The sequence below is a fragment of the Grampus griseus genome, assembly GCF_964374135.1.
Source record: "Grampus griseus genome assembly, chromosome: 4".
NCBI classification, from domain to species: Eukaryota; Metazoa; Chordata; class Mammalia; order Artiodactyla; family Delphinidae; genus Grampus; species Grampus griseus.
This window is the reverse complement of record NC_138997.1, coordinates 101649744-101938101: the sequence shown is the minus strand read 5'-3', so window position 1 is coordinate 101938101 and position 288358 is coordinate 101649744. Positions and strand designations below refer to the sequence as shown.

General features: G+C 39.8%; 1 protein-coding gene and 1 pseudogene across 2 annotated transcripts; one reads left to right on the top strand and one right to left on the bottom strand.

Moving 5' to 3' along the window:
* Nucleotides 1–123702: 123702 nt before the first annotated feature.
* C1QTNF7 (C1q and TNF related 7) lies at nt 123703–262214 on the top strand. The gene is made up of 3 exons (XM_082653196.1): nt 123703–123908; nt 254363–254608; nt 260274–262214. Exons 1-3 carry the CDS (start codon nt 123887–123889, stop codon nt 260903–260905), a joined length of 900 nt encoding a protein of 299 aa, XP_082509322.1. The 5' UTR covers nt 123703–123886; the 3' UTR covers nt 260906–262214.
* Nucleotides 149269–149912, bottom strand: LOC309821744 (peroxiredoxin-1-like; annotated as a pseudogene). The gene has a single exon. The product of its transcript is annotated as a peroxiredoxin-1-like (transcript).
* Nucleotides 262215–288358: the final 26144 nt, after the last annotated feature.

The following is a 288358-nucleotide window of genomic DNA, read 5'->3' as shown; positions in this document are numbered from 1 at the left end:
TAACATGGGAAAGGAAATAGCCACCCAAGTCCAGGAAGTGCAGAGAGTCCCAACAGGATAAACCCAAGGAGAAAAAGGCTGAGACACATAGTAATCAAACTGACAAAAATGAGAGACAGAAGAAAATTATTAAAAGCAACAAGGGAAAACTGACAAATAAAATACAAGGGTTAACAGCTGATTTCTCAGCAGAAACTCTACAAGCCAGAAGGGAGTGGCATGACATATTTTAAGTGATGAAAGGGAAGAAACTACAACCAACATTACTCTATCCAGCAAGGATTTCATTCAGATTTGATGCAGAAAACAAAAGCTTTACAGACAAGCAAAAGCTAAGAGAATTCAATACCACAAAACCAGCTCTACAGCAAATACTGAGGGAACTTCTCTAAGTGGGAAACACAAGAGAAGAAAAGGACCTACAAAAACAAATGCAAAACAATTAATAAAATGGTAATAGGAATATACCCTATCAATAATTACCTTAAAGGTGAATGGGTTAAGTATCCAACCAAAATACACAAGCTTGCTGAATGGATAAAAAACAAGAACAATATATATGCTGTCTACAAGATACCCACTTCAGACCTAGAGACACATACAGACTGAAAGTGAGGAAATGGAAAATGATATCCCATGCAAATGGAAATCAAAAGAAAGCTGAAGTAGCAATACTCATATCAGATAAAATAGACTTTAAAATAAAGAATGTTGCAAGAGACAAGGAAGGACACTACATATTGATCAAGGGATCAATCTAAGAATAAGATATAACAATTCTAAATATATATGACCCCAACATAGGAGCACCTCAATACTAAGGCAAATGCTAACATTTAAAATAGGAAATCAACAGTAACAAAAAGATAGTGGGGGATTTTAACACCTCACATACAGCAATGGACAGATCATCCAGACAGAAAACTAATAAGGAATGACGAGCATTAAATGACACAATAGACAAGATAGATTTAATTAATATTTATAGGACATTCCATCCAAAACCAGCAGATTACACTTTCTTCTCAAGTGCACAAGGAACATTCTCCAGGATAGATCACATCTTGGGTCACAAATCAAGCCTTGGTAAATTTAAGAAAATTGAAATCATATCAAGCATCTTTTCCAACCACAACACTATGAGATTAGAAATAAATTACAGGGAAAAAATAAAACATCATGAACACATGGAGGCTAAACAATACATTACTAAATAACCAAGAGCTCACTGAAGAAATCAAAGAGGAAATAAAAAAATACGTAGAGACAAATGACAATGAAAACACAATAACCCAAAACCTATGGGATGCAGCAAAAGTAGTTGGAAAAGGGAAGTTTATAGCAATACAATCCTACCTCAAGAAACAAGAAAAATCTCAAATAAACAAACTAATCTTACACCTAAAGGAACTAGAGAAAGAAGAACAAACAAAACCCAAAGTTAGTAAAAGGAAAGACATCATAAAGATCAGAGCAGAAATAAATAAAATAGAAACAAAGAAAAAAATAGCAAAGAGTAGTAAAACTAAAAACTTGTTCTTTGAGAAGATAAACAAACTTGATAAACCTTAAGCCAGACTCATCAAGAAAAAGAGGGAGTGGACTCAAATCAAGAAAATGAAAAAAGAGAAGTTACAGTGGACACCACAGAAATACAATGCATCATAAGAGACTACTACAAGCAATTCTATGCCAATAAAATGGACAACCTGGAAGAAATGGACAAATTTTTAGAAAGGTATAACCTTCCAAGACTGAACCAGGAAGAAATAGAAAATAGGAACAGACCAATCACAAGTAATGAAATTGAAACTGTGATTTAAAATCTTCCAACAAACAAAAGCCCAGGACCAGATGGCTTCACAGGTGAACTCTATCAAACATTTAGGGAAGAGCTAACACACATTCTTCTCAAACTCTTCTAGAAACTTTCAGAGGTTGAGCATTTTTTCATGTGTTTGTTGGCAGTCTGTATATCTTCTTTGTAAAAATGTCTATGTAGGTCTTCCTCCCATTTTTGGATAGGGTTGTTTGTTTTTCTGTTATTGAGCTGCATGAGCTGCTTGTAAATTTTGGAAATTAATCCTTTTTAAGTTGCTTCATTTGCAAATATTTTCTCCCATTCTGAGGGTTGTCTTTTGGTCTTGTTTATGGTTTCCTTCGCTGTGCAAAAGCTTTGAAGTTTCATTAGGTCCCATTTGTTTATTTTTGTTTTTATTTCCATTACTCTAGGAGGTGGGTCAAAAAGGATCTTGCTGTGATTTTTGTCATAGAACAGAACAACCTAAGTGCCCATCATCGGATGAATGGATAAAGAAAATGTGGTACATATATACAATGGAATATTACTCAGCCATAAAAAGAAACAAAATTGAGCTATTTGTAATGAGGTGGATAGACCTAGAATCTGTCATACAGAGTGAAGTAAGTCAGAAAGAGAAAGGCAAATAACCTATGCTAGCACATATATATGGAATTTAAGAAAAAAAAGTCATGAAGAAACTAGGGGTAAGACAGGAATAAAGACACAGATCTACTAGAGAATGGACTTGAGGATATGGGGAGGGGGAAGGGTGAGCTGTGACAAAGCGAGAGAGAGGCATGGACATATACACACTACCAAACGTAAGGTAGATAGCTAGTGGGAAGCAGTCGCATAGCACAGGGAGATCAGCTCAGTGCTTTGTGACCACCTGGAGGGGTGGGATAGGGAGGGTGGGAGGGAGGGAGACTCAAGAGGGAAGAGATATGGGAACATATGTATATGTATAACTGATTCACTTTGTTATAAAGCAGAAACTAACACACCATTATAAAGCAATTATACCCCAATAAAAATGTTAAAAAAAATTTTTTTTCAGAGGAAGGAATATACCCAAACTTATTCTGTAAGACCACCATCACTCTGAAACCGAAACCAGACAGATAATCCAAAACAAGAAAATTACAGACCAATATCACTGATGAATATAGAGGCAAAAATCCTCAACAAAATACTAGCAAACAGAATCCAACAACACATTAAAAGTATCATACACCATGATCAAGTGGGATTTATCCAGGGGTGCAATCTTTCTTCAATTTGTGCAAATCAATCAATGTGATACACCATATTAACAGATTGAAGATGAAAAACCATATGATCATCTTAGTAGATGCAGAAAAAGCCTTTGACAAAATTCAACACCAGTTTATGATAAAAACTCTCCAGAAACTGGGCATAGAGGGAACCTACCTCAACATAATAAAGGCCATATATGACAAAATGACAGCAAAGATGATTCTCAGTGATGAAAAATGGAAAACATTTCCTCTAAGATCAGGATCAAGACAAGGATGTCCACTCTCACCACTATTATTCAACATAGTTTTGGAAGTCCTAGACACAGCAATCAGAGAAGAAAAAGAAATAAATGGGATCCAAATTGGGAAAGAAGAAATAAAACTGTCACTGTTTACAGATGACATGATACTATACATAGAGAATCCTAAAGATGCCACCCGAAAACTACTAGAGCTAATCAATGAAGTTAGTGAAGTTGCAGGATGCAAAATTAATGCACAGAAATTTCTTGCTTTCCTATACACTAACAATGAAAGATCAGAAAGAGAAAATAAGGAAACAATGCCATTTTCCATTGCAACACAAAGAATAAAATACCTAGGAATAAACCTATCTAAGGAGGTAAAAGACCTGAACTCAGAAAACTATAAGACACTGATGAAAGAAATCAAAGATGACACAAACAGATGGAGAGATATACCATGTTCTTGGATTGGAAGAATAAATATTGTGAAAATTGCTGTACCACCCAAAGCAATCTACAGATTCAATGTAATCCCTATCAAATTACCAATGACATTTTTTACAGAACTAGAACAAAAAATCTTGAAATTTGTATGGAGACACCATAGACCCTGAATAGCCAAAGCAGTCTCGAGGGAAGGAAACAGAGCTGGACCAATCAGACTCCCTGACCTCAGAGTATACTACAAATCTACAGTAATCAAGACAATATGGTACTGGCACAAAAACAGAAATATAGATCAATGGAAGAGGATAGAAAGCCCAGAGACACACCTGTGGTCAACTAGTCTATGACAAAGGAGGCAAGGATATACAATGGAGAAAAGACATCTCTTCAATAAGTGATTCTGGGAAAACTGGGCAGCTACATGTAAAAGAATGAAATTAGAACACTCCCTAACACCATACCCAAAAATAAACTCAAAATGGATTAAAGACCTAAATGTAAGACTGGACACTATAAAACTCTTAGAGGAAAGCATAGGATGAACACACTTTGACATAAATCACAGCAAGATCTTTTTTGATCCACCTCCTAGAGTAATGGACATAAAAACAAAAATAAACAAATGGGACCTGATGAAACTTAAGAGCTTTTGCACAGCAAAGGTAACTATAAACAAGATGAAAAGAAAACCCTCAGAATGGGAGAAAATATTTGCGAACGAATCAGTGGACAAAGGATTCATCTCCAAAATATATAAACAGCTCATGCAGCTCAATATTAAAAAAACAAACAACCCAATCAAAAAATGGGCAGAAGACATAAATAAACACTTCTCCAAAGAAGATATACAGATGGGCAAGAGGCATATGAAAACTTCTCAACATCACTAATTATTAGAGAAATGTAAATCAAAACTACCATGACGTATCACCTCACACTGGTTTGAATGGGCATCATCAGAAAATCTACAAACAACAAATGTTGGAGAGGGTGTGGAGAAAAGGGAACCCTCTTGAACCCTCTTGCACTGTTCATGGGAATGTAAATTGATACAGCCACTGTGGAGAACAGTATGGAGGTTCCTTAAAAAACTAAAGGTAGAATTACCATGTGACCCAGCAATCCCACTACTGGGCATATACCCAGAGAAAACCATAATTCAAAAAGACACATGCACCTCAATGTTCATTGCAGCACTATTTGCAATTACCTGGTCATGGAAGCAACCTAAATTCCCATCGACAGACGAATGCATAAAGAAGATGTGGTACATATATGCAATGGAATATTTCTCAGCCATAAAACGGAACAAAATTGGGTCATTTGTAGAGACGTGGATGGACCTAGAGACTGTCATACAGAGTGAAATAAGTCAGAAAGAGAAAAACCTATATCGTATATTAACACATATATATGGAATCTAGAAAAATGGTATAGATGAACCGGTTTGAAAGGCAGAAATAGGGACACAGATTTAGAGAACAAATACATGGACAACAAGGGCGGAAAGCAGAGGGCTGGGGTGTTGGTGTGGGTTGAATTGGAAGATTGGGATTGACATATTTACACTAATGTGTATAAAATAGGTAACTAATAAGAACCTGCTGTATAAAAAAAAATTTTTTTTAAGAGACACCCCCTCTAACCCAGGAAGATTTTGCCTAACCACCATTCATATGCTATTATGCATTCTCATTGAGTAATGTCATTCTCATTCAATTAAAATAAATGTATAGTTTATATTTTTTTAGTGTTTTGTATCAATGGCAATTATATTTGGTGGCATGTAATAGAAGTCCAAAACCAAAAACAGTGGTTTAAACATATCAAGAGTTTTGTTTTTACTACATAACAAGTCCAAAAGTAGGCAGAATAGGGATAACTGTGTGGTGGCTTATAATTTTTATGTTATACCTTCGTTGGCACAGGGAACAGTGTCTGCAAATTGACGGAGGCTTGAGGACCTTGTCTTTGCAAGGAATCAAAACAGGGCATCGTTATGCTGAGAAGATAAAATGTGGTGAAAGATGAAATGTTGGGAGTGATGGGGAGAAAGTCCTGAATGTCTGCAGTGGGTTGGGTCTGATTCAAAGAGAATGATTCACGTGGGAAACTAGGTCAGAGCAGTTTCTGATGAAGGTGAGGATTAATGACGATCTATGTGTTACTGTTCTTATAAAAAAAAAATTGAATAGTATGACTGTCTTCCTGTAGGCCTGATGCATGTTCCCAATTTTGTCTCTCATCTAATTACCTGCAGAAGACACGAGTACCAACTTGATTGCTGCCTCCACCTTGTTTGTGACCCATGATGGGTATTCTGAGAAACAGGTCCTTGTCACTCCAAAACCTTACCTAAGATCAGGCTTTGGGAGAGACACACTGAAAACAGTCGGTGCCACCAACACCTTTGTTAGCTACATCTTCTATCCTTTTTGTCTCATTGTCTCTCCTTCTTCTTCCCCTATTTTTTATCTTTTCTTCCAACCATACTTAGGACCTACTGAAAATCTCTTGATTAGTCCTTTCAATGTGACTGAAATGAATGAAGGTTTCCTACTGCTTATGAAAAGCTGAGAATCAAACTCAACAAACTTTGATTAAGCACCTCCTGTGTACTAATTTTTACAACTGCTCTGTCATTTCCATTCCAGATGAGGAAACTGACTTCCAGAAATATGAAGTGTTTGCTTTTTTTTGGTTTGTTTGGATGATGTTCAGTTTTATTCAAATTTGGCTATCCATGTAAATGATTCAAAGTTGAAAATTATGCCACATGCCAAAGATTTGACCAACTCCTGAGCAGGCAACCAGCCAGCCCAGCTGATGGACTGGAGAAGATCCAGCCTAGGATCACCTGTTCCTCTTCCTTACTAGATGACTTGACCTTTCCAAAGCAATGTTTCGTCTCCAACCAAAAGGTCTTAAACGGGCATGGGCCATCTCTACACTCTTGCTTTTCCTTCATCACTTGGCAGTATTGAGTGGAGGACTCCAGGGCTCTTGGAGAAGGCAAAGGCATCTGTGAAGAGAGGACATTAATCCCCAAATGACTGTGTGGAGCAGAGAACCCCCATCCTTATCTTCCCTCCCTGACCCACCACTGACCTGCATTGAACTATGACATGAGCAAGCAATAAAACTTTATTGCTTTATGTCACTGAGATATGGGGATTATTTTTTATAGCAGTTAGCCGACACTGACTAATACATAGCTGGTGCAATATTTGTGTCAATCAACTTATATTTGGGGAATGCCTTCTGTGAAAAGATGCTATCAGTGCAATTCAGAATTTTATATAATAAGTTTCAAGTGAGTGGCACAGACAGTGTCTAGGTGCTTAGAGCTTGAAGAGCTGGCTACCTGCCAGATTCCTAGAACAGGTGAGTTTCAAAGGCTAGGTAGAATTTGAACGATGCCCTTGACCACACACAAGGCAAAGTTTTCTGTAGGGAGCAAGCCTGTACCTCTGGAGACAAGGATACCAGGTTCAATTCTAGATTTACTCTTTACTAACTGAATGACCTTGTGGATTCTGGGCCTCAGTTTTCCCATCTTTAAAGTAGGGCAAATAATACCTTTCTTTGTTGGTTATTATGAAGATTAAATGAAAAATGTGTGTTAAGTAGATATAATAGGCCCTTGGTAAATGATTGTTATTGTCACTATTATCAATGTTACAAATATAAAGAGAACTTTAGTTTCTCACTGGTTTAGATACAACTAAATTAAGTAGTTACCTTAACCATAAGTATTTTTTCCTCTGCTATTAGACAGTGGCATGGATGAATCTACCTCAGTTTATGTTTTTGTTTTCTCTAAGAATAATCAAAATCTGAATTGAAAGTTTACCCTGTAAGAGATTGCACACACTTTGGGCCTCACCTAATTCCATCTTCTTACCTTGGATCAACAGTTTATTTCATCCAAAAAGCATCCTCCTAAGAGTGAGCCTGGCCAAGAATGCAGTTGTTTCTTTGTGGCATATACATTGTTATGCAAACTAGTGTTTTATTCTGTCATTTAGATTTATAAGATATTAGAGCTGACAGGGACTTTGGAAGGTGTCAGATCCAACCTATCATTTTACATATACAGAGGTAGAAACTGACACCCAAGTGTTAGTGTGTCACAGATGTTAATCTGCATGTTTTTTCCTGTCTCCCCCATGCCTTAGGTATTCTACTAACTTAATGGTTTAAGTCTCACCCACAAAGTTCCATAGAACCTCCATTAATCAAATTGCATGGGGAATCAAATTTTCAGATTAAGTGAATTAATGGAGAAAATGTTCTTTATACACATACACACATATATACATATATGTGTATATGTATATTTCTCCCTAAAATGCACGAGTTCCTCTTTACTAACTTAGGACAGTTTGACGAGCAGAATCAAATGTCCCTTTAGTTAGCAGTAAAAGGAACCTAAGGATCATTTAGTCCATATTTTTGATTTTTTTTTCCTTTCTGGGCACATTGACTACATTTGCCAGCTGCCTTTGTAGATGGTTTGGGCACATGACTGAGTTCTAGATGATAGAATGCAAATGGATGGGATCTCTGTCACTTCCTGGCCCAGTTCATGAAAACCTACCACATGTCTCCTCCATACTTGTTTCTTCTTCCAGCTGGTGAGGATGGAGATGACTGGACTTGAAAGCCCTGAACTGAAGGTTATGAAACTACAAATCTAAAAGAGCCTGGATCCCTGAATCACTGTATGGAGGACAGCCACCCACTGGTAAATAATACTTGCTTTGGAATGTGAATAATAAGAAGCAACCTCCTATTATGTTTGCTACATTATATATCTTGGGGTCTGTTTGCTAAAGCAGCTAGTATTTCCCTAATCCATACCTAGCTTGATAATGGCAAAACCAGAAGTACCTACTGTGGATGAGGCACTATGTTTGTGTTAAATGACATGAACATGAATTAAAGCAGTTTGGGACCTTGAGAAGCTTTAAGGCTAACAGGATACTGAGATATAGACAGAAATAGTATAATGCAAAATAGAAATCAAAAATATGTCTACAGAAAAATAAATATGAAAGGACATAGGAATTAAGTAGACAAATAAGTTGTGTCATGAGGCATGAATTTCAGGAGGAGGAAAGTGGGGTCTTTGGACTGGGAGGATGGGCAGCATGCAGAGATGAAATCATCAGGAAACAAAGCAATGAAAACAAAACAAAAAAAAGCCTGGCACAGTGAGTTGTTCAGTGGGACACAGATGGTATACATGAACAAAAGAAATGGAAGGATGAGGCCTCATGATGAAAGACCCTAAATGCCCAGTTAATGACTTTGAGTATCATTTATGAGTTTGGCTAAGGGTTGTCACCAATACCTGTTGGCTGAAAAATCTTGAAAATAAGCAACAGGCTGTGCCCTCAGAGTTTGAAGAGGGTTACAAGGCTGATATATAACACCCCCTGGAGCTCATACCACAGAGAGTTTTCATTTCTGAGAACTGGTCTCCTAGGACTCAGGTAGTCAGAGAAGATCAGAGATTGTTGGGGGGAGTTGGAGAGGGAGGAGAGAAGACAGATCATCCAGAATCCATACACCTTGACAAGTTTCCAGACTCTGAACAAGGTTGAAGATAAAATGATCTGATGAGCTTTTCAACCCTGTTCCATTTAGGCCTTGCACAGGGAAGTATGTCAACAGCTTTTGCTGCCTAGAAGTACATATACATGGAAATAACAAGGTTAGTGTTGGATGCCATGGCAGAGAAGGCCACACTGGGAACAGTGTGCCTTGAAATCAGGTCACTTAGAAAAAAAAAAATCCTACAAAGTAAAAGCTGAAACAAAGCTAGCAATTTAAATACTTTTCACAGGCTGACCTACTGGTTCTTGTTCGAACTGAAATCTAGGAAAGGCACTTTCTGGGTCCATATCTCTTTAAAGCTTGTTTGAGTATGTCTTTCATTTTATTTTTAAATATAGTGCACACATAGATCTCAAGCTTTAAGTGTCCTTTTTATCACTGTAGCTAGAAGCAAAAAAACCATCCAGCTGTTGGTTCTGTTTGTATCAAATTGGGTCTCTTCTGAACATTACAATTCTCATCCAGTAAGAGTCCACAAATGGACAGAAGGGTCAAGCAGGAAAGAGACAGTGACAACTTTGAATTTTCACTTATTTTTTTTAATTAAGAATCATCACCATCATTAATATCACAGAAAATTTGGAACATCAAATTAAGCAACACCATACAAATATTAAAATCCCCCCTAATCCATATGCAAGCAATAAACAGTTTGCAGGAGATGGGAAGGTATTTATAACACAGAGTGAGTGTTTGCAAAAAGCAAGTTATCAAACAGTATGTATACCATGAGCTCTATTTTGGCTGTGAAAAAGTACATAGAATTACATATATGTATATATGTGTAGAAACACTCCAGAAGATCATGCAGCAAATCTTAACAGGAGTTCTCTCTCAGAATATTCATAATTTTAACTTGTTCTCTGCTTATTTGAATTTTCTGATTCATCTGAACATTTATTACTACTATACTGTTTTGGGTTTTTTTGTCAAAGCGCTTTTTTTTCATTTTTTTAAACATCTTTATTGGAGTATAATTGCTTTACAATGGTATGTTATTTTCTGCTGTATAACAAAGTGAATCAGCTATACATATACATATATCCTCATATCTCCTTCCTCTTGCATCTCCCTCCCACCCTCCCTATCCCACCCCTCTAGGTGGTCACAAATCACCCAGTTGATCTTCCTGTGCTATGCAGTTGCTTCCCACTAGCTATCTATTTTACATTTGGTAGTGTATATATAAGTCTATGCCACTCTCTCACTTCATCCCAGCTTACCCTTCCCCCTCCCCGAAAAAGATTAACCAATTTGATATCAGATCCTTCTTGGTTGAGAAAATACTACCCCTTATCAAGGGCAAGTCATGTTAATTTCCCTGTAGAGATTTCTATCCAACAAGCCCATTGGGTTACGGAAGAGTCATTGACACCACATCTTGTTTATGTAGAGAACAGAAAAGAATAGAGCTAACATTTATTTAGCATATTCTATCTACCACATGCTTTTTATTCATTATTTAATCATCAAAACAACCCAATAATATAGGAATCCCTTCTCTCAACTTCTGCAGAATAGGAAATCAAAGTTAATTAATTTAAGGAACATATCCAAGGTCATATAGCTGTAAAGCACAGAGATAAAAGAAAGTTTGTCCTGGCTTGAGAATTCATGTCATTAAGTTGCTGTAAGCAAATATGCGATCCAATTGTAGGGTTTTAAAGAAATGGACCAAGAAGATGAAACAAGCCATATACACATAAGGACTAAATAACACAGTATCAATCTCATCCATAAATATTTTTTTAACATCTTTATTGGAGTATAATTGTTTTACAATGGTGTGCTAATTTCCGCTATACAAAAAAGTGAATCAGCTTTACATACACATATATCCCCATATCTCCTCTCTCTTCCATCTCCCTCCCACCCTCCCTATCCCACACCTCTAGGTGGTCACAAAGCACCAAGCTGATATCTCTGTGCTATGCGGCGGCTTCCCACCAGCTATCTACTTTTCATTTGGTAGTGTATATATGTCCATGCCACTCTCTCACTTCATCCCAGCTTACCCTTCCCCTCCACTGTGTCCTCAAGTACATTCTCTATGTCTGTGTCTTTATTCCTGTCCTGTCCCTAGGTTCTTCAGAACCTTTTTTTTTTTTTTTTAGATTCCATATATATGTGTTAGCATATGGTATTTGTTTTTCTTTTCCTGATTTACTTCACTCTGTATGACAGTCTCTAGGTCCATCCACCTCACTACAAATAACTCAAGTTCATTTCTTTTTATTCACCCATAAATATTGAATAAAACTAACATAAAGTAATAATCAAGTGAGATTATTTTAAGAATAATATCTAGGAAGTATATCTAGGAAGTGGTGGGATTTGAGGAGCTTTGAGCCTGCTCATTTACAGATACTATTAATTTGTAAACATCATTACAATATGAGTATTGCAATACAGAATATTACAATATTTTGCTGTGAAAGCTACTGTCATGTTTTCTTTTTTTATTTTTTTATTGAAGTAGAGTTGATTTACAATGTGTTAATTTCTGCTGTACAGCAAAGTGATTCAGTTATACATATGTATACATTCTTTTTTATATTCTTTTCCATTATAGTTTATTTCGGGATATCGAATATAGTTCCCTGTGCTATGCTCTTTTCCTAATGCATTTATTTCAAAAATAAATTGAGCTCATTGCTCATTGCCTTTAGGCCTGAATAATCTTAATTAAATATTGACAGATCTATGCACAAAGCGATCCCTCTTGGATTCACTCATATATGAATTCACCAAACACTTACTAAATACCTCCCAGGTTTTAATAGTCAGAAGAAAAATAAATATGCAGTCATAAAATAACACAGAAAGTGCTATGATAGAAATTCTGTATGAGGTATAGGATCCGGACGGGGGCTTCCTATATCACCAGGGATAGGTTTCATAGAAATGGTAATGCCAGGAAAACCTCTGAAGGGTAAGGAGGAGGTAGTTTGGTGGAGTAGGAGGGGTGTCACTGGTCAAGGAAAAAGTGTATTTGAAAGCTCAGAGAAGTGAGAGATTGTGTGGTGTCTTTACTAGTTTATTGGAGAGTGGCAGAAGGTGAAGCTGGGCAAGTAAACTGGAGGTAGACCAGGAGGATGAGCTCTGCATGTCATGGGTCCACTAGACCTACTAAAACTGCCCTTCCACTCCTTATATTTTAGAGCAAGGCATCCATGCAATTACATATTTAAGCCCACGCTTTGCTTTCTCTTTCACGGCACTTTCTTTCTACTCCCCTCACCACCATTTGGGCTCCTTCTGATGTGATGTGGGTCAGCACCAGAGAATCAGATCTTTACTTGCTCAGTTGTCTGTCAGGTGGTTTTGCAAGTGAGGGTCTCTGGCCCCTCTCGCAGAATAGACACGACTCTGAAGGTTGGCTATACTTCCTTTCTCCTAAATCTTACACATCAAAGACATTTCATCAAATGCTAAAAGAATGCCAGCATTTAGAAAGTACTTTGTGTCTCCTGAGGGTAGCAAGATGCTATATGTGAGATACAGTGGCAGATGGCTAAGGGGCCTTGAAAACAATATCCTTCTTGAAACAAATTAGAAAACCAGGTCATTGCCACCATGCATGGTCCTGTCAGAAGAGAAGAATTAAGGCGGGACATATTTTCAAGGTCATTTCAGATCCTATTATCCTGCTTCTCTGATGATAATGATAATAAAAACAGCAACATTTTTGTGACTTACACAATTTTCAGAGCTCATTCACCTATGATCTCCTCTGAGCAGCTGATGGGGAAGGTGAACTTGGAGGACCAAGAGTGCTTCCAACCAGACCTCATGATTAAATGACATTTTAAATGGTAGGTGTGAGATATTGAACAACTTACAATCCATCCCTCTGTGTTTGATAACAAAGGATGGTTTCACAAAGAGCAAAGCTGACCTCCATATTTCTAAACTTGATATTTAGGTATATTCCAAGAATATCCTATTATTCCTGTATAATCTATTATTTATATTTGCTTATAAAAACATTTCAAACTATTAAATTTTCATCTTGTTTCTACCATAGAAAGGCTGTTTTAAAATTTGCTGTTTTCCCCAACATACTTTAAATTTTCTTTTCAATTGTACTAAACTTACCTTTTTATAATTGCAAGCAGTAGTCCATAGTTAATTGCAATTTCACTATTAACAAAGAGAATGTGTTTCAGAGACATACTCATTTGAGTGAAACATAGTAACTAGAGACAGAAATGATCTAGGAGACTTGGAGGAACTTTCCAGAAAACAATGGATAGGACCAATAACTAGAAATCATGCAATGTGTGTAAACTATGGGGAAGAGAGGGAAGAGGGTAGGACTTAGGTAGAGGTATCCTTTCCCCAAGTGTATTCTATGGAACTCATTCTGCTATAGGTTTCTCAGAAGAAAATTGAGCTCTTATGGTCAAATAAGTTGGATATAACACTAACATATCATATTAGCCTAACAAAGCCTCTAAGAAGTCCTGCAAAGCAAATTTTATTTACTCCAAAGTTTTTGAAACTTTTTTACTACAGATATTTAGGGTTTTTTTCATATAGCTCTGCACTAGGTTTCCATGAAACACACTTTGCGAAATGCTGCTTTGAAGCTAGGGAAAGTGTGAGAGAGTCTGACCTACATTTTGGCAGAAAAGGTAACCTATCAGCACTCCTACCAAAGACAAAATGTTATTTTACAATATTTTTCTCAGAAGGTCTTTAAAAACACTCATGATAAGGTATTTGATGTGAAGAGTTCTGATGTCTGCAACTCACTTTGAAATGTATCAAAAACAACCTGAACTGATGAATGAACAGAAGGATAGACAGATAGGTGACAAAGTAAGTATAGTGAAATGTTAATTGTAGAATATATGTTGGTAGGTACATTAGGTATTCACTGTAATTTTAAAACTTTTCTTAATGTTTGCAAAAACTTTAGATAAAATGTTGGGAAGAAAAAGAATACACATGCGATCAACACTTGTGTGAAGTATGGCTAGAAGGAGATTTTCAACTTTCCATCACAGTTCCCATCTGTTGACCACATACCAAGTACTATGCCAAATACTTGACAGACATATTATCTCACTTAATATTCAAACTAAATGAAAGGAAAATTTAGGGATCCCCATTTAAAGATGAGACAAGGCTCAGTGAAGTGAAGTGTCATGACAAAGTTCACCATTGGTTTAACACCAATGTCTTTTATGCCATGTGTAAAAGGTGCCCAAATTATCATTCTCTTCTTACAATACCATTCTCCGCTCAGGAAAATATGACAGTGCCCAGGGGGAATTTTCCTCCTCCCTCCAGCATTATTTTATAGTTGAGTTATATTATAGTTCAGTTGTGGGGAGAAGCAGAAAGGTAGAAGTGAGTTATCTACTCCAGGAAGAGCCAAGATTTACTGTAGGTGGAGGAGAGAAGGAGCAAAAAGAAACAGGGAGAAGGAAGGAGAAGACCATTTGGAGGACACGTGTGGATTGTGGTGGAGGAGATGAAAATGAGCTCTCTAGACAGTTTTAGGAGCAAGAGGAATGGAAGGAAATAATTTAAAATATATATGTGGTCACATATAAATGAAATTTTCTTTAATATTCTTTGAGAGATGCAGTATAGACTGAGGTTAGTTTTATGCCTTTGTTTTCTGGACTATATTTCTTGGAATGTGATATTTCTTTGCTTTATCTTTTTGAAAATGTGTGTAGGAAGCAGATTTTTGTTACTCAGAAGAAGGCATTCAGCTCCGGCATCCATGATCAAGCGACTTTCTTCAGCACTGGATTGGATGATGGAAGAGATGTGTGTTGGGAAAGTACAGGCAAAGATGGGGGACAGACACCCTCCTTTTCTTCTTACAATGTGTGAGCTTCAGCTAGCTAACCATGCCAACCCTTAGCACCATTATGCCCGTCAGAATGGTCTTCGTTGTGGGGACCTTTGGCTAATTATTCATGGGATTCCTAGAGTCATAACTGTCAGCCTACTGAAGTGCTGCTTGAAGTATGTAATCAAAAACCTTTAGATCTGGAGAAGACAGGCCTGACCTTAACCATTAAGAAAGACCAGGCCTGGGCTTGGTTTCTGGCTACTTCAGGTCTGCAGCTCCAAAAGATAATAGAGTCTTTAGCGTCTTGATGACTTTAACCCTTTACGGTGAGCAAGGAATTTAGAACTGTGTGCTTAATACAGTTGATTCTCTGAATCCTGGGTTCTGCATCCCCAACTTCAACCAACAACAGATCAAAAATAATTGGAAAAATGAAAAAATTCCAGATAGTTAGAAAAAGCTTGTATTTGCTGCACACCCCCTGGCAACTATTTATATACTATTTGCATTGTATTTACAATTATTTACATAGCATTTACATTGTATTAAGTATTATAAGTAATCTAGAGATGATTTAAAGTATACAGGAGGCTGTCCAGAGGTCATAGGCAAATACTACACCATTTTATGTAAGGGACTTGAGCATCCTAGGATTTTGATATCCCAGGGGGTCTTAGTACCAATCACCCTTGTATACTTGGGGATGACTGTCTTGTCTTTCTTTAAGCTATCCCTTTCCAGTAGAAGCAACCACCCACTCACACAGTGTTAGAAATTTTTATTCCAGGTTCTATGGCAGCTTCCACGAGTTCCCCACACCTCACCTTCCCTGGGCACTTTATTGTAACTGGCTATGCATGAAAATTGGATCCATGGTTTTGCCACTCCCTGGCAGGTTGCCAGAGTCCCACCCCTCAACTGGAGCTGGATTTTCACTTTCTGTGGTCCTAACCTGGCCAAATAATCAGTCCTAATTTCACCGGTGCCGAGGTCAAGGGCCTGATCACTGGCTGAGCTGGCAGCAGAGCCCGCCTTCCCGGTTCCTGTGAAGGACCTCTCTCCACTGCTTGCTACTGCCCCCAGGGATACAAGTCACTCAGCCAAGTCAGCCTCTCCATTTTCTGCTCGGTTCTGTCTTGGTTTTGGTCTTTTCCTCAAGGCTCCCATGTGATGTGGTAAGGGTCTGGGCTCTTTGGAAGGGTAAGTTCACAGCTACTGGAAGGGGCCCTGCACGGGAGTTATTCATTTTCTTTCTGTGGGTGTTGACCCTAAACTCTATTTTATTCATCCATGCATCAATGAATTAGTGAGCTATGTCTCTATGTGAGTCTACAGGATAAGACCCAGAAATAAGGATACATGTGAAAAGGACCACTCCGATCCCCTCTGGTGGGGCACTTGTCTGATTGGAAGCCCCAGGCCCCACCCTTCTGGATCAGCCTCTGCGTCAGTGGTGAGGCCACACTTCTTACCAGCTACAGGTTGAACACAGTGGCATCCTACAAAGGCCCTTGCCTATGTGGCCTGGGACTTCTCTCTCAGCTGAGTGACTTTGGCTCATGGACTTCTCATCCACCTGGTCAGAGCTGTCTCATGCTGTACTGCAGACCCAGAATCTTCCTAGCCAGCCCTCCTTCTTCCCCCTCTCCTTCCCAGGGGCAGGTCTGCATTTCCACCCAGAGACTCCCTGCCCACTCCCTCGCCTCCTCTTTATCCAACAGAGGCATCTCTCCCCAGAAGTTTATTGCACATTTGAACCTGTCTGGACATTTGCTTCGCTAGGAAGATTCAAGCTCAGAGGCCATCCCAGACAGACTGGGGAGGAAAGACAGGGAAGGAAGGAAAGCTGATGGAGGGTGTTGACACAGCTACAACTGTGGGCCACCAGAGCCTCAGCCCTGCCCAGAACCTTCTGAGAAACCATGCATTTCACCTCAGAATTCTATCACCAAGGGGCAAGACACCTGGAGTAGTTATTCACAACTGCTTCTTCTCCTGCCTGAGGGTTACTCCTGGGGCATTAACCGTCTTGCAGGTAGTACTTCCTGATGCCTGCATTGCCTCTCCAGGTGGCTGGGATGGGACCAGGCAGTCCATTCCAGAGCCCAAGCTCTTCATCACTAAGCTATGCCCCTCCAACACACTACAACATTTGAAAGCTTGAGTTTGAAACCAACATGGTGTCCAACGGTTACTTTTATTTGGTCACAAATTAGAAACAGTTTGGTAGTCCATCTTGCTGACCTCACAGAACAGTTTTGAGGACCTCTGGCATGCATGTATTTGAAGGAACTTTGTAAACTGTAAAGTGCTATCCAAGAGGAATAGATTCTGAAACAAACACATACATTGTCTTGTCTGTCCTTCCCCCATGCCCACCCACACTGTGTTCTAGGAGCTTCCTCTGATAAAACTGGTTTCACTATCTCACCAGTACAGGGTGTTTCATTCTATTCCAACATGGGTTAGATAACACAGATTTAAGAGTTTGTACTTCATCCTTCCTTGATCAATGTTCTCGACTGTTACACGCTTGCCTGAACCCCATCCCGTTCTGTCATAGTGCCAGAGGCTTAAGAACAAGGAATGGTTTCACATCTCTCTCATGTCAGCAAGGCAGCTTTTTCTTAACCCTCTCTTCCTAAGATGGACTCTAAATCTTATTGGGCCTTTCACCTCTTTGAGACTCTCATGAAGGTTAAGGTCTCTCTCCTCAGAAAAAAAAAATAAAATAAAATTACATAAGCCTATATACACACATATACACACAGGCACACAGACAGATGCACACACAAATTAGGTACAATTTTGGGGGGATTCACAGCCCCTCTGAAACCCAAGGACTGTGGGTGCAGGTCTGAGGTAAAACATTTGATCTCTGATGTCAGCTAGATCGGATTTTAAATACTGGTTGGTTGTAAAGTATCTTAACAATGATCCCAGCTCACAGTAAGTGCTCAATAAATAACAGCTGCCTTTATCATGAAAGTAACGCGCTGTCTCCAGAAACTTACACAGTCCCAGGAAATGTTCAAGGAAAAGGCTGGGCAGCTTAAACAGAGATTGCAGTTTTCTAGGGGGAAGAGGTTTACGTTCAACCTTGGAAGAGTCTAGTGTTGGTTCTCCCTCTGCGGGCCCATGGTTAACACGCACCCTTTGTTTTGATTCCGGTGAGTGTTGGAGTGGTCCTTGGGAAGGCAGTGGGGACAGAGGTGGGAGATGGGGAGTTAGGAGACCCGTGTGTTACTTATGAGCCAGGGAACGTACTGGAAAAGCTAAAGACAGGGACATGTGTCTCTCCCTTTGTTTCTCTCCCTTTGCCTTTTTAAGCCCTAACTATTGTATTTGCAGAGCAAATCCTGTCTGGGTATCTACTCTGGGGACATAGCATGATCCCACATAAATAAGATATAGCCCTGCCCACAAATGCTGGGTCTCTCCCTTAGGAGGTTTACCTTTACTTTCTGACTTAGAGTTTCAGTTGAAATCAGAGGGTACAGAATCACGCTGGATGGGGTAATGATTAACAGCAAGGGCTTTGAGCTCTGATCCACAGCCCTGCCCTTGCTAGTGGAGTAATTGGTTCACTGGGCCTCTCTGAGCCTCAGTTTTCTCATCTATAAAATAGGGTTCATAATAGCCCCCCCCTTATAGCATTGTTAGGCAGATTAAACAGTAAGCTGGGGGTGCAGTGGAGAGTTTAGCAATAAAAAGAAAAGTGGTAGATATTAGCATTATTTTTATTCTAACATAAAAATAAATAAATAATAAAAGCCTTTTTCATTTTTAAAATTCCACAGTAATACTTGCTTGTTACATAAGGTAAAACCACTTGAAATTGCTAGTATTCAGCCAGTTTTGACCTATAAAGCCAGCATATTTTCCTATGGCTCAACCTAGTAGAAGAAATAGAAATTTCAGATTGAAAAAATAGAAAGTATCCATAGCAACACCATCCAGAGATACCTGTGGGTGTATCCTTCTGACTTCTTGTATATATGTAAATAAATAATGCTGATGAGAGCTAGGAGTGAAATCTCAATCAAACTAGGTTGTTGCTGTTGTTTTAAGCTTAATCTGACTGGTGAAGGAGGGGTCAAATTTCCCCAGCGGGTACCAGGATTACGAGTGGAGCACATGGTCATTGAGGTCCCTGCTAACATCCACTCCACTTGAGAGAGATGCACTGTTTCTGTAGGACTCCGCAGCAGCAGTAGCCAGGCTGTCCGCCTGTCCCTTCTCAAGGGCGGAGTGCTGACTCAACAGGTACACTTGGCTTTGGCCAGTGAGGGATGTGGCCTTGACAAGCTGTTTCATCAGCTCCTTAAGATGAGATGAATTGTTGTTTTGACCTTATAATTTCCTAACCACTCTGGGTAATCAGGGTTTGGGCTAGAGCACAATTACTTACTAGAGTAAAACTGTGGTAGAGTTAAGCCTGCCATCTCTCTTTATTGTGCCAAGCATTTTACCAACGTAAATAACTCTTCACTAATTTTTAGAATGGAGACATAGCTATCAGGCTGCACACAGCCTAGCAGGGCTTAGCAATACATATCAAGAGTTTCCTAAATGTAGTGCAGATCCTGTTAAGGGTGTAGAGGAAGCTGGGTCCAGAAGGGTCTGCTCTTTTTGTCTTCTGGCCCTGGGGCTGATGAAACTCTCACTGATGTAGGTACAGCTTAACAACTGTGCTGTCACTTGCCATAGACACTCACTTTGTTCCCACCACTCGAATGAAAGAGTGAACGTGGCCATGTAAGAACACTGGACTAGGAGACAAGAGCCCCAGGCCCTAATTCTGTTAACTGAGTCAGTGACTCAGAGCAAGTTACCCATCTTCTCTGGCCTGTAGATTCCCAAGAGAAAAACCAAGGGATTTGAATCAGGCGATCTCTAAGTTTCCTTCTATTATTGTTTTCAAGCTTTCTACACCTAATAGAATCCTTTCTTCTCATTCACTGAGCCTATGAACTAGAAAGCAGCAAGAATCCAAAGATCTAAGGGAGAATTAGAAATTATGGGGGTTTATTTTGTTCATTAAAAACACTTTTGAGAGAACAAAAAGGCAAGACAGGTTGTAATTTATCTATCTGACAAAGGACATATACCCAACATATATAAAGAATATAGGACTTCCCTGTTGGGGCAGTGGTTGAGAATCTGCCTACCAATGCAGAGAACATAGGTTCAATCCCTGGTCCAGGAAGATCCCACATGCCACGGAGAAGCTAAGCCCATGAGCCACATCTACTGAGCCTGTGCTCTAGAGCCCATGAACCACAGCTACTGAGGCTGCATGCTGCAACTACTGAAGCCCACATGCCTAGAGCCCGTGCTCTACAACAAGAGAAGCCACAGCAATGAGAAGCCCACGCACCGCAACAAAGAGTAGCCCCCGCTCGCCGCAACTAGAGAAAGCCCGTGAGCAGCAATGAAGACCCAATGCAGCCAAAAATAAATAAAATAAATTTATAAAAATAAATTAATTAATAATAAAACTTAAAAAAAAGAATATATATGTTCCTATATATATATCCTATGTATCAATGTGCAAAAGAATGTGCAGCAACCCCCAACCCCAAAAAGGGTTAAATATTTTAACCAAAAGGGATATAGAAATAGTCAATAAATTTGTGGAAAGATACTCAATTTCATTAGTCACCAAGGAAATATAAATTAAAACCACAAAGATGTACCCTACACACCCACCAGAATGACTAACATGAAAGAAACTGATGAGGCAAAGAATTAAAGAAGATATGGAGTGTTTGGGGTTCTATACACTGCAGGTGGGAGTATAAAATGGTCCAACCATTTTGGAAAATAGTTTGGCATTATCTATGAAAGCTGAACATATATATAATTTATGACCCAATAATTTCATTCTTTAGGTATGTACTTAACAGATATTCATACATATGTCTCTCAAAAGACTTGTGTTAGAAAGCAGCTAAAAACTGGAAACCACCCAGATTTCCATCAATTGAAGAATGCAAAAATAAATGTGGTGTATTTATACAATGGAATCCTAAACAGTAATGAGGATGAACAAAATACTTCTAAGCATAACAACATAACTTCTAAACACAACAACTTCTTAACAAACATAACAACTGGATGAACTTCAAAATATAATGAAGAGCAAAAGAAAAGAGACACAAAAGAGTACACATTGTATCATTTTATGTACCTAAAGTTCACCGATAGGCAAAGCTAACCTCTGCTATTAGGCATCAGGGTAGTAGTTTCCCTTGGAAGTAGGTGGTGACTGAAAGGGGAATTCTGAGATGTTGATGATATTCTGTTTCTTAATCTGAGTATTAATTACAGAAATGTGTTCTGTTTGTGAAAATTTATTGAGCTGTGCACTTATTTGTAATTTGGGGGGTATGATACACCAGTTAAAAAGTTTTCTAAGTAAAAAAATTAAAAGTTATAAATTTCATGATATTTTTGTTATTCTTTCCCTAATACCACTACCAGAGGTTTTTTTTTTTTTTTTAACTATTCTAGCTTCTGTTGATCATCCTCTCTTCCAAATTTACTCTGTCCCATGTAACCAAGCATTTGAAAATGTGCTTTTTTCCCATGGTTTTCTGATTATTTCATTTTCTTTAATATTGCACTGCCAACTGCATTGTGAATTTCTAGTACGTGGAAGCTATGCCTTTTGCCTTTGGACTCAGGCAGAAAGTAAAGAATGTCAAAGCTGCCAATCCATTCTTCAGATCCCATTGCTTATTGTGTCAATATTCTCATGCCATACTACAATCCTCAACCCTGGCTTTTTCTATCTTATCCCATTTGTTTATAAGCCTGTCAGTTCACCTTACCCCTGAATGTCCCATTTATAATATCTGCAGGAAAACCTGCCCCTTTTTCTCTGGATCACTTTGGCTTCATCAGTTCAGTTCTGCACAAATTCAGCAGCTGATCCATGCTGGATACTCTCTGATGCCCCAGGGATGTGGAAATTATGAAACTGAGTCCCTGTCCCCAGGAGCTCCCTGAATAGCCAGGGAAGACAGACTCAGAAATGGAAAACATCTCATCTGTTCATTAACTATATGGAAACGAAGATGTGAGATACACAACGCAGCCATGGGTGGCTCAAAGAAGGCTTTCAAGGGACAGAGTCATCCTAGAATCCAGTCTGAAGGGTGAGTAGAATTCGACCAGGTGAAGAAAGAAGAAAGTCTTTTCAAGCATAAGGAACAGCAAGTGTAAAATCACAGAATCACAGAACAGCAGAGCATTCCTCTGTGCCTGTGCCTGTGTGAGTGTGTGTGTGTGTGTGTGTGTGTCTGTGTGTCTGTGTGTCTGTGTGTGTGTGTGTTTATGCATGTGTGTATGTGCATGTAAGGGGTAGGGGAGGTGGAGTTATTCTAACCAGTTGGGTATCTCTGGATTCTAAGCAGAGGGATTGGGGAGGTGAAAAGTGAGCAGTATGTGAAGCTAAAGAGATAAGTAGGGGCTAAATGAGGGACCCTGAATGCTAAGCTGAGGAGCTTGGAGCCAGTAACATAGAACAGGGGTTGGCAAATGATAGCCAGGAGCCAAATCTGACCCACTGTTTGGTTTGTCAATAAAGTTTTACTGGAACATAGTCACATCTACTCACTTATGCCTCATCTATGGCTGTTGGTGCACAACAGTGGCAATTAAGCAGTTGCTACACAGACCACACATCCCAGACCTTGATGACCCCCAGTGTAGAATGTGGTGATCCACTGAGGGGTTCTAAGCAGAGAACTCAATGTGTGTGAGAGGAAAGTCACCCAGGCACAAACTTGGTCCATGCTGTGGAATGGAGACAACGTATTTTGCTTATATACCACAGAAGCATCATCGAGGGCCTTCTCAAGTTGAGCACCGTATTTTCGGAGCCCAGGACTATCCTGAGCTCTTCTCCACACCTGCAGATATTGACTGACATAATGGTACATGACCAGGGATGCAACTGGACCCCATGAGACTGAACAGGAATTGAACTGAGGTGGAATCCACCAACCTTGGGCTACTGTCCTCCAACACATGGGTTTAGGTTTAGGTTTAGGGAGCTGTATGTAACATATCCCTTTCCGCTTTTGAGTTTGGAAGCCAATTGGTAGAAAATCCTAGCAATATAGTGAATAGAAATACAAATAGGATCTTTATTGTTAGTATTTCACCCCTGAATTAGGCAAACTTACCACCTCAGAAACAATGGTTAAGCTGACCCACCTCAGGGTTCTCCCTGTGAAGTCTTGTTCCTGAATGTTCACTTCTGCAAACAAGCAGTCAGAGAGGCAGACAGACTGAACTCCTCCAGTCACACTAATCGGATAGGTCACACCTCTGTCCCAGAGAATGGGACAAGAGGCAGTAGCGTCACCATAATGGAGCTTTCTCCACATAGAAGCATGAAGGCAGAGGACAGGAGCTGTGCCATCCCCAACACTGTGTTGTTATTTTCCACTGAAGAACTACATCTTTCAGTGATGTGCTGATGTTAGACTCTTGTGGGAGAATCTCTTTTGAGCCATCAGGCCAGACTCTACATCTATGGAGAGTAGTTTTCCTTTTAGGGAACTGAGGTCCTCACTGTCAGTAATCCTGAGAAGATACTGATGCTGAGAAGAGCAACAAGGACCAGGCACAAGTCTCAGATTAGATGAGAATAAGTTCGGCTCAGAAACTGAAGTGTGAAGATTCCTGGAGTGTTTGTAGTGGTAGGAAGTTAACTAGAGGGTGAGGCATGTGGAGGATGGGCCACCAGTCAAGGAAATGTTCTAAGAAGAGACCCTAGAATGAGAAGAAGCCAGTTGGGAGGAATTACAGGTTACAACCAGCCTTGCACAGCCCTTTCACTACCCCTGAAACTTCAGTCCAATCCTGTTCCACTGCCTGATCCCAGTTGTTTGTCAGGTATTGTACATGGCCCTGCCCTGTGATTCAGAGGGGGTAACAAAAGGAAGAACAATGCCAACCTCCTCTGAGGCCAAAATGGGAGAAAGAGTAATAACTACCAGCAACCACTCTTCTCAGAGAGAGGCCATCCCACCAGACACTAGAAGCAAAGAAATCAGCATGGAGACACCACAGGAAATATGTTGTGGAAAAAATCAAGGTCATGTCCCTGAGCATCTGTAAGTCAACGTGGACCTCTTGGAAACAGCCAGGGACACTTTGAGAAGGGCTAATTCCCAGAAATCAAGTCATGGGACTTAAACTGTCATCATTTGGGTATTAAGGTAAATGAGGTATTGTTTTGAAATCACAGGCAACATATGAAAACACTTAGCCCATTTGCCAGCTCATAATAAGCAATAACTACTCAACAAACAGGACTTCTTATCATTTTTACTGTTGCATTATTATGATCTGTGCATCTTGGCTTTCATTTCCCCAGGGGGACTGACTGATTGGTTGCTGTAGCATCAAAGCTATATAGGGATCCCTGGACATGCTCTTAACAAGGATTTGTAGAGAAGGAGAGTTCCAAGTTGTGCTTTCAGGACAGTAGAGATTCAACTTTGCAGACAAAAAGAAGCTCTACAAAATGTGGGTCAAAGTCGCTGGAAATTGGGCTGTCTGTGGGGAGCTTTGGCCACAGCCATTGCGTGCAAAGGCGGGAAGAAGCTGGGAGTCGGAGGGGTGGAAGAGAAGCATGAAGTTTATACAAGGTGATTTCATAGAAGATCAAGCCTGACATATTTTTAGGTCCTGTGTAATAAATGCAAAACAGCCATTTCTCTTAAGAAACTTCTTCGAAATTGCAATAAATTCTCCTCAACAAAAACTCCAGTCAAGTCCAGCATGTAATCTCCTACTGTCAAGAAGAGTAATGCCGAGTGATATATGTTATTTTATTATTTAAAAAAAAAAAAGAGGTTGCTGGCCTGGAAGATAGAAGTTAATTTACCAAAGCTGCTTCTCAAGGATCTGCTTGCTCATATAGTGGGATCTCCTTTTCAGCTTCTTGAGAAAAATGACTACTTTTAGGGAGATCCTCTTTGGTTGGTTCCTTCTAATACCATATCTCCCCCATGAAGTAGGAGTGAGAAGATCTGGAATTAGATAAACTGGGGATGGAACCCTAGCTCCATTATTGTTAGCTGTGTAGTCTGGAGCAGGTTGTTTCCCATAGCTAAACCTCGATAATCTCACCTGTAAACAGGAGTGATAGTGGAACCTACCTCATAAGCCTTGTCTTGAGGAACTGGTAAAATTAGGCACCTTAAGTTATGACACTATGACTTGGCATGCAGTACATGCTCCATAAACATCTGTTAGTATTGTCATCATAATCACCACAATTATCACATCATCATCCTCCTCCTCTTCTTCTTCATTATTACTGTTATTCTCCACCATCTTCAGGTACATCATATTTTTCCCCCAGTGTATGTCCCTCCTCAATATCAGAGCCTTAGGGATCCACAGTCATGTTTTGCAGTGGGGGTGGAGTTTGAGATAGGGGAAAAAAATTGATTTTTTTCCTCTGTTATTTTACCCTGAACAGTCCTGCTGTGTTCATGGTGGACTTCATGGTGGATGGAGTGCACACTGTGTGAAGCAAGTAATGTGCAGGAAAAGGTCAGGCAAGAGGAACCAAAGACACCTGACCCACTTCTCAAACCAAACACTCAGTTTCCTTATTTATCAAATGAAGAAAGTATTTTCTGCTTCATAGGATGTCGTGAAGATTAAGTCAGATAACATAGAAAGAGTGCCAAGCACAGTACCTGGCTTTTGTTTAGCATTCAAGAAATATCACTTTCCGTCACCGAGTTGACTTCAAGATCATACAACCGCTTTGATTTCCACTATATACGACACATATCTAAAGATATGGGGATTTTCCTCAGAACAAAAGAAGCCCTATTTTCAAGGGCTTACAAGGTCTCTCGTATTACAGGAGTTCTTCTCATGACTTTATTTGGAACAAAGCAGAACTATTTTTCAAGATACATTAGCCTGAAATGGACTCAATTAGCACTGATTTTCAAAGTGATGGAGGTCACCTGAGAGCATTAAATTTTTAAAAGACAGAAAAGGAATTTGACAGAGACTTAGTCATTATTTCTGGGGAGGGGGTATGATTTTCCAGATTGAAGCACAGGTTATCACTTTAAACAAACCATTTAAAGGTGACTTTAAAACAAATTTAAATGAAAAGAAATGGAATACTCGTACATGCTGTAACATGGATGAACTCTGAAAACATAATCTAAGTGAAAGAAGCCAGTCACAAAGAAACATATTGTTTAATGACATTTATATGAAGTATCCAGAATAGACAAGTCCATGAAGATAGAATGTAGGTTGGTGCTTGCCTGGGCCAGGGCGGGGTGGGAAGAATTGTGAAATGACTGCTAATGGGTACGGAGTATCTTTTTGGGGTGAGGAAAATGATAAAATATATTGAGCTCATGGTTTCAAAGTCCTTCTAATATACTCAGACCATTGAATTGTGCACTTTAAATGGATTAATCGTATGGTTTGTGATTATGTCTCCATACAGTTGTTATAAAAACAACTTAGTAAGTTGTTACCCTGTAAATATTACACATGAAGAATGAAAGGAAAACAATGCAAAAGGATATTATTTGCTTGGAATAAAGTTTACAGTAACAGCATCGTGGATCCAAAAAGCTTTGAATCTCAAATAACTTAGGTGGCAATGGAGTTGGTGTGCTCTGGACATCCTCCATAGAGAACACACAAAGTGGGTCTAGAGATGACCAAAAAGCTACATTAAGGAGGCAAGTGGAGAACTGAATAAAAGTTTCATGAAATGTGATAGGAGAAAAAATGTTTAACTAATGTATCTTTTTATGTACTATTGTTCATATGGTACAATACTGTACGTATGTTAATGTGATTTATAAATAAATATATATAGTAAATAAATTAATAATGTTATAAGTAGACACTGGAGCATGTCATCGACATCCCTAACATTTATTTAATCAGATTGGCCACATAGTTGAAGGAATCTTTGTATTAGAAAAGCAGAGTTTCAACTGAGAGTAGTAGCACCTTAGGATCCTGAAGTTACTTAGAATAAGGAAGAGCCCTAAAGGTATTACAGAATCCTGCCAGTCTTAGTGGCCACACATCTTGAGATTCAGGCCATGCCCAGGTTCAAACCTGATTGGAGGGAACATTTCTTGAAAGCACAGACTGCCTAGACCAGGGGGTGACCTAAGTAGACACTATTAAAGACCAATTGTTCAATGAGTATTACACCTGTGAATTTTGCTCATAAAGTATTAAACCCCTCAACGATAGGACTGTTCAAATGAAGATGGGTTGACCAAACATCTGCCAGTAATTCTGTAATCCTGTGTTTTTAAACTGCAGATTGCAACATGTTAGTGAGATATGAAAGTAATTTAGTGGGTACCCAACAAGCATCGATGTATATTATATCTTATACATTTTATATCATGTATATATATATATATATATATATACATACACACACACACATATATGATCAGAATACAATAGAAGAAATTAGAATAAGATTGATTGGTATATATTGTATACGGTAAGGGTAATTATTGTTTCCTGAAAACATTTTTCAGAAATGTGTGTGTGTGTGCATGTGTATATGAACATCCTTGGTCAATCTGTTATATGATTTGCATTTTAAGAATCTTTGAAACACACTGTGGGTGGGTGGGAGGCTGGATGGGATAATCCCTAAGCTTCCATCTAATTCTTGGTCGATTATTCTGGAATTCTCAGCACTGAAGAAGAAAAAATATGAGGCTCTTCCAAGACCGAGGAAATGGTGTGTCACCACTCAGTGCTCAAACACACACATACGAAGCAAGGCCCCAACCATGTAGTAATTGCAAACACATTGCTTGACAGTGCCCATCAACTCCAGCAAGAAGTCACAGGAGAAGCAAAATCCAGAAACTCTTCCATTGTTGTAACAGGAAAGTATTTCAGTGGTTTAAGTCACAAATCTAATGAATCTAAAAGGCCAGACTATTTAAATGTCTAGACAGAGGAGGCTTGTAATCAGTAAACTTCTTACCAAGAGATTTGTGTTAGTAAAATTCTCAGTAGTAGGTCCCTTACCACTGATAATATTTTCAACAATGCATCAGTGCCAACTCTGGGGCTATAGTGCAGCACTACAGTTGAAGACATGAGTACAATCTGACCACAGAGCACTGGAACACCTCTTAAAAATTCCAAAACAAGTTTTTAAAAAGTGAGTTAGGGTTTTTTCCTCTTAAAGGATGAAGTGCCTCCACTTGGCAAGAAGCCCTGTGAGCAGTATGTTATTATAAACATATTTAGCTTTGGGGCAGTAAAGTGACTAAAACTAAAACAATCTGGTTAAATCATTAACTCTGCAATAGTTCAACTCCCAAAAGCAATGGTTCAACTTAAAAATAAGTTAAGGGCTTCCCTGGTGGCACAGTGGTTGAGGGTCCGCCTGCTGATGCAGGGGACACGGGTTCGTGCCCCGGTCCGGGAAGATCCCACATGCCGCTGAGCGGCTGGGCCCGTGAGCCATGGCCTCTGAGCCTGCGCGTCCGGAGCCTGTGCTCCACAACAGGAGAGGCCACAACAGTGAGAGGCCCGCATACCACACACACACACACACACACACACACACACACACACACACACACACAAAATAAGTTAATATTTACTGAACGCAAACTATGTACCAGGCATCGTGATAAGTGCTACAGGTTGGCTGAAAAATCTATCAGACATAAGTTTCTGCTGTGTCTCAAGGATATATAGTTTAATAGTGGAAATGGGATGTACCCAGATAACAAAAACAGAGGGCAGGCCATGGTAAGCATTAATCCTTTCTGGGTCAAAACCACCCATCATTCAGTGTTACACTGACCAAGGGTCCGAGGTGTTTGTTCCTGTCTTAGCTCTGGCTTCATACAAAATACCATAGACCGAATGGCTTAAACAACAGAAATTTATTTTCTCTCAGTTTTGGAGGTTAGAAGTGCCAAGGTCAAGGCAATTCAGCTTCTGGTGAGGTCTCTCCTCATGGCTTGTAGGTGGCACCATCTTGTTGTGTGATCACATGACATCTTCTTTGTGGGCATGTGGAGAGGGAGAGGGAGGGGGTGGGAAGGAGAGAGAGATCTCTGATGTCTCTTTTTATAAGGACACAAATACTATTGGATCAAGGCCCCCCCTTATGATCTCATTTAACCTTAATTACTTCCTTAGAGGCTGTCTCTCCAAATAAAGACACACTGGGGGTTAGGGTTTCAACACATAAATTTGATGGTTGGGAAAGGGGTGGTTTACACACAAACATTCATTTCATAACAGTTCCCAAACCTGATTTACACAGGAAATTATATAATTTTCCTAATAGAATGTAAATCCAGGTAAAACAAGGGTGAGCTCTGTAGTAGGCAGAATAATAGCTTCCCAAAGATGTGCACACCCTAATCCCCACAACCTATGAAAATGCTAGATTAAATGACAAAGGAGAATTAAGCTTGCAGATGGAATTAAGGTGCTAATCAATGGCCTTTAATATAGGGAGACTATCCTGGATTTTCCAGTGGACCCAATGTAATCACAGGGGTCCTCAAAACTGGAAGAGGCTGTCAGAAATTAGCCCCAGAGAGACAGCAACATAAGAAGGAATTGGTAGTGTGTATATGTCAATGCCACTCTCTCACTTCGTCCAGCTTACCCTTCCCCCTCCCCCTGTCCTCAAGTTCATTCTCTACGTCTGCATCTTTATTCTTGTCCTGCCCCTAGGTTCTTCAGAACCATATATATATATTTAGATTCCATATATATGTGTTAGCATATGGTATTTGTTTTTCTCTTTCTGGCTTACTTCACTCTGTATGACAGACTCTGGGTCCCTCCACCTCACTACAAATAACTCAATTTCATTTATTTTTATGGCTGAGTAATATTCCATTGTATATATGTACCACATCTTCTTCATCCATTCATCTGTTGATGGGACACTTAGGTTGCTTCCATATCCTGGCTATTGTAAATAGTGCTGCAATGAACATTGTGGTACATGACTCTTTTTGATTGAGATAGTGACACTGACATATATACACTAGCAAATGTAAAATAGATAGCTAATGGAAAGCAACTGCATAGCACAGGGAGATCAGCTCAGTGCTTGTGACCACCTAGAGGTGGGATAGGGAGGGTGGGAGGGAGAGGCAAGAGGGAGGGGATATGGGGATATATGTATACGTATAGCTGATTCACTTTGTTATACAGCAGCAACTAACACAACAATGTAAAGCAATTATACTCCAATAAAGATGTTAAAAAAAAGAATTAAATGAAGACACAGATCATTTTCAAGGTATTGAAAGAACTCTTACCAAAGAGCTTGGGTAATCCAGCTCTTTGGTAACAAGTGATAAACCGGGAATAGAGTCCTGATTCAGCCTCTGCCACTAGCCTGTATCATGGGCTCAGACAACTCAACCTTTCTAACCTTAGTTTAGTCATGTGTAGAATGAAGTGGTCAGACTACCTGATTGCTCACATTTCCCCTAGAAGGTGCTAAGTGCCATCTTCCTGATCTCTTTCTCCCTGTTTGGATGGAGGGATGGGTCAGGATTCGTGGAGAGTGAGACACAAACTCTTTCTTCTCCTTTCTTTTCTGGGAGCTGTAAAGATTCAGTCTCATTTGTGAATCGTACACTTTCAACTTGATAAATGTATAACTGATTAAACTTTACCTCTCTAAAGAAAAACATCTTATGGAAAGAGAAGTGTTCCATGACTTTTAGGTTGAGAAAGGTGTGGTTGGTTTGAAGACCTCAGCTGGGAATACACACTCACAGACCCATTTGTACATCTGTTAGAAAAACCAAATGCCATAGGTAGTAAGAACGTTTAACGTATAGAGTAGACGTTTGTTTCTAGAAGTTGCTCAGAGATTGCTCATTTTAAAACGCACACCATTGGTAATTGAAGGACGATTTGCTGCAGCCAGTGCAGGGCAGTATGCTGCAGTCTCCTATTTTCATGACTGAAGATGGCTACTCGGCATTTTAAGGAAACCCCTCTGGGTGACAGCGATAGGGCAGTGAGATTCTGTTCTGCGTTAGCACGTCACATCAGAGCCTCTCACTGGTAATGCTGGAGCTGTGTCAAATCACAGCCATTATATATTTGAGGGGCAGCAAGTGCTTTAAAGCTGTGAATTACAGTTGTGCAGACATACACCTTATTTCTAAAATGCCTGTTTGGATCACTATGCTTTTTTGGAATTGAGATGTCTAAAATCCCCATATTTTGGAACAAGTCTAGCCCTCTCTGTTTGGGGTAAACTCTTGTCTACTGTGCATGAATTCTGCTTTACTTCTGGTCTGAGGACCATAGGTGGTTTAAATCCAGTTTTTCTATATCTTGGTCAGAATATCAGCTGAAATGTTTACTGCTGGCTTTGTTTTCCTTATAACCATAAGAAAGTCACATTTGCATAAAAATTCTTGTGAATACTTGTTAAACTGAATTTTCTTCCATTGATGGTCCCTTAGTATTGGATCCCATGGTTCACTGTAGGCTACAGACAACCTTGTACGTTTTATGAACTGCTGTGTCCACAGTGCCTGGTAAACAGTAGGCACACAAGAAATATTTGTAGAATAAGTGAGAGAATGAATGAATGCTCATGTCTTCTAACCTTAAAGGATTCAAGGCTATTATCTGTTACATAAACAAGTAATTAAAGTGATTGTTGGAAGCATCAAAAAAAAAAAGAAAAGAAAAGAAAAGAAAAGAAGGAATTAACCTGACACCTTTGGCTTTAAAGATGGAGGAGGTGGGATCATAAACCAAGGAAATTTGACAGCCAGGAAACATATTCTCCCCAGGCCTTCCAGAAAGTATCACAGCCCTACTTTGATTTTACCTCAGTGAGATACATTTTACCCCAGTGTGTTGGACTTCTAACCATAACTGGAAGGTAATAAATTTGTGTTGTTTCAAACAACTAACTTTGTGATAATTTGTTACAGCAACAATAGAAAACATCGAGAAAAAAGAAAACAGAGGTCCCACAATTTTTTTCCCTTAAGAGCTGGGGTCATGCTTTGGAAAGACTTGATAACAAGTTAAGTCAAAATTGGGCTTCCCTGGTGGCGCAGTGGTTGAGAGTCCGCCTGCTGATGCAGGGGACGCAGGTTCATGCCCCGGTCCAGGAAAATCGCACATGCTGCAGAGCGGCTGGGCCTGTGAGCCACGGCCGCTGAGCCTGTGCATCCGGAGCCTGTGCTCCGCAATGGGAGAGGCCACAACAGTGAGAAGCCCACGTACCGCAAAACAAAAACAAAAACAAAAACATTTGTCATCATATTAAGTGCAGGTCGGACCCATTTTAAAACATTGGTGGAGGACTCCCCTGGTGGCACAATGGTTAAGAATCCACCAGCCAATGCAGGGGACATGGGTTCAAGCCCTGGTCTAGGAAGATCCCACATGCTGCAGAGCAACTAAGCCCGTGCACCACAACTACAGAGCCTGTGCTCTAAAACCCTCAAGCCACAAAGACTGAGCCCGAATGCCACAACTACTAAAGCCCGTGTGCCTAGAGACTGTGCTCCTCAACAGGAGAAGCCACTGCAAGGAGCAGCCTGTTCACCGCAACAAAGAATAGTCCCCGGTCTCCACAACTAGAGAAAGCCCACATGCAGCAATGAAGACCCAACAGAGCAGAAATAAATAAATAAATAAAATAAATTTATAAAAAATAAAAATAAAACATTGATGGAAAGGCAAATGGGGCAGAAGCAATAGTTGAAGACTTGATGGCTAAAAATACATTTTAAAATTATGGAAAGATGCTTAGCCACAGATTCAAAAGACATTATATATCCCAATGAAAATATATTTATAAAATTGATTTTAAAAAAAACAAATAAAAAGAGAAAACATCAAGAAAAGAAAATGGATCTAAAATAAAATTATCTTCGGCTGACTCTCACCGGAAACAATAGAAGCAAAAAAAGAACAAAAACAAAATGATGTCTTTGAAGTGCTAGAGAAAATTACTGACAACTCAAGCTCTTGTACCCAGGGAAAATATTCTTCAAAAACAAAGGTAAAACAAAAACACTTACAGACAAAAAAAGAGAATTTTGTCACCAACAGACAAAAAAAGATACTAAAGAAAAGGAAAATGGTCACAAATAGAAGTTATACGGAAGGAAAAATAATTAGCATGTGTAAATCTAAATGAATAAATGGATAAATAAGAATAAATAAAAATAAAATTTCTTATGGAGTTTGATCTATAGAGAGAATTTAAATATCCAATAACAATAACAGATATGTCAAAAGTAGATAAATGCAGTTAAAGGGTTCTATCATCCTTCTATGGACTAGGACATGAAAAAGGCAATAATTATATTGCATTATATGTCATAAAAACATATTGTAGATGGAGACCTTCAAGATGACGGAAGAGTAACACATGGAGATCACCTTCCTCCCCACAAATACACCAGAAATACATCTACATGTGGAACAATTCCTACAGAACACCTATTAAACACAGGCACAAGACCTCAGACTTGCCAAAAGACAAGAAACTCCCCACATACGAGGGTAGGGTAAAAGGAAAAAGAAAAAACAGAGACAAAAGAATAAGGATGAGACCAGCACCTCTGGGAGGGAGCTGTGAAAGAGGAAAAGTTTCCACACACTAAGAAGCCCCTTCAGTGGTGGAGATAGGGGGCAGTGGAGGGGAAGTATTGGAGCCATGGAGGAGAGCACAGCAACAGGGGTGCAGAGGGCAAAGCAGAGAGATTCCCACACAGAGGATTGCTGCCGACCAGCACTCACCAGCCTGAGAGGCTTGTCTGCTCACCCGCCAGGGCAGGTGGGTGCTGGGATCTGAGGCTCCGGCTTTGGAGGTCAGATCCCAGGGAGAGGACTAGGATTGGCTGCGTGAGCACAACCTGAAGGGGGCTAGTGTACCACAGCTAGCCAGGAGGAGTCCAGGAAAAAGTCTGGAACTGCCTAAGAGGCAAGAGAAAATTGTTTCAGAATGCACGAGGAGAGGGGATTCAGAGTACTGCCTAAACAAGCTCCAGAAACAGGCGGGAGCCATGCTTTTCAGCACCAACACCAGAGAAGGGCATGAAATGCTAACGCTGCTACTGCAGCCACCAAGAAACCTGTGTGTGAACATGGGTCACTATCCACACCTCCCCTCCCAGGAACCTGTGTAGCCCGCCACTGCCAGGGTCCCATGATCCAGGGACAACTTCCCCAGGAGAACACACAGCACACCTCAGGCTGTTGCAATGTCATGCTGGTCTCTGCCACCGCAAGCTCGCCCCACATTCCTACCCCTCCCTCACCCAACCTAAGTAAGCCAGAGCCCCCTAAACAGCTGCTACTTTAACCCCGTCCTGTCTGAGTGAAGAACAGACCCCCTCAGGTGACCTACATGCAGAGGCGGGACCAAATCCAAAGCTGAACCCCAGGAGCTGTGCGAACAAAGAAGAGAAAGGGAAATCTCTCCCAGCAGCCTCAGGAGCAGCAGATTAAATTTTCAAAATCAACTTGATGTACCCTGCATCTATGGAATACCTGAATAGACAACGAATCATCCCAAAATTGAGGCAGTGGACTTTGGGAGCAACTGTAGACTTGGGATTTGCTTTCTGCATCTAATTTGTTTATGGTTTTATGTTTATCTTAGTTTAGTATTTAAAGTTTATTGTAATTTGTAGATTTGTTTCTTAATTTGGATGTTCTCTTCCTTTTTTTAATATATAGATATATAATTATGTTTCCTTTTTCTCTTTTTGTGAGCGTATATGTGTATGCTTCTTTGTGTGATTTTGTCTGTATAGCTTTGTTTTTACCTCTTGCCCTAGGGTTCTGTCTGTACATTTTTTTGATTTTTTTTAGTATAGTTTTTAGTGCTTGTTATCATTGGTGGATATGTTTATTAGTTTGATTGCTCTCTTCTCTCTCTCTCTTTCTTTCTTTTATGACTTTTTTATTCTTTTTATTTTTAATAATGTTTTTAAAATTATTTTATTTAATTATTTTCTTCTTTCTTCCTTCCTTTTTCTCCCTTTTCTTCTGAGCCGTGTGGCTGAAAAGGTCTTAGTGCTATGGCCAGGTGTCATCCCGTGCCTCTGAGGTGGGAGAGCTGAGTTCAGGACGTTGGTCCACCAGAGACCTCCCAGCTCCACAGAGTATCAAATGGCAAAAGCTCTCCCAGAGAACTCCACCTCAACGCTAAGACCCAGCTCCACTCAACAACCAGCAAGCTACAGTGCTGGAAAACCTATGCCAAACAACTAGCAAAACAGGAAAACAAAATCACCCACTAGCAGAGAGGCTGCCTAAAATCATAATAAGGTCACAGATACCCCAAAACACACCACCAGAGGCTGTCCTGCTCACCAGAAAGACAAGATCCAGCCACATCCACCTGAACACAGGAACCAGTCCCCTCTACCAGGAAGTCTACACAACCACTGACTCAAACTTAGCCACTGGGGGCAGACACCAAAAACAACAGGAATTAACAACCTGCAGCTTGCAATAAGGAGTCCCCAAACACAGTAAGTTAAGCAAAATGAGAAGACACAGAAACACACAGCATATGAAGGAACAAGGTAATAATTCAACAGACCAAACAAATGAAGAGGAAATAGGCAGTCTAGGTGAAAAAGAATTCAGAATAATGATAGTAAAGATGATCCAGAATCTTGGAAATAGAATATCAAAAATACAAGAGGTGTTTTATAAGGACATAGAAGAAATAAAGACCAAACAAACAATGATGAACAACAAAAATATGATATTAAAAATTCTCTAGAAGGAAACAATAGCAGAATAACTGAGGCAGAAGAACGGATAAGTGGCCTGGAAGATAAGTCAGTGGAAATAACTATCGCAGAGCACTAAAGAAAAAAGAATGAAAAGAATTGAGGACAGTCTCAGAGGTCCCAGAAGTAGAAAAGAAAAAGAAAGGGACTGAGAAAATACTTGAAGAGATTATAGTTGAAAACTTCCCTAATATGGGAAGCAAAATAGTCACTCAAGTCCAGGAAGCACAGAGAGTCCCATACAGGATAAATCCAAAGAGACGCAATCGAAGACACATATTAATCAAACTATCAAATATTAAATACAAAGAAAAATATTAAAAGCATCAAGGAAAACACAACAAATAGCATACAAGGGACTCCTTATAAGGTTAACAGCTGATCTTTCAGCAGAAACTCTGAAAGCCAGAAGGGAGTGGCAGGACATATTTAAAGTGATGAAAGTGAAAAACCTACAACCAAGATTACTCTACCAAGCAAGGATCTCATTCAGATTTGACAGAGAAATCAAAAGCTTTAGAAACAAGCAAACGCTATGAGAATTCAGCACCATCAAACCAGCTTTACAACAAATGCTAAAGGAACTTCTCTGGACAAGAAATATGAGAGAAGGAAAAGATCTACAAACACAAAACCCCCAAAATAAGAAAATGGTAATTACAACATACATATAGATAATTACCACAAATGTAAATGGATTAAATGCTCCAACCAAAAGGCATAGACTAGCTGAATGGATAAAAAAACAAGATCTGGAAATACGCTGTCTACAAGAGACCCACTTCAGACCTAGGGACACATCCAGACTGAAAGTGAAAGGATGGAAAAAGATATACCATGTAAATGGAGATCAAAAGAAAGCTGGAGTAGCAATTCTCATATGAAACAAAATAGACTTTAAAATAAAGACTATTACAAGAGACAAAGAAGGACACTACATAAGGTTCAAGGGATCAATCCAAGAAGAAGATATAACAATTGTAAATATTTACTGCCCAACACAGGAACACCTCAATACATAAGGCAAAATCTAACAGTCAGGGAAGGGGAAATCGACAGTGACACAATCATAGTAGGGGACTTTAACACCCTGCTCTCACCAATAGACAGATCATCCAAAATGAAAAGAAATAAGGAAACACAAATTTTAAATGATACATTAAACAAGACGGACTTAATTGACATTTATAGGACATTCCACCCAAAAACAAGAGAATACACTTTCTTCTCAACTGCTCATGGAACATTCTTCAGGATAGATCATATCATGGGTCACAAATCAAGCCTTGGTAAATTTAGGATAATTGAAATCATACCAAGTATCTTTTCTGACCACAACGCTCTGAGACTAGCTATCAATTGCAGGAAAAAATTTGTAAAAAATACAAACACATGGAGGCTAAACAATATAATACTAAATAACCAAGAGATTATTGAAGAAATAAAAGAGGAGATCAAAAAACACATAGAAACAAATGACAATGGAAACACGACGACCCAAAACTTATTGGATTCAGCAAAAGCAGTACTAAGAGGGAAGTTTATAACAATACCTTCCTACCTCAAGAAACAAGAAGCATCTCAAATAAACAACCTAACCTTACACCTAAAGCAATTAGAGAAAGAAGAACAAAACAACTCCAAAGTTAGCAGAAGGAAAGAAATCATAAAGATCCAATCAGAAATAAATGAAAAAGAAATCAAGGAAACAATAGCAAGGATCAGTAAAACTAAAAGCTTGTTCTTTGAGAAGAAAAACAAAATTGATAAACCATTAACCAGACTCATCAAGAAAAAAATGGAGAAGACACAAATCAATAGAAATTGAAATGAAAAAGAAGAAGTAACAACTGACACTACAGAAATACAAAGGATCATGAGAGATTACTACAAACAGGTATATGACAATAAAATGGACAACCTGGAAGAAATGGACAAATTCTTAGAAAAGCACAACCTTCTGGGACTGAACCAGGAAGTAATAGAAAATATAAACATACCAATCATAAGCACTGAAATTGAAATTCTGATTAAAAATCTTCCAACAAACAATAGCACAGGACCACATAGCTTCACAGGTGAAGTCTATCAAACATTTAGAGAAGAGCTAACACCTATCCTTCTCAAACTCTCCCAAAATATAGCAGAAGGAGGAACACTTCCAAACACATTCTACAAGGCTACCATCACCCTGATACCAAAACAAGACAAAGATGTCACAAAGAAAGAAAACTACAGGCCAATATCACTGATGAACTTAGAAGCAAAAGTCCTCAACAAAATACTAGCAAAGAGAATCCAACAGCACATTAAAAGGATCATACACCATGATCAAGTGGGGTTTATCCCAGGAATGCAAGGGTTCTTCAATATACACAAATCAATCAGTGTGATAAACCATATTAACAAATTGAAGGATTAAAACCATATGATCATCTCAATAGATGAAGAAAAAGCTTTTGGCAAAAATCAACAATGATTTGTGATAAAAACCCTCGAGAAAGTAGCCATAGAGGGAACTTACCTCAACATAATAAAGGCCATATATGACAAAACCACAGCCAACATTGTTCTCAATGGTGAAAAATTGAAAGCATTTCCTCTAAGATCAGGAGTAAGACAAGGTTGTCCACTGTCACCACTATTATTCAGCATAGTTTTGGAAGTTTTAGCCACAGAAATCAGAGAAGAAAGAGAAATAAAAAGAATCCAAACTGGAAAAGAAGAAGTAAAGCTGTCACTGTTTACAGATGACATGATACTATACATACAGAATCCTAAAGATGCTACCAGAAAACTACTAGAGCTAATCAATGAACTTGGTAAAGTAGCAGGATACAAAATTAACGCACAGAAATCTCTGGCATTCCTCTACACTAATGATGAACACTCTGAAAGAGAAATTAAGGAAACACTCCATTTGCCATTGCAACAAAAAGAATAAAATACCTAGGAATAAACCTACCTAGGAAGACAAAAGACCTGTATGCAGAAAACTATAAGACACTGATGAAAGAAATTAAAGATGATACAAACAGATTGAGAGATATACCATGTTATTAGATTGGAAGAATGAACCATGTGAAAATGATTCTACTACCCAAAGCAATCTACAGGTTCAATGCAATCCCTATCAAAGTATCAATGGCATTTTTATTAGAACTAGAACAAAAAATTGCACAGTTTGTATGGAACACAAAAGACCCCAATTAGCCAAAGCAATCTTGAGAAAGAAAAATGGAGCTGGAGGAATCAGGTTCCCTGACTTCAAACTATACTACAGAGCTACAGTAATCAAGACGGTATGGTACTGGCACAAAAACAGAAAGATAGATCAATGGAACAGGATAGAAAGCCCAGAGATAAACCCACGCACATATGGTCACCTTATTTTTGATAAAGAAGGCAAGAGTATACAATGGAGAAAAGACAGCCTCTTCAATAAGTGGTGCTGGGAAAACTGGACAGCTACATGTAAAAAAGTGAAATTAGAATACTTCCTAACACCATATACAAAAATAAACTCAAAATGGATTAAAGACCCTAAATGTAAGGCCAGACACTCTAAAACTCCTAGAAGAAAACACAGGCAGAACACTCTATGACATAAATCACAGCAAGATCCTATTTGACCCACCTTCTAGAGAAATGGAAATAAAAACAAAAATAAACAAATGGGACCTAATGAAACTTCAAAGCTTTTGCACGGCAAAGGAAACCATAAACAAGACAAAAAGTCAACCCTCAGAATGGGAGAAAATATTTGCAAAGGAAGCAACTGACAAAGGATTAATCTCCAAAATTTACAAGCAGCTCATGCAGCTCAATATCAAAAAAACAAACAACCCAATCCAAAAATGGGCAGAAGACCTAAATAGGAACTTCTCCAAAGAAGATATACAGATTGCCAACAAACACATGAAAGCATGCCTAACATCACTAATCATTAGAGAAACGCAAATCAAAACTACAATGAGGTATCACCTCACGCCAGTCAGAATGCCCATCATCAAAAAATGTACAAACAATAAAGGCTGGAGAGGGTGTGAAGGAAAGGGAACCCTCTTGCACTGTTGGTGGGAATGTAAATTGATACAGCCACTATGGAGAACATCATGGAAGTTCCTTAAAAAAACTAAAAATAGAACTACCATACAACCCAGCAATCCCACTCCTGGGCATATACCCTCAGAAAACCATAATTCAAAAGAGTCATGTACCACAATGTTCATTGTAGCTCTATTTACAATAGCCAGGACATGGAAGCAACCTAAGTGTCCATCGACAGATGAATGGATAAAGAAGATGTAGCACATATATACAATGGAATATTTCTCAGCCATAAAAAGAAATGAAATTGATTTATTTGTAGTGAGGTGGATGGACCTAGAGTCTGTCATACAGAGTGAAGTAAGCCAGAAAGAGAAAAAGGAATACCGTATGCTAACACATATATACAGAATCTAAAACAAACAAAAACAAAAAAAAAGTTTCTCTCGAACCTAAGGGTAGGACAGGAATAAAGACGCAGACATAGAGAATGGACTTGAGGACACAGGGAGGGGGAAGGGTAAGCTGGGACAAAGTGAGAGAGTGGCATGGACATATAACCACTACCAAATGTAAAATAGATAGCTAGTGGGAAGCAGCCACATAGCACAGGGAGATCTGCTCAGCGCTTTGTGACCACCTAGTGGGGTGGGATAGGGAGTGTGGGAGGGAGACGCAAGAGGGAGGAGATATGGGGATATATGTATATGTATAGCTGATTCACTTTGTTATAAAGCAGAAACTAACACACCATTGTAAAGCAATTTTACCCCATTCAAGATGTTAAATAAAGTTATTACAAAACAATAAATAAATAAAAATAGAAAGTCCAAAAAATAAAAATTGTAAATCTCAGAGTTACCAATAAAAGTATGTCAGTAATTTATTACATTCTTTAGTAAAACTCATTATGTATGTTTTGTATAAAAATTATAATATGTATAGTGCAATAAGTTAACAATACAGTAAGTAGATTTTAATAACATGTTCATAGAAGGGAAGATTAGAATAATTATTTGAAAGAAAATAGGAAAGAAGAGAAAAAGGAATAGGGTGGGACAAGTTTTTAGATGGGATTGACTCCAATGAGGCAAGATAGAACATTATGGAGTGACAGAAATATTCTATATCTTGATCACAGTAGTGCTGACATAGCTATATAACTTTTTAAAATTAATTAAACTTTATACTTATAGAATGTGAGTTTATTGTATGAAATTTTACCTCAATAAATTGGATTTAAAAAGTAAATACCTGGTATGGCCCAGTAGAACTTAAGGCAAGAAATATTACTAAATTGGAAGAGGGCCATTTTATGAGATAAAAGTTTTATTTTCCAGGAAGATGTAGTATCTATAAAGAAACATGAAATAAATGGCCTCTAGACATCTAAAGCAGTAATAATAAACAGATCCAAACAGAAAAATATGCAAATCCACAGTCAAATGGTGGATATTAATACAGCTTTCTCCTTAATCAATAGAACAAGTAGAAAAAAACAATACAAATATAAAAGATTTGACAATATGGTAAACACAATCAACCTAATTTACTCACACAGAATGCTGCAAGCAATAACTGCATAATACACAAGCTGTCAAGTATACATGTGAGGTATTTACCAATACATTAAAATAAAGCAAGTCTCAAAAATTTTCAAAGATTGAAATCATACAGAATATAGTCTAACTACAAAAGAATTAAGCTGGAAATTAATTTTTAAAAGATAACTAGAGGGCTTCCCTGGTGGCACAGTGGTTGAGGGTCCGCCTGCCGATGCGGGGGACGCGGGTTCGTGCCCCGGTTCGGGAGGATCCCACATACCGCGGAGCCGGTGGGCCCGTGGGCCGTGGCCGCTGGGCCTGTGCGTCCGGGGCCTGTGCTCCGCGGCGGCAGGGGCCGCGGCGGTGAGAGGCCCGCATATCGCAAAAAAATAATAATAATAATAACTAGGAAATAATCTTGTATTTGAAAATAAGGAAGTGTTCTTTTGCATTAACTCTGAAGTCACAGAAGAAATCACAATGAAAAATTTTAAATATCTTGAAATTAATAATAAAAATACAATATATCAAAATTTCTAGAATGTAGATAAGTTGTGTTTAGAGGGTAATTTATAGTCTATTAGAAAAAGATAACAAGTTAAAACTCAGTCATCTAGCATCAATCTGAAGAAATTAAGGAAAAAAAAGTATATTAAATCCAAAGAAGAGAATAACAAAGATCAGAAATCAATGAAATAGAAAAGAAACATGCAACAGTGAGACTCAACAATGTCCAAAGTTTGTTATTTGAAGATATTAATACAACTGATAAACCCCTAGCAGGAATAATAGGACAAAAAGAGAGAAGGTTAAAAACCAACATCATAAATGAAAAGGATGATAAAAGTAGAAAATTCTAGAAGAGAAAAATGTAATAAGATCAATGATTTCCTGAGATTAAAGACGTGGGATGTTACTGACCAGCCAGGGGGATAAGAAAGGTTCTATACCTTGTCTGGTGTAATAACCTCCTGGTTATACACATTTGTCAATGTTCATTGAACTGTATACTTAAAAGTCATTCATTTTATTGTATATGAATTATTCCTCAAGAAAGTTTACTTTAAGGAAAAAAGTAGTAACTATTAGAAAGCAAGGGAAAAACTACCAGTATTCAAAGATATGTAGAGAAGCCAAAGGAAGTACACATAAGCTGTGGAAATTAATAAGTTAATATAGCAAGATTGCTTGGTACATGGTCAATATCACAAGAATCAATTGTATATCTAATTACCAATAACAAACAGAAAATGAAATCCAAGAGAAGGTATTATTTACAACAGCATTAGAATATACTCCATGGCTTAACTGTCAACAGAGCTTACACAGTCATTGTAAAATATCCATTGAATATTGATATTAGTTTCTAAGCAAATTATGAAAGAATTGTAATGGTGAGATAGGAGAAATGTGATAACAGCAGAGGCAGGAGCTGGGAAGAGAGGTAAATACCTATATCCAGTGACTGGAAGTGAGAGGGTGAAGATTAAAACAGATCAACAAGTGACAATGTAAGTAGTTTATTTAGAGACATAAAGGTAGAAGTATGAGTATGCATACTTTTGACAAATTTAAAATGACTTTAGAACATGAACTTTGGAATCAGATGGCCCTGAGTTTGAAATCTTTCTCCTTCATTTTCTAGCTGTGTAAACTTGGTGGACTCACATAACATTCCCAAGGCTTAGATGTTTTTAATATGTAGACTAGGAATAATAGCACTTACTTCATAGGGTTGCCGACTAAAGTCTATGATTCTCAGTCTTCTACTGGGAGAATCTATCAAGATGGTAGAGTAAGAGGCATGGAATTCACCTACCCACCACGAACACATCAAAAATACCTCTACATGTGGAACAATTCTCATTGAAAATTAACTGGAAAATGGCAGGAAGACTTTCCTGCAACCAAAGCTGTAAGAAAGATCCACAGGAAATTGGGTAAGAAGGAAAGAAAAATGATCAGATCAGTACCTGTGCCCCTGGAGGGGACTCAGAGGAAAAGGGAGAATATATGTGCAGAGCCCCACCTTGGGGAGTGAGGGGTGAGAGCCACAGGCTGGATGCCCCAGTCCTGGTCTCCTACGATGAGGATGACAAGCCTCCAACAAGCTGGTTGGAGGACCGCTGGCTGAGACTACCAGGAGGGCTGTGGGAAGCCTGGACTCTGCTCATGAGGGGCACACTCACTGGCTTACCCGCAGGCAGGGTGGAAAGGGTGGTTAGAGGTCTTCTCTAGAGGCCGCCAGGTTTCCCGTGGCTGCCTGGGTGTGCACTCCAGCTCCACTCACTCCCCGTCACAGTGCTGCACTGGATGTGGGACAGCCAGGTCTGAGGAGAAGACTCAACTCTGGGACACAGAGGAGACCCAGTCCTGGGGCAGGGTCTGGGCGGGGTTGCTGTGGCCACTGTTGGCACTTATTCAACCAGTTCATCAGAAGAAGCCCAGAATTCTGACAGTGGCCACTCCACCACCACTCAGGCCCCGGGAATCCACGCCAGCACTACCTGCCTTATGGTGTGGCTCCCCATCAGGGAGGGGGGGTAAAGGCTGGGGCCAGTGATCAGCTGTGAAGGAAAGGGGACTTCCATGTGATGCTGTGCCTGAGCGGAGCGAGGGAAATAATTACAGGTGCTGCACAGACAGCGACTCAAGGACAGTTCAGAGCCCTGTCTGTGGCCAGCATTGTGGTAACTTATAAACTAAGCTAGCATAGGAGCAGTAGAAGATTTAGAAATGATTGGAAAAGCCTTTAAGTAGCCCATCCCACTCCACCCTAAAATCCCTTCAGAGATTGGAAAAGAATTCTGTGTACAGAGTGGGATTCGAGTCATTTCATTTGGATCTCCAAAGACAGCCTGGCCCAGCTGACATTTGGATTCAAAACAAGAGCTAGACCAGAAGGAAATACATGGAATCTTCTTCAGACGATGTAGCCTTGAATGGGCCCTGCATGGGTCCCATTTTCTTCAGCACTCCTCTACTCTGGGGCAAGGGTCCCAATCCTGGGAGAGGGGTTAAAACACACACTTAAAGGGAACAGAGTCAGCTCAGGCCCAACCCGCAGGGCTTCTGCTCCAGCAACTTGGGATCAGACCCCACCCCCAATAGGGTGGTGATGGGCATTGAGCAGAGGGGAAGTCCCACTTCACTCGCTTGAGCTCTATCCCCTAAATCTCCAGCCCCACCCCCTACCAAGGTGATAGCTGTCAGCACATCCCGAGGAAAGATGTGACTGCTGTGTCCATGTCAAATTCAGTCCTCTCACCAAAGGCACTGGGCACATGTAGTCAGTATAGGGACTCTCCCACATAACAACACCTTTTCAACACCACAATGGGTTATTGTTTCATATAAATTCATAAAGGCAGAGAAAGTTAAGCAAAATGAAAAGGCAGAGGAAGTGCTCTCAATTGAAAGAGCAAGAGAAAACCCCTGAAAAAATAAATAATGAAGCAAATAAACAATTTACTAAAGAATTCAAGGCATTGGTAATAAAAATGTTGACTGAATTAGGGTAAAGAATGATAAAGACAGTGAAAATTTTTACAAGGAACTAGAAAATATAAAAAAAAGACCCAATCAGAAATGAAGTGAATGAATTCAATAACTGAAATAAAAAACAAACTAGGAGGAATGAATAGCAGACTAAGTGATAGAGAAGAATGCATAGGTGATCTGGAAGATAGAATAATGGAGATCACCCAATCAGAACAGCAAAAATAAAAACAAATTAAAATAATGAAAACAGCTTAAGAGAGCTTTGGATAATTTTAAGTGTACCAATATGTGCATGATAAGGGTCCCAGAGGGAGAAGAGAGAGAGAAGGGAATTGCAAAAGTATTTGAGAAAATTATGGCTGAAAACTTCCCAGACCTGAAGAAGGAAACAGATATCCAAGTATAGGAAGCACAGAGGGTCCCAAACAAGATGAACCCAAACAGACCCATGCCAAGACATATCATAATTAAAATTGCAAAAGTTAAAGAGATAATTCTAAAGACAGCAAGAGAAAAACAGAGTCATATACAAGGGAATTCCTACAAGGCTATCAGCTGATTTCTCTACAGAAACTTTGCAGGCCAGAAGGGAGTGGCATGATATATTCAAAGTGCTGAAAGGGAAAAATCTACAACCTAGGATACTCTATCCAGCAAGATTATCATTTAGAATCAAAGGAGAGATACAGATATGATCAAAAGTGGTTAATATCCAAAATCTATAAACAGCTATTTACCACTCAATACCAAAAATCAAAAAATGGGCAGAAGACTTGAATAGACTCTTTTCCAAAGAAGACATACAAATGGCTAACAAGCACTTGAAAAATTTCTCAACATCACTAATTATTAGAGAAATGCAAGTCAAACAAGCACTGAGGTATCACCTCACACCTATTACAATGGCCATCATCAAAAAGTCTACAAATAATAAATGTAGGCAAAGATTTGAAGAAAAGGGAAACCTCATACACTGTTGGTGGGAATATACATTGGTGCAGCCACTACAGAAAACAGTATGAGGTTCCCAAAACACTGAAAATAGAACTACCATATGACCCAGCAATTCCACTCCTAGGTAGATATCCAGAAAAAAACAAAAACACTAATTTGAAAAGATACATGCACCCCAAAGTGCATAGCAGCACTATTTACAATAGCTAATATCAATATATGGAGGTAACCCAAGTGTCCATCAACAAATGATTGGATAAAGAAGATGTGATATATATATATATATATAACATATAGATCTCTATAGATATATAAATATTATATAATAGTACTATTATATAATATATAATATCTATAGATATATAGATATATAATGAAATATTACTCAGCCATAAAAAAGAATGAAATTCTGCCATTTGCAGCAATGTACATGGACCTAGGGAATATTATGCTTAGTGAAATGAGTCAGACAGAGAAAGACAAATACTTTATGATATCACTCATATGTGGAATCTAAAAAATGAAGCAAGTGAATATATACAGCAAAACTGAAACAGACTCACAGATCTGGAAAACAAACTAGTGGTTACCAGTGAGAAGAAGGAACAAGGGGAGGGGCAAGATAGGTGTCTCAGAGATATAAACTCTTATATACAAAATAGATAAGCAATAATATATTGTACAGCACAGGAAATTATAGTCATTGTTTTGTAATAACTTTTAATGGAGTATAATCTATAAAAATACTGAATCATTATGCTGTACACTTGAAGCTAATATAATCCTGTAAATCATTTTAAAAATGTTACTATAATTTTATTGTATTGAGTGGTAGGCATATTTTAAATATTAAGAGAATAAGTTGCCAACTACCTTCAAAGTTTATATACCTACATTTCATACCAATAATTGACATACCTCTGCCTTAACTCCTCCTTGGAAGGAAACTATGTGCAAATCAGAAATAAGTGGTTAATATGTAAATTTTTAAAATAAATAAAGTCTATGATTCATATGGGTAAGATGAGATTAATACAGTGCCATTCATCTTTCAGCTGCTAAGGAAGATTGTCCACAATGCCTCCAAATCCTCCATCCTCCACGGGTTCATCTTCCCATCACTGCCCACTGCTCTGCAGTCTCAAATGAGGGCACTTATTGTTTCCTTTTCTCCAGGCTTTGAGATCTTTGCATGAATGAGATCTTTGATCTCCCCTTGATCAAAGGCAGCAGGCAACCTGGAAGGGAAACCTCATTTACAACAGGTACACCTCACTGTGGAATACACAAAAATTACAGAAAGACAAGGAAACAGAGAAGAGGCAGAGTGATGTAGAACTTATCCAAGATGTGTAAAGTTAAAAAAAAAATCCAATTGCAGAACAACATGTTAGTATGATACCATTTTTGTTAAATCTCACACACACACACACAATCGGTTCATTCATTAAATAAAATGAACATGATAATATGCCGAACCTATGAGAGAAGGTTGGGATTATGGACAATGTTTTCTTTATAGGCCACATGTTTCTGTACTGTTTCAATTTTATTTACAGTAATCACATTTTACTGTTGTAGTAATAAAACTAAGAACTTTAAAGATTTAAAGGAAAAGAAGAAAAGCAGTCCATTCTGCAAACAAGGACCCCAAGATGCAGACCCAGGGCAGTTTTCCTGAGTATACGATACAGGAAACATTGGCCTTTATAATAGAATATTATTTTTAATTAGAACTAAATGTGAACAGAAATGGGGTCAGCCGTGTTCAAACACAAAAGAAACAGCAGAATTTTCTTTCTAATGGCTTTCAGAGTACTCTCTGACAGAAAAACACGTGGAAAAAAAAAAATGGACAAAACCCATCAGTAAGAAATTTTCATTATCTGATAGATTGTTCGTAGCTTACCAGGAACCTAACGTCAGGAATAATTCACCAGATAAGACTTCACATCACTTTTGAATCTTGAATGCTTTCTAAGTTTATATAGATATCACCGTTTAACAAGCTTGCTTTTAAAAGTATTTATTAATCTATCTCTAGTACTTTCTTTCTCATGCCTATCCTTATTCATGTTCTCATTAACCTTATCTAGTAGATTATCCTTTCTTATTTTGTTAAATGAGAAAACAGAGGTTCAGAGTGGCTAGAAAACTTGTCACAAGTCCAGTTAGTAACAGAAATAACCTGATTACTGGTCACCTTGATAAGAGGTAAAATAAGGAAAGTGTGTATAAAGGAAACAATGTTCCACGTAGAAGAATCACAGTGATAAGCGGACACCAGTCTCTCATTTCATAGACAACTTGCCTCAGACAAGTGGCCTAGAGTTTCCCAACTATTTGGATCTGACACTTCCCTAAATGTTTTGGGAATAGGGCTCCCAAACAGAAGTTTAAAGAGACCCTGAAGTCCACACATGGGCTCCCCAGGAAACATTCCTGGAATTGGGGAACTGGGAAATATCTTAGGTTCCTAAGAACTCTGGTCCATTACGATCCCTATAAACTCGTGAAGGGTGGTATTTGAGCGGACATGACCTGCTCTATCACAATGAAAATAAGATGCCTTATCATTTTCCCGACTTATCTAAAAGAGTCCTTATTTCATATATTCTAGCCACTTGCCCCTTTAGGTCATTCTGTTCAGACATTGGAATTTGAAAGATATGGCCACCACACTGATAGTTTTTTTATTAATTCATTTTTTGCCTTAAACTAAGAATTAATCCATTTCTCTCCTGATAAATATGCCAAGAAGATTATGAAATGACATTTGATTTTCTCTTTTTTTTTTTTTTTTTTTTTTTTTTGCGGTACGCGGGCCTCTCACTGTTGTGGCCTCTCCCGTTGCGGAGCACAGGCTCCGGACGCGCAGGCTCAGTGGCCATGGATCATGGGCCCAGCCGCTCCGCGGCATGTGGGATCTTCCCTGACCAGGGCACGAACCCGTGTCCCCTGTATCGGCAGGCGGATTCAACCACTGCGCCACCAGGGAAGCCCGATTTTCTCATATTTTTAAATCCACCTATTTTCTTATTAGTTTGAAGGAGATGCTGAAGGGCTTAGATTTTCAATCTTCATTTCCATTGTTAACTTTCTTGCCAAAAGTATGTATAAAATATGAGTTTCTTGTTTATTAAGTGTTCATTTCTACACTGTCAGCTGCTTGATAATTGGTTATTTGTACCCCTTCAGGTACTTACATCACCATGATGGTTTTGTGTTCCCATCTAAACCTATGCAGTAATGAATCAGCTGTCACTTCTTACCTGTTATAGCAACTCTTAAAATCAACTTACCCTGACCAAACTCCACAACTGATGGTCTCCTATTCAAAATTCTCTACTCTAGTGATGGTGGTGCATGCCCATCGACCTCTTTTACCCTAGAAGTAAACAAAGGTGAAGTTGTGGCTATATTTTATACAACCACGAGGGGGCAGCAATGTGCAAATAACTGCTCTGGGTCTCACCTTTTGGCCTAGTTTGGGAGGAAAATGTGGTTCTCATTCCCCATGTGCTTCTCAGATTTAAAATAATGGTAATGTAATCATTTCAGTCTTGCTCTGGAAACTGTCAGAGCCAATTCATTTCAGACAAAAATATACTGACTATCCACATATGCATTCAAATCAGTCTTCAAGAGTCAGGCTCTGCTCATTCAGGCATGTGCTCATCTATTTCTATACTCAGAACCCACTGCCTATGCGCCAGGCATTGCTCACATCCACACCACCTTCTGAGGGGCTTCCCCAGCAACCCCATCTAAAATCACAATTCTCCCTCTTCTTCAGCTTCTCTTAAGCACTCACTTGCTTATTCCATCTTAATTTTTTGTTTGTCTACCTTGCTCCTTAAGAGCTGAAGTTTTATTAGTTCTGTTCATCAGTGTCTCCCCAGCTCCTAGAACAGTGACTGACACATAACAAGGACTCAAAAAATATTTGTGGAATGAACAACTATAAAGTTACCAACACATGCCGCCATGGAGGTGGGTCTGAACCTCTTCATCTGAACTAGATAGTGCTAAACTGTTTCCATTTTTCTTTCCCACCAGCCATGGGTGGGAGCGATGCCCAAAAAGAATGTTATTTGATATTAGCATTTGAAGGAACTTGGGACATCACCTAGACTCTCCTTTTGCAGAAGAGAGAATTGAAGTCCAAGTGGAGGAGAGATTTGCCCAAGGTTATGTCTATCTTGAATGGTTGAATCGTTCCAAGCCAGGATTCCTGACCTCTGCCTACCTTGCTGCCTCCCTGAATTTTTCGTTTTCCTTAAATACCACCTCCTGGAAAAATAACCTGCATTCATTAATCACCTGATTTGTATAATATTTATTTGGTAATTGGCTGAGAAAAGACTTGGGCATCTGCTTCCAGGTTCCCCAAACCAGCACTCTCAGAGGCATCTCTGATCAGACTCTGCATGAGACCCAGTACTTACCTGCCAGCACCTGCCTTGTGCTAGGTCCTTCAGAAACATCCAGCCATTTGTTCCTCACAAAAACCCTATGTACTTTTATCCCCATCTTACCAATGAGAAGGGGTACATCATATCCACATGGCACTTATCATGGACTTGGGGTTGTCCTAAGGGGTCCATGCTTATAGCTCATCTAATTCCCTTAAGAACTTTTGAGGTAAGTACAGTTGTTGTTGCTATCATAGTTGTGGACACTGAGGTCAAGAAAGGTAAGAACCTTGTCCGAGTCCCCTCTGCTATGAAGAGGCAAAGCCGCCATGTGTTTTATTACTGTGCTCTGCTTCCCGACAGAAAACAAGGGCTGGGAATGGTGCAGTGGGCTGGTACCATCTGACCCTCCTTTTGTGCATGGTTTTTCCACAATATTAGGTTGCAGATTTGGGCCAGAATCCTTTTGTTAGAAAGTCACAGGTCTGAAACTGGGCAGAAAAGAAGAGACAATGTTAATGCAAAAGCTGCCCAGGCTGCAAACAATATTCCTCCCCTGTCTATTCTCCTCTAATTTGCTGTCATCTGCCAGGATCTTTCCCTGGTGCCACACTGCTCACAGAAAACTCTTTAAAATATGGCATTAACTGGCCACCCTTCCAACTGGGCATCCAGATGCCGGCTGTGCCGTGGGTGTGGAGGACTCCCCAGAGCTTGTCCATTCCAGTCGCAACTGGATAGTGAACTGAAGTTACCTCATAGAGACTTGGAAATGGTGTTTGTGGGAACGAAGCTGGTTAGCTCTGTTATTCTGTCAAACTAATCTGGGCTTGAAGCCCCTTTGCAACTCATCAGGAAAACATAGTCTAAAAAGACTATGCTGGCTGGAGATGTCCTTGCTTATTGAACTTTTACATCTGGTGTGAAATAAATGAGCAGAAAAGGCTTGGCTTACTGATTCTATACCTCTAGTTCATCTCTGGATGTCTGGCTGGAGTTCTGACCTCTGGAAATGCAATGCACTGGTGACTCACTGAGCCTCTTTCTGTGGCGGAAAACAATGTGTTGAAAAAAGTCTTCAGAGTCCAGTGGACCAGGGGTGCTTTACCAAGCACTAGATGAATGAATATGGGCAAGTAACTTTACCTGTCTGAGCCTCAGTGTCCTCAGCTGTAAAATGGGAGTCATGATAAAGCCCTTCTCATGGGACTGCTGTAAATATCTGGCATTTAGTATATGCTCAATAAAAGGTGTAAAAAAGCACAAAGGAGCAGACCCGAGTCCCTGCTCCACTGCCTGCTAGGTAGGCGGCATCAGACACACCACTTCCCCTCTTGAAGACTTGAATTCCTCCTCTGTGAAAGGAGGAGATTGAAATATCGCCCTCTCTAGGGTCTCTGACCACTGTGTTCTCCTACCAGATGACCACTCCCTCCCCTGCATATCTAAGCTGTTTTTCTAGAGTTTTCAGGGGGATAACACAGAGATCATCAGGGTCTCCACTGCCAGTCTCTGGGAGGAAGACAGTATTTATTGAACATCTGCTAAGTGCCAGTCACTGATCCAGACACTGTTCCTTTGCTAACCCACATAAACCTGTCAGTAGACCTCAATGTGTGTTCTGCTATCACTAGATTATGAAAGAGGAAACAGGTTGAGAGAGCACAGGTAACCTTCCCAAAGTCACACTAAATGAGAATGGCAAAATCTATACTTCCATCCAAGTCTGCCTCTATCCCAACCACCCTTGCCCCCAGACAATCTCAAGACATTGGAGAAATGAAAATTATCCTTTGGGAACCTTGGATCTATGAAGAACTGACATCAAGTATTGCTGCTGCTAATACTCACTTTTTCAATGCCATTATGAATGCTCAAATGGGAAGCAAATAAAAAGGGTATCTCCCAGCTTTTTGCAATGGACTAATTTACAATTTAATTTAGCCATACTGGTCTTATAGAGTACTAAATCATTTAGATTTAACAAGAAACCTCATGGTAAACAATCCCAAGTAGCCTTTGGAATTCTCCCCAGATACAAGGCTTTGGAGTTTCCCATATTTTGGCTGATTATCTCAGCTGTAGTCATATTGGCCAGTTCATTGCACATTGCACATTGCACATGGCAGAAGAAAAGGCAGATATCAATTGGAGCAAAAAAAACACAGAGGAAAACATGAAGTTCTTCTTGCCTTGGTTTTTCCCCTATTATCTTTTTGATGATATCTCTTAGAGAAATGATCAAAACAATTAGGAAACAACTTGAAGCTTTCCTCATTTCACATGCCCTGGGCAGCAGCTGTTGGTAAACCAAACTACTGAAATGCATGAGGTTGTTGGCTAATTAGGGGGAACATGCCCTATCTGAGGATTCAGACATGATGTAGCTGGCACACTCTACAGGGCAGAAACCTATCTGTTCTTTCCTCATTGTTAAGTTCCTCTCTTAAAATCCTTCTCCAAGGGAAAATTTTAATTTAGAAAGGTCATAATTGGAGCTTCTGCCAAAAACAGCACAGGCTGGGAGAACAGACAATAATTTTGTCACAGTAATCATTGACCACCAGAGACAATGGAGATAGCTTCTTTTTTCCCCTTAAGATGATATTTTTCTATTTGGTCATTTTAGTTATAACAACAGATACCAGATTATTAAACTTCAAAGCCAATCTATTTACTTTACTGAAAGAATTTCTCTCAACCTTGAACACACACACACACACACACATACACATATCATTGGAAAGATATTTAAGGGAAATATTTCTGTCTAAACATGTACTTCTTGGTAGAATTCTGTTTTAAAACTGGTCAAATTTCTCCCATGAGAAGTGCCAGTTTAGAGATTCAAGGAGGCTGATCTGAAGCCTCAAAGTTTGGGGCAAGTGAATGTATTGAATTAGTCAGAGAGCAAACGCGGTAACAAACAGCCCCACATCTCAGTGGCTTGATACAGTCAAGGCTGTTTCTTGTTAATTCCAGTGAAAGTCAGCTGGTAGAGCCTCTCTGTTGCATACAAGGACCCAGGCTCTTTCATCAGTGGCTCTGCTATCATTTCTAGGGACTCAGACTCCTTCATCTACTGGCTCCAACATCCCTGAGGCCTCAGAATCTGTCACTGGATACCCTGACTCTAAAGAGCAAACAAAAGAAGAGAGAGAGGAATTCCCTTGTGGCACAGTGGTTAAGACTCCACGCTCCCAATGCAGGAGGCCTGGGTTCGATCCCTGGTCTGGGAACTAGATTCCACATGCAGGCTGAAACTAAGGGTCCGCATGTCACAACTAAGGAGCTGGCAAGCTGCAACTAAGGAGCCCACAAGCCGCAACTAAGACACAACACAACCAAATAAATAAATAAATATTTAAAAAAAAAAACAAGAAAAAGAGAGAGAGCACTGAGGTTAGCGTGGGAGATTTTAGGGATCAGGCTTGTTACTGGCACACATCTCTGGTGCCCACATTCCATTGGCTGGAACTCAGTCACATGACCCCACCTAACTGCAAAGGAGTCTGGGAGATGCAGTTTAGCTATGTGCCCAAGAGGGAAAAGGAAACAGGAGTTGATGAATGCATAGCAGTCTCTTTATTACCAAATGTATTGAGAAACTACTGTGACAGTCAAAGTGTGTGACAGTTTCTCAGGACAGGTTAATTATGGCTTTTTGTTGCTGAAGACATTTAAATGGTCTAAGCAATTTAATTGTTCAGTGAATGATAAACATTTCCGATAGGAGTTTAGGAAATGTGAGTTAGGGATGCAGTAAAGGTCAAAACTGAGATGAGGCTGAACGATGGAGACCCATTTGGCACATAACTTGCTTTTTGTGTGGCATCTACAAGGGTATGTTTGGGCTGTAGTTTCCTGAAGCACATGAGGCAGTGTGTGAATGCAGACTCCACAGGTGGCAATTATCAAAGGCCAGTTGTGGAGCAGCCAAAGCCATCATTGGTTCCAAGGAGAAAATACAGAGCCAGGAACAGAAAATTAAGTCAAAAGGGGTTAAGAGACAGGAAAATACAGAATCAAAATGGGATTGAAGGCAGTGGCCAAAAGGAGCCAGGAAATTCTGCCAATAAACATTTATTTCCTCCATTTTCTGAATGTTCGTTGAGCACTTTCAATGTGTCAGTTTCCATGTTGGAGAACTCAGTCTCTGCCTACAAGGAATCCAACATTCTGTTTGGGTGGACACTGGCCACGTGGTACATGGGTGAGCTTGTCTGACCTAAAGTCCAAGCTCGAGGGGAGAGGCAGACCTCTTCATGAAGAGATCTGACAAGACAGCAGCTTTAACAACTGCTAAGATGTCTTCAAACAAAAGACCCTCCTTCTGAGATTGTTTCCATCCTTCCTAAGAATTCTAGGCCATGCCATAGCCAGCCCACATCATGGGAATGCTGAATCAGGAAATTTTAGAGTTGAAAGAGCTCTTATAAATAGTCTTAGTCAGGGTTTTTTGTTTTCATCAGAGGAAAGGAAATCTGTGATATGGTGGTTCCCATATCACTGTGGGTAGCCCAGCCCCAAAGACTCACTTTTTACACCAAGATCATGCAATCAGCCCCATTCCCTTGATGTGTGATCGACATGGCATGGAAATGATTAAAACTATTTCACTTCACAAGCATCTATTGAATTCCCACTTATAAGACCCACTCACTCTCCTTGATGATCAGCCTTCACATGTCTCTCATGTTTTTTTCTTTAAACATGCCACTACGTTTCACTGAAGTTTCACCACACTGGTCTTTGTTCTCCTCTCTGGAACTCTATGGAATGTGTATGATTTTTTCCCCCATTTTATTATATGTAATTAAATTTTATCAAAAAACTACTGCAACCGTTAAGAGTTTCAGCAAGTCAGGGAGAGCACATTCAGATGGAGCCCTTGAGAAAAATTTAATAAGTACTTATATGTCCAAAGAGATAGGATTAAAATGAAACAAAGGTGTGATGCACTAACCAGAACTAGCCACAGAGGGGCGCCATTACCACCTTCAGCACCCAGGAGGAGCTGGGGCAGGAAGTGGTTAACTTCAAGAGAGAACCAAAGACTGAATGTGTGTTTTGGGTGGAAAGATTCGCCAGCACCCTTGGACCTACTTGAGAAGGTGCAGAGGAAGGAAAACAGACCTCCCCCTTCTCCTGCCTGCCCCTCCCATTGGCAGAACCTGACCAGAAGTGAGAGGTCAAGGGAAACCTATTGATGCAAGTAATGAAAGTCAGCTTCTCAGCTCCAGAACAGGATGGAGAAGACGGGGTGGGTGCAGAGGGGCAGATGGAGAATACCGAGCCCTCCCATCATTGCCAGGCACCATGCTATCCCTGAATGTGGAGGAGTTGGGGAAATAGTCTTGGTCCATGACTTCACAGAATTTACTGTAAATTCTGCATTGGTGCATGTACCATTGGGTCATTGGTACATGCACCAATGAACTTGGCTAAGCATTTGAAGGAAAAAATAGGCACTATAGGAGGTAATAATAAGGGATCACTTTTAGACTGGAGATCTTCCTGTGGATGTACCATTTCAGCTGAGCCAGCCAAGTGGATGATTATAAAAGAGCATCCCAGACCGGGGCAGAGCATGAACAAAGGCCTCTGACACATACAGCTCTTTAGAGATTTGACTCCTTGAACTTCATTTGAATTTCTGTGAAATACATGGGTGTTATTTCTTAGGAATTGCCCCCTAGAAGTGCCGAGATCAAATGGAAAGACAGTGGCTTGGGAGTCACGAGGCCTGCTTCACCAGCCCTGTGTCTGGACCTCACTGTCCAGGAGACGTGGCCCAGGTCACTGCGTCTGTCTTTGCTTCCACTTATTATCTGTAAAGTGAAGATGTCAGCTTGTTGGCCCAAGTCCCTTCCAGTTCTAAATTCAATGCTGGTCATGGACTTTATCTTTTTAAAGGTGTTTTTCAACACTTTTCAAAATTCTGTTTTCTGCTACGTGAATGTCCAAGAGCAATTTAAATTTTCTTTAGATCTTCAGATGAATGGCAGTTGAACGAGATCTATGCTGAGCACAAGCTGAGTTCTGTGCACAGTTCTACAGGGATTATATAATATTCTTTGGTATTTGGCCAAAGTAAAAACACCAAGTCATAAAACTAAGGGAAGAGACTCTGGTTGTGTCTGTGGTTTTCAGATAGAGTATGTTTTATAGGATCAGAGAGTATCTGGGTCACCTCTCTGACCCCATCCCAAAGCTTGATTCCCCCTCCAGCAGCCCCACCCTGCTTACACACACCTGGGACAAACACTGAGAAAGGCCATGATGTCACCAGTCAACTCTGGCTTCTCTGAATGTCCCTTTACATCAACCTGAAATCTGTCTCCAAGACGTTACCTCAGATTCCCCATCATTCTGCTTTGGGTCCTATGGAATTGGATGCCCTTCAGAAATTCTAATTACCATGTTCCCTCTTCCTTCCAGATTCTCAAACTCTCCATTCTGTCATCCTGGAACACTGCTCTCTTCCTCTCCAAAAAACTCCTTGCTTCTCCCTCCCAAGAGTGATACTTCAGGTCTCAGCTGAAACGTCTCCTCCATGGGGCAGCCTTGCCGCACTGAGTTAAGTAGGATGCCTTCCTATCATTCAGGCTGAGCAGCTGTCTGTCACCTGCCTTTGCTTTATCACTTGTCTTCCCTCAAGACTCATGCTCAGAGGGAGTCCAGATCGTGTTTGCTGCTCTAACCCGGCACCTAGAGAAGAAGTGAGGGACGTTTTGTTAATTTCCACTGGAATGAGGGATTTTAAGAAGACCTGGGTTTTGCTAAGAATTTTGGAGTCCACAGACTAGAGTAAGAACTAGGAACACTTTACTACAGAGCTTTAGATAAATGACCTATCACAGGCATTGGGTGCCTTTAGATATCTGTCTCCACGTGGTGAGAACACTTTAAAAGATGTGATGAAAATCATAGTCTCTGTTCTGGCTGATTCTGAATTATTTTCTGTGTGTCACATACTATAAACAATGATTTGTTGTTAAGTTGAAAGAGCAAGTTTCCAAACAGTGTCAGCTGTGAACCCTATTTCTGTGAGCGAAGGTTTATACGCACACACACACACACACACACACACACACACGAACACAAAGAGAAGGTCACAGCTTTTGTAGATCTACAGTGGTGGGATATAGAAATGTTTAGAATCTCAGGATAAAATCAAAATACTATAAAACCATATGAGCTTTTAAAAAACTGTCAGAATTCAAGGAATGTGAAATCTAAAGGTCTGAGAGAATGTTCATTGATGCCTGTGCTATGGGGAGGGCCCCCTTTGCTGCTAATCAGGAATCTTCACCATCTTCGGGTCCACGTGGATGTCTGCTCTGGCCCTCAGGTGAGGGATTTCTTGGACCACCACACTGTTAAAGATTCATTCTTTTTTAAAAATTTGTTTTTATTTTATTTTTTTATTGACGTATAGTTGATTTACAATGTTGTGTTAATTTCTGCTGTACAGCAAAGTGATTCAATTATACACATATATACATTCTTTGTTATATTCTTTTCCATTATGGTTTATCCCAGAATATTGAATATAGTTCCCTGTGCTCTACAATAGGACCTTGCTGTTTATAACTGTTTTGATTTTATATCCTCAAATAATGTTGACCAAACTTTCACTAGAAAGTGATACTTGAATGGGAAAACCTTTCTGAATAATCAACTTTGGTATTAAATACTAGATGCAATTAGGTGTTACAAAGAAGGTCATAATATGGCCTGAAATGAGATGTTGTAGTGTGAGTTTTGGAGTGAGAAAAGCATGAAATGAGACAATGATTTACCAAAGTCATCCTGTAACCAGCAAAGGATACTGAAAAACTGGAAGAAAAAAATTCTGGTTACTTGGTTACAAGATGTACATGGTAAAGGTGTCCTTCAGCGTAAGGGCTGGAGATTCACATGCACCAAGAACACAAACCCAGCTGCTTTATATTTAATTCCTATGAAAGAATCAGTTTCAAGATTTGCTATTTTTAAATTAGGTGAGCTCTTTAGAAACCTATTCCTCAAATCAAAGGGAATTATGTAGATTAAAGCTGGGATGATATACATTAAAATGTTAAATGTGGCAGGTTCTTGGGGACGGGATAAAATTATGAGTGGCTTGTATTTTCTTCTTTATACTTACATTTTTTCTAGTTTTTAAAGGTTAGTATTTATTGGCTGTAAATAAATAAATGAAGTGTTACATAATCAGCTTTTGAGAAAGAACTAATGCCAAAGGCAGTAAATGGTTGAAGCCAGCAGCATCTGTACGGTCCAGAAGATTTTTCATGCCAATGTGTCATAGACTGACACAGCACAGATGTGTCCCAGCACCCTTTTTGGGAGGAATCTCATCCCCTCCAGGAGAAGTTGGCTCCTGGGGATACATGTGATTCATGACATACATCATTGAACATGGGCAGGAAAAGGAAAGAGGATGAGAGGCAAAGAAAAATACATTAAAAAAAAAAGAAAAATACATAACCACCCTCCAATATGTTTAGACTATTTTAGAGCCTAAAAAGTTAGGAACAGATGTGAGTCGACAGTCACTTTATACACTTAAGTCCCAGAATATTTGAGAAGGCAATTTTCATTCCTTCAACTAGAAGGGAGATTCCCATTCTAAGTCCTTTATCTGAAATAATGTATGACTTAAACTACCACACCAATGTCCATCTCTAAGGATAGGGTCTGAATTATTCTTCTGTCTAAATTTCTAAAGGTGTCTCTAGTGGTTCCCCAATCTGTAAGGTCGAATAGAACCAACTGCTAATTGTGAGAATGTCTCTAGTTCTGAAGAGGGATATGGCCCTCTAGGGAATTTCTGGTAATGAAGAAAAATGGTAGAAGGAAAAAAAGCCCCCTTATGAGCAGATGTCTTGGGCATACGATTTTGTCTATACAACCATTTCTGGAAAACTTCCTCACCTGTTCTTATCCACGGCTCCAGAGATGAGTAGCTGACCAGGACTGGACAATCAAAGATACTTCAACTTTCTGGCCACAGTGACTGGCTTAGGTATGGACACTTGAACTAGACCAGGCCAATCGGTTACTCCGCAGGTCTTTTGGTGGGATTTTCTGAAAAGAGATGCCCTCTTTCCCCTGGGATCATGGTCTGGAAAGATGCTACAGTCCCAGAGTTGCCCTCAGTCATCTTAGCCTCCTCAGGCAAGTGAAGCAATGCTAAGGAAAAGAGAGACAGACCTCAGAGCATCATTTGTACACTTGGTCCAGCACCCGGAGGCCAAGTGCACCCTTTGAACTGCTCAGTTGCTGGACACAATAAATTTCCTTTTTGATGACAGTCAGTTTAGTTGACTTTGAAAGGTGGAAGGAAAGCCTTGCAAATGAGAAACTCCTGAGTAATAGGATAGATCTTATTCTAAGAGTGAATTCTGCTCGAATATAAAGCATAGAAAAACTACTTGGGACTCAAAATAACTCATTCTTCTAATTATCAGAATTCTGGGGCTATTCTTTTGCTACTTGGTCTGACATATCTCTGCTAATGCAAACTTACTGGTTTCTGATATTAATAATAAGCCCCATATTTTGAGCAGCCATTATGCACCAAATATTATATTAAGCACTATATTTACGTTATCTCTCATTTTACCATGACCTTCAAGGCTGGTATTATTATCCTTGTTTTATAAACGGGGTAAGTGAAGTGAAGCAAGATGAAGAAATTTGCCTGAAGTCTCCCAGCTGGTCACTGGTCACGCTGGCCCTAGAATCATGCAGTAGCTGGTCCTACTACACATGATTTTCCATCATGGCACGTTGCCACTTGTCTGCCAGGATCCCCAGGTCATCTCCATCTCCAGAGGCTTATTGGACCCTTGCCTCCTTCCAATCAGAGTGTCTGGTCAAGGAGAAAGGTCAGGCTTGGTGAAGGTCACGCACTGCTGGCCCCCAGTCTGGCTCATTGTTCAGAACTCTCACCAACTCCTTCGGCTTCCCTGATCTTGACCACCACCCTATATCAAAATCTACGTGCCAAACATTTTATATTAACCCCTGTGGGGTCCATTTATGTTTCCAGAACCATCCTGATCATGGACATCAGGCACCACCTAAAAAGTGAGCTTCCCTAAGCACTTGATGTTCTTCGTTTTCAACTGCCCTCCTAGGTCCATTTATCCCTCCTGATCCTGTTCTGCTTCCCTCCTTGCTACTGACTTGACTAGGTCTTTCGCCAGTTCCTGTGCTTCTCTTCTTTCAGAGGTGGGCTTGTTCCACTTGCTGTCCTGAGGGAACCACCTTCCCTCGCTGACTCGGCCCTACAGCCCTCATACTCCAGCCCAGCTTCACAGATGCTCATTGTTCTGGACTGGTTCTCATGGGATCCACAAGCAGCAGCCGGGCCATGTAATCTGAATTCCCAGAGGAAAGCAGGATGAGGCAACTGGCAGGTGTGTTAGTCTAGGTCCTCCAAGAAGCAGATGACAAGGCAGGATTAAAAGTGCCAGGGTTTTATTGGAGGAAGTGCCAGTAAAAGAGAATGAAAAGGGAGCCTGGAAAGGCTGAGAGGCCATCAGAATATGATGAGAATCTGACTAGGTGAAGGGGAGAAGAAGATGAGATGAAGTGGAGGCATCATAGACTGTCTGCCATCACGTTGAAAGAGGATTTGGCCAAGGGACCAGCGAGTCCTTGAGATAAAGCTGCCCATCAGAGAAGTCCCTTAGTCTTCCTAGTATCTCCAGTACCATGTTCAGTTCTTAGCAGCAACAGCCGTGGAAGGCACAGCCTGGGCACAAACACGACAGTGGATTTCAAGCCTAGCAGCTGGGTCTTCATAGGACTCAGCTCTCAGTGGTCGAGGGTCTGGAGACACATTCTCGTGGCCCCCATGGCAGGCCACTCTTGCTAGGATTTGCCTCTGATTCTTTAGACTCTGAAAGCCAATCCTGCTTGAGGAGCACAGAACACGAGAAACTTCATCGAGTAAAACAGAAAGGCAGCTCCCACTGTGGGGCAGTGGATTTCCACCTCTTCCAGGCCGCTCAGGAGTCCCCAGGGAACTGACTCAGGAGCAGCGTTGGGAGTCAAGAGGATGCTGATCTGATGGGACTCCAGACCTATCAACATTACGTCTACTAGAGAGGCTGACTTCTGACTTATTTCATACCCTGGGATCACGAGTAGGAACATTTGTGTAAAAGAGCAGAACACTTAGAGAATTTTAAAGTCTCATTTGCAATGGGATCAGATGGGTCCAATTCTCCTGCATCTCTATTTCTCCAGTTCCCTAGCACAGAGCCTCACCTGCAGAGGCACTTAGTAAAGGCCTCTACTAGTGTATGAACAAATGAGTGAACGAATGGAATTAGTCCATGTAAATTCATTCTCAGAATGGCTCTTTTAGTTAGATTATCACTGTCCCCATTTTACTGATCACAACTTAATATTCACAGAGCTGATATTAACTGGTCATGACCAAGAAATTATTCAGCAGGAGCATTGAGAGTGAAATCCAGGTCATTTGAGCCCAAACCTTGAGACCTTTGTACTGCACTCCTCTGCAGACACTGTGTTCTAGGGCCTTCTTTAAAATCCCCCGCTCTGTGTCTGCAGCGTCTAACTATAGACAGTGTAAGGCTCTAACATTTTCAGTTTTTCTCTCTACAGGCCATTGGCAACAAGTACTCCGCATTCCGGGTTGTCAACAAGTTTAAAAAAGTAATCTGCACTCTGCTTACTTCTACATTCCTCAGAAAGCTTTCAAATGCTCAGAGGCCATATCCTCTCATGGTACAGATGAATTACAGGCCTGGGGTGAGGGAACTTGCAGACTCATTGGTTCTCTTGTCATGATGTTTTCTCTGTACTTGAGAATGTGCACCATGCCCAGAGCAGAATTATTCAATTGTGGGCTGCTGCCAATGATGATGCAAGAGATGCTGAGTGAACAGGATGGATCTTTGCCATGGCTCTTGCAGGAAATAAATCTTCTTGGTACTTAAAAGTTTGGATTATGTCTTTGATGTGAAATTTACATGGAAGGAAAACCTTAGACAATTGGGCTAGCTAGGAAGATTGAAAATAAAAATAATAATAACTACTTTCTCGGGGGACCAGATGCAGTGCTAGCACTCCACGAAACTCATCTCATTTAATCCTCCAACAGCCCTAACAGTAGCTACAATTAATATCCTGGCTTTATAAATAAGGAAACTGAGTCTCAGATGGTTACTTGGCAAAGGAAATGCAGCAGGTAAGTAATGAAGTTGACTTGTAAATCTTAGCAGAGCACAATTAAAAGCAAATGCAAGTATTAAGGACAGAATTCTGAATTAATGCTGGTTATATTTTATATACTATAAGAACAGGGATGTTGCTGTTAGTGTATTTTTAAATTTTTCTTAGATTAACCGGATTCCAGCACTTAATGGCAATAAGGGTATTAGTCAATATGTTACGTCATTGGATTACAGGATGGTTTTATTTATTTATTTTTTAACATCTTTATTGAAGTATAATTGCTTTACAATGATGTGTTAGTTTCTGCTTTATAACAAAGTGAATCAGCTATACATATACATATATCCCCATATCCCCTCCCTCTTGTATCACCCTCCCACCCTCCCTATCCCACCCTTCTAGGTGATCACAAAGCACTGAGCTGATCTCCCTGTGCTATGTGGCTGCTTCCCACTAGCCATCTATTTTACATTTGGTAGTGTATGTATGTCCGTGCCACTCTCTCACTTCGTCCCAACTTACCCTTCCCCCTCCCTGTATCCTCAAGTCCATTCTCTATGTCTGTGTCTTTATTCCTGTCCTTCCCCTAGGTTCCTCAGAACAATTTTTTTTTTTTTTTTAGATTTACAGGATGGTTTTTAAAAGCCAGGCTTGGAAACCTCATTAGAGTCCCTGGCTTCCCGGTTTCTAAAAGCCTTTTCCATATTAAAACCATCCCACTTCCTGACATGATAAATGATTACAATTTCATGAGCCTCAATTCTCACATTTGTTTCAGTTCTTCTACTAAATCTACACAATTACTTGACATCTTTGCAAATGTTCTTGAAAAATGTCTGTTCATGGACTATAATAACAAAAACTTCACTATTAAGATACACTGATAGCAGAATATAGCACTTGTAGAGTTCAATCCTTCACTAATGCTCTCTTCCAAAATCCTCAAGCCAGCTATTACTAATGCTTCCAAGAGTTACTCTTTTTATTTTAAAGGAACATTTATTTATTTGTTTATTGGCTGCATTGCATCTTTGTTTCTATGCGTGGGTTTTCTCTAGTTGCAGTGAACAGGGATTACTCTTCATTGCGGTGCGCGGGCTTCTCATTGTGGTGACTTCTCCTGTTGTGGAGCATGGGCTCTAGGCACACGGGCCTCAGTAGTTGTGGCTCACAGGCTCTAGGGCACAGGCTCAGTAGTTATGGCACACGGGCCTAGCTGCTCCACGGCATGTGGGATCCTCCCAGACCAGGGATCGAACCCATGTTCCCTGCATTGGCAGGCGGATTCCTAACCACTGTGTCACCAGGGAAGTCCCCTCAAGAATTACTCTTAAAAATACTCACTATATTATGCCTGGTAGTATAGATTATACACACACACACACACACACACGCACACACACACATATATATATATTTTTTTTATATATATATATTTATATATCTTAATATATATATATGAAGTAATACAAAATTCCTTTAGTGTGGCCTTCCATTAGGACATTTTTAAAAATTTACTTATATATATATTTCATCTTCTTTTGGGCCTATGCAGAGAAAAAAGCAAAGGATTCATTCTATAATAGGTACAAGAGAGACTCCTATGGGAGACAACTCCCATTAACGATGAATTCATATTTTTAAAATTTACAAAGCACCCAAAGATTGCAACTGTTAAAGGAAAGCGTGGGCCAGTTGATTCAGTAAGTAGGATAATTCACAACTAAACAATTAGTGATAATAGAATAACATGAAAGGGACTTATAAATAGGCAAAACATGTTTAAATAGTCAAGTCAAGAAATAAGGTAATATAAAGCAGAACTTTTTGAATAAAATAGCAGGTACAGTCAGCCTTCCATATCTGTGAGTTTCACATCTACAGAGTCAACCAACCTTGGATTGAATATTAATTCCAGGATCTCCATGGATACTGAGGGCAACTGTAGATTTCAAAAGGAACTCTAAAATAACCTAGAAATGAAGAATTTCCAGAATTTCATCAGAAGATGAACCAAAACTCATTAAACAATTAAATTCAACTAAACACAGTTGAGAGAGAATAAGAAAACAATAGAATAGAGATGAGGAAATCAATCAGAAAGTAGCTCAAAGAGATAAGGAGGTGGAAAATATGAAAGTGAAGGTGAGAGATGGGAAGGAGAGAAGTACAGGATTGAACAGGTATCTAGTGAGAGTTCCAGAAGTTGAGAAGAGAAAGAATGAGATTGAGGACAGGAATCTCTGTCTACTTTGTTTACTAATGAATCTTAAATTACTAGAGCAGAGGCCAGCCATAGTAAGTGCCCAGTGTGTGTGGGGAGGTGGGGTGGGTGTGAATGCACACAGGCGTGCATGCGCGCATGTGTGTGTGTCTATTAAGCAAGTAGCATAAATGGGCACTTGGATAAACAGAAAATAAAAAATTACCAATTATTATCCGATATGATATCAGCAGCAGTCTCTCAGATTCTCTTGGTCTCTCCCTTATGCTTGTCACCTCGTGGTGACTAGGTGGTAGCTTCGGGCTTAGACATCAGATCTTCATTCAGGACAGGAAGAAAGAGGAATAGTTCAGGATAGATTCTGCAATTTTTAACTTATTTCTCATTGGCCAGAACTGAGTCAAATTATTATTGGAGCTACAAGGAAGGTTGGAAACTCAATTATTTCACCTTTACAGGCTCTATAATGGAGGCAGTCATAGAAAATTAGGTTGACTTTAGAGCTTGGGTAAGCCAATCTGTGTCAGCCACATTCAAAAAGAAAGGATTTGAACCCAATAGGAAGGAGAGGAATGTAAGAAAGAATTTTAAAAATAATAGAAACATCATATCGTAACAAGAAAATAAAGCAAGAACATTTTTTATTTTTGTAGTATCTCAAAGGTCACAGTCTGAAGAAAGAAATGGTGACCAGAAGGAAGGGGTACAGAGGGGAACAAGACAGAAGAGCAGAATGCCCCCTATGATACCATGGCCTGCCTCATACAACAGCTGGAAAAGTGGTTTCTTCTCAAATCTCTCTCCCCTCCAAATTGGAATTCATTCCCAATAGAACCAAGCCTCTTAATTACCAATAGGCAGAGGAATCCTTCCTCCCACTTCTGGATAAAATTATTTCTGTGGTGTCAGCAGTGCAGCAGTCTTCAGACAACAAAATAAGAAAGAACCAGGGCTTCCCTGGTGGCGCAGTGGTTGAGAGTCCGCCTGCCGATGCAGGAGACACGGGGTCATGCCCCAGTCCGGGAAGATCCCACATGCCACGGAGTGGCTGGGCCCGTGAGCCATGGCTGCTGGGCCTGCGCATCCGGAGTCTGTGCTCCGCAATGGGAGAGGCCACAACAGTGAGAGGCCCGCGTACTGCAAAAAAAATTTTTTTTAATTAAAAAAAGAAAGAACCAGGCTTTGAGATGGAAGACAGGACACCATTCAGCCAGATGGCTAGAGTTTGACACCCCTCTTCTCTGCATTGCCCAGAAACTGTGGAATGTGGTCAGGCCTTGTTCATGAGTAAAGAGGCTGCAGCTGTCGATTGGGTTTTCCTTTTAATGACGCTTTGGAAATTCATTTAGAAATATATACACCCTACTGGCCACTGGTATACGTGGGGACCCAAGGACAGGACAGTAAATGTCACAATTTATCAATATGTCATGTAATTGTTATTCTCTTAACAACACTTATTAAAAGCCTGATTTTCTAAAATATGGCACAAATGAACCTACCTACAAAACAGAAACAGACTCACAGACATAGAGAACAGACTTGTTGTCGCCGGGGGTGGGGTGGGGGTGGGGATGGAGAAGGACTGGGAGGTCGGGATTAGCAGATGTAAACTATTATATACAGGATGGATAAACTACAAGGCCCTACTGTATAGCACAGGAAACTATATTCAATATCCGGTGATAAACCATACTGGAAAAGAATATAAAAAAAGAATGTCTAGGGCTTCCCTGGTGGCACAGTGGTTGAGAGTCTGCCTGCCGATGCAGGGGACGTGGGTTCGTGCCCAGGTCCGGGAAGATCCCACATGCCGCAGAGCGGCTGGGCCCGTGAGCCATGGCCGCTGAGCCTGCGCGTCTGGAGCCTGTGCTCCGCAACAGGAGAGGCCACAACAGTGAGAGGCCTGCGTAAGGCAAAAAAGAAAAAGAAAAAAGAATGTCTAAATGTGTATAACTGAGTCACTTTGCTGTACAGCAGATATTGGCATAACATTGTAAATCAACTACACTTCAATTTTAAAATTAATTAATTACTTATTTTTTTAAAAAAGAAAAGAGGTTGAAATGTCTCCTGCCAAGAGGAAAAGGATGTTGGATTGATGTCTGTAAGCCCTTGATTGGGACCCAGGCCTGGCTCAAACCCCTTCTCTTTCTCTTCCCCAAAGTTTCTCCCTGACTTAGTGTCGTCCATGGCTCTGATGACCTGATTCTGGTCACATCAGGGGAGGACATAAAGGGGGCTTGGGAGAGAGAAAAGAAGGCTTACATCCAAGTTAGGCCGGATCTACTTGAAGGCAAGTCACATCAAGACTTGCACTGACAAGAGAAATGCACTGACAAGAGAAAGAAACTCACATCAAAGGCAGACTGCGGGAAGGTAGGGGCAGGAATCCGCCCAGGCTGCCTGCTGGGCATCAGCCATCCAGCCAGAGCCGCGGCAAACCTGGCCAGGCAGTTTCTGCAGCTGTTCTTTTTTTGTTTTGTTTTGTTTTTTAACACCTTTATTGGAATATAATTGCTTTACAATGGTGTGTTAGTTTCTGCTTTATAACAAAGTGAATCAGCCGTACATATACATATATCCCCATATCTTTTCCCTCTTGCGTCTCCTTCCCTCCCACCCTCCCTATCCCACCCCTCTAGGTGGTCACAAAGCACCAAGCTGATCTTTTAAAAAAAACAGGGTCTAGGTAATTTCCCGATCAGTCTTGTTTTTCTCACCAAGTCATTAAACAGGGAGATGCCTTGTGGCCTTGGACACTGGATTTTCTTTATCTAAGTGAAAGTCATCCTGCAGAGGGAACTCTGGGTTTCTGCCATTGTGTCCAGAATCCACTCTCTCTCAAAGGCGGTTTTACATGCAGGGGCTGTCGGCTCCACTGCGCTTTATACTCAGGTAGAGTTTGCTGCTGTTTTCCTATTAAATCTGAAGAAGAGTCATTCTCTTTCCACACACACCTCCTTCAAAGCAGGGAAAAGATGACCTATTATAGCAGAAGGCAGTGGTGAAAGGGGAGAAACTTTGAAACAAGCTGGACCTGATTTGAAAACCTAATTTCTGATCGTTTCCTCATTCTCAAGGATAATACCCATCCATCCTGCAGAGTTATTATGAGGACTACAGATAATGCATGTAATGTTCTCAGCATGTGCTCTGTATGGATCAAGCGCTAAATAAATGACTCCTATGTATTCTGATGCCTATGTTACTGGGCTAGATGCTTTCCTGTTACCTCACCAGATTCAACACTCACACACAAACACAAACACACACGCACACACCCCTGAATCTCTAGGTCCCATTAGGTGGACAGACTAAGGAAACACTATGTGTGTATTATGTTGATTCTGTGTTGCCACCAGGTATTGTGCTACAGAAAATGGAGTGTGGTAGGAAACGTCGTTCTAAACCACCCTGAAGACGGCCCAACCCTGGGTAATATATTCACGTGTTTAATCGTAGAGGAAAGAATAATGGACTAAGGGTCTGGGTTTGTGGGCTTGCTTCTGTCAACACTATGTACTATCTTTATATCAAGAACATACAGTGCAGAGGGCATCAAACAAGAACTTTACATGTAGCACCTCATTTAAAGGCCCTTACAGGACAACGATCTGAACACACAGGGCTTTTCTCCACCCTTCATATCCCTTCCCCAAGGGAGAAAGAAAGGCTTCCCTAATGTACGCTCCCCAGAGAAAGAATTTAGCAGCAGCCCCCTGCCCCACTCCCATTCATGGACACACATACTCTCTGATCCTGGATTTGACAAGCTTCCAGGGGAGCACTCTGCCCCCTCCTAAGACGTAAGTGGTTCTTGGACTCCACCTGGGAATAGCAAAGGAGATAGAATTCAGGGAGGACATTTTAGGAAGCTCACGTGGGTATAGAGTCACACCACATTTCTTCAATTCAGCCTTGATGCTAATAAAACTGAGGTTTTGATCTCCACCTGTGTGATTCTTGCAGCTGTCTTTCAAGGGGCTCCAGACACAGTGGAGGTGACAGGGGTGTTATTTAAGGGTTCCCTTAAGCCCCCCAAACAGGTACTTCCATTCACATTTTAATATATGAAGAATCTGAAGCGCAGAAATTAAGTAACTTGCCCAGGGCTGTTGAGAGAGAGTGGGTCATACAGGGGGAATTGAACCCAGTCCTTCTGGCTTCAAATCCTATGGCCCATGCTCATGCTAAGCTGTCATCCCAGAAAGCTATGTTCCACCCTGAGTTAACTTGAACAAACGATCTTCTTTTTATGACACAATCTGGGGAACTAACCTCCCCTTCTTGCTCTTGTTTTTCCATATCAGCAAAATCAAGAGCTTGGATAAACACCAAGGAAGTCCCTCCCAGATCAAAGACTTTCCTTCAATTCACATCATTCCTCCCTCTCCAGTGTATCTTCAGTGCTGAGGCTCCACAAGTTTTAAACCTCTGAAAGCAGAGGAAATTAAGTTTTATACCTTTCATTATAATGAAACATATAAACCTGAATTTATAGATTAATAATTTTTAAAAATAAAAATAAAAGCAGAGCTGGTCGGGTTAAAGTGGCAGTTGAGAATGTGTAGTCAATTGTTTTTGGTCATCACCAACCTCCCATCACAGTTTGAGGCATCTCAGCACAAACCTGGATCACCCTGAAACCCAACTAGAAATTCACTTAAGTAACAGGAATAACATGAACTTTGGGGCCAGAAGGCCTGGGTTCAAGTCTCAGCTACTGCATTTATGAGCTGTTTGCCCCACACAAGTCATTAACATTTCTGAGACTCGGATTGTCATCTGTAAATTAAGAGTCTAACTATCCTCAAAGTTGCCAGGAAGACTCAACATCATTAAATATTAGAGAAATGCAAATCAAAACTACAATGAGATATCATCTCACACCAGTCAGAATGACCATCAAAAAATCTACAAACAATAAATGCTGGAGAGGGTGTGGAGAAAAGGGAACCCTCTTGCACTGTTCATGGGAATGTAAATTGATACAGCCACTATGGAGAACAGTATGGACGTTCCGTAAAAAACTAAAAATAGAACTACCATACGACCCAGCAATCCCATTCCTGGGCATATACCCTGAGAAAACCATAATTCAAAAAGAGTCATGTACCAAAATGTTCATTGCATCTCTATTTACAATAGCCAGGACATGAAGCAACCTAAGTGTCCATCAACAGATGAATGAATAAAGAAGATGTGACACTTACATACAATGGAATATTACTCAGCCATAGAAGGGAACGAAACTGATTTATTTGTAGTGAGGTGGATGGACCTAGAGACTGTCATACAGAGTGAAGTAAGCCAGAAAGAGAAAAACAAATACCGTATGTTAACACATATTTATGGAATCTAAGGGGAAAAAAAGGTCATGAAGGACCTAGGGGTAAGACGGAAATAAAGACACAGACGTACTAGAGAATGGACTTGAGGATATGGGGAGGGGGAAGGGTGAGCTGTGACAAAGCGAGAGAGAGGCATGGACATATATACACTACCAAACGTAAAATAGATAGCTAGTGGGAAGCAGCCACATGGCACAGGGAGATCAGCTCGGTGCCTTGTGACCACCTAGAGGGGTGGGATAGGGAGTGTGGGAGGGAGGGAGATGCAAGAGGGAAGAGATATGGGGACATATGTATATATATAACTGATTCACTTTGTTATAAAGCAGAAACTAACACACCATTGTAAAGCAATTATACTCCAATAAAGATGTTAAAATAAAAGAAAAAAAAGTTGCTAGCATGCAAACTGTTTTGGAAAATGTCAAACTGTACAAATGTGAGTCATATCAATAAGTATCAATTGTATCATTGTATCAATAATGTAGTAATTTTTTATCATTCATAAGACCATAGATTCCTATGAAAATGATCGGGGAATGCCATCTTAGAGGTGGTATCTTAGAGACTCAGAGAAGCTTTGTGAAAAATCAACAACTCAGGCTAAACAGGATTAAAGGCAAATGGGATTGAAGACGCTGATGCAACTTCTCAACTACTCCCTAAAATGCTAGCACTCTCCATGCAATTGGATAACACGTGTTTTCAATGTCATGCAACTTTGTACTATGACTGGAAAATCTAGTGTGTGGAAAGGGCTCAATTTAAAGATGGAAAGTTGGGGGCTTCCCTGGTGGCACAGTGGTTGAGAGTCCGCCTGCCGATGCAGGGGACACAGGTTCGTGCCCCGGTCCGGAAGGATCCCACATGCCGCAGAGCAGCTAGGCCCGTGAGCCATGGCCGCTGAGCCTGCACATCCGGAGCCTGTGCTCCACCATGGGAGAGGCCACAACAGTGAGAGGCCCACGTACCGCAAAAAATAAATAAATAAATAAAGATGGAAAGTTGGAATATTAGTCACTTCTCTTCCTTCTACTGCCTTTAGCCAATTGGACATCATTTTCCTAATGAACTTCTGAATAATTTTTAGGAAGCGCACCTCCTTTATGACACTTAACCTTCTCAAAGAGAATTGATCACTTTCTCCTTCTCTGTGTTTCTATTGCAACTTGTATTCTTATATCTAGAGTTGATTCTCATTATCCGCAGGATTTATTTCCTGTAATGTCATCATAAGAACTAATTTGGTTAAGTACTGAACAATTGCTCCTAAGGGAAATACAGGGTTAGGTTCCTGTGAACCTCTGGTCACAAGTTTCTTGTCAACTGATCAATACATAACCTTGTTTTCATGTACATTTCAGTCTAGAGTACCTTATGTAGTATATTATTGATATTTTGTTGATTCATTAACACCAAACTCATGACCAAGAGCATTGTAACTCATACTTGAAGAAAGCTTATCTAACACATGTATTTTCTCCGAAAGGCACATCACATCCTAAGTGTTCTTGTACTCAGGAACACTAGACTGCACTTTAGCGCTATGCCCAAGGGCCATTTTAAACAGCAAAATCACCACAAAAGGTACAAAAATGCAGAAAAACATGGCACTAAACAGACCATGGAAAGAACAACTTGTTTTTAGTATAAGAGCTAAAACAAGAAGGTAAAGCATCAACTCAACCAGCTTCAGCTGGCAATGTGTGTTGGGAGACAAACTTTTCACTGCTTTGTGCATATCTGCAAATGACCTGGAAAATGCTATGATTTGGGAGTTACAAATAAATTTTAGCAAGTAGGCACATTCGCAAATAAGGAATTCACAGCTCGTGGGGAGAGTCTATCTCTACAACAGAGCTTTTATAAAGTAAATGACCCAAACTAGGTAAAACACCTAAAACTTCAAATATGATTATTTTGCAGTTACTTTCTACACATCTGCAGTTCTAGCCCCAAACGTACTCCTCAGTGTTAGAATCAAGTTCCCATGTGCTTATCGTGAAGGGAACACAAGCTCAACAAAGCCAATGCTGAAGTCACCCACTTTTTCCCTAGGTTTGTCTTTCCTTCATCTATTTTGCAATATGGATCTCTTCTTTCTAGAAAGCCTCAGTGTCCACCATCGCAGACATATCTCTTGAGTGCTCACTCAGAGGCAATTATCCCTCTGAGCACTTTACTTCTATTATTTCTTTTGATCCTGACAATAACCCTATGAGATAGGTACAACTATTATTTCCATTTTACAGATGAAGAAACTGAGGCACGGAGACTATAAGCACATGGCCCCAAGTCTTCCAGCGAGTAAGTATTAGAGCTGGGTTTTGAACCCAGGTAGTCTGACTCCAAAGAATGAGTTCTTTTCTTAACCACTCTGTTACACTGATGTAATCTTATTAAATGTAAGCCATTTTGACAGTCATCTGCTTAAGTCTTCAATGCCTCTGTATGGCCTGCAGAAAATAAATAGATATAGATAGATAGATAGATAAATAGATAGATAGATAGATAAAATAAAAGCTCCTGGACAGAAATTCAGGACCCTTCCTTATCTCGTGCCAAATTTGTTTTCCTGATTTAGAGCCATTTATTTCTTTCATGAATGTTACACTTCCAATGCCGAGGATGACCATCTTTCATTTTACCTTCCTGCCTTTGTGCTTTTATGTATATAAAAGTCCCTTCCACCTAGAATACTTACTCCTGCAATGTGGACCTAATCCTACCCATCTTTGTGCACAGCTCATCATAACATAATCAGCAGAAGAGCCCAACACAACAGAGGCCACCACGTTTGTTTAATGGTAAAGGTCAAAGAAAGTTTCTGCATGGCATAAATTTTCAAAGCAAGAGGAATGGCAGCATATTCCTAGTTGGAGGGACAGCATCCCACTCCCCCACGAGGATGCTAACGCCGTACATGATGCAAGGTTCTGCCATTCTCACTGGTTGTTGTTTGAGGGGCAAGAGTCAATATTCTCCTACCCTTCTGGCTGTTGCTGGACCCCAGGAAGTATGCCTGCCTGTTAAGAAATGCAGTATAATCTCTATGCATCCCTGAGTGTTTTCTGCAAAACTGGTGAGTTAGGGAGGAAGTCTTGCTTATTCTTAGGTATTTGAACACCAGTAGGACCCAAGCATCCCTTAACCCTGCTTCTGGAGCCACCATCCTCACTGGCCTTGCATCTGGGCAGTGCTTGCTCTGCATTTGTTTGGTGGCCCATGACCCCATATCCAGTTGCCCACAACATATTTTAAAAATAATTTTAAGGACTTCCCTGGTGGTCCAGTGGTTAAGACTTCACCTTCTAATGCAGGGGGTGTGGTTTTGATCCCTGGTCAGGGAGCTAAGATCCCACATGCCTCATGGCCATAAAACCAAACCAAAACAGAAGAAATATTGTAACAAATTCAATAAAGACTTTAAAAATGGTCCACATCAAAAAAAAATCTTAAATAAAAAAATAATAATTTAAAATGCATTTTGTCTTCCAATAGGACTTTCTTTCCCCAAAGACTCCAAGTCATGAACTTGTATGTGGGAAGGGCAGCCATTTCCTGAGTACTTAACACGCCACTTCACTAAGAAATATTTCTAATACGCCATCTCATGTAAACACCATGTCAACCCTAAAAGTGTAAGAATTATATCTTCCTTCTGCAAACAAGGAAGCAGAGGTTTGAGGAAGGCAAAAAATACACACAAGTCCACACAGGCAATGAAAGACAGAGCCAGGAATTTTTTTCCCATTAAACAGCAATATTTAACTGACCATTAGGTTCCAGGTACAGTTCTCGAATACAGTCAGCCCTCTGTATCCACAGGTTTTGCATCAGTGGATTCAACCAACCGCAGGTATAAAATATTTTTTAAAAATTTCCAGAAAGTTCCATAAAGCAAAACATGAATCTGCCACTTGCCAGTAACTATTTACATAGTGTTTATGTTGTATGTACAACTAGGTACATAGTATTTACCTTGTATTAGGTATTATAAGTAATCTGGAGATGATTTAAAGTATATAGTATATGGGAGGATGTGCAGAGGTCAAATGTAAATACTGTGACATTTTATATAAGGAACTTGAGCATCTGTGAATTTTGGTATCCACCTGGGTTCCTGGAACCAATCTCCTGCAGATACTGAGGAAAAATTGTACTGAGAATACCATGAGGGTAGAGTCAGGCAAGCTCTCTACTATCGTGGATGAGACAAATATTAATCAAATAATCACAAAATTCAATGTATAGTTGCAAACCATGATAAGTGAAGAAAGGGGCAGCCATGCTGTGAAATGGACAACATTTGAAGCTCTCCTTGTCTGGGAAGTCAGAAAAGGCTCTTTCCTCAAGGTGAGTTGCTTCTGCTGCAACCTAAACAATGATTTGGGGCTAACTGGGAAAAGAACGGGAGTGTTGGTAGGGACAATAGAAGGGTACAGTTGTGAGGGATATTTAGGAGATAAAATTATAGGACTTACTGAGTGGGTATAGGACTGTCAAGTGAGACCCTAGATTTCCAACTGAATTGGAAAGATTCTGCTGTTCTGTTCTTGAGAACAAGAGAGAGGAAGGATCTTGGATGGGAAGACAGAAAGGAAATTGTGAGTTTGGCTTTGGAGTTGGTAAACGTAAGATGCCTTTGAATTACCGTGGTGCAGAGGTTGAGTGGAGAGAATGGAAGGAAGGCCTTGACTGATATAAATGCATAAGTCACCAACATACAAATGATGAAATTGAAGCCATGAAGATGATGAAGTTGTTTGAGGAGAGACTAAGGAAATGATTTAAGAAAATGATCTATGTTGGAGTTTAATGTAAGGAAAAAAAAGAGGAGGATAAGCTTGCAAAGATTATCAAAAACAAAGAATGTATTGTATCATTGAAAACAAAACAAAGAGCTTGTTTCAAACACATGAAATTCTTCTGACATCAAGCAAGATTATAGCTGAAAACTATCCTTTGGATTTAGCAGCTTAGAAGCCATTGGTGACTACTAGCAAGAGCCCTTCTGGGGTGATGATTATCCAAGCCAGATTGAAGCGGCTGATCAGGAAATTGACATGAAGATTATAGATGACTGGTGTGAGAAGGATGGATAGCACAAGGGCTGTAGACGAGGGGTGTCCAATAACAAGGGCCGTGATCCTGATCACTTCACTGTTTCACCTCTCCCTCTTAAGGCAATGAAGGGATTCTATTTTATATTGGTTCTATTTTTCCTCATCTTCTAGCTAATCAGTGGTAAACTGAGTCCTGTGTCATTTTGATTAACCAACTAATTGAGTTTAAACTATAGTCTGACACATAGTAGAACCTCAGTTATTGTTTATTAAAGGAGCAATATAAGGAAGGAAAAAAGGATGCAAGGAAGGAAAGGAGGGAGGGAAGGAGGGAAAGAGGGAGGGAGGAAGGAAGGGGGGAAGATTTAGGAGCTAAAAAACATGAATCTCTTTATTCTGAAACAAGGTCCTACTACATAGCACAGAGAACCATATTCAATATCCTATGATAAACCATATGGAAAAGAATGTTTAAAAAAGGAATGCATATACATGTATAACTGAATCACTTTTGCTGTATAGCAGTCATTAACATTGTAAATCAACTATACTTTAGTAAATAAATAAATAAAATCTTTATTCTGGAGGGTGAGGAAATGGTGAGACAGTCAATTGTCAAAAAGAAACATCTAGGCAACTAACAGCATAAAATGTTTAACTCACACTATCTTCACAATGGTTTCCTCTCCCTAGTGAGAAAAAAAAAAATCTTTTGGGGAAAAATACCCCTAAACTAATGTTTTTATGAATAACTACTTTTATGATCATACTATATAAAGTAAATTTTGCAAAACCAATTTAGGGTGAACCAGCCTTTTAAAAAGTTACTTCAGATAGAAACAATTTTGCATAGAAGCCAAGTTCTTGAAAGGGTGCTAAGGCAACTTACATCTATTACTGAGGTACACCACTGCTGTAAGTGTCCTGGAGGGTATGGTATCCGCAAGTAATGACACGTCTCTGCTCCCTCAGGCTTTCTCCTGAGCACTTGTCTCTTGATCCCATTTGAGTAACAGATCATCATTCATGTATGGGGAGAGCTGACTCACCCTGAAAGATCTCACTTGGGTGTGCTTGCCAGGTTCTGAACACGGGTACCTTTTATTTCATTGTTTCAAGAAATATGAGTCTTTGCACACAGACAATAGCACACAGCATCCAAGTTTCATATTTTTGGCTCTCTCAGTCTGAATCTAAACATCATACCTTTGTTTATACAGAGCTTATAAAATCTACTCATGCTACTGTGTTGACTGAGCTAAAAACATAAATTACATTCTTTGTGTTTCAACAATCTTCACATTAGGAAAACATTGTCCAGTGGACAGATTGTATTCACTGTTTGGCCAGGTGATTTGGAGCCGATTCATGTCGTCTCAGGATGTTTCAGGGTCTAACTTCTAGAGAAGGAAAATTAGTCAGACTTAACGGTCCCTGTGGCTTTGTAAGAACTGATGGGTTCAGGCCATATTCCCTTCAGGAGACTGAGGTGCTAAGTTGCCAACATATAGCTGGTCATTTATCGATTGCCTGAGAAAATAGCATGCAAATTATTAATTCAGTTGCTTTTGCTTTAAGCTAGTCTGGTATGCAGTAAGGAGACACTCAGTTTAGTGAGGGGGTTGAGGAACCAACCAGCTTACCTTAATAAGAGCCTATGAATAAAACATTCTGCGTCTGATGGCCATGAACTCAGCTCCCAAACTGTTGTTGGCCTTGGTGTTTTACCCCTCCCATTTCCTCCTCGGGAATGACAATGGAAACCTCTTCTTCAGTCTCGACCTTCATTTTTCCTACTAAATCAGCAACTTAGAGTGAATTCTTGGTTCAGTCACCTTCTGGTCACTCTGGGAAAATGCCAAAGCCCGCATCCCGTCCCAGGAACATCCGCCTCCCGCTCACCCTGGATTCACAGCTGTGCAAACCTGGAATAAGCAACCTTCCTACCAGTCTTTCTAAAAACCCTACTAACTCCCATTCCTTCTAGAGTGACTACTGTCAATTAAATGTATAGGTTCAAGTTAATACTATCAATGATGAGGCTCTTACATGAAACGTAAAACCCCAAAATTCAACTTCTTAATAACAGTAATAATAATAATAGCTAATACACTCTGTGTGTTGTGGACACCCTTCAGAAACAGGAGGGACCTCACCCATCCCAAATCTGGTTCAGATGTCAAGACTGATAATGCGCACACACCAAGAAAGTATGAAAAGGTTTATTATTTACATAATAAGGCTTTTCAGGGAAAGCAGAACAAGCCTCCCAGGCTGGCCTGAAACTGGCTTGAAACAGCAAGGAGAGGAGACTGGCTTGAGGTTTCTATTGTGGTTAAGGGGTGGGGCTGGTTGGGGATTTCAGGGGCTTAAATAGTTTGAATCTCCCATCAATTCCAAAGGAGGGACCACCCTGTCTTTCTAATCAACTTGCCAAGATATGAGTCAGAAGTGGGAGAAGGGAGGGGTAAAGCTTAAGAGCTGTCAACAGTCAAATACCAAAAATGGATTCAGACTGTTTATTACACTGAGGCAGGTCCTGCGCTAAGGACTTTATGTGTCAGCTCACTTAATTCTTTCCTCAACTTCATGAAGCAGCTGATTAGCCCCATTTCACAGATGAGAAAGTCAATGCCCAGAGAGGGCCAGATGCTCCCCAAAGCCAAACAGCTAGAGCTGGGACTTGGACCTATGTCTGTCTAAGGACAAATATCTTGACTTTGACTTTGACCAGACAGCCAGGGCAGCCTAATCCAGCCTGACACCTGGCAGGTGATGAAACTCACAGCTAGGCACCCTCACACTTATGTCCTTGTCAGTACATACACTGGGGGTGGAAATCATGTTTTCAATAATGAACTTGGTGGAGTAGAGTCCAGATCTTGGGCAGAAAGGTCACATGACAAAGCAGGAAGACCTCAGGCATTGAAATCAGAGAGATCTTGAAACGAACCCTACCTTCCTCATTTGCGGGAGTTCAGGAAAGTTCTTTATGCTCTCTGAACCTTAATATCCTAATCCATGAAATGGGGACAAGAATATTTACCTTAAAAAGTTTTTATATGTATGTTAGAAAATGTCAGGTATCTATCTAGTACCTGATGCCCAGTAAAGTAGCTATCATGATCCCTATTCCTAGGTGCCTAATATAGCCTGCTAATTAGCACATTGAGCAATTTAAGAATCTAGAAGCTTCTATCATCCTTTTTTTGTGATCATTATTGAACATAAGACTTGGGAGTAGATGGGTTGCTATGTATGCCTACACATCCATTTTAGCATTTATGCCCAGATTAATGTTTCCTGGCCAGATGCTAGAAAAATGGCATCAGGTAAGAGCAAAAAGTTACAGACAGGTCCTCCGACAGCTGTCAATGAGTTGCTGTAAAAACTCTTTCCTAATCTAATCTAATCTAATCCTAATCTGTCCTAATCCAGTTACTAAAGAAAATCAGGAGTGGTTTTTAGTCCCAAATGGTTTCCCCTTCTCATCTGATAATAACTCCTCAGGACAGATTTGGTGAGGCTACCCCAATCTAATTCAAAAAGTGTATGTTGCATTTTTCATTAATTTCATGTAAAACACAGAAAGAAATCCCAGGAGAAACTTAATGTCAATGTCCATAAATGAAGCTGGTTTCTCTTCAGAACAGCTCATGTTCCAAGGTGTGCCTCTACTATGGCAGCCTCATTCCCATTTCCTTGCGGTTTTTCCATGTTTACATGTGCCAATTTAGTTAGATTTCCTGACATAACGTTGAAAAACAGTGAGGATAAATGACTCAGAGAGCCACTCTGGAGGGTGGAGAGAGTTTAGATAGCCTGGGTATAAAGCTGGGTGTACTATCACTACTCATGGGAACATGGGTGAGTTCTCACTGCTCTCTGAACCTCTGTAAAATGGGAATGATATTCCCTATCTGTAAAATGGGGACAATGTTCTCTCATGCCTGTGGATGCTGTGTGGATTAAGAGAGATCAAGAGAGAATGGTGCCTAGCCATTTGCCTGGCACATAAGTAATGTTTTGAGGTATATGCAAATGACAGATATCTAACTCAAACCATGTTAATAGAAGGTGGAGTTGATTTTGTATGCTGTTCATAACCAACCATCAGTCCAAGAGTGGGTTCTCTGTATGGCTTAAAGCCAGTCTAGGCTGATAAGTTCAGTACAGAAGGGAGATGATCAAGTCTGTGCCTTCTCGCCACCCTTCAGATCTAATTGCCTCTTCTTGGCTTCATTCTCATACTGGTTCTCTTCACATGGTTGATAAGATAGCCACACAGCACTTTGGACTCACAGACTCCTGATTTACTAATGCTAGTGGAAGGAGGACTTCTTTACCTGATGCCCATACAGGAATCCCAATGAAGACCCTGACTGGCCCTGCTTGGCTCGTATGTCCAACTCTGAATCAATCATTGTGGCCAGGGGAATATGGTACTATGATGGGCCAGCATGAAACTGATTGGCATCTCTGAGTAGAGGGCAGAATACCCAGACCATGGAGTGGGGAAGAGTGATTTCCCAAAGTAAGAGACACTGATACCTGAAAAGGAGAATCAACGCACTGCAAGCAAAAACTTTAGGACAATCCCTTCCCTAAATAGGTGAATGAAACTACTAATTGACTATATTTCCCTCCACCCTCTCTCCTCCCTATACAGCTCAAACCCCATCTGGCAGAGTGAGCTGAAACAAATGCATGGAGCACGAGCCAGTATCCACAGAGCAAACATAATACCCAATACATGATTTCTTATAGATTGTCTTGCAATTTTCTAAGCAGCTAAATACAATTTCTTCAGTGAATTGGATAAACAGAAGAGCAAGTTGCATTTAGCCAGAGAAATGATAGGGTGGTGGTGTTTTTTTTCCCCAATATTTGAAAAGTAGTGACACATTATTGTCTTGGCCTGCAATCTTATGGAAATTCACATAACAGGTCCCTTCCTCTCATAAGCAATTTCCTTCCTGACAGGCTTAAGTGGATGAGTGATTGCATACCTGCTGTCTTCCTGAGGATCTGAGTGAAAAGTGTCTTGGAACCAGTATCGCAATTTTAGAATGTTGTCTGCTCAGCTCAATTGTAAAGACTTACATTCAGTCTCTGATGCAAACCTTTATCAAAAAATGTAAGGCTCCTTAATCTACAATTCAGACCACCAGTAGAAGCATAATTGTAGCTGAGTGGACAAAAAGAATATCCAATTTATTACAACTAACTTTCAAGAAGTTGTGTAACCCATCAGAAAAACACTGTGACCCTTTGAGCCCCATGGCAAGTGGCTGGATCTTCCATGGTGGATAATGGTTGATGACGCTAATGGAAAAAAGCATCCGTGAGAATGATGAGTGGTGTTCCAGAGATCTTGGTTAGTACTCAACTTTTTACAGCAGGTCTCGGATGAAAATGAAGATTAAACCACACCCGCTTTCAGCCACTGGAGTGTGTCACCAGGAGCATGCACACACACGTACTGTGTGGGAGAGGGATGCTGTGACAATGGGAGAGATCACACATCCCAGTACCTGAGATGCATGTGAAGATGGAGCCCTGAGACCAGTTCTCCAAAATAAGAGGATGGGACAGGAGGAGAAGGTGTGTGTCTCATATTGTCCATAGCTTTGTCATTGATGACAAGGCACAGATTAATTTCCTCATGATGCTTTTGTGCACCAGCAGCTTTCTGGCATGAACCTAACTTCACTGAAATGGAAAAATGTGCTTCAAGACATCAGCCCAGGCTGTCAGCTATGACTGATGACTTAGAAGGGATTTTATATTATCCAGGTTACTATTGTAATTGGATAAAAGCAAGAGGCAGAGATGATGTCATTTGGGGCACTGAATTCCCTCCAACAAGTGAGTGACAGACAGCAACTTGAGCTAGACATGTTTAAAGATCTCAAAATAATTTAAACATAAAGTAACATACAAGTAATGATTCAGTACCTAGAAAAAGGTCCTTGTACCTGGTAAGTAGTTTGTGAATGTTCATTACATAAATGAGGTAATTCCAATCCCTTTTCTTTTCTATTATACACTGTACCAGAATCACAAATGTTTTCAGGTTTAAACTAATTGGTCTCTAGCAATGTCTTTATGAGGTGCCAAAAAGGGCCTATGAATTCCTTTCCTCTCAATAGCTGAGGAATCTGAGACATGAAGAAGTTAAGTGATTTGAAGATAACATTCAATAAATCCTGGATGAGGTGGACAGAAAACATATCTCAAAATTCCTGCTTCCCCTCCAGAGAATATTCCATTTCTTTCACTATTTGCATCAACTTGCTGCTTGAAGACACTCTATGGTACAATAATGTGAGTAAGAACCTTGATTTTCAAGCAGTGACCTGGAGCAGATCTGTCTCTAGGTCCATTTAGGGATGATGCCAAGAGAAATGTCCTTCCTCCTTTCTCATAAAGTTGAATTGCCCCCTCTCCTTGAATTTTGGAGATTGTTGCATTCCTGCTATGAGTTCATACTAAATTGGCAACCTAGAGTGGATTCTTGCCTCAGCTGGCTACTCTGGGAAAATGCCAGAGCCCACCAACCCAGCCCAGGAACATCCACCTCCTCCTGCACTGGAGCTGGACTTGTCCCAACCTGGAGAATGGGGACAGAAACACCCTGAGAGGATGGGCAATAGGTGTGACCTCAGCCCGCACCTCCCCTTCCCCACCTGCAGATGAGCAAAAGGGGTCTGCAGACAGGGAAAGTGAAGCAGCCTGTACTATGGCTGAAATCATGCTCTGAGCATGCCCAGTGGACCCAGGGACCCAGGCATCTCCAGAGTCACAGAGAGAAATTCTAGGGAGGGGCTAGTCATTGCATTATGCAACTGGTTTTCTTGGACTGCATGCTTTGTGAGGTTCAACAAGGTATTCTCCCTCATCTGTGTTTGAGATGGACTGGACATCCAGATTAAGTGAAGGATTCTAATCCATACTAAGCAGTCGATGTGTTTAGCTCTTGAAAGAAATACTCAGAAAAGAAAAGGAGTCAAGAGGTGAAGGAGTCTTCTTTATCATTATGGCAACACTAAATTAATTGCCTTTTGAGTAATCCTTTATTATGGCTAGTGCAAATGTTGAGCAGTTGGTCTCAGGCCCAATAATTGTTCCACCTTTAGAAATTTAAGAACCTCTAGACAAAATAGACATTTTCAAAATCCCCTGGTTCAAATACGCACAAGCTGCATGACCCTGGGCAAATGGTTTCAAAGTCTGGGGTTCTTCATCTGAAAAGTGATCTTCCAGATTTCCTAGGTTTGTTTGAGGATTAAATGAAATCAGGTTTTTCTAGGGCCTAACACAGTGCTTGACACATACAAAGTTTCAAGACACTGATTGCATTTCTCTTTCAAGTACAACTGAACTCTTTTTCCTCCCACCTGAGATGTGCTCTTATAACACTCCTGAGCTGCTGTGTGATAAAACCAAGTCAGACCCTCTCTGGGCCCAATTTTCCTTCTTCATAAAAAAAGGATGAAGTTGAGCAATATATGGGATTTCTGTAGACTGTGCTGTTTTGATCTTCCCCAGAGAAGATGTCTCCCATTGTGAAGTCCTCAGCAGTTTCTGTTCCCTCCCAGTTCTATTCTTGTCCCTCCACATGTGAGGTATGGCAGTAGTTTTCTAATGTCTGTGGCCATGATGCTGCCTTTTTTGCCTAAAAGACACAAGAAAGGAACACGCTGGCTTCTCTTCTTTTCCACATGCCCAGGCAGGAACTTTGGCTGAAACTGTGAGAAAGGGGACGTGGATCTCAGCTTCCACTTCAGTAACTCTTTAGTCCAAGGACACCCAAGGATAAAGAAGAACATACACTGCTATCGAACCAAGTGCAGAAAGCCACCCACCCATTATTTCATTTATATTTCATGATAAGCATTTACCTTCTATAGACTGACTGGGACCATAGATCAGAACTCCAACCTTCCAGCTGTGCAACTTTGAGCAAGTTACCTGACCCCTCTGTACCTCAAGGTCTTCATCTATAAAAGAGGCATCATAAGAGAACTTGCCTCATAAGGTTGTTGTCAAGATTAAAAATGTTGTAGATATAAAGTTCTTCCAGTAGTGTCTGGCATATGGGGAAAGTGCCAAGCCCCCTGTTGGGTGCCCTGGACATGTCATGTCCCTGACTAGATGGAGTCAGGGGAGTCATGGGGAGGCCCATGTAGAGTTTGGCCGCCTTGATTTGAATCTAAGGTGCCAGTTGTTAACCATGCTTGTGACTTTGAGCATGTTCCTTAATCCCTGCAACCTTCCATTTCCTCATCCGCAAGATGCAGAGGCCAATGGCACTGACCTGGAGCTTTGGGAGAGATGTGATGCATAAAGACCTGGCCCAGGACACAGCCCATGTAGGCCCAAGCAGCTCCTTCTGGGTACTTAGAGCAAGGTGGGGAATGCCATGAAGGCAGTAGACCACAGGGGCTATGGAAGCACAGAGGAGGAACACCCAACTCAGACAGGGATGGGAGGAGGTGCCAGTGAGGCTTTCTGGAGGAGGGGGTCCTTGGGGTGACTGTCAAAGAACAAGCCAGGGCTGACTAGGTATGGTGTCAGAGAACACTCGAAGCAGAGAAATCATGAGATCCAGGATATTATGCAGATAGTCTTCTGCAGAGTTCTCTCACCACGGGGGTACCCTGGAGGATAAAACAGCTTTACTGCCTAGTTTAGGTCAAAGGAAGTTGAATCTTGAAGTTTAAAAACTTGATCTTGAGTTAACTGCCCATAAGGGACCAGTCTAGCTTCAACTGCAGAGCCATATCTCCCAGATTTCTTTGGGACACTGGAACTTAAAGGGAAGGATGGAAGGTATGTCTCTGGAGTGTCATCATCCCTTGCTACCTGCATTCAATGTGAAATTTGACACGGATTAGAGAGAGCTTGGCAAAACTTGTTTTGAGTGGTTCAAAGTTGAGCTAGATCATACCCCTCTGTGCTGTTCCTCAGAAGAACAAAATTATACAGCAAGGAGACACAGCGTAAGGAAGGTCAGCACATCCCCCATCTAAGAAATTAGCAAAGCTGAAAATTCTAGCAGCTTCTCCCCAGGCCCAGGAGAATCACAAGGACAGACTACAATGCCGAGCACAGTTACATTTTGAAGACATCCACTACAGGGGGAAAGGCTGATATTCAACATGCACAGGACACCTTTGAAGACAGAAAATAAATTTTCTGCAACAAGTGTCCCCAGGAAACAAAGCAACCCCCAGACTCCTAGCCCCTGCCACTTTAAACTAGAAGTCACATATAGGAAGGGTACCTCGGAAAGGCCAGTGAGATACAAGCCTGTGTCCTTCAGGGGATTACTGGAAAAACTCAGGAAAACATGGAGAAAGATACAAAGAATGACCAGTGCAGGAATGTACCTCTGCTGCCCTTTTTTTCAGCTTAAGCATGCCCCATTTAGATAAAAAGATGTTGTGATTTGCATTTACATGAGAATTTTGCTTGTTTGTTTGTGGACTGGTCTGTACACCCTTTCACTGGTTCCTTGGTAAACGCAGCTTCAGGGTGTGAAGTGACCCAGGAAAACCCAAAGGTGACATCTGCTTCCCTTGGCAGTATCTCTATATTAATTAAAACCATTAGTCCTTATCATACATGAATTTACAGAAAAAACATAAGGATGTGGAGTTGTCACCCAAAGATTTATCTCTTTGTTGTTATTTTTTTTAATTTTCAGAAGCTCTTTTTTAAATTTTTTTATTTTTCTCACATCTTTATTGGAGTATAAATGCTTTACAATGTTGTGTTAGTTTCTGCTGTACAACAAAGTGAATCAGCTATATGTATACATATATCCCCATATCCCCTCCCTCTAGAGCCTCCCTCCACCCTCCCTATCCCATCCCTCTAGGTCCTCACAAAGCACCGAGCTGATCTCCCTGTGCTGTGCAGCAGCTTCCCACTAGCTATCCATTTTACATTCGGTAGTGTATATACATCAGTGCTACTCTCTCACTTCATCCCAGCTTCCCCTTCCCCACTGTGCCCTCAAGTCTGTTCTCTTCATCTGCGTCCTTATTCCTGCCCTGCCACTAGGTTCATCAGTACTGCTTTTTCAAATTCCATATACATGTGTTAGCATACAGTATTTGTTTTTCTCTTTCTGACTTACTTCATTCTGTATGACAGATTCTAGGTCCATCCACCTCACTACAAATAACTCAGTTTCATTCCTTTTTATGGCTGAGTAATGTTCCATTGTATATATGTGCCATATCTTCTATATCCAATCATCTGCTGATGGACATTTAGGTTGCTTCCTGGCTATTGTAAATAGAGCTTCAATGAACATTGTGGTACATATCTTTTTTTGAATTATGGTTTTCTCAGGGTATATGCCCAGTAGTCAGATTGCTGGGTCATATGGTAGTTCTATTTTTAGTTTTTAAGGAACGTCCATACTGTTCTCCATAGTGGCTGTATCAATTTACATTCCCACCAAAAGTGCAAGAGGGTTCCCTTAACTCCACACCCTCTCCAGCCTTTCTTGTTTCTACAGTTTTTGATGATGGCCATTCTGACCGGTGTGAGGTGATACCTCACTGTGGTTTTGATTTGCATTTCTCTAATGATTAGTGATGTTGAGCATCTATTCATGCATTTGTTGGCCATCTGTATGTCTCCTTTGGAGAAATGTCTATTTAGGTCTTCCACCCATTTTTGGATTGGGTTGTTGGTTTTTGTGATATTGAGCTGCATGAGCTGGTATATTTTGGAGATTAATCCTTTGTCAGTTGCTTCATTTGCAAATATTTTCTCCCTTTCTGAGGGCTGTCTTTTTGTCTTGTTTATGGTTTCCCTTTCTGTGCAACAGCTTTTAAGTTTCATTAGGTGCCATTAGTTTATTTTTATTTTTATTTCCATTTCTCTAGGAGGTGGGTCAAAAAGGATCTTGCTGTGATTTATGTCATAGATTTTTCTGCCTGTTTTCCTCTAAGAGTTTTATAGTGTCTGGCTTTACATTTATTAGGTCTTTAATCCATTTCAAGTTTATTTTTGTGTATGGTGATAAGGTGTGTTCTAATTTCATTCTTTTACATGTAGCTGTCCATTTTCCCCAGCACCACTTACTGAAGAGGCTGTCTTTTCTCCATTGTATATTCTTGCCTTCTTTATCAAAGATAAGGGTCTGAAGTCAGGGAGCCTTATTCCTCCAGCTCCATTTTTCTTTCTCAAGATTGCTTTGGCTATTCGGGGTCTTTTGTGTTTTCATACTAATTGTAAAATTTCTTGTTCTAATTCTGTGAAAAATGCCATTGGTAATTTGATAGGGATTACACTGAACCTGTAGATTGTTTTGGGTAGTAGAGTCATTTTCACAAAATTGATTCTTCCAATCCAGGAACATGGTATATCTCTCCACCATGTTTATGTTATCTTTGATTTCTTTCATCAGTGTTTTATAGTTTTCTGAGTGCAGGTCTTTTGCCTCCTTAGGTATGCTTATTCCTAGGTATTTTATTCTTTTCATTGTGAAGGTAAATGGGATTGTTTCCTTAATTTATCTTTCTGATCTTTTGTTGTTAGTGTATAGGAATGCAAGAGATTTCTGTGCATTAATTTTGTATCCTGCAACCTTACCAAATTCATTGATTAGTTCTAGTAGTTTTCTGGTGGCATCTTTAGGATTTTCTATGTGTAGTATCATGTCATCAGCAAACAGTGACAGTTTTACTTCTTTTCCAATTGTATTCCTTTTATTTCTTTTTCTTCTCTGATTGCTGTGGCTAAGACTTCCAATACTATTTTGAATAATAGTGGGAAGAGTGGATATCCTTGTCTTATTCCTAATATTAGAGGAAATGGTTTCAGTTTTTCACCATTGAGAATGATGTTGGCTGTGGGTTTGTCATATATGGTTTTTATTATGTTGAGTTAGGTTCCCTCTATGTCCACTTTCTGGAGAGTTTTTATCATAAATGGTATTGAATTTTGTCAAAAGCTTTTTCTGCATCTATTGAGATGATCATAAGATTTTTATTCATTAATTAGTTAATATGGTGTATCATATTGATTGTTTCGTGTATATTGAAGAATCCTTGCATCCCTGGGATAAATCCCACTTGATCAAGGTGTATGATCCTTTTAATGTGTTGTTGGATTCCCTTTGCTAGTATTTTGTTTAGGATTTTTGCATCTATGTTCATCAGTGATATTGGTCTATAATTTTGTTTTGATATATTTGCCTAGTTTTGGTATCAGGGTGATGGCAGCCTTGTAGAATGAGTTTGGGGGTGTTCCTCCCTCTGCAATTTTTTGGAAGAGTTTGAGAAGGATAGGTGTTAACTCTTCTCTAAATGTTTGATAGAATTCACCTGTGAAGGCATCTGGTCCAGGTCTTTTGTTTGTTGGAAGATTTTTAATTAAATTTTCTACTTCATTACCTGTGACTGGTCTCTTTATATTTTCTAATTCTTCCTTGTTCAACCTTGGAAGGTTGTACTTTTCCCAGAATTTGTTTATTTCTTTCATATCGTCCATCTTAGTGACATATAGTTGCTTGTAGTAGTCTCTTATGAGCTTTTGTATTTCTGCAGGGTCAGCTGTAACCTCTCCTTTTTCATTTCTAATTTTATTGATTTGCACCCTCTCCCTTTTTTTCTTGGTGAGTCTGGCTAAAGGTTTATTAATTTTGTTTATCTTCTCAAAGAACAGCCTTTAGTTTTATTGATCTTTGCTATTGTTTTCTTTGTTTCTATTTCATTTATTTCTGCTCTGATTTTTATGATTTCTTTCCCTCTACTAATTTTAGGTTTTCTTTGTTCTTTTTCTCGTTGCTTTAGGTGTAAGTTTAGATTGTTTATTTGAGATTTTTCTTGTTTCTTCATGTGAGCTTCAGTTGCTATGAACTTCTCTTTTAGAACTGTTTTTGCTGCATCCCATAGGTTTCGGATCATCATGTTTCCATTGTCATTTGTTTCTAGATATTTTTCAATTTCCTCTTTGATTTATTCAGTGATCTCTTGGTTATTTAGCAGCACATGTTTATCCTCCATGTTTTTGTGTTTTTTATTGTTTTTTTCCTGTAATTGATTTCTAATCTCATAGAGTTGTGGTCAGCAAAGATGCTTGATATGACTTCAATTTTCTTAAATTTTCCAAGGTTTGATTTGTGACCCAAAATATGATCTATTCTGGAGAACATTCCATGTGCACTTGAGAAGAAAGTGTATTTTTCTGCTTTCAGGTGGAATGTCCTAAAAATATCAAATAAATCTATCTGGTCTATTTTGTCATTTAAAGCTTGTATTTCCTTATTTATTTTCTGTCTGGATGATCTGCCTTTTGGTGTAAGTGGGCTGTTAAGGTCCCCCACTATTATTGTGTTGCTGTCAATTTCCCCTTTTATGGCTGTTAGCCTTTGCTTTATGTATTTAGGTGCTTCTATGTTGAGTGCATAAATATTTATAATTGTTATGTTTTCTTCTTGGATCAATCCCTTGATCATTATGTAGTGTCCTTCCTTATCTCTTGTAACAGCCTTTATTTTAAAGTCTATTTTATCTGATATGAGGATTGCTACTCCAGCTTCCTTGCGATTTGCATTTGCATGGAATACCTTTCTCCATCCCCTCACTTTGTTTGTATTTGTTCCTATGTCTGAAGTGGGTCTGTGTCTTTTGGTTGGTGCATTTAATCTATTTACATTCAAGGTGATTATTGATACATATGTTCCTATTACCATTTTCTTTGTTGATTTGGGTTTGTTTTTGTGGGTCTTTTTCTTCTCTTGGTTTCCCGCTTAGGGAAGTTCCTTTAGCATTTGTTGTAAAGCTGGTTTGGTGGTGATGAATTCTCATAGCTTTTGCTTGTCTGTAAAGCTTTTGCTTTCTCCATTGAATCTGAATGAGATCCTTGCTGAGTAATCTTGGTTGTAGGTTTTTCCCTTTCATCACTTTAAATATGTACTGCCACTCCCTTCTGGCTTGCAGAGTTTCTGCTGAAAGATCAGCTGTTAACCTTATGGGGATTCCCTTGTATGTTATTTGTTGTTTTTCCCTTGCTGCTTTTAATGTATTTTCTTTGTATTTAGGTTTTGATAGTTTGATTAATATGTTAATGTTTCTTGGCATGTTTCTCTTCTGGGTTTACCCTGTATGGGACTCTCTGTGCTTTCTGGACTTGATTGACTATTTCCTTTCCCATATTAGGGAAGTTTTCAACTATAATCTCTTCAAATATTCTCCCAGACCCTTTCTTTTTCTCTTCTTCTTCTGGGACCCCTATAATGTGAATGTTGGTGTGTTTAATGTTGTCCCCGAGGTCTCTGAGATTGTCCTCAATTCTTTTCATTCTTTTTTTTTATTCTGCTCCCTGGCAGTTATTTCTATCATTTTATCTTCCAGCTTACTTATTTGTTCTTCTCCCTCAGTTATTCTGCTATTGATTCTTTCTGGAGTATTTTTAATTTCTGTTACTGTGTTGTTCATCACTGTTTATTTGCTCTTTAGTTCTTCTAGATCCTTGTTGAATGTTTCTTGTATTTTCTCCATTCTGTTTCCAAGATTTTGGATCATCTTTACTATCATTACTCTGAATTCTTTTTCAGGTAGGTTTCCTACTTTGTCTTCATTTATTTGGTCATGTAGGTTTTTACCTTGCTCCTTCATCTGTAACATATTTTTTTTGTCGTTTCTTTTTTTTTTTTTTTTTTTTTTATGGTTGAGGCTGTATTTCCGTCTTACTGGTTGTTTGGCCTGAGGTGTCCAGCACTGGAGTTTGCAGGCAGTTGGATAGAGCCAGGTCTTGTTGCTGAGATGAGGACCTCCAGGAGGCCTCACTTTGATTAATATTCCCTGGGATCTGAGGTTCTCTTTTAGTCCAGTGGTTTGGACTGGGAGCTCCCACCACAGGAGCTTGGGCCTGACCTCTGGCCTGGGAACCAAGATCTCATAAGCAGTGTAGCATGGAAAAAAAAAAAAAAAGGAGGTATACAATACTAAAGAATAAAAACAAAATAAAATTAGAAAGATAAAAAAATATATTAAGAAAAATAAAAATATAATTGAAACAACTACAACAAGGTAAAATAAAACCACAACAGAGAAAAAAAAAACTTGGCTATGGCAGGTGGAGTTTAGGCGGGAGTGGAACTAGGAGTGGAACTAGGGTGGGGCAGAACCTAGGCGAGTGGGGGGTGAAGTTCAAGTATGGGACAGGGCCTCTGATTAGGACCTGTGTGTGGAAGGGGAGAGGCAGCACCTCCAAGGAGGGCTTCTGGAGTGTGGACTTCAGGAGTTTGGAGGTAAGGCCCTGGGTGAGGGTTTATGGGTGTGGTTTAGGTCCAGCACAGTTGAAGGGGTCTCCGAGTGTAGAGGTGGGGCCCTGGGTGGGAGGGTAGGAGCGGGACTTGGGCTCTGCTCAGTAGGAGGGAAGCTCCGAGGACAGAGGTTTAGGCCTGGGAGCCCAACAGGCTCCCTGGTGCCTAAGTGGGGAGGGAAAGTGCTTGCTGCATTCCCTTCTGTTCCTCCATGCCCCCCGGCCATAGGTCTCCCCCAGGGTCACCCCCATCCCCACTGGACCCCTAACCATGGGAGGAACTCCTCCCCTCCCCCAGCCACCCCTCAGGGGTGCCTGTCCTGTAGGTCTGTACTTTACTTTTGCTCTCCCTTCCCTCCCTCCCACTCCCTCAGGACTGGCACAGCTGGAGGGGGCCTCAGTGGGCAGAGGATCAAGCCCAGATCTCAGCAGGCTCCTGGGGGCCCACGTGGGCAGGGGAAAACTGGCCACACTCCCTTCTGATTCTCTGCCCTCCCAGTGGTCCCTGAATTTCCCCCTTCAGGTGTGGGATCCCTTCCCTTCCCCCAGCTGCCCCTCAGGGACACCAGTCCCATCCCACCTCCACTTCTCCTCCCCCATCACTCCTCCCCATGCCCCATGTCCTACCCTGTCACTAAGAGTTCCTCCCATCCCCTTAGGTGTCCATTGTCCCCCACTGGTGCCTGGTAGGTGTCCTAGTTGTGTGGAGATGCGAATTCTGCATCCTCTTAGTCTGCCATCTTGACTCCACCCCCCAAAAGATTTATCTCTTTAATGGCTATTTTGCTAGCTTCTCTCTTTCTCCCTAATTTGTAAATGTGCAATTACCCCAGACTCAGTCCTGGACACACTTTCCTGCTTTCTTTGGTCATCTGTCTCTGCGGTTTTAACTAATCTATGATTTTCACTTCTATACTAGTCAGCAAGGGTTAGGATATGTTGTAATAACAAACAATCTCCAAGCCTCAAAGGCTTTAAACAACAAAAACATATTTATCTTTCACACAAAGTGCCCTGAGTGTCTGGGTGACTCATTCCATTGGCTTTCCTCCATGTGATGGTTCAACATTTTCTTCTGTCTGCTATTTCTAAGGTAGGAGAAAATTGGGTGGTTGAATCTCACACGGGCAATTAGTTGATTGGCCTGGAAGTCACATCACTTCCACTTACATTTGGCCTGCCAAATCAAAGCACATGGTCCTACTTCACGTCTGCTTTTCTACCCTCACCTCATGGCCCTCATCCCTCTCTCATTTCCATCACATCAGATTGAAGCTCTCCAAAAAGGGTTGCCTCCCCCATGAGGACTTCCCAAAGTGTGGTTGACTGTTGTTGTAATTGCTCCCGAATGATTCACATCTCCCTGTGCTCTTACCCTCAACCCCTTGTCTCATTGACTTTGAAATTTGCCATGTAATTTGCTTTGGCCGCAAGACAATAGAACTTGTGATATAAACAGATAGTTGATCACTGGGGTTTTCTCTTTCTTTTGCTCTTTGGAACCTTGAGACTACCATGAGGAGAAGCCCAAACCAGCCTCCTAGAAGAAGATACCATGGAAGGAGAAATGAGGCAACCAATTGAGGACCATTGAACCAAGCATCCTACCAACCACTATACATCTGAATGGAGTCACTATAGACCCTCCATGATGCCAGCTGAACAGAGAGATCAGCCCAGCCAGCTGGCCCAAAGATTTGTGAGGAATAACACGTTTGTTATTTATGGCTGGTTTGTTATATGGCAAAAACTACCAGGCACAAAAGAACTGTCTTGTTGAGAAGGTTATTTCTCCTACTTCTTTACCACACTGCCTCCCTTCTTATCTTTCAGGACTTGGGTGAAATGGCAACACCTTTAGATCCTAATCATAATGATAGCTTGACTTACACAAAATCATCAGCAATCATTCTTGATTTATAGCTTCTGGTTGGCTGGGGCCATTACATAGATTTTGTTAAACATTTTCTATTGATCTAGGCAACAATATTTTTTATACCCACTGCACTGTTCACCTCCATTCCTTTTATGTACTAAAACCACTGTCATTCTTAGATTTTTACCTTAAAGTTTCTCATTTTGTTTCCCTACCTACCATGTCAACAACTCTTCCTAAGATACTTGATTTAGCTTAATAAATGTTTCTGGATATCTACTACATGATAGAATAAGCACTGAATATTTATAAGTAAGTAAACCACATCTCCTACACTTGACAGTTTACAGTAATGGAGCTAATGACAAGTGAATAAATGGAGTTCAGAAAGCAGGATGTTTGTAACAACAGATATGCAAGGAGGGGCAGAGCTAGTACAGAGATGGAAGGGAGGGAAGGGAGACGGAAAGCTGCATCCATTGAATAGGGCTTCTTGGAGATTATTCTTGGAGCTGAATTTTAATGTATGAGAGACAGTCAAAGCAGGGAAAGAGTGTTCCAGGATGAGAAAAAGACCATGAGTAACTTAAAGCAGTGAACAACACAGGATGTGGGTAACCAGGGTCGGGGGAGACTATAGGCAGCCATGTGTCACGGAAGGTAAAGTGAGGTGGGCTGACCAAGCAGGAAGGGGCCAGATGACTATATACATCTCCTGCCATCCCAAGGAATTTAGATGCTGCTGATGTCCTCTTCCATCTCCCTTTATTTCATGGATTATTGGGACTGGAAATGGTGACTTATCTGTATCTCACCCATCTCCACTCAATCTCCACCAGCTCAACATGAAGGTTTTCCATCTGCCTTTAGGATAACAATTTCCTGCTTTCTGAATCTGTTCTTACTCTTTCTCCTCCACCCCAACACCTCCCTCTATCTTTACCTCCACCAGCATATGCCCCCATACCCTGCCCACTTTTTCTCCTGTCATTATTGGTTTCATCACTAATAACCCCCTTCCTTCTCTCATCTTCTGTCAGCCTACATCACAAGTGGAATGACTTGTTGATGAAGAAGACATTCCAGCCAGAGATCAAGGTGTGACCAAAGATTAGAACAAGGCTGACTTAATGGCAGGATGGGGGTTGGAGTGAGAAGGGATCCCAACAGGGATTTATTTGTTGGGCTGAAGTCAAAGATTCATGTTTAAGGAGCAGTGAGTAGGAAAAGAAGGCTGTGGTCAAACAGTGGTAGACCTTAAATAATAGGCCTAGAAGTTTGTATTTCTAACCTGAAGGCAACAAAGAGCTTCTGAAGACTTTTCACCAGATGATCCAGTGTTTTACTGGGTGGAGGAGAAAGGAGTTGTACACTGCACTGGTATAAATTACATGACACAGGATTAAGGAAACTGTTACCAGAACAAGCAAGAGATGAAGGGACCCAGAAAGAATGGAAGAGTAATCATACAGTGTAAGGAAGTGTAGTCAGGCTCTGACTACGTGTCAACTGTCATGTGTTATATGCCCAATAACGTGATAAGCCCTTTACATATGTTCTCTCATTTAACCTCATTAATCCTCACAACAGCCATGTGAGTTAGATACCATTACCCCCATTTTCCAGTTGAGAACTGAGGCCCTGGGAGATTTAATTATTTGAACAAGGTTGCACAGATGATGAGAGATGGAATGTAGGTTCCATAATCATTTTATGACACTTGGAATACTAATTCCAGGCTCCCTAACAGGAGGCTGTGACCTGAGGGTCTCCACACAGCCCGAATTTAGACAGGCTCTTCCTTTTCTATTTGTTCAAATAGAATTATGTGCTTGGTTGGCTTCCTATCTGCAATTTCATGTCAAAATGAATTTTGTTTCTACATTCTCTTCTTTTGAGTTCCAACCTCTGTCTCTGTCATTAGTTTTCAATTTGAAAGTGACTGCAGAGGCCTCCTTTGCTAATGTCTCCTCTCTCCCTTTGCACTTTTGTTACTATGATTTACTGGTTGGGGCCTCCCTGCTGAGGTTGAGAGGAGGGGTGACCTGTCTTCCTGAAGATGTCCATTAAAACCCAGTTACTGAGCCAAATGCAATTATATCCCTCCCATGATGCTTTCTCTTTCTCACACCTGCAACCACTTTCTCATCCTGTCTCATCCTGCTGTTTGTCCTTCAGATGTGCTCTGTCCTCCCTCCATCCATCTTCAGCCAGTCCAGGCACTTGCCCTGTAGGGTGGCTCTCTCCCACCACCTCACCTCACCCTGAACGTCTCTCTTACTTTGCTCTACTGCCCCAGTGTCTCACTTTCTAGCCATGAATGTCCAAACTCCCCACTTCTTCCAAGCCCAGCTGTCACTGTTTTCTCTCACACCTTGATCTTTACCATTTCCTCCCAACTGTCCCTTGTGACTTATTGATACTTCATGTGGTGTTACTCAATGAGGTTGATTGATTAATGGTCCCTCAAAAGTGTCCGTGACCTAATCCCCCACTAACTGGGAATATGTTACCTCACCTGGTAAAAAGAGACTCTGAAGATGTGACTAAATTAAGGAGTTTGAGATGGGAAGATTATCCTGGGTTTTCTGAGTAGCCTAAATGTAATCACAAGGGTCCTTACAAATGGAAGAAAGGCAGGAAAGGAAGAGAGTGAGGTAATGTAAGGACTCAAGCTATCGCTGCTGACACTGTAGATGGAGAACAGGGACCATAATCCAAGGAATCAGGACAGCTTTTAGAAGGTAGAAAAGGCAAGGTAATGGGTTCTCCTCTAGAGCCTCCAGAATGGAATGCACAGATGAAGGAACTGAGGCCAAAGATTATGTGGGCAATAAAGGATCAGGGCAGCTCTTCCTAGTACCAAAGCCTGAGTTCTTTCTATTAAACCTTACTTATATTGTAGGCTTGTCAGAAAATAAGTAAGTCTATTGTCTTAGAGAAGTAGAAGTACTTAGGTCTTCTGAAGACCCTTCATTAAGCACAGATGTCTCTCCTTATTGAACTTATTCTACTATCTCTAAGTTTTTGCATATCTGCCTCCCAGCTCTGGGTGTATTTCTGCATCTTCAGGGTTTAGCACAGTAATCGGCAATACTCAGTAAAAGCTGACTGAAGAAGTGAAGAAGAATAATAGCCAGTGGTTATTGCAAATTCACTATGTGCCAGACAGTATTCACTTCATCTCTTCTGGCCTCAGTCTCTTGCTTTATAAAATGAATGGATGGATGAACAGTTAGGTAGATGGGATGGATGGATGGATGGATGGACGGACAGGCTGACAGATGAAGAGATATTTGGATGGTTGGTAGGATGCTCAGATAGGGGAAAATATATCTTAATATCTAGAAAATTTTTTACCAAAGTATTGAATCTGTTTGCAATTCCTCCTCTTTTGTGTAATTAATTGTGAGCACAATCAACAGAGTACAGAGCTGGAAATGTTCTCTAGATGTTCTTGATGCAACCATTCTGGGTATTAATGAGTTATTGACCAGAAAGTGCTTTAAAAATACAATTAAGAGGAAGTTTCATGAAGAAATAGCAAGTGAATTGCTGGACTCTATCACAGTATATACATGCCTTCTTTTTAGAGCTTTTAAAAGTTCTTTTTCTTTTAAGTTCAATTTTGTGGCTTTTTTTTTAAAGTTGATTGTTTTGATAACTATTTCTCACAATAGCTCTAAGCAAGTAGATGACAAGGATAATATTTTATTCATCTCTCTATTTCTACTATGAAGCATAGAATCTGAAATATATTGTTTGTCAATAAATACCAAATAAATGAATAAATGAAAGAACTTGATTACTCTCACTACACATTTGAATATTGAGAGTTTATAAACTTGTCAGTCTTCTAACAAATGCTAATTTTAAAAATCCTGCTGTCCCCAAGGCCCTGTCCTGTTCACATTGATGGATGCACATGATACTTTAGAGGCTAACATAACTTCACATTGGCTGCATGTGGAGAAACTGAGAAATCAGGTCACGTATTGAATAGGTCCATTCACACAACAAACGTCTATTGACCACCAGCAACATGCCAGTGAGTGATGGCGACTTTGTGAAGAACCTGGTACTTTATGCAGGGACCACACGTAGTCATTAGTGGGCTCAGTGTTGAAATCAGAGCTGAGCTGCAGAAAGAAAAGGGAGAGAAACTACTGTTATCAAATTGAAAAGTAGCTAAACATTTTCTCCCATAAATGCTGAGCCATGTGTGTCTCTGTCGTCTCTATCAAGTTCTTTTTGATTTTCTAAATCTCAAAAATAAGAACTCTGCTGTATCACTGCATGGTAATGGAGAACATGAAATCTGAGGTCAAAAGGACCTGATTCTGAGTCCTGGCTGGGCCTTTGATTAAGAGTATGATCTTGGGCAAGTAAGAATCTCTCTGGGCCTCAGTGTCCACATCTGCAAAATGGGAGAAATAATGGTACCGCTTACACAGAATTACAGTGAAAATTCAATGAAGTAATAAATGTAAAAGGCTTAGGTCTGTGCATGGCACACAGTAACCACTCAACAAATACCTGCCAACCGGGGCACTGTAGACATTGGGTGGAAGGGGCCAGCCAGTTATTGGGCACCGAACATATGACAAGTCCTCTACTGGGTGCTTATGCATGCATTTATTCAGTGAGCTTTATTAAGCCTCTACTAGGTACCAAGAACTGTTCTAAGGACTGAGGTCACAGCAGTGAAGAAAACAGAGCGGGAGAAAAAGTCCTTACCTTCAGGGAGCTCCTATTCTAGTGACACTGCTTAATCCTCATAATGTGCCTCAATTTCCTCATCTGTGAAATATTAATAAGAGCTGAACTTTCCTCATGGGGTAGTAAGGGAAATTTGCTTATTAAATATGAAGTGCTCCAAACTGCATCTGGCACAGAGTAGGGACTACATAAGGACTTGCCATCTAAATAATATCTGCTGCTGTTCTTCTTCTTCTTATTATTATTATCATCATCATCACCATCATCATCATCTACCTTTGTACCTCTGGCATCAGCTACAGGAATTTTTATTTATTTTTTACAAAGAGGTTGAGTAATTTTATTAAAATGACACAATTAGTAAAAGACAGAGCCAGAAGTTGAGCAAAACCTGTCTCCAAAATTGATATCCTTAGACGCTATAAACATTCCCAGCTCCCTCTCCACCTGCCCTTGAGAAAAACTTATTTTACACCCACTGACTAGTATAAACAATTATATCATATACTTCCTTTCCCAGAGTCATTTAAGTTCTTAACAAACGGGTTTTTCTGATTATTTTCAGTGATGAATGATAGAATTAGCAGCGCCTTTGGAATTTTTACTTCCAGGTTGACCTCATTAGCCTTGTTTATAGACCAGGCAGGGCAGACAATGTTAGATCCTGTAAAACAAGGAAGGAAGGTCTGTTGGATGGGGCAGCTTGCTTTGATTACCCATTTTGGACCATGGAAGCCTATACGGTAGTGATTTTATTAAGTGTTTTAATATGAACCAGTGAGACAGCTTTGGAGTTCCAAAATGCAGACAGGGATTTTTTTTTTTTTTTTTTTTGTGAAAAGTGACTTTTAAAAGTCTGAAAATTTGTTGTTCTTTCTTCCTTCCAGTAATGAATAGTATAGACCTTTTCTCTAAAGACAATTTGTAATCCCCTTTAATCTACAGATTAACACCTTGTTGGAAATGACATTCTTTCTCCAATAAAAGGGACAAATAAGACAAAGATCAATATTGTGTGTGGTGATGCTTCTCAAAGAGCAAAGTTCAAAGTTAAAGCTGAAAACTTCATGGTGGGAAATATGGAAAGTATATGAGAGGAAAGTTGCAAGATGAAGGGGAAAAAATGGATTAATAAAATCTATGCCAGGGCAGGAAATCAACCTAGACATATTTTATTTAAACCTTTGAGTTTCTGTTTGGGTTGATTTCCAATGGCTTTGAACTTTTTCAAAAACATCTAAAGATATTTCTTCCAGAAGGAGGATGCTTGGTGTGAATACAGGAACTCAATGAGATCCATTAATTATCTCAGCTCCTGAAGTCCTTGTTAAAGTGCCGAGATTCTTCTGGTGAATGAGACTCTCTTGCTGCTTACATTGTACCTGAGGAGCTTATTAAAACTATCAGTTCCCTGACCATATATGAATTGTACTGAATTAAAAGCCCAGATGCAGGGGTGGGGGTGGGTGAGGAGCTCGTATTTTCAACAAGATCATGCATGACTCTGAAGCAGGCAAGGACACTCTATTTCCATCTTTCCTCACTGGTCTAGTGGTCCATTTTGTGGATGGGAAAGCTGAGAACCAGAAAGGGCAAGTAACTCACACTGAATTTTTTTTTATTATGGTAAAATATACATAAAATCTACCATTTAACCACGTGTAAGTGTGCAGTTTAATGGCAGTAAGTACATTCACTCTGTTGTGCAACCATCACCACCATCAATCTCCAGAACTTTTTTCATCATCACCAACTGAAACTCCGTCACCATTCAATGATAACTCCCTGTTCCCCACTCCCTCAGCCCCTAGCAACCACACTTTCTTCTTTCTGTCTCTGTGAATTTGACTACTTTTAAGTACCACATATAAATGGAATCATACGATATGTAACCTTTTCTGTCTGGCTTCTTTCATCTAGCATAATATCTTCAAGATTCATCCATGCTGTAGCATGGATGCAAATTTTATTCACTTTTAAAGCTGAATAGTATTCCACTGCATGGATGTATATATCACGTTTTGTTTATCTAGTCATCCATTGATGGATATTGAATTTGGATTCTTGACCCTCTTGGACAAAGGACAGGACATTTCACTTAGATACCTTTATTCTCTCATCCCCTTCATAGGGTTACCAAATTTAACAAATAAAAATACAGAGTGCCCAGTTGAATTTCAGGTTTTATATATATATATATATATATATATATGTACATTTTGAGTATAAGTATGCCCTATACACTATTCGAGACACAGTTATACTGAAGATTATTCATTGTTTATCTGAAATTCAAATGTAACTGTGTGTCTTGTATTTTATCTGGCAGCCCTATGGTCCACAGATAGTAAAACCATAAGGAAGGAGATTCCTGTCTACTTGGAACCTTGAGTTGCCAGAGTTCTTGTTTTTGAAGCTTATCTTAATCAAGATTAATGTAAAGCAAGCAAAAGCACAGTATAAGTAAGCAACCTTTGTACACATCTTCTCAGGTTCCAAAGCTTTGTCTGATACGTTGCACCCTCTCCTTAATCCTGCAACCACTATCTCCATTTTCTACCTAAGGAAACTGGGGAGTTCCTAAACTCAAACAGGTGGTAAAAATCAGAGTTTGGGCTCAAATCCAAGGCTTCCAGATCTCAAATCCAGTCCATTTGAAATTTTATTTTTCACTTTAAGCATAGAAATACGATAGGCTTTAGAAGAACAAATACACTCATTCAATGCTGGAGGGGATGCAAAGTGCTAATACTCCAAGAGAGGGAAATTTGGTAATACCTAACAAAGTAACCTAAACATAAAACATAAGCCCATCAACCCAGTAATCCCACATTTAGGAATTTACCCCAAACATACACTTTCAACAATATGAAGATACATGTGCATGTGATTACTCATTGCTTTATTTATAATTAAAAATATTAGAAACTACTTAAGTGTCCAAATATAGGATATTGGCTGAATAAACTATAATACATAGATACAATGGAGTACTATGCATCTGGAAAAATAGAATGAGGAGGCGCCCTAACAACTGATATAGAGGGATTTCCAGGAAATAATGTTAAATGGTGAAAGCAACATGCAAAAAATATATCCTTTGTGTAAAAAAGAAGAGGAATTAAGAAACATATACCTGCTTAACTTTACAAAAGGAAACCTAGGAAGAATAAAACAGAAAGTACTGATGTTGGTGGAGGTAGTACAGGGTGGAGGAAATACAGGACTGGGTGACATTTCTCTGAGTAAACCTTCTGCATAGATTTGACTTTCAGAAGAAAGTTTATTTTCTACATATTTTAAAAATAATCTTAAATCAACGAGGATGGAAAGGAGGAAAGAAAACCTAAAGCAGAAAATAAACTAAAATAAATAAACCCAAATGTATTTAAAATGAATACTGATGGGGTTCAGTAGGTGGATAACTAATTTGAGTAACTATGACACAGTGTGTCACTGTGTACTCTTAGTCTTAAATGGGGTTGAGGACTGGGGAACAACTGAATTCCTCTTAGTAGATTTGTTTTGCTTAGTGGTGTGGGTAAAGCAATTTTAAACCTACTTTAGATGTATAATAAGATTGAGCAAATGACTAATATGTCATTGAGGTTGTTGGTATCCAGGCTTCTCACTAAGGAGGAAGGGAAATTTAAATATGGAACAGGGATTGGTTGAAGAAGATATGGTATACATATACAATGGAGTATTACTCAGCCATAAAAAAGAATGAAATCTTAACATTTACAGCAACAAGGATGGACCTAGAGAATATTGTTTACTAAGTGAAATGTCAGACAGAGAAAGACAAACAGTATATGCTATCACTTATATGAGGAATATAAAAAATAATACAAATGAATTTATATATAAAACAGAAATAGACTCACAGGCATAGAAAACAAACTTATGATGACCAAAGGGGAGAGGAAGAGGGGAGTGACAAATTAAGAATACGGGATTAACAGATATAAACTACCATACATAAAATAGATAAGCAACAAGGAATTACTGTATAGCACAGGGAATTATAGACAATATCTGGTAATAAATTATAATGGAATGGGGCTTCCCTGGTGGCGCAGTGGTTGAGAGTCTGCCTGGCGATGCAGGGGACACGGGTTCGTGCCCCGGTCTGGGAAGATCCCACATGCCACGAAGCGGCTGGGCCCGTGAGCCATGGCTGCTGAGCCTGCGTGTCCGGAGCCTGTGCTCCGCAACAGGAGAGGCCACAACAGTGAGAGGCCCGCATACTGCAAAAAAAAAAAAAAAAAAAAAAATTATAATGGAATATAATCTGAAAAAAAGAAAAAAAAAACCCTGAATCACTATGCTGTACATCGGAAACTAGTACAATATTGTAAATCAAATATATTTCAATTTTTTTTAATTAAATAAATAAAAAAAGATGGAATGGGAAAAAACAAGAACAACCACCCAGACTGGAGTTGGAGGTTTCAGTCAGTGCACACACGTGATTCCCAAAATATACATGTATGTGTGTATGCATGTGACTGTGCACTTGTGTGTATGTATGTGTGTCAGTGGCATGCCAGACACAGCCATACTGGCTCATGAGATCTCATTTTTAAATTTCCAGACACTCTGTGAGCCCATTGTTAACACAGCTGTTATTAAAATTAAATTATATAAACTTATAGCTAAATAATATTAAAAATAAAGGTAACAAATATAAAAAACTCATAATACCTTCAATATTTTACTACATTTTATTATTATTTATGCTCTTTATGTTACTTGCATTTATTGTACCTGTTCCCAACTCCACATTCAGTGGTGACATCACATTGGTAGCTTAAAATTGGCTGCAGTGAGAGTAATTATACCATTGAAATCAGTAATTACTACAAAGCAAAGTCTTGTTTGCTTGTTTGTTTGTGGTTGTCACAGGTACCAGGATACATTGAGTGTGTGTATATGTAAGTATGCAGACATATTTCCAGTTCTTATTATTGCAACTTTAAAAATGCACATCTAAGAACTGGTGAAATACTGTCTTTGTTCACTTGGGCTCTGTGGTCTGCCCCAATCCTTTGGGACATACATTCTGGAAGAGCAGAACTTTGTTTATTTTGTGAATTGCTTTAATTAAAGCCTAGGACACAGACTGCCATGCAGTGGGTGGTTGATAACTGTTTGCCAAATGACTGAAAAGACAAATAAGTGACTAATATTTCTCATTTCAAAGTTCAAAGGGGTCCCTGATTCATCACAGTTATATCGAGATGAGCCTACCAAAGAATCCCAAGCTCCTAGCCAAATTTGAGTTTAAGAGACTGCTCTCTCCAGCAGTGTAAATAGAATGTCACGTGAATTCATGGGCTTCCACACACAGACTGGTGTCTCCTAACCTCCCTCTCCACCACTGCTGCTGGGAAGACGGGCCTGTTGTGATCACTGCCAAATCCCCAGCTCCATGTTGTAGTCCCTTGACTAATGACAATGGGGTTTCTTCCGGCAGTTCTTCTCAAAGAATGAACTTGAGCCTTTCCCCTTTTAGATCAGCACTGTATTCCCCCCATCAGCACTTACAGGCACAGCCATTGTCCCTTAATTAGCATCTATGTGACTTCAAATAAATTGAGGGAAGTTATTCATGGAAAACAAAAAGTTGAAAACCCAAGTATTCAAATCCAGTGAACAATACTTTTAAAATCAAAGATTATTCATTGAAAACTAAAATTGGCAAAAGGATAAGTCACCTTGGAGAGTCAGCCAGGTCAGGTAGCACAGGAGGCCGACCTTATGATGTTATGGTCCACGGGCTGCTTAAGTTAGGAATTCAGGGTTCAGACTTTAGACAAGGGCTCCACTGCAAACCTGTACTGTGAATCGCTAGCAATTCATGTGGGCTCACTTCCTGTTTGAAGATAGATCTGACCTCTGATTTTTTCCTGCTGCTTCCTTTGCAAATCCTTCAAAATATCATATCTTCCACTGGGATCCTGGGGACCTCATCCATTGCTTAGATCCTGAACTTCTTCCCATTTGAGAGGGGCCCCAGACACCATGCTTCCCTCGATGTCATAGGCTTGTCTCCCTTTCCCACTTGGAGGGGAGAACTGGGCTCCAACTGGTGGTTTTCCAGTTTCCCCAGGGAGTGTGAACCTGAGCTCTTGCCTTATGACCGGGAAGGATAGAACTGTTTGGTCCTAGAGATGGAGATAGGAACACCATGTCCTCAATAACGTGACCTGTAGATGTCATGTTTGGTTGGACTCCCCAGTTCTCCCGAGTAGCCTTGACTCTCTACTATCTTGTACACAGCCAGCTCATTCACTTATCTTCTGGCCCCCAAAAGCATTAGAGTTTGAGCCTCTCTGGGATGTATAAAATTAAATGTGCCTCACCACCAAGAGAATTAATTTCTTTCCAAAAATTCTTGTCTGGTCCACATTAAAAAAATTTATAATCCTACTCCCCATGTAACTGACCTCATTTCTTGAGCACTAATAAACTTAGCCATATTATGCATTTGTTGGTCCCTATCCTTCCTGCCAACTCCACCCCCTCCTTCCTGCCCTGAGTCACATTACAATGGTTCCAACATTGAAGGGCCCTATGCCCCAAGAGTTTCTCTCTAATCATTAGGCTTCTACACTCACCATAGGAGGGAAGATCAAAGAAGAGTTTCTGATGCCAGTGATTTTTGCAACCTGCTGGATTGCACAGATAGGATAGCGAGATGGCTATTGCAGAGATAAAGGGACTGTCCTAAAACCAGACAGACCCAGGCTCTGCATTTGACTTGCTGAGAAGACCTGCACAGAGAAACCCCCAAGTCTTAGAGCCTCCATGGTTTCATATCTAAATGGAGATAGCAATGCACTACTTACAAAAGTGAGACAACATAAAGAAACGAAAATCACTTCTTACGGTGCAAAAACCATACAGATACAGAAAATTGCTACTATTTTTCAATCCATGCACTTCCAGTTTCTCCTACATGAAGTGATCCTTCTATCATCCAAAACCACCAACGTACCCTTGACTTCTTCAGTGTGCAAACGCTGCTGACAAGTCCATTAGAAGGCAGATGTGGATAATCAGAGACACAACTTCAAAGGGGAAACAAAAGCACCATCATCATTATGGTCCTGATATGACTTCAGGAGAAGTGCTTCCTTCTTGCCCATCTACCCCCAGCAATTGCTTTCAGGTTCCCTTCACAAAATGATTATAACTTGATCCACAATTTGGCTGCTCATGTCAATGATAATCGTCTCCATTGTCTGTAATATATTGAAACCTGCTGAATCTCTACCACCACCCACCCTTGGAATAGGAAAAAGAACTAAGAACATGGTCAACAGATGTGACCAAACAAGGGGGATGAAATATGGGAATCCATAAGAAACTCTTCCTTTGTACATTCCTCCATCTACTGCAACATGGAGAGAAACAGATTAAAAATAATAATAAACATTTATTAATGCCTCCAATATGCCACTATTTCTCTTAACTCCTGTGGATTCTCTAGAGAAACAGAACTCAAAGAGATAGATAGATAGATAGATGATAAATAGATAGATATAGATGGATAGATATAGATAGACAGGTAGATATAGAGAGATCTAGTATATATATATATATATATATATATATATATATATATATATATATATATATATATATATATATATATATATATTAAAGGAATTGGCTCATGTGATTGGGGGCTGCTAAATCCAAAATCTGTAGGGCAAACTGGCAAGTTGAAAATTCCACCAGCATTTCTATGTTACACTCTTGAGACAGAATTCCTTCTTCTCTAGGATACCGGCTTTTACTCTCAAGGCTTTCCTTGGATTTGTTGAGGGCCACACATATTATTGAGGCTAGTCTCCCTTACTTAAAAGTCATTGATTATAGATGCTAATCCTATCTACAAAACACCTTTCCAGCAACATCTAGACTGGTGTTTGACCAAACAGTTGACATCATAGCCAAGTTGAGACAAGATTGACCATCACTCTCTGTGAGGAAGGCTGTAGTAGGCCCATTAGTGTGGGGAAACTGAAGCTCCTGGACATTAGATAATTTACGCAAGTTCACATCACTAGTGAGACAGGTAGACAGACTTTGACCCTAGATGAAGGCCATTCTCTCCACTCCAGCACATTACGATACGGAGAGACAACTGAACTTGTAGAATAAGCAAACTACAGGAACAATCCTAGGAAAAAAGACTGCCAGGAAAAAAAGTAGAGCTAATAATAACAATTTATTTATTTCCTAAATGGTACAATACTGGTGGAAAAGAGAGTTTGACCAGTGTTACTGTAATGTTTGTGTTCTTTCGCGTCTTGCTACCCAATTTAATCTCCAGACCAGCAGCATTTGAGTCACCTGGGAGCTCATTAGAAATGCAGAACCTCAGGCTCCGTGCCAGACCTACAGATTCAGAATGATCATTTTAGCAAGAGCCTTGGGTATTTGTTTTCTATTTTTACATAACAAATTACCATAAACTTATTTTTTTAACTTTTATTGGAGTATAGTCGATTTACAAGGTTGTGTTAGTTTCAGGTGTACAGCAAAGTGAATCAGTTATACATATACATATATCTTAGTGACTGAAAACAAGACCCATTTATTAGCTCCCAGTTCTGTAGGTCAGAAGTTGGGGTGGGGTGCAGTACAGGGTCAGCTGGATATCATATTCAGAGGCTTCGAAACCCAAAATCAAAGTATTGGCCCGGCCACTCGTATCTGACGGTCCTGAAGGAGAATCTGCTTCAAACCCATTCAGGTTGTTGGCAGAATTCATTTTCTTGTGGTCATAGGACTGACAGCTTAGCTTCCTTACTGTAACCTGGGGTCCACTCTCTGCATTTGCATTTCTCCTCACGGGACCACCTCCAAATTCAAAACAGCAACAGCACATTGAATCCTTCTCACCCTTGGAATCTCTCTGGCATCTGGTGTTGCCACCAACCAGCCAGAAGAAGCTCTCCACTTTGGGGGGTGCCTGTGATCAGATGAGACCCACCTAGATAATCTCCTCTCTTCAGGTCAACTGTGCCACATCGTAAAACACAATCACCAGAGATATATCTCATCACATTCCCAGGTTCCAGGGATTAGCCTGTATGATAAGGGTTTTTTTCTTACACCTCAAGCAATTCTCCAATTCTCAGCAAAAACTGACCAGGCCTCCCACAAGTTTAACTCAATTCTGACACTACCTATCTGGAGATGGTGTCAGATACCACAGATTAAGTGCTCAGCCTCACAAGACTACCCCTCCCGCAATGGTTAAGAATCCGCCTGACAATGCTGGAGGTACAGGTTCCATCCCTGGTCCAGGAAGATCCCACATGCCACAGAGCAACTAAGCCCTGGCACCACAACTACTGAGCCTGCGCTCCAGAGCCCTAGAGACACAACTACTGAGCCCGAGCACCATGACTACTAAAGCCCACGTGCCTAGAGACAGTACTCCACAACAAGAGAATCCACCGCAATGAGAAACCCATGCACCGCAATGAAGAGTAGTCCCTGCTCACCACACCTAGAGAAAGCCCACACGCAGCCATGAAGACCCAACTCAGCCAAAAATAATAAATAGATTTGCCTTTAAAAAAAAAAAAGATTGCCCCTCCACCCTTCAGACACCAATCACAAGTCCAGGTTATCACCTGTGCTTCTGAGCAACCCGCTATGGATGGGAGGTTCCCATGACCTCTTTCTCCCCAGATTTAATTAATTTTCTAGAGCAGCTCACAAAACTCAGAAAAATATTTTACTTACTAGCTTACCAGTTTATTACAAAAGAGTATAACTCTGGAACAGGCAATGGAAGAAGTGCATAGGGCAAACTATGAGCAAATATAGCTCATTTTAGATTGCACTTGCATTATCTCATTTAATTCTTCAATCAGCTTATGTCCAGTAATGGCTACTTTCCTTCTGAAGATGAAGAAGCTGAGACTCAGAGAGCCTCAGTGTTCCACCAAGGTTACAGGACAAGTGCACAGACAGCTGGTATTTAAACCTAAACTCCTGCTTAAAAGTCAAGCATGCTTCCTTTCTCTCTCCTTCCTCCAAATAATACTCATATACACTTAGGGAGGCTGGTTTTCCTAAATTATTAGAAAAGCAACTCTGGTATTAAGTTCATTTTTTTCTGACATGCAAAAGACTGATAGAATAACTAATTAAATGGTTCAGTGTTTAGTGGATGACTTGCTCTAGTGAACAAAACCAACTATCATCTCTGTCCTTACTGGAATGGGATGTCAACAGTTAGCAGACAGGGCACTCCAGGAGCTAATGGCTCAGGGCAATAATGAGGGGTTCTAACCTGGTCTAGGAAGCTCAGGAAATCCTTCCAGAATGACTTGCAATTTATGGGAGTCATCTCAAAGACAAGGCACCCAAATAGCATTTTTGAGAAGATATTTTTAGATGGAGGGCCTTGCCTCTTAAATCCTTCAAATCATATCCTGGGAGTGATATAGGCATGCCATTGAATTTGTGCATAACATAAAGTACATTTGCCTTGGAGGAAGGTTTAGGATCTAGAGCTCAGGCTCTCAACCAGGCATCAGTAGTTGTCATGGGGAGTATCATGTACAACCTCTGATCCTCTGATTTTGAAAAACCTTGGTTGGTTTTTGAAAAATCTTGGTTGATAAATTAACTTTATGATCCTTCTGTTCAAGGATGCTGCCCTAGAAACAGCTGTAAGGTGAAGGAGGGGCTCATGAAAGGAGGAGACCAAATCCCTGGAAACAATTTCTTGGAAAATATTCCAACCCTGGTGGCCCCAGGCTCTGCTCTTAGTCCACATGGCTGGGTGCAGTGCTGAATCTAAGTCATAGAGCAAAAGCCAAGAAGGCTGGTAGCATCAGAGTGGGCCAAAAAGAGGTAGTCTGGAGGAATTCTGTTATTGACAATTATCTAAACATAGTAGCCTTATAATTTGGATTAAGTGTGCTGTTGCATGTGTGATGCAATCTCCTCTATCTCCTCTCAAAACCTTTAGTAAATATACATTTCTCACCAGTATGTTTGAGGTTAAGCTTTTGTTTATAAGTCAGGTACCAAGAGTAGAAGTTACCCAGTGAGATCCCATCACATTCATGCTACAATTATTATAAACTTTGATAGCATTAAAAAGTATATAACACTATATCCATTATATTACTGAACTCTTAACTTTCTTCCAGTCTAATATTTTGGTTTGAAGAAGAAAGACAGAAAGCACACGGCAAGTTTAAAGAACCACTATCATCAATGAAAATATATTATTTCAAGTTCTGGCCAATTCTGAAATAAATCTGAAGATCTACCCTAACATTTTATTTTGACTTTTTGTGAATTGAAAGAATCACACTCCACAATCAGGTACAAGTTCATCCATGAAAGCAAAATAAAAGTTGAGTCAGGGATTTTGTCCATCCCTGAAGCCAAATCCAAGCAAAAATGTTTTCTTGACTCTCTTCCCATTTTCCTCTTTCATTCTGGCAGTGAACTACCATCAGAATGTAATAATTTCAATTTCACACAGTCTCTCTCTTCCCTCACAGGGTCCACAATATGGTAACATCCAGTCCCAAGCATTATATCTGGTAGTACTTCACATCTGTTTGGAAATGGATGAAAGCATACATGCCCACCTTAAATTTGCTTGGTAACTCTGAACATGTTTTTACAACATAACCTTCCAAATGGTTTTTCCCTTATGTGGTTTCATTTGGTAGCTTTTTTTTTTTTAGTATGCTCATAAATACAAGGTATTATGTGAGGCACCATTGGGATAATAGAAAGTTACAATGAAGGCTAAGACATAATCCCAGCCTTTGAGAAACTTATGCTTTAATATGAAAAAGAAAAAAAAAAAACAGTCGTATAAAGAACTGACATAAAGCAGAAAGTGATAAATACCCTGTGAGTGAGATAAATGACTACAGCTTGAAAGCATTGAGTGTCCTTGTAGGCAGGGTTTTGCCGGGACAAGAGAACTATGTATGTAAAAATTAGTGGCCAAGTGAGGAATAAAATAATTCTATTAAATAGCTTTGCAAATGCCCATTCACACCACACCCTAGTCAAGGAGATGGAAAGCTGATCTTTTCTCATGCTTAGTGTTGAAGCACAAGGTTTATGCTTCAAATTCCAAATGAGCATTGCTACTTTCCATCTTCCACCCCCAGATCCACAAACCAATGCCAAACCCACTTACTTAAGCAATTGTTTGTCCAAAAGTCTAACAGAGTGAAAGAATGGTGGACCTATCTCTGGGTAGATGACTTTCCTGTTATTACATGGAAATAGGAAATTGAAAACCACACACCTCACCAGGGGAAGAGGAAGTGAAAGGGTAAACAGGATAGTTGTCTTTGCCCAGCCCTGAGAGCAGAAGTCATCCCCTGATCTATCACAGAATCAGAAGAGAGCTCAGACAACAAAGCCCCAGGCCGTCAAGGGTATGTCTCCACCCAGTGAACTCTGGCCAGGAAATTTCAGTCTTGGACCAAGCAGACCAAGTCTTGGACCAACTTTTTCTCCATTAGAGGGACACTAGACAAGGAAAGGAAGATTATGGAAAGAAGAAGTAGTATTATCTCTTTCTCTCCTAAGGACTGAACATGAGATGTGAGCAGAGGGATGGAAAATTTCCTTTCTCCCAATAAGTGTAATTACCTTAGAACAGCCTCTTCCTAAATCTGCTTTGCACAATATTTGTACCATAATGTGTGCCTCAAAATAGGCATTCTTTGAATCAAGTGTTTCTTTAGGCAAAAAGATGGAATATATTTTCCCCTTAGTGGAAGATTGATAGCACCCATGACACAAACTTTCTCACATTCTTGCATCCATGTCTGAATTGGTAGACTCTAATGCTGACCCTGGGCTTGAACATGTGACTTGCTTTGGCCAATGAGTCAATAGCAAACTTGATGCAAGCAAAAACTTGAAAAATGAGTTGCGTATTTCAACTTCTTCTCTTAGACTCTTATAATTACCTGAGGACATGTCCAGACTATCTTTCTGGAGAATGAGAGCCATGAAAAGGAGTCATGTGCCATAGCCAAGGCCATCCAAGATAAGCCAACAGCCAGCAGACTACAAGACATATGAGGGAGTGCCTGCCAAGACCAGAACTGCCTAGCTAAGCACAGCCAAGATCAGTGGAACTGTCCAGTCGACCAACAGATTCATGAGGAATAATAAATGACTGCTGTTTTAAAAGCCACTAAAAAGCTGTTTTAAAAGCTGTGGGGGTTTTTTGTTTTGTTTTGTTTTGTTTTTATATAGAAATAGCTAAGTGATACACCCTTCTTAGAGAATGCTATGGACTGAACTGTGTCAACCCAGAATTCATATGTTGAAATTTCAACTCCCAATGTGATGGTATTTGGAGATGGAGATTTTAGGAGGCACTTAGGTTTAGATGAGGTCATGAGGGTGGGCTCACGATAGGATTAATATTAGTAAACATGTGCTATCTTTCAAGAAAAGGGAAGAAGAATCTCTAACGCAATTCAGAGACCATCAGTGTTGCCACTCTCATGGCAGGCCCAGAATGCACAGGTTCATGAGGTAAAGCTGCCTTCACCTCTGTTTCACAGGGTGGGACCACCAGCAGCAAAGCCACATGGGTTGTGTTACCCCACTAAGACATGGCAATGACAACCACCCCAGTGGGTCTGAAGGGCAGAGCATTGACCAAAGAGAATTATCCTAGAGTCTTAAGATCTAATGCAAACTGACATGCTATGTTTTGGACTTGCTTGTGTTCATCACCTCTTCCTTCTTATTTCTCCCTTTTGGAATGAGACTATCTTATGCTGTTCCACTATTGTATTTTGGAAGCACATAACGTATTTGGTTTCACAGGTTCACAGCTGGAGAGGAATTTTGCCTTAGGATGAGTCATACTTCAAGTCTCACCCACATTTGATTTGATGGTATTTAGATGAGAATTTTTACTTTAGACTTCAGTTGATCCTGGAATGAGTTAAGACTTTGGGGGCTATTGGGGAGGAATGAATGTATTCTGCATGTAAGCACAATATCAATTTTGTGGGGTCAGGGGCAGAATGTTATGGACTGAATTGTGTACCTCCAAAATTCACATGTTGAAATCCTAACACTCAATGTGATGGTATTTGGAAATGGAGCCTTTGGGAGATAATTAAATTTCGATGTCATGAGAGGAAGGCCATCATAATGAGATAAGTGCCCTGTAAGAAAAGGAAGAGACGCCAAGGCCATCTAAGATGTGAGGGGACAACATGAAAACACTTCTACAAGATGGGAAGAGATTTCTCATGTTGGCACTCTGATCTCAGCCTTCCAACCTCCAGAACTGTGAGAAAATAAATATTTGTTATTTAAGCCACCACTTTGTTATAGCAGGCCAAGCTGACTAAGAGATTCCCACGTATAACTAGTATCACACAAACTTATTTTACCATTATGTCCCTCTCCGTGGAACATTTCAGAATATGATTCCATAGACAACAGTCCAGAGAGACACTGGGGTAAATAAATTGCAATAAATAAGTGCTCCAGGATGTCATATTTTAGAGACGTAATAAAGAAACGACAATCAGGATTTAATGATGGGATGTCTTAGGGAAGTAGAAGAGGGAGTAAAAGCAATAACATATGTTTAAAAGCTTGAGAACCTAAGAGGATTGTGGTATTTTTTTTTTCACACATACACACTGTATTTTATTTTTACAAGAGATAAATAAACTGACACCAAGTATTGTAAATGGATGACCACAACAAAAGCAACAATGATTGCAATTACCAAACACGAAACACACTCATACTATGTCATAATATTGACATTCAGTCCAGTAATCCTCCACTGTAACAGCTCCTTTACTTTGCAGTGAAAATTGATTTGTATATCTTTTGTCTCTGAGTCCTTGTGGGATTTTTTTTTATTCAAACAGAAAGTCACAAAAATTATAATCACTCTCATCAGTTCACTCAGTCCCATGTAATTAATTTTTTCTTATCTTGATCTTTTGTTACCACTTTTATGAATTCTTCAGTTTTCCATTAGAGCCCTGAAAATGCTTATTCATTCAGTTCAGCAGTATAGTCAGTTACCAGAAACCTGTATTTGTCAGTCTTTTCCATGAATTCCTTGAAGATGAAACCCTTTTATAGGAACATTTTTGCAAAAGCGTCAGAGTACACACAGAACTGTCTGTAAACGACAAAAGACTTAAAAATGACCACGCTTAATGATTTGATGAAACTTCATAATAATGCAATTGACAAGGAAATTTAGTTATTTCTGAGATATACATTTTAAAGTAATAACTAGAATTATGACTTATAACATTACACCAGAATATATGATTTTTAGAAATTTCACGTAATGTCTGAAACATTTATTTCCATGCAAATAACCCAAAGAATATTTAGTATTAGTTGTTTTCTTGGTTTGTTTGTTTGTTTATACTGAAGGTTTTTATTAGTCATCAATTTTATACACATCGGTGTATACATGTCAATCCCAATTGCCCAATTCAACACACCACCATCCCCACCCCACCACGGTTTTCCCCCCTTGGTGTCCATACATTTGTACTCTACATCTGTGTCTCAAATTCTGCTCTGCAAACAGGTTCATCTGTACCATTTCTCTAGGTTCCACACACATGCATTAATATAGGATATTTGTTTTTCTCTTTCTGACTTCCTTCACTCTGTATGACAGTCTGTAGATCCATCCATGTCTCAACAAATGACTCAATTTCGTTCCTTTTTATGGCTGAGTAATATTCCATTGTATATATGTACCACAACTTCTTTATCCATTCATCTGTCAATGGACATTTAGGTTGCTTCCATGACCTGGCTATTGTAAATAGTGCTGCAATGAACATTGAGGTGCATGTGTCTTTTTGAATTATGGTTTTCTCTGGGTATATGCCCAGGAGTGGGATTGCTGGGTCATATTCTATTTTTAGTTTTTTAAGGAACCTCCATACTGTTCTCCATAGTGGCTGTATTAATTTACAGTCCCACCAACAGTGCAAGAGTGTTCCCTTTTCTCCACACCCTCTCCAGCACTTGTTGTTTGTAGATTTTCTGATGATGCCCATTCTAACTGGTATGAGGTGATACCTCATTGTAGTTTTGATTTGCATTTCTCTAATAATTAGTGATGTTGAGCAGCTTTTCACGTGCTTCTTGGCCATCTGTATGTCTTCTTTGGAGAAATGTCTCCTTAGGTCTTCTGCCCATTTTTGGATTGGGTTGTTTCTTTAATATTGAGCTGCATGAGCTGTTTATATATTTTGGAGATTAATCCTCGTCCATTGATTCGTTTGCAAATATTTTCTCCCATTCTGAGGGTTGCCTTTTCGTCTTGTTTATAGTTTCCTTTGCTGTGCAAAATCTTTGAAGTTTCATTAGGTCCCATTTGTTTATTTCTGTTTTTATTTCCATTACTCTAGGAGGTGGATCAAAAAAGATCTTGCTGTGATTAATGTCAAAGAGTGTTCTTCCTATGTTTTCCTCTAAGAGTTTTATAGGGTCCAGTCTAACATTTAGGTCTTTAATCCATTTTGAGTTTATTTTTGTGTATGGTGTTAGAGAATGTTCTAATTTCATTCTTTTACATGTAGCTATCCAGTTTTCTCAGCAACACTTATTGAAGAGACTGTCTTTTCTCCATTGTATATCCTTGCCTCCTTTGTCATAGATTAGTTGACCATAGGTGCGTGGGTTTATCTCTGGGCTTTCTATCTTGTTCCATTGATCTATATTGCTGTTTTTGTGCCAGTACCATATTATCTTGATTACTTTAGCTTTGTAGTATAGTCTGAAGTCAGGGAATCTGAGTCCTCCCACTCTGCTTTTTTCCCTCAAGACTGCTTTGGCTATTTGAGGTCTTTTGTGTCTTCATACAAATTTTAAGATGATTTGTTCTAGTTTCATAAAAAATGCCATTGGTAATTTGATAGGGATTGCATTGAATCTGTAGATTGCTTTGGGTAGTATAGTCATTTTCACAATGTTGATTCTTCCAGTCCAAGAACATGGCATATCTCTCCGTCTGTTGGTATCATCTTTAATTTCTTTCGTCAGTGTCTTATAGATTTCTGCATACAGGTCTTTTTTCTCCCTAGGTAGGTTTATTCCTAGGTATTTTATTCTTTTTGTTGCAGTGGTAAATGGGAGTGTTTCCTTAATTTCTCTTTCAGATTTTTCATCATTAGTGTATAGGAATGCAAGAGATTTCTGTGCATTAATTTTGTATTCTGCAATTTTACCAAATTCATTGATTAGCTTTAGTAGTTTTCTGGTGGCATTTTTAGGATTCTCTATGTATAGTATCATGTCATCTGCAAACAGTGACAGTTTTACTTCTTCTTTTCCAATTTGTAATCCTTTTATTTCTTTTTCTACTCTGATTGCTGTGGCTAGGACTCCCAAAACTATGTTGAATAATAGTGGTGAGAGTGGACATCCTTGTCTCATTCCTGATCTTAGAGGAAATGCTTTCAGTTTTTCACCATTGAGAATTATTTTTGCTGTGGGTTTGTCGTATATGGCCTTTATTATGTTGAGGTAGATTTCTTCTATGCCCACTTTCTGGAGAGCTTTCATCATTGGTGAGTGTTGAATTTCGTCAAAAACTTTCTCTGCATCTATTGAGATGATCATGTGGTTTTTATTCTTCAATTTGTTAATATGGTGTATCACATTGTTGTGATTTGCATATATTGAAGAATCCTTGCATCCCTAGGATAAATCCCACTTGATCGTGGTGTATGATCCTTTTAATGTGTTGTTGCATTCTGTTTGTTAGGATTTTGTTGAGGATTTTTGCATCTATATTCATCAGTGATATTGGCTGTAATTTTCCTTTTTTGTAGTATCTTTGTCTGGTTTTGGTATCAGGGTGATGGTGACCTCATAGAATGAGTTTGGGAGTGTTCCTTGCTCTGAAATTTTTTGGAAGAGTTTGAGAAGGATGGGTGTTAGCTCTCCTCTAAATATTCGATAAAATTCACCCGTTAAGCCATCTGGTCCTGGACTTTTGTTTGTTGGAAGGTTTTTAATCACAGTTTCAATTTCATTACTTGTGATTGGTTTGTTCATATTTTCTGTTTCTTCCTGGTTCAGTCTTGGAAGGTTATGTGTTTCTATGAATTTGTCCGTTTCTTCCAGGTTGTCCATTTTATTGGTATAGAGTTGCTTGTAGTAGTCTCTTAGGATGCTTTGTATTTCTGCGGTGTCTATTGTAACTTCTCTTTTTTCATTTCTAATTTTATTGATTTGAGTCCTCTCCCTCCGTTTCTTGATGAGTCTGGCTAATGGTTTATCAATTTTGTTTATCTTCTCAAAGAACCAACTTTTAGTTTTATTGATCTTTGCTATTGTTTTCTTTGTTTCTATTTCATTTATTTCTGCTCTGATTTTTATGATTTCTTTCCTTTTGCTAACTTTGGGTTTTGTTTGTTCTTCTTTCTCTACTTCCTTTAGGTGTAAGGTTAGATCATTTTCTTGAGATTTTTCTTGTCTCTTGAGGTAAACTTGTATAGCTATAAACTTCCCTCTTAGAACTGCTTTTGCTGCATCCAATAGGTTTTGGATCATCATGTTTTCATTGTCATTTGTCTCTAGGTATTTTTTGATTTCCTCTTTATTTCTTCAGTGATTTCTTGGTTTAGTAACATATTGTTTAGCCTCCATGTGTTTGTGTTTTTTTTACGTTTTTTTTTTCCTGTAATTTTTTCTAATCTCATAGCGTTGTGGTCAGAAAAGTTGCTTGATATGATTTCAATTTTCTTAAATTTACTGAGGCTTGATTTGTGACCCAAGATGTGATCTATCCTGGAAAATGTTCCGTGCATTCTTGAGAAGAAAGTGTAATCTGCTGGTTTTGGATGAAATGTCCTATAAATATTAATTAAATCCATCTAGTCTATTGTGTCATTTAAAGCTTCTATTTCCTTATTTATTTTCATTTTGGATGATCTGTCCATTGGTGTAAAAGGTGTTAAAGTTGAGGTGTTAAAGTCCCCCACTATTATTGTGTTACTATCAATTTCCTCTTTTATAGCTGTTAGTAGTTGCCTTATGTATTGAGGTGCTCCTATGTTGGGTGCATATATATTTATAATTGTTATATCTTCTTCTTGGATTGATCCCTTGATCATTATGTAGTGTCCTTCCTTGTCTCTTGTAACATTCTTTATTTTAAAGTCTATTTTATCTGATATGAGTATAGCTACTCCAGCTTTCTTTTGATTTCCATTTGCATGGAATATCTTTTTCCATCCTCTCACTCTCAGTCTGTATGTGTCTCTAGGTCTGAAGTGGGTCTCTTGTAGACAGCATATAGATAGGTCTTGTTTTTGTATCCATTCAGCAAGCTTGTGTCTTTTGGTTTGAGCATTAATCCATTCACGTTTAAGGCAATTTTCAATATGTATGTTCCTATTACCATTTTCTTAATTGATTTGGGTTTGTTTTTGGAGGTCCTTTTCTTCTCTTGTGTTTCCCATGTAGAGAAGTTCCTTTAGCATTTGTTGTAGAGCTGGTTTGGTGGTGTCGAATTCTCTTAGCTTTTGCTTGTCTGTAAAGCTTTTGATTTCTCCATCGAATCTGAATGAGATCTTTGCTGGGTAGAGTAATCTTGGTTGTAGGTTCTTCCCTTTCATCACTTTAAGTATATCATGCCACTCCCTTCTGGCTTGTAAAGTTTCTGCTGAGAAATCAGCTCTTAACCTTATGGGAGTTCCCTTGTATGTTATTTGTCATTTTTCCCTTGCTGCTTTCAATAATTTTTCTTTGTCTTTAATTTTTGCCAAGTTGATTACTATGTGTCTTGGCGTGTTTCTCCTTGGATTTATCCTGTATGGGACTCACTGCACTTCCTGCACTTGGGTGGCTATTTCCTTTCCCATTTTAGGGAAGTTTTCGACTATAATCTCTTCAAATATTATGTCTGGTCCTTTCTCTCTCTCGTCTCCTTCTGGGACCCCTATAATGCGAATGTTGTTGTGTTTAATGTTGTCCCAGAGGTCTCTTAGGCTGTCTTCATTTCTTTTCATTCTTTTTTCTTTATTTTGTTCACGGCAGTGAATTCCACCATTCTGTCTTCCAGGTCACTTATCCATTCTTCTGCCTCAGTTATTCTGCTATTGATTCTTGCTGTGTAGTTTTCATTTCAGTTATTGTATTGTTCATCTCTGTTTGTTTGTTCTTTAATTCTTCTAGGTCTTTGTTAAAAATTTCTTGCATCTTCTCAATCTTTGCCTCCTTTTTTTTTCCGAGGTCCTGGATCATCTTCACTATCATTATTCTGAATTCTTTTTCTGGTAGGTTGCCTATCTCCACTTAATTTAGTTGTTTTTCTGGGGTTTTATCTTTTTCTTTCATCTGATATATAGCCCTCTGCCTTTTCATCTTGTCTATCTTTCTGTGAATGTCAAGGATTGTGGTATTAATAACAGAATTAGGCAACTCAGGAGAAGTGGGTTTGAATGAAAATAGATTTGCTTTAGAGATATTAAACCTGAAGGGAATGTACTGTCTCCTTGAAGTGAGACTTCACAGGCATCAGAAAAACAGGAGTGATGTCCAGGGAGAGAGCTGGGTTTGTTCTGCAGATTCGAAATTGTGAATGACCAACTCATGAAAGAAGACCCTGCAGAGGGAAGAAAGTCAGGAGCTGAGTGAGGCATCTCAAAATGCCATAATATAGGTGAGCCAAACATACAGAGGTGAAGGATGGGAAAATGAAATTGTACCTCATTTTGAGGTACATTTTAAGGCAGATTTGAGAGACTGTACCTCAAACTGTTGATTTCTTGGTAACCTTACAACAGTGCTCATGAGTCGTTTAGCCATTAATTGGATATTGATTCACTAGAAGGCAACCAACCAAGATGGTGACCTAATTGCCATCATGTTGCATGAAGAACAGTTGAAAGCACCAGAATCAGTGAGCATGGAAAACAGAAGAGGAAGTTGTGGTGGAGGAGGGAGGCTGAGATTTGCCTTCACATATTGTAAAGGCTTTTATGGGTGGAAAATGGAGCAAGAATAGTCACTGTTACTTAGAGGATTCTTCTATGTTTTGTTGTGGTTCCTTCCCCTGGGAATCATCAAGCAGAATGGAGTAGCCAACTGCCAAGGCTATGAAGATGGATCATGAATAGTATGAGAGTGAATTAAAACACCCTCAAATCTTCTTCCAAACCTGTGATCCTGGATCTACAAGTAAGTCATCTCCTTTCCTAATTTTGACTATTTTCTATAGGCTGATCTGCTCCCCTCTATCACTAAGAAAGTAAAAAGGGAGCTCAGATTTGCTCCCCATGACCAAAATTCATGATGAGTTAGCCAGAGACTGCAAACTCAAAGAAATGTCTTCTGCTCCATCTGTGTCTCCAGTACCCAACAGTGATGAGCACAAAATACACATCTGTGTACTACCTGACAACTTGGAGAAGATCAGCACCTCCTGTGTGGTTGCACCTTGAAGTTAGAATTGAATTACAGTCAGCCCTCCATATCCACCAGTTCAACACCTGAAGATTCAACCAACCACGGATAGAAATTTTTTTTAATTGCAGAAAGTTCTAAACAGCAAAACTTGAATTTGCTGCACACCAGCAACTGTTTACATAGCATTTACACTGATTTATAACTATTCACATAGTATTTACTTTGTATTAGGTATTATAAGTATTCTGGAGATGATTTAAAATATACAGGGAAGATTTGGGTAGGTTATATGCAAATACTACATCATTTGATATAAGGGACTTGGGCATCCTCAGATTTTGGTATCTGCCAGAGTCCTGGAACCAATCCCCATGGGTACTGAGGGATGACTGTATTTCCTACAACTCTCAATAAATAATATTTCATTTGGTCTCCAATCTCCAACCTTTAATAATGTCTTCCAAGAGGAAGATGAAGTTTCCCAACAAGGTTCATTTCTTTTTTGGCCCCTTCCTCGATGTCTTCACATGTTTGATAAAACTCAGCAAAGGCTTTATTATAAAATCCAGATGAAACCACCTGGGTTTCAGGACATAATTGGAAACTTGGCTGCTTTGATGCATGCAAAGGAGAAGAAATAAAGTCAACTATAAGAACACAAAGCTTAATATATGAATAATGTTCAAACTTTGTAATTACATTCAGATAGGGAAGTACATGTTTTCCAAGAAAAACAACCTGCTGCCTCTAAGAGTTTAGAGTGTCTTTCAGAAGTAATCAGTACTCCAATGCAATGGATGCTAAGGATGTAAGCATATTTTCTTTATTTGGCATGAAGAAAGTGTTTTAACCAGCATTTAAAAGTTCAGGTACTGGAACCAGACAACTTGGTTCAAATCCCAGCTTTGCTACTTACTGGCTGTGTGAATGGAATTAGTCACCTAATCTCTCTGTGCTTTAGGTTCCCCAGCCATAAAATGATGATAATATTAGTATCTACCTTATAGGATTATTGAAAGGATAAAGTGAGTTAATACATTTACAGAGCACATGAAACAGTGCCTAGTATGTAGTTAGTGCTCAACAAATTGTAATTATTGTTGCTGTTGCTTTAAAATAGTAGAAGAGAAAAAGGCCTGCTTCTTTTTGAGTTTGTGGAATGAAGGAAGCCACATGTCTATTGGGAATTGCTCAAAATACCTGAGGTAGAAACAAAATGTATCAACCAGGGCTTTCTATACCTCTGTTCAAAGACAGTATAAAAAAACACATGGCCTGAGTAGGGGGCAATTTTCAGAAAAATTAGCTCTCAACTAGTATTAATGAGATATTTACCCATTTCTACAGAGGAGTAAGTAGCCTGGAACAGTCAATGTCAGGATGATGGCTTTGTTCTGTATACATAGTAAAACAAATGTTTTTTGTTTTGGAGTTTCCTAGTTAAAGGTTAAGGAGATTACTTAACTTGTAACTTGGAATTTATAACTTTCTTTATCCCCTGAATTGAAGGTTGCTTGTGAAATCTGACAGTAAACCACTGGACAATTTTCTTAATAAATGCAAATATTTTGAAAGACAGGGAATAACTTTTGTTTTCAACATCTATTTCTCTCTCTAATCTTTCCATGGTTTCCAATTTATCTTGCCAATTAGCACACAATGTAGAAAACCTAAATTTACAGAAGTACTCACAACTGGCATTTAGCTAGGCTTATTTTCCAAGAGGAAGAAAGTGAGAAATTATGGTTAATATGAAAATAACTATCATTTGTCGAGCACTTATTGTTGTGTCAGGCCCTGTTCTGCATTCTTTACCTCTATTATCTCAATCAATCTTCCAAGAATCTTTCAAGATAGCTATCTGTGTTAGAGTAACTGATGCTAGCTAACTCTGACAAATAAACCCCCAGACTCAGTGGGGGAACTTAATATAGGTTTGCATATTACTGAATAATGTCTGATGCAGGTCACACAGCTTTCCTGGGTAGCAGGCCTCTAAAAGATGTCTTGAGGTGTGGAGTTCCTTCTATTATAGGGCTTCAGCACCTCTGAGTCTTTTGCTTCTTGCCCTGTAGACAGGGAGAAAGAAAGAATATGGCATAGGTATACCAGTTTCTACCTACCTCAGCCCACAATTAACCTACATTACTTCTGCTCAAATTGCCCAGAAATCAGTCACATGGTCAACCAAACTACAAGAGAGGCTGGGAAATGGTGAGGAAAATGTAGACACCAGTAAACACTTAAAGTATCCTCTATAGTTTACCCACTGGTCACCAAATATATCGAGATTTCCTTCCCTCTTTTCAAACACAGAGCACACTTACCCCTCCCCAAAGGAACTCCCATCTGGTCAATGCAACCAGCTCAAAGTCCAGGACTTCTGGTTCTGTGAAGTTCTTGTTCTTGTCTAAGTCTCGATGTGGCATCTCTTGACCCAGTGTCCTATGAACCAAAAAGAAAGTGATCGATAAACCAAAGTAACAAGTGTGCTCTCTCTCACACACACACACACAAACACAAATACACACAAAGTACAAATGGCATAATAGCAATAGGATAACTATAATAAAAAATCCTGTCCAGAAAAGGAAAAAATGGGAGACACACAGCAGTCATTGTTACTGCATATGGCCAGGTTGACACACCCACCCTCTGCCTTGTGGGTAGAGAAGATTCTTCATAAGGCACCAGATCTGCTCTCTTGGGGAACTCCTTGTCTGTTTTTCTCTATGGCCAGAAGTTATTCCTTCTGAGAGGGTCCCCTTGTCCACCTCTGAGGTGTGTGTTGAAGAGCTGGCCTTCCATGCAGCCAACAGTCCACCTCCTGCTAGTGGAAGAAGTGGTTTTCAGTCTATCATGACATTTTTCAGATAGGCTTATGGTTATTTTAACAACATAAGTCCCTCAAAAAAATTGGCAGTCTCTTGCAAGCCATCAAAAGTATGTACTGTCTCTATTCCCTTTTATTTCTCTTTGTAATTTAGCTATTTCTTTCCTGGACTCATCTCATTCTTGAAACACTTGCCAGTGCAGTCAATAGTGTCCACCACACACAACTAATGATTTTCCCCACATTTTCTCCTTCTAGATCTACAAGGTTACTTGGCACACGGAGCCTTCCAAGTTGTGGTCGGTGTCAGTTTAACCAAATGTTTTGTCACTGCAAAACGTAGCATCTCACCTTTCCAGCATTTGGTATCAGTTTCCTTGACTATTGACTATTATGCCAATGCCACCAAGTTTAGGATTTTGTTAGAGCAGCATCCCGTGTCCATTACCAATTTTGGTACTGGTTAGGGGAAATAATGCTAGGTGCTGTGTTACATCAAGGTGACTGATAAATAGGTTTTGCTAAGTACCTTATACGTAGTGAGGTGCTTATTAATATTATTGGAAAATGCAGTATTAGGTGTATATATGCAAATCAGTTGTTTGAACATATTTGTATTTAATCTTTCGCAATTAAGGAAACCAACACTTAAAGAATTTAAGTAACACGTTGGAGATGTGTTACTGGAATCTGGAACAGATTGATCCAGATATATCTGGAATGGTTGATCCAGGTCTATGACACCACCTGTGCTTGTGCCTCTGGACGTCTCCTCAGTAGAAGCCAGAGCAAAAACTATGCTCCACCTTGTTCTCTGCTTTTATAGCAAAGGAAATCTGAAACCTGACCATTTCCCTGTAGTTTCTGATCCTTTTTCTCTTTGCACTATTTCAGAGGTATTACCCTCTGTCCATAGCATAATAATAGTTACTTAAGATGACTCAAAAACACAGTGGAAAATAATCTGTAGTTTTTGAAACAATGAACGAGGTCTTTGTCTCAAAATTTATTTATGTAAGCTTACACAGTGAGCTTACTTAATGGATTGTGCCTGTGTGAACATTTCTATTCTCCACTGAATGGTTTATTTGTTTAATGAATGTTTTCTGTATTCATTTAGGGAATTTTATTATACCATAACCATTCATTAAATCTGGAGGAGGTAACATTGTCGTATGCTTACTCTCTGTACAACCTTTGACATATTAACCTTCCCTATGGGAACATATATGCAAACCAAAATTGTCAAAACTGTTGGTTGACCTGAGCCTACACAATACTTTATTCATCCAGTAAATATTTATTAAGCACTTACCATCTATCAGGTGCTGAGCAAGACATGCTTTAAGATAGACTATAAATATTTTTTAAATCACCATTTTCAGTTGACCACATTTTACGTTTGCTGAAATGTCAGTTCACAAATGTGTGTGCGTGTGTGTGTGAGAGAGAGAGAGAGAGAGATTAATGGCAGTTTAGTAAGGGTGGTGGAAATTGTAAAAATTGCTAACATTGGTTACAGACTTAATGTCAGAAGATTTCTTCAGCTACACAGAAAGACTGCAAAGCAAATTTTCTTCCCTGAGGTTATGATTTGCATACAGAATGAAGGTTAAAATAAGACCAATGCAAATAACATCATTTTAGATATTTTCCCCTCTTAGTAAAACACAATGTACACTAATTTAAATTTTCAAACAGAAACATTAGGGAGGAATTGTATGGAAATAATTGTGTCAGCAAAAGTGATGTTTAAACACAATTTCACTAGCATTATTGTTCCATAAGTAGGAACCTAAACTTTCCTATGTGCTTTTTGCTTCCAGTGAAGTGATGCCACTTGGTCTTAAGGCATCACTTTAAAAGGCAAAAGCCACTTGAAGGAACACGGTGAGAAGAGTGATGCATAAAAGAGAGAAAGAGAACTGTTTAGATATCTGAAACCCTTGCTTTTCATTTGCCTCAGCCTGAGGTTTGCAGAAGGACGTCACCCACTCCCACTGATTCCTAACAAGAGTATATATTAAGCTCTTTGAAATGTGAGTATTATGGGAAGGATCACAGCTGCTTTAAATTATAGAAGTTGGCAAGTGCCGGGGAGGAGAGGGAGGTCTTTTAAACTGAGAAAGACAGTTGCAAAACTTTGCACAGCAGCATGAACTCCAAGCTTCAAAAGCATTCTCACGCGCAGACGGGCACTTTATTTTTCATCAAGTTTTTTTTGTGTTGTTTTGAAGCTGCTTTGAATGATAAACACATATTTCTGCTGTAAACTTTTTTAATGGTTTCTAAACTCATGGGACAACCAAAGCAAGAAACCCTCATGATTTGGGGCAAGGTTTGATGTCAGCAATGCCTAGAAAAGGTAAGCTTCTATTTTCACTGCAGTTTTTTTCCCTTCTATTTGGCCTTTGTCAACAATATTTACTGGAAAGACTTAAGACAGCTACTTGTAGAGAAATGGGAAACTTGTAGAAAGTATGTCAACAAATGATAAGTCAGAGGTTGGAAAACCTCAGCTGTAGTGTTTTCTCCTACTTTCTATTCCGCTTGTCGCAGGAACAGCTGTGAACTATTTTTGACTGTATGAAAAATGGCATTTCTCTCAGAAAGTATGTGTAGATCTTCAAAATCTCCAATCTGATGTGCCTAGCATTCACCAGTGTGGTGATGGGCTCATTTATTGCAAAGGTCAGATTACCTATGTTTTCTTATCCTATGATATGCAGCTCAACTTCCGGAGCTATGATCTTTCTATTAACTCAGAAATCTTTCCCATGGAAGATTTTAACATCCTTCCAGAAGGTCTCTGAAGTGTGCTTACTCTGACTTCTTATAAACTTCTTTTGCAGCCTATGTTTTTTAAAAGTTAAATAAATCGTTTGACTTTTCCTTTGGAGTGACATGAGAGGACCGTTATAGATATTGTGTCCTGGGCAGAGTGAAAAAGTTCAACTCAAAATCTGTGAAGTTTTCATTGACTGGCAATGCTCTCATCTGAATAGGGTGGCTGTGTCTTCTTGATTGTGCCTCAGAAACAGGTAGGGAGCAGAGAGCCTAAGACAGTCCTGGTTTTTCTATGCATGGGTCATAGGAGAAGCATCCTGTGGTTTTAGGTGGAGGGGCAAGTAAATGTCTGCTGTGTCATTATTATTTCCTTGAGAAAGTCTCTGTTATCAGTGTTGCCATCTTTCTTTCTGAAGCAGAATTCCAGGTGCAAAAAACTAGATATCCACAGAGATCTGCAAATCCCCCCAGCAGGGTGCGATTTCAGCAGAGCTCACATTCATTCTTCACGCACACACATGTACTCAGAAAGCCCTGAAGGTTTGCTGGAGCTTGAGTGGTTTGGGACATCTAAGCGACCTCAGTCTGTGAAACCCACTGCTGCAGAAACTCTAGCAACAAGCCAGTTAGGCCTGGGTGAGGAAGTAAGATGCTGCCCCAAAGACGTGGCTCTTGGGGTGCAAAGGGCTCTACCTGCTTTGCTGTACCAGCTGTTGATCTGTTTCTGGACTGTTTTTCCTTGTGTGTCAAATTCTGATGACATAAAGTGGATTACAGCGACGTCCCCTGCCTTCTATGATCTCAGGGAAAGGAGAGAAATTCAGATCAGAGAGAAGGATGTGATTGTAGAAAACGGAGAATGGAGTTCCATCAACTCATGGCAAGGTCGCAGGGAGAAAGCATCCACATTTGTGAATGGAGGAAGTGAGGGACCCCGCCTCTGGCTTCACTGTCTTGCTCCTTCCCAGACCCTCTCTGCTCTCCCTCTCTCCCTCCTGTTCTGTCCAAGCCAGCCATGCAACCTCAAGAAAGGGAACGGTGGGTTGGACAGACAAGATGATTAGCATCTCCTCCTTCTCGTCCTCTTGGCCATTCCCAGGCCAGTTGGGGAAGCCCCCACCCTATTTGGAGGGGGATCTCCAGGACCCCACCCTGTGACCTCATCGCAGGCAGCCGGAGAGCTGGGATGGCCAGGGGTTGCGTGGCGCCTTAGTGCACCCTGGGGATGGGTGCGGCCACGAAATGTGCAGTGTAGCGTGAGGTGACTGCCAGGGATGGAGTGTGCACTTCCCATCTTGGGCTCCCATGGCAGCTGGCAGCATTTCTAGAAGCCAGACCCTCCAGGCCCCACCTCTGGGCCCGAGGAGGCCCCAAAGAGGACAAAAACAAAAAAGAAGGGAGGGAGACGCAAGAGGGAGGAGATATGGGGACATATGTGTATGTATAACTGATTCACTTTGTTATCAAGCAGAAACTAACACACCATTGTAAAGCAATTATACTCCAATAAAGATGTTAAAAAAAAAAGGCAATTAGAGTTTCTAATGAAGCCCCAAGCCAGCTGACTCATCTGAGGCGCAGTCACTTGGGGCTTTGTGATGAAACCTGGACAGAGCCCTGGAAAGGACAGGTCAGGGTTGTACCGAAAAGGACACTGATGATCAGCCCATTGTGACCTAATTGTTCCTCCTCACCTCAGAGAGGCTGAGAGAAAGGCAACATATGTGAGGGACAAGGGAGGAGAGTATTAACTAATGAGCTGTCAGGGAGTGCAGAAGCCACGCTGTCTGAACCTGTAAAGAGTTTCAACCAGATTTAGCCCAGGTTGCCAGCTACAGCCTCACACCCCAAGTCTGTAGATCAGGACCTGAGAAGCCCCAGACTCCGGAATCAACCCCTAGGGCGCCTGGGAAAAAGACACCATCACAATTCAATAAACCTTATTTGTGTGTCTACTCAGTGCCAGAACCTTTATCAAGGCTCTTTGAACTTGACCCTTGACAGAGAGACCAAATGGTAACAGCCTGGAAAGTTCATGGCAAACACAAAGAGGGGCTTTGCAAATCAGCCTGCTGAAATCAAAGACAGCATCTAGTTGCATTTGAACTAGACCTTGGAGGAGGTGTAAAATATCATGGGAAAGACAAAAGGGTCAAGAGCATCCAGGCAGAAGCCAGGGGACAAAGGCACAGAGATGGAAAGGTCATGGCTGCTTCCCTGTGGATGTTGAGGTGCTATTTCCCCAAGTGCATTTCAAGGAATACCAGCTTCATGGGTTATTAATAAGAGGATAACCGAAAGTATTTCCTGGGCAGGCAAACTTGTGAAAGTGAAAAACTATACACCACAGAGGACCAGAACTCAGACTCTCGGGTCACAAACATGTGACTTCAGATCCCTGCTCCACCCCTTAACTGCCATGTGAACTTGGACCCATTCAATCATCAGTTTCTTCATCTGTTAAGTGAGGATCATTATATACATTCTTATGGGGGCATTTTGAGGATTTAATTAGAGAATTCATGAAAAGGGCCTGCTATCAATGTGTCTGGCATATAAGAGCTCCATGAATTTTAGTTCTTCTTACTATCTATTAGATGCTTGTTTCTTTACTGCAGGAATTCTCACATGTTTTAGTACCTTAACATGTCCTCTGTCTCTCCATGAGTGGGTCGTTAGACTCTAATGTTTCCAACATGTTAGAATATGAAACGACTTCTTTTCCCCAAAGAGTATCATACAAACCATGCGACTCGGAATGCATGCTGGAAAATGATTGGGTTGGCCCAGTGAGTTGAGGCTATATGGCCTTCAAGCCAATGACGTTTCCCGAGATTTACTTGAAATTTATCAATCTCCACCAGTCACTTCACGAATTGTCTTCCATATTTCTATGAAACCAAAGCCCCCAAACTGGGATTCTCCTGTCAAAGGAAATTGACTTTTTTCTTAAAACTATTGTCAATTTTTAGAAGGAAGAGAAAAGTAACAGCAAAGCAAATTCTTGTCCTTCTTGGCTTTCACACCCAAAAGGCCAACCTCTGCCTATGGTTTGAGAGCCTGTGTATAGAGGGCAAAGCAAGGGCAAAAGGTAGGATAAAACATGATCCCACCTCAAGGAGTCATCAATTGAGTGGAGAAAATAAAATGTGTGCTCTTATGTCTAAAATGCAAAATTAGGTTTACAAGGAAGGCTATAAGAGGGGTTCAAAGTGAATGGGAATTCAGAGAAAAGGAGACCGTGGGTCCCTGGAATAATCAGAGTAATAGGTAACATTTTTTGACATATACTAAGTGTAAGGAATTGTGCTAAGTACTTTACAATATGATAACCCATGTGTCCTTTATAAGGTTACAAGGTGGGTGTTGACTTGCCCATTTCACAGATGAACAAACTGAGCCCTAGAGAAAAGCAGTAACCTGCCAGAAGTCTTCCAGGAAGTAAGGGGCAGAGTATGGTCTCAAACTCAAGTCCATGTGATGCTCTGTATCCCTTACCCAGGAAAGACTCTTCAGAGGAGATAATGTGTCACTTGGCCTTGAAGAATGGATAAGGATTAATGGGAGGGGAATTTCAGGCAGTGAAAAGAATATCAACAAAAGTATGAAAGAGACCAATGTGGGGAGTAGCAGGAAAGCCTCCCTGGTAGAACAAAGGGTGTGCATAGAAAGAAGAGGGAAATGAGCTCAAAAGACTTGGTTGGATCTTAAAAGTTTTCACCACAAGAACAAAAATTTATAAGTACGATTGGTGATGGATGTTAACTAGACTTATTGTGGTGATTATTTCACAATATATACAATTACTGAATCATTATGTTGTACACCTGAAGCTAATATAATGTTATATGTCAATTATATATTAATTTACAAATAGAAAAAAAATTAAGAAAATTCTAAAAAAGAAAATGTAAGAAAATGCATTAAGCTAGAAAATGTTGGAAAATAGTGTTATATTGTTATAGAAATGTATAATGAATAAAAAGTTATGTTATTTTCTGGAAAAATAAAAAAAAAAGACTTGGTTAAAAAAAAAGAAAAACATGGCTGGAATCAGATCCTAGAAAGCCTTGAATGCCAAACCACAAAGTTTGGATATTTTTAATGGAGGAATCATTAAAACTTTGTAAAGAAAATAACAAGAATGCAACTCCCTGGTGGTTCATTAGAATAATAATTTAAGATGATTAATCGGTCTGTACAGCAGGGGCAGAGACTAAACCTCCAGTTAGGAAGAGATGTTTGTCCAGGTGGGAGATGGCAGTAGTTGGTGCCACAGCAGCTAAGGGATGAAGATGCTCATTGGACCCAGTCTCCTAAACCTGCTACACCAAAGCCTTGACTGTCATAGTGGTCTTTCAAAACAACAACCTTGAGGCCTCACTAAATCCAGATTTAACCCTTAAGATGACAGGGGGTGGGAATGGAAGGTCCAAGAGGAGCTGGTTGACCTCTGAGAGCCTTCTCAGCTTTCAATCTCCATGGAGATAAACTCTAAGCACTTTTATGGAAATCACTAACCATACAGTTCCCTATTCCATCACCAGTTTCCAGACTTCATATCAAACAGGCATATTTCCTAAAGAACTTCAGAGTCTGCAAAATTTTTATGAGTTTACAACTATGGCAATTACATAACAGTGGTAGCGGCACACAGTGATTGGGGGAGAGTGTATTTTAATATATCCCTTCAGGGGAAATTTTTATCCATCCTCTTGGCTGTCTGCCTTTTGCAAAATTCAGCTGTCTACCTCTTGTGACTGAAAACTCTTCCTGCAGTGTGATACCACATCAGGATCTTGTGGTGCTTTGAATGACAGTGATTCATGCAGGGCTCATATGACTTCCGCCAGTTCCCACATAGGGTGAGTTTCAGAGAGTAGGAATGAATTCATCTTTAGATTTTCCAGTGCCTTACAATTATAGTAGGTGTGAATCAATCTACAGACACAGGTCTGCAAGAAATTTCATATTTCTCCATTTTATTTAATACAACTTAAATTTGATTCTAAGAGTTAATGGCAGCAGAAACTTTACTTTCAGAAATGATCAGCCTCCTACTCCCACAGATACCGGTACCGGCAAGGTCTTCCTTCACGTCAGCTGTGCCCACTTTTATAAATTGCCTGTCCTTTTGATGTCTGTGGATTGTGCTTTCCAGCCCTGCTTGGGAACTGTCAGTCACTGTCCAGCCAGGAACCTGGGGTCTGAGCAATCTTAGTCTGACGTCTGGTCACATAGAGTGAGCGTTTCCACTTCTCACAGATCCACAATATCTGACCCCCAGTCCCTCCAGGTCTGGGGAAATCTCCCATCAAAGGCCCTGCATTCTCCCCTTTTCCACCATATACTCTTGGGCTTGGACTTTCAGAAAAGAAAGGAAAAAGTATTATTTTCAAGAAACTTCTGCTTTCTGCTCTGCCTATACAACCTTGAAACAAGGAAGTACAAAAAGCCAGGCAACATTCTTGGGATAAGTTGGGAGTGGAGAACACACACAAATAAATATTTCCCTAAGTTATTTTGTTACATACCCAATAGGTATTCAATAATGGTCAGTGGAATGCATGTCCCAATAATTGATGAAATGGCTTCTCCAAAGTTGCTCAGTTTGCCACAAGAGTTTAGTAGAGGCTTTTTATTAAGAACCTACTATGTGCCAGTACTTTACATGTACTTACTACATGTCCCCAGTTTTCAGATGAGAGAGGTGAGTCACTTATCCAATGTCCTATGAGCACTAAGGGATGGAGTAGGTATTTAAAGTTGTTCCCATCTCTAAAACCCATACATTTTCCACCCTGCCACATGGAGTCCTGGAAAGGATTCCTTATTCTCTACCAGAGCTCTGTTCTTAACTAATTCTTCAGTAGACATTTCCAATTAACATTTTTTTAATTTATTTAATTGAAGTAAAGTTGGTATACAATGTTGTGTTAATTTCTGCTGCAGAGCAAAGCGATTCAGTTATACATATACATATATATATATACCTTTTTTCATATTCTTTTCCATTATGGTTTATCACAGGATATCGAGTATAGTTCCCTGTGCTATATAATAGGACCATGTTGTTTATCCATCTGATATATAATACGTTGAATCTGCTAATCCCAAACTTTAACCCATCCCTCCCACCCTCCTCCCCCTTGGCAACCACAAGGCTGTTTTCTATAACATTTGTTTTAAATAGAGATTTTTCCCACCATGAACATAGTGTGATTCTGTTTGACATACTGGTAATCTCATGGAATGGCGTTTTACCCCATCTCATCACTCATCTGAAAGGAAGCAGAGAGGGAGACTTAATCCCATTTGAAAGATTAGAGCAAGGTAATGTGACTTGTCGAAGGCCACAGAGCTAGAAGGAAGCTCAAAGTCGAACATGCATTTGTCTGTCTCTGCCTCTAAGTCAAGGGAAAGAAGTTAGTCCTAATCAATCAAAAGCTAATTACAAACCAGTATTAAATATTTACACTTTTAGTGCTTTCTTATACTACCAATAACAGAAAACCATAGCTGATGTCATTGCTTTAAAACGCATCCTGCCAGATATACACTAATGATATTTGAGAGCTGTCATTAAAACTTTAGCTGGTGGCCTTGCCACCTCAAAGCAGCTTATTCTCTTAAACTGGTAAGTAATTGTTTCAGTTTCTTTCTTACACCATTAATTTTTTTAGAAAAGACTTCTTAGGAGTAATTTTGACCCCTGGCCACTCTAAAATCTAATTTAACATCAGTAGAATCTCAGTTTAGGGATTCTTTGAATTACCAACCCATTTTATCACAGGTGTTCATATCAGTTCCTCAGATCATTAGCATCCCCTCTTTTCTTTCACAATAAAGACCGTATTCCTTGGCATTGTCATGGGGAGCTTTGAAAATCTGTCTCTTACCCACCTTCCTCATTCCCTGAACCCCTACTGCTCCCCTCCATATATCCATATACCCATCGCACCAAATACCACAGACTAGGTGGTTTAAACAACAGAAATTTATTTTCTCACAGTTCTGGAAGCTAGAAGTTTAAGACCAAGGTGTCATAGGTTTGATCCCTTCTGAGGCCTCTCTCCTTGACTTGCAGATGGCTGCCTTCTCACTGTGTCCTCACGTGGTTTTTCCACTGTGCAGAGCATCCCTGGTATCTCTCTGTGTGTCCCAATTTCCTCTTCTTATAAGGATACCAGTCAGATTGGATTAGGAACCATCCTCAGGGCCTCATTTGAACTTCATCACCCCTTTAAAAGTTGGTATCTCCAAATAGTCACATGGTGAGGTATTTCAACATGTGACTTTTGGGGAAGCCCAATTCAGTCCAGAACAACCCAAAAGCTATGCACAGTGAAGTCTTCACAGTTTCTCATGCATCCCTTTTCTCCATATGACATAGGTGTAAAGAATTGAGTCTATTCCCTTGCCTTTGTATAAATTATGTTGAGCCATATACAACTGCTGACCTTCAACCATTCTATTACCAACAAAAAAATGGCAATTTAATATAATTCCGATATCATTTAGAGACTTAAAACTCTCATTTCTTGAAAACAGTTTATGTGTGGTGTCCTTATAATATTACAGAAATTGTTGGTCGTCCTCCTGTTTGTCCTCGAGTCTGAGATAAAATGGTCTCCAAAAAGACTTTGAGAATTTATCCACACTACAGACCCTACCTCTAGCTTCAACACCAGCCATAGCCAAAAGCTCATACTTAATAAAGCAGCCTCTTCCATTAAAATACCACTGGTCACCAGAAAGATCTTTCTTATGCCAGAATCTAGCTCTTTTTTAGTGGTTCTCTCCTGGTCCTTGTTCTGTTTTTATCAGTAGCAAGAAGTCCACCTCTTTCCTCTGGCTTCTTAAATATTTAAAGACCACCACCACCTCCCTTCCTAACTCTCTCTAGGGTATCCCTGGACTTGCAGGAAGGAATTTCCCCAGACACTATGTGGTTCACCAAAAATATTCATGCCTCCTTTGAAATGACATCTATACCTGAACACCGGATACCAGATGAGTTTCACATCTAGTGCTAGCTCCATATCAATTTCCTGGAATGGGTAACAGCTACACAGAGCCCTGTATTGAGAAAAAATCTGAACCCAATCTAAGGTTAGCAGGAAAGAACGTAGAGTTTGATTAGTGACGCCTTAGGGAGAAGCAGATACTCTCCAGAGCTGCACTAACTACTACTCTGGATACTGTCTGACAGCCTAGGGCACAGGGGAGCTATTACTGTCTGTGATCTAAATACTCTATTTTCCTTAATGCTAAATTTGCATCAGCTTTGCTAGTCAGCCAATCTCATAAAAACAACAACAACTAAGACACTCAGATTATTCTTTAACTTAGTTACAGCAAAGCCTATTTTCATCCGTGCTGTGGTGCTGCTTTTCTTCCTAGTTTACTAAAAAAATGAAGAATCTGGAATCGTGATCTCCTTGTGTGGTAGTTTCAGTCCTAACCCTTCCTGGTTGTGTGATTGTGGGCAAGTTATTCGAATGCTCTGAGCCTCTGTTCATCACTGAAAATGAGAACAATAAGTACCTACTCCAGTGGGCCCATTGGTATCATAAATAAGATATTATCTGAGAAAAATTTGTAAGTCAGAGGGTGAAATACAAATACTAGTTAATGTTAGGAGCCTGATAGTTTTGGCTGGCCAGCTAATTTTTTACCTCAGCCTCTTTGTCTTAGGGGATTTCTTCTCACTGGACAAACTGACATCTAGTAGGGGATTAGAAACAAAAGTACAAGCAAGAGGAATGGACACACACTAGATACTCAATGAATGGACTTGCACATGAATGTAAACCGGCCAAGGGAAAGAATTTCGGCCAAGATGAAAGTGTTTCCACCATGTTGTCAAAGCAAAATGATGAGTGAAATCCAGAGTGCCTCTCCCTGGTTGTTTTGATTATTCAAGGCCAAAGATGTTTGGTTTGGGATGATTTGTGCTTTCCATTTGCTTACACAAATCTACATTGCTGACCTCATGCTTTTGCCTGCGAAAGAAAATATACCCATTTCTCTGGCTGTTGTCAGCAACACGTTAGCGTAGCTCTGCACCATATGCTGAGTCAGGGGCGACAATCCTAAATCTACAGGACCAAGCTGTTGTGCATGAATGAATAAGCATGTGGCAGAGACCCAGGAGGCCTGAAACCACACGCTCCGCCTAACATGGGCAGTCACCACCTGCTCCAGTGGGGGGTGTCCAGGTGCAATGTGACCCTATGGTGCCAGATCTTCAGATTTTTCAAGAAAATCCACATATCTGGATTTTTATGTGACATGTTCCGATTTTAAAAACACTTGCTGTGTTTCTGACCTATAGAAATGACAATGTCATATGGTTCAACCTAATATAATCTAGAGATATAAAAACTGTTCCCATTTTCCTGCTATGTGGGAAACCACAGGAGCCCTCACCCTTCAAAAAAATTTCTTTTTTTTTGCACACACACATGCTATTAATAACAATAGCTAACAGAGAGCTCTTCCTACACAGAGGTATACATCTAGATAAACCCTCATTTAATCCTCCCAACACAGCTGTAAGGTTGGTACTATGTTTAATCCTATTTTACAAATGAGACCCAAAACCCCACCATCAGTTTTTAGTGACACATATGTACGTGAATACATGATCCCCTTGCCAACAGAGCCAGAGTCCTTCTGCCTCTTGAATTTCAGGGAGAAAAGTAAAATGTATTTTACTGCCCATGTGCCCAGAGATGGTCAAGGTGGGGTGAACAGTGAGTCTCCTGGCTGCTTCTGCTAACTTTAAATCTCCATATGCCTTGTGTTAGTCCACTAAGGCTGCCATAACAGGATAATACCACAGGCTGGGGGCTGAAACAACAGAAATTTATTTCCTTGTGGTTCTGGAGGATGGAATTCCAAGATCAAGGTGCCAGCAGGGTTGGTTTCCAGCCAAAAGTTTCTTTCTGGCTTGCAGATGGCCAGCTTCTCTCTATGTCTTCACATGTCAGACAGAGAGAGAGAGAGAGAGAGAGAGAGAGAGAGAGAGAGAGAGAGAAATCTGGTGTGGTATCTCTTCCTCTCCTTATTTTTTTATTTTATTTTTTCTAATATCTCTATTGGAGTATAATTGCTTTACAATGGTATGTTAGTTGCTGCTGTATAACAAAGTGAATCAACAATATGTATACATATATCCCCATATCTCCTCCCTCTTCATCTCCCTCCTACCCTTCCTATCCCACCCCTCTAGGTGGACACAAAGCACCGAGCTGATCTCCCTGTGCTATGTGGCTGCTTCCCACTAGCGATTGATTTTACCTTTGGTAGTGCATATATGTCCATGCCACTCTCCCAATTTGTCCCAGCTTACACTTCCCCATCCGCATGTCCTCAAGTCCATTCTCTATGTCTGCATTGTTATTCCTGTCCTGCCCCTAGGTTCTTCAGAATCATTTTTTTTTTACATTCCATATATATGTGTTAGCATACAGAATTTGTTTTCCTTTTTCTGACTTATTTAACTCTGTATGATAGACTCTAGGTCCATCCACACCACAAACAACTCAATTTTGGTTCTTTTTATGGCTGAGTAATATTCCACTGTATATATGTGTCACATCTTCTTTATCCATTCATCTGTCAATGGGCACTTAGGTTGCTTCCATGTACTGCTTATTGTAAATAGAGCTGCAGTAAACATTTTGGTACATGACTCTTTTTGAATTATGGTTTTCTCAGGGTATATGCCCAGTAGAGGGATTGCTGCATCATATGGTATTTCTATTTTACTTTTTTAAGAACCTCCATACTGTTCTCCGAAGTGGCTGTATCAATTTACATTCCTACCAACAGTGCAAGAGGGTTCCCTTTTCTCCACACCTCTCCAGCATTTATTGTTTGTAGATTTTTTGATGATGGCCATTCTGACTGGTGTGAGGTGATAACTCATTATAGTTTTGATTTGCATTTCTCTAATGATTAGTGATGTTGAGCATTCTCTCATGTGTTTGTTGCCAATCTGTGTATCTTCTTTGGTGAAATGTCTATTTAGGTCTTCTGCCCATTTTTAAATTGGGTTGTTTGTTTTTTTGATGTTGAGCAGCATGAGCTGCTTGTAAAATTTGGAGATTAATCCTTTGTCAGTTGCTTCATTTGTGAACATTTTCTCCCATTCTGAGGGTTGTCTTTTGGTCTTGTTTATGGTTTCCTTTGCTGTGCAAAAGATTTTAAGTTGCATTAGGTCCCAATTGTTTATTTTTGTTTACATTTCTATTTCTCTAGGAGGTGGGTCAAAAAGAATCTTGCTGTGATTTATGTCATAGAGTGCTCTGCCTATGTTTTCCTTTAAGAGTTTATACTGTCTGGCCTTACATGTAGGTCTTTAATCCATATTGAGTTTACTTTTGTGTATGGTGTTACAGTGTGTTCTAATTTCATTCTTTTACTTGTAGCTGTCCAGTTTTCCCAACGCCACTTATTAAAGAGGCTGTCTTTTCTCTATTGTATATTCTTGGCTCCTTTATCAAAGATAAGGTGACCATATGTGCGTGGGGTTATCTCTGGGCTTTCTATCATGTTCCATTGATCTATATTTCTGTTTTTTTGCCAGTACCATACTGTCTTGATTACTGTAGCTTTGTAGTATAGTCTGAAGTCCAGGAGCCTGATTCCTCCAGCTCCGTTTTTCTTTCTCAAGATTGCTTGGGCTATTCGGGGTCTTTTGTGTTTCCATACAAATTGTGAAATTTTTTGTTCTAGTGCTGTGAAATATGCCACTGGTGGCTTAATAGGGATTGAATTGAATCTGTAGATTGCATTGGGTAGTATAGTCATTTTCACAATGTTGATTCTTCCAATCCGAGAACATGGTATATCCTTCCATCTGTTTGTATCATCTATAATTTCTTTCATCAGTGTCTTATAGTTTTCTGCATACAGGTCTTTTGTCTCCTTAGGTAGGTTTATTCCTAGGTATTTTATTATTTCTGTTGTAGTGGTAAAAGGGAGTGTTTCCTTAATTTCTCTTTCAGATATTTCATCATTTGTGTATAGGAATGCAAGAGATTTCTGTACATTAATTTTGTATCTTGCTACTTTACCAAATTCATTGATTAGCTCTAGTAGTTTTCTAGTAGCATCTTTAGGATTCTCTATGTATATATCATGTCATCTGCAAACAGTGACAGTTTTACTTCTTTTCCAATTTGGATTCTTTTTATTTCTTTTTCTTCTCTGATTGCTGTGGCTAAAACTGACAAAACTATGTTGAATAATAGTGGTGATAGTGGGCACCCTTGTCTTGTTCCTGATCTTAGTGGAAATGGTTTCAGTTTTTCACCATTGAGAATGATGTAGGCTGCAGATTTGTCATATATGTCCTTTATTACGTTGAGGTAAGTTCCCTCTAAGCCTACCTTCTGGAGGATTTTTATCATAAATGGGTGTTGAATTTTGTCAAAAGCTTTTTCTGCATCTATTGAGATGATCATATGTTTTTTTCTCCTTCAATTTGTTAATATGGTGTATCACATTGATTGATTTGCGTATATTGAAGAATCCTTGCATTCCTGGGATAAACCCCACTTGATCATGGTGTATGATCCTTTTAATGTGCTGTTGGATTCTCTTTGCTAGTATTTTGTTGAGGATTTTTGCATCTATGTTCATCAGTGATATTGGCCTGTAGTTTTCTTTCTTTGTGACATCCTTGTCTGGTTTTGGTATCAAGGTGATGGTGACCTCATAGAAGGAGTTTGGGAGTGTTCCTCCCTCTGCTATATTTTGAAAGATTTTGAGAAGGATAGGTGTTAGCTCTTCTCTAAATGTTTGAAAGACTTCACCTGTGAAGCCATCTGGTCCTGGGCTTTTGTTTGTTCGAAGATTTTTAATCACTGTCTCAATATCAGTGTGTATATTTTCTATTTCTTCCGGGTTCAGTCCCAGAAGGTTGTGCTTTTCTAAGAATTTGCCCATTTCTTCCAGGTGGTCCATTTTATTGGCATACAGTTGCCTGTAGTAATCTCTCATGATCCTTTGTAGTTCTGCAGTGTTGGTTGTTACTTCTCCTATTCATTTCTCATTCTATTGATTTGAGTCTACTCCCTTTTTTCTTGATGAATCTGGCTAATGGTTTATCAAGTTTGCTTATCTTCTCAAAGAACCAGCTTTTAGTTTTATTGATCTTTGCTATTGTTTCCTTCATTTTTTTTTCATTTATTTCTGATCTGATCTTTATGATTTCCTTCCTTCTGCTAATTTTGGGGTTTTTTTGTTCTTCTTTCTCAAATTGCTTTAGGTGTAAGGTTAGGTTGTTTATTTGAGATGTTTCTTGTTTCTTGAGGTAGCATTGTATTGCTATAAAATTCCCTCTTACAACTGCTTTTGCCACATCCCATAGGTTTGGGATCATCGTGTTTTCGTTGTCATTTGTTTCTAGTTATTTTTTGATTTTCTCTTTGATTTCTTCAGTGATCTCTTGGTTATTAAGTAGTGTATTGTTTAGCCTCCATGTGGTTTGTATTTTTTACAGTATTTTTTCCTGTAATTGATATCTAGTCTCAGAGCGTTGTGGTCGGAAAAGATACTTGATACGATTTCAATTTCTAAAACTTACCAAGGTTTCATTTGTGACCCAAGATAAGATCTATCCTGGAGCATGTTCTATGAGCACTTGAGAAGAAGGTGTATTCTGTTGTGTTTGGATGGAATGTCCTATAAATATCAATTAAGTTCACCTTGTTTAATGTATCATTTAAAGGTTGTGTTTCCTTATTTATTTTCATTTTGGATGATCTGTCCATTGCTGTTAGTGGGGTGTTAAAGTCCCCTACTATAATTGTGTTACTGTCGATTTCCTCTTTTATGGTTGTTAGCATTTGCCTTATGTTTTGAGGTGCTCCTATGTTGGGTGCATAAATATTTACAATTGTTATATCTTCCTCTTGGTTTGATCCCTTGATCATTAGATAATGTCCTTCTTTGTCTTTTAAGTCTTTATTTTAAAGTCTATTTTGTCTGATATGAGAATTGCACTCCAGTTCTCTTTTGATTTCCATTTGCATGAATATCTTTTTCCATCCCCTCACTTTCAGTCTTTATGTGTCCCTAGGTCTGAAGTGGGTCTCTTGTAGACAGCATATGTACAGGTCTTGTTTTTGTGTCCATTAAGCCAGTCTATGTCTTTTCGTTGGATCATTTCATCCATTTACATTTAAGGTAATTATCAATATGTATGTTCCTATTACCATTTTCTTAATTGTTATGGGTTTGTTTTTGTAGGTCCTTTTCTTCTCCTGTGTTTCCCATTTAGAGAAGGTCCTTTAGCATTCGTTGTAGAGCTGGTTTGGTAGTGCTGAATTCTCTTAGCTTTTGTTTGTAAAGGTTTTTTTTTTTTTCATTTTAACATCTTTATTGGAGTATAATTGCTTTACAATGGTATGTTAGTTTCAGCTTCACAACAAAATGAATCAGTTATATATATACATATGTTCCCATATCTCTTCCCACTTGCATCTCCCTCCCTCCCACTCTCCCTATCCCACCCCTCCAGGAGGTCACAAAGCACCGAGCTGATCTCCCTGTGCTATGTGGCTGCTTCCCACTAGCTATCTACCTTACGTTTGGTAGTGTATATATGTCCATGCCTCTCTCTCGCTTTGTCACAGTTTACCCTTCCCCCTCCCCATAGCCTCAAGTCCATTCTCTAGTAAGTCTGAGTCTTTATTCCTGTTTCACCCCTAGGTTTTTCATGACATTGTTTTTTCTTAAATTCCATATATATGTGTTAGCATACGGTATTTTTCTCTCTCTTTCTGACTTACTTCACTCGGTATGACAGCCTCTAGGTCTATCCACCTCATTACAAATAGCTCAATTTTGTTTCTTTTTATGGCTGAGTAATATTCCATTGTATATATGTGCCACATCTTCTTTATCCATTCATCTGATGATGGACACTTAGGTCGTTTCCATCTCTGGGCTGGGTCATATGGTAGTTCTATTTGTAGTTTTTTAAGGAACCTCCATACTGTTCTCCATAGTGGCTGTATCAATTCACATTCCCACCAACAGTGTAAGAGGGTTCCCTTTTCTCCACACCCTCTCCAACATTTATTGTTTCTAGATTTTTTGATGATGGCCATTCTGACTGGTGTGAGATGATATCTCACTGTAGTTTTGATTTGCATTTCTCTAATAATTAGTGATGTTGAGCATTCTTTCATGTGTTTGTTGGCAGTCTGTATGTCTTCTTTGGAGAAATGTCTATTTAGGTCTTCTGCCCATTTTTGGATTGGGTTGTTTGTTTTTTGTTATTAAGCTGCATGTGCTGCTTATAAATTTTGGAGATTAATCCTTGTCAGTTGCTTCATTTGCAAATATTTTCTCCCATTCTGAGGGTTGTCTTTTGGTCTGTAAAGGTTTTAATTTCTCCGTTGAATCTGAATAGGATCCTTCCTGGGTAGAGTAATCTTGGTTGTAGGTTTTTCCCTTTCATCACTTTAAATATGTCCTGCCACTCCCTTCTGGCTTGCAGAGTTTCTGCTGAAAGATCAGCTCTTAACCTTATGGGGATTCCCTTGCGTGTTATTTGTTGTTTTTCCCTTGCTGCTTTTAATATTTTTTCTTTGTATTTAATTTTGGTAGTTTGATTTATATGTGTCTTCGCATGTTTCTCCTTGGATTTATCTTGTATGGGACTCTCTGTTCTTCCTAGACTTGATTAAGTATTTCCTTTCCCATATTAGGGAAGTTTTCAACTATAATCCTTCAAATATTTTCTCAGTCCCTTTCTTTTTCTCTTCTTCTTCTGGGACCCCTATAATTCGAATGTTGGTGCATTTAATGTTGTCCCAGAAGTCTCTGAAACTGTCCTCTATTCTTTTCATTCTTTTTTCTTTATTCTGTTCTGCAATAGTTATTTCCACTATTTTATTTTCCAGGTCATTTATCCATTCTTCTCCCTCAGTTATTCTGCTCTTGGTTCCTTCTAGAGAATTTTTAATTTCTTTTATTGTGTTGTTCATCATTGTTTGTTTGCTCTTTAGTTCTTCTAGGTCCTTGTTAAACGTTTCTTGTATATTCTCCTTTTTAGTTCCAGGATTTTGGATCACCTTTACTATCATTACTCTGAATTCTTTTTCAGGTAGAGTGCCTGTTTTCTCTTCATTTGTTTTGTCTGGTGTGTTTTCACCTTGCTCCTTCATCTGCTGTGTGTTTCTCTGTCTTCTCATTCTGCTTAACTTATAGTGTTTGGGGTCTCCTTTTCACAGGCTTCAGGTTTTAGTTCCCATTGTTTTTTGTGTCTTCCCCCAGTGGGTATGGTTGATTCAGTGTGTTGTTTAGGCTTCCTGGTGGAGGGGACTGGTGCCTGTGCTCTGGTGGATGAGGCTGGATCTTGTCTTCTGGTGGGCAGGGCAGCATCTGGTGTTGTTTTTTGTGGTGTCTGTGACCTTATTATGATTTTAGACAGCCTCTCTGCTAATGGGTGGGTTTGTGTTTCTTTCTAGCAGGACAGGAACACAATCTCTTCCTCTTCTTATAAGGACACACATCCTGTTGGATCAGGGCCCCACCCTCATGACCTCATTTAACCTTAATTACCTCCTTAAAGGTCCTACCTCCAAATATAATCACATTGAGGATTGGGGCTTCGATTTCTGCATTTGGGGGGTGGGGATACAATTATGTCCTTCTCACCCAACATCTTCTACAGATAATCAGCCTCTCCTGTCTTTTTCTCTTTTCCACCCTTACCCTTAGACTTCTTCCCATCCAGCCCATGCCATTCAGCCATTTCCCTCTTCCTACCCTATTCTTTGTGTCCTTCAGTTCATTATTCTACACAGCTTCTCTTTTCTCACTTTCTGTAAGCTCCTCTTCATGCATTCTCCTCCTATTTCTCTCTTCCTCTACTTTCTCAGCCTTTCTCTTTTCATCCCAACCATCACCTTCTCCAAAGTCCTCTCCCCTCTCTTCATTTTCCTCTTGTCCTCTTCTCCACAACAACCCCTGAAGTCTAAATTCTATTTTTTGTTTGTTCATCTTTACACTTCATACCCTGTAGCATGTACACTCCAATAACTGGAGTGCCCCAAGCAGTGCCTGGTACATAGTACAAACCTCATAAGTGTCAGAATGCCCCTTTTACACAGAATTTGAGGCAAGTTAAAAGAAATGTGCAAAATGAAGCAGTTTAAGTGGAAGTTAAAAAGTCAAAGCCCCGAGGCAAAAGGGAAGCAAAATATGTGAACCACAAGACCCAATTTTGTTACTGTGATTGAGCGTGAAATTTCACGTCCTGGCAACCAAATGCAGAGTCCTTTCAGATTTAAAGTGACCCATGTATTCTCTGGTGTGCTGGGGTAAAGTACTGGAGGAGAAGAAATGAATTCCTTTCCTCTTGCCCTGACCCAGGCAACTGTTTTCTCTATATCTCGGCTTTCTTTTCAACAGTTCGTTAATCTCTCACTGGCTTTCCAGTGCTGTATTGTGTTAAAAGCTCACTCAAATCCTATTTAGAATATTGTTTTATGTAGTAAAGAATGCAAATCTTATAATGAAGGCAATTTGTAGTTGAAGGCATTGCTAGGAGGTTGCTAAAGGAAATCCACAGTATTGTCAGTGTCGTGTCAAATCCAGAACTCACAAAGCAGAGCCAGCAATATTATATTTGTAGACAATCAACTAGAATGTATAAATTATTACTGGCAGATGATTATAATTCCAAATCCCTAACACAAATAAAAGGAAACCCAGAGCATCTTGATAAGAAAGTTTTTGTTTTTGTTTTGTTCCTGGAAGTCAGTAGAACAGCAGTTGTATGTGTTTATATTAGTCTCAAGATACTTAATTTGCTGACCTTAGTATTTCAGAAAAAAAATTGTATGTATTATATTTGTGGGAATAAAAAATAATGGTTTGAGATTTTTATCAAATATGGAGAGTAGTTATGTATGGAAAAAAGTTTACTGAATGTGGGTTCAAGCAACAGCTGTGAAGTTCATGGGAGAAAAATATCAGATAAAGGGAAGAAGGAAGGGAGGAAGGGAGGGGAGAAGGAAGGAGGAAGGAAATGTTTCTCTGAATCTTTTTCTACTTTCCCCTACAGATACTCAGTTTCCTCATCTTCCCTTACATTGTACTATTTCCTCTTTTCTGTCACTGTCACCTTCCCTCTGAAGCCTGAAGAGAAACCTGTATCTCCATCTCAGACTACTCCCTCTCCATGAAAACCTAGTCCTTTATTTTCAACACTTTCTCCTGAACATAGAAATGTAACCATCATCACAGATTTTCTGTATTGTTACTGACTCAGCCATTATCCCAAAATATGCCTAAGGCTATCACTGTTACACTAGACTCTGGACACCACATGCCAATAGGTCCATTGTCAAGCTAAAGTAGAGGTAGCTTGTGTGACCAGAGGATGAGAAGTATTAAAACCAAAGCACACAAACAAGGATTGCAAGGTCCTCCCCTGGAGATGGGAAAACTAATGGGAGATGCGAGTATGATTTCAGGTATTTGAATATCTCCTTCAAGTAGGACTTTGGAAGCAATTCTCCAAGATTTGGCATCAATTACTTAGGATTCTAATACAGAGAGGATTTGACCCGAGTTAAAAATCACAGTTTTGTCATTTTTCTAGGCTTGTGTCCTTGGGGAACTAACTCTGCCCACCTCCATTTCTTTGATGTAAAAAAATGAGGATAATAATATCCATCTCATTGAGGTTGTTATGAGGATATACCATGGTGCTCAATCAGTCATAGCTAAGATTAATATTCCTGGTACTTCTGTTGAAATGCAATAGAGGAGAAAGCATTAGATACACAGAGTTATTGTTTGGATCATAAAGCATAAGATTTCCTTTCCTTCCTTCCTTTCCTCATTCTTTTCCCATCATATCCAGCCGTACCTTGAACCTGCATTCAGTAAGCTTTCTGGTTAACCACAAGTGGCAGATTTCCTTTAGCAACACTATAGCAAAAACTCTAACTATAAATTGCCTTAACTGCAACACTTGCCTCCTTTATTACAGAAAAACACACTCTAAGAACAGGATTTGAGGAAGACCCCAAAAGAAATTCAGAAGATGTGAAACAGAGCTTTACAATATTATATAAATAAAAGAGAAAGAGAGTCTTAGCTTTGGTTCTCAACCCTAGCTGCACCTTAATCATCAACAAGGGAGCTTTGAAAAAACCTAAAGCCCAGTTTGCACCCCAGACCATTACATCAGAATCCCTGATGCTGGGATCCAGGCGTAAATAATTTTTAAAGCCCCCCAGGTGATTCTAATATACAGCCAAGGTTGAGAACTGCTGTTTTAGAGAAAGTTACTAGCCAATAGTGTGGAAAGCTGCAGAGTTGAGGCTGGATGTGTACACACTGGTGTGAGCACATTGATAATGTTCTAAACTCTAGAGATACTTTTCAGGAGAGCTGTGGGAACAGAAATCAGGCTTGAAAGGAAGGAGTGAGTGGCTAGGAAGAGTCTACAGCAGGCGTAGCTTAATCCTTCAGCAAATATGGTGGACCCCAGAAGGGAAGAGTGAGGAAGACAGCATGAGGAGTTAGCAAAAGCAAAACAAGTTATTTCTAGAATATGGGAGACCTAAGCATATTTGAACCAAAGCTGAGTCTACCACATCTTGTACACTTCCAAATTAAATTTGGGGAAATAGTGAAAAACTGTTTGCACTGATCAAATAAATTTCATCTTGATGATTTCAGATACATCACAGGCTCTTGACCAATTATGCCGTCTGCTTTATGTCTAACCACTCCTTTCATTTTAACTGCCATTTGTTCCATTTTCTGCTGTGTGTCAAATGTATCACTTGATGGCCGCTCTTAATCCTCACAAAATCCTGTAAAGTGGCTGCCTCCCATTTTACAGATGAGGAAACTTTTCAGATGAGGAAATTAGATTCAGAGAGGCCCCGTGGTTTGTCCAGAGTCAATAAGTGACAAAACCAAGATTCGAACTTGAGTCTCTATGACCCCAAAGCCCACAGTCTTTTTACCCTGCTCCCGTGCCTCCAGATAAAGCACAAATTCAATCCTTGGAGAGTTGCGTGCTTCCTTCGAAATCTGCAAAATGACAAAAACTATGCCGTGAAAGGTGGTGTCCTGGCTCCAGGACCTCTGGATGAAATGAATGAAAAAGTGAAAATATATCAGAGGCTGCAGAAGGGCTTGAGCAAGGTACAAAGCATTTCAGAGAGAGGTGGGCATGAGGCCTCTCATCATTGACACAGATGCGCAGGAAGATAGCGGAGGGGCAGCCAGAATTGAGGTTGCCCACAGCAGACAGTAACCTGAAAACGCTCCATGCGCAAGTGCAGCGGGGTTTGGACAGCAATGGTCATTCTCAACATCGTTCCTCTCTGCCATCTGCCCATGCCTTCCACCTTCCCTGGACTTATCATCCTTGCTGACTTCTGCCTGCCAAATCATCCAACTTGTGCCAGCTCATTTGGCCATCTTCTCTTGCTCAAACTGAATCTCCACGTCCCTTGATTACCCCTGAAAACTGATCAGTATCCATTTGCAAGCAATATTTTCCTCCTAGTACGTCCAGGTATATAGGGTCCAGAGGGCTGTTTGATTTCTGGGATATTAGCTTAGAGGAGAATGAAATTTAATAAAAAAGTATGAGTTCCAAATAGCTGCATCATCTGTGTCAAAGAGATGATTTCCATTTGGGCTGCCACCTGTAGATATTATTATCAGTTATCCCTTATACTCAGATGGGGGAGTGAGCAAAACATTATTTTTCCTTCCAATCAAAAGGCCTGGAAATTGCTGATGCAATGTCCACATGAAAGAGCCAGAGATATTTTGTGTTGCCTTTTTAAAACATATTTTAATATTATATTTTAAAAGAAACTGGCCAGCAAGTTCATTCCAGAACAAGTTTTAGACTCTTTGAGAATCAAGTTGGGTAAGAACATAACAGAGGCTGTTTAGTTTGAACAGAAAAATTGCCAACGTGCCCATAAAAGGAAGAATAGGCTGAACATTTTCTTTTGGTTCTTATTTTCAGATTTTCTTCAAAAATTAGTCTAATAAAAATTCAAGAGAAGCCATGCAATACACCTATGAAATACAAACACTTCAGGTAGAGCTTGTATCTCAGACCAAAATCAGTCCAGGGAACATGTGGTAATTTGGACAAGATTCCTGTCTGTAATGTCCCAGATTGATTACAAGATTCATCAGAAGGAAAGCTGGGGCATTTGCTAAGTGCCAATTTTGTGTCTGGCATGTGCCTTACACATGCCAGACACCATAATGGATGAACATTATCTCATTCAGTCCTCCCAGTTACCCCTTCAGAATGGTATTAGTCCCATTTACCAAGAAAGAAAAAGAAGTAGAAAATGTGGCAAGTGTATGGATAAGATATGAGTTGAAGCATAGATTGAGACTACTATTTATCCAAACTGTGTTTGAATCAGTGAATGAATGAAACTTAGAAGGTAACAAAAAAGAAATATATTATATACTGAGTTGATAAGCCTTGTATTCATTTCAACACTTGGAAACTGGAAGCCAATGTTTTGTGTGAGTCTAAAGCTTCAGTCAAGGGACATCCCAATATTTGTGGATCTCCATGAAGAAGCACCACCATCTCCTCTTCCTCCACAGCAGTTTTTGTTGTCGGCTAGTTAAGTGAACTTAATCCTCATCACAATGCACTTTCCAACTAGGGAAAATGAGAATAAGAAGTCTTAAACATCAAAAGAGAGAAGTTGGACTGGGTCTTGAAAGGATACAGACCCACACACCCAGTGGAGAACAGAAAAAAAGATATACAGATGGAGTCCTTGGTGAAGGCCAAGTATCCCTGTTTGATCAGAGAAGAATGTTCCGGAAGGAAAGCAGTGAGATGAAAGCTAGATAAGGGTTGGAGAAGTTTCAAGCCATGAAGGACACAGAATACAAGAGAGGTAATTTTGACTTTATTTTCAAGGAACTGGGAACGCATCAAAGCCTTTTGAGTGAGGGAGACAAGAAGGAAACAGAGTTTTAGAAGGATTAAGCTGGCCATGGTTTGGAAGAGGGACTGGAAGTGGGGAGACCAGCTGGGGGACTTTCCTCAGAAGAATTCCATGACACAAGGCCATGGCTGTCGGGAGGCTGTGCATGCCATTTTGGCTGTGCTGTGTGCTGTTTGGATGAGACAGGCATCTTTAGGTTGTTTGTGCTCTGTCCAATGGGCTCCCATGGAATGGCCTAATTCCTGTGGCCTTTGATGTGGAAATGTCATCCTGACAGTGAGCGAATTCCAGGAACTCTTCCAGCAGAGAACACCTACTAAAGAAGGGGGCCCCCACTACCAGGATGTTGACCTCAGGAAGCAAGGAGATGGTGATGAGAAGCAAGCTGCTTGGGGAAAAAAATGTGCTTGACTCTTAGAGAATTGTTTCCAGTGCCCTAGAATACAAATTTAAACTACGGCCTCAAAGCAGGAATGGCAGAACATGAAGGGCTCACTTAAACTTCACACTTAAAGAACAATTTTCCATGGAGACATTGTTGCCTCACCCCACCCCTGCTCTGCACCGCTGGATCCTCGCTTTTATCAGAGCAACCTCCAGAGTCCATTGCATTAGGAACATCCTAACCAGACCTTGCTTTTCGTGGGTAGTGGGTCTGTGCATAATTCAAGAAGACGGTGTAGGAGAAGAGGCTGGAGAAATAAGATTGCATCTCAGCTCACTTAGACATCTGATCTTGGGCAAATTCCTTCAGCTGCAGAATAGTCATAAAAGCATGAGGATGAGATGAAATAATATACATTACAGCATTATATTCAAAGTAAGGGGCTGACTACAGAGGTCAGCATGATCATAAATCAATGCCTCCAGAGCCAGGCAGGAAATGGAAATGAATGCAATGGGCTGAGTGAAGACCTGAAAACCAGAGCTTCCATGCTCTGGTACCAGTTTCTCGGACACCCTCAATTTACTTCCCAATGTTTAAATAATAGCAACTAATTCAGATCACCTATAAAACCCCAAACAAAGCAGTGGATCAAATTCAGCTGTCAGTTTGCAGACATGGACTGGCTGCTTGAAAACTGTTACACTCAAACCCCAGTTCTGCCACTTTCTAGCTGTGTGTGTTAGACACGTCTCACACCTTCTCTGAAGCTTATTTTTCTCATCAAAGAAATGTGGATAAGAAGGGCAATGTAGAGAGCAGTGCTGGAGATTAACTGAGATCAGGTGCCGGGAGCTCAGCAATCTGGAGGTTGGAGCTGGGGGATGGAAGCCCCGTGCTCTGCCAGATATTAACCCTTTAGTTACTGGTCTGCAGAGAAATCTGCTGGGTGGGAGATTGGCACAACAGCTTTCACCAAAGTCCTTCATACATTTTTCAGTCTTCTTAATGCTCAGTAAGTGTCAACAGTTATTTTTATTAACTGAAGTATAGCTGATTTACAATGTTGTGTTAGTTTCTGGTGTATAGCAGTTATACATATATATTTTTTTCAGATTCTTTTCCAACATAGGTTATCACAAGATATTGAATATAGTTCCCTGTGCTATACAGTAGGTTCTTCTTGTTTATCTATTTTATATATAGTAGTGTGTATATGTTAATCCCAAACTCCTAGTTATCCATCCCACACTTTCCTCTTTATTTTTTTTTTCGGCTAGACAAGATTTTATTGGGTACAAGATGATCATTTTTGATAAAGAATTATAGTAGAGATCTTAAATGAAGATAACAAGGTTCAAAGAAGTTTGGTCAAAAGACCAAAGCAGATCCAGACTTGCCACCTGCCTTGGAATATGGGATTATTACCTGTTACCATTTCTCTGCAGTGCTTCAAGATGCTATTACTTGTTACAGGGCTTAAGAAGCAACTATCCCCTAAATAACAGTACCTGCCTCAGAGGGTTATTATGGAGACTGAATAAATACGAAATAGTGTCTGGCATATAATAAGCTATTATTGAAGGCCCCGGGAATCCTACACTGCCGCTCATAGTTCTTGCTTGTCTGAATACTGGAGGGGTAGGTAGGCTGGGGTAGCCATGTCTGGAAGGTGTCTAGAAGGGCACCACATGATACACAGAAGGATTCTCAGTCCTGAATCTGCCCTAGCCTCAAGAACCCAGGAGGAATCCACCTTTGCCCCACTGACAGCCCTCCCTCAGGACAATGATATGAGGACAAGAAAGAACTACCCTTAAATCAAGGATAGAAACCCAGGGAAGCCACGAGGTGCTCAGCACTGTGCTTTTGACACAGAAAGCCCTACCCTATGAACACCAGCGCTTGTGTTTGTCTCCCCCTCCTGCTTTCAGTTCCAAAGCTACTGAAGCCTGTATCGCCGATCTTTTACAGAACGAGTACCAGGCATTTATCGGAAGAGGTCAAGCTTCAGGTTTTCATACAGCCCTCCCAGTAGTATAAAAGTAAATGTCAGTAATCTCATTGGGCTCTTAACCTGCAACCCAGCCTATGCATAAATTGCAGTGCCTTGGCCAATACTATAGTAGGTCTTGCTCTTCTCCAGATATGGTGAAATGAAACACCTTGCTTCAGGTCCATTCCCTGTATCTACTTGCATTTCCCCTCAATATAATTTCCTGATTCTGAGGCAGCTCTCACACCTCATTTTCCCCTAAAGAGGGAAAGCAAAGAGTAAATTCCTCTTACACTCAAAGGCTAATGCCCCCCTAAAATGAAGAATCAACAAGGTCTCAGCTCAAGTTTAATAAAACTACAAAAGACCAAAAGTGATACCCTACAACTATACACATCAGTTTGCCTGCCCCATAATACAGCTCAGGCCATTCCCTCCAGAGGAAGAAAGGCTGGCCTCCCCAGCCCCTGCAGGAAAGGCCTGTCCTGTCCCACACCACATCTGGGCCGAGTGTAAGGTCTGTGTTTTAAGCATGACAACAGTACAAAAGACAATAGTTTTGTTCTCATGGCCATCTACTGCAGCCTGGCCCTAAAATGGCCCAGTGCTCACTTCTGCTTAGAGAAATATTCTTTGCTCTTCTGGACATCAGGCTTGATGGTATCACTGCCAGGCTTGCAGCCAGCTGGGCATACTTCCCCATGTTTGTCAGTAAACTAGAAGGCCTGAATTAGTCTCAGTGTCCCATCCATAGAACTGCCAACAGGAAGGTCATTTATGGTAATCTGTCAAAGGATACCTCTTATCATCAATAATAAAAAGGCATGAATGAGATGCCTTCATTGGCCTTTAAGACCCCATAGTCCTGAGCAATGATGTGCTTGGGGTCTGATATCAAGGGAATGTTCATGGGTCCCAGTCCTCCTTGTTTCTTGGGTGTGTTGATCCATGCCAGGTGACAGAAGTAAGAATCTACAGAAGCACCAATCACTTGGCAGTTGAGTTTCTTAAATTCTTCTGACCTATCACTGAAAGCAATGATCTCCATGGGGCACACAAAGGTGGAGTCAAGAGGGTAAAGGAAGAACACAACATATTTTCCTTTGTAGTCAGATAGGCTGATATCTTTGAACTGACCATCTGGCATTACAGCAGTTGCTTTAAACGGGGAGCACGGCGCCCAATTTTGGCATTTCCTGAAGACATATTGCTATCAGCAGTTCTCACAGACAAACCACAGAGGACAGTCAGGAAGGAGACATGCCCCCTTTCCTCTCTGGTAACCATAAAGTTGTTTTCTGTGTCTGTGAGTCTGTTTCTGTTTTGTAAATAAGTTCATTTGTATCAGTTTTTTAGATTCCACATATAAGTTATATCATAAGATGTTTGTCTTTCTCTGTCGGACTTACCTCACTTAGTATGATAATCTCTAGTTCCATCCATGTTGCTGCAAATGGCATTATTTCATTCTTTTTTATGGCTGTGGTATATATATATATATATATATACATACCACATCTTCCTTATCCATGCATCTGTTGATGGACACTTAGGTTGCTCTCATGTCTTGGCTATTGTAAATAGTGCTGCAATGAACATTGGGGTACATGTAACTTTTCAAATTAGAGTTTTGGTCTTTTCACAACAGTTATTTTTAAGGCTCGTTAAGGTTCACTGCTACTCCCCATCCAGATTTTCATGTCACTTGAAACTGTGCTCTATGTTAAGGGAGATTAAATAGGAGGAAAACACAGGCCCTAACTATTAGAGGACAGACTATATTTAAATAACTCATCACAGAAAAAGACAATGTCACTAGACTTGGGCTGTCCCAGACCCCTGACTTGGCTGGGTTTGGCCTCCTCCATCAAGGTCTGGCAGGTGTAATATCATGGTCTGGCTCACTGAAAAGCTTCAAGCACTCTACTTGGACAGCCAGCTATCCTCTGAATAATCAGGGCTTTGGGATTGGGGTGGGTGACTAGGCATTTGAGAGTTGGGTTCTGTGAGCAAAAGGACTCCATCAGTGTTTTAAGAACACATATAGTCAATTCTTGCTGTTCACAGTAGCTATGTCCTATTTAAGGTCATTCCAAAGGCTGAATTAGCAAATTCATTTCTCCTAGGGGAAATACAAAGTTAGGTTCCTGGAAGTTTCTGGTCACAGCATTTTCAGCAATTGACCTACACATACCCTGTGTTACATGTGTTTCTGTTTAAAGACACTTTAATACATATTGTTGATTCATTAGCATTGAATGCAGGCAACAGAAATGTAACTCATGGCTGAATGATGCTTATCTAACACACATATTTTCTCCATAAAGCACATCACAGCCTTCTTGTGCACTTAGGAACACTAGACAGCACTTCTCCGCTTGGGGGCCAATTTAAACAGCAAAATCACCAACAAAAACCAAAAAGTGCAAAAAACATGACAGTACATAGACTGTGAAAAGGATACTTGTTTATAGTACGAAAGCTGAAAGAAGAAAGTAAACCATAGCCTTGGTGGACCTCAGCTGGGAACATGCATGTCAGGTGACTCATATTTTTGCAGTTCTGTGCATATCCGCAAATGACCAGGAAAGCACTATGAGTATTGATTTGGGGTTTGCAAATAAATTTCAGCAAGTAGGCAAATTTGCAGAAACAGAATTCACAAATAATGAGTATTGACTGTATCTAAAATTTATTCACACACTTAACATTTGCATTTAAACTCAGCCTGGTAGGACTCTGGTCAGTTTCTATCAACTCAATTTATTTTTAAAATGTGTAAGTATTAACTAGCACAGAGGACATCATGGATGTTGAAAAAGATAAAATGTTGCATTGTAGAATTGTTTTTTTTTTCCTTGAAAGGACACAGACAACAACTGGAATTATCCCTGGGACATCTTACCAAGATACTACATCAGCTATTTGCATATTTTAGCAAGAAATTTATAAAAAAAAACTTCCTCCTATTAAGGCAGACTCTCTTCCTGGGACTTCTACTAATTGATCGTAGATCTGTCCTTGAGAATTACCCAGAACAGGGTCAAGCCTCCTTCCACACAGTGGTCTCTCAAATGTCTGAAGATGCTACCGGTTCCCTCTTTCAAGTTGGCAATTTTCCACATTCGAAATCCCCATTCCTCATAATTACTCTAATTTCACCATCTTTGTTGCTTTCTTGGAACATTGTTTCTAATCTATCAGAAATTAACTGCCATGTCCTGCTTAGGCTCTAGAATGAAATGAGTAGCCTCAAATTCTGCTGGTTAAGGTATCAATAAAAAATTTTACTGAGGAGTACCTTGGCAATATATGTGACACTCTTTAAAATAAGCACATCCTTCCATGTCTTAAAGTTTATACTAAGGAAATTATTATGAACATGTGCTATAATTTAGTTACAGGGAATTCCCTGGCAGTCCAATGGTTAGGACTCTATGCTTTCATTGCCAACGACTCAGGTTCAATTCCTGGTTGGGGAAGTAAGATCCCGCAAGCCGCGTGGCACGGCCAAAATTAAAAACCCACACAAAAAAATAAACAAATAAAATTTAGTTTAGATGTTCATTACAGGGATTTTTATTATCCCAACATGTGGAAACACCCAAGAATAGAACAATATTAAAGAAATCATGGCACATCAATACAGCTATTAAAATGACAATGTGAACAAATCTACATTGACTTACATAGGTATTTATAAAATTGTAATAGAAAAGAAAATTATAAAAGAGTGGTTACAATCTAATTACATTTTATTAACACATCCATCTATAAGAAAGGAAAACATTCCCAAGAGGTTAACAAAACTCTCGAAGTTTAGTTCAAAGTGTTTCCCTTCTTCTTTATCTATTTTTTTCTACAATAAGCTATTACCTTCATAATTTAAAAAACGCAATCCTGTTCAGTGTTTTAAAAGATTACAATTAAAACAACCCTTTGGTAGTTCCCTATTGTTTTCAGGAAAGAGTCCAAACAGCTGTCTTGGGACACAAGACTTCTTATGATCTTACCTCTTAGGTTCCATCACCTAACTGGCCTCACAAGTAATTTCCACTTTGGTCATAATGAACCATCTGAAATAACCCCCGTTTTTATCCTTGCTTTCCACCTCACACCTTCTGCTTGAGATATCCTCTAGGTTTAGAAACTGGTTTGGGGAGATTATCCAGAAATTACACAACTGGCAAAACCAGTCTTGGCTGCCTGACTCCGAAACCCATGCTGCCTCCCCAGGATCAGAATGAAAAACTGACACAGTCAACCTGATACTTTTCTAATTTATCTTGGTGCCATATTTAATCTTAGCATGGGCAAGTGAGTCACTTGAGCATTTACAAAGTTATCTGGAAGAGAAAGAAACCCCTGAAATACAGCCTGTTCCATTGACATATATACAGAAGGCCAAAATGATTTCAAAAATGTGTTTTTTCTTTTGGAGAGGAATGGTCCCGGGTATTTGGAGCAATATTTTAGCCAAAGAGTAAAGCCAAGTTCGCCAATCTATGTCCTGTGTGTCAGATTTCGCTAATCTGGCCCACTCTGACTTCTTCTCTTTCATTATAAGAAGTTAATATTGAATTTCAAAACCCACATGGCATAAATAAATTCCAGATGTCTTCCCAAATTCCTAAATCTCACATTAGAATAAGGAGAAACTTCACTGTATATGAGTAGAGGGTTACATTTTAATTCACTGAAAAGCCAAAAGGATCTCTGGGCAATTCTTCAGCCTTTATTTCACCAAGAAAACACATGAACTCTTTGGACTTTCTTAAGGAAATGAGTCCTCAAGATTCACAGCCCAGCTGTCTGACATATGTTCTGCTTTATTTCTCCCCTTAAGAGGTAAAATAACATCGTCATGAAATGCAGGGCCCTGGAGCCAGGCTACCTCAATTCCAATCCAACTGGGTGATTTGGGGCAAGTCACTTAAACTTTCTATTCCTCAGTTTTCTCATTTGGAAAATAGAGGAATAGAGAGGGATAATCATAGTACCTACCTCACAGGGTTGTTATGGAGATAAGTAACTTAATAATTTAAAGTATTCAGTACAGTGCCAGCCACACAGCAAAATGTTTGCACTCATTATTACCTAAGAGGTGTAAGTATGGAGAGCTGATGGAGCCCATCTTAATGGTTAGAAATTATTTTCCCTTCTTCTCCTCCAGATAAAAGGGCTTAATCCAAGGTTAAGGAGGCTCTCATCCTTCCGTGAGTGATTAATAATCTAACTTCAGATCCCAGACCTTTCCCCTCAGCCTGGTCCAGACCCAGACTTAGCTATCCGAGTCATCGTTCCTCAACCTTCTGCCTTAGCCATGCCATCCCACCAACTTTGCATCGAGGATAACTCCACTTACAAAAATGTAAAAGCTCTGTCCTTGGAGGATTTGTGGATGCAGTTTCACACCTCCAATTAATTATAGGAGATCATATATGTAAGACACCAAAGTACCGTAAGTGCTCAAAAAAATTATCATTTTCTTCCTTTTTTCCCCACCACCATTAATGTCTGATGCCTACGTTTGCAGAAACATTTAATTATAACCATGCAAGACCTTCAGTGATCATCTTTAACAGAGAATTTATAGTCCACATATCCTTTAGCATCTCAGTTTCACACCTCTAGACCATGCATCCGTGCTAGAAAGCAACTAGACAAAGAGTGCTATTTCATACATGACGTGTATTTTCACCTCTCAATAACAATGAAAGCTTGTGTAATATTTTAGTACGTACAGATCCCTTTCACATACATCACCTTACTGTGATATCAACTCTTTAAGTAGGTACTGATGTTGTTGTTGTTGTTATCGTTATCCTCATAATTTTGCAGTATGGAAAACTAAAGCCTAGACCAATGAAAAGACTTGCCCCAAATCCTGCAACTGGTAAGTGATTCAGTGGGGATTTGAAGCTGGATTCTCTGCCCTGAAATTCTTTGCTTTTCTTCTAGCAAATTTCACTGCTGAAGTTCTAAGATTAAAGAATGCAAGCCTTAAAAGAAGGCTTATGAACTCCTTGCTTGCATCACTTTCCATTGGATGTCCTTTTTTATTTTAAGCTCTGATTTTTGTTTTCTCTTATGTTGCCATGGTTGGCAAAATCAAGCTCAGCACAGTCATTCAGCCAGCTTGGAGCTGTTTCTGTAGGCTATCATGATTGTGTATTGGATGACTGGTTTAAAAAAAAAAGACATGTTTAATTGGTGTTTTCTTTCAAGCAGCATTTTGTTATACTGCAGCCAAATAATGCCTCATTTAGAAAGAAAAATGAACTATTCCAGAAAGTTTGTTCAAAAAAGAGGCCAAATCTTTTGCAACCATGAAGTATTATACACAAATCTGAAAATAGTCCATATTGAGAACAGGGTGGGAAGGTGAAGTAGAGCTGTGCCAGTCAAGAATGTCTGACTTCATGTATTATAACAGAAACTCAACTTCAGTGTCCTGGCTAAATAGGGGCTTGTGGTTCTCACCTAAAAAGAAGTGAGTTTAGAGGTTTGCAGTTAAGGGTTGGCACAATGGCTCCACAAGGTCATCAGAGACCCAGGTTCCTTCTACCTTTCTGCTTTTCCATCTTGGTATATGACTCTTTAGCAGGATCACAAGATGTCGAGTCTACATCAGTGTCATAACTGTCTTCTGCATGAAGGCAAAATACAAAGAACAAAATCTGAACAGGTGACACCAGCTGTCTTTCCCATTTTGGAAGTTTCCCAGCAACATCTTCCATCAACCTCTGTTTACATATTATTGTCCCTACCGGGTGGGTCACATGACCTTCAGTGACCACAGGGAGTCTGGGAAGATGGGTATTTACCAGGTGCCATTGCTGCCCCCAAACAGATGAAACCTCTGTTAGTAAGAAAGAATATCAAAATCGGCATTGAGAAGCAACTAACAGAGTCTGCCAAAAAGACTACCATTCACTGGGGTCCTGCAATGTGCTAGACACAAACTAGAACAATGCTAAAAAAGAAAGAACACTATCTTTGCATTAGAACTAAAGAAAATGATATCCAGAGAGATGTGAAATGTGAAATGCATTTTTCTCAGAAGATCTCCATGTGGATTTTTCTCATGTGACAATTCCTGGCACAGAATAGACACTCAAAAATGGTTTTAAATATTTCCCTTTTCTTTGTCTTCTCTTGCAAAGGAAATTAGAAATGCAGTACCAGCTTCCCCTTGGAGTGCCTTTATATCTGCATTGTCTAATTGATCTTGTTATGATCTAACTATAGCTACCGGTCTGGCCAGTGTGTCCATATCCCCAACCTCTGGCAAACACAGCACTGCTGACTTTGTTAGATCATGTCAAATTTTTCCTGCATGATATATTCTCTATTTTTGATTTTCTCTCCAGAGCTGTAATGATATTGTTTTCACTTGCAATGTCATCAGCTAAGACATAAGTAGCCTTTGGTTTGGTTTTTATCAGCATCTTCTTTTGCTTGGCACTTAGTAGGAGCTCAATGATATCCATTGAACAAATGAATCTCAGCTTCATCATTTACCAGGTGTGTGATCTTGGACAAGTTTCAGACCTACCATGATGAGAGAAAATAAATGCTTGTTTTAGAGATTTTTTATCATGCTGCAGCATTATAGCTGCAATAGCTGATGACTATAGCCTGCCACCAGTTAGTGAGGGAGGGAAATTCATGCAAAAGAGATGCTCAGCAGATAATGCCAAAGATATTTACTATAGAATAACATCCATGCTGTAACAAGACTCTTTTCTCTACCATTTGTTAAAATTAATAGACAATCCTGAATTATAATAGCCTCACATATAAAAAAATGCTAAAAAAATGATGCAGGAACTTCTCTAAATCCTACTCTGAGGTTTTTAGAGCATGTAGAGCACCACCATGGAAGGAAATGTTTTCCGAGCAAGCATCATTCTGTTGCATCAGTGGGCAAGTGCACGGGATGCCGATGATAAAAGAAAATACCCAGAATGCTTATCTCACTGACACAACTGCATTATAAATGCATTAAGTTTGAGTTATGGGAAACAATTAAACAAGCCCAGTACAGAGAGCAGAATGGGTAAAGAACCTCTCCTTTGTCAAAAATTGAATCTCTTGATTGTCAGTGAAAACCAAAGCTGGAGTAAATTTGGAAATCTGATATGTGATCGCCTGGAGGTTTATCCCTACTAAAATGTAAATTCACACCAGTGTTGAATGGGGTTTCCATCTTGCCTGACACACTTACGTATCAGACCTCTCTTCATAAAACATCCAGTGAAACTGGAATTTTGGAAGCAATAAGAAGGTGTTTGGCACCATATACAACTTCATACATAGGGTATGATTCATAACCTAGTGTCTTTTCAAGGCATTTGTTAGATAGCAAAAGGTAGCTCTCAAGAGATTTCTTTTTGTCAGACAGCATAAACAACTGGAAATATATTTGTGTACTTAAGAATCAAACAGACCTGGATTTGATTCCAGGTCTGCTATCTAATAAATGTGCAACACTAGGCATACTACTTATCACCACTGAGTTTTTTCCTCACCTGTAAAATGGAAATAATACTTAAGTTGAACCAAGTAAAATTGCCATATTTGAAGTCAAGAGAAGTCAAACATTGGTGATTTCATATGGTTCAGCCTGTACCTGTTTCACAGGACTGAGTCCAGCTTAGAAGAATAAGTCCATGAATGCCTATGAGTCACAACTCTACTGTTGCACGTGATAGGCACCCGACTCAAAGTAGCTTTAGAAAAAGGGAATATATATCAAATCACCAAAATGTACACTTCAAATATCTTTCCATTTTATTTGTCAGTTATATATTGATAAAGCTAGAATGTTTTTAAAAGGGGAGAGAATGCACTAACTCATGTAATTGGGCAATCTAGGAATGGTGCCACCTTCGTGCATGGCAGGATCCAGGGGCTCAGATAATGCACTGTATCCTCACTCTCTCTCTCTCTCTCTGCTGCTGTACCTCTTTCTGTGTCTGTTGACTTTGTCATGTATGGTGGACAGGATGACCAATGATAGTCTTCACCAGAAGCAAAAGGGACTGCTCTCTCCCAAAGGCTGTTTTTCTTGTGTTACATGTTCGGCCCTTAACTAATCACTGTTTCCATTGTGTCAGGTGCCAACTACTAGACTTGGTCCAGCTTGGTTGATTTTCTCACCTCCAGGGTGATGGCAGGAGCAAAGGGCACTATACATGAGAGCCTGATTAGAGCCACAAAAGATAGTGAAGCAGTACCCAAAGAATACTGGAGTATTAGACAGGAAGGGAAAAAATTGTCCACTACAGTATGTGCAACACTTATTACAGATCCTGGCACACAGAAGATGTGCTAAAATTAGCTGAACAGTTTCCTACACTATAGTCAAAGGACATAAGACAAAGTGAACAACTTTTCTCAGTTTGCCCAGGATTTTCTTGGTGTTAACAATCTATAAGTCTCACACCCTGGAAAATTCTTCAGTCCCATGCAAACCTTCCTGGTTTATCTAACATATCCCTGTTTTAAAACTGAAAGTCCCACATTGGGAAATCACCTCATTCCCAGGCAAACCAGGACAGCTGGTCACCCTGATCAAAGAAAGCACTTGTAAGTGTAAATCTTAACTGCAGTTGAGGTCTTGTTGGTCAGTTTATTAGTTTGTTGCATCAATAGAAGAATGACGTGCTATGGTACATCCAAAACCAACAAAATAGTAGGGGAATACTATTTCTATAGATAGTCCAATGGAAAAATGCATAGACCATGTGTTTTATTTAGAGGTACATGATCTGCTCCTTTGCTTTACATTCCCCCTCTCTTTTCTTTGTTTTTATTTCAGTGTTTTTCTTTCTCCCTTTTCCTCTTTCCTTTCATACTTTCCTTCCTTCCCATCTTCCTTCTCTCATTTTCTTCTTTTTCTTTTCATTTCTTGTTTGGCAACATATTCACCTTTCAAATAACATGTGATTTAGATTTGTTTGTGATCTTCAAAGGAGCTGTTATGTGTTGTCTGACTAAAACACAGCAGCCTCACTAAATACATTTATAGTGGTTAATCCACTCAGTAAGTGGAAACTTCACTGTTGATTAGGACAAGAAATGTATGTGCAATTACTGTGGGCTTGCTGAGCCAGCATGGTCATGATGCTGAGCATGAAGAATGAAAAAATTGGGGGGGAGAAAAGCAAAGCAGAGAAGATGGTGATGATTGCGAAATGAGTAGACTGGAGACTGGAAGAACTTAGATTGAATTCTTTCAAGGAACATTTTGGTTTAACTGTTTACATAGGGGTTGCATCTACTACTAATGGAAATTGCTGACATTTGGGAATTCTTTCTTCTTTTAAATCAATATTATCATTAATTAAGTAATGTAAACCAGGAAATCCTTCTTGGTTACAAACTATGCTTTGAAGCCAGGCCTGCATTTGAATGTTTTCAATCAAAATCTTAAAATAAAATTAGAAAGAAAGCAATGTCTAGTCTTTGAAGGAGAATTATCTTGAGGAAAACAGAGCCTTCTGAATTAAACTTTGGTGAGGGATGAGAATTTCGTTGCCGTTATTAAAGTGCTGAATTTCTAAAGAATTAACTCCATTTTGGAGGCAAATTCAAATGCTCCCTCATGACAGGGGTTCCATCCACAAGTCAGAGTCACATACTTGGGACTTCCACTACCTTTGGGTTTTCCAAATAACAGCATTCACATCAATTTCACAATTTTTGTCAATACATAGTACCACTTGTACCATTTATTTACATAACATTTTCCCACAAATTTACTTTTTTAGACTAAGATGATGTAGCCAATGCAGTTCATTAGGGCTCATGCATAGCAGTGTCCTGAGGAGCCAGGCTGACTCTCAGACTCTAATGATTTTTAAACTTTTGTGGGAAGAAAAGTATTATCACCCACAAGAAAAGCAGTATACTCTGGTGGCATTGAAAATGCTTGGAGCCTCACTACCTGATACTTATCTTGGTTTTACATTTTGGTAGCCTTGAGATTTTGGATAAGTGACTTTAATTTTCTATCCATATGAGTGTGAGGATTAATTAAGACAACGCCTAGAAATAATCAGTGAACAGTGCCAGAACTTAACAAATGTTAGTAAGGATTTCTTCTTAGTTCATTAGTAGAAAGAATGAAGGCTTGCATAGTCCTGTAGGGCAGATAGTTCATTTATTCTGGGAAAGCCAATTAAATGTGGAATGTAATGCAAAGGTTAAGTTCTGAAATAAGTGGTTTCAAGTCATTTCAATGCATTATGGGAAATATTTTTTAAAAAAATTTAAGTTGAAGCCAGAGGGTATCTCTGCAGATGAGGGCACTTTGGGAGGAAATGTATCTAGCTCCTTAGGGACAAACAGTGTTATAGTGTTTGTTGCTAAACTGGCTTCACCAAGACCAGATTTGTATCACTTGCAGTTATTGAATCAGAGGTAAGAATCTGAAGGGAAAAAAATATATTTTACCAAGATTTTGTGAGTCTCTTTGCACAAGTTAAGCTGATTAAGTGCCCAAGTGAAAAAACACAGCCCAGAGTTAGGGAGAGGCTGATCTCCCCTTCCTCTGCAGAGGAGCCAGCCTCATTTTGCTATCATAAGGATTTTTGATAATTTTTTAAACATTCTATTCTATATATGATTATTTTCGGAATGTAGGAAAGCTACTTTTAGTGTATTATTTTTTTACTCTGGCAGCCATATTGAAGATACATAATTTCTAATAGTCTTTTAAAACGTGTTTGCATTGTTTAGATGCACAATTGTATTACCTGTCAATAATAATAACTTTGCTTCCTCCAATCCAATTCCTATACCTCTAGTTTTTTGTTTCCTGTGTCATCACATGTAAATTATATTACCATTATTTAGGAATGATTAAAATAGTATTGTATTTTTGATCCACTATGATAAGGATGACTTTGAGAATATAACAATTAAAAGCCCAAGAAATAGCTAAAAATCTGTTGCAGTAAATGATGTAATGTGACAATGCCCTGGGCAAAGACAATGGGTAAAAAAAAACAGATGGAAAAAAGTATCAATGAGCAATAATTTTTTTTCATTTTTTTATTGAAGTATAGTTGATTTACAATGTTGTGTTAATTCCTGCTGTACAGCAAAGTGATTCAGTTTTATATATATATATTCTCTTTTAATATTCTTTTCCATTATGGTTTATCATAGGATATTGAATATAGTTCTCTGTGTTATGCAACAGGACCTTGTTGTTTATCCATTCTATATATAAAAGTTTACATCTGCTAACCCCAACCTTCCATTCCATCCATCCCCCAACCCCCTTCCCCTTGACAACACCAGTCTGTTCTCTATGTCCATGACCCTGTTTCTGTTTCATAGGTAGGTTCATTTGTATCATATTTTAGATTCCACATATAAGTGATATCATATGGTATTTGTCTTTCTCTTTCTGACTTACTTCACTTAGTATGGTAATCTCTAGTTGGCATCTATGTGGCTGCAAATGGCATTATTTCATTCTTTTTTATAGCTGATTAGTATTCCATTGTATATATGTACCACATCTTCTTTATCCATTCATCTGTCGATGGACATTTACGTTGTTTCCATGTCTTGGCTATTGTGAATAGTGCTTCTATGAACATAGAGGTGCATGTATCTTTTTGAATTATAGTTTTGTCTGGATATATGCCCAGGAGTGGTATTGCTGGATCATATGGTAATTCTATTTTTAGTTTTCTGAGGAATCTCCATACTGTTTTCCACAGTGGCTGCACCAACTTACATTCCCACCAACAGTGTAGGAGAGTTCCCTTTTCTCCACACCCTCTCCAGCATTTGTTATTTGTAGACATTTTAGTGATGGTCATTCTGACCTGTATGAGGTGGTACCCCAATGAGCAACATGTTAATTGCGTAAATAAATGTAAGAAACAAAACTTAACTACAAGGCTTTAAATATGAGATAACACCAGGAAATTATCCATCATACCAATCAGGATTCAGTTAGGTAAAATCACTCTAGGTAGGGATTCAAGATGAGAATCAAAGCCTTAAACAATCATTGAGAGAACTATAGAGAATCCATACGTAGGATCAAATTTCATTGACCTATACAACACACAAAGGAATCCATGCAAAAACTGCTAAAATCTGAATAAGTCCTGTAGTCTAGTTAATACTATTGCACTGATGTCAATTTCCAGTTTTGATCTCCTATTACAGTGATGTAAGATGTCACCCTTGAGGGAGGCTAGTTTTTGTTTTATTTGGTTTTTATGCAATTTTTCAACTTCCTCTGAATTATAATTATAAATTATTATTATATATTAAGTATAATAATATTATATATTATATTAGTATATTATATACACTAGTTGATTCATGTATAATTATTTCTAAATAAAAAGCTTTTTTTAAAAGGGGGCTGTAGAACCAACAATTGAAGAAAGAACATACTGTTTTGCTGGAAACCCAGAAGTGCAGGATTGCTAGGAAGCCACACTAATGTGTGATTACAGGATCTCACATAGAAGCTCCTGTAAACCTTGCATCAGTTGACTGTCCTCACGCTGCCTGCAACTGCCACCAAAGTATGTCCTCTTAGTCCATTCTGCCTTTCACATCCCTGTGAGTGCCCTCCTTGGCTGGCTCTGATCAGGGACCCTGATTGCAAGGGATTCTGGGAAATGTCGTTCCAGGCTCCAACTCCCTGGTCTGTAAGAGAGGGAGTAGAAAGGTCCAGGGATGGGTGATGCCAAGCTGAAAACATATACCCCAGCTCACTGATATTTAACAGATACTATAAATTTATAATCTAGTCTTTGAAAAGGGAATTAGAAGAAGGAAATTAAACAAAATTTTCAGTTTATAAATAAAAGAAATTCTTAAATAATTCAGTTTCCCAGCATAATTCCTTGGTATCTCTTCCAAGCTATCTTTGTACAAAATAATTTATAATAAGCAAGTTTTCATAGGATTTTTCCAGTTTTTAAAACAATTCCACATGAACTCTCTCACTGACCCACCAAACAATGCTGAGAAATAGATAATAATGAAAACACAAAATATTTATCTAACTCTTTTATTTATAGTATCACATTTCCTTGCCAGCCACCAACAAAAGTGTGCTCCTTGTAGTTCTCTGAAGAAAAAACACCATCTTTTCATGTCTTCGTGCATGTGGTTTCTTTAGCTGAGAATGTCTATCCCTGGTAACAAATTCCTCCTGGCAGGCCCTATACCTCTTCATACCCTGTCCCACCAAGGTCTTACTTCCTTTCTTTCCTGAAAGAGACTGAGTCTGATGGGATATGAACAGGCCTCCCCATCGTGCAAAGAGCCAGGCTGTGCTGCCCTTGCAGGAGTCCAGAGGTGGACAAGCAGGCCAGCAGGTGTGACACAAGATCTGTTCCTCATCTACACCTCCTTAGTCTAAGAATTCCATCCTTGATCAGTCAAATCTAGAACCCCCATGCAAAATAACAAGGAGAAGAATAAAATTGGTGGTATGCAGAAGAATTAATAAAGGTTCCAATTAGATGGAGCTCTCTCTCAGGCATATATGTGCCAGTCACATGACTGTAAAGGAATCTGTTAGCCTCTTTCTACTATTTATTTTCCTTGGTTCACCTTTTCCTACCCCTCCCTTCCTTCCCTGTAGGTCCTCCTGTTAGTGGTCTAATTGCTGCAGATACTTGGGAAAAACATCCCTGCCCTCAGGGAGTTTAAAAACCAGTAGAAAGACAAACATTATGCAAATTATCTTAGAAGTATTATAGCTATTGTAACAACTACTACAACTGTGAAGAAACATTCATGAAGTTTTACAAAAGGAAAAAAATTACAAAGGGGAAGTATAGGATAATATGTAAGAGAGAGCAAGGGAGAGCTAAGGTCGGTGAGGAGCAGGTCAAAGAAAGCTTCCCTGAGGAAGGAACACAAGTTGAGCTTGAAATGATGAGAAAAATGTACAACATAAAGGAGGCTGAGAAGAAAGCAGGGAGAAAACATTCTGGGCAGGCTCTCCACAGCTGTCAGACTAAACTCAGTGGGGACCCCAAGGGAAAAAACAGAGCTCCCTCTACCCCCTTTGCCTTCTCAAAGTGCTGTGGGTAACAATGTCCTGCCTCAAGGCGACTGAGCTGGGAATTAGCATGAAAGAGAAATAGAGGTTCCTGGCTCAGAATCAAGGAGAGAAAAAGAGGTGGAGGCAGAATGTGTCATGGAAAGAGCAGAGCTTTGGTTACCACAGTTTACATTTGGACACGGCCCCTTATTGGCTTTGTGACCTTGGAAAGGGAAATATCGACTATCATAGTTGTGAGGATTGACTGAGAACAGAAACAAGCAGGACCTTATGCCCGGTAAGGGCTCAATAAATGTTAGTTCTCTTCTCTCACTTTCTCCAGGTTCACTATGGACTGAATTTGTGTCCTCCCCAAAATTCATATGTTGAGACCCTGACCCCCAATGTGAATGAATCTAGAGATAGGATCTTTAGGAAGTAATTAAGGTTAAATGAGGTCATAAGGGTGGGGCCCTGATCCAAAAGGACTGTGGCCTTATAAAAAGAGGAAGAGAGAAAGAGATCTCTCCTTCTCTCCATTGTGAGCAGACACAGCAAGAGGCAGTCTACAAACCAGGGAAAGGGCTCTCCTCAGAACCTGACCATACTGGTTCCTTGATCTCAGGTTTCCAGCCTCCAGAACTGTGAGAAGATAAATTTCTGTTTTTGAAGCCACCAGGCTATGATATTTTGTTATGGCATCTCAAGCCGACTAAAACGAGGCTCACTTAGAAAATTGCTCTTATAGATGATCAAGTGCAAATCTTAATTGCAATGACATTTAAAGAATAGATTTATGAAAGGGCAAAGGAAGAGGTGGAATAACTAAACATGATCTGGTTTGGGGCTTGAGCAATTTAAAACATGAGGCTGACCTTGATTCATTTGGTGTTTGGTTGTGACGACTTCCAAAACAAAGATCCAGTCTGTGTCAAGACTTCAGATCCTTTTCCATGTGATTGAGCAAAATGTTTTCTCCTTGCTTTCATTCTTACTGTTGCATGAGAAATGGAAGGACACTTAAACTCTAAGAAAACCAGTAGTGGCCAGCATGGGGAGACAAGTGTCAAGAGCTGGGATGACAGGGAAGAAAGGTGAAATATACTCCTTAAAAGGAGAAGAACAAAAGGCCAAGGACCCAGGATCTCAGACATTAAGGGCTGTGAGCCAGTGCCACAGATGAAATGGGAAGTGCTGGTTGCACCACCCCATCAACAATGTGTTCTGTGTGAAGTGCTGTGCTGAGTGCTGGCAAACACTGCTTTCCAATTTCAAAGCCTGCACAGGCTGATAAACACCATCTCAATGAAGACCTCATTTGAATTTCACCACAGCAAAAGTAGGTGAGCACAGCAGGACAGGGATCATGTCTCCAGAGATGACCCTGTGGTTTGGAATATTTAAATGGGGCTCCCCTTCCTGGTAAGTGTTAGAGGCAGAGTGGCCAAGCCTTGATTTTCTGTTTCCAGACCCAGTGTCCTTTCCATAGCAAATGTCAAGACTTGCTCTACCTAGTCATCTGATCTTGACCTGGTTTTCCAAGGTCAAAATTTTCTCCATGCCCCATACCATTTTCCAACCAATATTTTCCTTTTCCACCAAGGTCACTTGATGGTTTCTTCTAGAACAGAATATAATATTGGTGGAACATGAGAATGGAAAGGAGAAGAGAAGTGTGTAATTTGGGCCAGGTTGATAAAAGTCCATCATATAGTGTAATTGCTTTCATCTTTGATGATGCTTATTCATAGAGATCATCATATTGTATGACCAAGCAAGGAGAGCTATTATTAGGATTCCCATTTTGCAGCTGGGTAAACTGAGACACAGAAGAATTAAGGACAGAAGTATCCAGTGACATGTGTCCTAAAGATCAAGAGCCAGACCTCAAAATTTTGTACCTGTCTCCACCTACCTGTAGGGGACAGAGTTCTGGTTTGACTGCCAGGAGGGCTTTTGTTTCCAATCCTTCCCATCACAGCCTGTGCGATCCTGGTCAAGGCCTGTCACCACTCATCTTGATCTTCCTCTGTAAACTGAAGGGGCTGGATGGCCTGGTCTCTAAGAATATTCTCTAAAGTGGCTCATGAGAAAACAATCACAACCTGCCCTGAAGACCCATCAAAGGTGCCCCTGATTTCCCCCAGCAAGAAATATAAGATGCTGTCCAACTTGAATTTTACACTTTTAGAGCAAATATTGTCTAGACTCTTTGTGCTGTTTCTCAAGTGTGATTCGGGGAGTGAGTCAACTGATAGAGGAGGAGATTTATTTTTGCTTGTGAGGTTCACAAACTCTTCTTTCAGGCTCTATCGAAACATTGGGAGGTCTGTGTAGGCCATGACATCTCCACACAGCGTGGGCCTGGCTGGTTCCTCTCCCCCTGCCTCTGCTAGAAGCCTGGGAGGATGCTTTGGAAATGAATCAGGAAATTACTTATCACTCTGAAGCCCCAAAGAGCTATGAGTCCTCCTCACTGCCAAAGGGAGGGGGATTTCAAGTGAAAACTCCACATCTGTGTGCAGTAGAGTTCAAAGACTCAAACTGTTGGAAGGTCTTGCAAGCGATGTAAGTAAAGATCCCTCTCTCCTGATTGAAATGAACCTCTTCATTCTTTTTTTCCTCCCAGAGATGAGTCATTTGGCTCACGCTGGTGTTACTCTTTCTCTGTTCTTCGCTGAGGTTTGGGGGTGTTTACTGACCTGGAGTTTCTCAATGAAACATCTCCTCTGGGGGCAGCTCACGTGGAACAGAAGAGAGAAAGCAAAAGTCAGAATCGGCTTTGCCTGGGTTAGTTTTGAAAACAGCCCTTGACTTGGCAGATATGCTCTCTCATGGCTATAGATCTATAAACAAGAGGAGTAAGAGGCTGATGTGCACACTTGTGGGAGCAAACAGAAGGAGCTCCATCGCCTCCCCTGAAAAACAGAATGATCATTGAGTCAGTGGCTACATAATTCAAGCTGAAGGTTTTTCCTTTGTTTTGTAGGCTTTAAATACAGGAAAAAGAAAACATTAAAGCTCTTACTGTCTTGTGGAGATTTCCTTGTAGCAGTATAAACTGTGCACTCAATTTACTTTTGGTTAAGGGTGCTGATTTATTTACTGTTTATTTTATTAAATAAATGTGCCCATAACTGCATATAGCTTTGGAAATGACAATGCATTCATTGCAATATATGTGTGTAAATATCTAGACTGCATTGGTAAAACTACGAGTTTGAATTAATAGTAATTTTATGAAAGGATTGCATAGTTTCATAAATAATGCATTGTTCTAGAACGTGTCTTTTATGACTATTTTTTAACATCTTTATTGGAGTATAATTGCTTTACAATGGTGTGTTAGTTCTTGTTTATAACAAAGTGAATCAGCTATATAAATACATATATTCCCATATCTCCTCCCTCTTGGGCCTCCCTCCCTTTCCCACCCCTCTAGGTGATCACAAAGCACAGAGCTGATCTCCCTGTGCTATGTGGCTGCTTCCCACTAGCTATCTATTTTACATTTGGTGGTGTGTATATGTCAATGTCACTCTCTCACTTCATCCCAGCTCACCCTTCCTCCTCTCTGTGTCCTCAAGGCCATTCTCTACGTCTGCGTCTTTATTCCTGTGCTGCTCCTAGGTTCTTCAGAACCTTTTTTTTTAGATTCTATATATATGCGTTAGTATACGGTATTTGTTTTTCTCTTTCTGAGTTACTTCATTCTGTATGACAGACCCTAGGTCCATCCACCTCACCACAAATAACTCAATTTTGTTTCTTTTTATGGCTGAGTAATAGTCCATTGTGTATATGTGCCACATCTTCTTTATCCATTCATCTGTCAATGGACACTTAGGTTGCTTCCAAGTCCTGGCTATTGTAAATAGAGCTGCAATTAATATTTTGGTACATGACTCTTTTTCAATTATGTTTTCTCAGGGTATATGCCCAGTAGTAGGATTTCTGGGTCATATGGTAGTTCTATTTTTAGTTTTTTAAGGAACCTCCATACTGTTCTACAAAGTGGCTGTATCAATTTACATTCCCACCAACAGTGCAAGAGGGTTCCCTTTTCTCCACACCTCTCTAGCGTTTATTGTTTGTAGATTTTTTGATGATGGGCATTCTGACTGGTGTGAGGTGATAACTCATTATAGTTTTGATTTCCATTTCTGTAATGATTAGTGATGTTGAGCATTCTTTCCTGTGTTTGTTGGCAATCTGTATATCTTTGGATAAATGTTCATTTAGGTCTTCTGCCTATTTTTGAATTGGGTTGTTTGTTTTTCTGATACTGAGTTGCATGAGCTGCTTGTAAACTTTTGAGATTAATCCTTTGTCAGTTGCTTCATTTGCAAATATTTTCTCCCATTGTGAGCGTTGTCTTTTCGTCTTGTTTATGTTTCCCTTTGCTGTGCAAAAGGTTTTAAGTTTCATTCCGTCCCATTTCTTTATTTTTGTTCTTGTTTCCATTTCTCTAGGAGATGGGTCAAAAAGGATTTTGCTATGATTTATGTCATAGTGTGTTCTGTCTGTCTTTTCCTCCAAGAGTTTTATAGTGTCTGGCCTTACATTTATGTCTTTAATCCATTTGGGGTTTATTATTGTGTATGGTGTTAGAGAGTGTTCTAATTTCATTCTTTACATGTAGCTGTCCAGTTTTCCCAACACCACTTATTGAAGAGGCTGTCTTTTCTCCATTGTATATTCTTGCCTCCTTTATCAAAAATAAGGTGACCATATGTGCGTGGGCTTATCTCTGGGCTTTCTATCCTGTTCCCTTGATCTATATTTCTGCTTTTATGCCAGTACCATACTTTCTTGATTACTGTAGCTTTGTAGTATAGTCTGAAGTCAGGGAGCCTGATTCCTCCAGCTCTGTTTTTCTTTCTCAAGATTGCTTTGGCTATATGGGGTCTTTTGTGTTTCTATACAAATTGTGAAATTTTTTGTTCTAGTTCTGTGAAAAATGACTTTGGTAGTTTGATAGGGATTGCACTGATTCTGTAGATTGCTTTGGATAGTATAGTCATTTTCACAATATTGATTCTTCTAATCCAAGAACATGGTATATTCCTCCATCTGTTTGTATCATCTTTAATTTCTTTCATCAGTGTCTTATAGTTTTCTGCATACGGTTCTTTTCTCTCCTTAGGTAGGCTTATTCCTAGGCATTATTTTCATTTTGTTGCAGTGGTAAATGGGGATGTTTCCTTAATTTCTCTTTTAGATTTTTCATCATTAGTGTATAGGAATGCCAGAGATTTCTGTGTATTAATTTTTTATCCTGCTACTATACCAAATTCATTGATTGGCTCTACTAGTTTTCTGGTAGCCTCTTTAGGATTCTCTATATATACTATCATGTCATCTGCCAACAATGACAGTTTTAGTACTTCTTTTCCAATTTGGATTCTTTTATTTCTTTTTCTTCTCTGATTGCTGTGGCTAAAACTTCCAAAACTATGTAAAATAATGGTGGTGAGAGTGGACAACCTTGTCTTATTCCTGATCTTACAGGAAATGTTTTCAGTTTTCACCATTGAGAATGATGTTTGCTGTGGGTTTGACATATATGGCCTTTATTATGTTGACGTAAGTTCCTTCTATGCCTACTTTCTGGAGGATTTTTATTGTAAATTGGTGTTGAATTTTGTCAAAAGCTTTTTCTGCATCTATTGAGATTATCATATGGTTTTTCTCCTTCAATTTGTTAATATGGTTTATCACATTGATTTGCGTGTGTTGAAGAATCCTTGCAATTCCTGGGATAAAACCCACTTGATCATGCTGTATGATCCTTTTAATGTGCTGCTGGACTCTGTTTGCCAGTATTTTGTTGAGGATTTTTGCATCTATATTCATCAGTGATATTGGCCTGTAGTTTTCTTTTTTTGTGACATCTTTGTCTGGTTTTGGTATCAGGGTCATGGTGGCCTGATAGAATGAGTTTGGGAGTGCTCCTCCCTCTGCTATATTCTGGAAGAGTTTGAGAAAGATAGGTGTTAGCTCTTCTCTAAATGTTTGATAAAATTCGCCTGTGAAGGCATCTCGTCCTGGGCTTTTTTTGTTGGAAGATTTTTAATCACAGTTTCAATTTCAGTGCTTGTGATTAGTCTGTTTATATTTTCTATTTCTTCCTGGTTCAGTCACAGAAGGTTCTGCTTTTCTAAGAAATTATCCATTTCTTCCAGGTGGTCTATTTTATTGGAATATAGTTTCTGGTAGTAATCTCTCATGATCTTTTGTAGTTCTGCAGGTTCAGTTGTTACTTCTTTATCATTTCTAATTCTGTTGATTTGAGTCTTCTCCCTTTTTTTCTTGATGAGTCTGACTAAAGGTTTATCAGTTTTGCTTATCTTCTCAAAGAACCAGCTTTTAGTTTTATTGATCTTTGTTATTGTTGCCTTCATTTCTTTTTCATTTATTTCTGATCTTTTGTTTATGATTTCTTTCCTCTGCTAACTCTGGGGTTTTTTTTGTTCTTCTTTCTCTAATTATTTTAGGTGTAAGTTTAGGTTTTTTATTTGAGATGCTACTTGTTTCTTGAGGTAGGATTGTATTGCTATAAAGTTCCTGCTTAGAACTGCTTTTGCTGCATCCCATAGGTTTTGGGTCATCGTGTTTTGATTGTCATTTGTTTCTAGGTATTTTTTGTTTCCCTCTTTGATTTCTTCAGTGATCTCTTGGTTATTAAATACTGTATTGTTTAGACTTCATGTGTTTGTATTTTTTACAGATTTTTTTCCTGTAATTTTTATCTAGTCTTATAACATTGTGGCCAGAACAAATACTTGATACAATTTCAATTTTCTTAAATTTCCCAAGGCTTGATTTGTGACCCAAGATAAGATCTATCCTGGAGAATGTTCCGTGAGCACTTGAACAGAAAGTATATTCTGTTGTTTCTGGATGGAATGTCCTATAAATATCAATTAAGTTCATATTAATGTATCATTTAAAGCTTGTGTTTCCTTATTTATTTTCATTTTGGATGATCTATCCATTGGTGAAAGTGGGGTGTTAAAGTCCCCTACTATGATTGTGTTACTGTCAATTTCCACATTTATGGCTGTTAACATTTGCCTTGTGTATTGAGGTGCTCCCATGTTGGGTGCATACATATTTACAATTGTTATATCTTCTTCTTGGATTGATCCCTTGATCATTATGTAGTGTCCTTCTTTGTCTCTTATAATAGTCTTTATTTTAAAGTCTATTTTTTCTGATATGAGAATTGCTACTTGAGCTTTCTTTTGTTTTCCATTTGCATGGGATATCTTTTTCCATCCCCCCACTTTCAGTCTGGATGTGTCCCTAGGTCTGAAGTGGGTCTCTTGTAGACAGCATATATACGGGTCTTGTTTCTGTATCCATTCAGCCAATCTATGTCTTTTGGTTGGAGCATTTAATCCATTTACATTTAAGGTAATTATTGATATGTATGTTCTTATTACTATTTTCTTAATTATTTTGGTTTTCTTATTGCAGGTCTTTTCCTTCTGTTGTGTTTCCTGCCTAGAGAAGTTCCTTTAGCATTTGTTGTAAAGCTGGTTTGGTGGTGCTGAATTCTCTTGGTTTTCATTTGTCTGTAAATGTTTTAATTTCTCCATCGAATCTGAATGTGATCCTTGCTGGGTAGGGTAATCTTGGTTGCAGTTTTTTCCTTTTCATCGCTTTAAATATGTCTTGCCATTCCCTTCTGGCCTGCAGAGTTTCTGCTGAAAGATCAGCTGTTAACCTTATGGGTATTCCCTTGTATGGTATTTGTTGTTTTTCCCTTGCTGCTTTTAATATTTTGTGTGTGTGTTTAGTTTTTGATAGTTTGATTAATATGTGTCTTGGCATGTTTCTCCTTGTGCTTATCCCCTATGGGACTTTCTGTGCTTCCTGGACTTGATTGACTATTTCCTTTCCCATATTAGGAAATTTTCAACTATAATCTCTTCAAATATTTTCTCAGTCCCTTTCTTTTTCTCCTCTTCTTCTGGGACTCCTATAATTCAAACATTCATGTGTTCAATGTCCCAGAGGTCTTTGAGACTGTCCTCAATTCTTTTCATTCTTTTTTCTTTATTCTGCTCTGTGGTAGTTATTTCCAATATTTTAGCTTCCAGCTCACTTATCCTTTCTTCTCCCTCAGTTATTCTGCCATTGATTCCTTCTAGAGCATTTTTAATTTCATTTATTTTATTGTTCTTCATTGTTTGTTTGCTCTTTAGTTCTTCTAGGTCCTTGTTAAACGTTTCTTGTATTTTCTCCTTTCTATTTCCAAGATGTTGGATCATCTTTACTATCATTACTCTGAATTCTTTTTCAGGTAGACTGCCTATTTCCTCTTGTTCTGGTGGGTTTTTACCTTGCTCCTTCATCTGCTGTGTTTCTCATTTTGCTTAACTTACTGTGTTTTGGGGTCTCCTTTTCGCAGGCTGTAGGTTTGTAGGTCCCGGTTTTTTTGGTGTCTGCTCCCAGTGTGTACATTTGGTTAAGTGGGTTGTGGAGGCTTCCTGGTAGAGGCAACTCGTGCCTGTGTCCTGGATCTTTTCTTTCTGGTGGGCAGGACCACATCCAGTGGTGTGTTTTGCTGTGTCTGTGACCTTATTTTGATTTTAGGCAGTCTCTCTGCTAATGTGTGGGATTGTGTTCCTGTCTTGCTACTTGTTTGGCACAGGGTGTCCAGCACTGTAGCTTGTTGGTCATTGAGTGGAGCTGGGTCTTAGCCTTGAGGTGGAGATCTCTAGGAGAATTTTCGCTCTGTGATATTACATGGAGGTGGGAGGTCTCTGGTTGACCGATATCCTAAACTCGGCTCTCCCACCTCAGGGGCACAGGGCTGACATCTGGCCAGAGCACCAAGACCCTGTCAGCCACACGGCTCAGAAAAAAAGGGAGAAGAAAAGAGAGAAAGAAAGAAAAAAAACATAAAATAAAGTTTTTTAAAAATAAAAAATTTTAAATGTTATTAAAAATTAAAAGTAATTTTAGAAAAGAAAGAAAGTAGAGAGCAACCAAACCAAAAAATAAATCCACCAAGGATAACAAGCACTAAAAACTAAACTAAGATAAATATAGATCAGAAACTAGTCAGCTGCATACAGAAAACCCCAAGTCTATAGTTGCTCCCAAAGTCCACCGCCTCAATTTTGGGTTGATTCTTTGTCTATTCAGTTATTCCACAGATGCAGGGTACATCAAATTGATTGTGGGGATTTAATCCACTGTTCCTGAGGCTGCATGGAGAGATTTCCCTTTCTCTTCTTTGTTCACACAGCTCCCGGGGTTCAACTTTGGATTTGGCCCCGCCTCTGGGTGTAGGTTGCCTGAGGGCTTCTGTTCCCCCGCCCAGACAGGACGGAATTAAAGGAACAGTTGATTCGGGGGCTCTGGCTTACTCAGGCCAGGGGGAGGGAGGGGTACGGAATGCGAGGTAAGCCTGCAGCAGCAGAGGCCAGAGTGACATTACAACGGCCTGAGGCACACCGTGTGTTCTCCGGGGAAGTTGTCCCTGGATCACAGGACACTGGCAGTGGTAGGCTGCACAAGCTCCCAGGAGAGGAGGTGTGGATAGTGACCTGTGCTTGAACACGGGCTTTTTGGTGGCTGTAGCAGCAGCCTTAGTGTTTCATGCCCGTCTCTGGGATCCGCGCTGATAGCCGCAGCTCGCGCCCGTCTCTGGAACTCGTTTAGGTGGTGCTCTGAATCCCATCTCCTTGTGCACCCTGAAACAATGGTCTCTGCCTCTTAGGCAGGTCCAGACTTTTCCCGGACTCCCTCCCGGCTAGCCGTGGCTCACTAGCCCCCTTCAGGCTGTCTTAATGGAGCCAACCCCAGTCCTCTCCCTGGGATCTGACCTCCGAAGCCGGAGCCTCAGCTCCCAGCCCCTGCCCGTGCTGGCAGGTGAGCAGCCCCTCTGATGCTGGTGAGTGCTGGTCGGCGCCAATCCTCTGTGCGGGAACCTCTCCACTTTGCCCTCCGCACCCCAGTTGCTGTGCTCTCCTTCATGACTCCAAAGCTCCCACCCTGCCATCCCCTCTCTCCGTCAGTGAAGGGGCTTCCTAGTGTGTGGAAAGTTTTCCTCCTTCACAGCTCCCTCCCACAGGCGCAGATTCTGTTCCAATTCTTTTGTCTCTGTTTTTTCTTTTTTCTTTTGCCCTACCCAGGTACGTGGGGGAGTTTCTTGCCTTTTGGGAAGTCTGATGTCTTCTGCCAGCATTCAGTATGTGTTCTGTAGGAGTTGTTCCACATGTAGATGTATTTCTGATGTATTTGTGGGGAGGTGATCTCCATGTCTTACTCCTCCGTCATCTTGAAAGTCCCCCTTTACGTGTATTTTAAATTAGATTGTGGTTAAGGGCTGAGAAGTAATTGCAGGAATGTAGCTCACTTAAAAGAAATAGTTCTGTTTCGATCAACCTCTGTTCTGCGAGTCCCTACAGCTTCACCAGGACCTCATGTCCTTTTCCAGGGTCCCTCATCTAGAACCCTATGGCTGCAGGGAATATGTGTGATGCAGTGAATCATAAGGTGGAGGGATGTATGTCTGGAATGTGAACAGAAATTCTTCAAATATTGGGAAACATTTACTGAGCATTTGCCATATTTTTGACTGTCTACTGGCCATGTGTCATGTGGTCTTTGGAGAAGGTGGCTCACTGGTAAAGAGTAGTGTCTCTGCAACCAGAGCACCCGGGGACACATGCCGAGTAGCCTCTGTGTGACCCAACGTTGGTTATTTAACTCCTCTGTGCCTCAGTTTCCTTTCCATGAAATAAAGGTAATAATAGTGGGGTTCGCATGAAGCTTGAGAGTTAATGTAAGTGAAGTATTGTTTTCGTCTCACATATATGAGAAACTGAGGCTAGCAGTAGCTAAGTAAAATGCCCATGGCAGCACAGGTGATGGCTGGCAGGGCTGGATTTGGGAGTAAGTGATCCAGCTTTATCATAATGGAGGAAGTCCACATTTCTAACCACTGTCTCCTTCCCTTGTGTTGTTGGGTTCTTTCACATGCATCTTTTATCCATCCCTCTTTGTCTCTTGAAATAGTCTTTGTTTTAAATCTATTTTGTCTGAAATGAGAATTGCTACTCCAGCTTTCTTTTGATTTCCATTTGCATGGAATATCTTTTTCCATCCCCTCACTTTCAATCTGCATGTGTCCCTAGGTCTGAAGTGGGTCTCTTGTAGACAGCATATATACGGGTCTTGTTTTTGTATCTATTCACCAGTCTACATCTTTTGGTTGGAGCATTTAATCCATCTACATTTAAGGTAATTATTGATATGTATGATCCTATTACCATTTTCTTAATTGTTTTGGGTTTGTTATTGTAGGTCTTTTCCTTCTCTTGTGTTTCCTGCCTAGAGAAGTTCCTTTAGCATTTGTTGTAAAGCTGGTTTGGTGGTGCTGAATTCTCTTAGCTTTTGCTTGTCTGTAAAGGTTTTAATTTCTCTGTCAAATCTGAATGAGATACTTTCTGGGTAGAGTAATCTTGGTTGTAGGTTTTTCCCCTTCATCACTTTAAATATGTCCTGCCAGTCCCTTCTGGCTTGCAGAGTTTCTGCTGAAAGATCGGCTGTTAACCTTATGGGGATTCCCTTGTATGGTATTTGTTGTTTTTCCCTTGCTACTTTTAATATTTTTTCTTTGTATTTAATTTTTGATAGTTTGATTAATATGTGTCTTTGTGTGTTTCTCCTTGGATTTATCCTGTATGGGACTCTCTGTGCTCCCTGGACTTGATTGACTACTTCCTTTCCCATTTTAGGGAAGTTTTCAACTATAATCTCTCCAAATATTTTCTCAGTCCCTTTCTTTTTCTCTTCTTTTTCTGGAACCCCTATAATTCGAATGTTGGTGCATTTAATGATTTCCCAGAGGTCTCTGAGACTGTCCTCAATTCTTTTCATTCTTTTTTCTTTATTCTGCTCTGCAGTAGTTATTTCCACTATTTTATCTTCCAGGTCACTTATCCGTTCATGGCCTTCTAGGTAAGTGTTCTTGACCATGGGCCGTGAGGATTTCAGACTAGGAATCTGAAGCTCAAAGACGTGAAGATGTAACCCAAAATCATACACTTAGAAATTAGCAGGGCTGGGGGTGAAGCACAGATTTTTGAAGTCCTGTGCTCTTTTCACAACCCCATCCTCTGGACCGGGTCAGGGCCATACTGCCCCCTGCAAGGGAGAGTGAGCTAGTGAAGTATGATTATGTTTGTCATTCAGGAGGCCTTTCCTCTGTGCCTCATTAACTAAATAAAGCAGGTCCCTGGGTCCCTGTGTTAATCATTCACCAGAGGATTCAGATCTGCGTCAAAGTTTGACAGTCACTCTGCTCAGCATGTTTTGTAATCTGGGAAAAATGGATTGTGGCATCCCATATGACCTTCACCTGAATGAGGTGAAAAGTTCTGTTAAGGACAAGAGATGGAGCACTTTCCCCCATTCAAATTTTTGGATTTCCCTGTGGTCAGAATCAACATTATTTCAGAGTGATTTACTGTCTTGTTTCTATCCCAGTGTTTTCCTCATCTTTCAGTACATGTGACCTTCTAAGCCCTGTGACCATCTGAACTTCTTGTCATAAACCCCTTTGATTGCATCGGGCTTCAGTGTCAGCAGATGGGTAGATTTCTTTTCCTTTGTAGGCCTTTTATTATAAGTCAGTACAACTCAGTGGAATTCACCACTGTGTTAGAAGAGCATGAGCTGTTTCTATAATCTGAGAAAATTACTCAATGAACTTTACACAGAGAAACCAGCAACATAGAATATTCACAGTGCTGAATAAAACATAATCAGATTGATTTCTCTGGAGATTAGGGCGGCACAGAGACATACAAGACAACAGTGAGATGTCAAAACACATACCGGGAAGTCCAGATACCTCAAAGGGAGGTCACGGAAGGTGTGGTAGAGCAGGAACCATTGAACACTGGAAATAATTTCCAGTGTTGGCCAGCTTCAGGATTTGAAGTGAAATATCCCTGGCTTTGAATCCTGGCTTCACCACTTTCTAACTCCAAGGCTCCAGGTATGTCATTTACCTCTCAAGCGTGTGTAACAGACATAAACAATCAGCATAATATCCAGCATAGTAGATGCCCAATGAACAGAAGTTCCTTTCCTCCCAGTTCTGGTCCATTCAAGCAACAAATTTTTATTGGGCACCTACTATGTACTAAGTATCATTCTAGATACAGTAGTGAACAAGAGCCCAGGTCTCTGCCTTCATACCTTTAGAGGAGGAGTCAACAGAATTATAAATCAGAATGTAATTTGGAAGACTGATAAATGCTATGAAGAAAATAAAATGTGGTCATGAGACAGAGTAACTACAAGCGTGGGGAAGGGGATACTTCTTTAGCTAAGGTGGTCTGGGATTGCCTCACTGAGGAAGTGGTAGTTAGCACAGTCATGGATCATAAGAAAAACACCAAAGCCATGGTTAAGCCACTAACTCACCACATGACACTAACCAAGTCATTGAAACTTGTTAGGTCTTGGTTCCATCACCTCCAAACTGCAGAGGTGGAGGAAATCTATGGGGCTTCTGTTAGTACTGAAAGTGGGTTTTGTCGGTTCCTTTCCCTGTGTTAGGATCTTATGCCATGAGTGATTGTATAAGAACAAGAAAAACAAAATCCCTGAACCAAACTATACTACAGTTATTTCATTCTTTCATTCCATTCTCTGGGTTTTTTTCAAAAAGTTTTTCTTAACAAAGATAAATGAATAAGTCCTAAGTGAATGACGATTAATTAGTGATTCCTTTTAAAACGCTCAAATCATCACAATTCCTAGGGATTACATTGCTGGAAAAGACAAGAACCACTGTACGGCAGATTTTTAGAGATGAATTATGTGAGCTTCCCAATGACTTCATGTGTGGCTTCAAGTCTGAAATTGCACATATGTCAGTGGAGCCAAGACGCAAAGCTGCCAGAAGTTGGCTGATCCAACACTCTATTAGCCAAGAATCATGTGCATGGCTTTAAGAAACAATCCATGGTCTGAAATGTTTCCTTTCTTAAAATTGTGCAGCAGACCTCACTTGGGGCTGAGACAGCATCCATCCAATGTGAAGGTCACAGTGCAGATAACTTGTACCAGAGGAGTCTTTGTCTCCCAATCCACCAAATATTTGTGGTCAGAGTATTGTTGGCTGGAACAATCCAGATGATTGTCTAATTACTCCATTTTGCTGTTAGCACCATGGTATAAACCCCAATTATGGATTGACAACTTTTGTATGCATGGCAACCTAAAATGTATAGGTCAATGTTTTCGATTTTCAAATACTGATATTTGGTGCATAATTTATAAAAATGTGATCTCTCCAAATTGCTAACACATTTTTTTAAATTGTTTTGAAAACAAGGTCCAATGTTAGAATCCAAGCACTGAAAAATAAGAGCAAAGAGGATGAGATTAGGACTTTGAATTTAATTAACTGGTAGTAGAGAGTTATGGGCAATTCAGGGATGCTCCTTGAAGCTCTAAAGCTATTGTAAGCAGTGAGCTGCTGTCCAGTAGGGAGAGCAAGGTAGGAGAGAACTACTATTGGATACTCACTATTTTTTTTTTTTTTTTTTTGGCTGCGTTGGGTCTTCGTTGCTGCGTGCGGGCTTTTCCTAGTTGCGGAGAGCGGGGGCTACTCTTCGTTGCGGTGCACAGGCTTCTCATTCCGGCGGCTTCTCTTGTTGCAGAGCACGGGGTCTAGGTGCACAGGCTTCAGTAGTCGTGGCTCATGGGCTTGTTGCTCCGTGGCATGTGGGATCTTGCCAGACCAGGGCTCGAACCCATGTCCCCTGCATTGGCAGGCAGATTCTTAACCACTGCACCACCAGGGAAGTCCTGTGTACTCACTTTCAATGCAAATGATATTCCAGCATTTTACATACATTAGCTCCTTGCCACAATCCAAGTATAGTGTGGCTATGTCTCTGCTTATTTTACAGATGAGAAGCTGAGGCTCAGTGTAGTTAAGTAACAAGTTCACCGGCTAGGAAGTGGAAGAACTACAACTTGAATCTAGGGCTGCCTTACTCCACAACCAACCAACTTGCCGCTCCACTACTCTGCTTTAGAAAGATAAAGGGCTTTTTATTCCCACATGCAATGCACATTCTATTTAAATTAAAAAAAAAGAACTTACTGCAAGTTTTTAATTGTTGAAATGGCCTCCTGAGGGAAAAGTCAGAGGATTTGTCATCTTTGGAGAAGAAGAACTACTATGTATGCTATTTTAATGATATTTTTCTTTATTAATACTAGAACCAGATACATCGACCAATAAGCAGTACAGATTTAAATGATGTTCCTGGTAGTTATGGTGTTGCTGGCAGTTTCTTGGGCTTTATCAGATTCTATTAAAACAGGATTGGTTATCCTATATGTCTGGGATAACTCCAGAGGGGTCCTTCCCCAAGGTGAAAAGATGGACAAAATGATTCTCCAAGTTCCCTTCTAGTTTTTCCAGCCAAAGACTAAGTCTGCATCCAAGCAAAGCAAATGGTGGTGATGGGCTAAGTCCAGCCACCTCACTCTGCCTCTCCTGCTCCACGCCAATTGCTTTGGGTGAAGTGATGTCCAGACTTTTTGGAAGAAACATAGTCTCTATGATCACAGGCTCTGCTGGCCATTTTCCCACAATTAGGTTGGGGACTTAACTCTGTTCCAGTTTGTGCCCAACTAAATGAACACCATTCCAATGAATCTAGTATCTAACTTGAGTCTGTACTTCCAATGCTTCAGAACTATAAATCAGGACCAAAGTCACATAAAAAATGGAACACTGTTGGAAAGCAGGAATGTCTTTCAAAATTCTGGCTATTATGTGTATCAGTTAGGATTGCACTTGTCTGTGAGTATCTGAAGGCCCAGTTCCTTTTACATGGAAGGGGTTTATTTTTCTCACATAAAAATAAGCTGAGAGGTAGGTGATCACAAGATGGCATAGCTGTTCAGATGTCATCAAGAAACCAGGATCCTTCTATATTCCTGCTTCACCAGCATTAGCATGTGGTTTACATCCTCATGATGGCAAGACGGTTGCTGCATCTCTAGTCAGTGAGTGTGTATTCCAGGCAGGAAGGCAAAAAAACTTCCTGTCAAACCTTGGCTTTTTATTTGGGAAGGAAAGCCCTCTTCTGGGACTCTCTGTGTGCATCTTATTGACCAAACTGTGTCAATGGCCACCCCTAGCTGCAAGGGACTCTGGAAACTTGTGTCTTCTGTTTCCAGTCTTCCATATAGAGAAAGGCAGGGAAGAAGTGGATTGGGATGGTTCATTAGCCAGTCTACAGTATTTGTCAAAATATGTTATAAATTCCTATTTTTGAAAGGAATAAATTTGGAATTTGATACATAAATAGAACTACATTACATAGACATTTCTTAGCTGCATTTATTTTAATACATAATTGTGAGCATGAAAATATTTTAAAACAAGTAATAAGAAGTAGGTGGGGACAGGATTCTACCTAAAGTACTACAGAGTAATGAAAAGAAATGGGTTGGACGTCAGATGAAGGTGTGGATTCCAGCTCTGTACACAACTAGGTGTGGAATGTCTCTGGACCTCAATTTCTTTATATCCAAAATAAGAGTAATAATAGCTACCCATAGAATTGCTTTAGAAGTAGATTAGATACCATATAAAGAGTCTGACAGATAATAGACATTCAAGAAATAGTAGTTCTCTTCTCTTTTTGCTTTGCACCTTTTATTTGGCAAGTGCAAACACCTTCATAAAATCAAATTCAGCCAAGAGCTGACAGTTGAAGAATCAACCTTTGACTGCAAGAAATTAGAACAAAGCCCCTGAATTGTGTGTAGCCTTTCTTGATCAGCACACACCAAGATTCTTTCATTTTGGGCTTCACCACATTATCTTAGCAAACCAGACAAAAATGTCTAAGTAATTATGCTTTTCAAGCTGCATCATATACTTCAAAGTGCCATCTGCTTATGACATGTTACAAAACAGAGTCAATAAAGCCATTTGGTGACATTTTAAAAAGTGACTTCAGTGTTTGTTACCAAGGGATATAATTCTTAGAATTTGTGCAACTTGTTCTGTGCTGTTGAGATGTGAACTGAAACCTTCACGGAGACGTTCAACTGTTTCAATACATTATCTTCATCTTAACCCGGGCAGCCAAGTTTTAAATTGAGTTTCTTTCTATTTTAATTATCTCCTCATGTCATTCTGACCTTTCCAGTCAAAGATGGATGACTAAAGCTTATTACCTCATAATCACCATTGCAAAATTAAAAATGGGAAATGAAACAAACCAAAAAGAGTTCACAGAATCAAAATCTGGTCATCAGCCAAAACCTCATTTCTGCATTATGGTAAGGTGGGGGAAAAAATGATAGAATGTAACTCAAAGCCATGGATTCTTGTTCACGTATGAATTCTGTGACCTTTAGCAAGATATTTAAACTTATTCTCTGGATCCTTACCTGGAAAAAGGAATGAACACACGTGCCCCTCCCCTCTCACCTGGTTATTGAGATAATGCAAGACCTGCTAGTCAAAATAATGTATGATCTGCTCAAGTCTGTTTTGTATTTCCTCCCTATTATGGTACAGTTTGTACCACATTGTAGCATGTAATGAATCCCATAACCTTCTCAGACTTCCATCTGAATTCTCACCTTATTTTTACAGCCAAACTTTCTTAACAAGAGGCCATTATCTTTCTCCGCTCTCTTTTTCATACCCTTAGTCTGAACTTAGCCACTTCTTCCTGGAGTGTAGCTCGTCAGACTAAATATCCAGCTCTCTGCAGGCTGACCACATTTTTCTGTCCCCAATGCAACCAAATTCATCTCATGTTCATTGAATATATGTATATTTTTTTCATTTTTATTGGAGTATAGTTGATTTATAATGTGTTAGTCTCAGGTGTACAGCAAAGTGAATCAGTTATACATATACATATAACTGCTCTTTTTTCGATTATTTTCCCATATAGGCCATTACAGAGTATTCAGTAGAGTTCCCTGTGCTATACAGTAGGTTCTTATTAGTTATCTATTTTATATATAGTAGTATGTATATGTCAATACCAATCTCCCAATTTATCCCTTCCCCCCCCCCTTACCCACCGGTAACCTTAAGTTTCTTTTCTACATCTGTCTGAATATATATTTATTTATTGAATCAGGAGTGATACAAACAGAAAAAAATCTCTGCCCTTTTGGAGATCACATGTCAGTCCTCTGGCCTCCTCAGGCCAGGCATACTGATAAAGACACTGATAATATCAACAATCCAGTGTCATGCCCTCTCCTCTCTCTGAGCAACTTCCCCCAAGTATCTCTGTGCTGTGCCCACATGTGTTCCTGAATTCCTCTACGACAGTCCTTATGCAAATCAGGGTCCAAATCACAGTCCACTATGCAAGTCATGTACCTTAATGGTGTCATCTTGAGAATGGTAACTTTCATATGAAGAATGCAATCTCTTGTCTTCCCAAAACTGATCATCTCCATGCAGCCAGAGTGTTACTAAGTTCTGGGCAGAGATGGAGAGAAAGCCACCTCTCCATGTTGAGTCACCTGACCCCAAAGTAGTTGTGCTTGTACCCAAAGACTCAAGTCTTCACTGGAAATGTCTTCCTGAAAAGTTTTCCTAGAAACACTGCTTTCAGCCCCTGACATTAACAAGTCTCTCTATAAAGCCTCAAAACCAGAACAGAAACAGTCTCTACTCCCCACTGTCTTTATATATCCCCCTCCCTATTCAGACACTTGTGCAGACACATCCCCCAAGACTCTCACCCTTAATGGTTAATCTCTAATGTCTCATTGGTCTTGGCTAGACCACTCCAGAAACCAAGGAAATCTGGGAAATTTATGGCAAGTTTTGAGCCTTCAAATTGGTATAGTTTGGAAATAGTCATCACCAGCTACTCCTAAGCACAGAAAGCCTGGGCACATATGGATGCTTTCAGAAAGTGGTTTCTGAAGAGTTGATATTCTTTCTTCACCCCTTTTTTGTCCTATGAGATGCCATTAACCTACAGGTTTTATTTTCCTTGGAAGAACAGAGATGCATGGTGGTTACAGGTGGGTCAAGGGAGCCAAGTCAAGGTTATTTCAAGGATGGAAAGAGACTTGAAAATTTGTACAGGCTAAGAACAAGCAGTCAGTGGTGGAAGTTGAAGACACCCGAGAATGAGAGAAGGTCATCTAAGTGAGGCAAGAGCTGGGTCAAAACAACCACCTGGGGGGAAGTCTTGGTCTTAAAAAATCATGAGTCTTGACTCACACCTGTTTCCACTGAGACAGGCAGGAAGTGAGTGAGGATGGTTGGGAATGTGAAAAAATTAAGGCTAGGAGGGAAATTGAGGGAATCATGATGATGCTTTTTTGTTTTTCTCTAGGAGGTTGGAACTGGGGTCATTGCTTAAGATAGGACAGTGAGCTGGTTAAGTGTGTGCCGCAAGCACCCAGACTAGTTCTTGTCATAAAGTAAGTAAGCACGAGAAAAAAAATTATATTCCCTTCTTTTCCCCTGACAGATTGAAATTTATAGCGAATGTTTATCTCCAAAAGGCCTCGTATAAAAATAGCCACCATGACATCACCCATATATTTTGCATTTTAAGCGAAACACGTGAGCCTTCCTGAAACTTTTATTTTAAATCCTGAACTATAATGACCTCTCTAAACTCATCTCAGCTTTGAAAATAACTTGGCCCAAGTGCAGACTGTCAGAGAGGCCCCCTGACCACACATAAGCTCTCTTTGTGACCCACAAGTCTGGAGAATGTTCTGGAACTTCTCCAGCAAAGAGGTGTGTGTAGGAGGAAAAGGGAACTCTTGGAGCTTTTGATTTTAGTGCTGTGACAATTGTTGCAGACATGACGAATGAGGGAGATAATCTAAAACACGGGCCGTTTGCATGTTTAGCCTTTGAAGATTTTAATAAGCATCAGCTTTCCTGGGCCAGATCAGGTTCTTAGCTCCCAAATGTTTCAGATTTAGACTGTCTTCCTTTGATTATTTAAAATCCTAAGGGTCAGTTCAGAGAAGTTTCATGCTCAGACTTGAGGGCAGCTGACGGGTGAACCAGAGCAGGTAGTGACCTCTGGGGGGGAGCTCCAACTTCTCCTTCCCTGGCCCTACCTTCCCTCGCCCACATCACAGTGAGAGGAGCACAGATATGGGTGGACCGGGTCTAGATTCAGCCAGTGTTTCAGGAATCCCCAAACAAGAATTCTCTTGTGAGAACAAAGGTAAAACTTGGGGGTTTCCTGAACAGTGGTGTTCTCAATCTCTGTCTGTCTCTCTCTCTGTCTCTGTCTCTCTGTGCCCCTCTCTCTCTCTGTCTCTGTGTCTCTCTCTCCCCCCTGCTCTCTCTTTCCCTCTCATCTCATCTCTTGCAAATAAGTAAGTACTGGTCACTTTGGCTTGCCTTTTACGACTTCTGGTCACTCACAAAACCAGTACAGTCACAGGGAGGCAGGATTAAGTAACCACAAAGTGCCTGGCACTATTCTAGGCACTTAAAACAGAGCCGTGATCAAAACAAATTCCCTCCTGCCAGAGTCCAGTTGAGGGATAGACAGACAAAGAAAACACAGAGATATGTGTGTGTGTGTGTGTCAGAGGTGATGAGGACCACAAAGAAGGAAGTGGGGTAAGAGAGGGCAGGTGTGCTGCCTTAGACAGGTGGGTCAGAGAAGGCTGGGGGCAAGGAAAGCCAACATTTGAGCAGAGACTTGAAGGCGGAGAGGAATGAGCCACACCAGCATCTGGGAGAAGAGTGTTCTGGGCTGGGGCGTTAACAAGCAGGAGAGAAAGCAGGATTGATGACTCTTGGCTTATTGCAGGAACAGGAGGATGCCAGGTGGCTGGAAAGAAGCACATGAGGTGGACACGTGAGGTCAGAAGGGAGTGGGGATCCAGAGCCTTTAAGGCCTTTGCAAGGGCCTTTGAGCTTTATCCTGAGGGATGCACAAATCTCTTCCTGGGTTTTGAGCAGGAGAGTGACTGACACGTTCAGACTTAAATTCTGTAAGACCACTCTGACTGCTGTTCGGAAAATGGACTGTAGGGGTGGCAAGGCTGTGTGTAAATGTGTAAATGTGTAAATCACATCATCTCCGCTCTAGCACTCAGTAGACTTTCCAGGACTATTGTAGTTTCAACACCAATAGCAGGCTCCCTTGATAAAGAATTCGCAATAAAATGGACGTACGTTAAAAGTTTGACAATCTTCACCTTATGGATTACATTTTACATTATGCTGCTCTGCCTAAGGACAGACAAAGCCCATCATAGCACAGTAATAAAATGTAATTAAGTTGACTAAGGACATTCTATTTGTGGCATTTTATTTTGCCAGCGAAAAAGCTCAAATACCAAACTGTTATTTCAAAACCAGACCTAGAAGCCAAAGGAAAAAGCTGTCTGTTTGTCTTTGTTTTCCCTGTACTTGCCTTTCCTGGCAATCAGAGTGATATCCACAGAGAACACGAACAATATCTGTGTCCCAGCTCAGCCCACCCGGGTTCTGGGATCCTTCTCAGGCATTTGTGACCAAAGCACCAGCAGTAACAAGATGTTCCTTTACCTGGTCTGTGTCCTGTGCGTGAGACCCTTCAGGTGGCCATGTGGAGGGAGGCTTACTACAGAAACTAGCTAAATGAAGACTTAGATGTGAACGGTCATGGGTCCCAATTAAATATTGTTTATCAACATTGCTAGCTTTGATTTAATTATTTCTTCAACACATACACGTCCCTAATACTCACCAGACACTATTCTAGATGCTCAACACTCGGCAACCAAAAGTACAAATGAAAATACCTGACCTCATGCACCTCACCTCATGCATCATGGGGAAAAAACGTGGTAGAAAAATAAATAAGTAAAACACACAATGTTGACAAAAAACAAACAAACAAACAAAAAACACACAACCTAAGAGTTATAAGATATGTTTTATTCGGGAAACTTACTGAGGACTATAGCCCAGGATACAGCCTCTCAGATTGCTCTGAAGAACTGTTCCAAAGAGGTAAGGGAGGAGCCAGGATAGAGAGGAGTTTTCGCTGGAAAAAAAAAAATGTAATCAAACATTAAAAGAGTACTGCTAATCGGGCTTCCCTGGTGGCGCAGTGGTTGAGAGTCCGCCTGCCGATGCAGGGGACACGGGTTCGTGCCCCGGTCTGGGAAGATCCCACATGCCGCGGAGCGGCTGGGCCCGTGAGCTATGGCCGCTGAGCCTGCGCGTCCGGAGCCTGTGCTCCGCAAAGGGAGAGGCCACAACAGTGAGAGGCCCACGTAACGGGGGAAAAAAAAAAAAAAAAAAGAGTACTGCTAATCACAGAAAAAACAGACATCTCAAGTTAATGATTTAGGTGCTTTCCTATGTATGGGAAGGTGCGAGAGTCTGGCCTCTCTGAAGTCATTCCTTAGATATGCATCTTAACTATCTAGAGCCAGTGTTCTGTTTTTCTTCATCCTGAATCCCCTCAGGGTGCACTGTCTGGGGGGCTGCAGTGGCTGAGGGTTTGATGGCAGCAATGTCCTTTGTTTACTGGAATGGCAGGCAACCTTCTTTCTCTACTGAAGTGACAGTAAACATTTTTTTGGTCACAATAGTATGTTAGATAATTATACATGTATTGGAGAAAATAAAGTTTAAAAAGGTGCAGAATGGTTAGATTTGCAATTTTAAGAAGAGTGGTCAGGAGAGGCCTCACTGGCCAAGTGAAATTTGAAAGCAAACCTAAAAAAAAGTGATAGAGCAAAATGATGATACAGGTACAACTATAGATGTAGATGTCAGTGTATAGGTATTTGGTGTGAGTGTAGATAGAGGTAGGTATGTATGATAGAGACGAACGAATGTAAAAAAATAATAAACAGAAACCTCAATTAAATAAAATTAGGAGGCCAGAAGGGGGAGTTCTCGTGCCCCGTGATCAAAGACTCCTGTTCCTTCCTGGCAAGGACTCGCCAGTAAAAAGCCATGAACTCTTTGTTTACCAGAGCCCCCTCAACTTTCTTTTTCCCTTTATAAAAGCATTCTCCTTCCCCTGCCATGTGGGGACTTGCACGCAGCTCATCATGGTTTTGTAGATGACAAATTGCAATTCTCTGATGATTCCGAATAAACCTTTTTTTTTTTTTCTGGAGAAATTACTGGAAGACTCTTTGATTTAGGTCAAAAAGAGATGATGAAGGTAGAGAGAGATAGAGGTTTAGATGTAGATGTACGTAGATGTACGTGTAGGTGTAGGTATAGACAGGTGATATAGGTATAGGTATAGATGATTACAATTCTAACTCCAATTGCAATGTGTGAAGATTTTTCCCCGCAATAAGAAATTCTCTGTGACACCAACTATGATTCTGCTCCTGTGCCAGCTGGGCATCCTACAATTCAATTCAACTCTGACTCTCTCTACCCAGAGATAGCATCAGATCCTACACGTTAAGGGCTGTCTTACAAGGCTGCCCCACCTTAGATGGCAATCGCAAGTCCAGGTTGGGGCTTATGCTCCTCACAGACAAGCTGTAGATTAGAGGTTCCAACGACCACCTCCTTGGGTTTGATTTGTTTGCTAGAGAGGCTTACAGAACTCAGAGAAATATTTTACTTACTAGATTATGGTTTGCTATGAAAGGATATAACTCAGGAAAGGCCAGATGGAAGAACTGCACAGGGCAAGATACATGGGAAGGGCACCAAGCTTCCATACTCTCTGAAGGCACCACTCTCCCCAAATCACCACATGTTCCCCAACTTGAAAGATCTCTGAACCTTGTCCTTTTAGATTTCTATGGAGGCTTCATTACAAAGGTATGATTGATTAAATTATTAGCCATTGGACAGAACTCAATCTCTAGACCCTGTCCCCTCCCCTGAGGTGGGGATGAGGGATGGAGGCAGAGGGTGGGGCATGGGACCAAAAATTCCAACCCTCTAATGCAAGTGGTTTGTTCCACTGGCAACCAGCCCCCATCTTAGGAGTTTTCCAAAAAATCACCTTCTTAACATAACAAAAGATACATTTAACGTTCTCATCACTTAGGAAATTCCAAGAGTTTTAGAAGCCCTGTGCCAGAATCTAGTGGAAGACCAAGTACATACTTCTTATTATGTATATCACAATATCACAATAACATAGACAGAGATTGAGATAGAGACACACATCTGAGGGAAAAGCTTTCCAGGCTGGAAGAAAAGTGTACGCAAATATCCTGTGTCAGGAATATGCTTCAGGAGCAGCACAGAGACAGTATGATTGGAGCCAAATGAGTGAAGAAGAGAGAAGGAGACTATGAGGTAACATGGTGGGGAAGGACAGGCCTGTGGCTCCTTCTAAGCCTTTAAATGTCACTCTAAGAAGGGTCACATGGGCCTCTTATGAAGGATCAATCAGGGAGTCATAGCATAACATTTCTCTGTTGAGTGCCTTCTCCAAGGGCAGGAGCAAGAAGACCAGATGGACGTCGTCACAATAATTCAGGCAGGAGATACTGTTGAAAGGGACAAACGTGGCAGCAGTAGAGATTCTGAGCAATGGTGAGATTCTTGAGATAACATTTAAGATGACTGAGATAACATTTAAGGAGAGTCAGAAGGATTCGTGGGAAAGAAGAGCATCAAGGGGTTTCCAAGTTATTTGGTCTGAGCATCTGAAAGAGTTTTTTACCAATTAGTGAGCTGGGGCAGAGCAGGGGAAGCAGTTGGGGAGGGAGACAGGAGCTCCTATGTTGGACATGTTAGGGTCATGGTGTCTGGTAGACACACACATGAAGATGTCTAGTGGTGGTTGGATGTGAGTCCAGAGTTCAGGAGGAAGCTCTGAGCTGGAAATAGACATCTCAAGCCATGTGACTGGATGGGATCACCAAGGGAGAGGGTGCTGATAGAGAAGAGAAGGGGTCTGAGGACTGAGCCTGGGCTTCCAACACTTACAGGTTAGGAAGGGACCCAGGAAAGGAGACAATGAAGAAACAAAGAGGCAAGCAGAAAACCAAGAGACAGTGGCTTCTCAGGGATGAATGAAGAAAAAAAGGAAGAGCCATAGGTCAAGTACCAAGAAGTCTGAGAAGTGACCACTGATTTAGACATGTGGGGTTGTTCATGACTTTGACATAGGTGATTTCAGTGGAGTGATGGGACAGAAGCCTGACGGGGTAGGTTTGAGAGAGAATAGGAGGAATGAAATTGTAGATAGTGAGTAGAGATCATTTATTCAAGGAGTTCCCTAAAAAGGGGACCAGCGAAATGGGGCAGTGACTGGAAGGGAAGTGTCTGGAGAAGGTAACATATTAGTAATGTATCTAGTAAATATAGTAATATGTTTTACTACAAATATAATTTACTTTATATATTTCTATACATCATTGTATGATTATATATGTATATATTTTACTACATACATAATTTCTATTTCTATATAATGTATATATTGTGTCTATTACACTACCACAGGAACTCTGAAGCCAGGGTATGTGATGGGTTTTCTAAGCAGATACTGAAATCACTGAGAATTATGACAGTGATGTTGCAGAGAATGACAGGAGCCAGGAGCAGACATCTCCAAAAATGAGGGGCGTGGTATAGATTAGTAGATGACTGGTGGGTGGCATGGACTAATGACATGAGATTCAGTGCTGGAGGGATATAAGGAGGCAGGAGAATGAATGATCTGGTAACATCAGAGAGGAGCTAAGAGGCGACCAACTTCACCTCCAGGCCCAGTGGAATGAGGAGTGAGGGTAGGAAAGAGCTACCACTTGAGTGGGCTGCAGGGACAGAGATGTCCCCAGGGGAGACCCAGGCTTCAGTCAGAACAAGAAAGTGAAAGAATATCCAGAAAGGAAGATGAGGATGCAGAGGACTTTGCTGATATGAGTGGAACTTCAGTTCCAAGGGACACCAGGGAGGGACTTCTGGTCTACCCCTGGAAAGGGTGGGAGCTGGGCTGGGAAAGGGGCCATCAGAGTCAGAGTCCACAGGATGAGTGATGACCTGGGGGCTTGAAGGACATGCATCGGCATTAAGGGTGTGATGAGGCTCCCCCGAGTGTTTCAAGGCAGAGTGGTGGTAAGTGAGGCTGTAAGTGGGAAGGAGAAGTAAGCTGGGGTCTTCAAGAACTGTGACAGGTCCACAGAGGCTTGGAGCTGGGAGAGTGAGAAGCCTTACCTGGAGCACCCAGCAAGCCCTGGGGTGCCTTCCTTGCTCCCAGTATAGATTTTCATTAACTATCTAGAGAGGTCCAGGAATTGGTAATCCTGGATTATAAAGCGTGAGAAAGTTGAGGAGGCAGGAAAGGAGGCTGACGGAGTCAGCAGGGGCAGGTTATGGAGAACTGTGCATCGTGCTGAAAACTTCGGCCTTTAACCCACAGACTTAGTCTTTGTGATGTGACAGGGCCCTTATGAAGATTATGGTTTTACTTCCACTCCACATAACCCTACGCATCCATTCTACCTACAACTTCAGGGAGTTAGGGGTTTACCAGTTGTATATGTCAATGTTCAACCAGAGAAACAGAACCAGTAGGAGATAATACATATTGAGATGTATTGTGAGACATTGGATTATGGAGCTGTGGAGATTGTCTACAGAGTCTGAAATCTGTCGGGGAGAGCTCCAGGAAGGGCAGAGTAGAATTGTCAGGGACGAGCTGATACTGAGGTCCATATGTGGAATTTCTCCTTTATCAGGGAAACCTCTGCTCTGCGTTTAAGATCTTTTAACTGATTGAATCATGCCCACTCAGATTATCTAGGAAATCCTCCCTTACTTAAAGTTAACCAGTTACAGATTTTAATCACATCTATAAAATACCATCTCTGCAAAACCTAGATGAATGTTTGGTGAAAAAACAGGGACTGAAGTCTAACCAAGTTGATACATCAAACTGAGGATGATGACATCAATGTACTCCCTAAAGTCTATAGATCCATGGAAGGAATTCCTTCTGTGAGCAATGAGGAGTCCACAGAGCATTATAGGGAGAGGAGTAAGATGGTCCACCTTGTACTTCAGAAAAATCAAATCTTTGGACTTAAGTGGTAAAAATTCTTAGGAAAGAATTTGAGCTAACAGTACTATAAATAAAAATGACTTTCTCCAGTGCAAATCCATGTGAATTATAGTTTATCTCAGTGGGAAATAAAGCAAGTTGGAAAGAACCCCAAAGAAAAGTTATTCCAAATTTCCCTGGATATTTCAAGAAAGGAAGTATTTGTCCAGTGTGCAAGAATTTTTAAGTAATAGTTCAAAATTCCCAACAATTACCCCATCTTCCACTAAACTTATGATTAATGAACTGACAAATATTGGCACCTAATCAGTACCCAGCATCCTAATGAAAATAGGAAAAAAAATAATTAGCCACTGTTCCTGCCTCTTCCCCATGAGGCAGTTTCTCTGGGGAGGCTATCAGCTAGCATTCTCTCAGTTGAAAGTGAGAGAACATCCAAATCAAGATGCTTCAAAGCAAAAAGAGGGGAGGAGGTATTCATTAATGCATATAACTAAAGTCTGGGGTAGATCTCCCGCTTCAGGTTCAGTTGGATCCAGGTACTCTAAGAACATAGCCTGAACTCTGTCGTTATGCATCTTTTTGTTCTGCTTTTCTCTGAGGCGGCTTCATGGTTGGTCAGGTCTCTTCTGGCAGTAGCAGAAAGGGTCCCCAAGAGCTCCAGGCCTACATCCTAGAGCAGTTTAATTCCAGAAGAAAAGTCCCAGGGTTGAGTTTCACTGGACTCCTGTAAGTCACTAGCCCTCCCATGAATGAATCATTGTGACCAGAGCAATGGAACAACCTGGAGAGGCTGACCATGGTTGGAGAGAGAAAAAGGTCCCCAACAGAAAATCAAGAGGTTGTTCCAGAAGTAGGAACAGATATTGGGTAGACAATAAAAGGCAGGGCCCTCTGTAGGAACATCACAATTCAAGATCCAGAAACCAGTGCAAGTCAGAACAGAGCTGAGAATCCATTGGACATCCTGCCCTAACCTCGAGGCTCAGTTTCCTCATCTCCAAAGTGGGGCTAATAACAAAACTTACTATGTCTCATAGCTACAAGTATTATTAAAAGTCAAATGCAATATATGCGAATATGCCTTATAAATAATAAACCATATGTAAATAAGATATGATGAGAGCTTTAGCCATGGGGTGAGGTTCAAGGTTGTGCAGCAAAGGGGAAGCAGGGAAAAAGAAAGCTAGCAGGGAAAAGTATCACTATCTGGACAAAGTTATCCCCAGGAGAAGAGAGATTTGTTCTATTAACATAGTTAATACAGGTGATCCTTTGTATTCAGAATTTTCATCTGAGAGAATGAATTGGAATAATAGTAGTGAGAACTATAAATTTGTTCCTTAATAGCTATGTGACTTTGGGCAAGGTTTTTAATCTCTCAGTTTCCTCATCTGCAAAGTGGGATAATAGCAGTACCTGTCTCATAAGATAACTGAGGATTAAGTGTGTTAACATAGGTAAAGCGCTGGGCATATACTAAGTGTTCTATAAATATTAACTATTGCTATTGGTCCTCAAAATCATCTGAGTTAGTAGCTATTCTTATTCCCATTTGTTTCTGGATTTAAAAATTGATGCATAAAAGAATTAAGTAGATAAGGTAAGATTTGAACCCAGATCTGACACACTTCAACTCTCAACTTCAATATGGCCTCATAAACACAGGCAGGCAGGAGGGGAGACATGAGACCAGAGAGGGAAGGAGGGAGGGAAAAGGCATTTATGATATCCAGGTTATTGCCTGGACTTACTTTAAGCAGGAGTAAACCAGGTATTCTAGAATATTCCTTTAGCCTTGGATTGAGTGATAGTAATCGGAATGGCTTTGTTAGAGAAAGTTTTAGCCAGCTCCAAAAATAAAACTGAAAATTCTGGCAATGTACCATAGATACCACATTGGACTTAAGCATTCTTTTATCAAAGTTCCTAAACTCTCCATTCCAGACATGGAGAAACCTGACTCCATTTTCTGCCAGGAGACTGAGATTGTACGTTCATCCCATCGTGGTCCATACCCCTGTGTATCTAGAGGCACGTACCTTGCATCACCTTGTTTTCTCCTCACCGCAATGGCCCCAGCATGGATACAAACTTCATGTCAGCTCCACTGTACAGATAAGGACAGAGGGGCAGAGCCCTTATGTGAACCAAACCTCCTCTCCCAAACCCAGTGCTTCTTCAGCTTCTTCACAGGCATCTCTCCAGGAGAGCAGCCCAGCCCAAGGGTGCTAGCCCTGCCTTCTACAATCCACAAGCCCTGAGGGACATCCCTGTTCATCTGGCCCCTGCTCAGCCTCTCCAGGAATGCTTAGAGGCAGCCTTCTTTCCAGGAGCAGGGAGTGAGGCCATGAGGCTCCCAGGGAGAGCAGATTACAGGGTATAATGGGAGAGATGTCTAAGCCAGAAATTCCTTGTGAGTCTGCTTTGTCTCCCTATGAACATATTTCCTTTCTCCATCTCTTAGCAAGAAACTGCAATAATTCTCATTTTCTAAAAAAAAGCATCAAGGATGTTTTCAAGAGGGATTTCAGTGAAAGTGTTGGGGTGAGATGAACCAGGAAAACAAGTGAATGCCAAAGCCTGGGAGTTTGCTAACCTCCAACAAGGAAGTAATCATAACAATTGCAGTAAAAGCCCGGAAATAGACTGTGAGTTTGCCTGGAGACACTGTCTCCCTAACTGGACACTCCTCCCACGGGGCCACTCTGCAGGACTCTCCCACAGTGGCTGTGAGAGGGCGGGAGGGATCAGACCCTCTGGGAAAGCTGACACACGTTCTAGGCCAGAGGGTTCCCAACCCACGCCTTCCCCAGAATCACCTGGGAGCTTGTTAAAAGGCAGACTCCCAGGCCCTACCCCTAGAGATCCTGATTCTTCTGAACATGTAGGGTGGGGCCCGGCCATCTGTGGTTTTAAAAGGGTCCCTTGGATATTCTGAGGACTGGGTGAGTTAGAGAACCATCACTCCAGGTAACTCCCATGCTGTGTAACCTGAGGCAAAGGAGGTACCTCTCTGAGCTTGTAGCACAGAGAGCTTGCAAGAAATCGTTGAGTTGACAAAACTAGACAGCCTGACGCAGAGCAGTAGGGGAATGGCCAGATGACTCAGAGTCCCCTCAGACCACAGAAACTCAGATGCAGGGGCAGAGACAGACACTCACTGAACACTGTGGAGTGAAATAGCATGTTGTAGAAAACAGATATGTATGGATCCCCCTTTTTAAAGAAAATTATCTCAATATGTGTACATGTTTGTGTAGAGTTTCCAATAAAAGTGTGGAAGGATGTGCACACAGGTCTGTTATGGGATCCTTGGAGGACTAGGATTCAAAGGAGGATATTTGGGGAAAGGGATTCACATTTTTCTTCACATACTTCTATATTGCTTTAATTTTTCACAACAAAGATATTTATTTTATAATTTTCAAAAAAGTACCCAAAATAGGTGTCTGATCCAAATTGAATTGGAATCCACTCTTCACATTTCAGAGATCACAGGTGAGATGGTGAAGAGTCTCACTGGTCATAAACCATGAAACCTGGCTCAGGCACTTTCTTACCTAGAGCACCCTAAAGGGCCTTGGTTAAGAAATGTGTACCCAATTAATAATTAGAATCATTAATAACAATTTAAACACTCCATCTGTTTCCCAAAAGGAGGAATATCTCAAAATGGACCCATGGGATTTTAATTTATAGAGGTGCCTGATGAGGACATGGAGAGACCATGACAACCAGGGCCACCTGGGGAAGCACCTGGTTGGTCAGGAGGCAGAGGGGTAGAGAGAAAACAGTACACCAGGGCCTTTATTACATTTTCCACTGGAAAGATGAGACAGGAATGGGTAAAGGGGATTGGTTAGTTTCAAAAATTTCAGCCAATTTTGGGGCATAAGGACTGTCCCCAGGTGCCTGGCACCTGTCACTGGGATGATTTAGGGCAGCGAGAATGTTGGCTTGGTGTGTAAGACCTGGGTAAAAGAGCTCTTTGGCGGTCTGGGCTCTGGATTGGACTTTGCATAGGAGAGGCACACTCCCAGTCCAGCCCTTTGCTATCTCCACAAACTGGTGAGCCCTGGGAGGGGCAGTCTCTCCCAGGGCAGTGAGGCCATATATGCTGGAGCATCAAGAATATAGAAAATAAGAAAATATGGTGAATACAATTGGCTCTGTGATGAATGAATGTCAAAGAGACAGATTCAGAATTGAAGAAAACACAATTCGAACAATGACCCAATTAAGAGGCCAGTCTCCTGGGTCATAATTCAGACCTCCTCTGCAGTAGGCATGATGGGCTGGGAGTGGAGATGGAGAAAGAAGGAGGCAGGGTCAAGACCAAGGGACCATGAGCAGGGCCAACAATCCAAATGAGACTGACGAGACAGCAGAAAATCATTGGGCCTACTATGTGCTGAACAAATATAGAGCACCCTAAATTTATTATCTCTAGCCCCTTGAAACAGGTATTACTATCACCATTTTACAGATGAGGAAACAAGGCTCAGGGAGGCTATCTTACCCAAATTCATCCTGCCAGTAAATGGTGGAGGTAGGATTTAAACCTCAGTCGGTATGACTCCAAATTTAAAGCCTGATTCCTCATAAATCTGGGCTTGAACCTGGGCAGATGCTACCCTGAGGAGATTGATTCTGGTGAGTCAGGGAGAAGGATGAGGGCTTTCAACAACAGTGGTTCCTGATCAGGGCACAGCCACATGACAATTCCAAGCAGAGCTGCCAAGCAAGTAATTTAGCACAGCTGAGATTTTCACAAGGATCTCATCAAGGCAGATGTCACTCCAGTCCTGGTGGGCAGCAGGCATGCAGGAGGGCTGCGGCCTGAGGGCAGCCAGGTGTGGACACTTGGCCACTAGAATTGCATCCTGGGCCCCATAAATCCAGATCTGCACCGAGGTGGGCTTGAGCCAGCCTTGGGCAAGTTTGAAGATGAGAATGGACCATCTGTGGATGGGAGGGGAGCAGTGTCTCCAAACGGGAGGTCCAGGGGCAGACAGGGACTGATCCAGAGAGGCCCCATCCAGAGGTCAGTGGATTAGCACAACTGTGCACTAACTCTTCTGCCAGTGTTAATCATGGTTTGGGGGTGGGGTGAGGGGATTAAGCAAATCTCATATATTCCAGCAATATTTATTGAGCATCAACTGTATACATAACACAGGGTATCATAGTACTTGCCTGGCAGCTTGGTCTTCCCTAGAGCAAACCCTAAAACAAAGATTTGGCGACATAAAGTAGGAAGTGGAGAAAGTGAGGCAGAATAGGGATAATAAACCCCAAAACATGGTATATTACTGAGTAGATAACACCGTGAGCAGCTGAGGCTCCATCCCTCTGGGGACCCTGAGGGGCTGCGTAGAGCACACCTCAGAGTGGTCTCATCCAAGATGGGAGGCTGGGGTATTTATCCACCATCCGTGTCCCACATGGGTTGAGGTTTGCCCCTGGGGCTTCCCATTTCCAGCCCTGCTGGCAGCCCACAGTCTGGCTGAACGAGCTCCAAAGCAGGCCCCTCGGGCAGGGAAGCAGAGGTCCATGGGTAACTCTGGGGGCAGTTGTCAGTGTGGAGGGGTGTTTCCCACCACAGCGGCAAGTGGGTCTGAGGTCGGTCGAGGGCCATGGAGCAGGGCAACCCTAGTTTCTGATCCTCAGAGAGCCCTCGCAGACTCTGTGTTTCCACGCTGAACTGTCTGCAGTTACCTGGCATACCTGCTCTATAACCAGGCCCGCACTCAGGGTTCCTCCATCTGATTGGGAATCTGCTCATCACACTTCAGGGCTGATCTTGGGCATCCATTACTCCAAAAGGCCTTTGGTGACCATCAACCCTTAGGTGGTAGTCTGCTCCTAGTTCCTATGGGTATCACTAGAGACTCCATAGATAGTGGTTAAACACACGTGCTCTGAGCCACACTGCGCTTGAGGGCACTAAGTCATGGCCCTTACCTTCGAGGGGCTCACAGGCATAAGAGCAAGACGATCTCAACCCCCTCCAGGCTGTGAACACTCCCAAGAGTCCTTAAGACTTCACTCAGAAACATGCTTTCTGAGAAAACAAAACAAGCAACATTCTTTGGAATCAGCTTCCTTCTAGATCCTAAATTATCGTAGGACACCTAACAGCCCACCTCAAAAAGCCCCACCCACAGCCAGGGAGTTGATTTAACAAACCACATGAAAATCTCCCACCTGAGGCGTGTAACTACATAGTCCTGCTCCCCAAAATCCCCAGATCATCCAAACCGCTTTTGAAGTTGCCAGAGCACACAGTGGGATAGAGTCTCACCACTCACTCCCATCCCCAAGCAAAGCCCATCCTCTACCAGACCACCACTTGAGCATTCCAACAGATCTGGTCTGGCTGTTTTCCTCCATCTTGGCTACTACCCTTAATCTACTTAGTCATTCATTTATTCACTCAGCCAACAATTTCTCGAGTGCTAGTCATGGGTCAGATGCTATATTTGGTTCCAGCAGTGCAAACATGATGAGATATGACCCTAGGTAAAAAGGAGCCTATAGACCCTAGAAACAATAGCAATTTTATTCTTCCACGCCCAGCTGGGAATTTTAAAACACTTGGAGTTACAAAGAGTTCTAATTAACCCTGGATAGAATCCATTTACCAAACACTAATGGCAAACCAGTCATATTAGACTCATGTTTAACTATCACTGGTCTCATCAGTGTCTGAACACCTTGGTTTGATGTCTCGATCAGATTCCTGCCTACTACTCAAGCCTTCTCCTCCAATATTGACCTTCAAAAACTCCATGCTTTCAACATTTCTGTTCTGTGACCATCTTTGCCCGTGCTCAGGTCTCCTCTGAGTGGGCACCGCCTACTCAAACTTCAGGGCTGAGCTCACGCAGCCATTTCTCCAGACGACCTTTCGTGACCATCCATCCTGAGGCAGCAGTTGGCTTCCAGCATCTATGGTATCTCTGCAAGCACTCTAGATAAGCATACACACTCTGAATCACACTGCCTGCATAGCCCATCCCAACTCTGCGGCTTTGTGAGCTGCACCAATTCCTTCACATTCCTAAGCCTCAGTTTCCTCTGTCTAGAATGGGCATAATGATAGAAATACACGGAGAGTTGTATGGATTGAATGAGATGGCCCATGTAAAGCCTTAGCCTGGTGCTTAAGCACAGAGTAAGCATGCAAATTTAGCTGTTGGAATCTCAGGATATGTACAACACTTGACTTTAATTGGTACCTTAATTTGACTATCACTTCTTTATGTTACTATAAATAACTCTATAGGTGTTGAGTACATGAATGAATTACGGATATGCCATTTGCAAAATTTATAAGGTGCTTTCAAGAAATCTGTCCTGAGTGCCCACTTGGGACCAGGCACTGCGCCAGGGGCTTTCCCAGATATCAGCGCATCTGCTGTTCTCAATATTCCTAAGGGATGAAAAAGTCCATTTTTATTATCACATTTTTACAGATGAGAAAAATAAGCCCAGAAAGTTTATGCAATTTTTCCAGGGCTGTGCCGTTAAAGAATGGCAAGATAGGGGTTTAAGCCTAGATTGCCTGGTTCCAGGGAAGAGATATTATTGTGGTCTAACATGCATGCTGGATTTTAGGGAAACAAGACTGGAGCTAAGATCACTGTCTCTAGGCTCAATAGTACATCAAAGATGTAATGCTTTATTCTTAGAGAATGCCTAGGATTGCACACACATTTTTTAATTGTGGAGAGGAGAAATACCTTATTTAAAAAAAAAGAGAAGAAAGCATTTACAGACCGTAAATTGCAGGAAGACCTGAAGACAGCAGCTCCCATGAGCTCCCATGACCACCTTACAGGGTTAGATGATCAGTACAGCCCATCAGAAATCAGCCAAGTTTGTTCAGAGACAGTAAATAAAGCTGTCAATGGCACTAAATTTGGTACACAAGAAGATATATGAAAAGAAGTAGAGAGAAACAGAAAAGTTCTATTGTTTTGTTTCCTGGTGAACACAAGAAATCTGAAACCGTCTGCAACAAGAGACCTTCCTTTGGAGATTCTATGAAATTTCCCCTCCAACACTCAGGGAAACCATGAAGCTGGTCAGCGTCCAGGACGGCTGATGAATGCTCTGCTCTGATGCACACCTTCCAACCAGCCCTTCCAACGTCCTCCGTGTCTGCACTTCCTACCATTTGATACAGAAATTGTTGGCTTTTCTTTCCCTGTTTTAGTCAAAGAGGCTAGTTTATGCAGGAGTAACAAACAAACCCCAAATCTCAGTGGCTTAAGACAGCAAAGATTGTATGTTGTTTATTGCTGTTATTATTGCTACATTTTGTTGTTGCTACAATATTGCTATAGCTACATGCTCAACATGGGGCAACAGAGTAGGCACTCAGGAACATGGCCAACTGCACCATCTTCCTGTACCACCATCATAACCTGAGGCTTCATAGCTCACCATGGAAGGGAATGAAAGCATGTAGGGTAGGTGATTCGTGTCACTTCCACTCACATTTTGCTGGCCAAGCAATCCATCTGGCCATGCTTAGCTTTGAGGATGGAGGAAGGAGGTGTTACAGAAGGGGATAGAAAGGGAGATACTGGTGGGCTCCAGTGCTGTGGACCTCACATAGGAGAAGTCAGAACATCCCTGTAAAAATCTGTTTCCACATTGCAGATAGCCAGGGGGAAGGGAGTGGCAAATATATGAAGAGGAACCAGGAAGACTCGCCATGTTTGTTTTTTACAAATAGTCTCTGATTGGGAGAGCCTGGATGTGAAAAGGGGTGAGTAGGGCTTGGAGAGAGAACCCTGGAGTCATAGCTTTAAATGTTTCCTCATGAGCTACACTGACCATCTGGAGACAAAAGCCTGAAGGAGACAATTCATCAAGGCTTGTTGGGTAGGAGGGCAGAGACCACAACCAAATTTGGAGCCCCGTTAACAATGCTCCCGCCCCCTTCTGCACTACTGTTAGTCAAACAGCTGGATGCACCTACTCATATTTGAGTAATACTGAGAAAGAAACCAGGCGGCAAGGGCCCCAGCATGGGTATTGCAAGAGGAAGAAAAAAACAAATACAGAAGGCAGATTAAAAATACACATGCCACGAATGATCTATTCCAGAGAACAAAGAAATTAGTTCTCTTCAGTCTTAAATGAACTAACAGCATAGTTTTTCAGAAAAGAAAGTTCAGAGAAGCAATAGAAGTGATCAAAAAAGAAATAAGAAGAAAACCAGTTGAAAAGTGAACCGGAAGAGCTCAGTAAATAAATGGAAGATAAAAATAAAGCAATTAGAGAGATGAAAGTCAACTTAGAAGCAGCAGAAAATAGATAAATACTGTTGAGAGCACAGGCCAAGTGTAAGAAATCACATGAAATGAAATAGAAAGGAAAAATGAGATGAAAATGATGACAGACAAGACAATATGAACTGAGGAACACAAACTGGTATTCTGAACAGAAAAAAAGAGGGAACAGGAAAAAACTTAAAAAGCTCTTGAAGTAAAGAAAGCTAGGTATCTCTAGATTTAAAGGACACACCGTATCCTAGGGGAAAAAAAGCAGAACTGGCAACATTGGCGAATGCACTGTGAAGATACTGAAATTCAAGAGGAAATGTTCCATCTGCCTCATGCAAAGAACAAGAATCACAAGATTTTTCTCATTCCAAAACAACACTCAACACGAGTAAACAGAACAACATCTATCACGTTCTAAGAGGAAAAGGGTGGTGAACCAAAGAGTTTTCTACTCAGTCATATTCTGCTGTGTCTATAAAAGAAACAGGCATTAACATGCAAGAATGTTAAGAAACATTCTTAAACATGCAGGAATTCAAGGGCTATAGTAACAAAGCGCTTCCTGAGAAATATCTGATGATGAAATCCAGCGTACAAGGCATGAATCAAAATTAAACACCCAACCATGGAGAAAAGGACAACAGTAAGCACTGAACTCATTTAATCACAGAACCAAGACAGACAAACAGTGGGAATGAGTTGGCAGAACAGAATATAAACATGATCATTCTAGGCAATCCCAAAATAATAATGTAACTAACAAAAATCAGGAGGTTGGAGGTGGTAGGGAGCAGAAAGTGCATAGAATCCTCCTCTTTCATGGCAGAAAGTAAATATATAAGTGGAAACATACAGAGGTTTTTTAAAGCAAAATAATATCAAACAATATTTTTTCAAAATTGTCTTTTAACCTTGGAAACATCATTTAGGAACTAATATCCATTGTTATGAACAAATATTTATCTGAAGTTCAACCATTCCTTCAGTTTGATTCTAGTTTGTTTTCCTTTGGGTAATATCAAGTAGACTTAGGTTTAGCATGGAGATCATGGGCCCTAATCCACAAAACTCAGGCTTCCCAAGTTGGGTTCAGTAATCATTTCAATTTAAACACATTGAGTTGTTCAGAATTTTAATGATTTGCATATTATTCCGGGGAATCACTAATGAAGTCAGCGCTCACTTTTCCTCAGTGATAAATGCATCACTTAGGAATGCTTTGGCTGCAGTCAACAGAATATCTGAGTAACAGCAGCTTAAACTAGGAAGGGTTTTTATTTCTTCACACAACAAAAAGTCAGGGGGTCGCTGGCATGGGTTCAGCTGCTCATTAAAGCCCCTGAGACCCAGCCTGCTTCTCTTTTCCCACCATTTCATCCTTAACATGTTATCTTGCATCCTCATGCTTGTCATCAAGATAACTCTGTGCTTGAGACATCACCTCTGTGCTCATCACAGGCAGAGGAGAAGGAGGGGGTGGGTACCAATTGTGTATGGTGCTTTCAGGAAAGCAAATCTTTCCAGAATTCTCCATTCAATGTTTATATATATATATATATATATATATATATATATATATATATATATATATATATATATATACCTTATTGGCTATAATCATGTCACATGCCTCCCAAGACCACTGGCAAATGAGGCTAGGCAGTGGGCATATATTGCCAGCTGACAAAATTGGAATTGTAGTAGCAAAAGTAGATGGGGAGCAAATATTGATTTTATAACAGTATCTGCCACAAAAAGAAAGTTGGAAAGCTCAGGAAACTAAAACTCAGAAAACCCTGTTCCTTCCTCTAAGTCAGTATCTGCTGAGGAGTTATCATTCTCCCTGCTGAATGTTTTGTCATCTGGATAATTTTGGCTTAGGATAAATTTTGAGGAGAGTGATCTTTTGAAAATGAAAACCAGATCATGTTCCTCTCCCGTTTCCTTCAAGGCCTTCCCATTGAACTTCAAATACAACTTAAAATCCTCCCCATGGCCCCCATGACCTAGCATGATGTAGCCCAGCATAACCTAGCTCATCTTCAACACACTGGCCCTTGTTCTCTCCCGGCTATCTCATCTCCTTCCTGGGAACAGGCAGGATTGTTCCTGCTGCAGGGTCCTTACAGTGGCTACTCCTCTACAGGGACCACTCGTCCACCCAGATTCATTGGTCACACCTTTGTCTCATTTAGATCTCTACTCTAACATTGCCTCCTCAGGAAAACCTCCTTTGATCTCCTTCCCAAGACTTTCCATCCTCCTAAGTGCTTTCTAGTCTTTCCAGCACTTCCCGCTATTTGAGGTTAACACTGCATTTGTTCCCTTGGTTGTTGTCTGCCTACCACTCTACAGCACCACTCCCTGAGGGCAGGACCATTTTCTGTCTTATTTGCCCTGTTTCCCCAGTATCTGGATTCCTGCTTTGCACGTCTTAGGTTCTCAACTGATCTCTACTGAATGAGTAAGGGGATGGACCAGAGTTAAGAACCCAGACATCAATATCCAAGCAGAACCAGCAATGGGGGCACAAGTTCAGGGTGGCAGACACAGTAGGAACACACGGAGAGCTCATAATGTTGCCATGTATCAGAGAGGAGAAGATGAATAACAAGTGCTCGCTGCCCTCAAAGGAGCATACCCTTCACCACACACATAACAAACCACACAGGGGACTCTGCAAAGGGAAGCAAGAGGAAAGGAGGGTGTGGGCCGAGTATGACAGCTGCCAGCTTCAAATTTCCAAATTGGAGAATAGTGCACAAAGATTTCACTAGAGGGATGTGTATTGCAATGTTACTGGTGAAAGCAAAAGTTAAAAATAACCAAACCATCCCACAATAGAGAATTAGTTAAGACAATTTCCATACAAACTTATAATATCATTTTTAAATTACATTATAGAATTATATTTATTATACGGAAATATGAGTAAATATAAAGTAAATGACAATAGGATTCCCCAAAAAAGTAATGCATAGAATAGCATAATTTAAAAGAGAGAGAGAGAGAATATGTATCTTTCCAGATGTAGATGCCAAAATGATAACAGGATTATTTCTGGGTGGTCTGATTAACAGCTGATTTCTATTTTCTTTTTTTGTTGTTGTTGTTGTTTATCCATACAGACTAATTTTTCCATGATTAATATGTATTAATTGTGTAATGTTTTTCTAGTTTCAAATAAATGAATCAGGATGCATGTTTTAAATCCCATCTCAACAGTATGAAGAAACACTGGATATCAGAGGGCCTTTCCTTGGAGCAGGAGAGCAGCCTGCTGTTAAATATTATTCCAGGCACATGCACGTGTTTAAAAGGCTCAGCTGGCATGGGGACAAGAGTGTCAGGAGGACAGCACCAATAGTATAGCCAGGTGGTGGCCTAGGCAGCCCTAAAACTGAGGGTCAGTAGCACCGTACGGATGTGGAAAACAGACCCCAGAGCCAAAATGTCACTTACAGTTGCATCTTGTGCCAAACTCACTTTATCTTCAGAATGTGCAAATTAGGTGTTACTCTCCCATTTTACAAATGAGAATCCTGAAGTTCAGAGAGGCTCAGTGAATTGTCCTATATCCTCCAAGAGCAAAAACTAGACCAGCTCTGCCTGACTCCAAAGACCTTACTCATCTCCCAGCATCAGTTAATCTTCATACATGTCTGCCTTAAGCCCAAATAAGTGGAAGACACCTAGTGAGCAGTTAATCCAGTGGCTATAAAGCATTTCGTGTTGTTATTCTGGAACCATTAGTTTGAATAAAATCTAATCAAAGGCAAAATCAAATAAAACACTAACTGCAATGTGGTTTCCTGGATTGGGTCCTGGAAAAGACAAAGAGCACTAGTGGGAAAGCTGGTGAAATCTAAGCAGTCTGGAGTTTACCTAATACTAAAACAATGATAGATGATAGATAGGCAGATAGATGTTAGATAGATAGATAGATAATAGATGGATAGATGATTTGATAGAGAGACAGATGATAGATGATTTGATAGATAATAGATGGATAGATGATAGATGATTTGATAGATAGAGAGACAGATGATAGATGATTTGATAGAGAGATAGATGATAGATGATTTGATTGATAGATAGATAGATAGATAGATAGATAGATAAATGCTCTTGCAGAATGATGAGGGTGAGGAAGCATCTGGTCTATTAAGGTGGACATCTACCTGCCCAATTACCACCTCCTTCCTCCATCTCAGCCCCAGAGAGAGCTCCAGATCCCACTAGAGATCACTTTGGAAACCCTTGAGCTGGTCCAATCAGCTTACCTTATAGATGAGGAAACTAAAGCCTGACAATCGAAGTAGCCCAAGAACTCTTGGTTGGACATTGGCAGAGTGGACTGGAGCCCGGTGTTCTGGACTGAATGTTTATGTTCCTTCAAAATTCTTATGTTGAAGCCTTAGCCCCCAGTGTGATGGTATTTGGAGGTGGGGTTTTGAGGAGGTAATTAATTTAGGTAAAGTCATGAGGGTGGGACCCCCCTTGGTCGGATCAGTGTCCCTATAAGGAAAGGAAGAGAGACCAGAGTGCCCTTTCTCCATCATGTGAGGACACAACCAGAAGATGGCATCTATATGCCAGGAAGAGAGCTCTCACCAGGAATCAAATTGCCTGGGACCTTGATCTTGGACTTCCTAGCCTTAAGAACTGTGAGAAATAAATGCCGTTGTTTAAGCCACCCAGTATGTGCTATTTTGTTACAGCAGCTTGAGCTGACTGAGACACCCAGTCTCCCCTAGATCAGTGCTTCTTCCCGGACACCAGCTGGAGTCAGGGTACATGGAATCCTGAGATCATTTTCAAATCTACCTCTGCTGAGAAACATTTCCAAATAAAATATACCACTCTCTAAAATTGTTGGATTTTGCAAATCCAAGAAAAGGTGAACTAGTTTTATCAAACACCTATATTCCTGAAAGGCTGTATGCAAGTGAAATATTGTTGACATGAGCAGTGTGAATTTGCTATTTACTATTTTTTTCTTTGGTGAGACACCACTGTATCACTGAAACAATGATCCTCAACCCCAGGACCTGCATCCAAACTATCAGGGAAGCCTGTTAAAAAATTCAGGTTCTTGGGCAAACCTAGGTTTTAAGTCATTAAAACTTGAGAATGGGTCCCTGATACCTGTATTTATTTAGTGCTCCCCTTTTGCAATGGTTTTCTCAGAAAAGACAAACTGGAGAATGAGAGATGGTTGTGGGAAGGAGACTTACTCTCACTATATATACTTCTATTATATGAATTTTTCAAACACCATTGTGTGTTGCCTATTTGAAACTAAACTAAACTTAAAAATTCCCCTTGCACAGCCACGGCAGGGAATTACAGATCTAGCGAGACTGTGTTGCATCTCTTAAAAACAGAGTATTATACAGAATTAGCTTAAGGTCTCACGGCAGCCTAGTTAGGTCAAGTTCCTGGTTGAAATAATGAGTTTAGGAGTCCAACAGTTCAGGTCTGAACCTGCCTCTGCCCCAACGAGTGTTCACTCTTCTGAGCATCTCATCTGTAAAACCCATATAATGGTACCCACGTAACAGATGTGTGAGGATGAGTGAAGACAGTACATGTAAAACACTCAACACGGAGCCTGGCATATAGCCAGCCCTCAGTAAATAATAGCTATTCTTCCTCTTTCTTTTTTCTGTAGCCCCTGTGCTGGAATGGGGATTATTGACATGATCAGAACTGAAGTATTTTGGAAGGAAAAATATTTCTTTGTTTCATGAAACAAAATTGGCTGACTTTAAGCTAGAAAGTGTATGTGCCAGAAGGGTCTCCACATGCCCTGATAAGTGCTAATGGCCAAGACTTCTCACCCCTGTTTTCTTGCCATCAGCACTGATCTAAAAATTAGAACTCTTCAGGCGTTTTCATTTAGATAAAAGTGTGCATTCATAGTTTTCTTGGACATCCTCCATACTGTTCTGAAGCTTTGGCTTATTGCTTTGCTTTTTAACTAATTTTTTCCCTTAGATATGTAAATATATTGCTAAATATTTGTAAAATAGAAGGGAAAAAAAGCAATTCAAAATTCCTCCAGCTTAACACAATGGATGACAGTATTTTGGTATATTTCCTGCTAGGCTGTTAATGTGTGAGTTATAATCATAAAAAGCGTTATATTTACACTGAACAGATTTCATCTTCTGGCTTTTCTTTTAACAGTGGATTGCAAATATTTTCCCTATTATAACCACACTTTCAACTAGCTTCATAATATTCAACTGGGTGACTATCCCACAATATATTTAACAATTCTCCTATTTTGTAACATTATAGTTTATTCTGATTTTTTGGTTGTTTTTAATGCTGCAATGAACATCTTTATATGTAGATATTTTTATTGAATTAAGAACCATTTCCTTAGGTTAAATTCACACAAATAATGTGTTCTGTTTTTCAAGTATAAAACCCCATTAGAGAACAGTATGACCTTAACTAGATAAACTTAGAAAAATCACAACCATTTCATGTGAACGTGCTTTCTCCCTGTTTTTCAGAATTATCAGGGGAATAACTCTGTGCAGAGCAGAAACAAAACAGCCTGTGATCTACCAGAGACAAATGGAATTGCAAAAAGTTCAAAGGGCAACATTTTATTTGGCTGTTAGAGCTTCAACATGAATTTTGAATTATAACCAAGACAAAACAGAGTTTTGAGAAGCATCTGTCATCCAATTTGCATTCCCTTTCCATATGTGAACAGGAAGGGAAAGACACTACCATTGGCCCCAGCTGAAAGAGACTCTCTAAGGAAATGAACATGTATACTAACTAAAATCATCTTTCATAACATTCAAACAACTGGTGAGTTTCAACCAGCACCTTGGCAACAGTTCATTCATCCTCCACTATTCCAGGGAGACAGCAATTCATTTCAGTAAGAATTCATTTATGTTAATAATTTTTGTTCATTGAGCACTCAACCATGCCAATGTCCTAATATATTTTCTAAACGTATGCTTTCATCCTATTTTATAGAAGGCACACTGAGGTACAGAGAGACTGTCACATTCCCAAGATCACACAGTTAGTAGGTGGTAGAGTTGGGCTTCAAACCATGCTTTCGAGCTTCAGAAATCATGTTAAGAAGCCCAGCCCCAGAGACCCATACTCTGCCTGTTGCCTGGAAATCAGGCAGGGTCTCCTGTTGTCGCTTGTGTTCATTTTCTGTTGCTGCTATAAGAAATTATCACTAACTTAGTGGCTTAAAACAACACGGTTATTATCCTACAGTTCTGGAGGCCAGAAGTCTGAAATGGGTTCACAGGGCTGTGTTCCTTTTGGAGGCTCTAGAGGAGAAGCTGTTTCCTTGCCTTTTCTATCTTCTCGAGGTCGCCTATACTTCTCATCTCCTGGTCCCCTCCTCCACCTTCAAAACCATTATAGCATCTTCTCCCTCTGATTTTGTTTCCCTCTGCCTCCATCCTCACATCACCTTCTCTCTGTAACTCTGACCCTCCTGCCTCCCCCTTATAAGGACCCTTGCAATGACATCAGTGGCCTACATAGTTAATCCAAGATATTCCTCCCTCTCTCAAGACCCTCAACTTAATCATATCTGCAAAGCCCCTTTGCTATATTCACAGGTTAGGACATGAACATCCTCGGGTGGCCATTATTCACATTATGACCAGTAAAGAAAGCTAAACGACAACTGGAAAAGTCACAAGTGTCCTGCAGAGCTACTTTTCTAGAGATGATACAACAGGGAAAAGCTGTTCAATTTAGGATTCCAGCAATCCCAACAGAACCAGAAATAGGAGATGCAGATAGCGTAAAAAAGAGCAGGTATCACACTATTATATATACAGTAGATAACTAATAAGAGCCTACTGTATAGCATAGGGAACTCTACTCAATACTCTGTAATGACCTATAAGAGTGGATATATGAATATGTATAACTAATTAACTTTGGTGTACAGCAGAAACTAACACAATATTGTAAATCAACTATACTCCAATAAAAAAGAGCAGGTATCTCAGTTTTTGAGCACTGAATATGATCCACGTACTTCACTTACCTTAATGCATTTCATCATCACAACAACCCTGACAGAGAGTATCCTTGTCCCCAAAGCAGAGATGAGAAAAACTGAGGTTCAGAGTAGTTATGTAACTCTCTTGAGGTCACACAGCTAAGAACGCTGATGGGCACCATTCCTTTGATTTGGACCCAGGTGACTCTGACCCCAAAGTCCAGGTGTTGTCCACCCTGTCCAGACAACTGACACCAAAATTGATCTAAATGAACATCACCAGCAATGGGGATCTAACAAGAGGCAGCCTCTGCACACAACCCTTCCATCACCCACTTCCTTATTTATTTGTTTGTCTACGTGTTTATTATCTAATGCTCCATGAAGGTAAGGGTCTTGTTTTTTTCTGATCACTGTCCCCTCAGCTCTGAGAAAGGCCAGGAACATAGAAGACACTAAAGAAATATTTCTGTAATAAATTAATAACAGTCCTTTGACTCAGAGATAACCAATGTGAGCAAACTCAACCACTTACAACATGGAAGGGATGCTAAAAATTAACAAACACCACAATAAGACTTCTCAACAGCCAAAACAAACAACTCTCAATCCAAATTAATGCTCTATCTCTTTGGAAAACCCCTGGAGACATAATGCAGAACATGTGTTCTCTTTCTGAAAAGTGATTTCTAACTAATTTGTTGAGCTCTTTATCACTCTACTTCCTGCTAAAAGGATATATTTCTGTTATAGTTAAAATTTTAAAAGGAGGTCATCCATCTGAAACACAAGATCCAAGGGAGCGAGGTAACTGTACCTCAATGTTATAATATTCAAGAGATACATCAGTAAAGTTACGGCCTCTGTAGATGGAGACAAGATTCAGAGAGACTAACTCATGACATTCCTCAAGCTTACAAGTTGCCAAGCCTCAACCCCAGCACATGTGTGTGCCTCACTCAGCTCCCTGCAGAATGGACCACCTCAGTCTTTAGGTCCCATGCTCTCAAGCACACATAACTAGACACAGTGACGCAGACCCAGACTCAAAGAGATGATATTCTTTCATACATAGAAAATTTTGTCTCATGGTCAAGACACGTGCATTCATTTATTTTAAAATTTTGACTCTGCACATAAGTATAATGGCCACTGCTTTTTTTTTGTTTGTTTAGTTTAAAGCAATATTCTTCCTGAATAGCAGAAAATTATCTTCCGTTCCATACCAAGAGACTATATATATAAACATATATATGTACAACACACATATATGTATATATACACCTGTATATGTATATACACACAGATATAGCATATATGTGCAAATACACCATACATACACATAATATTTAATTAATTTTCAATATGCCAAAGTATTCCTTTGTAGACGTTATTTCATTAATTTCTGATATAGTCAGTTCTTTTTTTTTCACACACACACACTGTATTTTATTTTTACAAAAGATAAATAAACTGACCAAGCATTGTAAATGGATGACCACAACAAAAGCAACAATGATTGCAATTACCAAACACGAAACACACTCATACTATGTCATAATATTGACATTCAGTCCAGTAATCCTCCACTGTAATAGCTCCTTTACTTTGCAGTGAAAATTGATGTGTATATTTTTTGCCTCTGACTCCTTGTGGGATTTTTTTTTTATTCAAACAGAAAGTCACAAAAATTATAATCATCCTCATCAGTTCACTCAGTCCCATGTAATTAAATTTTTTTATCTTGATCTTTTGTTAGCACTTTTATGAATTCTTCAGTTTTCCATTAGAGCCCTGAAAATGCTTATTCATTCAGTTCAGCAGTATAGTCAGTTACCAGAAACATGTACTTGTCAGAGTCTTTTCCATGAATTCCTTGAAGATGAAACCCTTTTATAGGAACATTTTTGCAAAAGCATCAGAGTACACCCAGAACTCTCTGTAAATGACAAAAGACTTAAAAATGACCACGCTTAACGATTTGATGAAAGTTCATAATAATGCAATTTAGTTATTTCTGAGATATACATTTTAAAAGTAATAATAGAATTATGACTTATAACATTATACCAGAACATATAAGACTTTTAGAAATTTCATGTAATGTCTGAAATATTTATATTAACATATTTCCATACAAATTACCCAAATAAAGTTTAGTATTAGTTGTGTTTTTGTTTGTTTGTTTGTTTATACTGCAGGTTCTTATTAGTCATCCATTTTATACACATCAATGTATACATGTCAATCCCAATCGCCCAATTCAGCACACCACCATCCCCACCCCACCGCGGTTTTCCCCCTTGGTGTCCATACGTTTGTTCTCTACACCTGTGTCTCAACTTCTGCCCTGCAAACTAGTTCATCTGTACCATTTTTCTAGGTTCCACATACATGCGTTAATATAGGATATTTGCTTTTCTCTTTCTGACTTCCTTCACTCTGTATGACAGTCTCTAGATCCATCCATATCTCAACAAATGACTCAATTTCGTTCCTTTTTATGACTGAGTAATATTCCATTCTATATACATACCACAACTTCTTTATCCATTCGTCTGTCAATGGACATTTAGGTTGCTTCCATGACCTGGCTATTGTAAATAGTGCCGCAATGAACATTGTGGTGCATGTGTCTTTTTGAATTATGGTTTTCTCTGGGTATATGCCCAGTACTGGGATTGCTGGATCATATGGTAATTCTATTTTTAGTTTTTTAAGGCACCTCCATACTGTTCTCCATAGTGGCTGTATCAATTTACAATCCCACCAACAGTGCAAGAGGGTTCCCTTTTCTCCATGCCCTCTCCAGCATTTGTTATTTGTAGATTTTCTGATGATGCCCATTCTAACTGGTGTGAGATGATACCTCATTGTAGTTTTGATTTGCATTTCTCTAATAATTAGTGATGTTGAGCACCTTTTCATGTGCTTCTTGTCCATCTGTATGTCTTCTTTGGAGAAATGTCTATTTAGGTCTTCTATCCATTTTTGGATTGGGTTGTTTGTTTGTTTAATATTGAGCTGCATGAGCTGTTTATATAATTTGGAAGTTAATCCTTTGTCCGTTGATTCATTTGCAAATATTTTCTCCCATTCTGAGGGTTGTCTTTTCATCTTGTTTATGGTTTCCTTTGCTGTGCAAAAGCTTTGAAGTTTTATTAGGTCCCATTTGTTTATTTTTGTTTTTATTTCCATTACTCTAGGAGGTGGATCAAAAAAGATCTTGCTGTGATTTATGTCAAAGAGTGTTCTTCCTATGTTTTCGTCTAAGAGTTTTATTGGCCACTGCTCTTTTGATTCACACTTTGACCTCAAACACATCTCCCTCATGGCAACTGTTCACTTCAAATCTATTTGTCTCTTTCCCCTGGGATGCTATAAGATTCTTCATGGCAGATATGTGGTTTAGTTATCTTTGAATCTCTAACGTTAGTGATTGGCACCTCTCTGTTGGATAAATGAATGAGTCTCTTATTATAAATATAATGCCTGACCATTAAGAATTTCAGAAATAGTGAAAGGTAGAGAGCAACAAATATAGTTCCATGATCATAAAAAAAAAGGAAAAACAAGAAACATTTTCTTATAGTTCTCTCTGACCTTTTTTTTTTTAATGTAGAGTGTTTTTTCTTTCTTTTTATTTTCTCCTTACAAAATCCTATGCACACATTTCTGTGTTGGGACCTTCTTACTAAGTATTAACATAGCCAATGCTGCATGCCATCTCATACTTCTGAAGCTTGATGAAGATAAAGAATGTTCTAATGATTCTTGAAGACACAAACTAATTTTATGCCATTGGGCACATTATTAACCTCAGCTCTGGTGTGAGCCAAAGAGAATTTCAGCTATGTCCCAACTATTATAAATCAGGCTTCAGTTCCTCAGCTCTGCTGGAAAATCCCTTTGTTTTTCTTCCTTTACCTTTTAGAATCCATGACCAAAATGAAGATGCCTCCATGTCTTATTGGTGTGGTAAGCAGAAACAGCCATTCAGATCTATCCCTAAACCCTCCAGTAGGAGTTTTTTAGTAAAACATGGTGTCGGGCATTTCTGGTTCATTTCTAGTGCTATTCTATTGGGGTTTTTCCTATTAAAACAAACGTTTTCATGAACTCACAAAATGTGTTAGTCATAACCATCACAAAGTTCCAGTCGATGATTAAAAAACAAACTAAGTTTGGGAAAAAATTCAAGATGCCTTCCATACTCCAAACTCGTTCCTAGTAAACAGAGAACAGGGGCCAATGCCTTGAAACCAAACATATTTTTATGAAACCAAACACCATAAAACATGAGTGAGCATACCCTTACATCACTCTGGCCACTAAGACTAATAGACATGCTGAAAGCATTTGCTTCACACTTGCTCAACTGAACAAATACATCTTTTCACAAAACAAATCCAAAATCACGGCCATTCCCAGATGTCTAAAATTCAAGACTCTTTGCTGTCAAATTCATCAATGAGAAAGTGTAGAAGAAGAGAATTTGGGACTTTAACCAAATGTTTAAATCTGGTACCAGGAAGAGAAGGAGCTAAAATTATACATTAAAGAACCAAAAAACAAAAAAAAAAAAGAGAGGAGGAAGAGAAAATACACTGAGATAAATATCCACAAATAAGCTTTTATATTATCAATGTTTTATTTCTTTTAGAAAAAGGACATTCTTTTCATCTACACAGGATACTGTCCATTGCATAGGTAGAGTGGGTTAGTGTTTATTGACTTTTTAAAACCAAAAGGAATATGCTTATTGTCCCTCATGGAAAACTTAGAAAATGCACTAGAAATTAAAGTAGAAAGTACAAATCACCCATAACCTCCTCACAAGGCAATATAGCCACATTAGTATTTTAGAATTGAGGTGTCTCATCTTCTGATAATATATTATTTTGTAAGGCAAAATGAATGTTCCAACTCTAGAGACAGTATTTGGTAGCCTACTTTCTTCGTTTAAGTAACATATTATAAACACTTGTCTTTGTCATTAAATGTTTTTACAGAACATAGATTTTAATGGCTACAAAGTAGTCCTTTTGTTGATGTGTCATTGACCTAATCAATCTGTAACTGTAGAACAGATAAGACCAAAATAAAAAGGCATATTATGCTGTGATCATCATCATTGTACATATAGCTTTGCCTACATTTTTAAAATTTTCTCCAAATTAAATCCTAAGAATAGAACTGTTGAGACAAAGGGTTGCAAAATTTTCAGACTCTTCATATATATTTGTCAATATAAATGTGGTACCACTGAATGATTGTACCACTTAATATTTGCACAAATAACCTATGAGCACACCTGCCCCTTAGCCGGTTTGAATTCTTTGCATCTTTACCAAACCACTAGGCTATTAAAAATTTGTCTTGTTTTGCTACCATTCACTTATTCATTGAGCAAGTGCTGATCCAACACCTTCTATGTGCCAGGGTCTGCTCTCAGGCTGGAATCACTGCAGTGAAAACAGGTTACTGGCACCAGGCAAACAGGGTTGGAATCCCAGCCCTGTCTTATTCCCTTGTGATCTTGAGCATGTTCCTCATTTGAGCCTCCATTTTCTCAGCTGCAAAACAGAGGTAAATGCAACCCACCCAAGAGGTGACTCTGAAAGTAGGCCATGTTGGCACTTGCACAGTGGTGGGGCCCAGGCAGTGTCCACGGACCTCTCAGTAAGTGTTGGTGCCTGAAACCCACTCCCCTACAAGCCTGAGCACTACCAGCTCTTTTCATGACATTGGATTTGGCTTCGACTGGGGAGATCCAGCCCTCCACTCTGATGTGCCCGGCTGTCTCAGAAAACTCCTCTGCCATTGGAGGGAAGAGAGACTAATTATGGGAAGCTGATCTCTGTGGTTAGGTCTCACTTTGACATTGCATTCATTCTGCGACAGGGACTGTGGCCACAACACACTGTATGAAGTCTCTCCTGTACATTAAAGTCAGAGGCTTTGGTGGAAAGAGAATTATGCTGAAATTTGGCCAATCCTGCCTCTTGCTCGGCTATTGCACTCTGTTTCGTCTTAGCTCCATTTCTCTATATAAAAGAATTTCCAGCGACAACTCAAGTAATGGCAGATTGGGGTTTTTTTTTTTTGCTTCAGATCTTTTATAAAGAAATAAAAAATTTATTTATAAAGAAATAAAAAATTATAGGTTAGCTAAAGCCCCATTTTTAATCCTGTTCCTCAGTTAACTACTACCCTGAAGCTAGTATCAATACATTTCATTCCCATGTATTATTTTTTTATCAAGGTGAAACTTATATGACATAAAATTTACCATCTTAAACAGTTCAGTGACAACTAGTATAATAACAATGTTGTACAGCCATGACCTCTATCTAGGTACCGGAACATTTTCATCACCCCCAGAGAAATCTCTGGACCCATTAAGCAGTCACTTCCCATTCCTGAACCCCAACTCCAACCCTTGGCAATTCCCAATCTGCTTTCTGTCTCTACAGGTTTACTTATTCTGGATATATCATACAAATAGGCTCATACAATATGTGTTCTTTTGTGTCTAGCTTCTTTCAATCAGAATACTGTTCTCAAAGTTCATCCGTATTGTAATACGTATCAGTACTCCATTCCTTCTTACGGCTGAACAATATTACATTGTATGTCTATACTAAATTTGGTTGAGTTTCATTCACACCTCCTTGCTGCCTCCTGCACTGGGCCAGGATGTCTAATGCAGTGACGATCCAAGCAAGAATCCTGCTCTCCTAAAAGGCACATCTGGAGGGAGGTGCAGGCAGGAAGCATAGCTAGGTGACCCACACATGGTCTTTGTCACCAGCAGACCTGGATTCCAGCCTCGGCTCTATCCTTCATAGTTACATGAGTGTGAAAAAGGAAATTAACCCTTTATGACTTTGTTTCATCTGTAAAATGAGGATGAAATAGTAACCACCTCATATGGGATTGCTGAGCATAGCACACAAGATGATGTATATAAAACTTTGCTAAGAGACTGGTACACAGTAAATGACCCATTTGACAAATTTTAAAAGCATTTATCAAGCATCTACCAACTGAAAGGCACTGTTCTAGAAGTAGGGGTGCAGCAGCAAGAAAAACAATGAACAACAGATACCTCACAGTCCAGAGAGGAAGCAGAGGAGATAAGGTGGAGATCATTGCCCATGTGACAAGAGGCTGAGAAGAGGGTGAGGTCCCATGGGAACAGAGAGAAGGTGCTGGAGCTAGCTAGTGTTGACAAGTGTGGAAGGAGATTCCCATGGAACACCATCAGGACTTAAACAAAAATATGTTCAAAATATCTCCATCTCTTTATCTCCTGCCACTATAGTGACCAACCATGATCATCTCTTGCCCGCTTGGCTGCATCAGCCTCCCAACTGGTCAGCAACCTCCCCTGCCCAGCCCTCTCTGACGCATTCCCCACAGAGTAGCCAGAGCATCACTTTCAGCATAACAAAGAGCATGGTTTCCCCTGACTGATGGCTCCCATTGCTCTTAGGATAAAAGCCAAATTTTTCAAGCTCTGACATGATGTGACCTTGCCTATTTCTCTGACCTCCTCTCTTACAGGCCACCTTGTCCTGTGAGCTCCAGCCCACTGACCTTTCATTTCCTAAAGCTCCCAAAGCCCTCTCCTGCCACAGGACCTTTACACATGCTGTTCTTCCTTCCAGGGAGGCTCTTCTCCTATCTTTACCCAGCTATTTCACCCTCAGGAATCCTGTTAAATGTCCCTTCCTTACAGTGGTCTTCCTAGACTCCTTGAACTAAAGTAGGTCCCCCCTTTTTAATATCTATCACCAGCCTCTCTTCTTTTACTTTGTAGCCCTTGCTGTCTTTAGTGTATGCAGTTACTAAAAGAGACAGTAAAATACAGTGGTTAAGAGTCTAAGACTGTGCGGCCTCAGACAGGAGACTTACCTCTTGTACCTCAGTTTTGCCATGTATAAAATGAAAATAATGGTCACCGTAACTACCTTCTAAGGTTGTAAGAAGAGGAAGTGACTCAGTGTTGGCCAGTGCCTGGGCAGAGTTGAATATTAATGAAGATATTCTGAATGAGTGTGGGGGTGAACCAGGTAAAGAAGCAGAGAGAAAGATCTTGAAGGTTGAAAGAGAGGAACAACATACAAAGTTGTAGAGATCTAAGAGAATCAAGTGTGTGCAAGGACTAGAGCAGGCTTGTCTAACTGCCACCCTGAGTACATGGCCAGGGGCTGGTACCTAGGGGATGCTGGATAAATCTCCATGGAATGAATAAACTGCCTGGAGTTAGCAGAACCAGCTTTCAGCTGGATCTTGAAAAGTGGTGAGTTCTATATAGCCTGAAGGGCAAGGGAAGGCAAGGTTGAAGGACATGACCAGGGCAAATGTCACAGGTAGGTCTGGGTCAGAGTAGTACCTTGAAGGGAGGGCCAGGAGGGCTTGACACCTTGGGTGCGGAAGAGATAGAAATGGATTCTACCTCCCTGGTCACATGATTCCTCCCTGGTCATGTGACTCTTTGAGCAAGGGTCTCTAGGAAGCTTTTTAAGAGCATCCCACACTTCAAAGACCCTATAGAAGAGGAGTCTTGGGGACTGAGGGTCTCTGGTGCCCTTGAGCTCTGGCCATACCAGGGACCAACTGTTCTGTCCCAACACAAAGCTGCCTCTGGTGTCCTGCCAGAGCTGTCTACCTAGGGAAACAATGAGAGGGCTTCAATCTGGGCAGTGTGTCTCATCACCTATATCCAATCTGCCAAGCTGGACTGAGCACCCACTATGTGTCCAGCATGGGACAGGGCTGCAAAATTTCTGTGAAATTACAAATGAACAAGGCTTAGCCCCTGGCTGAGGTTGTGTAGAGAATCTGGGGCCACCCAACCCAGAGAGGGTACAATTATCAACACCACTGTGGAACAAGATTTGATGTGCTCTCCACAAAACACACCTCTGTGATCAAGCATCAGTAGGGGTCAGCTTTGCTGACCTTTAAGATCACCTCCAAATTGGAGTTTCTTGGCTCTGTCTGTGTTCCAGGGACTAGGAGTGCCTGACTGTTAAGGAGCTTACATTCCCTTGCATTTATTTTCATAAAAGGATGGGGCAGTATAAATTCACACAGCATTTTGGAAAGTAGTTTGGCAGCAAGTACCAAGAGAGACATAAAACATACAAGACTTTTGACCTAGTAATTCCATTTCTGGGAATCTATCCTAAGGAAATAATCCTAAATAAGGATGAAGGCTTATGCACAAAAGTTTTCTATATAATCTCATTTATAATAGGAAAAAAATGGAAACAGCTTCATTGTCCAATAAAGAGGGGGTAAAGATTAAATAAATTATGATATAATTTCTTGACAGATATTGTTTGGCAATTGCTTCTTCCAAAGAATAACAGAAGAGAAATGCTTATGATATTATATTAGGTTAAAGAAAAAGCAAACAGATGATCCAGGATTCCCACTTCTGGGTGTATATCCAAAGGAAACGAAAACAGAGTCTCAAAGAGATATCTGCACTCCCATGTTCATTGCAGCACTACTCACAACAGCCAAAATATGGAAACAACCTAAGTGCCCAAAAACAGTTGAATGGATAAAGGTGATATCATATACATAATGAAATATTATTCAGCCATGAGAAAGAAGAAAATCCTGCAATTTGAGATAACAAGGATGGAACTTGAGGGTGTTATGCTAAGCGAAATAAGTCAGAAAAAGAAAAATACTGTGTGATATCACTTATATGTGGAATCCAAAAAAGCTAAACCATAAATACAGAGAGTAAAATGGTGGTTCTCAGGGTCTAGGGGTGGCAGAAGAGGAAAGAGGTTGTTTAAGTGTATAAACCTGCAACCAGTGGACAAATGTAGGTCCTGAAGATCTATTGCACAGTATAGTGAATACAGACAACAATACTGTAATATAATTATCAAAATTGCTAAGAGACTAGATCTTAATTATTCCCACCACAAAAAAAGAAATGAAAATTATGTTACATATTAGAGGGGCTAATTATCACTACAATGGCAATCATATTACAGTGTATAAATATATCAAATCAACATGCTGTACACCTTAAATTTACCCAATGTTATATGACAAATATATTTCAATTAAAGAGTGAAATTGAAAGCAAAGAGAAGAAGGCTCCTTCAAGATGGCAGAGGAGTAAGATGTGGAGGTCAACTTCCTCCCCACAAATACATCAAAACTACATCTACATGTGGAACAACTCCTACTGAACACTAGCAGAAAACCTCAGACTTCCCAAAAGATGCCCTCAGGTGACCTACAAGCAGAGGCGGGGCTGAATCAAAGCTGAACCCCAGGAGATGTGTTAACAAAGAAGAGAAAGGGAAATTTCTCCCAGCAGCCTCAGGAGCAGTGGATTAAATCTCCACAATCAACTTGATGTACCTGGCATTGGTGGAATACCTAAATAGATAACAAATCATCCCAAAATTGAGGCAGGGGACTTTGGGAGCAACGTAGACTTGGGGTGTGCTTTCTACATCTAATTTGTTTCTGGTTTTATGTTTAACTAAGATTAGTATTTAGAGCTTATTATCATTGGTAGATTTGTTCATTGATTGGGTTGCTCTCTTCCTTTTCTTATTTATATTTATTTATTTATTTATTCCTTTTTCTCTTTCTGTGAGTGTGTATACATATGTTTCTTTGTGTGATATTTTCTGTATAGCATTGCTTTTGCCATTTGTCCTAGGGTTCTGACTGTCCATTTTGTTGTTGTTGCTGTTGTTGTTGTTGTTGTTTTAGTATAGGATTTAGTGCCTGTTATCATTGGAGGACTTGTTTTTCAGTTTGGTTGCTCTCTTCTTTCTTTCCCTCTTTCTTTTTTTGTATTACTTTTTTATTTTTAATACTTCTTTTCTATTTTAATTATGTTATTTTATTTATTTATATTTGCTTTCCTTCTTTCTTTCTTTTTCTCCACTTTCTTCTGACCTGTGTGGCTGAAAGGGTCTTGGTGCTCCAGTCAGGTGTCAGACCTGAGCCTCTGAGGTGGGAGAGCCAAGTTCAGGACATTGGTCCACCAGAGACCTCCCGGTCCCATGTAACATCAAATGGAGAAAGCTCTCCCAGAGATCTCCATCTCAACGCTAAGACTCAGGCCCACTCAACGACCAACAAGCTACACTGCTGGACACCCCATGCAAAACAACTAGCAAGAGAGGAACACAAATCCACCCATTAGCAGAGAGGCTGCCAAAAATCATAATAAGTTCACAGAAACCTGAAAACACACAACTGGACATGGTCCTGCCCACCAGAAAGACAAGATCCAGCCTCATACACCAGAACACAGGCATCAGTCCCCTCTACCAGGAATCCTACACAACGCACTGAAAGAAAAGTACCCACTGGGAGCAGACACCAAAAACAATGGGAACTACAAACCTGCACCCTGCAAAACAGAGACCCCAAACACAGTAAGTTAAGCAAAATAAGATGACAGAGAAACACACAGCAGATGAAGGAGCAAGGTAAAAACCCACCAGACCAAAAAATTGAAGAAGAAATAGGCAGTCTACCTGAAAAAGAATTCATAATAATGATAGTAAAGATGATCCAAAATCATGGAAATAGAATGGAGAAAATAAAGGAAACTCTTAACAAGGACCTAGAAGAACTGAAGAGCAAACAAACAATGATAAACAACACAATAAATGAAATGAAAAATTCTCTAGAAGGAATCAATAGCAGAATAACTGAGGTACAAGAACAGGTAAGTGACCTGGAAGATAAGATAGGGGAAATAACTACTGCAGAGAAGAATAAAGAAAAAAGAATGAAAAGAATTGAGGAAAATCTCAGAGATCTCTGGTACAACATTAAATACACCAATATTTGAATTATAGGGGTCCCAGAAGAAGAAGAGAAAAAGAAAGGGACTGAGAAAATATTTGAAGAGATTGTAGTTGAAAACTTCCCAAATATGGGTAAGGAAATAGTCAATCAAGTCCAGGAAGCACAGAGAGTCCCATACAGGATAAATCCAATGAGAAACAAGCCAAGACACATATTAATTAAACTATCAAAAATTAAATATAAAGAAAAAATATTAAAAGCAGCAAGGGAAAAATAACAAATAACACACAAGGGAATCCCCATAAGGTTAACAGCTGATCTTTCAGCAGAAATGCTAGAAGCCACAAGGGAGTGGCAGTACATATTTAAAGTGATGAAAGGGAAAAACCCACAACTAAGATAACTGTACCCAGCAAGCATCTCATTCAGATTTAATGGAGAAAGTGAAATCTTTACAGACAAGCAAAAGTTAAGAGAATTCAGCACCACCAAACCAGCTTTACAACAAATGCTAAAGGAACTTCTCTAGGCAGGAAACACAAGAGAAGGAAAAGACCAACAAAAACAAAAACAAAACAATTAAGAAAATGGTAATAGGAACATACATATCAATAGTTACCTTAAGTGTAAATGGATTAAATGCTCCAACCAAAAGACATAGACTGGCTGAATGGTTACAAAAACAAGACCTGGATATATGCTGTCTGGGACACATACAGACTGAAAGTGAGGGGATGGAAAAAGTATTCCATGCAAATGGGAATCAAAGGAAGCCTGGAGTAGCTATCCTCATATCAGACAAAATAGACTTTAAAATAAAGACTACTACAAGAGACAAAGAAGGATACTACATAATGATCAAGGGATCAATCCAAGAAGAAGATATAACAATCGTAAATACTTATGCACCCAACATAGGAGCACCTCAATACATAAGGCAAATGCTAACAGCCATAAAAGGGAAAATTGGCAGTAACACAATAATAGTAGGGGAGTTTAAAACCCCACTTTCACCAATGGAAAGATCATCCAAAATGAAAATAAATGAGGAAACACAAGCTTTAAATGATACATTAAACAAGACAGACTTAATTGATATTTTTAGGACATTTCAACAAAAAACAGCAGATTACAATTTCTTCCCAAGTTCTCATGGAATATTCTCCAGGATAGATAATATCTTGAGTCACAAGTGAAGCCTTGGTAAATTTAAGAAAACTGAAATCATATCAAGTATCCTTTCCAACCACAACACTATGAGACAAGGTATCAATTAGCAGGAGAAACATCTGTAAAATATACAAACACATGGAGGCTCAACAGTACACTACTAAATAACCAAGAGATCACTGAAGAAATCAAAGAGGAAACCAAAAAGTACCTAGAAACAAATGACAAAGAAAACACGACAATCCAAAACCTATGGGATGTGGCAAAAGCAGTTCTAAGAGGGAAGTTTATAGCAATACAATCCTACCTCAAGAAACAAGAAAATTCTCAAATAAAAAAACCTAACCTTACATCTAAAGCAGTTAGAGAAAGAAGAATTAAATAAACCCCAAAGTTAGGAGAAGGAAAGAAATCATAAAGATCAGATCAGAAATAAATGAAAAAGAAATGAAGGAAACGATAGCATAGATCAAAAAACTAAAAGCTGGTTCTTTAAGAAAGTAAAAAAATTGATAAACCATTAGCCAGACTCATCAAGGAAAAAAGGAGAAGACTCAAATCAACAGAATAAGAAATGAAACAGGAGAAGTAACAAATGACATTGCAGAAATACAAAGGATCATGAGAGATTACTACAAGCAACTATATGCCAATAAAATGGACAACCTGGAAGAAATGGACAAATTCTCAGAAAAACACAACCTTCTGAGACTGAACCAGGAAGAAATAGAAAATATAAACAGACGATCACAAAAACTGAAATTGAAACTGTGATTAAAAATCTTCCAACAAACAAAAGCCCAGGACCAGATGCCTTCACAGGCGAATTCTATCAAACATTTAGAGAAGTTTGAAAACATTATCATTTTCAAACTCTTCCAAAATATAACAGAGGGAGGAACACTCCCAAACTCATACTACCAGGCCACCATCACCCTGAACCAAAACCAGACAAAGATGCCAAAAAAGAAAACTACAAGCCAATATCCCTAATGAACATAGATGCAGAAATCCTCAACAAAATACTAGCAAACAGAATCCAACAGCATATTAAAAGGATCATACACCATAATCATGTGTGGTTTATGCCAGGAATGAAAGGATTCTTCAATATATGCAAATCAATCAATGTGATAAACCATATTAAAAAACTGAACGAGAGGGCTTACCTGGTGGTGCAGTGGCTGAGAGTCTGCCTGCCGATGCAGGGGACATGGGTTCATGCCCCGGTCTTGGAAGATCCCACATGCCATGGAGTGGCTAGGCCCATGAGCCATGGCCACTGAGCCTGCGCATCCGGAGCCTGTGCTCTGCAATGGGAGAGGCCACAGCAGTGAGAGGCCTGCGTACCACAAAACAATAAAAATAAAAATAAAAACTGAAGGAGAAAAACCATATGATGATCTCATTAGTTGCAGAAAAAGCTTTTGACAAAATTCAACACTCATTTATGATAAAAAAAAAAACCTACAGAAAGTAGGCAGAGAGGATAATACTTACCTCAACATAATACAGGCCATATGTGACAAACCCACAGCCAACATCATTCTCAATGAGGAATAATTGAAACCATTTCCCATAAGATCAGGAACAAGACAAGGATGCCCACTCTCACCACTATTATTCAACATAATTTTGGAAGTTTTAGCCACAGCAATCAGAAGAAAAAGAAATAAAAGAATCCAAATCAGAAAAGAAGCAGTAAAGCTGTCACTGTTTGCAGATGACATGATGCTATACATAGAGAATCCTAAGGATGCTATGAGAAAACTAGAGCCAATCAATGAATTTGGTAAAGTAGCAGAATACAAAGTTAATGCACAGAAATCTCTTGCATTCCTATACAATAATGATGAAAAATATGAAACGGAAATTAAGCAAACACTCCCATTTACCATTGCAACCAAAAGAATAAAATACCTAGGAAAAACCCACTTAAGGAGACAAAAGCCATGTATGCAGAAAACTATAAGACACTGATGAAAGAAATCAAAGATGATACAAACAGATGGAGAGATATACCATGTTCTTGGATTGGAAGAATCAACATTGTGAAAATGACTCTACTACCCAAAGCAATCTACAGAATCAATGCAATCCCTATCAAACTACCACTGGCATTTTTCACAGAACTAGAGCCAAAAATTTCACAATTTGTATAGAAACACAAAAGACCCCAAATAGCCAAAGCAATCTTGAGAAAGAAAAATGGAGCTGGAGGAATCAGGTTCCCTGACTTCACACTACACTACAAAGCTACAGTAATCAAGATAGTATGGTACTGGCACAAAAACAGCAATATAGATCATGGAACAGGATGGAAAGCCCAGAGATAAACCCATTCGCATATGGTCACCTTATCGTTGATAAAGGAAGCAAGAATATACAATGGGGAAAAGACAGACTCTTCAATAAATGGTGCTGGGAAAACTGGACAGCTACATGTAAAAGATTGAAATTAGAACACTCGTTAACACTATATACAAAATAAACTCAAAATGGATTAAAGACCTAAAGGTAAGACCAGACTCTATAAAACTCTTAGATGAAAACATAGGTAGAACACTCCATGACATTAATCATGGCAAGATTCTTTATGACCCACCTCCTAGAAAAATAGAAATAAAAACAAAAATAAACAAATGGAACCTAATGAAACTTAAAAGCTTTTGTACAACAAAGGAAACCATAAACAAGACGAAATAACAACCCTCACAATGGGAGAAAATATTTGCAAACGAAGCAACTGACAGAGAATTAATCTCCAAAATGTACAATCAGCTCATGCAGCTCAATATCAGAAAAACAAACGACCCAATCCAAAAATGGGCAGAAGATCTAAGTAGACATTTCTCCAAAGAAGATCTACAGGTTGCCAACAAACACATGAAAGGATGCTCAACATGACTAATCATTAGAGAAATGCAAATCAAAACTACAATGAGGTATCACCTCGCATCAGTCAGAATGGCCATCATCAAAAAATGTACAAACAATAAATGCTGGAGAGGGTGTGGAGAAAAGGGAACCCTCTTGCACTCTTGGTGGAAATGTAAATTGATACAGCCACTATGGAGAACAGTACAGAAGTTCCTCAAAAAGCTAAAAATAGCACTACCACATGACCCAGCAAATCCCACTACTGGGCATATACCCTGAGAAAACCATAATTTGAAAAGAGTCATGTACCACAATGTTCATTGCAGCTCTATTTACAATAGCCAGGACATGGAAGCAACCTACGTGACCATCAAGAGATGAATGGATAAAGAATATATGGCACATATATACAATGGAATATTACTCAGCCATGAAAAGAAATGAAATTGAGTTATTTGTAGTGAGGTGGATTGAGCTAGAGACTGTCATACAGAGTGAAGTAAGTCAGAAAGAGAAAAACAAATACCATATGCTAACACATATATATGGAATCTAAAAAAGAAAAAAAATGGTTCTGAAGAACCTAAAGGCAGGACAGGAATAAAGACGCAGATGTAGGGAATGGACTTGAGGATACGGGGAGGGGGAAGGGTAAGCTGGGATGAAGTGAGAGAGTGGCATGGACATATATACACTACTAAATGTAAAATAGATAGCTAGTGGGAAGCAGCCGCATAGCACAGGGTGATCAGCTCAGTGTTTTTGTCCACCTAGAGGGGTGGGATAAGGAGGGTGGGAGGGAAATGCAAGAGGGAGGAGATATGGGGATGTATGTATATGTATAGCTGTTTCACTTTGTTATACATGAGACACTAACACACCAGTGTAAAGCAATTATAGGCCAATAAAGATGTTAAAAACAAAAACGAAATGTTAGAATACAAACATGCAAGAAATCTGCTGTAAAATAGAACAATGAGAGGATAAAAAAAAAGCAAACAGCAACAGTGTATGGGCAATATTACAAATCTTTGAACAAAAGATCTATGAACAGACACACATATAGAACAATAAAAAAACAAACATTTTTAATAAGTAGGTAATAATACCTTCTTCACTAGGTGTCAGGATTACTGTGGCTAGCATAGAGTAGGTGCTTAATAAATGGATGATATTATTTGCTGCCTTCAAGTTAGGAATCCCAGTAAATGGTGTTGACTCTTGGCCCCTTGAGGAACTTCCTCTGGGCTGCCAGGGGAAACCCTTCAGATAGGTCCCTTGTCCTGACCACTGGCTAATGTCCTGAGAGGCCAGATATGTACGTCTCAGTGACCACAACTGCCCATAGAAAAAGAGCACCCCTGTGTAACCAGCTGCACAGGACAGCAGGTGTTTTTGGCTTCCAAGTTGCCCCAGAATCCAAGAGCAAGGTGGATCTCACCATTTCAACCAATGGCACTGACGTACTAGAAAATAATCCCACTTTCCATTTGCACCTTCTGTGATTTTCCCTGGTATTTGTCACATGGCCAAGTTCTGCGTAATGGATGCCTTTGAGCTCATTCTTTATTACTCTTAACAAACTGGAGGATATTGTTAGCTGGCCGCAAGTGCTGCCTACTTCCTCTCCAGGCAAGGAGATGAGATCTCAGGTCCCCCTTCCCTTTTAACTCCTCTCTTTCCTGTCTTGTGAGGGTCCCAGGAGAACTGCTCCCAGGGCCAGGGATATAACCCCAATGAGCCACTCTAAAGCCAGAGTTGACCAGCTGACCTCAGAGGGCCCTCCTTCCTTTTTGCTTTGCCTCAAATCAGCCTGCTGGGCTCCAGCAAAGTGAAACTCCACACAGAATTTCTTGATTCCTCAAGTTCCATCCGTGGTCTAGCTGGATATCTTAGGAGAAGCAGTTATTGTGGAAACTTGGGACCTAAGAACACCCTGCTTGAAACCAAACACTTCATACCTTGATTCCAACAATTACCAACTGGGTGACTTCGGACAAGTCCCTTACCCACCTAAAGCTGTAGCTTATGTAGATACGCAGTGGGAATAATAATATCCATTCAGCGTTCATTTGTTGAGGTCCTCCTCTGATCCATGCACTTTTCTGGGAAGGAACAAGTCCTTGATTGTTGTCCTCAGGGAGCTTAGAATGTGGCATACCAACCTCATGCAACTGTTAGGAAGATAAAATAAACGTTAGGTGCTGGGACCGTGCTGGGCATGTAGTAAGCGTGAAACACCAGTTAGCTCTCGTCTTTGTTATTAGCACTATTATGATTATCAGCATGGCTGTGAATGCTTTCATTCTTTTACAATTCAGTTCAAGATTCAGACACTCAAAACGTTTTCAAACCAGGCTTCTAGCTCTCATCAACACTTTAACATGGGAACTACCAATGAATGAGGTCTGAGTTCAATTAATATTGGTTTATTTATTTATCCATCCTGGAAAATAGTAGACGTTCAACACATGTTTGTTTACTGTGTATCTCCTGCCTTTGTAGATTTTTTTTTCTTTAGGTCATAAAATCACAGGGTAGTTTGAATTATTGGAATGGTTTTAAATAGGAGAATGCTATTCTTCTTTCATTTAATCAATATTTATTTATCAAATGCTCATTGTTTGAGTTCACTTTAGCAGCAGACTAGACGTTGGACTTGAAGGCAAAAAACCACAGTGACAGAGAGAGCCATTAAAAGCCTGTTGCAAGAGGTCAGGTATGAGACATCCAGGCCTAAACTGAGGAAAGTAGGAAAGTAGGAGAGTTATTTACTTGGCTGTTCATACACACCCGTTGTGTTTACTTCCAGAACCCAATCCTCGTTGTCGACTGCTTTTCATGGTCTTATTTGGGCATCTAATTAGAATTAGTCATTATATCAACTGGCATATATTAAGAAATTCTAGATTTTAGGCCTTGGCTATAAGTGGGTGATACAAAGATGAATAAGACAGGGTTCTTGCCCCAAAGGAGCACACTGTAAGGTGCACATTCTTATCCCTGAGTTTATATCAAGTGTAACTCAGGTATAAAAGACTAGCTTCCCCCTACAGACTGCAACCCCTTAAAAGTAGGAGTTGGCTTTCCCACACTTATTGGGGGCCTCAATAAACAATACCCCTGCTTCTCTGCCAGATTTTATGCAAATTGAGAAATAAAACAAAGCAGTTTGCATCCGTATTGTGGAAATAAATGAAGACCAACTAAATGAGAACAAGAAAAGGCTATTTATTCAGAGCTGGCTGTAGCAAGGGAGTCAGCCACCAACACTTGCATTTTGGCAGAGATTCAAAAACAGGCAGAGGAGTGGGAAAGCTTTATAGTGGAAGACAGAGAAGGTTTCAGGTATGCCCTGACTGGAGGGAATTTTCATAGGAAAGCTGTAGGTGGGATAACCAGACAAGGGTCATCCTATGTGATTGATTGCGGTGTATATTTGGCTTTCTTTGGTTGGACTTACACTGGAAGTGGAGACAAAAATTAGGGAAGCTGTCAGTTATTATTCAGGTCCTGGCTATGTGGGGCTGATTGTTGCAGGGGTTATTGTTTGGCTTCCAGGATTGTTACTAGAGACAGTAGTCTGACTTCCTACACATCTAGCTTATAACAACAATTTGGCCTCCTTGGCTGTTATGATAGGTAAGGTTGGTTTCCTGGGTAGGTTGCCTAAGGTTGTAGGTCAGAGTCTATTGTAAATATGGTCTGGCCATTGTCTGTATATTCAGTCTCTCAATTCCCAACCCCCCCCAAAAAATCTTGACTTTTACTTCACCCCATATAAAAAATTAAAAGATATCATAAACCTAAATATAAAACCTAAAACTATACAATTTCTAGGAGGAAATATTTGTAACCTTGAGTTGAGCAAAAATTTCTTAAATAAGATATAAAAACACTAAATATAAAAGAAAAAATTTAATAAACTGCACTTAAAATGAAATGCTTCTCTTCAAAAGACATAACTAATAAAAAAAAAAGTCAAATCATAGACTGGAGAAACTATTTGTAAAACACACATCTGATATATATCTAGAATATATAAATTCTTACAACAAATGATAAGCAGATAACCCAAAGTGAACAAAAGATTTGAACTGATTTTTCAACAAGGAAGATATACGGATGGCAAATAAGTACATGAAGAGATACTCAACATCATTAGGGAAATTCAATTAAAACCACAACACAATACCACCACACACCAATTCGAATGGTGAAAATTTGAAAGCAAAATCAGTAATACGAAGTGCTGGCAAGGATCTGGAGCACGTAGAACTTTCATCCATTGCTGCTGAAAATACAAAATGGCATACTCTCTTTGGAAAAGAGTTTGGCAATTTCCTATGAAGTTAAATATACATGTAACATATTCACCAACAATCTCTCTCCTAGGTATTCAGCCAAGAGAAATAGAAACACGTTTACACAAAGACCTGTGCATGAATGTTTATTACAACTTTAATTCAGAAGAGCCAACCACGGGAAACAAGTTTAATGTCCCTCAGCTCGTACATGGACAAACCAGTTGTGGTACGCCTATACAGTGGAATAGTGCTTAGCAGAGAAAGGAGCAAGGGTGACTCTCAAAAGCTTACGCTCCATGAAAGAAGACAGATTCAAGAGCCCACATGTTGTGGAACTCCACTTATATGAGATTCTGGAAAAGGCAAAATCATAGGGACAGAAATAAATCAGTGGCTGCCAGTGGCTAGAATGGGGGAGAGTTTTTACCACAAAGGGGCATGAGGAAACATTTAAGAGGGAATGGAAATGTTCTGTCTCTAGTGTGTGATGGTTATACTACATTGGTCAAAACTCATTCGACCATACACAGAAAAAAGAATGACTTTTACTCTTTATAAATTATACCTTTTTTAAGAATATTGGTTTGGTGTGATGGTAAAGGAGCTTCTTAAACCAGATTCCCTGAAACTGGGCAGAATTTCATAACCAGTCAACAGAGCTGAACATACCTAGTTCTTCCCATATATCCCAAATTCATCCATTCTACTTTCTCTGGGGAAGAATAAATAAAGAGGTAGAGTGCTTCGGGAAATCCCTACTCCATGAAAATGAAAGGAACAGGGAAAATGCAGTCTCCTCTACCACCATTCCCTGTTCCTTTAGTGTTAAACTTTGAAGTAGCACAATTTTTTTCCTGCAAAGGCATTGTGTCCCTCTTTTTTTTTTAAACATCTTTATTGGAGTATAATTGCTTTACAATATTGTCTTAGTTTCTGCTGTATAATAAAGTGAATCAGGTATATGTATACATATATCCCAATATCCCCTATCTCTTGCATCTCCCTCTCACCCTCCTTATCCCACCCCTCTAGGTGGTCACAGAGCACCGACCTGATCTCCCTATACAATGCAGCTCCTTTCCACTAGCTATTTTACATTGGTAGTATTTATACGTCAATACTACCCTCTCACTTTGTCCCAGCTTACACTTCCCCCTCCCTGTGTCCTCAAGTCCATTCTCTATTTCTGCGTCTTTAATCCTGTTCTGCCCCTAGGTTCATCAGAACCTTTTTTTTTTAATTTAGATTCCATATATATTTGTTAGCATATGGTATTTGTTTTTCCCTTTCTAACTTACTTTACTCTCTATGACAGACTCTGGGTCCATCAACCTCACTACAAATAGTTCAATTTCGTATCTATTTACGGCGGAGTAATATTCCATTGTATATATGTACTACAACTTCTTTATCCATTCATCTGTTGATGGACACTTAGGTTGCTTCCACGTCCTGGCTATTGTAAATAGAACTGCAATGAACATTGGGTGCATGTGTCTTTTTGAATTATGGTTTTCTCAGGGTATATGCCCAGTAGTGGGATTGCTGGGTCGTATGGTAGTTCTATTTTTAGTTTTTTAAGGAACCTCCACACTGTTCTCCATAGTGGCTGTATCAATTTACATTCCCACAAACAGTGTAAGAGGGTTCCCTTTTCTCCACACTCTCTCCAGGATTTATTGTTTGTAGATTATTTGATGATTGCCATTCTGACCATTGTGAGGTGATACCTCATTGAAGTTTTGATTTGCATCTCTCTAATGATTAGTTATGAGCATCCTTTCATGTCTTTGCTGGCAATCTGTAGATCTTCTCCAGAAAAATGTCTATTTAGGTCTTCTGCCCATTTTTGGATTGGGTTGTTTGTTTTTTTAATATTGAGCTGCATGTGCTATTTTTATATTTTGGAGATTAATCCTTTGTCAGTTGCTTCATTTGCAAATATTTTCTCCCATTCTGAGGGTTGTATTTTCATCTTTCTTATGGTTTCCTTTGCTGCACAAAAGTGTTTAAGTTTCATTAGGTCCCATTTGTTTATTTTTGTTTTTATTTCCATTTCTCTAGGAGGTGGGTCAAAAGGATCTTGCTGTGATTTATGTCATAGAGTGTTCTGCCTATGTTTTCATCTAAGAGTTTTATACTGTCTGGCCTTACATTTAGGTCTTTAATGCATTTTGAATTTATTTTTCTGTATGGTGTTAGGCAGTGGTCTAATTTCATTCTTTTACATGTAGCTGTCCAGTTTTCCTAGCACCACTTACTGAAGAGGGTGTCATTTCTCCATTGTATATTCTTGCCTCATTTATCAAAGATTAGGTGACCATATGTGCATGGGTTTATCTCTGGGCTTTCTATCCTGTTCCATTGATCTCTATTTCTGCTTTTGTGCCAGTACCCTGTTTTCTTGATTACTGTAGCTTTGTAGTATTGTCTGAAGTGAGGGAGCCTGATTCCTGCAGCTGCATTTTTCTTTCTCAAGATTGCTTTGGCTATTTGGGGTCTTTTGTGTTTCCATATTAATTGTGAAATTTTTTTGTTCTAGTTCTGTGAAAAAATGCCATTGCTAGTTTGATAGGGATTGTATTGAATCTGTAGACTGCTATGGGTAGTATAGTCATTTTCACATTGTTGATTCTTTCAATCCAAGAACATGGTATATCTCTCCATCTGTTTGTATCATCTTTAATTTCTTTCATCAGTGTCTTATAGTTTTCTGCATACAGGCCTTTTGTCTCCTTAGGTAGGTTTATTCCTAGGTATTTTATTCTTTTTGTTGCAATGGAAATGGGAGTGTTTCCTTAATTTCCCTTTCAGATTTTTTTTTTTTTTTTTTTGCAGTATGCGGGCCTCTCACTGTTGTGGCCTCTCCCGTTGCGGAGCACAGGCTCCAGACATGCAGGCTCAGCGGCCATGGCTCATGGGCCCAGCTGATCTGCAGCATGTGGGATCTTCCCGGACTGGGGCACAAACCGATACCCCCTGCATTGGCAGGTGGACTCTCAACCACTGCGCCACCAGGGAAGCACACTTTCAGATTTTTCATCGTTAGTGTATAGGAATGCAAGAGATTTCAGTGCATTAATTTTTATCCTGCTACTTTACCAAATTCATTGATTAGCTCTAGTAGTTTTCTGGTAGAGTCTTTAGGATTTTCTATGTATAGTATCATGTCATCTACAAACAGTGACAGTTTTACTTCTTCTTTTCCAATGTGGATTCCTTTTACTTCTTTTTCTTCTCTGATTGCTGTGGCTAAAACTTCCAAAACTCTGTTCAATAATAGTGGTGAGAGTGGGCAAGCTTGTGTTGTTCCTGATCTTACAGGAAATGTTTTCAATTTTTCACCATTGAGAACAATGTTGGCTGTGGGTTTGTCATATATGGCCTTTATTATGTTGAGGTAGGTTCCCTCTATGCCTATTTTCTGGAGAGTTTTTATTATAAATACATGTTGAATTTTGTTGAAAGCTTTTTCTGCATCTATTGAGATGATCATATGTTTTTTTCTCCTTCAATTTGTTAATATGGTATATCACATTGATTGACTTGTGTTTTTTGTAATGTCTGAAACATTTATATTAACATATTTCCGTACACATAACCCAAAGAAAGTTTAGTATTAGTTGTTTTGTCTGTGTCTTTTTTTATACTGCAGGTTCTTATTATCATCAATTTTATACCCATCAGTGTATACATGTCAATCCCAATCGCCCAATTCAGCACACCACCATCCTCACCCCACCGCGGTTTTCCCCACTTGGTGTCCATATGTCTGTTCTCTACATCTGTGTCTGTGTCTCAAGAATTTTGAAGAATCCTTGCATTCCTGGGATAAACCCCACTTGAACATGGTGTATGATCCCTTTAATGTGCTGTTGGATTCTGTTTACCAGTATTTTGTTGAGGATTTTTACATCTAGGTTCATCAGTGATATTGGCCTGTAGTTTTCTTTTATTGTGGCATCTTTGTCTGCTTTTGGTATCAGGGTAATGGTGGCCTCATAGAATGGGTTTGGGAGTGTTCTTCCCTCTACTATATTTTGGAAGAGTTTGAGAAGGATGGGTGTTAGCTCTTCTCTAAATGTGTGCTATAATTCACCTATGAAGCCATTTGGTCCTGGGCTTTTGTTTGTTGGAAGATTTTTAATCACAGTTTCAATTTCAGTGTTTGTGATTGGTCTGTTTATATTTTCTATTTCTTCCTGGTTTAGTCTTGCAAAGTTGTACTTTTCTAAGCATTTTTCCTTTTCTTCCAGCTTGTCCATTTGATTGACATATAGTTGCTTGTAGTAATCTCCCATGATCCTTGGTATTTCTGCAATGTCAGTTGTTACTTCTCCTTTTTTATTCCTAATTCTGTTGATTTGAGTCCTCTCCCTTTTTTCCTTGATGAGTCTGGCTACAGGTTTATAAATTTTGTTTATCTTCTCAAAGAACCAGCTTTTAGTTTTATTGATATTTGTTATTGTTTCCTTCATTTCTTTTTCATTTATTTCTCATCTGATCTTTATGATTTCTTTCCTTCTGCTAACTTTGGGGATTTTTTGGTTCTTTGTTCTCTGATTGCTTTAGATGTAATGTTAGGTTGCTTATTTGAGATGTTTTTTATTTCTTGAGGTAGGATTGTATTGCTATAAACTTCCCTCTAAGAACTGCTTTTGCCGCATCCCATAGTTTTTGGGCCGTCGTGTTTTCATTGTCATTTGTTTCTAGGTATTTTTTTATTTCCTCTTTGATTTCTTCAGTGATTTCTTGGTTATTTAGTACTGTATTGTTTAACCTCCATGTGTTTGTATTTTTTACCTTTTTTTTCCTGGAATTGACATCCAGTCTCATAGTGTTGTGGTCAGAAAAGATACTTGATACGATTTCAATTTTCTTAAATTTACCAAGGCTTGATATGTGACCCAAGATATGATCTATCCTGGAGAATGTTCCATGAGCACTTGAGAAGAAAGTGTAATCTGCTGTTTTTGGATGGAATATCCTATAAATATCAATTGAGTCTATCTGGTCTAATGTATCACTTAAAGCTTGTGTTTCCTTATTTATTTTCATTTTGGATGATCTTTCCATTGATGAAAGTGGGGTGTTAAACTCCCCTACTATTATTGTGTTACTGCCAATTTCCCCTTTTATGGCTGTTAGCATTTGCCTTATGTATTGAGGTGCTCCTATGTTGGGTGCAAATATTTACAGTTGTTATATCTTCTTCTTGGATTGATCCCTTGATCATTATGTAGTGTCCTTCTTTGGCTCTTGTAATAGTCTTAAAGTCTATTTTGTCTGATACGAGAATTGTTGCTCCAGCTTTCTTTTGATTTTCATTTGCATGGAATACCTTTTTCCATCCCCTCACTTTCAGTCTGTATATGTCCCTAGGTCTGAATTGGGTCTCTTGTAGACAGCATATATACAGTTCTTGTTTTTGCATCCATTCAGCCAGTCTATGTCTTTTTGTTGGAGCATTTAATCCATTTACACTTAAGGTAATTATCAATATGTATGTTCCCATTACCATTTTCTTAATTGTTTTTGTAGGTCTTTTCCTTCTCTTGTGTTTCTTGCCTAGTGAAGTTCCTTTAGCATTTGTTGTAAAGCTGGTTTGGTGGTGCTGAATTCTCTTAACTTTTGCTTGTCTGTAACGGTTTCACTTTCTCCATCAAATCTGAATGAGATCCTTGCTGGGTAGAGTAATCTTAGTTGTAGGTTTTTCCCTTTCATCACTTTAAATACGTCCTGCCACTCCCTTTTGGCTTCTAGCGTTTCTGCTGAAAAATCAGCCGTTAACCTTATAGGGATTCTCTTTTATGTTAATTGTTGCTTTTCCCTTGCTGCTTTTTTTTTTTTTTTGCGGTACGCGGGCCTCTCACTGCTGTGGCCTCTCCCATTGCGGAGCACAGGCTCCGGACGCGCAGGCTCAGCGGCCATGGCTCACGGGCCCAACCGCTCCGCGGCATGTGGGATCTTCCTGGACCGGAGCACGAACCCGTGTCCCCTGCATCGGCAGGCGGACTCTCAACCACTGCGCCACCAGGGAAGCCCTCCCTTGCTGCTTTTAATATGTTTTCTTTGTATTTAAGTTTTGATAGTTTGATTAATATGTGTCTTGGTGTGTTTCTCCTTGGATTTATCCTGTATGGAACTCTCTGCACTTCCTGGACTTGGGTGACTCTTTCCTTACCCATATTAGGGAAGTTTTCAATTATAATCTCTTCAAATATTTTCTCAGTCCCTTTCTTTTTCTCTTCTTCTTCTGGGACCCCTATAATTTGAATGTTGGTGCATTTAATATTGTCCCACAAGTCTCTGAGACTGTCCTCAATTCTTTTCATTCTTTATTCTGCTCTGCAGTAGTTATTTCCACTCTTTTATCTTCCAGATCACTTATCCATTCTCCCTCAGTTATTCTGCTATTGATTCCTTCTAGAGAATTTTTAATTTCATTTATTGTGTTGTTCATCATTGTTTGTTTGGTCTTTAGTTTTTCTTGGTCCTTGTTATACGTTTCTTGTATTTTCTCCATTCTATTTCCAATATTTTGGATCATCTTTACTATCATTACTCTGAATTATTTTTCAGGTAGACTGCCTATTACTTCTTCGTTTGTTTGGTCTGGTGGGCTTTTAACTTGCTCCTTCATCTGCTGCCTATTTCTGTGTCTTCTCATTTTGTGTAACTTACTTTGTTTGGGGTCTCCTTTTTGCAGCTGCAGGAACATAGTTCCCATTATTTTTGGTGTCTGCCATCAGTGGGTGAGGTTGGTTTGGTGGCTTGTGTAGGCTTCCTGGTGGAGGGTACTGGTACCTGTGTTCTCGTGGGTGGCACTGGATCTTGTCTTTCTGGGGGGCAGGGCCACATCCAGTGGTGTTTTTGGGGTGTCTGTGAACTTATTATGATTTTAGGCTGCCTCTCTGCTAATGGGTTGGTTTGTGTTCCTGTCTTGCTAGTTGTTTGGCATGGGGCATCCAGCACTGTAGCTTGCTGGTCATTGAGTGGAGCTGGGTCTTAGCATTGAGATGAAGATCTCAGGGAGAGCTCTTGCCAATTAATATTATGTGGGGCTGGGAGGTCTCTGGTGGTCCAATGTCCTGAACTCGGCTCTCCCACCTCGGAGGCTCAGACCTGACAGCAGGCTGGATCACCAAGACCCTGTCAGCCACATGGCCATGTACATGGGTATTTTCTTGCCTTTTGGGAATCTGAGGTCTTCTGCCAGCATTCAGTAGGTGTTCAGTAGGAGTTGTTCCACATATAGATGTATTTTTGATGTATTTGTGGGGAAGAAGGTGATCTCTACGTCTCACTCCTCTGTCATCTTGAAGGTCCCCATGCAATAGGAGACTCCACAGAAGAGGCCAACATCTGCAATAGCTAGAGATGCAGAGGCATTTTTTTTCAGAGGGTTTGTAGTTTGCTTTTTTTTTCTCTTTTCCTTTGTGCCTTTTCTAGTTTCACTTGTTCTCAGGGTGCTTCATTCAGAGGCCTCACACTCAGCACTTCAGATCAGAGTGCCCATTTCCCTTTTTCCCCTCCAGGAGTAGCTGGTTGCCTCTGCATGATGTCAATTGAACTGTTCCCAGTGTAATTCTTAGATACCATGTTATACTAACAATAAAAATAGAGAGGAACTGTAGAGTAGGTACAGAGAAGAAAAGTGAAGTAGCACATTTTAATAGAAGTTTCCCATTCTCATTGCTGTCGAGTGTGTTGAATGTCATGGAGACAGACCCCTAAGCCAAAATTTGAATAGGCCTTGGATTTTACCCATATGGGTAATGTGATCACTAGTGAAGGTGAAGGTTTTGGAGTCCATCTCTGTCACTTACCAGCCTTGCCCTTCTTTCCCTAGCCTCAGCCCCCTCACTTATCATGGGAAAATCATACCAGCTACCTCATGTGCTCTTGGTAAAGAATAAGTAAGAAATGCATATAAAGCACTTAGGACAGTGCCCTGCCATAAAAAAACTCTTGATAAATGGTAACTATTATTTATTTTCTATTATTCAATGATATGGCATCTCAGAAACAACTTTAAGTGTCCATCAATGGATTAATGGATAAAGAAAATGTTATATATATATATATATATATATATATATATATATATATATATATAAAATATATATATATATATATATACATACACACACAATGGAATACTATTTAGCCATATAAAAATGAAGGAAATCTTACCATTTGCAACAACATATATGGACCTTGAAGGCATTATGCTAAATGAAATAAGTCAGACAAAGAAAAACAAATACAGTATGATCGCACTTCTACATAGAATCTTAAAAAAAAATAAAAATGAACTCAGAGATACAGAGATCAGATTGATGGTTGCCAGAGGCAGGGATGGGAGGTAGGTGGAATGGGTGAAGGGGGTCAAAAGGCACAAACTTTCAGCTATAAGATAAATAAACCTGGGATGAAATATACAGCATGGAAACTATAGTTAATAATACTGTATTGTATATTTGAAAGTTGCTAAGAGAGTAGATCTTGAAAGTTCTCATCACAAGAAAAATAATTTATAACTATGGATGGTGCTAGATGTCAACTAGACTTACTGTGGTGATCATTTTGCAATATATGCCTATATGAAACCATTATTTTGTACATCTGGAGCTAATAAAATGTTATGTGTCCGTTATATGTCAATTTTAAGAACACACACACACCACCAGAAAATAAAAATTAAAAAAAACAGAGATACAGAATCTCTCATATGCCAAATATTTCTCAGGGAAATGTGCAAATTGAAGTCACTGCTACAAGAAGCATAGAAGTGGTAAAGCAAACACACAAAGTTTTGGTTCCTGTGGTTTGCCTTCCAGGTTAGGTTTTCCCCTGACCTCACCTTTCCGTCTGCACCATGGTGGGGATGGAGGTGGCCATGCCCAGCTGCACTGAGATCCTTCCCCAGGGCTGACAGGCTTCATTCTGTGCCTGTTGATTCTTAAGTGCCCAAGACAACGCAGATCACTCTGTTAGCCTTCTCATCCCAAGATTCCAGGACTCTCTAACATTTTAAAAATGTATGGACACCAAGCAGGAGAAAGGAGGGGTGGGATGAATTGGGAGATTGGGATTGACATATATACACTAACTAATGTGTATAAGATAGATACCTAATGAGAACCTGCTGTATAGCACAGGGAACTCCACTTCCCTGTACAGTAGAAACTGATACAACATTGTAAAACAACTATACCCCAATAAAAACATAAATAAAAAATAAAGATGATGCTAGTTCTCTCGTGTTTCCTAAACAATCTTAGGATGGTATGACAGGTTATGTTAGTAAAAGCCAAAAATTGCACGTGGCAGCAGTATCACCCATCCTTGACATGTGGCAGGACTAAAGGCCAGCTCTGCACTGTAGTCTTTCCTGGAACACACGGACCCACAGACAGGCCTTTACTGGGCTCAAAACTTCTTGGAATTTCTTTAACAAGTCATCAGAGAGCTCCCCTGTGGACTCAAAACTTCACTGAGAAAGCTTGAGACTACATAAAATTACATTTCGCAACTTTTAGTGCACAGTGTAGCAGTTTGTGAGTAAAGTGCTTTTAAGACATTTTAAACTACTCTAAAGTAAGCCTATTTTTGGTTAAAAGTCTCAATGGCTGATGAAGCTGCACGGTGTCAATCACTCTGTTATTTATTATCCAAGATGATAATAATTCCTAGGTTTTCCTGAAATAGTTATGAAATAGATGATATGATGTGTGGAATTTGCTTCATAAACATACCAAATGCAGGGGTAAGGGATTAGTTGAGTAGGGGTATCAATGAAATTATATTCCTCTCAGTAACTATTGAGCTGGTGGTGGGTACACAGCAACTCATTTTCCATTTGGTCTCTACTTTTGTGTATGCTCAAAATTTTCTGTAATTTTTTAGAATGTTCTTATGATTTAAAATATAAGAAGTGATATTTGCGGTAGAAAGATGAGAATCAAGTATTATGATCTACGATAATACTACCATGTTAACTCTCAATTATCCACAGTAATAGGTGTTTATGTGTATGAAAAATACTGCAGTGTCTTCTCTGTGTGAAGTCAGGAATCAGGTCCTGGTAACTAGCTGTGCTGTACAGAGGAGAGAATCTTACAGGGGACCTGAGTTCTAACTCTGGTCTTATCCATAAATGGGGCCTTTGGAAGAGTCACTTTTCACTGAAGGTATTTTCTTCTCTATAAAATGGGAAAATCAGGCAGATGCCCTCAGAGGGCATCTTCCTTCCCTAATGACTTGAAATTCTCACTGGAGTGAGTTCCAAGGCATTAGAATCCTGTCTTCCTCTTTCAGCTCCTCATCTCCAGGGCCTGCGGTGGCACCTGGCACAGGTAGAGGTCATGACATTTGTTCATTCAATGAGTGTGTGAATTGCCTTTTTTTAAATATGCAAAGCACTTTTCTCACAAGAACTTACATCTTCTCAACAATGAAAGCAGATTCAGTTCATAAGCCAAATGAAGTCTGTATAGCTTATTGAAGTCACCTCAATGAGAGGCAGGAAAATGGCAGCGAGCATCACCTCTATTTGTATCAACTTCATTATTGTAACAGACTGGGGTTGAGGGAGAGTTGGCACCCTGCCCCATAAAACCCTGCTCACAGCCTTTCAGGATAAAGACCAGAACCTTCCAAGCCCAGCAGAGCCCTGCTAGTTCCAGGCATATCCTCCAGGCATATGCTCTCCTTTGCTCTTTGCAATGACCTTCTTTCAAAATCATCCTATTCCACCTCAGGGCCTTTGCACATGGCATTCCCTCAGCCTGGAAGTGTTTTCTAATTTCTCTTCCTGGTTAATGACTGTTCCCCTTTTATATTTGAGGTCACATGTCATTTCTTTAGACAAGCCCTAGGTCTCAACTAGGTTGCCCTGCTTAAACACTCCCATAACACCCTTTACTTTCCCTTCAGAAAACACTTTCCAGAGTTTCCTGAAATTATTAAATGATCGTCTATGTCTTAAATATGATATAAATAAGAAACAACTTCACTTTTCTCCCATCACTTTTTCTAGTCAAATCCTGTTGGATCTTTTTCTCTGCCCTTTCGTGACAACTCAGGCAAATTCCTTAGCTTTCTGGTCACTTTGAATGACATGAACAATCTTGTTGGTCAATTGTGACTCATTTTCAGACATTAAAAAGACAAATCTAAATCAACACCTCAATATCACATCCAATAGAAAGCTTGTTCTTTTCCAAGTCTTCAGCTCAGAATATGTTATGCTTTTCACTCTTCCCCCATCTCCTACCTCTCCTTCTACTTTGGACATGTCCAGAGTCAGATAAGAAGGGAGGAGAATTAGAAAAATGTGACCAAAGTATGTTTACTTAATAGGTACTGGTATGGTTCTTTTCTGGGTGCCGATACCTGCTTGGTGCTCCAGGTATTCAACTGCTGGCTCTCTCTGGTTGAACATTTCCCGTAGCCATTAGAGGCTTTCTGAGGGAACTCCATGCTTTACAATTTCCTAATATGGGTGATAAAGTCCTTGGGTGATACCCTGCTTTGCCCCCATACCATCCTCAGCTTCTGCAGTCAGTGGTATGCTAGATGGCTTCTTACTGGCTTCCTCATCCTAGAAGGACTCCCTCCTGGCTCAAGAGGTCCCACCTAAATGGCCCAATCCCAGTTGCCATCCTCAGTGTCATCTGCCTCTTGGGAAATTCATACATCCTTGCCTCATCAATAGCTGCTTTTATACTGCTCTCTCTTCTCCAGACAGCCTTCTGCCTTCAGAATTCTCTAATTTCTATGATCACATAAGACATCAAACTTTAGGGGTAGCTCAAGCTCCCCCACATTTCTCTGATCCCATGAGAATTGCAAGGCTTTCAGTTTCACAGTTCAGTTAATATGCAACTGGAGAACAAGGTGGTTTCTTTCTTGCAGGCACCTCTGATACTATCAGTAATCTCTTGGAGTCCTTGCCACTAGTCTGGGAGTTGGGAAGGGGGTATTATTCCTCCATCTCCTCCCTCCTAGGAAGGGAGAGGAGAGGTCCTTGGCACTCCCTTATCAGCTAATGACTCTCTACCTTGATGGCTCCCTTCAACTATTCATCCTTTTTGAATTTCTAGTTTTCTCTTATGTGGGTAAAAGTGGACTATAGCTAGTATCAGATCCAGCTGGTTTTTGGCAAGTCTTAAATGGATGTATGGGAACTGATTGCCCATTATTCTCTGCCTTGAGTGCTCAACTGAAACTCCAAGATGATGGAAAGTCCGAATTAACATCTGGTAAACATAGTCTTACGCTTATTTGATGAATGTCTGTCTTCCCTACTAGACTTTTTCTCTCTAAGGGTAAGAGCTCCATGTTTGCTCCCCATTGAATACCAAGATCAAGCACTCAGTATCTGGCATATAGTAGGAGCTCAATAAGTATGTAATGAGGTGATTAATAAAAGAACAGAATAAAAGAGTGAGAAGACCAGATCAGATTTATATCACTGACCCTCCCTGGCTTGGAAGGACTAACAGAGGAGGCATCATTTGAGGAGAAGTAGATAAGGTAAAGATTCCCAATTTCTGACTGCCTATCAGAATTACCCATAGAGCTTTTGAAAAATATCAGTACCTAGAACTAATCCACTGGTGTGCTGATACAGTAGATCTAGTTAAGAATCCATGAGTTAAGGTGCATAAGAGAGATCCAAATAATGTTCTAGGAGGGTTCAAAGGAAGGGAAGGCTGTACCTGCTGAGAGTATCAGGGAGGCTTTCTGGAGAAAGCAATGCATAAGGAGGACAAAAGTGAGCATATGTAGAAAAGGGCATGGGAAGGACATGGCCAACAGGGACTTGTAAGCAAGAGGAGATGATATAAGCAGGGCACTGAGGCTAGAAAGACAAGGTTAGATTCCCGCCCGAACCCAGTGCTATGGGAAGGAAGAGGAGGAGTCAGGCGTGCAATCCACCCACCTGCAAGCTGTGTGGATGCAGGAACCTGGTCTTGTAAAGTTAGAAACATCCTATGGGGATACATGGTACAGTGGTTAGGTGGGCCAACTGTGGATCAGCCTGCCCAAATTCCTCATCTACGAAGGGAGGATGATAAAATTACTCACCTCAAGAGGTTATGGTGAGGATTAAAGGAGAAAATGATGTCATGTCTTAGCACATAAGCTAGAACCTTCTTTTAAAAATAATTCTAGTAGCGAGAATTGGCTTATATATATTCCCAGTGCTGTGCTGATCTAGCTTAGACCGGCTAGCAAGGGCCAACTCCACACAACTTTGCATTTAGTGAATATCAGGTTGGTAGCTTGAAATTGGCCATGAGGGAAGTATTTACACCAAGGAAACTGACAAAGCTATCAATCTGTACCTGTTTCTTGAGAGCTGGTTCACCAGCACACTGTGAGATGCTCTGTGAACGTTGATTGGATTGATCTAGATTGAACTGAATTCAGTTGAAAAGTGAGTTAAGGCTACAGGAAAATAAGCACAAGCTGAGAGGAGAAAAAAATGTCTGCTTAGAAAAGACAGAATAAGACCTTGGCCTCGACATGAGTGGCAGGTGTAAATGGAACCCGACTTTTTTACTTTAAGCCAATACTTCCTTCAGCATATTTTTCTACCCACTTTTTTTTTTTGCTACTGTCTCTAAAATAAGTGTGAAAATGATGAGTGAAATAGGCAATAACAAGTTTTAGTAACATCTGAAGTCTGAATGCTCTAGGAGACAATTTCAAAGGTTTTATTCTCTCTGTGAAGAAGAGTAAATCCAGGAAGATATAGACTATAATAAGTTAGCTAAGATGAAAAATAATGAAGAAAAAATCAAATATTGCAGAACAGAAAAAATACAGTGATACTTTAATAATATAAGAAACCTTGCCATCGAACACTAAAGGGAATTTAAGGAAGTTATGAATGACACAGAAAAAGCAAATATGAACACCCGTAAATTGTGTCAACACTTGGTCAAGTTAAGACAGAAAAATAAGAACACATCTACCTCTTTTGGACGTCAAAAAATTTACCCATTTTTAAGCTCTTTGAAGGAGATTGTACCAATCCAAAGAAAAATGAATGAGAAAAGCCCTTTAAGAAGTCATCACTTACATGCACCCCAATATTCATAACAGCATTATTTATAATAGCCAAGAAATGGAAACAACCTAAGTGTCCATTGACAGATGAATAGATAAAGAAGATGTGGTATATATATACAATGGAATAGTACTCAGCCATAAAAAAGAATGAAATAATGCCATTTATAGCAACATGGATGGACCTACAGATTATCATACTAAGTGAAGTAAGTCAGAGAAAGATAAACATCATACAATATCACTTATATGTGAAATCTAAAAAAAGATACAAATGAAGTTATTTACAAAACAGAAACAGACTCACAGATTTGGTAAACTTATGGTTACCAAAAGGGAAAGGGAGGGGAGGGATAAATTAGAAGTTTGGGATTAGCAGATGCACACTACTATACATAAAATAGATAAACAATAAGGTCCTACTATATAGCACAGGGAACTATATTCAATATCTTGTAATAAACTATAATGGAAAAATTCTGAGAAAAGAATATATGTATATATATAACTGAATCAATTTGCTGTACACCAGAAACTAACACAACATTGTAAATCAACTATACTTCAGTAAAAATAAAGTTATCCATTGTATACAAATAAATGAACATATCCACAGGCTGACATCCCAGAAATTAAGATTATAAGGACTGCTATTCTAGTCCAGCCTTTTAGAAGACCTCAGAGGGGAGTGTGGGAAGATTACCTTCAAGTCAGATAGTCAGGGCCTTCTTACACAAGACAGTGGGTTGTTCTGTGGTGTTAGGCTAGGAGTGAACTAATGAAAGAATTCAGCCTCTATGACCTATGTGCCAGTTCAAGTTCAAATATAGTCATGCCATTTTTCTTTCTTCCAATTAGTTCTCAGGATCCCATTTTTTTTTATTATCAGGTAGACTAGTCAAGATCTAAATCCTCCCCTCCATGAATGATCTAAGAATTCTAGGGGCATTCTTGGTTCAAACGGGGTCATGTCTACTTCTATCCTAGGCAGAAAGTGAAAAACAAAAGTTTTGTCCACTAGTCTTGTTGCTTTAGCTGCCACCAAATTGCCACACTCTAATTGTGCAGAGTCTAGTAGATGCTTGTCCATTTGTAGGAGATGCTCTCACTAACCCCGGTACTACCGCCTTACTAAGTTTTAGTATAATGACCCTCTTAATTCTCCACTGTTCCCCAAAGGAGAGCTGTGATGACAGAATCACTGAAGACAGACGAAATTTCAGCTTCATCCATGTACTCCACCAAAACCAGCCACCCCCAAATCCTTTAATGCTTTTGCCCCAGACTCCCAAGTACCTCCCTCTCAATTCCATTCTGTGGTCCACAGTATTCGTTCTTCACAGCAGGCTTTGGACCAAACCAACCCTGTCGTCCATGACTAATTTCTTTAAGTTTACATCATGGAAAGAAGGGGCTGGGTCCTTGGTTCCTTCCTTTCCAGAAGGCCCTGGATGCTTTAAGTAAATAACCTCAACCCCTCTCCAGCCAAGGGTCCCTGAAAGGAAAACCTTCATCAAACCACTACCAAGTGCTTCCCTTTATGCGGAGAGTCACCTGAGTAACCTCTCTCAATATCAAGTATCCCCTTCCAGGTGACTTGTATCTCTACTTGTATGTAAGGTGTAGAGTGGCTGACATTACTTTTTAAGCTCCACCTCATGAGGCACAAGATGAGAGAATATTAAGAACGGTGAGAAAACTTAGAAATAATCAAGGACAACCAATTTATTTTTTTATATCTTTATTGGAGTATAATTGCTTTACAATGTTGTGTTAGTTTCTGCTGTACAACAAAGTGAATCAACTATATGTATACATATATCCCCATATCCTCTCCCTCTTGAGCCTCTCTCCCACCCTCCCTATCCCACCCCTCTAGGTCCTCACAAAGCACCGAGCTGATCTCCCTGTGCTATGCAGCAGGTTCCCACTAGCCATCCATTTTATATTCGGTAGTGTATAAATGTCAGTGCTACTCTCTCATTTTGTCCTAGCTTCCTCTTCCCCCCCACCGTGTCCTCAAGTCTGTTCTCTACCTCTGCGTCTTTATTCCTGCCCTGCCACTAGGTTCATCAGTACTGTTTTTTTAGATTCCATATATGTGTGTTAGCATACAGTATTTGTTTTTCTCTTTCTGACTTACTTTACTCTCTATGACAGACTCTAGGTCCATCCACCTCTTTACAAATAACTCAATTTTATTCCTTTTTATAGCTGAGTAATATAAGGACAGCCATTTTATTTTGAGGATGAGGAAACTCTCTCTGATTAAGGTCCTACTCTACTTTAGCAACAGCTGTGCCTCACTTCTGTGCTCAAGGCATTATTTTTATGACTCTATGTTCGAACTCAGATTTTTGACAGCCAATAAATTCAAAAGACTATGTCCTCCAGATGGGAGGGTGGATAGCTAAGGCAAAATAAAGCCCACGAATATTCTTGGTCAAATTTGTGATTCGTGCCCATTTCCCCAACTGGAAGTATTTCTTTCAATTTGCATTCTTAATAGCTTGAGAAGAATGGTGGGGAAAGCAAGATAAAAACAAAATTTTTCAGTCACTCAGTTTCCATAAACACCATCATGAATTACATACTGCTCTTGTAAGGATATACATGAAGTTCGTATCAAAAGGACAAAAAGAAATTGATAGCACTGAAGATGAGTTGTCATAGGGTCTGGAGAACCATTCTGCCTTTTGAGTTGTGATCCATTCTCTATATGAACAAAGACCTATTAGTCTTCTGAAAATATCCAATCATTTATCCATTCAGAGAACAAAGAAAACAGCAGTACAGTATTCATCACCCTCTTTCATTTTGTAGCACATAGGATGAGGGACCATTTTCCTGCCGTATTTACCCAGAATAGGGACATCTTTCCTTGTTATCTCATGAGACACAATCCCACTTCCAGAATCTGAAGATTCTACATTGAAAATGCTCAAAAAGGGCATAACTTTTTTCTCTAAGTTAACAACTAATTTCCAGTCAGTGAGTAATTTTTTTCCTGAAACATCCACTCAGTGGAAAACAAATGAAGAGGGGAAAAAATTAAGTAAACAAATCTGAAAATGAGGCCACAACACACGGAGATGGAGGTGCCTCTACAGCTAACGGTCAAGAAAAGCAGGCACTTTCAGGTTTAACTCAAACAAAATCGAGGTTTTCAACTGGCCCTGATTGAGCCTCACCCAATGAATGACTTTCAGTGCCTCTGGCTCTTTGGGACTAACGGAGAGAATTATTTTTAGCACAACTATTTGGAAACCTCTGAGAACTTGGATCTGTTTTTCTGTCTGGTACCAAAGCAAGATTTTCTCTGAGCTCTCATGAAAGATCCTCAGTCTCTTGTGGATTTAGAATTCTGGAGCAACCCACCATCCCAGAGCAAGGTATGGTGTTTACTCTTTTTTTAGAATTTTGGCAGATGTGGCTGCAATGTCCTATTTCATTACGGTAGCTTTTGAGTTTATTAAACAGATGGCTCTGGAAGAAGAATCCATGAAACTGAAGACCTGGGTTCAAATCTCTGGTCTGACACTAGCTTTGTGACCATAAACAAGTTACCTGACTTCTCTGGACATTGGTACCCCTGTCCGACCTACCACAAAAGGGTCCTTGGGAAGATGATACAGGCTTAACGTTGCTCTGTAGATGACAAAATATTTGATAGATGTTAGAACAGATTACTGTTGTGCCATCGTAGCCTTTTACATACAGCAGATGGAGTTTATAAATTATGAAATGTTTATAAGAATAAATATTGATGAATATTTTCCTTCTTTCAACTTTTGTTGAGCCTCTACTGTAGATCAGTCTTTGTCCTAAATGTTTGTGATAGAGTTTGCATTTTGGTGGAGAAAAAGCAATAGTTAGTCATAACACAATGTGGTTGTGTGGCTATGCTGGGTGGAGTAGAGACAGGAGAAGGAAGGGACTTCATGGCCAACAGAAGAAGCTGTTCTGAGGAGGAAAACCAGGGCCCCAAAGGGAGAGCTGAGGAAGAACAAACAGAAGGCACTGGGGTGTGAGCAGCTCAGGTCTGATCCCGTCTTGCTCACAGTGAACTCCTAGTGCAGCCAGAGGAGGACAAACCCTGCTGTTGTGAAATCCCTTCCCCTGCAGGCCAAGGATATGTCTCGTTTTGGCCTCCATGGTTACCTATCCTCCTCCTAATGAATTCCAAGCAAAACACATTTTCAACTTGAATTAGTAATTGAGCCCTTTGCCATGAAGTAATGTTACAGTTTCCCTCACATGATGTCAGGGAAAACCCAAGTGTTTAGAGACAAAAGAGCTCAGTTCAAATCCTGCCTGGGCCATTTTTAGGGCTGTGTGGACTTGAACCCTCAGACTCTCCATTTTATTATTTGTAAAGTGAAGATAATAGCACCAACTTCATAAAAGTGGTGTGGGGATTGAGTAAATGGTGTCTTGAAAGCACAGTAATAAGAATACTAGTAGGTTCCATACATCCCAATTAATCTTTTTTTTTTTTTTTTTTTTGCGGTACGTGGGCCTCTCACTGTTGTGGCCTCTCGCGTTGCGGAGCACAGGCTCCGGACGTGCAGGCTCAGCGGCCATGGCTCACGGGCCTAGCCGCTCCGCGGCATGTGGGATCTTCCCGGACCGGGGCACGAACCCGTGTCCCCTGCATCGACAGGCGGACTCTCAACCACTGTGCCACCAGGGAAGCCCCTAATCTTTTTTTACTTAGTTTTTTTGTGGTAAAATATACACAACATAAAACTTGCCAGAGTATACAGTTCTACGGCATTAGGTACATTCACAACGCTGTACAACCATCACCACCATCCATCTCCAGAACTCTTCATCTTCCCCAACTGAAACTCTGTCTTCATTAAACACTCACTCATCATTTCCCCCTCCCTCCAGCCCTTGGTAATCACCATTCTATTTTCTGTCTTTACAATTTTGATTATTCTAGACACATCATATAAGTAGAATCATACAATATTTGTCCTTTTGTGACTGGGTTATTTCACTTGGCATCAAAGTCTTCAAGATTCACCCATGTTGTAATATGTGTCAAAAATATCTTCCTTTAAAAGCTGAATAATATTCCATTGTGTGTATGTGCCACATTTTGTTTAACCATTCATCTGTTGATGGACACTTGAGTTGCTTCCACCTTTTGGCTATTGTGAATAATGCTGCTGTGAATATGGGTATACAAACATGTTTGAGCTCCTGCTTTCACTTCTTTTGGGTATATCCAGAAATGGAATTACTGGATTATATGATAATTCTATATTAAATTTTTTGAGTAATCACCATACTGTTTTGTACAGCAGCTGGACAATTTTACATGTCTACCACCTACATTTTAAATTTTTTTCCAGCTTTATTGTGATATAATTAACATATAACATTGTGTAAGTTTAGAGTATATGACATGAAGATTTGGTACTCATATGTATTGCAAAATGATTAACACAATAAGATTAGTTGACACATCCATCACCTCAGGTAATTATTATTTTTTGTGTGTAGTGAGAACATTTGAGATCAACTCTCTCAGCAACTTTCAAGTGTATGATACAGTATTGTTAATTATAGACACCACGTTATACATTAGATTCTCAAAATGTATTCATCTCATAGCTGGAAGATCCTTTGTTTGTACCCTTTGGCCAACAACTCTTTGTTTCCTCCACACTTCAGCCCCCGGTAACCACAATTCTACTTTGTTTCTGTGAGTTAAGCTTTTAAAATTTCACATATAATCAAGATAATTTGTCTTTCTCTGTCTGATTTATTTCACTTAGCATAATGCCTTCAAGGTTCAACCATGTTGTCACAAATGACAGAATTTCCTTCTTTTTTGTGGCTGAATAATATTCCATTGTATATTTTATACACACACAGACACGCACACACACACATACACACACACACACACACAAATATATATATATCACATTTTCTTTATCCATTCATCTGTTGTTGGAAATTTAGGTTTCTCCCACGTCTTGGCTATTGTGAACAATGCTGCTATGAACATTGGGGTGCACGTACCTTTTCGAATTAGAGTTTTCATGGGAATACAGACATCTCTTCAAGGTAATGATTTTCATTTCCTTCAGATAAATACTACCCAAAAGTGATATTGCTGGATCACATGGTACTTCTATTCTTAATTTCTTGAGGAATCTCCATATTGTTTTCCCTAGTAGCTGTACCAGTTTATATTCTCACCAACAGTGTACAGTATTCCTTTTCTCCATGTTCCCACCAACACTTGTTATCTCTGGTCTTTTTATGATGGCCATTCTAACAGGTGTGAGGTGATAGCTTATTGGGGTTTTTTTTCATTTTCAATTTCCTGATAATAAGTGATGTTGAGCATCTTTTCATGTACCTGCTGTCCATTCATATGTCCTCTTTGGAAAAATGTCTATTCAGATTCTTTACCCATTTTTAATTGGATTATTTGGTTTTTAGTATTGAGTTATATGAGTTCTTTATGTATTTTGGATATTAACCTCTTCTCAGATACATGAGTGGCAAATTTTATCCCCCATAGGTTGCCTATTCATTTTGTTGATTGTTTTTTTTGCTGTGCAGCTTTTTAGTTTGGTGTAGTCCCACTTGTTTATTTTTGCTTTTGTTGCTTATGCTTTTGGTGTCATATTCAAAAAACTGTTGCCAAGACCAGTGTCAAGTGCTTTCTCCCTGTGTGTTCTTCCAGAGGTTTTATGATTTTAGGGCTTACATTTAAGTCCTTAACCCATTTTGAGTTATATTTTTGAGTGGTGTGAGATAGGGTTCCAATTTCTTTTTTTTTTTTTTTTTGTATGTGAATATCTAGTTTTTTCCAACACCATTTATTTATTGAAGAGACTATATTTTGCCTGGTGAGTATTCTTGGCTCCCTTGTCAAGTATTAGTTGACCATGTATGCATGGGCATATTTTATTTTATAATAAAGAAAAAACATGTTATTTACTGAAAGCTCTCAAACTGTGGGCACATTTTCTAGAAGTTAAATCTTTGCACTGATTTATTCAGTATTTCTCCAAGTATTTTCCATAGCTAGTTTAGCAAAAACTAAGGGTTTTATGACTTAAAATATTTACAAAACACTATATACTACATTCCTGCCTTACAGATTCAAAATATACATTAACATGAAGGCTTTGAAATCTATAGTACCACAAAGTATTATAATTTTTTAAATGGGTATTTAAAAAAATTAAAGATCTGTTACTTTGTAATCCTTACAGAAAAATAGGATAGAGAATCATTTACAACTAACATCCAGGACAGATCTGTTCAAATTAACAATATTTCCAGAGCTTTGATTTTCTAACTCCAAAGGAGCACACTAGTGGAAAAAAATAATACATTTTAGCACATATTCTGCATAAATTTACATAATTCAATGTAATATTTCAAAGTATTTTGTATGAGGAGTGACTGCTAATGTGTATGTTTCTTTTTGTAGTTTTAAAAATGTTCTAAAATTAGATTATGGTGTACATTGAATTGTATACTTAAATTGGTCAGTTTTATGATGTGTAAATTAAATCTCAAAAAGCTGTTTAAAAGTATTGTAATGTGTATAGAGCCATGACTCACATAGTTCATTCCCAGTCAGAATAACCAAATTCATCACAAACCAGTGGGGCAGTGGTTGAAGGATGGACTTTTTAATACAAGGTGTTGAAAATATAAAGTTGGATCCCTACCTCACACATTTTAATCAGAAAGACTCCAATGGCTCAAATTTTAAAGGTGAAAAAATGAAAATAAAATTGAAAGAAAAGTGGGAGAATTCTTTTTATTATCTTGAAGTGGGGAAGACCTTCTAAACACAAGAAATTGAACCCCCAAAAGTGTCTTCAAGATAAAAAGATTTTTTAAAATACATGAATGAAGTGAAAAAACAAACTGGGAAAAGCTATTTGCTGCTCATGTCATAAACCACATGCAAAGAATATACATATAAATATCTATCGCACTATTGTTTGTAATATCACAAGAATAAAAATGTCCCAAGTATCCATCAATAGGTGACTTGTTAAATATAATAGATTCTTACGATGGATATTCCACAGCGACTAAAAAAACAATGAGGCAGCTCTGTCTATATACTGATATCTCCAAGCTAAGTGGAAAAGCAAGGTGCAGGAATTTGCATACAGTATGCCTACAGGTGGAAGGACCCACAAGAAACTAGCAAAAGTGATTGCCTCTAGAGAGGGAACCTACATGTCTGGGAGACTGAGAGGAAAGAGAAGAGATTTCCTTTTCATTGCACATCTTTTTTTAATTTTATGAAGGTGCATGTTTTATCTATATAAAAATAAATATTTTAAATACTTTAGACTATACAAAGTTAAAACAACTTAAATCCTTTATCTGTATTTCTCAAACAGATACTGCAAAAGGGACCCATAGACCCCAGGAATATTTCTTTAAATTCTCTCTTTCCTCTTTCTTTTGTAATATTCTCATATTCCATAATTTCTATCTAGTCTTTTTCCCACAAAAATCACACCTTCCCCGCCCCCAAAATCTCCTTTGCCCTCAGCCTGAGTTTTTTGTGCTAAGCACTATTCTACATGGTTGGAGACGTCAATGGCTAACACAAAGATCCCTGCCCTCATGAAGCTTACATTCTATCAGCTAGAGATATTTACAAATTTAAACGCGTAATAAAATTAAGAATAATCTAGTAAATTAGAGGATGATAAGTACAATGGAGAATAGAAAAAAACAGAACAGAAAGAGGGCACGTCATGGATAGGAGAAGGTCGTTTGCAATGTTAGATGAAGAGGTGAAGGTTGGCTTTAATGAAATGGTAGCGTTTGAACAAAGGCAGAAGCAGATGAGGGAGGGAGACATATAGGCATCTTGGAGAAGAGAGCTCCAGACAGAGGGAAGAGACAGTGTGAAGGCCCTAAGGCAGAGTGTATCTGGCATCTTCGAGAAACATCAAGGAGTCCAGTGTGACAGATGATGAGGAAGTGGGAAGAGAGTAGACACCCCTTTGTCATCCTGACGATTTGAGTCCCAAGCCTCAACCCAAGCCACTCACCATCATGTCATCATCACAGGTCAGGTGCCACAACACCTCGTCCCTCAATTCTGATGAGGATTATTAATGGATAACCATTCTGAGTGCCTTTCAAAGTATTCAACTAGGAATGCTTTCAGCATTTAAACTACTGTGCAGACAATATTCTAGTGCATTTGTCAAAGAATTGCAAACCATTTGTTCAATGAATATCTTTGTTTCAGTTGTTTTAATTTATTCTTTCTTTGAGTACCTTTGCCTGGCTCTTGGAAATATTAACATCCTTCTTCCAAGCACATCTTTAAAATTTTTGCATCCTCTATCCATCATAACCTCAACTCTGACCACACGCTCCTTCATAGACTGATCCCCAACTATTGTCATGTGTGTTCTCAGCATCTCCACCAGTGTCTGAGATGCCACTGCCCAAAGCACCTTCTCACCAGATCGTTTCAAGTCCCTCTTAGGACCAGCTCCTGGCTTCAGCTACAGCATCGCATTCCATGTCTGGTTAAAAGCCTCCTTATAAGTATCTGTTCTCCTCTTTTAAATCCCTTCTCAAAGCTTCCTCTAATCAGTTTTTTGCAAGGTGGAAGATCTAGCAATTTAATCATTCTGTCTTGTTTTAACTGACAAGGGTTTGAATAAAAGTTTCTTTCCATTTTCTTTCATCTGAGGCACCTTTGGAAGGGCTGGAATGTTTATCAGATCTGCTGGGTTTTCAGAACGTGCCTTAATCCCAGATGAGTAATAAGATAAATAATTTTGAGTTTGTGTTCTATAAGCAGACAGGGCATAGAAAAATGTTCCCTTTGATTTTTTTCGGTTGGGGGGTAAGGGCACTGGTAACATGGAGATGTGGTCAAGGATACAGAGCCTATATTTGGATAAGTTGCTTCAGTTTTTCACTAATTAGATTTCTAGGAATCAGACTTATTTTGAACTACATGTGCACACTATGTTTTTCTCAGTTTGTCATTCCTATGCTCTCGCAAATTTCTGGATCTAATTCCAAGATGTTACAATTTCCTCATGGGTGCTATAAAAGTGGTACAGTGTGCTGGTTAATTTTCTGATGTGGCTGTCAAAAAAAAAGAAACTCTATCCAATTGCTTTTCCCACATGTTATGATTATCTCCTTTTGGTAAGTATACACCAGGGATATACATTAAGCATTGTACAGATTTCTTTTTTTTATTTTATTGATGTATAGTTGATTTACAATGTTGTGTTAATGTCTTCTGTACAACAAAGTGACATATATATACATTCTTCTTCACATTCTTTTCCATAATGGTTTGTCAAAGGATATTGAGTATAGTTCCCTGTGCTATACAGTAGGACCTTGTTATTTATCCATCCTATATATAATAGTTTGCCTCTGTTAATCCCAAACTCCCAATCCTTCCCTCCCCTACACCCTCTCCCTTGGCAGTCACAAGTCTGTCCTCTATATCTGTGAGTCTGTTTTCGTTCTGTAGATATGTTGATTTGTATCATATTTTAGATTCAACATATAAGTGATATCATATGGTATTTGATATGGTATCATATCTTTCTCTTTCTGACTTACTTTGCATAGTATGATAATCTCTAGGTCCATCCATGTTGCTGCAAATGGCATTATTTCATTCTTTTTTATGGCTAATATTTCACTGTGTATGTGTGTGTGTGTATGCATATATATATATATACCACATATTCTTTATCCATTCATCTGTCGATAGACTTTTAGGTTGTTTCCACAGATTTCTTATTAAAGCATAGGTCCAACCATGCAATAACTGCTCATTTATACCACCCCAGAGTCACATGTATACTCCCACCCAAGATGCTGATAGCTCTAAGACATTAGCCTAGAAAATCAAGTGTCCCAAGCCTACACTACACACCTCTCAGCCTATATGCCAAATATGATGCTAATAAATGATCCATCATCCTCAGTGGCCAGGCTTTGTGGAGGGAAAAACCAAATCCCATTAGATCAGAGCTGAAGAGATCTGTTGCCTGCTTCACTCAGACCATGTGGCAACATGTGTGATTTAATTTCACTCAGCTCTTTAATTGAGCCCCAGTGCTAACAGCTTAATGGGACAGTAGGGCATTATATCCTGCAGATTTTAAATTAAAGTTTGAGACAACTCCACTCAGGACATGCACAGTACTCCAATTAACACTAATTGGCATTACACATGATTATCAAATGAAAAACATGATTTTCCTGAAAATGTCACTTCCTTTCTCTTGCTTTAAAAAGCCTATAAATGCTAAGAAAACGACTGTGGAAGCATGCCAAGATTAGATATAAAGATGTCTATCTATCATGGTGTTTATACTAGCAGAAAACTGGAAGCAAATGTCTATAATGGGGAATGTTGTACATAAAGGATAGTAGAGGCAAATGCAACAATTTTTTAATGTTATGAATAATTTTTGACATGGAAAGATGCTCACGATATATTGTTAAGTGAAAAAAAGTTAAAGACTTGCAGGAATGTCATAACATCACTTTTCTTCATAGCATAGAAAGAAAACACCAAAAGGATGTATACGTCAAAATGTAAAGAGTAATTATCTGTGAGTGGTGAGAATAACTTTAATGTTTATCTTATTCATTTGCATCTCTAATTTTCCTTTTAAAAATGTGTACTTTTGCAAAAGCAAAACATTGTTTTTCAAAGTCCACCATTGATTCCTGCAGAAAAGAAAATGCAAATGCAACAAAGTGATTTATTCTGGAATTTTTTTAAATCTTCACTGACTTCATCTCCACCAACCCTTGTGTGGGGCACTGAGAACTCTCTATCAGTAAAGTGCTAATAATTTTCAATGGAATTATTAGGGCAAACAGGGTATTTAGACACACATGGAGAGGTGAGCCCTGGGGTGAATTTTTGCAAATGTCCATTCTCATGTTCAGTTATGCCAAAAACCCCACCTAAGAGGGTGCATTTATGTCCGTGTGTTTCTCTTCCAGAGCCAAAGATGTTTGTCTTGCTCTATGTTACAAGTTTTGCCATTTGTGCGAGTGGACAACCTCGGGGTAATCAGTTCAAAGGAGACAGCTACTCCCCAAGATATATCTGTAGCATTCCTGGCTTACCTGGACCTCCAGGCCCCCCTGGAGCAAATGGTTCCCCTGGGCCCCATGGTCGGATCGGCCTTCCAGGACGAGATGGTAGAGACGGCAGGAAAGGAGAGAAAGGTGAAAAGGGGGCTGCAGGTAATGAATGAAGTTCCATAAAAAAAAACCTCTGTCACCCCCACCTGAAAATCGCTCCCTTGTTTTGTTGCTTTTTCTAATGAGACTTGCCCTTTAAATCCCTTCTCAACTTCACCTTCATTAATCGTAACAATTTACTGAGTCCTCACTATGCTTCAGATACTGCTCTAAACCCTCTACCTGCATTCTCATTGCATCGTAATGACAACTCTTTCAAGGGGACGTGATCACGTTTTATACATGAGAACACAGAGCGGTAGCATGATTAAATGAATTGCTGAAGATGGAAGTGCATGTCTAGTGACTGGCAGAGCTGGAGTCATCTAGAACATCTGATGTCCGTGACCTCTGGGCTGGTACAGCCAGCAGGCAATGGCTGCATGTGAGACAGCATGGATGGATAGACAGACAGATGGATGGGGAGGAGACAGAAAGATGAAGGAGAGGCAGGAACTAGGAGCCAAAAGCACAGGGGTCATCCTGCTCTGCACTCATATCCTTAACAAAGACACAAAAGGCTTACTTGTCACAAAGGAAATGACAATAATACTGTATAGCCTACCTTTCCTAGTTCAACACTCTCCCACCTGTCCTGTAGCAGCTGAAATACAGATGTCGTATTGCTCTTTACAGCAACACAATTGTGTCCTACTCTTTCAGTAATTTTCACTTTTTTCCTCACAAATAAGTTGGCCCATGAAGCTTGCCAGATTCTGCAATCCTTCAAAGTAAACTGAATTGAAACTCTAGTAAGGCTGTGTTAACCCTAAAAGAGGAAAATTTGGATGGAATCAATCTTTGAAAACAAGTTTCTGAGTGTAAAATGTGGAACAAAAGACAGGAAGAAAAAGTCAGTAGATCTAAGAAATACATCTCTATCTAGTCATTGCACGTGATTTACTGGTATTATATGAAACAATATCATAATATATATTCAGAAGATTAGATACCAATTCATTGCTGAATTTATCACGCAGAAAATATTTGGCAAATAAGAAGCTACTGAATCTATGACCCTTAATCAACACTAGATAAAGTATCTTTAGGTAAATTTTCAACATCAGATAAAGAACTTTTCATTTGGAGCTTACATTTCATCTTTCAAAGGCTCTATTTGGTAGCACATATGAACACTCTTACTGCTGTATCATGATCATGAATACGTTTGAAATCCTATAATAATAACACCAGGATCATAGTTAGATATTACTGGCCCTTTTAGTTTATTGTGTCTAGAAGCAATAATGTAGGAGTCACAGAAACATTCACTGGAGTCAGAAAGACATGACATCTTCAATTACTAACAGCATCCTTGAGAAGAAAACCTCTTTGAGCCTCGGTTTCCTTATTTGTAAGTTGGGGGTAGTAAGTGTCATTGTGAAATTAAGGAAGATAATACATGCAAAGTACTCAATAGAATAAGTGCCATGTAGTAAGCCTTCCGTAAATGTTTGCTGTTATTATCTATTACACTGTGATCTGCAATTAGTCTCAGCTAAGTTTGTGAATATCCAAAGCCATATAATAACCTAGAAATGAGCTATCCATTTCATGAGGTAGTTCTAGTGTTATTTAAAGATATGTATATGGATACGTATTCAGAGCAAATTGAATGTTTGTAACTGCTACGATTTTAACCATATATGAGATCAGCTATCCCCCATATTCATCAATCCATTCATTCATCCATCCATTCATGCATTTTTCATTCAACAAATATTTTTGTGCACCTCTTGCTCTCCAGTATTGTTCTAAACCAGTGTTTCTCAACCTCCACACTGATGATATTTGGGTCCAAATAATTATTAACTGTGGGATGGCTATCTGGTGCATTGAATGACATTTAGCAGCATCCCATTTGATGTCAGTGACATCTCCCACCAATTGTGACAACCAAAATGTCTTATGGCATTGCCAACTTTCCCTTGGTGGGCAGTGTTTAATTGCCCCCAGTTGAGAACACTGTTCTAGGGAATGCAAACATGAACAAGACATTGTCCCTGACTTGATAAGCAAACATTTGGGTGGGGGAGGCCAATATGGAAACACATGATTACAATATGTCACTATCATCATCATCATCATCACCATCATCACCATTAATTAAGAACTTACTGTGTGTCAGCAATTTTACATTTAGTACTTAATTTCAGCCATAACCTTATTAGCTAAAATTATAATCAATAATAATAATAATGTTACAAATGACAAAATTGAGATTCAAAAGTAAAAAAGACTTTCCCAACCTTAGTTATTTAAATCCAATATATATTGATACATATACACAAGTAAGGATATACAACAGCTAAGAAAGGTAAGAATGCCTTTGTGGTCAATGAAGAGAAGCACACCTCATTTACAAACAATAAGAACAGAGTCCTGTGGCTTTGAGAATTAGCTTTTAATGTGGCTGGAACTGGACACAACTTGGTTGGAAGCTTCTGCTTCCTGTTTCCCCTTTAATACCATATATGTCTTCTCATTCATCCCTACCACATCCACCTCAACCCCCTGGCAAGGTCAAGTATATGTCTTCTCCAACTTCCCTCCTCTAAATTACAAATACAGAGTTTATTATACTGAATTATCAATTCTCTGTAAAAATATCTGTCTCCCTCATGGGTCTATAGCAATTATTGTGGTGCCATATTTTTAAAATTTAATTTAATGCGAATGCACATCCATATAAATATCTTCAAATAACACTAGAACCACCTCATGAACAGATTATTCTACTTCATTATATGGCTTTGGATATTCATTAAATTAGCTATGGCCCATATTTGCAGATCACAACATAATATGTCATAACAGCTAACTTGAGGGTAGGACAGGTGTCATTCATGTCAATGGCATTCAGCCCTTGGAACAGTGCCTGGCATGTAGTGGATGACCAATCAGTATTAGATGGTTTAGATAAATGTATGCATGCACACATACATATATGATGCATGGATGGATGGATGGAAAAAAATGGCACTGAAGAAAAAAATCCTTGTAAGCTTGTTTTGTGGAGAACTAAGAAGAAATTCTTTCTTTCTAAGCTTCAGTATCTAAGCATAGACTAACACTCCATAATTCTCCTCTTTACCCAGCATATGTCTGACTGAATAGGGAGGGGGAATGATTTATCCCTTCATTCCATTCTTCATTAATTGGCTTTTATCACAAGGGTAAATCCTTCATGCAAACAGAAAGAATTACTGTAAATTATTACCACTAGTCCCTGATTATCTAACTCTCAGCAGTTCAAAATATTAAATAGCTATAGAGATCCAAGTGTTGAGATTATAAAGATCTTTTCACGGCTAGCATTGTAAAATTGCATCTTAGTATTTACGGTTTGGTCTCAAAGAATTTTCAAGAGGACGAAACCTCAAGCAATCTAGTCCAACACCTTCATTTCAAGAACTGGGAAACTAAAGTCAGAGAGGTAAAGCCCCTTCTTCACAGTCACCTAACTAATCCATGGCTGAATTAGGGCTTGTCAAGTCTACTGAGTCACTGTTTACTACTTTCCCAATGGCTTTAGAGTGAACTTAGATCCAATTTCTTCATAGTACAAATGGGGCATTTGAAACTAAGACAATAAGTGACTTGCCCAAAGTTATAGAGGCAAAGAAATTTCAGTGCATAATGAAATTTAATGGCAGAAATTGTTACTGATGCCAAAATGTTTTTTTATTGATACATCAGTCACTGGTGAAGACAGCAAAAGTTAGCTCCTATTGAAAATAAAATAATAATGTATAAGTTGTAGTCCTTGATTCAAAAGTTAATTTAATAGTAAAATAGTATTCATATTTCATTTCTACCAAAAAGAAACAAACACTGAAAGATTAGACTATTATGTCCTTATTTCCAGAAATAAATACCAGTTTGTTTTGGCTGGGGCTAGTGGAATTTCGACTTAATAACAAAAGTCATCTAGAGCTGGAGGATGGTCCTATGACCAGTAACAATGCTGATCCTAGTCACCAAAAACGGGTTACATTCATTATTAGCATTTTCTATGCATCATAAATTATTACACAACCTCTTTCTAAAATTACTGAAACAAAATACTTGATGTTTTAAGGGTAAAGCTTTAATTCTCCTGAAACTTATATTATCCAGAACACTTCATTGCTAAATTTGCCAAATAACTGAAAAATGACCAAATTCATACATTGATGTATGTGTAATATTCAAATAAATGATATCAAAGCACTATCAAGATAAAAGGTTTAGCTTAATAAAAGTTCCTGAGAACAAATACATAGTTAAGAGTAAAAGCACACAATAAAACAACAATATGCTTTCCCTGACTACAAAAGTGCATTACAAATTACCAATCATTTGGATACTTTTCAAGACAATATTTATGGAATGGATTTGGCCATAAAATTGAATGACATATTTTATGCTTTTAAGTCACTGTTATTACATATAAGGTTTAAAAATTAAATAGATTTTGCTTATCACTTTCAACCCATGGTCACAATTTCTCTACATTTAGCCTATGGTTGACCTGTAGATATAAATATCTGAACAAACAGAAAATATTCCAGTATGATGATTTTGAATTTGTTGAAATCCTTTCACAGCCCTTATGTATTTTCTACAAATATGGAGACCCAGAGAAAGTAAAGGACTTGCCTAAAATAATACAACCATTTAGCTGTAGAGCCAAAAAGAATTAAAGGTTTTTTATTTCAGCCCCAAAAGTAAGAGGCATTTTGATGAAGGAGAAACATCATTAGGCTAAGACTTGGATTCCAGTCCTAGTCTTGCTACTGAAGCAAGTTTCTTCACCCTTCTGGGATTCAGTTTTCTCCTTCAAAAATGAACTCCTGCACAGTGGTGGCAGTCACTGTTGTTTGGTTATCATGACATATTGAAGAGCCCCTACTGTGGTGCACTTTACAAATGACACTCTGGCCACTGCCCCAGATGTTCAGATGCCAGAGTCAGGCAGGCATGAGTTCAGATCACAGCTCCATCACTCCCTAGCTCTGTTTCCTTGAGCAAACTAATTTCTCCATGGCTCAGTTTTCTCATCTACAGCGGAAGTAATAATAATTCTTAGTTCATAAAGTTGTGCAGGGCTTAAAGAAGATAATGCATGCACCTAAAGCATTGACCCTGATACATTGTAAATGTTCAATAAATATGAGCTAATCTCACTTTAACTTTTTATTGGGTTGGCCAAAAAGTTCGTTCGGGTTTTTCCAAACCCAAACAAAACTTTCTGCCCAATATTAATAATCCTGATAGAAGTAGAATGGTGCATAAGACTAAGTAGCCCTAAGGATTCATCTTGTTCTGTCTTCCCCCATGACCTCACTCTGGGGAATAATATCATGCTCCTTGAATTCCTCCTATAGAGATAACTATCTATATGTGTCTAATTTAGCAGCAGGTAATCTGTCATCAAATGATGGTTACTTATTTTAAATTAATCAGGTTTTAAATGATTTCTTATATATTCAGGAAAATTTTCTTGACATTTTGATGAAATTTTTCTATTTCCATTTTAGTGCATCAGTGATTTATTTAAATATTAATTATGTAGTAGTATACTGTTGAAAGTTGACTGAGAAAAACAATTTAGGGTATGTGGGCATGTTGTTTGTGACTCTATATTTACAGAAACTGTTAATTAAACTATAAACTCTTTTTGAAGGTTTGAGAGGTAAGACTGGACCACTGGGCCTTGCTGGAGAGAAAGGGGACCAAGGAGAGACTGGGAAGAAAGGACCCATGGGACCTGAGGGAGAAAAAGGAGAAGTAGGTCCTGTTGGGCCTCCTGGACCAAAGGGAGACAGAGGAGAGCAAGGGGACCCAGGGCTGCCTGGTGTTTGTAGATGTGGAAGCATCGTGCTCAAATCTGCCTTTTCTGTTGGCATCACAACAAGCTACCCAGAAGAAAGATTACCAATTATATTTAACAAGGTCCTCTTCAATGAAGGAGAGCACTACAACCCTGCAACAGGGAAGTTCATCTGTGCTTTCCCAGGAATCTATTACTTTTCTTATGATATCACATTGGCAAATAAGCATCTGGCAATTGGGCTAGTACACAATGGGCAGTACCGGATAAAGACCTTTGACGCCAACACAGGAAACCATGACGTGGCTTCAGGGTCCACAGTCATCTATCTGCAGCCAGAAGATGAAGTCTGGCTGGAGATCTTCTTCACTGACCAGAATGGCCTCTTCTCGGACCCAGGTTGGGCAGACAGTTTGTTCTCTGGATTTCTCCTATATGTTGACACAGATTATCTAGACTCCATATCAGAAGATGATGAGCTCTGATGAGGACTGCTGGTCTGAATGTCCCAAGATCCTTGTGGCAGACACACCGATTTAATCTGGGGCCCTGGAAGGTGGGACAAGCAGAAATGAGATCCAAAAAGACACCCACTCAGATTCCAGAGAATTTACAGATAGTTCTAGCAGAATTTATTAAAACAGGTTGAACTACCAAACCATTGAAACCACACCAAAATGAATTCTATAAAACAATAACCCCAGATATGTTTTCTCAAAAGTGATGTTCATAAATATTTAAACAAATTAAAGACAATGTTACAAATTTTCTATTAAATTCCCTGAGTGCTAAAACCAGCTGGCAATGATATTATATCATTAAATCTTCATACAATTACATTTTTGCCTGTTACTTAAGAGAGTCATAACATCCCAAAGTCCTTGACAATTCTCAAAAAGTAAAAACCCAAAGGTAAGAGAAGCCAAGTAATTTCAAGCAAGCTAAAGAGAAGTGATTATTTTACTATATTATTCATTCCTTCATGCTTGTATATATTCACTCAACAACTCTTTAATGAGCCCATATGAGCCAGACACTCTGATGCTGGGTCAGATTTAATGATTTAAAACAATATCTGTACCTTCATACAGGCTAATGTGTGATGAGCACACTCTCACAGTTCAGTGTGATGAGCACCATGGCAAATAAAGTGACTGGATGCTGGAGGCATCTGTTCCTGGGGGTGGGAGGCAGAGAAGATTTTACACATGGAAGGACATTATGTGTGCTAAGTGTATATTATTAAGTAGGTGGGAGGTATGCAAATAAAACAAGGAATTCAGAAGCTGCATTCTCCCCATCTCATCCTCAAACACCATCAGGAATGGGTGAAAAATCTAGAGATACCCTGGGAGGGGTAATGGAAATGAAGAGAAACAAGTTACAGAGACCAGTCAGTAGATCATTCTCCTAAATTCTTTATTGTGATGGTTACCCAGGACATATATTTGTCCTCTTAGCTTTCTCACAGATAAGAGCACTACTTTACATTATAGTAAGACATTATTTCTCATGGATTTCCCAAGTATTAAATTCAAATAAAGCAAAGCATATGACCATTGATTTATGAATAAGTTGATGGGAGGAGTGAACAGGAGGAGAAGAGGGTGTGACCAAATATCTAAGCAAATAGCTGTCTCTTCAAAGTTTCACACATACCTTAGTTCCACTTTCTCTTAGTGTCAACATCTTGTTCACGACTGAACTGCAATTCCTCAGTTAATCTCACCCATAATACTCTCACCCACACTCCCTTGGCTGATAGTAATGGTGTTCTCTTGCTCCTCCTTTTTGGCGTCATCTGACCCTCCTTCCATGTATTCCTCTCTTTACTCTTTCATTTAATAAATATCATTTAATGCCTCTTATGTGTGAATCATCACATTGGGTTCTGTGAAGGCAGAGCAACACCAAGATGAATATAGAGCAGCCCCTGCCATCAACTTTCTAAGGACATAAGAAAGGAAATGACATGCACACAAACACAAATACCTAGAATTCTGGAAATAAACATGCTGAAATATGCTAAGTGCTAAACTGGAGATAAAGACAAAATATTTTAGAAGGAATGCTGAGGGGAACATGTTAACTCCAAAACTGGGATGTAAGAGAAAACAACTAGGGAAATCTCTACCCCCTTGGCCTGAAGTGACAGATAAGAAGTGGAGTGGCCAAAATGGAGAAAGGGCACGTCCAACAGAGGGAACAATGGGGACAAAGCATGAAAGTGAGAGCAGAGACCAAGAAGAAGAATCCATAGGCCATATTTCAAAAATCTCAATTGTCTACCTGAGGATCGGGGAGTTTATTCATAAGAAAGTGTGAAACCCCTGTGTGTTCCAGAGCTGGGTGCTACTATTATCAAGGGTGAAATTTACAATGATCAAGCAGCTGTACATAAGGGCAATACTTCCTTCTCCCATCTTGCAGATCTATCTTGCTTTCATCATCTTCCTCTGCCTACCATGCATTAACCACTTGTTTCTCTCCTCCTGAGTCAGGACATGTATCTGGGAGACCAAGGTCAATAAAGATTAGACAAAGAAGAGAGGGAAGAGGTGTTTGAGATAGTCACCTACCTCTAAATAGCATCTGAACCTGGAATTCCAAACTATAAAGTATTTTAAAAAACAGCCAATGGAAGAAGCTAATGTGGGGAACAACAAAATATGGGCCCTTTGAAAACTATGGGATTTGCTGGAGAAACTGAAAATGGCGAATTCATTGCAGACAGTCAAAACCCATAAGAATATTATGTAATTTAAATTTTCTTATGATCATGAACCTTTAATGCATTCATTTTTGGATGTTGTTTACTTACTTATCTCTTAAAAGTTTTTCATTACAAAACCTACTTTCAGATCCAAAAGGATTTAAAGCCACTTACAAAGATTGATAAAATACAGAAAGAACACATTAGTCAAAAACACATGAGCACAAAAAAAAACCCAGTTAGCAGAAGGAAAGAAATCATAAAGATCAGACCAGAAATAAATGAAAAAGAAATGAAGGAAAAGAGCAAAGATCAATAAAACTAAAAGCTGGTTCTTTGAGGAGAAAAACAAAATTGATAAACCATTAGCCAGACTCATCAAGAAAAAAAAGAAGACTCAAATCAACAGAATTAGAAATGAAAAAGGAAAAGTAACAACTGAAACTTTAGAAATAAAAAGGATCATGAGAGATTACTACAAGCAACTATATGCCAATAAAATGGACAACCTGGAAGAAATGGACAAATTCTTAAAAAAGCAAAACCTTCCGAGACTGAACCAGGAAGAAATAGAAAATATAAACAGACCAATCACAAGCACTGAAATTGAAACTGTGATTAAAAATCTTCCAACAAACAGAAGTCCAGGACGAGATGGCTTCACAGGCGAGTTCTATCAAACATTTAGAGAACCTGTTCTTCTCAAACGCTTCCAAAATATAGCAGAGGGAGGAACACTCACAAACTCATTCTACAAGGCCACCATCACCCTGATACCAAAACCAGACAAAGATGCCACAAAAAAAGAAAACTACAGGCCAATATCACTGATGAACATAGATGCAGAAATCCTCAACAAAATACTAGCAAACAGAATCCAAGAACACATTAAAAGGATCATATGCCATGATCAAGTGGGGTTTATCCCAGGAATGCAAGGATTCTTCAATATATGCAAATCAATCAATGTAATACACCATATTAAAAAACTGAAGGGGAAAACCCATATGATCATCTCAATAGATGCACAAAAAGCTTTTGACAAAATTCAACACCCATTTATGATAAAAAAAAACCTCCAGAAAGTAGGCATAGAGGGAACTTACCTCAACATAACAAAGGCCATATATGACAAACCCACAGCCAACATCGTTCTCAATGGTGAAATACTGAAACCATTTCCTCTAAGATCCGGAACGAGACAAGCTTGCCCACTCTCACCACTATTATTCAGCATAGTTTTGGAAGTTTTAGCCACAAAAATCAGAGAAGAAAAAGAAATAAAAGGAATCCAAATCAGAAAAGAAGAAGTAAAACTGTCACTGTTTGTAGATGACATGATACTATACATAGGGAATCCTAAAGATGCTACCAGAAAACTACTAGAGCTAATCAATGAATTTGGTAAAGTAGCAGGATACAAAATTAATGCACAAAAATCTCTTGCATTCCTATACACTAATCTTGAAAAATCTGAAAGAGAAATTATGGAAACACTCCCATTTATTATTGCAACAAAAAGAATAAAATACCTAGGAATAAATCTACCTAAGGAGACAAAAGACCTGTATGCAGAAAACTATAAGACACTGATGAAAGAAATTGAACATGATACACACAGATGGAGAGATATACCATGTTCTTGGATTGGAAGAATCAACATTGTGAAAATGACTATACTACCCAAAGCAATCTACAGATTCAATGCAATCCCTATCAAACTACCAATGGCATTTTCTACAGAAATAGAACAAAAAGTTTCACAATTTGTATGGAAACACAAAAGCCAAAGCAATATTGAGAAAGAAAAATGGAGCTGGAGGAATCAGGTTCCCTGACTTCAGACTATACTACAAAGCTACAGTAATCAAGACCATACGGTACTGGCACAAAAACAGAAATATAGATCAATGGAACAGGAAAGAAAGCCCAGAGATAAACCCACACACATATGGTCACCTTATCTTTGATAAAGGAGGCAAGAATATACAATGGAGAAAAGACAGCCTCTTCAATAAGTGATGCTGGGAGAACTGGACAGCTACATGTAAAAGAATGAAATTAGAACACTCCCTAACACCATACACCAAAATAAACTCAAAATGGATTAAAGACCTATATGTAAGGCCAGACCCTATAAAACTCTTAGAGGAAAACATAGAACATTCCATGACATAGATCACAGCAAGATCCTTTTTGGCTCACCTCCTAGAGAAATGGAAAAAAATAATAATAATAAACAAATGGGACCTAATGAAACTTAAAAGCTCTTGCACAGCAAAGGAAACTATAAACAAGATAAAAAGACAACACTCAGAATGGAAGAAAATATTTGCAAATGAAGCAACTGACAAAGGGTTAATCTCCAAACTTTACAAGCAGCTCATGCAGCTCAATATCAAAAAAAAAAAAAAACCCAATTAAAAAATGGGCAGAAGACCTAAACAGACATTTCTCCAAAGAAGATATACAGATTGCCAACAAACACATGAAAGGATGCTCAATTTCACTAATCATTAGAGAAATGCAAATCAAAAGTACAATGAAGTATCACCTTACACTGGTCAGAATGGCCATCATCAAAAAATCTACAAACAATAAGTGCTGGAGAGGATGTGGAGAAAAGGGAACCCTCTTGCACTGTTGGTAGGAATGTAAGTTGATACAGCCACTATGGAGAAAAGTATGGATGTTCCTTAAAAAACTACAAATAGAACTACCATATGACCAAGCAATCGCACTACTGGGCATATACCCTGAGAAAACCGTAATTCAAAAAGGTACATGTACCACAATGTTCATTGCAGCACTATTTACAATTGCCAGGACTTGGAAGGAACATAAATGTCCATCGACAGATGAATGGATAAAGAAGATGTGGCACATATATACGATGGAATGTTCCTCAGCCATATAAAGAAATGAAACTGAGTTATTTGTAGTTAGGTGGATGGACCTAGAGACTGTCATACAGAGTGAAGTAAGTCAGGAAGAGAAAAACAAATACTGTATGCTAACACATATATTTGGAATCTAAAAAAAATAAATAAATGGTTCTGAAGAACCTAGGGGCAGGACAGGAATAGAGACACAGACGTAGAGAATGGACTTGAGGAAACGGGGAGTGCAAAGGGTAAGCTGGGATGAAGTGAGAGAGTGGCATGGACATATATACACTACCAAATGTAAAATAGATAGCTAGTGGGAAGCAGCTGCATAGCACAGGGAGATCAGCTCAGTGCTTTTTGCCCACCTAGAGGGGCGGGATAGTGAGGATGGGAGGGAGATGCAAGAGGGAGGAGCTATGGGGATATATGTATATGTATAGCTGATTCACTTTATTATAAAGCAGAAACTAACACACCATTGTAAAGCAATTTTACTCCAATAAAGATGTTAAAAAAATATATTAAAAAAAAAAAGCAGTTGAGAAGAAAAGGGCAAAACTAACCAAAGTGAGGCTAAAACAAAACTGTGTACATGAACATGCTTGTACCTATGTTACACATTTATAGAACCTGTGTGTTTCCTTGTATCTGTGTGCGCAAAATGGCATCCTCAGGTCATTCATCACTGTGAATGATGTTGTTTGTCATGGAAAAAAAAAAGATTCCATAAACTTTAATTATATTTTTTCTCTGCCACTCAATGAAAAAGATCATGGACATAAATACATTTTACATATTAGCTATTTGTTGTTTTATACCTTCCTCTCTCTCTCCTTCTGTAGTTCCACTTTCAGTAAATGGCATCACTACTCATCATGTCACCAAAGCCAAAACCTAAGAGTTATTCTATGTCTTCCTTCCCTTCCCCAGTGAATTTTGTTCAGCGTAAATGTTTATGGTTCTAGCACCTGTGTGTACATTTCTGAGTCATTGCAGCTTTCCATTCCCAATGCCAAAGTTTCATTCATATACTCATCATCTCTTCCCCCGACTAGTAAAAACTTTTTAACTGAGCCTTTTCCTATGGCCACAACCCTCCAATCCATTCTCCGCATTAGGTTAGATCTATCCTTCTAAATTATACATATGGCCATGTCGCTCCTCAGCTTAGAAGCCAGCAATGTCCCTCCAATCTCTACAATATAAAATGTGTCTTGAACTTATTTGGGTTTTGCTACCTGACATGTATATCCTTTTTCTGGTATTCATACCCAATTTCCTCCTGAAGGACCACCATCCTTTATATGCTAAGTCTTTAAGCTTCTAAGTAGAATTGACTTATGCAGTTTGTAAATCTCAGGCTTGATCAATCAGACATAGCATTCTGCTCACCAAAATAATTCATTCAGGTGACTCAAACAGAACCGTGAGACTTTGCTTGTACATCTGTAAAAGAGAATCTCCTTCTTTCCCAGTGGACTTCAGCCTGTAAAACTCTAACACATCTTATGATAACAAAGCATAATACCATATGAGAATAGAACAACACACAGATGAAGTCGCAAAACAGAGATAAAGGGAGAAAAATAGCGCTCAGAGTCATCACTTGGATCCTGATCTAGACATATCTATAATAGCCAGCTCTTCCTTTGGACTTTTCAGTTATGGCTGCCATTAAATGCAATTTTCACTTAAGCCCTTCTGAGGTGGGTATTCAGTCACTTGCAAAAGATGTTATCCTACCTAATATTAATGCAAGCAGCCTTTAGCTAGGCACATTAGACCCTTTGGGATCTAGCCTCTGCTGACTTTTATAGTCACATTTCCAAAAGTCACCCACATGCAACCTATAATTAAAGAAAATGCAGATAAATGCAGTCCCAGGATGCCTTGTTCTTACATGCCTCAGGACCTTTGCACACAGTTTCATTTGCTCATAATGTCATTGCTGTCCTTCTCTGCCTGGCCAGGTCACCTTTCAAAGCTCAGCTCAAAAGTTACTTCCTTATCTCTTATATTCTTATTCCTATTCCCCTGTGCACAAGGGGAATCACAGGTGACCTCATGTGTCTTCCTTACCATCTGGGAACTAGTGCATAGTCACAGTAGCAATAGTGAACACTTACTGAGCACTATTTCAAGTGTTTCACGTGTATCAACTCACTCAGTCTTCACAACAATTATTCTCACCATTTTACAGATGAGAAAACGGAGAGACAGAGAGGTTAAGAAATGTATAAGTGTCACAAGAAATAGTAAGTGGCACAGTAGGCCTAGGCAGTCTGGCTCCAGAGTCTACTTTTTTAATCATCATGCTAGGTCCTTGTCCTATTTCACACTCATTTCACAGCAGTGCCATCACCATATAGCTGGTCCTATATGATGTCTATTTCTACATCTGTCTATCTGATGGAGGTTTTGTCCTATCATCTTTACATTCCAGGACTGGACACAGTGCCTGCCATAATATGTGCTCAATAGAAAATGGGATGAATTAATCAGTGACAAGTTCTTTTCAAATACAATTTTTCATGTGGAGAGAAAGAGATCGCAACAGAAAAGCCCTATGACTGTCCTGTGCATTAACCAAGACTCTTGAGATGACAACTGACAGAATCCAACTCAAACTGGCTCAAGAAGAGGGAATTCACTGAAGTCACATAAAATTCTAGAGCCATATCTGGGTTCTCATTCATTATCACCAGGATTTCATCTCTCCCCATCTCACAGATCACCTCTCCCCAGTGCAGATTTCACTTTCAGGCAGGCACCTGCCACCGTGGCAAAGACAGCCACCAACAGCTCCAGGTTTGCATTTTGCAGCCTCAGCAGGAAAAATACATATATTTCTCTTTCTCAATAGTCCTAGCAAAAGACCTGGGGATGACAGCCCTTTAGTTCTGCTTGGTCCTGCTGGAGTCATGAGTATGCCCCGTAATCAATGATCAGCTAAGTGGAATGTGATGTTCCCATTGGCCGGGCCATGTCATATGTCCATCCCCAGAGCTAAAAGCAGAATCAGTCCCACCTAACTCGTATGGAAAATAAAGGTGCCAGGTCTAGAAAAAGGGAGATTGTTGATGGTCAGTCAAAAGCACCAGGTGACCCCTGTAGGTTGATTTCATATAAAATCAAAACCACATTTATTTTGTCTGCATGATGCAAAATAAATCTGTTGCCAGAATGATTTTTCTCTGAGATAATCTAAATTTTTATAATATTTTGTCAGACTTGACTAAATATTGTATATTCTATGAACCTGGCATCTGTGATGATCTCTTGCTACAGGCTGTCTTAATGCTAGCTCCCAGTCAACACTTTTAATGAAAGAATGTATTATTCTCAATTGAAATCTTCTTCTCCCCCTCCAACCTTCAGATTTTTTACATCAATACCCTAAAATGTACAATAATCTATGCAGTTATCTTTGATAATTATAAAAAAAGGGGAGAAAGCATCCTTGGAGATTAGTCTCTTTGTAGAATTAAAAGATGGCCAGTAAATCCAATTCATTTCTTGGCCAACAAAATAACAGCACTGAAATGGGGGATTGAAATGCTATCCTAGCTTATAGACTGGCTATATCGCTGTCCTCATGTTTTCCTTCTTGTTTCTTGAAAGATCATCAATTGATGCCTAATGATACCAGCAGCTGTCATTTACTCTGTGTCTTCTTAGTAACCAGTACCATGCTGGGTCCTTTTAGCTTTGTACCTTATTTCATTCTCAGGAAAATCAGTGCCTCTCCCACCTCTCTCTCCCCCTAGAAGGAGGAGCATAGTGTGAACATGTCAGGACCCCCAATCCTGGGATGTTGCTTAAGAATGACAAGGGATGAGGTCAAAGTTGAGGCCACATACCACAGTCTCTATGGGTTCTTGTCTCCTGGGAACATGTCACTCAGGGTCCAAGAAAGGAGCAGCAGGACACACTCAAAAGGATTTCCCTATGGAGAGTTCAGTGGAATAACTGGATTCAGAAGTGCAGGCAAGGTTAAAAGAACCAAGTAGAGGTGTTGAGGTATCCAAGCACTAGCAATGGCAAGAACCATCACGACCCCGAGGTCTGAAGGGCAGAGGAGGCAAGACTCGTTGCTGAGTGCAGCAGAGAGCAGAAGACTCGGAAGACCCTCCTCCAGGAAGCACACCTGGAGAAGAGCCTGGACACTGCTAGAACCAGGCAGAAGTGGAGAAGAAGCCAAGGCAGTAGATCTCTGACCATGCTCTCCTCCACCCTCCAGTCTCCTATCTGTCCTCCCCCGACCAAACCCAACAGCTCCGGGAAGCAAGGGAGACTGGGTGATTCCATGCACAGAAAGGGGATTCTCATGTAAAGAGCAGTACAAGGAAGGATAGAAAATTGATGGGGAGTCAAGAATTAAGGTGGGAGCAAGTGGAAATTAAACAGCACAGGGATCCTCTCTTTAATACCTTCCCTCTCTAAGGTGTGGAGAAAAGGGAACCCTCCTCACTGCTGGTGGAAATGGAAATTGGTACAACCACTATGGAGAACAGTATGGAGGTTCTTTAAAAAATGAAAAATAGAGTTACCAGGTGATCCAGCAATCCCACTCCTGGGCATATATCCAGAGAAAACCATAATTCAAAAAGATACATATAGCCCAATGTTCATTGCAGCACTGTTTACAATAACCAGGACATGGAAACAACCTAAGTGTCCATCAACAGAGGGATGGGTAAAGAAGATATGGTGCATGTGTACAGTGGAATATTACTCAGCCATAAAAAAGAACAAAATAATGCCATTTGCAGCAACATGGATGGAACTAGAGACTGTCATACTGAGTGAAGTAAGTCAGACAAAGACAAATATCATATGATATAGCTTATATGTGGAATCTAAAAAAACAGTACAAATGAACTTATCTACAAAACAGAAATAGAGTTACAGATGTAGAAAACAAACATGGTTACGAGGAGGTAAGGGTGGGGAGGGATAAATTGGGAGATTGGAATTGACATACACACACTACTATATATAAAATAGATGACTAATAATAACCTGCTGTAGAACACAAGGAGCTCTACTCAATACTCTGTAATGGCCTATATGGGAAACGAATCTAAAAAAGAGTGGATATATGTATATGTATAACTGATTCATTTTGCTGTACATCTGAAACTAACACAACATTGTAAATCAACTATACTCCAATAAAAAAAATTTTTTTAATCCCTTCCCTCTCTAGATTCTCTCCAAAACTCCATAGATGGGGTGCAATAGAACTGGTTCCCCATCTTGTTAAGGGCAGAAGGGAAACCTTCTAGTGCTGCTTAGGGCTGACTGTTAGTTCATGCACAAGGAGCCCTCCAGTCTCAGAGGGGTCCAGCTCAACTTACAAGAAAATTACACCGGAGTTTGGGGCCAAGACCTGGCAGTGCTGAAGAGATGTTGATGAAGTGTCCCCTCCGTAAATCCCTCTCCCAAACTTGCAAAGGCCACAGGCAGCTGGTTGTGCATTCAAGGGTTCAAGATTCTCCCAAATAGCTTTCCAGCTCACCATGAGTTAACTGCTCCCCCTTCCCCATTAGAAATGAGAAAAGCAAGGCTCAGAGCCATTGAGCAAGGAGACCAGAGTCAAGCCTTAATACACATGGGGTTCGAAGTCCTGCCTACTCACCTCCAACCCCCATGCTCTGTCATTAGCACACACACCTCACTCCCCACCTCTAAACACCACTTCATTGAGACACTGTTTCATAGATAGATCATTGCACTATGAGGGAAAAGCTTCCTTCCTCAATCCTCTTACTTTGATGCTGGTAAATATCCTTTCCCTCCTACTTCAGCTGGGAACTAAGCTCGTCACTATCAGGACATGCTCAAGCACAACCAAGATATTCAGTGTGGCTAGACGAGGCAACTTTTAAGAAGCCAAAACTGCACCAACTTCCCTTGCTCTGCAAAAGGGACAAAGACTGGCCCTAAGAGATTGGTGCTGGGTCCGTGGGTCTGGTTTAGTTCTGCCAAGGAGAGCCCAGGCAATCTTTTAGCATCATCATTATATCACATGCTTAGAAAAATCGGGCAGCCTGAATGCCTCAGTTTTCTTTGCAAGACAGTCTCTATAGTAAACACACACACACACACACACACACACACACACACACGTTCTTGTCAAGATTAATCCAAACAGAAGCCAGGAGCAAGCAGGACAACCCTTTTCACAGGCCTCATGTGTCCCTCAATGTGGTTGTAGATCAAGTTTAAGATGTGCCAAATACACTGGGTAACTGAAGAGTCCTTTGGAGAAGATATTTAAAAAAAAAAATTTGCCATGAGGATTGCTTAAATGCTGTGTCATGGTTTCCAAGAGACACAGTGACATTGACACGCCTTTTCTTTCTGCTCTACATCAGGGTTTCCCAACCTCAGCCATACTGACACTTGGGGACAGATGATTCTTTGTTCTGTGGGTCTGTCCTGAGCATTCTAGGATGTGTAGCAGCAGCCCTGGCCTCTACGCTGGAGGTGCCAAGAGCAACCCCCTCCAATGATGACAATCAACAATATCTCCAGACATTGCCAAATGTCCCCTGGGGTCAAAACTCCCCAGCTGAGAACTGCTGTTCAACATGTTCATGGTGGCAGAATCTACTCAGTCCCCACAATCTATCTGTTTGCCAACAACCATTTTCCAAATGACTTTTTTTTTTTTTTTACAGACATAACCACATGGCTGTTCACCATTTCAGGTAAGATATTTGTTCCCTTCTGAGAACCCCTAGTTGAACTGTACACTGTCCTGAAAGCACACGAGAAGCAGTCAGAAACTCTACCCTCACCCAAATCCCTTTCACTATAGCCAACATATTTCTTTTTTGTTTTGTCTAGGATACAAAAATCACAAAGTCTCCAACTTCTAAGAATGTATTCCAAGAAAATAATTAATAATGTGTGCAAAGATTTAATTACAAGAAAATCCTTGCAACAAAGTTCATAATATAGAAAACTGGGAAATAGCCTAAGTGTCTGTTAAGAGAATAATGTTTAAATGAGCTGTGGTACATTCATCCAATAGAATATATACAGTGTCATTAGAAGTGATGAGGATGGAAATGCATTGGCACAATAAGATGTTTATGAAATATTAAAAAAACAAAGTAGATTACTAAAAACATTCTCAGTGATTATCTCATTTTAAAAATATCTTTGCATGTGTGTATAGAGGAAGTCTGGATAAAAATTAGTTATTGATAGAGGCTTTTAAATTTCTACATCTTGAATTTCAATTTTTATAATAAACATATTTTACATAAAACTTTTTTATATAAGCTCTTGGGTATTCAGGGTAGTTGTATATTATTACACTCCCAAAGGATTACAGAAAAAAAAAAGTCTAAGAGAAGAAAACAACCACAACACTGTAGGTTGAAGTATGCACCAACATCATTCTTGAAGTTTTCTGGTGGCACATTTGCAAGTATATTCCAGAGGATTCTTCAAAGCAAGAATAAAACAAAATAACCCTAGTTTCTATATATTTTAAATTATCCCACCCTAACATGAACAGGGAAGGAAATAAGACTTGAATTGACAGCATTTTATTGAGTTTTTATTGAGTCAGGAACCATAAACTCAATGGGTTAACCACAGTATGAAGTCATTTAGAACCGATGCATTTCTTGGATAGCAAAGACGTTTATGAAAAGCCCTATGAAGAAGACTGAATTGTGGCTTTGCTCCAGTGCCATCACGGAGGTTGCAGGATTTATTAAAGCAAAGCCTTGCTCAACCTGGTCAGAATTCCAAGAAATGATCTGAAAATATTGAAAGTAGAAAAATCATAAATTCTAAGAGGTTGCAGAGATGCTCTTAAATTACAGTGCTATCTTTTCCAAGATTGCTTGTGAGATGTTGCCTTGGCTGAAATAATAGGAAAAAGCTGTCTCTATAATTTCTCCCTACCACAACTTCAGATAACATTCTTTGCACTGCAGTGTGTCCCTGTTATTATTGAAATTACTCTGAAACAATGACAGGGAGTTGCGGGGATTTTCTACAGAAAACACCCAGGTCTTACTGTGCAGTCATCCCTCGGCATCCCCATTCTGCTTCCAAGAATACTGCAAGCTGACTGGAAGGGACTGGAGCATCCAGGGATTTTGGTATCCGCGGGGGACCTGGAAACAACCCCATGTGGATACTGAGAACCTACTGTATTCAGAACTAAAATTAAAGTACAGCTGCCTGAAATTTTCCAGTGGTCAGATTATTGGCTAAAAAATAATCAGATGGCTGGTAGGCAAGATCGTCAGAACTCAGGATAGATACACATCGATATATAAAGATAGGCACACACACAAAAAGTTCTTATCCACGTGACTCCTCCTAGGCACAAAATTCAGATTAAATTCAGGATGTCAAATCAAATTGAATTTCACATAGCACAACAACTAATTATTTAGTATAAGGATGTCCGAAACATTTAACCAGGTGTCTTGTATTGTTAAATCTGGTAACTCTACACACCCCCCAGAATTCTCCTCCAAAGGCATGATATGATTCCATGTGACCTTCAGAAGAGCTATGCATTAATTTCTCCTATAAGAAGCAGCTTTTCTTATGAGAAGGGATCCTTAGCTTCCCAAAACAGTGTCAAACAGCCAGATTTAACTGAATCAGAAAGAGAGGATTGGTTCAAGATGGCAGAGTAGAAGGACGTGTGCTCACTCCCTCTTACAAGACCACTGAAATCACAACTAACTGCTGAACAATCATCAACAGGAAGACACTGGAACTCACCAAAAATTTCCCCACATCCAAAGACAAAGGAGAAGCCACAAGGAGAAGATACGAGGGGCACAATCAAGATAAAGACAAATCCAATAACTGCTGGGTGGGTGACTCACAAAGTGGAACACAATTATACCACAGAAGTCCACCCACTGGAGTGAAGGTTCTGAGCCTCATCTCAGGCTTCCCAACCTGGAAGTCCGGCAAGAGGAGGAGGAATTCCCAGAGAATCAGACTTTGAAGGCTAGCAGGATTTGCTTACAGGACTTCAACAGGTCTGGGGGAAACAGAGATTCTACTCTTGGAGGGCACACACAAAGTAGTGTGCACATCAGGACCCAGGGGGGATGAGCAGTGACACCATAGGAGACTGAAACAGTCCTACTTGCTAGTGTTGGAGGGTCTCCTGCAGAGGCGGAGGGTGGCTGTGGCTCACCACGGGAACAAAGACACTGTCAGCAAATGTTCTGGGAAGTACTTCTTGGTGTGAGCCCTCCCAGAGTCCACCATTAGCCCCACCAAAGAGCTGGGAAGGCTCCAGTGCCGAGTCGCCTCAGGCCAACCAACCATATCCCATGTCCCCTGCATTAGCAGGCAGATTCTCAACCACTGTGCCACCAGGGAAGCCCAGCAAGATGTTTTTTGACCCACCTCCTAGAGTAATGGAAATAAAAACAAAAATAAACAAATGGGACCTACTGAAACTTAAAAGCTTTTGCATAGCAAAGGAAACTATAAATAAGACGAAAAGACAACCCTCAGAATGGAGAAAATATTTGCAAATGAATCAACAGACAAAGGATTAATCTCCAAAATATATAGACAGCTCATGCAGCTCAATATTAAAAAAAAGTAACCCAATCAAAAAATGGGCAAAAGACTTAGACATTTCTCCAAAGAAGACATACAGATGGCCAAGGGGCACATGAAAAGCTGCTCAACATCACTAATTAGTAGAGAAATGCAAATCAAAGCTACAATGAGTTATCACCTCACACCTGTTAGAATGGGTGTCATCAGAAAATCTACAGACAACAAATGCTGGAGGGGGTGTGGAGAAAAGGAAACCCTCTTGCACTGTTGGTGGGAATGTAAATTGATACAGCCACTATGGAGAACAGTATGGAGGTGCCTTAAAAAACTAAAAATAGAACTACCATATGACCAGCAATCCCACTACTGGGCATATACCCAGAGAAAACCATAATTCAAAAAGACACATGCACCCCAATGTTCACTGCAGCACTATTTACAATAGCCAGGTCATGGAAGCAAACTAAATGCCCGTTGACAGATGAATGGATAAAGAAGTGGTGTACATATATACAATGGAATATTCCTCAGCCATAAAAAGGATCGTAACTGGGTCATTTGTAGAGACGTGGATGGACCTAGAGACTGTCATACAGAGTGAAATAAGTCAGAAAGCGAAAAACAAATATTGTATATTAACGCATATATGTAGAATCTAGAAAAATGGTACAGATCAACCAGTTTGCAAGGCAGAAATAGAGACACAGATGTAGAGAACCAATATATGGACACCAAGGGGGGAAAGCTGGGCAGGAGGGCGGGGGAATGAATTGGGAGATTGGGATTGACATATATACACTAATAGGTATAAAATAGATAACTAATAAGAACCTGCTGTATAAACAATTAAATTAAATTTTAAAAACTGAGAAATCAGAAAGACATAAGAAATGCTTGATGGAAAGTCAGAAGACAGAAGATCTAGTCCTGGCAATTCCAGTAACCAGCTTTGTGTGACTTTTGGACAAGTCACCTAAATCCTGTAATTCTGTTTCCATATTACATCTGTAGTGGAAAATAAGCAGCTGCCTTCCTTTCTCTGAATTCACAGCAGACATTGCCAATCAATCACAGCATTCCTCCCCACTATGCCCAGATGCAGCCTCAAAATTCTTCTCAGCAAAGTCTCCAGGGGGCCACCATCCATTGAAAAGACTACACCCTTGAGAATAAATCTACTTATCTTCCTTGAATTAAATGAGCCAGCTCCAATGAAAGTTTGGAATACTTTGTGTTCCAAATTCAACCCTAAAAGGCAAGATCACACCTCAGTTAAAAGTTTCACACCTCAGTTAAAAGCAGAACATGACTGCCTTCTGAAGTAGATTTTTTTGTTTTAATTCAGAGCAGGAGAAATGGTCATGCAGTCCTGCTTTGACCAGACCTTGCAGGAACTGTCCTCAAGGACCTCAGTGGAGGACGAGGCAGGTCCTTATTCCTGCCCTCAACGTTGACCTTGATTCCACTCCTCTTCATGTCTGTTTCCTTCTGCACCCGTGGGCTTCTCATACTACCCCCTGGCTTCCTCACCTCTGTGTATCTTTTCTACTTCATGGATTCTGCTTTCTCATCATTTCCACCTCTCCTAGCCTCTCATGGTCCAGCGCAAGGTCATGAAATCTTTTTTGCTTCAGCTCCATTTGCCCAATCTCTGCCTGATTCTCTTCCCATTTCCCAGTTCAGATGTCCCAGAGGGAGGGTCTCACGTCTTAGCTGGTCCCTGTTTGCCAAGGGGCCAGTCTAAAGACTGGCTGCATGCTGAGTCAGAGCCCTCCATTGGTCCAATCAGCTAGGACTCTAAGTACCTATATAAAACATGGTTGCCTGGGCAAAGCCCATCAGCAGAAGAAGTTAGTGGGTTGTTGTTTTGTTTGTTTGTTTTCTCTCTTTCTTTTCCAAAGGGTCTGAAGGGCAGGCACCATGATGTTCATAACTTCATAGGGTCTTTTCAAGGACCAAAGGTGACCATGTATGTCAAAAGTGACGTTTTATCTGGTTTCTTCCAAAAGCAGACCCTGAGGCAGGGACCTGAGTGTAAGCAGTTTATTTGGGAGGTGCTGGAAACACCAAAAAAGGAGTGAGGAAGTGATCGAAGGAAAGGAAGACAACTCAAACATCTGTTACTAAGCAACTACCACAGTAGCTGACTGAAGCCTATCCCAGAGGGAAGTTAAGGGAAATGGGAGAAAACATACCCCCCAGAATGAGCTAACCCCAAAAGTGAGGAAGCTGAACTATTTAAAGACCAACTCTCAATGGTCCTTGGTGGAGGACTACTCCTGGGGATGTTATTTTCCCAGCATTTTGGGCATACACTGGTGTTCCAGCACAGTGGATTTCCAAGGTTCTGGAAAAAGGCGTCAGGCACAGAGAGGAAGATAAGACAGATGGATATCTTCCAGTGCACCCTGAACTGGTTAATGTCTAAGAAGTAGAGGAGAGGCACTGACATCACCTACTGTAGCACTCTGTCAACTCTCAAATCAATGTCAGCTTTATGAGTGACGGGAAACAGTGCCTGGCACATAGTAGATGCTCAAGACATATTTAAGGGATAAATGAGCGAATGAATGAATTATAGAAAGTTCTATATAAATGAATGTAATGGTTATTATTGGGGCCATTGTTGTGGATCCTCATTTGTTTGCCTCCTTATGCCAATGAAAGAGTTAATATGATTGGAGAAGGGTAAAACGGAGCATTAAACAAGACAAAGAACCACCAGCTGGTGCCAGACAAGGCCTGGCTTTTTCTTTTTTTTTTTTTTTTGGCTGCTGCTGCACGTGGGCTTTTCTCTAGCTGTGGCGAGCAGGGGTTACTCTTCGTTTTGGTGCGCAGGCTTGTCATTGCAGTGGAATGAGAGCACGGGCTCTAGGCACGTGGGCTTCAGTAGTTGTGGCTCGTGGACTCTAGAGCACAGGCTCAGTAGTTGTAGCACATGGACTTAGTTGCTCCACAGCATGTGGTATCTTCCCGGACCAGAGCTCGAACCTGTGTCCCCTGCACTGGCAGGCGGATTCTTAACCACTGCGCCTCCAGGGAAGCCCAAGGCCTGGCTTTTAATACCAACTCTTTTTGCACCACTACCATGACTTGGATGAAGCCTAAGAAATATCTTCCTCCGACATACTCTTCAAGTTGTATTTTAATAACTTCTTTTCTACAATTTGTCCTTTATATTCATTTCAGTTTGATTTCAGCTGTATACAGTGATGATCAGTGGAGGGCCATATTTGTCTTCTTTCCCCAGTCATGTGTCCCCAAAGACAACCCTGAGCCCTACTCTTACTTAAACCCCACCCTAATCAGGTCACAAACAAGATTGCGGTAATAAGCATGAGGGGACAATATGAACCCACCTCCATTGATAGGATTTGAGAGATGCTTCCATGTTATCCAGCTTCCCTTCTCAGACAGCACTAAAGCCAATTGAGAAATATACTCGTAAGTCAAAAATGGAACCAAACACTGGCTTTCCTACCTGTAGCACAAAATCAGAGAATGCAACTTGGATATGAGGCTGAAAAAAACTTCCCAATGGTTTGTCTCTAGGTCCAGACCTTGGGGAGCATTTACCCTGCAGATCAGAAACTTCTCTGGTCCTCAGAAAGGACCAAGGTCTGCCTCACCCTAAGTCAATTTCAAAGAACTCCAGATTGGCCAGACCTGCAAGTGGCCCTTTACACACAGCCCACTCCCAAGAGTGACATAAAGACCAGTGGTTTCTAGACTCTTGCCATCTCACCAGACAGAGAAATTACTCCTCCTCCCTCCCACCATTGGAAAGGGTCATTGAAAGATAGAGATTGGCAATTTCAAGCCAGTAAGAGACTCAAAGTTCCTATTTTTCAAGGTGGCAGGAACTCAGGGAGAGGGAGAAAAATGATGCCTTCCCCGTGCTTCTATGAGCTGAAAACCTATTTCCTATCAGACGAGCTGATCTGAAAACCTATTTCCCCTTTAATTCTCAGTGAATGGATAAGAGCAAGGCCGCCAGTGGATATGCAGAGGGAATTGATCTACAGAACAGTCATTTTCCATTTCTCTTTCGTCCTGTTACACATCACGGCATTTAGGTCTGTACAGAAACCATAAATGCTTCAATAAGTAGGGCTGTATCTTCTGCTCATTCCATCTCTCACACTAGGATTGTCAGTAAACTCTGCAGTCAGCGTTTAGCACAGGAGTTTAAGGATGTCAAGATGGAGGCTCTAATATGTGAAAAGTAAAACTGTTTCTTTGGGAATGTTTCTTCCTTCCCAAAACAAAGGGAAAAAATAGTAATTTTGCTTTTGATTCAAGGCTGACTTTGATGGCAGGAGAATGGAATGTAGCCAGCTTACTTTTAAGGGACTGACCTCCAGTGGCCAGCAATGGTAATTCCTCTGCTAGAGAACAGATTTTCTGAGAAAATCCAAGAGTGAGCTTGGAGAGGCTTTAGAGTTCATCTTTCTCTGCCCACTTCATGATACAGAAGAGGAAACAGAGATCCATAAAATACGAGGAACTTGTCAGTGGTCGCTAAGACAGGACTGGAGCCAAGATCTTCTGTCTTTCATTCTGTTCATCTCCTCCCATTGCCCAGCACGTATTTAAAAGCTACCCTTCCATATATACTACAATTAATAAGCAGAGTTCCTAAAAAACTAAAAATAGAGTTACCATATGATCCAGCAATCCCACTCCTGGGCATATATCCAGAAAGGATGAAAACTCTAGTTCAAAAAGATACATGCAGAGAAAGACAAACACCATATGATATCTCTTATATGTGGAATCTAACAACATGATACAAATGAACTTATTTACAAAACAGGAATAGACTCACTGACATAGAAAACAAACTTATGGTTACCAAAGGGAAACGGTGGGGGAGAGATAAATTAGGAATTTGGGATTAAAAGATACACACTACTATATATAAAATAGATTAACAACAAGGACCTATTGGATAGCACAGGGAACTATATTCAACATCTTGTAATAACCTGTAATGGAAAATAATCTGAAAAAGAATATATATATATATACACACATATATATAACTAAATCACTTTGCTGTACACCTGAATCATTGTAAATCAACTATACGTCAATAAAATATAAACTAAATAAAATAAACAAATAGGATAACAATGACAAATTCCAATTTCAGACAACCCTTCTGTGACTTGCCACAAACCTGATTGGATAAGTGTGGATAGAGATTTCAACCTCCCACTAGATGGTAAACAGTTAAAAGGTAAGAATTTTTTCTTAATTATCTTTGACTCTCTAGTACTTTTCACCATACTTGCCACACGGCACATATTTAATAAATGTCAGATGGATGGGTAGATAGTTGGACAGATAAATTTGAACTTGAAATTAGACATCAACTAAAACCAAAAGCCTCTTGCTTCGTTTTCCAATTAGCAAATGGCAGACCTAAGATTTGAGAGCAGCAGTTCAGTCTTACACTAAAAGCTACCATCCCAACCACTTGCCCTAGGGACCCCTGCTACTGAGGGTGGCCGTCCTAAATTTCACAGAAGCAGCCTTTCTGACTCTCTGAATTAGCACAACTGATTCAAGAGGAGACTGTGTTTTTCAGATGCTCAGGCAAAAGTTTTTGCCTTCAAATAATGACCCAATAAAAACTTTCCTTCATGTGTTTATTTGTTTCTTCAATCATTCAACACATATTTATTGAGTGTTTACAATGTGCCATGAATTTCCCTTAGTAATGAGAACCCAGTGAGAAAGACAAAATGATGTCCCAATCACTATGCTAGTGATAGGTACTGGGAGGATAAAGAAAGAAGGAAGTCTTGATATTGGTGATAGATCCTTCCCCAGTGTTAGTGGAGATGTGAATTAGGACATAGCCCTGAAGGATTTCGAGCATAGACTGAAATCTTGAAGAGTTTATGAGTAAACCTCAGCATCCCTTGGTAAAGTAACCCAGTTTGGTGGTGAAGGGAGAGAACCTTCATATGGTAAGGGGCAAAACTCATGTCTCCTTTCCCCCAACTATTATTCCCAGAATTCACTTGGCTTTTGAGGATTTAGCATCTCTACTGATACCATCATACTGGCTCCAGAAATTATTCTTCTTCTCCTTACACTTCCATCCCAAGGGTGGATATAAGTCCTTTCTGTAATTCCCCACAGCACAGATGAGACCATGTTGGAACAATTACAAGATTTTACTGAAGTCTCAGAGAAAAGGGGGAGGAATTATAAGTTATTAAAAGATAGCAACTAGACATGATGACACTTAAGACCTACAGGCCACCCTCATGAGGTTGGCCAGATTCCTATAGGATTTCTTCCCTGTCTAGCTCTGGATAGACAGCATATGGCAGTGTCCAAATTTCCCTACTACCCCAGGAAACTCCTCAAGTGTGTCAAAGACCCTCAGAGTCCAAGCCCAAGAGAGCAGAAAGGTGCGTGATGACAGGGTCCCTTTTCCCTCTGCTCCAAATTCCATCTCTCACATTGTAAAAACACAGGCAGCTACCAATTTACAGATGGCTTTTACTCCAGAAATGTATTTGCTAGACAGTGTTTTGGAACCTCCCATGCATTTCCAAAATATCAACAGTGATGTAAAACAGAGGCAAGTCCCAGAAAGTTCTATATATACCCTGGTCCATCTAAGGATGTAAGAAATACAGCTTCCCAATTTGGCAGAAATCAGGAAGCGAGTATAGATGCTCCTAGGCACTCTCTATACCCAAATATCATCTGACCAATGTAAGGACCCAAATCCCCTACCAGATTCCTGACAATTCTGCATCAGGAGACAAAGCATAATTGCCTCTATAGAGACCTGTGGCTGCAGAGACAAGATAATTGTGACCTGGAATCAGTAGAGAGATCATTCCTAAATTGAGTCTGGCAAACTGCCTATTTCCCAAGTATCTTTAGCATTCGGTGCATCTGAAGGAAATGCAGTACAATTTGTGGCATCACAGGACATGAGAAAATAACAGGTGGATCAGTGCAGAGTGAAGCCAAATATAATATTTTTTTATCAAGAGATACTGTCAGTTGCTCCTCTATCTAGTGAGCCCAGCAAGTCTCCTTGGATAAGATCTTGTTTCAGTGAAGTGTCACTTGAGCACCTCTTCTTGATTATGCAAACATAAGACAAGGGGACACCCATTGCCCTGGGAAAGGGAGATATCACAGGATTTTCTGTGACATGACAGATGCTGCCCTTTCCAAGTGCCCCTTGCAGTCCTTGACATCAGCAAATAAATCTACAAAATGTCCTGGGGACAAAAGAGATTTATTTTTTATTTTATTTATTTAACATCTTTATTGGAGTATAATTGCTTTACAATGTTGTGTTAGTTTCTGCTTTATAACAAAGTGAATCAGCTATACATATATCCCCATAGCTCCTCCCTCTTGTGTCTCCCTCCCTCCCTCCCTATCCCACCCCTCTAGGTGGTCACAAAGCACCGAGCTGATCTCCCAGTGCTATGTGGATGCTTCCCACTAGCTATCTATTTTACATTTGTTAGTATATATAAGTCCATGCCACTCTCTCACTTCATCCCATTTTACCCTTCCCCCACCCCGTGTCCTCAAGTCCATTCTCTACATCTGCATCTTTATTCCTGTCCTGCCCCGAGGTTCTTCAGAACCTTTTTTTTTTTTTTAGATTCCGTATATCTTCACTCTGTATGACAGTCTCTAGGTCCATCCACCTCACTACAAATAACTCAATTTCGTTTCTTTTTATGGCTGAGTAATATTCCATTGTACCTAAATAGACGTTTCTCCAAAGAAGATCTACAGACTGCCCACAAACACATGACAGAATGCTCAACATCACTAATCACTAGAGAAATGCAAATCAAAACTACAATGACGTATCACCTCACACCAGTCAGAATGGCCATCATCAAAAAATCTACAAACAATACATGCTGGAGAAGGTGTGGAGAAAAGACAAAAGAGATTTAGATGCTGACCTCTTTCCTGCTGAATTTCAACAGCATTAAAACCTCTCTGATAAACTTGATGGTCCTAATTGAGTGGATTAGCCTGAAGGGATACTTAGCACCATGGGGCGGAATGCAACAGGAGTAGAGGGGGGTGTTGACTGGATTGGTGATGGGGGTTCCAATCAGAAATCAGAAGGCCAGGAGTGGTGGGAGGGGAGGGGGAAGGACGAGGAAGGGGTGTTTGCTGATTTAGGCATAGCTGTGATTGAGGGCTAAAACCTCTCCAGAGGCTGGATGATATTGGTGTAAATCATATTGGAGAAACCAGTGTTCCTCAGCCTTAGTACTATTAAGATTTTGTGCCAGATCATTTTTCCACTGCGGAGGTGGGGAGAGGGCTGTCCTGTGCATTGTAGGATGTTTAGCAGCATCCCTGGCCTCTACTCACTAGATGCCAGTAACATCTTCCCCCAAGTTGTGACAACCAAAAATACCCCCAAACTTTGCCAAATGTCCCCTGGGATGGCAAAGTCAACACTGATTGAGAAGCACCGTTATGAACAGAAGAAGGTAACCTTGAAAAATCAAATGTGAGGAATCTGGGTAGGGTGTTTGGACCCTCAGACACATCAATGCAGCCAAGGGCAAAAATGCTCAGACTTCCTGGGAGCCATTTCCCACGGTAACCAGCTAGCTAGATGCCTCTGTTCTCCCTCCTCTGGCATCTGGACATAGGACTACCATTTGAATTGAGTAAGCCCCTCAAGATTTATGAACAACTCCAAGTGAAAATGGGGCTTCAAGGATGTCCTGTTAATAAAAGCAGGCATTTTCAAGCAACTAATTAGAGAATGAGAGTGTCATGAAGATAATTGTTACCCTAAGCTGCTGACGCAAGTCATACCAGTGAGATGCACTTAAGGGAAGAAGCTAGAGAGAATAGAATGTAAAAATTCTAGGAAAGTAACTTTTCAATGAGAAAAATATGAGAATTCACTACTCATACTAGAGCAGCAGTTTTCCCTATGTAAGAGCTTCTCCAGTCATTTCAAATTATGACATGAGTCTCTAAATAAAATGAATCCTGGGCTTCCCTGGTGGCGCAGTGGTTGAGAGTCCGCCTGCCAATGCAGGGGACACGGGTTCGTGCCCCGGTCCCGGTGGATCCCACATGCCGCAGAGCGGCTGGGCCCGTGAGCTATGGCCACTGAGCCTGCGCGTCCGGAGCCTGTGCTCCGCAACGGGAGAGGCCATAACAGTAAGAGGCCCACGTACCGCAAAAAAAAAGAATCCTACATCATTTTATTCTCAGTAGCTCATACAGCTCTCTTACGAGGTGAAAATGGTGTGAACTGAAGCAAATGAGAACAAAGTGTTTCAATTCAAAACAGGTTGAATATCATAGCCCTGAAGGAAGAAAATTAAATGCTTTAATATCTATAAAATTAAAATAGGCTACACAACCGATACATCTGAGTCAATGTGTTTCTCTCCATTTACTATAGAAACAGGAGGTTCAAATTTACTGGAGTTCAAGTTTTATTTCAGGAAGAGATGTATATAATTTAATAAATTGGAAAATATAAATCAAATGTTGAAGAACACAGTTTTTTAAAATTTATGATTCAAAGGTGATTCTTCAGCTTCCAAGTTGAGCCTTATTTTAGTGGTGCGTTTTCCCTTGTGAAACATTTTTCTTTCATGGAGAATAAATCAGCTACAATCAAAAATATTGTTAAATTCCAAGAGCCGAGTAAGAATGACACATTCATCTAAAGCTGAAATTGTGTTCCACATGTCCAGGTATAAAAAGCATATTTTAGCCATTTATTGATGTAATAATGCACCAGGGCTTCCCTGATGGCACAGTGATTGAGAGCCTGCCTGCCAATGCAGGGGACACGGGTTCGAGCCCTGGTCTGGGAGGATCCCACATGCCACGGAGCAACTAGGCCCGTGAGCCACAACTACTAAGCCTGCACTCTAGAGCCTGTGAGCCACAACTACTGAGCCCGCATGCTACAACTGCTGAAGCCCGCATGCCTGGAGCCTGTGCTCTGCAACGGGAGAGGCCACTGCAGGAGAAGACCGCACACCACAGCAAAGGGTGGCCCCTGCTCGCCGCCGTTGGAGAGAGCCCACGCACAGCAGCAAAGACCCACAAATAAATAAATAAATAAATAAATAATGCACCATTGCAGATTTTCTCTATGTGCTTTCCTATACAGCATAATACTTTCATCTCAGGTGCTTTAATTTTTCCATGTTTATTCTAGTGTTCTAACCTCCTAAAGAGGCTTCAAATGCATCATGTTTTAGTGACATTATCCTTGAAGTCATTGAATGCATTTGTCTATTTTTTTAGGTATACATTGTAAAAATTATGTGCCTTGGAGTCCCATGTAAAAAAATAATGACTTTATTTCATTTATCAATTCATTCATTCCTTCATCTATTTACTTATTTAAAGATGTGACTGCTACAGTTATTATTGCTGTGTAAAAAATGACCCCCAAAATACAGTGACTTAAAAGAATAATTTTATTATGTGCATGGATTCTGTGAGTCAGGAATTTGAACAGAGGAGAGTTGGTCAACTAATCTCTACTCCATAAAGTCTGGGGTCTCAGCTAACCAAACTTGAACTCTGGAAAGTAACTCAGTGTTTAGGGGCTGGGATCATCCAAAGCCCTGTTCAGGTGCACATCTGGAACCTTGGCTAGGATAACTCAGTCTAAGCCTGCCAAACGGAGTGTGTACACATGACCTTTACAGGTGGCCTGGGTCTCTCACAGCATGGTAGCCTCAGAGTAGTCAAATTTCTTCAAGATTCTAAGCACAAAAGTTCTAGCAAACAACATAGAAACCACATCATCTTTTATGACTCAGCCTCAGAAGTCAGCCAACAAGCCAGCAGCACTTCCACCATATTCTACTGGTCCATGCAGTTGTAAGGGGAGGGAACATAGACACCACTTCTTGATGGAAGGAATATCAATGAATTTAGAGGTTTCATTTTAAAACCACTACAGGGCATATCACGATAGGTCACAGGATGTTTATTTTTAGGAATAATAAAAGGAATATAACTACTTGTATATTAGAGTTTAAAATTAATAAGGAATATTTTGAAAAACTTATGTCAATTAATTTAAAAACAAAGAACAAGTTCATAAAATATATAATATACTAAGACAAGAAGAAATGTAGAACTTGAACAGGATTATAAGCATTAAAGTAATTAAATTAGTGGTCAAAAATCTAACTACAACCATCCCCCCACCAATACACACACCCACCATTCTTCAAAGAAGATGTACAAATGGCCAATAAATACAATGAATTACGGTACTCAGCATCACTACTCATAGGGAAATACCAATTACACTAAGTCCCCAACCTACAAACCTTCAAGTTGTGAACTTTGAAAGATGCGAATGTGCATCTGGTTCCAGCAAGGAACCAGAACCTGTATCATCAACATTAGGCATGAATGAAATTGCAGCTTGCCCTCTGTCTCCTATTGCTGAAGGTCCTTCAGCTCTACCATCTCCCACCTCCTCTCCCTCCTCCAGTCAGTAACTCTTCTTGCCTGTTTACTCAATGCCAGCCCCTGTATGCCAGCTGTTATACTGTACTACTGTACTTTTCAAGGTACTGTACTGTAAGATTAAAAATGCTTTCTTTATTTTTTGTGTTTGTTTTTTATGTATTATTTTTGTGAAAAGTATTATAAACTTATTACAGTACAGTACTATACAGCCAACTGTGTTAGTTGGGTACCTAGGCTAACTTTGTTGGACTTGTGAACAAATTGGACTTAAGAACGTACTCTCAGAATGGAAATTGTTCGTATATATGGGACTTACTGTAAAACCACATTTAGATACCACTTTACACCTACTAAGATGGCTATCATCAAAAAATGGAAAATAACAAGTGGTGGTGAGGATATCCAAAAATTAGAACCCTTGTCCATGACTAATGGGAATGTAAAATGGTTCAGCTTCTTTGGAAAAGAGTTTGGCATCTCCTCAAAAAGTTAAATATAGGATTACTATGTGACCCAACAATCCACTCCTAGGTGTGTATAGATAGATAGATAGATAGATAGATAGATAGATAGATAGATAGATAGATAGATAGATATAGATATAGATATAGATATAGATATAGATATAGATATAGATATAGATATATAGATATATAGATGCTCAAAAGAATTGAAAATGGGGACTCAAACAGATACTTGTATGTGACTTTCATTGCAACATTATTCATACCAGCCAAAAGGTGGAAACAACCAAGTGTCCATCTGCAGATGAATGGATAAGAAAAATGTAGTATATGCATACAATGGATTATTATTCATCCTTAAAAAGGAATGATGTACTGATACATGCTACAACATGGATGAACCTTGAAAATGTTATGATAATGAAAAGTCAAACACAAAAGGACAAGTATTGTATGATTCCACTTAGATGAAATATTTAGAATAGGCAAATGCATAGAGACAGAAAATAGATTAGAGGCTACCAGGAGCTAGGGGAAGGGAGAAATGGAGATTTACTGTTTAAAGAGTAAAGAGTTTCTATTTGGGGTAATGAAGTTTTTGAAATAGATAGTGATGATAGTTGCACAACATTGTGAATGTAACTGATGCCACTGAATTGTACACTTAAAAGTGGTTAAAATGGAAAACTTAATGTCATTTATATGTGTGTGTGTGTGTGTGTGTGTGTGTGTGTATAATAAAAACATCTCACCAGACCCAAAGTTTTATGGACAAGTTCATAAAACAGATAGTATGTGTGTGTGTGTGTG

Coding starts and splice junctions, on each gene's coding strand:
- C1QTNF7 (XM_082653196.1), top strand. CDS start 123,887: ATGTCAGCAATGCCTAGAAAAG. Junction 123,909..254,362: donor GTCAGCAATGCCTAGAAAAG/GTAAGCTTCTAT, acceptor TTTCTCTTCCAG/AGCCAAAGATGTTTGTCTTG. Junction 254,609..260,273: donor AGGTGAAAAGGGGGCTGCAG/GTAATGAATGAA, acceptor CTCTTTTTGAAG/GTTTGAGAGGTAAGACTGGA.